The sequence below is a fragment of the Pectinophora gossypiella genome, chromosome 23 (assembly GCF_024362695.1).
Source record: "Pectinophora gossypiella chromosome 23, ilPecGoss1.1, whole genome shotgun sequence".
NCBI lineage: Eukaryota > Metazoa > Arthropoda > Insecta > Lepidoptera > Gelechiidae > Pectinophora > Pectinophora gossypiella.
The window spans coordinates 9,539,729-9,785,350 of NC_065426.1; the positions used below are offsets into that span (position 1 = coordinate 9,539,729).

General features: G+C 38.9%; 6 protein-coding genes, 1 long non-coding RNA gene and 10 other non-coding genes across 21 annotated transcripts; 9 read left to right on the forward strand and 8 right to left on the reverse strand.

Moving 5' to 3' along the window:
- Positions 1-10,474: 10,474 nt before the first annotated feature.
- On the reverse strand, positions 10,475-10,546 carry Trnag-ucc (transfer RNA glycine (anticodon UCC)). Its single transcript has one exon. It is a non-coding gene; the product is annotated as a tRNA-Gly (tRNA).
- A 135-nt stretch (positions 10,547-10,681) lies between these two features.
- Positions 10,682-10,753, forward strand: Trnag-ucc (transfer RNA glycine (anticodon UCC)). The gene has a single exon. It is a non-coding gene; the product is annotated as a tRNA-Gly (tRNA).
- Positions 10,754-18,338: 7,585 nt separating this feature from the next.
- On the reverse strand, positions 18,339-18,410 carry Trnag-ucc (transfer RNA glycine (anticodon UCC)). Its single transcript has one exon. It is a non-coding gene; the product is annotated as a tRNA-Gly (tRNA).
- A 138-nt stretch (positions 18,411-18,548) lies between these two features.
- Trnag-ucc (transfer RNA glycine (anticodon UCC)) lies at positions 18,549-18,620 on the forward strand. The gene has a single exon. It is a non-coding gene; the product is annotated as a tRNA-Gly (tRNA).
- Positions 18,621-21,905: 3,285 nt separating this feature from the next.
- Trnag-ucc (transfer RNA glycine (anticodon UCC)) lies at positions 21,906-21,977 on the forward strand. The gene has a single exon. It is a non-coding gene; the product is annotated as a tRNA-Gly (tRNA).
- A 2,370-nt stretch (positions 21,978-24,347) lies between these two features.
- LOC126377472 (uncharacterized) lies at positions 24,348-29,306 on the reverse strand. The gene has a single exon (XM_050025206.1). The coding sequence runs from the start codon at positions 29,304-29,306 to the stop codon at positions 24,348-24,350; it is 4,959 nt and encodes a 1,652-aa protein (XP_049881163.1).
- Positions 29,307-29,774: 468 nt separating this feature from the next.
- Positions 29,775-29,846, reverse strand: Trnag-ucc (transfer RNA glycine (anticodon UCC)). Its single transcript has one exon. It is a non-coding gene; the product is annotated as a tRNA-Gly (tRNA).
- A 1,936-nt stretch (positions 29,847-31,782) lies between these two features.
- On the reverse strand, positions 31,783-31,854 carry Trnag-ucc (transfer RNA glycine (anticodon UCC)). The gene has a single exon. It is a non-coding gene; the product is annotated as a tRNA-Gly (tRNA).
- A 268-nt stretch (positions 31,855-32,122) lies between these two features.
- Positions 32,123-32,194, forward strand: Trnag-ucc (transfer RNA glycine (anticodon UCC)). The gene has a single exon. It is a non-coding gene; the product is annotated as a tRNA-Gly (tRNA).
- A 5,036-nt stretch (positions 32,195-37,230) lies between these two features.
- Positions 37,231-37,302, reverse strand: Trnag-ucc (transfer RNA glycine (anticodon UCC)). The gene has a single exon. It is a non-coding gene; the product is annotated as a tRNA-Gly (tRNA).
- A 6,601-nt stretch (positions 37,303-43,903) lies between these two features.
- Positions 43,904-168,671, reverse strand: LOC126377545 (facilitated trehalose transporter Tret1-like). Of its 3 annotated transcripts, XM_050025337.1 has the most exons (6): positions 168,444-168,671; positions 143,909-143,956; positions 88,161-88,585; positions 81,027-81,189; positions 59,659-59,846; positions 43,904-46,629 (listed from the first exon to the last, which is right to left on the reverse strand). In XM_050025337.1, exons 3-6 carry the CDS (start codon positions 88,260-88,262, stop codon positions 45,598-45,600), a joined length of 1,485 nt encoding a protein of 494 aa, XP_049881294.1. In that variant the 5' UTR covers positions 88,263-88,585; positions 143,909-143,956; positions 168,444-168,671; the 3' UTR covers positions 43,904-45,597. The 3 variants fall into 3 exon arrangements, with proteins under 3 accessions (XP_049881294.1, XP_049881296.1, XP_049881295.1); XM_050025339.1 differs by lacking the exon at positions 143,909-143,956; XM_050025338.1 differs by lacking the exons at positions 143,909-143,956; positions 168,444-168,671 and adding an exon at positions 89,374-89,404.
- Positions 168,672-186,682: 18,011 nt separating this feature from the next.
- On the forward strand, positions 186,683-186,754 carry Trnag-ucc (transfer RNA glycine (anticodon UCC)). Its single transcript has one exon. It is a non-coding gene; the product is annotated as a tRNA-Gly (tRNA).
- Positions 186,755-203,385: 16,631 nt separating this feature from the next.
- LOC126377474 (uncharacterized) lies at positions 203,386-209,589 on the forward strand. The gene is made up of 9 exons (XM_050025207.1): positions 203,386-203,482; positions 204,037-204,132; positions 204,993-205,078; positions 205,547-205,676; positions 205,975-206,118; positions 206,887-207,071; positions 207,544-207,645; positions 208,651-208,783; positions 209,579-209,589. The coding sequence occupies exons 1-9, from the start codon at positions 203,386-203,388 to the stop codon at positions 209,587-209,589; spliced, it is 984 nt and encodes a 327-aa protein (XP_049881164.1).
- Positions 209,590-211,059: 1,470 nt separating this feature from the next.
- Positions 211,060-214,529, forward strand: LOC126377475 (uncharacterized). The gene is made up of 4 exons (XM_050025208.1): positions 211,060-211,108; positions 211,593-211,709; positions 213,363-213,474; positions 214,322-214,529. The coding sequence occupies exons 2-4, from the start codon at positions 211,598-211,600 to the stop codon at positions 214,527-214,529; spliced, it is 432 nt and encodes a 143-aa protein (XP_049881165.1). The 5' UTR covers positions 211,060-211,108; positions 211,593-211,597.
- Positions 214,530-214,661: 132 nt separating this feature from the next.
- Positions 214,662-229,858, forward strand: LOC126377601 (uncharacterized). Its single transcript, XM_050025421.1, has 5 exons — positions 214,662-214,972; positions 215,596-215,681; positions 216,097-216,226; positions 216,808-216,951; positions 229,595-229,858. The coding sequence occupies exons 1-5, from the start codon at positions 214,918-214,920 to the stop codon at positions 229,822-229,824; spliced, it is 645 nt and encodes a 214-aa protein (XP_049881378.1). The 5' UTR covers positions 214,662-214,917; the 3' UTR covers positions 229,825-229,858.
- Positions 222,162-224,632, reverse strand: LOC126377603 (uncharacterized). Of its 2 annotated transcripts, XM_050025425.1 has the most exons (4): positions 224,241-224,632; positions 223,998-224,126; positions 223,589-223,654; positions 222,162-223,175 (listed from the first exon to the last, which is right to left on the reverse strand). In XM_050025425.1, coding segments are annotated over exons 1-4 (531 nt in total). In that variant the 5' UTR covers positions 224,243-224,632; the 3' UTR covers positions 222,162-222,841. The 2 variants fall into 2 exon arrangements, with proteins under 2 accessions (XP_049881382.1, XP_049881381.1); XM_050025424.1 differs by having other exon boundaries at positions 222,167-223,175; positions 223,998-224,632.
- LOC126377644 (uncharacterized) lies at positions 225,269-227,407 on the forward strand. Of its 2 annotated transcripts, XR_007567946.1 has the most exons (4): positions 225,269-225,359; positions 226,644-226,809; positions 226,908-227,005; positions 227,095-227,404. It is a non-coding gene; the product is annotated as an uncharacterized LOC126377644 (long non-coding RNA). The 2 variants fall into 2 exon arrangements; XR_007567945.1 differs by having other exon boundaries at positions 226,644-227,005; positions 227,095-227,407.
- Positions 229,859-245,622: the final 15,764 nt, after the last annotated feature.

Genomic DNA, 245,622 nt, shown 5'->3' on the forward strand with positions numbered 1-245,622 from the left:
AAAGACCCGGGTAAAATTGATCCGGGTGAAAATAGTATATTATCTCGTGGATACAGAACTTTGCACTTTGTTCCGTGGACTATAGTCTTTGTTTGGAACTGACTATTGAAATTGCATGCATTTTATGGTGTGTCTATGAAGTTGATAGTAAATGTTGGTTTCCTCTTGGTGGTTGCCTGGAAGAATTTGCTCTAGAGCAATAGGTAAGGCTGCCCAAATTGTACTTTATTCATGTGTTATGTCTGATTGTTGTTGTTTAGTTCTGTGCAATAAAGTATATTTGATTTGATTTGATCAGTGGTTCCCATTTGTCTGGTGGTGTTTTTTGGTGGTTTTTTGTGAATGCAATCAAATCAAATCAAATATCCTTTATTGCACACAAACAAAAATTTAGCAACAGTACAAATGAGCTGCTTTATTGCTCTGGATCAATTGTTTCCTTTTTTTTGACGTGACTTATTGTAGATTTGCCGCAGGTGGCTATAACTATTTGGCCGGACAAATGGGGAGCGCTGAGGGCTCTCACCCGGAAAAAAAATTAAGATAACAGGCCTGAGGGTGCCCAGTTGGGCGCGAACCTCGGGTCAGGGCGTCGTTTGAGAGGAAGAATATTTGAAAGAATTAATCGACCCTTGCGGATCGACAGTTATCGCTGAATGATCGACTACGCCGGCGGAGTCGGTATCGGGGTAACAGTTTCTTCCATCCGTCCGCACCAAGTAAATGCGCAATGCAAACAAATGTCAAACAGCAATATTGCTTTGTTAGATGAATTGCTTCTATGTGGCCATTTAAACCCCCCCGTTATCAGCCGGTGGCAGTGAACTAGGCCCTAAATATTTTCTACAATTTTCACTGTAATATCGACAATTTAAAACAAAAGGCTCTAATGGAGTAGTGTTACGCTTTTTCTTTTCACTTGACATTATGATTGTATTTGTTCTGTCGTTTAGTGCGTTATGCTTTCCTCGTCCACGTGTAAAGGTATTTCACGTTTGCTTGCTAATTGATGCCATCTTGTGACGACAGGCCGAGTGGTTCGTAATGGAACGCTTTTTAGGGTTCATTGTGTATGAGACGAAAGTGGAACCTAATTGTCTTTCAATATAAATTCACAGTCATAAATGTGTACAATAAAAAATAAATTTCTTTATTCTGTAGGGTAATATGGTTGTATTTTATATCGTCAATTACATAAATATATTTTTTCTTGAACGTCCGCCTAAAACCACTGCAGCTTTTAAATTTGTACATATAGCCGTCGAATAGTTGACTGAGGTTTTCTTGCAGCTACTTTTTAACTTTTTTCCGTGCAACAAAACAGACGTTGCAACTATAAATTACAGAACTTAATAAAAATACCACCTATAAAAAACAATATTACACCAATATTGGCCTATGGCGGCTCAATAATAAACCTGACACCAGGGTTGATGAGGTTGGTACTCCACCTCACAACCCACACGATAGAAGAAGAAGAATAAAAATAAAGTTCAAAATCGGGAAATACTGATATGCTCCGTTAGTATCTATGTGGTAAGTACCTAAGAACTTTCTGACAACTAAAAACTATCGACTTCCACAATCAAAATTACTCAGCGCACGACACATTATACGTAAGCTCACAACTATATCCCAATTGCGGTAGTCAGAGGTACATTCATCACAAGTTGAACTGAGTACCCACACTTCACCGGGCTTTCTGTTACACCAATGAGATAGGTGGTGAGCCGTAACGCCGCGCGCCGTCTATGATAGTCGAGCCAACTGTGTTAAAGAAAACTGCGCTTAATATAAATTATTAACTCATTGGTACAAGTTCTTTACAAAAAAGGTTATTATAAAGTTAGTGATTATTTAGAAGATATGAATGTATGGGATTAACTGTCTGAGAACTGATATTAGGCAGCTAAATTACTTAATTACTTATAACAATATTTTATGTTTTTTTTTTTGTTTTTAAAAGAACGTCTAGGGCCCTATGCCGAGGTTTTTCTTGCAGCTTCTTTTCCCCGGCTATACAGGTTGTGAGAAGCTGCAGTAGTTTCAGGCGGATGACACGTTCGTTATGTAAAAATTGACGATTCAAAGTGTAACTATGTTACCTACTGAATAAAGATATTTTTGAATTTTAATTTGTTCGGTAATGAGGCTTATGCATACACACTTAATTAAATATTTAAAATACGTATCTGACGTACGGAACCGCCATTACGTAACCACAACTCGCACTTACCCTGTTAAACAGTTCAGCTTTTGTGGGAAAAGCAATCAATTTATTATTGAAGAATGTATCGTAATGTAGTTATATTAAAGTACATTGTGTTTGCGGTTTCATTAAATTGTAGGGAACGGGTCGGTCGAGGGAAATTTTCCATTTAAAATATGCTTTTAACGGAATTGCTGGTAAAATACTTTGCTTTTTGCTGACTAGGGTTTATGAGGTCGGGCGTTGACCTTACAATCCACAACATCATCAACCCACAACCCACAACACTTAAGTATATCTTAATTATATTATGCACTGAAAAGTAATCGATTTTTACTCAATCTTCTACGCTAGAAGCGAATATAAAAAAGCGTGTCCAGCTATTTATATTGCCGGTCGTTTAACCTGAATATTGTATTTTTAAAACTTAATTTATAACAATAATGGCCCCGATTCCTGCAGACACCGCCTAATTTTATTTTAAGTTATATCCGTCATTTTCATATCCGTCGAAAAGGAAAGGGACGGATGATTCACAGCTCTTAATTTTAGGAAGAATGAGTAAATTAATGTGTCGGGTTATTGACTGACGTAAAATTTTTAGACGGTTGGTTTAGATTTGTGCTTAAAATTGACGTGTGTTCCATAAATTTTATGCTTGTCGATTACCCGTCCCTTTCCTTTTCGGCGGATAAGAAAATGACAGATATAACTTAAAATAAAATTAGATGGTATTTACAGGAATTAGCACCATTAAATATATTAATTTTATAAATAAAGCTTTAATTAAGTTCTTTATGATTTTGAACTGATATATGAGACATACGTTCAATTCAAATTCAAACTCAAAAATATCTTTACTCAGTTGGTAACATTAACACTTTGAAACGTCAATTTTTTTTATTTGCTGTACGTCTCATCCGCCTAAAACTACTGCAGCTACACAACTTTAGCTAAGGAAAAAAAGCTGCAAGAAAAACCTCGGCCCTAGACGTTCTTAAACAAAAAACAATATTGAACACAATTTCTGGAATTTGGCTGCCTAATACTGGTTCCTTTGCGGTTTATTCTATACAATAAGTAAACCATGTCAAAAAAAAAAAAACTAGGAATAGCCTGATATTATATTTTTGGATATTTACTTTTAATTTGTGCGGCATTTCCCTGTCTTACCACCACGGCTCAAAAAGTAACAAACGCTTTTATCTTTAGATATTTTATTTTCCTTCTTCTTGGTAACATTTTTAAGGGGAAATTACTTAAATGTTCGTGTTTAAAGACCCTTATCATTCCTCGTCCTCTCGTCTGTCACTCATATCTGATATCTCCCTCGCACTAATAAGTGTCCAGTGAGTGAGAAGGACAACAAATCGGGACAGCTATCAAAAGGAAATTGGTTTCTGAATCCTTGGCGTTGGTACGAAATAATTATCTAGGTGTTTATATTCCGCTGCATATCTTCTGTGTAAAGAGCCAAGTGAGCGCGAAACGCCATACAAGTATGAGCAAATAGTTTATAAGTACTTACAGTCATGAGCAATATAATGCACCCACTTTAGGACTCTGTCGCACTAACATATTTGACATTTAGTGACACTTACAGTTCAATTTGTCAAAAAAGTTAATGTGACATGGTACCAAAGTGTACATATTAATGCTCGTGACCGTACTTCAACTTTGCACTCCACTCGTCCACAAACTTTACAACTCACGGAGCTCCGCGATAGCATATTAAAAGGTCGTCTTGTACATTATAACCTGCAGGGAAAAAATCCAATATCGACTATCATGCAAGGAGATCCTGCTGAAAACCTTAGTATGTTAGTATGATCGGCTATTTATCAAATAAATACTTTAGATTTCAGCATCTTACGAAAAGTAATGATAAAATTGCAGCTTATCACATAAAATATACATTACTGGTAAAGTGGCTATAAAATTTCAGAAACAGTAGAGCTATCGTAGTTATCTGTTTGCAGGAGTAGTAGTAAAAGTGAGTGGGGTTGAACCGGCGACAGTGCTTCTCAAAAAAAAATGCGCGTGAGGGCCTTTCCAACCTCTTTCTTCTATTCCGTGGTAACAACCGACGGAGGGATTGTGTGCATATTGTAACTATCTGTTTGGAGTTGGGCCGATAACCTGTTTTCATACGATTCAACATATCCCTGACACTAGGGTTGAAGAGGTCAGTCATTGATCTCACAAGTCACAGTCCACACGAGAGCAGATCATAGATCTTTGAACGGGGGTTAAAAAGACCACATTAAAACAATTCATCTAAAAGCAATATTGCTATTTGACATTTGATGTCAAGCGCAAGCACGGACACACACACACACACACACATAATTAACAGAAAAAATGCATGTTTATTTGTTTTTATTTTACCACAGTTTATTGTCAAATAAATTCAGTTTAACAATGGTTTGCCTCAACTGACGATATAAAAGATGTAGTTGCCGAATACTGCTCCCTGAGATACTGGTTTCCTAGTTCAGGAAGCAGGGTTATACTTCTGTAGCATTTGTGTGTTCCAGTTATCATCACCATCACCAGCCCATTAACGTCCCCACTGCTGGGGCACGGGCCTTCCCTAGCCGGGCCTTGTTCTAGTTATAGTATCCAATTTTTCTTTTCATTTCCATTTTTACATGAATTGCTTCTATGTGCCCCGTTTAAACCCCCAGTGGCTCTGGGCTGTCTTATTGATGACTTGGCGTTCTACCTAACCCAATAGACATACCGGCGTGACTATGATTCGCCAGGGTTATTCATTCATTCGCTCATACTTTAAAATTTACAGCTGTCAATCATCCGTCCCTTTCCTTTTCGGGGGATAAGAAAATGACAGGTATAATTTAAAATAAAATTTGATGGTGTCTACAGGAATTAGCACCACTGTCCAGTTAAAATTCGTGATTAATTGCTATAAAATGTGGAGCAACGTGGAGTGTTTTCCGTCTGAAGGAAGAATTACGAAAAAGAAAAGCTATGATATGACGTAATAATTTATTTGAATCGCTAAAATTAATTGTATAATCATGTTAATAAATTAGTTTAAAATAATTAATTATGTAATTAGTTATATTAATAAATCTGCCTAAAATTATAAATTGTATTCTTGCCTCAAATGTGGTTCATACACAATGAACGTGTTAAAAGAACATTCGGTCTTACGACTTTAATACGTTTTAATATAAACGCGTCTACCCTAGTGGGGATATAGGGCGTGAGTGCGAATAAACCACAATTTCACGAATGAAAAAAACTTCACCCAACCAGAGTCGGAAATTAAAAATCTATTCAGTTTATTTTTCATCTGTGGTCTTCCTTTTAGTGTTCCGTAGTGAAATTCGAAAAACGGGAAACATAAAAATCTTTGCTTTTATTTTAACTTGCTTTTATTAGTTTGGCTTGAGTGTACAGTCATGAGCAATATAATATACCCACTTTAGGACTCTGTCGCACTAACATATTTGACATTTAGTGAGACTTACAATTCAATTTGTCAAAATAGTTAATGTGACATGGTACCAAAGTGTATACATATTAATGCTCGTGACCGTACTTAACAAAGTCACATCGCTTATTTAAGAGCCGTGCTGTTGTCGGTGTAGCATTATCCATGCTACTTTTCTACGTTATATCCCGTAGGACTGGGTCCCTATCTGAACTCAGCCACCATCTCACTCCGGCCTACTGAAGTAAGAGGCGCCCACGGCAAGGACGCGTCGAACAGAAATTGCCTCAGTGGTAGCCTAATTGGTAGAAAGCTTGCCTTTCACTTTAAGGTCGCAATTTCGAATCCAGCCTAGGCACAAACCAATGATTGTCGAATTTGTTTTCGAATTCATGTTAAGATCGTAAATGATTATCACGTGCTAAGCGGTGAAGGAAATCGGGAGGAAACCCACATTCCTGAGAAATGCATTTTTGGAGGTATGTGATCTAACTTGTATGGGCTGGTTTTCCCTGTGGTTTTTCCTTCTCGGGTTGGAAGGTCAGACAGGCAGTCGCTTCTGTAAAAAACCGGACTTGTCAAATCGTTAGGTTAGGTAAGCGGGCCCTGTGTAAAACGGGATAATGCTAGGGAGGTGACCTTTGTCATTTCCACCTTATGATCATTTCGACAAACATCCGTCTTGCTTTTTTGTAATTGTTTTAGTGGAAATTTGATATGATGTTGTTGTCTTTTTTGTGTGTGGCGTCCTTTTATAATAAACTATTTCTATTCTTTTTTTTTTCATTTATTTTGGCACAAAACAGTCATTTATACAAATAAGTAAAGAAAAACAATACATAACATAAAGACAACGAGTGCCAAAAAAGTGCTTACAGATAGAATGCAATTAAGAGCTTATTGAGACAGACACAGTTATGCTAAGAGGTAGAACATACATGAAACAAATTATAAGTAGGTACCTACTAATAAGATGGTCACTTAATCTATAAAAATAGAAAGTGGATTATTCTTATACAAAAAGAAAATTTAGGATACGACATAAAAGCAAACCAGATTTAAGTAAATAAAGAAAGATAAAGATAAAAAGCAGACAAGAGTGAAATTAAGTAATAATATTATTCTATTCTATTCTATTGTCATAGGGAACCCTATGGCATATAGATTCAGCTCACACTTGACCATTTATTTTCTCGTTATCCGGGTAACATGACTGGTAACCGTCATGAAAGGAGAGTGGCGTATTAAATTCTAGGTCACACTGTACGGCCTGCTACAGTTTGCAACGGCCTCTGTGGTCCAGTGGTTGAGTGTTGGTCTCACGATCCGGAGGCCCCGGGTTTGAATCCCGGTGGGGACATATCACAAAAATTCACTTTGTGATCCCTAGTTTGCTTAGGACTAGTTGATCACCTGATTGTCCGAAAGTAAGTAAGGCACGTTAAGCCGTTGGTCACTGTTACTACTTACTGATGTAAGTGAGTAATCGTTACATGAGCCATATCAGGGGCCTTTGGTGGCTGAATAATAACCCTGACACCGGGGTTGATGAGGTTGGTATTCCACCTCACAACCCACACTATAAGAAGAAGTATTGTGTTGTTGTGCTTGCTATATCCGATACACGTATAGGTATTGGCTGTAACTTGGATTGAACCTTGTTACAAAACGAGTCAATTAATAAAGGTACTTGGCACCGCCAGCGCCCGCATTGCGCCAAAATATGGCATTCTGCCGATACAATACAACTAGGATTATGTTCTACATCGTCATTTGGAAAATACATCCAGTTTAGTTCCACATACATACATCATCATCATCAGCCGAATGACGCCCACTGCTGGGCATAGGCCTCCCCCAAGGATCTCCACGACGATCGGTCCTGCGCTGCCCGCATCCAGCGGCTTCCCGCGACCTTCACCAGATCGTCGGTCCACCTTGTAGCGGGCCTACCCACTGAGCGTCGTCCGACACGTGGTCGCCACTCCAGAACCTTTCCGCCCCATCGGCCATCGGTTCTCCTCGCTATGTGTCCTGCCCACTGCCACTTCAGCTTTGCAATTCTTCGAGCTATGTCGGTGACTTTAGTTCTCCTGCGGATCTCCTCATTTCTGATTCGATCGAGCAGGGAAATACCGAGCATAGCTCTCTCCATTGCCCGCTGAGCGACACCGAGCCTCCTCACGAGACCCATAGTAAGCGGCCACGTCTCACTGCCGTAGGTCATCACTGGCAACACGCACTGGTCAAAGACTTTCGTCTTGAGACGTCCACATACATACACACACGCCTATTTGCTTTGATCCTGACACATTTCTCCTGCTTCCTCCACATCCATCAATCGTTTCATACACGCAAGCCAGTTCAGAGTAGATCGTACTGAGGGGGTCGAAGAGCAATGTTGCTTTTTTAGATGAATTGCTTTGATGTGGCGTTTCTAACCTCCCTGGTCCCATCGTGGTAGTCGATGAGGTAAGGCTTGCTACGGTCCGCTCTCGTACTAAAATAACAACACCTGCAAATTGACATTTCATGTCCACAACCCCATACAACTCCGACCCAATTTCAGAACATAAATCCCAAATGTACAGTGCATGTCTAGAAACTTCAAGCCGCTTGAAAGATTGCATTAGATATGCTAAAATATGCATAGGTTTTCTTTCATATGCATATTCGATCTTCTATCGTGTGGGTTGTGAGGTGGATTACCAACCCTATCAACCCTGCTGGGTTACTATTGAGCCGCCAAAGGCCCCTGACATGGCTCATGTAACCACTACTAACTTACATCAGTAAGTAGTAACCGGGGCCAACGGCTTAACGTGCCTTCCGAAGGACGGATCATTTTTCTATCAGACAATCAGGTGATCAGCCTGTAATGTACTAACCAAACTAGGGATCACAAAGTAATTTTTGTGATATTTCCCCACCAGGATTTGAACCCGGGACCTCCGGATCGTGAGCCTAAGACTCAACCACTGGGCCACGGTGGCCGTTGCCACGGCTCCCTACATTGACTTTTAAAAGGTAAACTTAGATTATGAATCCAGGCTCACACACGCGTAAATAACATACAATTGTAATTACATAAACATGAACAGCCTATATACGTCCCACTGCTGGGCACATGCCTCCCTTCAATCAAGCGGAGGGGGTATGGAGCATACTCCACCACGCTGCTCCACTGCGGGTTGGTGGAGTTGTTTTTACGGCTAATCATCAGCACGGCACGGAATCATCTTACTTTTTTCGTCAATCAGGTGATTCAAGCCCGAAAAGTCCTTACCAAACAAAGACAGTCTCACAAAGTGATTTCGACCATGTCCCCATCGGGAATCGAACCCGCACCTCCAGATCGTGAGCCTGACGCTCTAACCACTAGACCACGGAGGCTGTAATTAAAATTACGCAATTGAAATAAATTTACGCCGTTTATCTTCGTAATGGGATGTTGTGTTCATTTTGCTACTGTTTGCATTAATTATTAGCATTTACCCATGGTATAAGAAAACCAGGTATGCTCAAAAGTGACAGCTAACATTTCAAGGTTAGCCCAGCTGACGTCATCCCGCCCTGCGTTGCCATTTCGTAAAAATAAATTATCCACGGCCAATGTTTTTATAATTACGTTGCAAGGGAAATTTTTACTTACAGTTTTAATTATTTTTATATACATAAACAGCCTATATACGTCCCACTGCTGGGCACAGGCCTCCCCTCAATCAACCGGAGGGGGTATGGAGCATACTCCACCACGCTGCTCCAATGCGGGTTGGTGGAGGTGTTTTTACGGCTAATAGCCGGGACCAACGGCTTAACGTGCCCTCCGAAGCACGGAATCATCTTACTTTTTCGGACAATCAGGTGATTCAAGCTTGAAAAGTCCTTACCAAACAAAGGACAGTCTCACAAAGTGATTTCGACAATGTCCCCATCGGGAATCGAACCCGTACCTCCAGATCGTGAGCCTAACGCTCTAACTACTAGACCACGGAGGCTGTTATTTATTTTTTTATATTAATTATTTTTATATATTATGTGACAAGTAATTAAATACATAAGTTAGTAATTCGCTTAATTTTCAATAATGAAATTTACGTCCTTGGAATGTTGTAGATACCAATTTAATGGTAACACTTACGCCATCAATGGGCTAGCAATAGCGGCTTGTCATAGGATTGAGTATACCTGCTGGGTCTGCATGACAACCGCGTCGCGCGCGGTGCGAATTATATCGAGCGCTTGGACCAATAAACGATACGAATGCTATCTACGTAGATGCACGTCAAACGCCTATTGGTCGAAGCGCTCAATATAAATCGGGTCGCGCGCGGCGCGGTTGTCATGCAGACCTGGCTGGTTTTTTTATACCATGCATTTACCTATCCGAGGTACAATGAGGAATAATAACGCAAAGATGTGGGTTTCTCTTCTATCTGGCAGAGATAAGACAGGTAAAGTAAATTGGTGAACTATATCTATTCTCTAGATAGACACAGAGAGACTCGAGGCCTTTGAAATGTGGTGTTGGAAGAGGATGGAAAGAATTAAGTTGGACTGAAAGAGTTACTAATGATGAAGTTCTAGTAAGAGTAATGGAAAAGAGGCAAATATTGAGAGTTATTGAGGACAGAAGAGGCAAGATGATTGGACACTTAATAAGACACGACGAATTTATTAAAAACATCATAGAAGGAAAGCTACAAGGAAATAGAGAATCCTACATTAAAATCTGGGTTGGAATAGCAAGATTGGGATCTTTCTATAGACTTTGTATGAGACGATTTTAAAAATCACAAAAAATATGCGTTGGCCGAGAATCGAACTCGGATCAACTGCTTGGAAGGCAACTATGCTGACCATTACACCACCAACGCATGTGTTGAGGGTTTATATATTTTTGATAACTTCTCTTGTACATCATTAGTATATTGTTTATGTAACACTTGTTTAAATAATGTACACTTTGCAACTGTAGAAAGTATGTAAAATTTTAAACTCTTAAGTCACATGCGTTGGTGGTGTAATGGTCAGCATAGTTGCCTTCCAAGCAGTTGATCCGAGTTCGATTCTCGGCCAACGCATATTTTAGATGTCACTTGAGTTAATTAGCTTTCAGATACTTTCAGTCATGTTCAATTTATTATGTTATCGTTCATTTGGGAACTGATGTTAGGCAGCAAAATATGTTTTATATTTAAGAACGTCTAGGGTCCTGTGCCGAGGTTTTTCTTGCAGCTTCTTTTCTTCGGCTATACAGGTTGTGAGAAGCTGCAGTAGTTTTAGGCGGATGAGACGTTCGTTATGTAAAAAATGACGATTCCATGTGTAACTATGTTACCTACTGAATAAAGATGTTCTTTTTTTGTTTTTTTAATGTCGTAAAGAGTTAAGTGCCATTAAACTATAAAGAGTAACAGTCTGAACACTAAAGACAATGTAAGTAAATGTTGAAGCAGTACGGTACCATGTCACATTAACTTTTTTGACATATTGAAGTGTAAGTCTCACTAAATGTCAAATATGTTAGTGCGACAGAGTCCTAAAGTGGGTACATTATATTGCCCATGACTGTACAATGTACCTACTTAATTGATTTTAGGTACTAATGAGTGCTAATTCCAGTACACACTGCGGCACGATGGGTGGTGATGGTATCCCGACGTGCCGGCAGAACAGTGGGATGATTGGTGATAACGACGACAAAGTAACGTATTAAATTCAACAGGAATATCCAGTTTATTGAGGAGCTCGGTGGCGCAGCGGTAAACGCGCTCGGTCTGCGATTGTTGAAGTTAAGCAACTTTCGCAAAGGCCGGTCATAGGATGGGTGACCAAAAAGTAAAGTTTTTATCTCGAGCTCCTCCGTGCTTCGGAAGGCACGTTAAGCCGTTGGTCCCGGCTGCATTGGCAGTCGTTAATAACCATCAATCCGCACTGGGCCCGCGTGATGGTTTAAGGCCCGATCTCCCTATCCATCCATAGGGAAGGCCCGTGCCCCAGCAGTGGGGACGTTAATGGGCTGATGATGATGATGATCCAGTTTATTAACTAAATTATAAACTGTGTTTAGATATAAGATCAAATCCAAAATTAGAGGGCACGGCCAGAGCAGAGAAACACAAAAAACCCCATTAAAATCGGATCATCCGTTTGGGAGCTACGATGCCACAGACAGACACATACACATTTATACAGACACGTCAAACTTATAACACCCCGTCGTTTTTGCGTCGGGGGTTAAAAAACACCTCCACCAGCCCGCAGTGGATCAGCGTGGCGGAGTATGCTTCATTCCTCCTCAGATTAATTGAGGGGAGGGATGTGCCCAGCAGTGGGACGTATATAGGCTGTTTATGTTTTAATGTACCATTACAAAAGTTACACACGTATTTCCCACCGGAGTAAGCAGATACTAAGGAATTTCATATGCATCGATCCTGACACACTTCTGTTGCTTCCTCCACATTCATCAATCGTTTCATACACGCACGCCGGTTCAGAGTAGATCGTACAAAACGTGTTTTAAGGACATCTCCAATTTGGTCATCATATGTCCTTCTATATCATACGTTCAGAAGAACGTATAGCTAGAGTATAGCTAGAACATCACCGATTGAGAAATTTGTCGGAGTACTGCGGAACGGAAGGCTATTGGAGCAACCACCGTTCTACAAGCCCTATCTTTGGAGTAATGGCGATTACTCCACCGACAAGAGCGCAGCTCTTAAATAAAGAGAGAGAGAGTTCCTTCTAGGTCTTCCTCTTCCAGCCCTACCATCAACCTACGCTTTATATACCACAAAAGTTGCGGGATAATATTTCACTATCCGCGACCGAAATACGGACGTTTCGCCAAATAACCAACTGTAGTTCACCAACTATTCGTCTGTATTGACTCAAACTTTGACGTTGTATGATAAACGATAAACCACTCGTGTATACCTATAGTATTACAGTTAGGGACCTCTGTGGTCCAGTGGGTGAGCGTTGGACTCACGATCCGGAGGCCCCGGGTTCGAATCCCGGTGGGGACAAAAATCACTTTGTGATCCCTAGTTTGTTAAGGACATTACAGGCTGATCACCTGATTGTCCGAAAGTAAGATGATCCGTGCTTCGGAAGGCACGTTAAGCCGTTGGTCCCGGTTATTATTTACTGATGTAAGTGAGTAATCGTTACATGAGCCATGTCAGGGGCCTTTGGCGGCTCAGTTATAACGCTGACACCAGGTTTGATGAGGTTGGTATTCCACCTTACAACCCACACGATAAGAAGAAAATTATACAGGGTTGTTAGTGACATCGTAACGAATACTGAGGGGGATGATTCAGACCATGATTCTGAGTTAATATCAAGTGGAATTTTCCGTTGCAAAATTCACGATCAGCTTTTGTAAATTATTTTTAATTCTTTACTTTTGCGACGGAAAATTCCATTTGATATCAACTCAGAATCATTGCCAAAATCATCTCTCAAAGTTTTCGTTACGGTGTCACTAACACCCTGTATTCATCATCATCAGCCCATTAACGTCCCCACTGCTGGGGCACGGGCCTTCCCTATGGATGGATAGGGAGAACGGGCCTTAAACCACCACGCGGGCCCAGTGCGGATTGGTGGTTATTAACGACTGCTAATGCAGCCGGGACCGACGGCTTAACGTGCCTTCCGAAGCACGGAGGAGCTCGAGATGAAAACTTTTCTTTTGTGGTCACCCATCCTATGACCGGCCTTTGCGAAAGTTGCTTAACTTCAACAATCGCAGACCGAGCGCGTTTACCGCTGCGCCACCGAGCTCCTCACCCTGTATTAAATGTTACCAAATATTATGTTATATTATGTGTTGTGTTACAGTTTCTTTCACCCTTACGTTGCCTGGAAGAAATTATTTTATTGTGTGATTGAGTAATGTAGAGTTTTGTGTTGGATTGTAAATGATGGTCACAACTTTCCATCTGATGGCTGTCTGCCCTTTAATCCTCTTAATGTGAATGGAAATAATATTTCAGATCGGCCATTGAAATGTTCGGGACACTTGACAAATGAGGGCTATACAAAAACTGACCCAAATAACGTAAGCGCAGGTATTTTGGAGGAAAGTTGACTCATTATGCCTATTTGTTGGATGAATATTGTCGTCAAGATATTTTTCACAACACACTAGATGGGAATATATATATGTAAATGTTTTATATTTTAAAATTTTCCTTCAACATAAGTAAGCAAAACAAAGTTATAATATTTATATTTAATAACCGGCCAGGGGGCTGTGTGTGTAGGTACCGCACTTTTAGAATTGCACTTATTTCTAACTATACCTACGTAGTAATTCAAAATGAAACTCTTTTTCAAGTCCGTTTTATTTATAAAATATATCTTGTGTACCTACTTAAAGTTATCATAATTTTGAAAGTGTGGTGCCTGGTTCTGCAGACCAGTCTCTGTATATGTGGAAGTGCGTGAAGGAAATGTGTAAGTATATTAGGCGAAGTGTGAACTTATATGTATACAAATGTAAGTACTTTGTTTCTTATGTAAATGACATGTAATATGTTGGAAATAAGAAATAAATTCTCTTTAACCAGAAGTAAATATCTTTCTTGTCACGTAGGTCAGCTGGAAGAAATCTCTTTGGTTAGAGAGATAAGCTTACCTGTACTATCTGTTTTCTGTGTCTGTTTTATTGTGTACAAATAAATAAATTGTTATCTTTATAAAACATCATCACCTAGGGATCACAAAGTGATTTTTGTGATATGTCCCCACCGGGATTCAACCCCGGGGCATCCGGATCGTGAGCCCAACGCTCAACCACTGGACCACCCAGGCCGCCCTATATAATAATATATACTATATGCCTCTGCCTACTCCTTTAGGGATCCAGGCGTGATACTATGTATTCGAATTCATTTTAATTTCATTGGTAACATTTTATTCTTACACTTTTTTCCAATTCTTTATCTGTTTATTCTGAATTCATTGAACTGTCAACTTTGTAAGCCGTGCCCCGGTTCGCAGCAACTGAATCCAGATGGGACTCCTTTATACCATATTGAAACTTCATACATACCTTATACAATGCATGTGTTTACATTAAAAAAAAACAATAAAGTACCGTAGAATGCTGTAACTTTGCCAGATCCGCGCAACATTGCCTATTTCAGTTTGGCAAATGTACTTCGCATTTGGGTAGAATTTTCGGAATTTCTACGATTTTAGTAATATTGCTACTATGTTGTTAGGGCTAAATTATGCTTTATGGTAGTAAATGTCAAACTTCGACACTGATACACTTCTTTACGTCCAAGTTATGGAAAGAATAACTTGGACGTAAAGAAGTGATAGAAAGAAAGAAAGAAACATTTATTATTTAGGACACCACAGACACGGATTACACGTATATATACATTATAATGACATCACATCAGAAGTCAACGCACACACGATATATTTTCTATATAGACACATGGAAAACGAACACAGTAACTTATACCTAAATTAAAATGTGACGTCATGTCGGCTTAACCATGTGTAGTGGATGGTGTCCCGTATAAAAGGTCCTCACTCAGCTTATGCCGCGGCGTGAGCCGCGACGCTGGTATTCTGTGAGACCTGAGTATTGAGTGAAGTACGGACATTGCGCCACCATACGTTCGTATACTTACTTACTAATATATTATTATTTATATATTGTGCAAACTCATAAAAAAGTGCTACCAAGAATACGGGAAAGGAGACAATTACTGAGCTTTATTGAGGAGAGGACAGATTGATATAGAAAAAATGATCTTCTGATTTTTTCTATCAACCTCAAGAACATATTTATAAAGCTACATTAAATCCAATTCTAAATTCGTTTTCTTGGCCTTGTATTTAAAATTGTCCTGACCAGCTCCAGCAGCCAAATTCCAGCTGTGAAAAGGGGGCCACAAATTTAGTGCGACGGGGCCCATTTAGTCCCCCTACACCCCCCATTAGGGCCCTTTTACAATGAGTAGACGGACGCGATAACAAGAACAGCATTTGAATAGTTTTTCGACCGCATCGCTTTTTCGTTGTGATTATGAGAGATAGTCAATAATCACGGTAGTATTTCCTACCGGGGTGGGCAGAAGTTCTAAAGTCACTGAAGCTTTAGACGGGTTTTGTTTTCGTGAACTGCACTAGATAAAGATAAGATAGATAAACAACCTGTATACGTCCTACTGCTGGGCCTCTGTGGTCCAGTGGTTGAGCGTTGGACTCACGATCCGGAGGCCCCGGGTTCGAATCCCGGTAGGGACATATCACAAAAATCACTTTGTGATCCCTAGTTTGGTTAGGACATTACAGGCTGATCACCTGATTGTCCGAAAGTAAGATGATCCGTGCTCCGGAAGGTACGTTAAGCCGTTGGTCCCGGTTACTACTTTATGTAAGTGAGTAGTCGTTACATGAGCCATGTCAGGGACCTTTGGCGGCTCAATAGTAACCCTGATACCAGGGTTGATGAAGTTGGTACTCCACTTCACAAGTCACACGATAGAAGAAAAAGACTGCTGGGCACAGGCCTCGACTCAATCAACTGGAGTGGGTATGGAGCATACTCCACCACGCTGCTCCACTGGATGGTAGAGATGTTTGGGTTAATAGCCCGGGACGAACGCCTTAACGTATCTTCCGAAGCTCTTTCTTTTCCCATCATTCAGATGATTCAGCCTTGTAAATAAAGAACATTCTCGCAAAGTGATTTCGACAATGTCCCCAACGGGATTCGAACCCGGACCTCCAAATCGTGAGCCCAACGCTCCAACCACGAGACCAATGAGGCTGTTATGCAAATTATGCACTAAAAATATTCACTGCACTAAATAGCGGAAATTTGGAGCGGAAAATACACAGTAATTGGCATTCCTCCGCCTCTGTTTACATTGAAGATAGAATAGCGTGAACACACATACAAACACACACACACACACACATATTAACTCAATCCTAGTGGGGGTAAGCAGGGGGAGGTAATCACTAGCCAACTAGCAATCTCATACATACAATAAGATGATTTTCAGTCACTTTTGTATGAATGGGGTCTAAGCGGGCCATATTGAAGCAATTCATCTAAAAAGCAATAGTGTATATTGACATTTGCGCATAAAATTATGCAAATTGATTGTAATATTAAAGTTACAGCGCAATACCTATTCCGTTTCTATATGAAATTCATGGATATTACCTTTTTTTGTTCAAATGCGAAGGACAGGATTCCTAGTACATAACATAACATTAAACAGCTTATATACGTCCGACTACTGAGTACAGGCCTCCCCTCAATCAACCAGAGGGGGTATGGAGCATGCTCCACCACGCTGCTCCAATGCGGGTTGGTGGAGGTGTTTTTACGGCTAATAGCCGGGACCAACGGCTTCAAGTGCCCTCCGAAGCACGGAATCATCTTACTTTTTCGGACAATCAGGTGATTCAAGCCTGAAAAGTCGTCGAACCCGGACATCCAGATCGTGAGCCTTACGCTCTAACCACTAGACCAAGGAGGCTGCTCTAGTCCTAGAACGACTTTGAAATAGACTACCTCTGGTCATACCATTCCACTCCATACCTAAGGGGCGGAAGGCAAGAGGGGAAACCACTGCCTATTTGTATTTTTCCCCTAAAAATTAGCATGGAGAATGCTACACCGACAAGAGGAAAAATCAGGGTCCCTTGCCTAGGGATATGGGTGAAGACCTCAACGGTTGCAGAGACGAAGATGGGAGCCATCGGTACGACAATGCAGGACGGAAGGGGCAATTCACAGGGACTGTAACCTGGAACCTGACAGAGGGCAGCAGTAACTGTCAGTACTATTCAGAGGCGGAGGACAGGAGTCCTAGTATGGCTTTGTAATAGACTACTCTGGGCGCCATCCCACTTGCGTCAGACAGAGTACTGCGGGGCGGAAGGCAAGAGGGAAACCTCTGCCCTATTTTTCCCTAAAAAGTAGCATGGAAAATGCTACACCGACAAGAGCGTGGCTCTTAAATTGATGATGAAGATCAAATGAGGTCAACCAATCACACAGGTTTAGCCTATCACGCCTGAGCAAACAGATCTTTAAATTGAAATACTTTAGATTAAAAAAACATTGGATTATAAAGCACAGTCCTCGCGGCACGGCTACCGCTCCGCAAATGCTATCGATGGCTTTAACTAGTAGACGCTCGCCGTCTATCCACGTAGATATCATTCGCTGCGTTTATTGCTCAAAACCCTCGTTATAACTCGCGACGAACGCGACGTGGGAGCCGTGCAGAGTTTGCAGTACTCGTAGATATTAGGCATAAAACATTTCTTTAACGACAGAAAATGTTATCTTGTTATAAAATATTCCAAGTCGTAAAAGTTAGAAATTCCATTTCAAATGACGGACGCAGATTTTGTTTTTAATTGTTTGTTCGTTTTCTTTTTGTAACTTTTCTCAAGTAATTAAGACGAAGAAGAAAGATAATTTTCACAGCAGCGATAACAAATCATCACGATCTCTGTGACAGAGGTCCCGGGTTTGATGCCTGGGTCAATTCAAGAAAACGAAGTCATCACAGAGTGGAGTATTGTGGGAATGAAGAGGAAGTATAATTAGTTGAAAATATAAAGCAGTGAGTTTTCACAAAATTGATAAACACACAAAAAATATGCGTTGGCCGAGAATCGAACTCGGATCAACTGCTTGGAAGGCAACTATGCTGACCATTACACCACCAACGCATGTGTTCAGTGAAGCAAATTATAGATCCATTATTTATGAATTATAATTATTCAATCAATAATTATATTGTTCTTCATTATTAATGAATGGATCATTATTATTCCAGATGTTTTATTATTTAATTGTACTTAACACATGCGTTGGTGGTGTAATGGTCAGCATAGTTGCCTTCCAAGCAGTTGGTCCGAGTTCGATTCTCGGCCAACGCAATCTTTTTGATTAGAATTTGATTTTAATAAATAATTGAAGCTTTTCATCTAAAACTGTAATATGAATTGCTATATTTGACATTTGTTCACATAGAGCACTTAGTTTTATATGTGGAAATCACAAATTGCAACAAGTATTTCCTTTTTAGATGTTTTCAATATGTCTTTTTTACATTTTTTCAATATGCCCTTTTAGATGTTTACAATATGTCCTTTTAGACCCCCTGATGACTGATTATCATTCTGTTCAGTTCAAAATTGTGATTATTAATCTGAATTTGAATTCAAAACTAGGTACTTGTTCGTTAAATATTTTGGCTTTGTGGAGGAAAACTTATTATGTCGTCGCATACCAGTCATCACACTTCCGAATACAATCGAATGCAAATTTCCATGTTCATCAATTATCAGATTATAGTGTATAAGAATTTGAATTCAGAACTGAGTACTTTATTATTCTTATATTTTGATTTCCGCGTAAACAAAAGAACTATAAAGCATTTGGTTCTGAATTCAAATTCTGTTTCAAATATGAAAATTAGTATTCGAAAATGCGATTATTGCCGAGGGAAAATAGAATCGCTGTAAGTATATCCTTTATATATTATGTGTAAGTATAATATATTTATATAAAATCGACACCAACGCCACTACCGGTGGATAATATTAGTAATTTTACGATATGATTGCCAACGTTTGGCCATATTTATTTATTTATTTTATTTAAGGAAATCCAACAGTTATAAAATACAGAAAGTAGACAAAAAACATAACAGTTGAAAACTAATTACAGGTTTCCACTGATAACAATCATGAATTATTTAGTTGTTCATATCATTAAACTTTTTGTGTTCATTGATCTGGCTAAACTACGTCATGATGTGCCCAATGAATGATATTCTATTTTATGAATTATGAAATATGACCATATCATGAAATGATTAATTCAAAGATCTGGCCAAGAGATCTATACTATGTAATCATGTATTGTTATTGCTTGTTACAGATAATACATAATCAATATCTATTAACACAAGTGTTATAAACGGATTGAATGAGCCGATCTGTTCACGACAATGGAAAATTAATTGTAATCTAATTACACAAAGTTGTGTCGTGCCTCGTTTATGTATGCCTTAACGCTCTAGTTGACTAAACAGTTACTCGATAGTTTACTTGAGCAAGTCGCTTCAGGTGATTGACAGTAATATAATAATAGTAAATATTATCGATACTGCCATAAAAAGTTGGTTTTATGCAGGACTGCTCGCCGGTAAAATTTATATATTATAAGATATTGTAAATGGGAAAGATGGTGTAGTGTCCGTTTATTTGTCCGTCTTTCACGGCAAAAAGGAGCGACGAATTGACGTGATTTTTTAAGTGGGATAGTTATAGGGATAGGGGGAAATAGTGACATATCTTTTGACTCTTTCTAACCCCCATTTCCCTGAAATGAGGGATGGTTTGCATGGAGCATTTCGCAATTTTCAAGGTAGAAAGTCAAAAATTGTTATGCGGACTATTTGTGACCAACAAAAAAAACACTCATCTTTTTTTTTTGGAAATCTGCCTCCAACCCATTCAAAGAGGGGGTCAAATTTTATTTTTGCAAATTTCAATGTAGGAAGCTAAAAATTGGTACTTACATTAGGAAAGGGGAATCGTGTTACCCCGAATTTAACGCGAGCAAAGCCGCGGGCAGAAGCGAATCACAACTATTTACAATTGGGGTAGGCAGAGACTTTCATTTACTACGATTCTTTCATTGTGTCGTAGATTTTACCTAAATAAACTTTTTTATTATTTATTATTATTCTGACACACCACGCGAACGCGTTCTATTGCATATCTTTCCAGTCATGGAATGGAATTGTGTTCTTTCTAAAATGATCGGCAAGTATTGAGGAGCTCGGTGGCGCAGCGGTTAACGCGCTAGGTCTGCGATTGTTGAAGTTAAGCAACTTTCGCAAAGGCCGGTCAAAGGATGGGTGACAACAAAAAAAAAGTTTTCGAGCTCCTCCGTGCTTCGGAAGGCATGTTAATCCGTTGGTCCCGGCTGCATTAGCAGTCGTTAATAACCACCAATCCGCACTGGGCCCGCGTGGTGGTATAAGGCCCGATCTCCCTATCCATCCATAGGGAAGGCCCGTGCCCCAGCAGTGGGGACATTAATGGGCTGGTGATGATGATGATCACCTATCACCATACGTTTTATCACATCCTGCAAGCTATCTTCTGATAACTTGAGCGATAAGTTATTAATTTATCTCAAGTGCAATTTTCACTAACATAGTTGGCTCGACCATTACTGACGGTAATACGGCTCACCACCTATCACGTTGGTCTAACAGAAAGTGAGGTGTGGGTACTTAGTTCATCTTGCGATGGATGTACCGACTACCCCGAATGGGATATAGTTGTGAGGTTATGCTATGTCACTTGTGGCTTCATTAGGCATGAGATTTTGTATATATTTAGGTATGAATTACGGTGTTAACAAATAAACAAGACTATCTTAAAATTGTAATATGAATTATATATAAAATAAATAATATTATAATATAATATAAAATAATATTATTATTATAATATATAAAATAAAACTGAAATCTGAAGAGATATATAAATGTATAAGATATATAGGTGGAAATCTGTTATTGGCTTAGTTTTTAAGTATGATATTTTTGCTATAGTTGTTAAGAGCTGTTGGTTTCCCAAATATTATATAAATAAAAATAAATAAATAAAAGATAAATGTCATTTTGACCCTAAACAAGCATGTAATAAGCATAGCTCTCGCACTTATTAAAATTAATTTCATTTTACAGCTCGAAATCTCCCGTCCCTTCCATTTTGGCCGGATTAGACGAATGACAGGTTGTAATTAAAATAAATAGAATTGTTTCACCAAATTGGAGATGTCCTTATGAAAGCTTCAGTACGATCTACTCTGAACCGGCGTGCGTCTATGAAACGATTTGATGAATGTGGAGGAAGCTAGAGAAGCAAAATTATAATTAAAAAATATATAAAAACATATTTAAATATTTTTTTAAATTTGCTTCTCTCGCTTTCTCCAATGGAATTCCAGTCTCTGCTTACCTCGGTAAGAAATAGGCGTGAGTTTATGTATGTATATTTAACGGAATCTACTCCAAATTAATAACTATTTTTGTAAGTAGGAGGTAATTATTTTTGGTATTCCAAATACCATGAAAACGAGGCTTAAACATCTTAACGTTTATTTTGAGGCAATCTTAAGATTTGTAACTTTAATTAATTGCGTTGGTGGTGTAATGGTCAGCATAGTTGCCTTCCAAGCAGTTGAACCGAGTTCGATTCTCGGCCAACGCATTTTTTTATTTTATCTGAGTACTCTTGATTAGGGACCACCCATAGTTTGGACACATTAATCTTATAAAAAAAAAATACAAACTAAGCAAAGGAAAACGTATAAACGTCATTCAGCATACTGTAGGAGATATTTTAGAAAAAAAAATTACAACCGGATTAAAAATTCATTTAATTTCATTTCAATGTTTCATTTAAAAATAACTGAAATACTCAACTCTCGGAGTTCATTCTTGACAAAATGATGAAGTTTAGTTTTTTTGACGTGATTAGGTTTGCCTCAGATGGTGCTAATTACTTGGTCGGACAGACGGGAGCGCTGAGGGTACGCAGCCCAGTGGATGCGGGGCCTTAACATCATGCCGCTGTAGAATGAAACCACTGTGCCGTACTGTCGTACGACCAAGTAATATTTTTATTTTTTTTTTATTTATTTTATTTATAAGAAGCAAAGTTGTACAAATTAATTGTTGAACTCTGATAAACCAAACTAAGCACACAGGCCTGTGACTTGGTAATCAGGGTTCGGCCACATAAGTTGAGCTATAAGAGTAAACTTATATAATGTAAATTAAGAACTAATACAGTAAAATGACAATAGTAGTGGAAAACAAAAATGAGCGATTACATTAGAGACAGCATGCAGTAGTATCTTATGTATGAAGTTAAAAATAAAGCTAGAACTAATTACAATGAAACAAGTAATTAAGTAAGAATATAAAAATAGATTCGGAAAAGGTTGCAGTGTGTGTGTGTGAGTGTGTGTGTGTGTGTGTGTGTGTGTATGTGTGAGTGAGTGAGTGCGTGTGTGTGTGTGTGCGTGCGTGAGTGAGTGTGAGTGAGTGTGTGAATAGATACCAAAGTGTGGCTGCAAATAGTCTTTAGGGGAATTGTGTCTTTGCCTACTATGATAATGAAACAGGATTTAATATTATCTAACGGCTTCCGCGGTCCAGTGGTAGAACGTTGGGCTCACAATCCGAAGGTCCCAGGTTTGAATCACGCTGGGGGTATATCACAAAAATCACTCTGTGTGCCCTGGTTTGATTAGGACATTGCAGGCTGATCACCCGAATGTCCGAAAATAAGATGATCGGTGCTTCGGATCACGTTAAGCCGTTGGTCCCGGTTACTACTTACTGACGTAAGTACGTAGACGGTACATGAGCCTTTAGGCGGCTCAATGGTAACCCTGAGACCAGGGTTGTTGAGGTTGGTAATTTACCTCATAGCCCATACGATAGTAGAGCAATATTTATCTGTCTGTATGTTATAATAACAATATTGTACTGTAAACTTCTTGCGATACTCAGTATCAGTCAATTTAGTCGTATAATACTTATTATTTTTATTTGTTACCCAACAGAAACTAAAGTACACCTTGAACAAACCACGTAACCTGACAAAGATATTATCCAACCAAGTTGCTACGTACATAATCAATAAGCTGCTATCAACTTACTTGAACTAACTCAGTACTATCCACAAGGCATTCCGGAATTGACAATATTACTCCATCGTCTAAACAGAACACACACTCAAAAACAAACCGAAAACAAAGCACGGAATAAAAAGAAAAAATCATAAAAAGTGGGAAGGAAGCATTTAGGAATTTTTGGCGAATGCCATACGAAAACAGTTGACGTTCTAAATTCGACCGCAGTGAGCGAATTTCGAACGTCAAGTATTTTTTTTTCCAATTTGGAACAGTGTAATGAGGGAAACGAAAGGTCTTTTTAAGTTTTAATTTGTGGTAAAGGGGATTTGCCTGTGATTGGTGGGTTTAAAAAAAAATGGAGTTGAAAGCGCCTCGCGACCGTTCGGCGGCGCTATGCCGCGGAGACTGCCGCTACCCTCCCCCACACAGGGGTTGTAGACTATACTTATGTGTTTACATCTTAAATGGGGTGCACACAGAGTAGCTAACGAGATAGAGATCGCTCGTTACTGAAAAAACTGAGTTAAGCACGTTTTATCTTTGGCGGTTTATGGCTTTAAAAGTTGATATGAGTACTTAAGCTTTCATATTGTAATATTTTGTTTTAAGTGAACTGAACTGAAGTTTCTGTTTCTAACAAGCAACGTAAGCTAGGTAAACTAGTAGGTATTTGTTGTGGACTGTATGTTCAGGATCTCGGGGAAATAAAAGGCTCGATCAAATTTCCGGATCAACTGCTAACTAACTCCAAACTAACTCGTTTATTTCATATAAATATCCACCTTAGCTACTAATTTCGCTATCACAACTAGTGGGTCTTACGTTCTAATCTTATAGCTATCCTATTCTAATATTATCGCCGTCTCGTTCTAGGGGCGGCGCTTCCTTCGCTGTCCCTTTTTAGCGGCGCCGTCTCGCTCTAGTGGCGGCGTCCGCTACATCTCTCCCCCCGGCGTAGCTTGCGAAGCCTCCTTCTTGATCAGCACGGCGAGCTTCCTCGTTGGTCTCCTGAAGATTCCCGTTCTGGTTCTGACGTCGGCGACTCGTATCCCGCCGTCAGGTCCGATGAAGGTCCGAATCACCTCCCCCATTGGCCAGACGTTTCGTGGCAGTGTCGGGTCAACTACCACTACGATGTCTCCTTCTTTCAGCCCGGCGTCGTTGTTCGTAGGCTCGCCTCGAGGTACCAGTGTCGGCAGGTACTCCTTCAGCCAGCGTTGCCAGAAATGGTCGGCGAGGGCCTGGCTTGCTCGCCAAGCTCGTCGGTCGGCTTCGTCGCATGGAATGGAGCGCCCTGCTTGAGTCCGTTCTACTTCAGCGCTAAAGCTCTCACGCTGAGCTCTTTGCAGGAGTGCTCGTTCGGCGCGTTCCAAGTGCTCCACTTCCAGGTTCTTTGTCTTCTTGCGGCACATGTCGATGAATGCCAGTACCCGTGCCGCCGCTCTGATCAGTGTTTCATATTTGGAGAATCGACCAGGGTCAGGTAGCCAGTCCTCCTTCTGTCCATCGCGTGTCCCAGTGTGAAGGACGTCTTCCTCCTCGATGTGCGATGACTGTTCAGCGGGCCAGTGTTCCGGTGACTCGTATAAGAAGTCTGGCCCCTGAAACCAGCGGTCGTTCACGCTGATTGTAGTCCCATGACATCTTGTGGCGTCGTCGGCTACGTTGTGTGTAGTGGGGAGCCATCGCCATTCGTCCTTCTGGGTGAGCTCTGCGATCTCGCTCAGCCTGTGCGCCACGAATGGGGTGTAGCGCCGAGCGTCGTTCCGCACCCAGTGTATCACCGTCGCTGAGTCCGTCCAGTAGGTGACACTGTCGATCTTGATGCGGTGTTCCTTTTTCAGCGTGTCGGCCAACCTCACTCCGATGACGGCGGCTTGTAGTTCCAGTCGCGGGATCGTTTGTGTTCGCTGCGGCGCCACCTTTGACTTGGCGCCAACCAGAGTGACCCCGATGCTTCCGTCGCAGCGCACTATCCTCCAGTAGGCCACCGTCGCGTATGCTTGCTCGCTGGCGTCGCAGAAGATATGTAGCTCGATGCGCTGATGGTTCTTCATCTCGTAGCATCGTGGTAGTCGTAGCCGGGCGATCTCTTCCAGCTGTGCCAACCAGCTCATAAATTGTCCGGCTTCTTCTTCCGGGATCGGCTCGTCCCATGGCAACTTAAGACGCCATAGGCCCTGAAGGATGATCTTCGCTCGGATCGTGTAGTGGCTCAGGAGTCCCAGCGGGTCGTATATGCTCATGACCGCACTGAGAGCTTCTCGCTTCGTAGGCGCGCGGCTTCGTGTTCGTACCTCGTCCGGTACTCTATTGAGCGACGTGTTGAACCCCAGTTCGTCTCGACCTGCGTTCCAGTAGAGGCCAAGTATTTTGTGCTCGGCGTGGCCCTCTCCTCCGAGCTGCGTTGGTTGGGTCGCTCGAAGCTCTACGGGCACTTCGTCCAGGACTCCCTCGTAGTTGGAGTTCCACCCGCGCAAAGTGAAGCCGGCGTCTGCGTGGACTTCTATCACCTCGCTGATGGTTCGGCGGCCCTCCTCGATGTCTTCATAGCTCGCCACAAAGTCATCCATGTAGTGACTGTGTGTGATGGCCTCCAGCGCACGTGGGTGAGTGTGCGCGTGAGCATGCGCGTTGTGGTCTCGCACGCTGTGAGCCATGAAGGGTGAGCTGGCCGCGCCGAAGATCATGCTCGTCATCTTGAAGCAGCGAGGCGGATTCTTCCGGTCGTTTCCCCTCCACAAGAACTGCTGGGCGGGTTGGTCTTCTGGGCGGATCTTCACACGCAGGAACATCTCTTGTATGTCCGCAGTGACGGCGACTGGTCTCTCTCTGAACCGGAATACGATCCCCTGCAGTGACAGTAGCAGGTCCGGTCCCTCTAATAGCTCGTCGTTCAGGCAGACACCGTGGCTGCGTGCGGCGGCGTCGAAAACCAGGCGTAGTTTTCCTGGTTTATTGGGGTTCTGCACGGCAAAGTGTGGCAGGAACCAACTGACGGTGCTCGCTCGTTCATGACCGTCACATGGTGCTGCGTAGCCCTTGTTCAGCAGGTTTTCCATTTGGGCCGTGTACTGCTTGGCGAAGTCGGGTGAAGCGTCCATCTTCCTCTCGATGCTTCTCAGACGTCGGAAGGCTGCATCGTAGCTTGGAGGCATGGTCACGTCGTCACGACGCCATGGAAGTCCAACCTCGTAGGCCCCGTCGATCTTCTTCATCGTCTTCTGCACGATGTCCCGAGCGCGCTGATTGGCAACGCCCACGAGCGGTTTGTGACTGACACCCAGTGCGTCAATCTTGAAGTGCGCCTCGACGAGTTGCTCGAGACGTCGGTCGTACTGGTCGGTTGTGTCCCCGTGTCGTTCTACATCGTAGACATGCAGCACGCTCCCTTGTTGAATGATGGTGTTGCGTGGTACGGATCCGTGTACCACCCATCCAAGCTGCGTTCTTGATGCGGCGGGTTCGTTCGGGCCGCCAACTCGAAGTTCACGGGACACGATCAATTCCCAGTGGTCTGTCCCCACTAGGACTCTAGGGCGTGCTAGCTCGTAGCACATCTCGTTCTTGTCCAGGCGTAGGTGCTTGTATTTTCTCAGTAGCGACTTAGGGATGGTCTGCTGGTGTAGAATAAGGTTCTTCACTGTGCGTGCCCTTATTCCGTACGGTGCGTGTTCATTCTTGCCTCGGAGTTGCACCGCGACTGATCTGCTCTCCTCTTCTTGTTGCGCCATGTTCACACCGCGCAGGTTCAGTGGCTGTGTGGGTCCACTTGCGCCGATGCTCTCCGCCAGCTCGTTGTCAATAAGAGTGACGGTGGCGCCTTCATCCAGTAGGGCGTAGGTGGAGACCTCCCCCCGTGGTCCGCTCACGATCACTGGGCAGACCTTCAGCAGGACAGTCCTCGGGCCAGTGGCGGTAGTGGCCACCGACATGACTGTTTCCGGGCCACTCGTCGATGGTTGCGGTTCGGCTGCGGCGGCGGGCGGGTCCTCGTGTAGCGTAGCGTGATGTGGACGGCGACATTGGTTCACGCCGCACACCCGCGCCTTGCATGCTATGCGTCGATGTTTCGAGGCGACACATTTGAAGCAGAGACCTCTCTCCTTCACGAAGTCCCATCGCTGGTTGACTGTCAGTGCCTTGTAGGATTGGCACTGCGGCAACTTGTGATCTTCTCCGCAGCTGGGGCACTGGACGGCTCGCTCGCTCGTGTTGTAGATGGCTTCTGGTTTTCTTCCCAATGATGATCTTCCACTCGTGCTGGCCTTTAATTCTTTGCTTCTGTTCGCAGCGGGAGCAGTAGCAGCGGCGACGGTGCTGGCACTCGGGGCGTACATGAAGGAGATCGCTAAGTTCGCCTCGTGTGTCAGGAATCGGGACATCATGACGATCTCGGGAACGTTGTCCTCTTCATGAAGGGCTGCGTAGTCACACCAGCGTGACCGATGATGCGGGCTGAGCTTGCCAAGTACTTCTCGAGCCAGCAGTGGGTTGTGGATGAAGCCCCGTTTGTCGATGGACTCCAGTATGCACACTTGATTGCGCAGCTTGATCGCGAAGTTATTGAGGTCTATCGCAGACGGTCCCAACCTCGGTAGTCGTCTAATTTCTTCTAGCGCCCGGTCGATCAGCACCTCGGGGCGCCCGAAGCATTGTTCCAGTGTCTTCATTATGACGCTCGGATCGGTTGCGGTGTACAGTAGTGCCGCCACGGCTTCGCGTGCCTCCCCCCGTAGGCACGTCCGTAGTCGCTGTAGGTTCTCGGCGGCGCTCAAATTGTAGAGACGTGTTGAATCTCTCATTGTTGCTTTGAAGGGCAGCCATTCGTTCGGGTTGCCGCTGAAGATGGGTAGCTCGACGTTCCGGATGCGTGGTCGCGCCATCCGCTCGAGTGCCTCTGCCAATTGCTCGATGCCTTGCTTCGCGTTCGAGGTTCGGCGTCTTCGTTCCGCTGACGGGTGTCGGTCTCGTTCCGGCGACCGTAGTGGGTGTCGCTCTCGTTCAGGCGACGGTGAGAAGTGTCGCACACGTTCCGGCGACTGTCGGGGGCGTCGCACTCGTTCAGGCGACGGTGAGAGGTGTCGCACACGTTCCGGCGACTGTCGGGGGCGTCGCACTCGTTCAGGCGACGGTGAGAGGTGTCGCACACGTTCCGGCGACTGTCGGGGGCGTCGCACTCGTTCAGGCGACGGTGAGAGATGACGCGGTGCGCGTTGAGGTGTCGGCGAGGAGCGTAGCGGCGCGCGGCGTCTGGCTCTCTCCTCGAAACGGGTCTGCTTCTGTTCTTCGTCCCGTGTCTCGTCCATGCGCATGAACCAGTCGTCGACCCGGTCATTGGGTCCCAGGCATACGTCCTCTTCCTGCAGACGAGCGCTCTCTTCCTCTTGGATGTTCTCTTGTTCGACGGCGAGACGCTTCCGAATCAAATCGGCTTCTAATTCCATCTTGCGTCGTTCAAGCTTCGCCAGTTGTTCCGCGGCTTCTAATTCAGCCAAGCGTAGTCTCGCAGTAGCATTCGTCGAACGTATGGAGGGCGCGAGCGATCCGCGCAGTGTATCTGCAACGCGTCGTGTCGCAGCGGGGGCGGCGGTGCGGGGCGCGGTGCCGACGGTGAGGGGCGCGGTACCGGCGGTGAGGTGCGGGGCGCCCGCGGTGAGGTGCGGGGCGCCCGCGGTGAGGGGCGCGGGTTCGATCGTCGCGCTAGTCGTCGGTTGTTCGCGGACTGAGCGCGTCGCGACGGTCGGTGAGGCGGGGGGTGCCTGAGATAACCGCCTCTGACGTTCCTCTTCGATTCGTTGGAGGGCGAGACGTTCGGTCTCGCGCCGTTGCTCTTCCTCGCGGCGTTGTTCCTCCAGCTCCACAGCGTCGCTCTGACTCCGGGTCACTACCATCTCGGATCGGTGAAATGGCAGGGAGGTACTGAGCGCGTTCCGCGATGGCACCAGATGTTCCCACGATGAAGTGCTTCGGCGATCTGAATCCGGCTCGAAGGACCAGGAACTGTTGTGGACTGTATGTTCAGGATCTCGGGGAAATAAAAGGCTCGATCAAATTTCCGGATCAACTGCTAACTAACTCCAAACTAACTCGTTTATTTCATATAAATATCCACCTTAGCTACTAATTTCGCTATCACAACTAGTGGGTCTTACGTTCTAATCTTATAGCTATCCTATTCTAATATTATCGCCGTCTCGTTCTAGGGGCGGCGCTTCCTTCGCTGTCCCTTTTTAGCGGCGCCGTCTCGCTCTAGTGGCGGCGTCCGCTACAGTATTTCTAGTTAAAATTTACTGATTGTGTTGTTGTACCTACAGCAAGTATTCTTGAGGCCAATTAACAAGTTTATAGAAATAAAATTATGCGTTGGCCGAGAATCGCACTCGGATCAACTGCTTGGAAGGCAACTATGCTGACCATTACACCACCAACGCATGTGTTAGGCACACTTGAATTTTCGTACAATATACACGAAATCATCTTTTATGTATACAGATGTTATATTATGGCCTTGTTATTAAAATAACAAGTGTGAAAGGAAAGACTTCACGGTGCAAGCTGTCGATTTTATTATGTATGTATTATAAAAAAAAAACTCAAATAATCATATTCAGTGGCTTAGGTCTCGAGCCGGGATTCACCACCAACCACCAGAACCAGTGACAAGCGTTCTCCGTACAAGGCTATCATGGGTTTCAAACGATGAGGGTGGTCGTTCCTGGCCTGCATAGAATCTCCTTTCTATGTTATTTTTTTTAAGTGAAAGAGTACGAGCTGTCTCTGTCTCATCACTACTCTGTGCGGCGAGACCTTAAGCCTGTAAATGTATATATGAAATATAAAGTTCGGCGGCTACGGATGTTATTATTACTCTGCTTACAATTCATTGTACCTTGCCCGCCTATTTGTTTAACCAATAACGTAATTTAGTTTTAGCTTTAGACCTTTCCCACGTTATTTTCTCCTCTGTAGTCCAATAAAGCATTGGACTCACGATCCGGAGGCTCCGGGTTCGAATTCCGTTAGGGACATATCACAAAAATCACTTTTTTGATCCCTAGTTTGGTTAGGACATTACAGGCTGATCACCTGACTGTCCGAAAGTAAGATGATCCGTGCATCGGAATGCATGTTAAGCCGTTGGTTCCAGTTACTATTTACTGATGCCTATACATAAACAGCCTATATACGTCCCACTGCTGGGCATAGGCCTCCCCTCGATCAACCGGAGGGGGTATGGAGCATACTCCACCACGCTGCTCCAATGCGGGTTGGTGGAGGTGTTTTAACGGCTAATAGCCGGGCCCAACGGCTTAACGTGCTCTCCGAAGCACGGAATCATCTTACTTTTTCGGACAATCAGGTGATTCAAGCCTGAAAAGTCCTTACCAAACAAAGGTTAGTCCCACAAAGTGATTTCGACAATGTCGAATCGAACCCGGACCTCTAGATCGATCCATTCACCAATATCATTTCATTATCATTTTTCAGATCCATTTTTTAATACTTAATTATAATTTTAGTTAAACGCCTCATCTGCCTAAAACTAAATATCTAGCTGCTATAAATAACCTCTTAAAAACAAATGTTGTTATTATTTCCGTAATTTGGCTGTTCAATATCTTATCATTCTTGGAAATACTCATTAAAAAAACCTTTTATATAATTCGTAAAACCTCATACAAAAACATTTAGTCGTACACTTATATACAAAATAGACTAGAGTGCACTAAATAATACTTCTTTTATACTCTTTGGCAGTATTTGGTGCTTTTGGTGCATAAAGTCGGAATAGGCCATTCGTAGCAGATGATGCATATTGGCAGATGTCTACGGCGTAGCAGAAATAATGCATTTTCGTAGCAGCTATGTTCGTAGTAGCTATGTAGAAAATGTGATAGACAATTCGTGATGTCTGAATAGATATACTATTAGGTATGTATTTTATTGTTCATTATATAAACATAATCACCAGCTTATGAATCAACAGCTCCTGTAGTTGGAGCGTGGAGTTCCGGGTTCGATTCCCGATGGGGACATTGTCGAAATCACTGTGTGAGACAGTTTTTTGTTTGGAGAGAACATTGCAACCTGAATCACCTAATTGTCCGAAAAAGTAAGATGATTCCGTGCTACTAGCCGTAAAAGACATTTCCACCAACTTCCAGTGGAGCAGCGTGGTGGAGTATGCTCCATACCCTCTCCGGTTGATTGAGAGGAGGCTTGTGCCCAGCAGTGAGATGTAAATAAGCTGTTCACGTTTTATTAAAAAAAAAACAAGATATAACAAAAGATGATCAATATTTGCATAATTAACAACTAAAAATAAAAACATTGAATTTTTACCCACCTCAGAAAGAACAAAAAGAGTGCGTTGGCCGAGAATCGAACTCGGATCAACTGCTTGGAAGGCAACTATGCTGACCATTACACCACCAACGCTTGTGTTGAGTAAAATAAAATATTGAAACATCTGCAATATAAAATATGTAATAATGATTCAATTTTCATCCAGGATTGCCGAGGTTGGTAATCTACCTCACAACGCACACGATAGAAGAAGAAGAAGAGGAAATGAAATTCACTAAAGTTTCTTCAAATATTCTGTTTAACCTACGTGTGTGTATATGAAACAATAGCGACAATGGGTCGCTAATTGCAATTATTGTTCGAAAAAAGAAACCTGTAATTTGAATGTGGTTTACCAGATGCGTTGGTGGTGTAATGGTCAGCATAGTTGCCTTCCAAGCAGTTGATCCGAGTTCGATTCTCGGCCAACGCACTCTTTTGCAGAATTTTAGCCTAGGTAAGCATGACTGTACTAAACTGTATCATTGCAGTTGGTCAGCATTTAACATTTTAATTATAACATGCAAATAATAGTAATTGTAAAATAATAAAAAAATATAATATATTAATTACAAAAAAATGAATTACTATAATATATACTAATGACAAAGTCAAGTATAATTATATGACTAATGAAAAGTCATTACACTTTCCAGGCTACATATTCCAAAAATATGCAGACTGGACGGTTTACAGTACTCTTGACTTGGCGTTTTTTTTAAATATCCTGCCGGGTCTGCATGAGAATTGCGCCGCGCGCGGCGCTAATTATATCGAAAGAATAAAAATTTAATTAAAATAAAAAAATAATAAATATATTTTTTTATTGAATTACTTATTATTTTATTATTATTGTTTATATTAAAAGTTTCACGGCGCATTGGCGCTTCTGCACTGTAAAGTCGTGAAATGTAAAGAAATGTGAATAAATAAATCGAGGCCTTTGACCAATAGCCGTTTGACCTCCATCTACGTAGATAGCATTGGTATAGTTTATTGGTCGAAGCGCTCGATATAATTCGCGGCGCGTTTATCATGCAGACCCGGCTGGATCTGATCGGCGGTATGTATGGTTAGGCCTTCCTCTTTCAACTCTACTAGGACATATGCACATCTAAACAAACCTGAATAGGTTTGAATTCTTCTTCTATCGTGTGGGTTGTGAGGTCGAGTACCAACCTCATCAACCCTGGTGTCTGGGTTACTATTGAGCCGCCAAAGGCTTCTGACATGGCTCATTTATCGACTACTTACTTACATCAGTAAGTAGTAACCGGGACCAACGGTTTAACGTGCCTTCCGAAGCACGGATCATCTTACTTTCGGACAATCAGGTCGGTGATCAGCCTGTAAAGTCATAACCAAACAAGGGATCAGAAAGTGATTTTTGTGATATGTCCCCACCGGGATTTGAACTCGGGTTCTCCGGATCGTGAGCCCAACGCTCAACCACTGGTCCACGGAGGTCGTCTGGGAGAATTGAATTAATAAAAATAATAAAATAAAATTATCATTAAATCTCTCTGAAGGCAGTTAAAAATGAAATAATTTTATCCATTACAATGATTCTTGAGTACTTTATTAGTCTCAGTTTTAATTGAGTTATCTTAAGAATTTTGCAAATTAAAATACTTATACCGTTAAAATCCGTCATAGCCCTGTTCGGTGAACGCGTGACTTACATCGCAGCCGTTAAGCCGTTGGTCCCGGTTACTACTTACTAATGTAAGTAAGTAAGTAACAGCCTCCGTGGTCTAGTGGTTAGAGCGTTAGGCTCACGATCTGGAGGTCCGGGTTCGATTCCCGATGGGGACATTGTCGAAATCACTTTGTGAGACTGTCCTTTGTTTGGTAAGGACTTTTCAGGCTTGAATCACTGAAAATCCCGGGTCGGGGTCTAAACCACTGAATTGGACTTTTGAGTTTGAATTCATATTTGAATCATAAGTAATTGATATCACTTAGGTTTTCAGTATTTTTAAGACTCTATTACATGGGACTTAAATATAACTAGTTTTTTTTTGACGTGACTTATTGTAGATTTGCCGCAGATTGCATTAACAACTTGGCAGCACAAATGGGGAGCGCTGAAGGCTCCCGTTACAACGTTTAAGACAACAGGCCTGAGGGTGTCCAGTTGTGCGCGAACATCGTCTGAGAGGAAAAATATTTGAAAGAATTAATCGATCCTAGTGGGTCGATAGCGATAAGCGCTGAATGATGGCACATATCTAGCGATGAGTGGTGTATATTTTACTATATTACATCTCTGCCTACCCCTTCGCGTATACAGGCGTGATTCTAAGTTTGTGTTGGTGCAAATAATCTATACTAAACGCTCGCTGTATCGAACATAAGTTCGGTTAAACCGAGACTGCAAGTTTTGCCGCAGTTTACATAGGTACTTGCCAGTTAACAGGCAAGTTACTGTCACTTTAACAATGTTAAGTTACACTTCAGGGATGTACTATGTAATTGTAAACAGTAGCTAAGGGGCTTATTTTTGAATCGTCTTCAACTCACCTATATACTATTTACAGGAAAATTTAAAATCATCTTAGTAGTAGGTAATAATAATAAAAACGTTTATTATTCGGACAAACCACAACACACATTATAAGTACATTTATAATTACCTAAGAATAAAACAAAAACAAACAGAATACAAATGTACATGGGTGCCGCAGTCAAACGAAAAAAGGTCAGGGTTCAGCGATTATTTGCTCAGAGGGCAACACTGATTTTCAACCCCCACCCATTAAAGGACATTAGTGTTTTTTTATGGTGGCTACCCTGTTAAGGATAACGGGAGTGTGTAGGCACTACGAGTTTTTCGCCGCGCGGCAGAAAAGAGCAGCGGCATAATGTCGCATTGTAATATTGCGCCGCTGCGGTGACTCTGCCGTCAAGTGCGCGCAATACAATTTAAAACTGTTTGGTACACTATTACAGTGCGACATTATGTTTATTATATACAGGGTGTTAGTGACATCGTAACGAATACTCAGAGGGATGATTCAGACCATGATTCTGAGTTAATATCAAGTGGAATTTTCCGTCGCAAAATTCATGTTATTTTTTTAGTTTTTTTAAATTATTTTCAATTCTATACTTTTGCGATGGAAAATTCCACTTGATATTAACTCAGAATAATCAGCTGAATCATCCCTCTCAGTATTCGTTACGATGTCACTTACACCCCATACAAGTACATACAGTAGCCATACAAGTAGGTATGGGTGTTAGTGACACTGTAACAAATACTGAAGGGGATGATTCAGACCATGATTCTGAGTCGATATCAAGTGTAATTTCCTGTCGGAGAAGTCATGAAAATTTTAGAGCTTATTTAAATTATTTTCCGTTCCATACTTTTGCGACGGAAAATTCCACTTGATATCAAGTTAGAATCATGGCCTAAATCATACCTCAAAGTTTTCGTTACGATGTCACTAACACCCTGTATATTTACTGCTTATTATTATTCAGTTTGTCAATTCCATATCACGGGCCTATGGAGTCCCGGACTTTTGGAAAGCGTGCGTGGGGCCGAAGCCAACACGTAGAGGCCCCTTAAGACAGTTTAGTCTGAATGTTTGACTGCTTCGGTGTTGTTGCGAATGCTGGGGAGCGATAACGGAGTCCTGAGGATGATTGCCGAGAGGATGGACTCGGCTGTTCTACGTCGCTTTACCGACTTTTTTTTTGCACGTTTTTTTACGCGTAAGTCAGTAAAGGGGCCTAAACTTGTTTATTGCCTATTTACTAACTAACATAGATATTAAGTCTGTGTAACTACTAACATCTTATGGACAATCTTAGTCTGAAATATAAGTATATGTTTTTTAATAAAAAGGTACACCAACAGCTTATATAATAAAATATTAAAGAAAATAAAAGTTACATCAGGAATTAGACTGTTACATAAGCCAAATTTATAGGTACATACAACATATAAACAAAACATATAAGATATTTTATTTTATTATAGACGGAGATACACCACCTATCATGTTGGCCTTTGAAGTGTGGGTGCTTAGTTCATCTTGCAAAGGACGTAACTCTGACTACCCCAATGGTGACATAGTCGTGAGCGTGAGCTTCTATGTCATGTTGTAAACATGTATATTTTTTGTTTCTTTTTCAGCTAGAAACACAGCATAATGGAACGCACGAAATGAGTCGGCTTCTCAGTAATATACGACAAGACTGTGACGTCACTCCCTCTTTATACAGGGTGTGTTGTTGGGATAATATCTTGATGGATTTAAAAAAACACGGTGATAATTCTGTTTTGAGTACGTGTGGCTAATATCATAGCGTCATGGCTTTTCTTGCAGCTACTTTCCACCGGCCATACAGGTTGTAAGAAGCTGCAGTAGTTTCAGGCGGATAAGACATTCGTACGTATCACGTTGTTTCCAGGACATGTGCTCGATTAATGGCAATAGGCTCGCGCCTAACAGATAAACTTGTTAAAATCAATTTAAGATTTTTGAATTTACGTCATTTTGCATGGTGTTATGTCTGAAGAGAAGAAATGACCAGAAACTGCAACAGCAACATATTTTTTCAACCAATGGGACTTAAGCATAACTGGCGAGAACTGGGTGTATTAACCTACAAAATTTTCAGTATGGTGTAACTAACACCCTGTACGATCTCAGCGCTGTAATCTCGCGGACTGTTGGTGTTCCGGTATTTGTTTATTTACTCTACAATTGTAATGGCGGAACGTGGAGCATACTCCATAGCCCACAACGAGAAATAATAAAACCGTGGATTTCCACGGTGACAGATTTGACTGGGTCGAAGAAATAGACACAGGTCATTTTCGAATTTTATTTACGAAATAGGTAACAATGGGTACGACGTTTGACGGCTTTTATTGATGACGTCACAGGACAGTATTTCCATACAAACTCCAAAGAAAACTTTTGTTTTGACATTTCGTACAAAAATATCTCATAGGATTACATTGTCAAGTAGCTTATTATTAATCAAAAAGTGATCCCTAGTTTGGTTAGGACATTACAAGCTGGTCACCTGATTGTCCGATAATAAGATGATCTGTACTGCGGAAGGCACGTTAAACCGTTGGTTTCTCTCGGATTCACTTTAACTGTAACTGTTAGAGGCGTGGTAGTCAGTTGGAAGAACACTTGATACTCTTTGTTGTGCATACTGTGAAGAGAAACATCGTGAGGAAACCCGCAAATAATTTTCGAATGTAAGTATGTGATCGGCCTCCCTTCCCAGGTTGAAAGGTCTGGTGCAGGCAGTCGCTGTGAAAAACCGGCCCTGTCAAAATATTCAAGTGAGCGAACCCTGTCAAAACAGGATAACACTGGGAAGATGATAATAATCCCTAATGGACGTTTCTTTCTTTAATGACTGCAAAAAAATACATGCAACTACTTATTACTTAGTTTACGGTACAAAAATGAAAACAAAAATTTCCAAAAAGAGTGCGTTGGCCGAGAATCGAACTCGGATCAACTGCTTGGAAGGCAACTATGCTGACCATTACACCACCAACGCATGTGTTTAGAGTAACATAAATAAGCAACTTGAACGAACTCAATAATGTAGTTTGTTTTTAATTAATCTGTGTTGTAATCATATTTATTCAGTTGGCACATTGTAAAATGAAATTACATTGTAAGACAGTAAAATAAAATATGGCAGAGGTAAGTATATAAAGGTTTTAAGTTTCATCATCATCAGCCCATTAACGTCCCCACTGCTGGGGCACGGGCCTTCCCTATGGATGGATAGGGAGATCGGGCCTTAAACCATCACGCGGGCTTTAAGTTTACGCGGTTATCATAATTAAAACACATAATAACGGCGGCAAAGAAAGAGGGTAGACAGATATGTCATGAAATTATGGATCTACCTACTCCACTCCAATCTCAACAGTCATCCCGTGATCATTGATCTTGCAACAGTGTCGAAATATCGGGAGTTTCATATCCCTACTTTAAACGCGGTAAGAACCCGTTAAAAAGTGTTATAAGTATATACAGGTGTTAGCCGTAAAAACACCTCCACAAACCCGCATTGGAGCAGCGTGGTGGAGTATGATCCCCCCTCCCCCTCCGGTTGATTGAGGGGAGATGTTTATTAATATTTGTTTCACATGCTAGAAACAAGCTGCATGCTGTGTTTAATTGTGGAAAGTTTATAGTGAAGAAGAAGTAGAATCATGAGCCGAATCATCCCCTCTAGTATTCGTTACTATATCACTTACATCCCGCTACAAGCACGTACGGACACGAGTACTAATATGTAAACACTTTGAAACCGTGTCACATTAACTTTTTCGACAAATTAATCCGTAAGTTTCATTAAATGTCAAATATGATAGTGCGACAGGGTTCTAAAGTCATCATCATCAGCCCATTAACGTCTCCACTGCTGGGACACGGGCCTTCCCTATGTATGAGATCGGGCCTTAAACCATCACGCGGGCCCAGTGCGGATTGATGGTTATTAACGACTGCTAATGCAGCCGGGACCAACGGCTTAACGTGCCTTCCGAAGCACGGAGGAGCTCGAGATGGAAACTGTTTTTTTTTTGTGGTCACCCATCCTATGACCGGCCTTTGCGAAAGTTGCTTAACTTCAACAATCGCAGACCGAGTGCGTTTACCGCTGCGCCACCGAGCTCCTCAAGTTCTAAAGTGGGTACATGATATTGCACATGACTGTACAGTGCCGTGTACGTAGGTATCTATGTAAACGTCAAAAGTTAGGTCTAATCAAGCTGATGACTTGGTCAATAGTAATCTAGATGAAACATACGAATTATCTGACTCTACCTCTCTCTCTCTGACACATGGAGAATGCTATGTGCATCTCTCTCTAACGTCACAGCTGTAGGCTGTAACCAATCGATCGCCTGTAGCCTGCGAAAGTGAAAGATGAATTTGGGGATACGTCCGAAGTTTTATTTTATATAATAATACTTATAAACACAGCCTCCGTGGTCTAGTGGTTAGAGCGTTAGGTTCACGATCTGGAGGTCCGGGTTCGATTCCCGATTTGTCGAAATCACTTTGTGAGCCTGCCCTTTGTTTGGTAAGGACTTTTCAGGCTTGAATCACCTGTTTGTCCGAAAAAGTAAGATGATTCCGTGCTTCGGAGGGCACGTTAAGCCGTTGTTTCCGGCTCAAAAAAAAAGACATACCTAAAATAATAATATGATTATTATATATCAGCGATACCATATCGTCTTGTAGTGAAAATAAGCGCCTTTTTGAAAAATCACATTCAGATGTGAATTTGCCAATAGAATGGCTTCCGGCGGCGGACGACCAGGGGCCTGTTTAATAAAACTTACAATTCTAAATTACAACGACAATTTGATGTTCATTGCGTAGCTAATATGAAACTGCAAAATATTCGTGATCACACACTCCGCAATGTAAATCAAATTGTCATTGTCATTTACAATTGTAAGTTTTATTAAACAGGCCCTTGGTCGGCTTGAAGCGGCTGTTTTAGGGAAGTCTTAAGATAAATCGTGGAACAAATGATGTGTTGTGAAGCGGAGAGCTAATAGTGCATCGCTGAATTGGGTCGTTCCCTCTCGTTAGCGCCAAGTAAAGCTGGCTGGGGTTCACACAGACTGACACAGAGCACGTGCATACATGCACTCACGCCTTTAATCCCCATTGGGGTAGATACGACCGAAAATAATCAAACCAAATCACATCGAATATACTTTATTGCACAATATAAAACATTTACCAACTGGGCTTATTTTACAAATGGGCGGCCTTATTGCTCTGAAGCAATTTCTTCCAGGCAACCACTACCAGGAATCAGCCATAAAAAAAAAACTGAACTTGTAGTAATCAGAATACAATGCATATTTTACTGGGTTAAAGATAAATAGAGCTTGTCTAAGAAGAACAAAATTAAAATCTCATTTTTATTTCTGATTTACTTATTTGATTTTTTCATTGGCTTTTTTTGTATTCAATGTGTTCTCGCAAATAAATTGATTTGATTTGCTAACATATATTTCTGATTTAATGTTCATAAATACTACTTAAAATAATGTAAAAAATTAAGTAATAAAGTATTCGTTGACGGAACCCAGTCTATATCATCCGGACACGCTCTTGCCAAAATCATTATATTTAACGAGAGGTAAACACGGCGTTAAAAAGTTCTCTCTGTAAAAATGAATATTTTGTCATGTCTGCATTTTTTATTTTAATTATCCGGAGTGAGTCGAAATATACAAAAGGACAACCAAAATAAAAAAAAATACTTATATTTGATTGGAACCCCGGTATCGAACTTGCACCAATGAGCCTATAATGGTCGAGCGAACTGTGTCAGTGGAAACTGCAATTAAGATAAATTAATAACTCATTGGTGCAAGTTCGGTTCGGTTCGAGGAGCTCGGTGGCGCAGCGGTAAACGCGCTCGGTCTGCGATTGTTGAAGTTAAGCAACATTCGCAAAGGCCGGTCATAGGATGGGTGACCACAAAAAAAAAGTTTTCATCTCGAGCTCCTCCGTGCTTCGGAAGGCACGTTAAGCTGTTGGTCCCGGCTGCATTAACAGTCGTTAGTAACCACCAATCCGCACTGGGCCCGCGTGGTGGTTTAAGGCCCGATCTCCCTATCCATCCATAGGGAAGGCCCGTGCCCCAGCAGTGGGGACGTTCATGGGCTGGTGATGATGATGTGTGCAAGTTCGGTACTGGGATTCGAACTGGCGCTCCCCTTTTGAGAAGCAAGCCGGTGTGCCACAGAACCACAGTGACTATTTTCACGTCCACTTGAAAACCCCTTAAACATAAGTTCCTTAATACATCTATAAAATGAAATAGGAAGGTATATGATCGAAGGGTACCTACAATACAATCTATTAATTCTTGGCCATCAAAACATCAACCACTTGAATATAATCTCCAAACAATCACTCAAGTGCTTACTTTGAACTCACTATTATTGCTTTTCAAGTGCATATTAACTTATATTTAGCATTTGTTTGATTCAAATGAAATGTATTATGTTTCAAAGTGATTCGGTTTAAAGTGCCTGCGGAAATAATTTAGCAATACGTTTTAAATGATATTGTACATTGCTGTAAACTTTTTAGTAGGCGTTTTTATGTGTTCTTGGGCGTGATAAAGTAATCTTATTTAAAAACATTGAATAAAAGTAACTTCTTTTAGCATTTAGTCCGTCTTCCGTTCAATTCCTACAACATATTTTTCTCTCCGTATCTTTAACTATTGAAGCCTTATTAATTATGACTCTACTAGCGAACCTAGCTTAGTTGTTCCAGTTAATTAAAAAGAAGCAATAATACTCAAGGTGTTTTATATAAAAAAAATACAATCAACTGAAATTGAAATCTTGATTCTTGCAGACACCTCCTAATTTAAAATTGACGTGTGTTCCATAAATTTTATGCCGGGCAATTACCGTCCCTTTTTGAAAATAGGTAACTTTTAAGTCTATTTTAATAAAATTAGATGTTGTGTACTGGAATTAGCACGAATAAGTACCTAAAATCAAAACACATAATAACGGGTTCTTATCGCGTTTAAAATTATATTATTCGAAATATCGGGAGTCTCATATCCCTATTTTAAACGCGGTAAGAACCCTGTAAACTTAAAATCAATTAAGTAGGTACATTGTACTACTTCATCATTTACTTCTTTAGTTCAGACTGTTAGAGGCGGCCAATCAGCTCGCGACACCAAACACTTCAGAACCCCGATACCGACCCCGCCGGCGTAGTCGACGATTTCCCTCAATCAGCGCTTATCGCTATCCGTAATTCTCTCAAATATTTTTCTTCTCAGACGACGCGCCGAGGTTCGCGCCCAACTGGGCACCCTCAGGCCTGTTGTCTTAAACGTTCTTCCGGGAGCCTTCAGCACTCCCCATTTGTCCGGCCAAGTAGTTAATGCCATCTGAAAAATTCTAGTTTAAGTAAATTAAATTAAATTCATCTTTTTAGGGGTACATCTACTTTTTTACAATAAAATATCAGATAATATTTTTAATTTGTCAGAAATTAAATTTAAAGCTCATGTTTAGCTTACCTACTTTAAAATGATAAAAAAGTCTGGTATCTAGTTATTAAATAACTTGTAATGTATACCCTCATTGGTTTTTAAAAGATGTGTTGCTGTTGCAGTTTCTTGTCATTTCTTCTCCTCAGCCATAAATAACATCTTGCGAAATGACGTAAATTCAAAAATGTTACATTGACCTTCAACAAGTTTATCCATGATAATTACGTTAAATAAATGATTCTGATTTCTGCGTCAAATCTACAAAAAGTTACGTCAAAAAAATAAACAGGAATCAGTACCAGTACTTACCTATAACGAATAATCCCGTTAAATGAGCAGAATGACGCAATAAGCACAAAAGAGTCATTCAAACGCATCACTCCATGACGGTAATGATTGAATTATGGACATAATACTGTGGTCTGGTTGTCCGTGCGTTGCGTCATATCCGTATTTCCACTGTTAATGACATTGTAGTGAAATGTTTTGGAAACGTTACATTTCTTTTGTTTCCACTGAATACTTTGAATTTGACACATTGTTTGATATTTTGAACATCGTGTGGAAACCCACATTCACATCATGACCGGAATCATCCCTGACGCTCTGAGCCGAGGTTCGCGCCCAACTGGGCACCCTCAGGCCTGTTGTCTTAAACGTTGTACCGGGTGAGAGCCTTCAGCGCTCCCCATTTGTCCGGCCAAGAAGATAATGCCATCTGCGGCAAATCTACAATAAGTCACGTCAAAAAAAGGAATCATCCCTCAGTATTCGTTACGATGTCACTAACACCCTGTATATACCTAACGATTATGTATACGTTAAATTGTTGTTTACTTCCTCGCTTTTCTTCTATTGTGTAAATACCTTCGAATATTCCAGAAATAACAATGTCTAAGGAATTACGTGTCAATGGCGACTATTGATAACGGAAATGAAATTAATTGTTGGATTCATATCGTTCAAGATAGCGAAACTAATTTATTGAATGTCACGGTAATTGTAATTTATATTATTATTATTTTTTTATATTCTTAATACATACGTGCGTAAAAAAATGCGAGAAATGCATTTTCGGAGGTATGTGGCCTAACCTGTATTGGGACAATCAGGTGATCAGCTTGTAATGTTCTAACTAAACTAGGGATCATCATCATCATCATCAGCCCATTAACGTCCCCACTGCTGGGGCACGGGCCTTCCCTATGGATGGATAGGGAGATCGGGCCTTACTTTTTTTTTGTGGTCACCCATCCAATGACCGGCCTTTGCTAAAGTTGCTTTACTTCAACAATCGCAGACCGAGCGCGTTAACCGCTGCGCCACAGAGCTTCTCGAACTACTAGGGATCACAAAGTGATTTTTGTGATGTGTCCCCACCGGGATTTGAACCCGGGACCGCCGGATTGTGAGCCCAACGCTCAAACCACTAAACCACCTAGGCGTTTAGGGATAACGGGTGGGAGTGTATGTGTGAATGTATGTACATAACATAAACTGCCTATATACGTCCCACTGCTGGGCACAGGCCTCCCCTCAATCAACCGGAGGGGGTATGGAGCATACTCCACCACGCTGCTCCACTGCGGGTTGGTGGAGGTGTTTTTACGGCTAATAGCCGGAACCAACGGCTTAACGTGCCCTCCGAAGCACGGAATCATCTTACTTTTTCGGACAATCAGGTGATTCAAGCCTGAAAAGTCCTTACCAAACAAAGGACAGTCTCACAAAGTGATTTCGACAATGTCGCCATCGGGAATCGAACCCGGACCTTCAGATCGTGAGCCTAACGCTCTAACCACTAGACCACGGAGGCTGTTACACTGTGAATGTATGTATGAGAGTAAAAAAAGTGTTCAACTGCTTTTACCCCTGCATGTTGTGATTAAGTCTTTTTTCTTTTATTTAATGACTTTTAAATAAGTTTGTTATGCCAATCCCATCGATAGTTTAAGGTTTGTTAACATATCCTTCCTTTGTCCTGTTAGAATAACAGCAGGACAAAAATACAATAAGAAAACTCCGGGTTCGAACCCCGATGACACTAAAATCGTGTATAAAGCGTGTATAAAAAAAGAAAAGAAAAACATACAATTTCACAGTTTATTTAAAACACCTTAAATTCGAACTGTTTTAAGTACATTAAAATACAAATATTTAAATTTATACCTAAATCCTAATTCGTATGGCAACACATGAATATTTTGTAACGTTTTATTTTATTAAATAAATTCATTAAAGTCTTCCATACAACTTTTTAATCTATATACAAACTTAATACTGTATGTATATACATAACATTCACTAGGTATAACAAGGTTTTAATATAATATATTTTGTATACTTTTAGAAAACATTTAAGGCACCTTTTTAGCACCAAAAGGTTTAAGATTTTTTTTTCTATACAATATTTAATTTTGGCCATGTATTTTAATGGTTATTAACCAATATAATGTTTATATTCTGCATAATAAAAAATAAAATATATATTTTATAGTATTTATTATTATCTCTGTCACTGGCACCATTGTGATTCAAAATATATTTGAAAATTCTTGTCAAATATTGTTTCCTTACGCGTAAATTGCAATCGTTATGCAGCCATACATACTTATTTTAGGAATTTATTTATAATCAAGACAGTGATCATAATACAGACAAGTCTTATTCTCTATCAACAACATATTTACAATAATATCATAAGAAAAGATGCCTACATATTTTGTATGGAAAAAGGTCAAAGAAGAAAAATTAGCTGCCGAAAAAAAATGGCTGTATACTGTTACCGTTTTATGCAGTTAACGTACAGTTGGTAGAACACATCAGTCAGAATTGAAGAAGAACTCCATTTAATTTGCTTTTTGTCAGTTCCAACCATCATCAATAAGTAGGTCTTTGAATTTCTGCATGGCAAAAATGACAAGATCTCAATAAGCACTGAAAAGATTTGCATACGGTTTTGATCCGCATTTCTTTAACACTAAATGATAATAACAGTTCTACTCAGAAGAACTAGGTCGTATTATATAAATTATTTTTTAGAAACTAATTTCGTTGCTTGTTTATCTGACACTAACTTAAAAGCCACGCTCTTGTCGGTGTAGCATTCTCCATGCTACTTTTTTAGGGAAAAATAGGGCAGTGGTTTTCCTCTTACCTTCCGCTACTCTGTCTGACGCGAGTGGGATGGCGCCAGAGTAGTCTATTTCAAAGCCGTACTAGGACTCCTGTCCTCTGCTTCTCTATAGTACTGATAGTTACTGATTAAGTACTGATGTTTTGTCAACTACACGAAAACTGCTTAAAATCTTATATTTTAGTCTGGCTGCTATTATAATACCTGATAAAAGTAAGACACAAAATACATGTCCATATCTATTAAAATCTAAAGTAAGTAATTTCACAATTGCTGTGAAATTCAGATCGTCATTTGTGATGAAAAGAAAGTGTGGGAAGATACTTAATAATGCAACTATAATACTGAAGGAAGACATACTAAGGCACTCAACGTTGAATTCATAAAACTATCAACATTGAAAGGAGCTTCTACAACGACCTATCTTATAATCATCACAGTAACATATTATAAACAATGATCATCAGTGATGACTACGTTATCAATGGTGACCACTAACCACGTTATCAGTGATGACCACATCATCAACAACGATCATTTCATCAACGGTGATCACGTCATCAATTAAGCTCAACATTCTCGTCTACTCTACAACACACGCTGACTTCACGTCTAAAATTTTAAGCCTAAATTAAAACTTGTTAATACTATCGATTAATGCACAAAGACTCGACGTATCTCGGGTCCATTTCGTCTATTTCCCTGCCTTTAGTCTCAGGTACGAATAGGACTACGAATAATAAACCTAGTACTGATATTCCAGCATAAAGCCAGAATAATCCATATAATCCTATTAGTCCCTGGAAGTCAGCTTTTGTTTTCACGTTTAAGAACCCACACAAATGGCTGAATGACGTCGCTAAGGCACTACCAGTACTTCTGTATTCCAAAGGGAACAATTCTCCTATCAAAAGAGAAGATATAGGACTGATGCCTAGAGAAAAGGCTATGGTGAACGTCAATACACAGATTAAAGGGATCCAATCGTAAGCACCTACGTCTGTATTGGCGATGTCTGAAGTGTTTCGAAAGACATCGTCGTAGTAGAGGTAAGAACCAAAGCCAGCTAAAGCGATAGACATCATGACTCCGCTAACAAGGAGTAGAGGTAACCTTCCTACGTGGTCTATAAGCATTCCTGATAGGCATGAGGCCAATAACTGGACTACACTGGTAGCTATAGCGCCTCCATGAGGGTTCATCATTTTAAATGTCTTCTTGAAAAGTGGTACAGCGTAGAAGTTGAAGACATGAGCTCCAGTGAATTTCTGGAAGAACATAAGTCCGCAAGTGATCAAAACTGGTCTTGTCAATCTCTTAGAGAAGAGAACTTTAAGCTTGCTGGTTTTGCCGTCATGATACTGCTTGCTGGCCAAGATGTTTGTCCTGATTGTAGCCAGTTCTTGTCTGATGTCGGCTTCAGGTCCCCGAAGCCATTGCAGCGCTTCAGCCGCTTTCTCCTCCTTTCCTCTCAGGAGAAGAGAGGATGGAGTCTCAGGAATGAAGAGGAGAGCGAAGAATAGTAGAACGGGAGCAGTGGCAACGACCAAGGCGAGGTGGTACCAGTTTAGGTAGGCTCCAACGGAGAAGGATATAAGGATTCCGATCTGGTTCAGGATCTTGAGAACTGAACTCAGGCAACCTCGGATTTCTGGTAGTGCGATTTCTGTTACGTAGACCTGGGGACAAGGGAAAAGAAACTATTATTTACATATTATGAAATTGAGGCGATGGAAAAGCTTTTTAAAAGGATTACAAATACCAATATACTTTATTGCACCAAAATAAAAAGAAATACCTAGTTACAAAAAGACTCTTTTCTAGGTATATGGCAAAATGGCGGCCTTATCTATGGCAAATGGCATTCAATCAACGTTTGGCCATATCGTTAATGCAGGCGGTGTAAAAAATGCGAATAGTCGATTAATTTCTTAGGGTCAAAATTATTTACCTAATCTACGTATAAGTACTATCAATATGGAAAATTTTTCAATTACATTGATTCATCGATTATAACATCAACCAAGTTTTAAATATAATAGACTCCAGCGCCACTACCGGTATGACTGCCAACGTTTGGCCTTATCATGACATGTAATCATGCATTTAGTTGCTCATATCGTTAAACATTTTGTGTTCATTGATATGCCCAAACTATCACACACATCATGATATGGCCAACGAATGATATTCTATCTCATGAAATGTGGCCATTTCATGAAATGATCAATTCTAAGATCTGGATACGAATAATAAGAATAAGAATAAAATAAATTTATTGCCAGTAACAATTTACATTAGCTATATAAACTAAGTACTTAATTATGAATATTGCGAATACGGGCAAAAGGAAATGGCTCAGCTTGTGCTGCCATGGAGCCATGTTATGGTGCCATCCAGCGCTGGTTTTCAGTCATTTCCTCTATATACGACATACGATACGACACATACAACAGAACATAAACTCGCGTCAATTGCCCTCCGGGGTAAACTGTTAAATGTATTTAGATCTAGAATATTCCTACAATTAGTTTGTATATTTATAATGAGCATCTTTAAAGGCTCGACGAAATCTGAGACTTGCGCTATACTGAAATGAATAACGAATGCCAAACAAAAAATGTTAATCAACATGGCTAGTTTGTTTTCTAAACACCACTTCAGATCTATACACTACTTTGTCATAACTTATACAACGAAGAAAGAGACTTATCGTTATCGACCCACTAGAGTCGATTAATTCCTTCAAATATTCTTCCTCTCAGACACCGTCCTGAGCCGGGGTTCGCGTCCCAAACCCTCACACCCTCACCCTCAGGCCTACCTTCGAGGAGCTCGGTGGCGCAGCGGTTAACGCGCTCGGTCTCGGTAACTTTCGCAAAGGCCGGTCATAGGATGGGTGACACGTTAAGCCGTTGGTCCCGGCTGCATTAGCAGTCGTTAATAACCATCAATCCGCACTGTGCCCGCGTGATGGTTTAAGGCCCGATCTCCCTATCCACCCATAGGGAAGGCCTGTGCCCCAGCAGTTAGGTTAGGTTAGGGACGTTAAAGGGCTAATGATGATGATTCTTTGATTCACTCATTCATTTTAAAATAACATTTGTCAATCATCCGTCCCTTTCCTTTTCGGTGGATAAGAAAATGACAGGTATAACTTAAAATAAAATTAGGAGGTGTCTACAGGAATAGGGGCCATTGTCTGCTTTTTTTTAAATTGTTCTTTCGTGTACTTTAGTTTTGTCTGCCTATAGCTTAATAAAACTCTGAGGTAATAAAACTCTTTTTACATGAGTTTTACTGCCGGGGAATTTGCCCAAAGTGGGAAAATTCCCGGGAACAGCGCATCTCTGCATGTAACCCTCTCTCTTGGCAAGTGTTCCGAATGCCACCACGACATCCGATCCATGATATTTTATTCTACAACGTTTTAAACCAATTTTATTGTATCTTTTATATTTTCGCGCGGACAGAAATAGAATTACATTCTTTAAAAACCGTTTTGTACTGCGGCAGTGGACTTGCGGGGAACAAAATGGAAAAAAAAGTTTAACTACATGAATAGTCGTTACATGAGCCATGTCAGGGGCCTTTGGCGGCTGAATAATAACCCTGACACCAGAGTTGATGAGGTTGGTAATTCACCTCACAACCCACACCATAGAAGAAGACTAAGTATATGAGTCTTTTAAACGAATAATCTTTTATTGTCATAAATAAATAAGTGTTACAAAAAGCACATGTCATTGCTTAAAAACTAGATATTAATTACATTTAAAATTAGTCAAATAGCCCGCCTCGGAGCATACCCGGCCCGGCTCAAATGTACCCATCACGCTGGCCGCGTTGCCGCGTTGGATGGCCAGCGAGATGTGCTGAGCCAGGTATGATCCGGAGCGGGGGTCGCCACCACGATCTCGCAGACGTCGCCCTAGTTTTGATGAGTCTTTTTATTTTTTTTATGAGATGTATATAAGCTCACGATTATATTCCCATTGGGGTAGTTAGAGGTACATCCATCGCAAGATGAACTAAGTACAGTCATGAGCAATATAATGTACCCACTTTAGGACTCTGTCGTACTAACATATTTGACATTTAGTGAGACTTACAGTTCAATTTGTCAAAAAAGTTAATGTGACATGGTACCAAAGAGTATACATATTAATGCTCGTGACCGTACCCACACCTATACCAACGTGAGCCGTATCGCCGTCTAAGTATATAACGATCGAGCCAACTGTGTTACTGAAAAAAGTTACATTGGAAATGGCCCCGGTTCCACACACCTCCTAATTTTATTTTAAGTTATACTCGTCATTTTCTTATCCGCCGAAAAGGAAGCTCGACCTCTATTACATGGGACTTAAACATAGCTGGTGCCAATTGGATGTATATACTATTCACCTCAGCCTACCCCTTTCGGGAGACAGGCGTGATGTTATGTATGTTATCGTGTTAGCAGCCTTAACTAGCGCAGGACAAACAGCTAGTTCTATTTAGGTTAATGTCAAAGAAAAACTAGATATAAAATACACGCCTATATTGGGATACTTGATTTCATCTTGGTTTGTAGGTCTCCGTTAGATGTAAATAAATAAACAGGATAGGCGAGATTCTGCATCATCTCCCTAGAGTTATCCTGCTCTCACTGGGTCCGCTTACCTAACCTGAAGATTTGATAGGTCCGGTTTTTTGTGACCGTCTCGGATTGGCCGGTCACTCTGGCCTGGCATATTTTAAGGCCGTGTTTCCATTGACGCGGAGATGGGCGGTGAAGAGCGGAGATGTGCGGATTTGACCAATCACAGCGTTCGAGAGAGCGAAAAACGAAGACGCTCTGTCACTCTCTCCCTCACGGTGATTGCTCGATTACTGCACATCTCCGCTCATCTCCGCACAGCCCCGCGTCAATGGAAACGCAGCCTAAGTTTACAAAGTGAAATACGTTGGAAGCTCAAATGTAGGTGGCAGCACTGTTGAGTGTTCATAAATTTTGACAGTTCTCCATACAGTCCAGCTAAAATTCGTGATAAATTCCTATAAAGTTTTGAGCAACGTGGAGTGTATCCCGTCTGAAGGGTGAGTTACGAAAAAAAAGCCATCAGTTGGAAAAATATATAAAAATCATAAAAATTGTAAGTAAATCTTTTACTAAAAGTACAAAATATCCTTGCAAAGTAAATATAAAAACATTGGTCGTGGGTAATTTTATTTTACGAAATGGCAACGTAGTGTGGGATGACGTCAGCTGGGCTAACCTTGAAATGTTAGCTGTCACTTTTGAGCATACCAGCCGTGTCTGCATGACAACCGCGCCAAGCGCAGCGTGTATTATATTGAGCGCTTCAACCAATAAACGATACGAATTCTACTCGTATCTATGTAGATGGACGTCAAACGGTTATTGGTCGAAGGTCTCGATATAATTCGCACCGCGCGCGACGCTGTTACCGTGCAGAGCCTAGTGGTCTTCTTATACGATAGAACACTCAACAGTAGCGACACCTGATGGGAGAAATAGGCAATTAATTATCCTCTTTGTCCCGGGGACATAATAGGTTCGCAAAGGTGAACGCCTGTACGGTCACGAGCATTAATATGTGTACACTTTAGTACCATGTCACATTAACTTTTTTAACAAATTAAACCGTAAGTCTCATTAAATGTCAAATATGATAGTGCGACAGGGTTCTAAAGTGGGTACACGATATTGCTCACGCATGACTGTATGTCTACTCCTTTCCCGTGTTGTTCTTTACTAGCTAGCTAGTCGAAGCCCCCTAAGCCTTAGTTTATAGGTGCTTACAGCTTTTTTGTACGACTTGCGCGCTTTTGTTAGCTCACCGACAAAATGCATTTCCGTCTGGCAACCAAGTTCCTATAGTAACTTAACTACTTCAAGTTAAAAGCATTGTAATGCTAACTAGAATGGTGTTAAATGTGTATTTTTTACGATCCCACAACAACACTGTGGCTTTAAGAAAACTTCTTTCGCATCTCGGCAAATACTTCAGCTAAACTGGGGGCAAAACAAATGAAGACTTACGGCAACCGTCTCACTGCTAGCTATGAAGAGCTAAGATAAATATTTGTATATAGAATTAAAAAGGGATATTGTAATTATCTTGATTCCTTTTATGTTCAAAAAACCAAATGGCTCTTACATTCCGACGACAATCCGAACATAGACAATCACCTTAGTTTTTTAAAAACTTCCTTCCGTCCCATTCATTAACCAACCTACATTAATTGTAACTCACTATAACTGTTGTATCCGATCTGCTCCAGTGGGATTATTCGGGTACTTTTCAATGAAGATGCCTCAATTCAGTTTAAAGATGTTTTCTTGCTAATTTAAGATGGTTTTAACATAAGAAGTTTAATAAAAAGTTAGATACATAAAAACATGCGTCGACGTCACAAGATGAAGATTAGAAGTATTTGTTTTATCTGTCAAATTCAAATGACAGCCACCGCGCGCTCGCCGCAAACGCCAAACTCGTTTTATTGAGCGCCAACAATAACTCGTACCATAAACAACCAAATCCCCATTCATTGTCCTTCCATAATATGATCTCTTACTTTGTACTCGCTTTGGTACATTTATTAGATTACTTTATTTTATATTCGGCTGTTTTACGTTTTTATACTTAAGCCAACTTAAAGGGAAACGAAATAATACCTACAATATCACATAAAATACAATAAATGACAATTATCAATTTAAATATTATTTATTTTGTTCTGTGTGCAAAAAATTGTCCCACTGCCGGGCACATGCCTCCCCTCAATCAACCGGAGGGGTTATGGAGCATACTCCTTAACGTGCCCCCGACGCACGGAATCATTTTGTACGAACACATGGTCGCAATGAAACATTTATATTTCTATTTCTATTTCATCTTGCTTTTTTGTACAATCAAGTGATTCAAGCTTGCAATATCTTTACCAAATAAAGGACAGTCTCACAAAGTGATTTCGGAAATGTCTCATAGGGAATCGAACCCGGGCCTCCAGATTGTGAGCCTAACGGCTTAACCACTAGACCACGGAGGCTGTGTGCAATAAACGAATAAATATATTTATATTTATTTAAATAAGCCAATGCCTTCGGACAAGTCTGGGGCCAAGAGCATCAAAAGTCAAAAAAAAAAATAGTTTCATCAGAAGATTGTGATATTGGAAATGTCGCTGCCTTTTTATTATTGTCGTACTTACCAGCTAGCTTGTTGCATCGTTGTGCTAGCTGATAGTGGAAGAACTGCCTAAAGCCCGAGGTTCCATACAAACCCAGGGAACCTCTGTTCGCGTTGTTCTAAGTAAAAGGAGGCATAATACACGTTTTATGGGATAACAGCCTCTAAACCGCTTGCTCAGTTAGCTGTTAAACATTGAGACACACTGCAGGAATGGTTGGACAAAATTGATTCCATGATAAAACAACAAATATTCCCCTATTCCCTGTAGTCTTAGGCCAGGCGCGCACTACGACTTTTTCGCCGCGCGGCAGAAAAAAGCAGCGGCATAATGTCGCTCTGTAATACTGCACTAAACAGTTTTAAATTGTATTGCGCGCACTTGACGGCAGAGCCGCCGCAGCGGCGCAGTATTACAGTGCGACATTATGCCGCTGCTCTGTTCTGGCGCGCGGCGAAAAACTCATAGTGCGCGCCTGGCCTTACCGAGTAGTCTTACCAGTTGAATTGCTTCGATGTGGCCATTTTAACCCCCCCAGCTTTTTTTGTAGGCTTTCGTGCCCCACTGCTGGGCAAAATGAGCGAGAGAGAGAAGGGAATTGTGGAATGACAGGGAAATGGGGGATGGTTGTTTTTAAAAGAGGAAAACGTAGAAGACTATAAAAGGTTAAAAATAAACAAAGGTAAAGAAAGAATAATCGTTTCCTTCATGCCCTATTCCATAATTTTTGGGAAACTCACCTGCTTTTCCATTTCTTTCTATCCGAAGAAGAAGTTGGCCAACCTATCCGTCCGTATGTCACGTATGTATGTCTAGTTGTTTTTGTTAAACCACTAGTTTCTAATAACGATCTTTTGTGTAGCGATGTATGTGCGAAAATTTACTTTTTCCTCATATAGGTACACGTATTAGAATTGATTGATTGGTGGGAGTGGAATAATGATTGCTTGTTTTGCGTTAGGTGAACTTTACTTTTTTTCGTCTTTTCTTGTCTGTGACAGTTTTATTACGGATTCTATAGACGAAAAATTTCACAAGTACAGGAGGATGATTCGGTGGTGTAATTGTAAACACAATTGTTCCGACTTGACAGAGCCATTATCATGCACAAATCCTGGAAACTACGTGATATCATATAAACAGTCTATATACGTCCCACTGTTGGGCACAGGCCTCCCCTTAATCAACCGGAAGGGGTAATACAACGAAACTACGACGATACCACGTGATATCAATTATCTATAATCCAAACATGAATTCAAACTCAAAGTCCTCAATCAACGGGAGTATAAATTACAATAAAATGTTTTGTTTTATTTATATTAATAAAATTGTTATGGTTATAATGAATAAAATGTGAGAATGGGAAACTACGATCCATCAATAGGTAGCAGAATCGATTTAAAACAATGATGTTTTAAAAACATTAGGAATTTATTTCACACAGAATCTAAACTGAGAATTCTAATTATTTTTAAACTTCAAAGTACTTATTATTTGTTTTCTATTTGGTTCTATGATGGAAACAGTGGTTTAAACAGCGGAGTGAAGAAAGAAACAGTGGAGAAGCAATGTGATAATAGAGATATGTGGGATCGTCGGGCGAGAATTAAACACGTTAGCACCTTTAACACTTTTTTTTATTTTTTCTTCTTAACTAGCACGCAGACATTACACTTTCTAATTGAAAATATTAACAATTAACGCAGATCAAAAAATAACACCCTTCCACCTCGACTCTCACCCAACGTCTCTTTTTAAAAATCAGTCAGTCATCTCAATCCGTTCACACCGTTCATTTCAAGTCACTCATCCATCTTTTCTTTATTCGTCTTCGTTCAGAAATCAACATTCAGCCTCTTACTTATCCCACACTCGGCCGTCCTGAACAATGTCTGCCCTCAGACACACCCATACACATGCTACAATAATACACTTAACAACTTTACTTTACAACTTTTACTTTACTTAAACAATAACTATCACAACATAATATCACAACACCTCACACAAAATCTTTCATCCAACTTCTTACACTTTCACATATAACCTCACAAAACAATCTTATCACCTTATATACCTATCAACTTACATACACATACACCTTATCACACTGTACATTATAACTCCTTACACATTTTATACAGTCTTATGTTTTTAACCATATACAAAATTAAATGTAAGTTTATGTTTTAGAGTACTATAAATGCAAACAAATTGTAGTAATTATCATAATATTACTAACAAAACAGTAAATTCTTTAAACACTAAAGTATGACATAAAAGTATTATAGCTTTTTTAAATAACAAAACAATGTTGTAGTCTTAACTACATAAACTATTTTTATGTTATAAGTAAACTTTTCTTAAATTTAAAAAAAATAGACCTTATCACTTAAGTCTTATCATTATAGGAACTGTTTACAAGTAAGTATATAATTTATAACTGAACAACCATTGGTAAGTACCTATTATCTAGTGACTTTCTTTTAATAGTGTTAAATAATAAAAAGAAATTACAAAAAAAAACCGACATTCATCCCTTTCATACTGTATAGTAAATTGTGAAAACCTGGAACAAAAAAACATAATTAAATTTTACATTTACCTAAAATATGGTGTTTAATTTCTCTCCCATTTCTTCATATACTCTGCACATGTAGTGGTTTTCTTAGGTCCTTCACCAGTATCTGTTATCTTCTCTACATTGTATCTATCATTTCCATTTATTCCTGTTATCTTGTAGGGTCCCAAATATTTTGCTTTTAGTTTCATAGCTGTTCCAAACTGTGTTCTTTTAATAGCAACTAAATCTCCTATTTTATACTTTGTGCTGTCTTTTCTTTTCTTATCAAAATTTCTTCTATTTTCTTCTTGTATGTTTAGTATTTGTTCTTTAGCTCTTTTCCTTGTTTCTTCCCTCTGTTCTATAAAATTACTAATATATTCTTCTTTTAACATATCTATAAGCTGTAGGTCTTCTTTCTGTCTCATTTTAACTCCAGTAAGTAGTTCAAATGGTGTTGTTTTTATGCTTCTATGGTAGGTGCTATTTAAAGCTCTCTGTAGTTTACTAGTATGCTTATACCAGTGTGATGGATCTTCAATGTTCATCTTGGTAAGTACTGATATTATTGTACGGTGAATACGCTCCACTTGTCCGTTTCCTCTTGGCACTCCTGTAGTTATTTTACAGTGTTCAATTTCTTCATTAGTGCAGTACTCTTCAAAATCCTTACTAGTGAATGCTGTACCCCTGTCACTGACAATTCTAACTGGATTTCCAAATGTCTGTTGTAAAATCAATAGTTTTTCAATAGTTTCCTTAGATGTTACTGTTTTCACTGGAAAAATCCAAACAAATTTTGTAAATCCATCCACAACAGTCAATATATGGTTATATTTCTTCTTAGTTTCTGCTAGAGGGCCAATATGGTCCACATGTAATGTGTGTAATGGTCCATTTTCTTTATTTAGTGGATGTAGAAATCCCTCTTGCTTTCCCTCTTTCCTGTTTCCTAAAATACAAGGTACACATGCTGATATAAACTCAGTTATTTTCCTTTCTAGGTTATCTATGTAGTAGTCTTTTCTAATCAATTCCATAGTCTTCTTTTTTGCAAAATGACCATTTTCATGAGCTCTTCTTATGATTTCATTTTCCATCTTCCTGGGAACCACTAATGCCTGATCTGGTCCTTTACATAGTAAGCCTTGATGTAGATAGTAGTCATTATATGATTTTCCTTGTGTCAGTACGTCTTTAATTGCCTTCAAACCATCATCACTTTCTTGGGCACACTGTAGCTCCTTGTGTAGGTCTGTTGTTGTAACAGCAACATATGGAATACGACTTAATGCATCAGTATGTCGCATTTTTATACCACTTCGATGTTCAATAGTAAAATCATAGTCTTGGAGTAACAGAATCCAACGTGCAACTCTTGTAGACATAGCCAAATCTTTCTTGTTCAATGTCATTTGAAAGGCTTTACAATCTGTGACTATCTTGAAACATATTCCATGTAGGTAGTGCCTGAATTTCTTGACGCCTTCTATGATGGCTAAAGCCTCTAGCTCATAGCTTGTGTACTTGCTTTCTGCTTCTGTTGTTCTTCGACTCATGTAATGAACTGGATGCAACTCTCCATCTTCATTGCACTTTTGCATCAATATAGCTGAGTAAGCTGTACAAGAAGCATCGGTATGTAATTCTGTGATCGCCGTGGGATCATATATTCTTAGTACTGGATCATTTCCTAATTTTTCTTTGAGAGTTCTAAAAACTTGTTTATGTTCTTCTGTGAAATGAAACTGTTTGTCTTTTCTTAATAAATCTGTTAATGGTTGCGCTATCTGTGCATATCCTTGAATGAATTTTCTGAAGTAAGAACATAGCCCCAAAAAACTATGTAGTTGTTTGATATTCTGTGGTTCTGGGTATTTCAATACTACCTCAGTTTTCTCTGGAGAAGGCATTACTATTCCATTCTGTATAACATGTCCAAGGTATTCTACTTTCTTCACCATAAGTTGTGATTTTTGCCAATTAATATTCAGTCCATATTCTGATGCAATCTGAAGTACTTCTGTTAAACGCTGAACCGCCTCTTCTTCGTTCTCTGCTGGAATTAATAAATCGTCTATGAATATCATTACAATACCGCGTGATATCAAATCCCTGAAAACAGCTGTGATATATCTCATGAAAACCTTAGGACACGTAGCCAAACCAAATGGTGCCCTTAAAAATTCATACTGCCCTGTCATGGTAACAAAAGCTGTATATTTTGTACACTCCTTGTTAATCTTCAAATGAAAATAACCATTTTTCAAGTCAAGAGCTGAAAACACTTTTGCATTAGTCAGTTTGTCAATAAGATTGTCTATAATTGGTAATGGGTATTCATCCTTTATTATTTTCTTGTTCAGTAGCCTGTAATCCACACAAATCCTTATGGTATTATCCTTCTTTTTCACTAAAACCAGAGGACTAGCATAATCAGAGTAACTAACCTTTATAATTCCGTCTTTCAACCACTGTTCTATCTGCTTGTCTACTTCTTCTTGCTCCTTAACAGAAACACGCCGCGGTCGCTGTGCCACAGGTATGTCGTCCTTGAGAATGATCTTCAATTCCACTGGTACTTCTTTGGTCTGCTTTGGCTGGTAATTTTCTACTAACTTGATAACTTCTTGTTTCAGAGCTGGATCGCTGACGGTACCTAATAGATCAACAGTGCAAGGAAAACAATTAACATTCGTCAACCACTCTTCGTCTTTCGGAAATAACCACACTGATCCTTCTTTCATAACCATTACTACAGTTTTCAAAAATTCTTGACCAATTATCAATTTATATGGCATACACTCTTTTGGAACAATATGAAAGGTCACTTGATAATATTTACGATCATCTACACAGAAATCTATCTTAATAAGTCCCAAAGATCTTACACACGAATCGCCAAGTCCACGCATTGTTATGTTTTCGTCGTATTTTTCCACACAAATCGTTGAACAAAAGTCGTCACGTATCAAGTTCATGTCACTACCCGAATCGATTAATGCATTTATTTGTTTACCGCACAGTTCAATATTTTTTTCCGGCTTACGCGCAATAATTTCGTTTTTCATAACCTCAATCTTGTTTGTTGAAACATCGGATACGCATATCTCGCTCTCGTTCAAAAATGAAGACGTCATCTTGACATTCCGCTCCATACATTCATTCTTTCTAACGTCAAAGTTGTCAGCTTGATTTTGCATATTGCCGCCATCACCGCTGTCATCGTATTCGCTTGAAATGAGTTTCGCCGATTCCATCGCTCCGAACATCGCCGTTGTATTTCTTGAAGTTGTCGCACTTGACGCTGGTTCATTCTGAGATTGATAAGATTGGCGCCACTGCGATCTTCCGTTCACATTCGGTCTTCCGAAATTCCATGATGCCTTATAATTTCCGTTGCTTCGCGATTGGCTGTTATTCGTCATTTCCGTCTTATTTTTGCATGATGTAGCAATATGTCCGAACTCATTGCACTTGTAGCATTTTGCCCCCTTACTTTTGTTAGGACAATCCGTCGATGAATGACCCTTATCTCCGCAGTTGTAACAACGTATGAAAGTAGTTTTGTTTTCATGATGATTTTGTTTTTCTTGACGTTCTTGATATTGTTTTCTTGTCTTAGCTTTTAATAATTCGTACACTTGTATTTTTTCCTTGAGTTCTCCATAGGTCTTAATTCCGTATAGCATGATTTTGTTCGATTCTAAATCCATAATTCCGTCAACTATATATTTTATAGCGACATAGTCGGGAAGTTTTCCTCTTTTTCCCAACTCCTTCATAACTAAAAGATAGTCCAAACAACTTTCATCTTTTTTCTTTTTCCGTGCGCTCATTAGCTCATGTATCGCCTTAGCATCTAATGTGCTTGAAAATTCCTTGGATATAGCTGTTTTTAGGTCGTCCCATGTCTTGAAAGTTTTTTCTGATTTTAGCCACAACTCTGCAGTACCGGTAAGTGAACGTCGCGCTACGAGCAGTTGCTGTAATGGAGTCCATCCGAAGATTTCTGCATTATCTTCGATCTCAGATATCCATTTATCCACGGAATACGTTCCATCTTGTCCATTAAACCGGTTCACCAGGTCTGCCGTCATTGCTAACATGGTGGATTGTGGTTGCTGAGTGGCTTCGTAATAATCACCTTTTTCCCTTGACATCATTAATCCGTGTTACAAATATCCTTGTCGTCGTAAAACAGTTGTTGATCGCCTTGTAATTATCAAATATATTTCGCCGCGCCGCCACCTTTCCGACACGTGCTGAATGTCTGCGCCCTCTTCTTTAGACGAGCCCCCAAAATTGTGGGATCGTCGGGCGAGAATTAAACACGTTAGCACCTTTAACACTTTTTTTTATTTTTTCTTCTTAACTAGCACGCAGACATTACACTTTCTAATTGAAAATATTAACAATTAACGCAGATCAAAAAATAACACCCTTCCACCTCGACTCTCACCCAACGTCTCTTTTTAAAAATCAGTCAGTCATCTCAATCCGTTCACACCGTTCATTTCAAGTCACTCATCCATCTTTTCTTTATTCGTCTTCGTTCAGAAATCAACATTCAGCCTCTTACTTATCCCACAGATATGTGGTGTAAAAGACGAAATAGAGACTAAAATTAAGTTTTTTCAGTATATAAAGCGAAGGTTGGTGGTAGGGCTGGCAGAGAAAGATCTAGAAGGACGTACATTGACCAAATTGGAGATGTCCTTAGAAACCGCGAATGTATCGAGGGTTTCGACCAATAGAGGCAGCGAATGCTATCTACGTTGATAAACGTCCTACGGCTATTGGTTGAAGTCCACGATATAATTCGTGCCGCGCGGGCGCGGTTGCTGTGCCGCGGGGGCTGGAGCCGTTGACGGCTCAATAGCAATCATGACTCCAGGGTTGTTAAGGTCGTTCACTGACCTCCCTAGAAGAAGATACATACCTGAGTGATCATAGTGATGCAGCAGACAAGCATTCCTCCACAGAAGGAGATGGCGGCGATCATGTCGACACTGGTGGAGAGCGAGGTTGCCAGCCACGCCAGGGTGTAGGGCAGAGCTGCTGCTAACAAGATGGTGCGGCGACCCAGTTGCATCGCCATGCCACCCAGGATGCCGCCTACAAGAGCACCTGGTCAGAAAAAGAAGAATATTAACAACATATCACACATTACATAAGCTTAGGACAGTATCCCGTTACGGACATTATTTGTCCTGAAATGACTGACTTAATCTTTTATACTTTGACTTTTATATTATTGTGACAATTATTAATAATAAATTTATATCTTTAATAATGTAAAAATATAATAAGGCATGCATAATTAGTAGATAATTCTAATGTTTAATTCGTTTATAATATTAATGTTTAATTCATTTATATTTGTACGCCGACTGGCAGATCACAGCGCCCTAACCTATAATGTATAACAACCTACTCTACCTGTGTTTCACAAATAAATCAATTTGTATTTGTGCGGTAGTAGAGGTACATCCATCGTAAGATGAACTAAGTATGCCATCTGCGGCAAATCAATAAGTCACGTCACAAAAAAACAATGTATTTAATAATAATAATAATAAAACACTTTATTGCACACAAATTCACAAAAAAATTACAGGATAAACTTATTCTAAGGTGGGCAAAGGCGGCCTTATCGCTAAGAGCGATCTCTTCCAGACAACCTTCGGCAGAGGATATAGTACACTTGTACAGCTGCAGTGTAGCGCGCAAAAAAGTAAAATAGAATAAGAGAGAAAACATGAAAAATATATATAATTATATATATATAGGAGGAAAATCATTCCACAAGTGCGTGGACTTCACAGTAAAAGAATCTGTGTAGTATCCAGACCTTGAGAAAGGAGCCTTCAGCACATTGTCCATCCGCGAGCGAAGTTCACGCGATTGTATTTATGTATGTATGTAAATTCAGAATAAGCAGATTATGTTTGTTTTGCACTGAACAAATCGCAGTATACTCTCGCCGTCACATAAATCTGTTTCGAACAGGTTGCGTATCTTTTGTCTAAAAGATTTACGGCCGCGAGTGGGTGCGCAAATACTAATGTTTTGTGCTCAGAGCGATGTGCGATGTCGGGAACATTTTAGTATCGATCGCTCTTTGATATTCTTGTGTATATTTACAGGGTGTTAGTAACGTCGTATCGAAAACTTTGAGGGATGATTCAGACCATGATTCTGTGGAATTTTCCGTCGTTAAAGTACAGAAGTGAAAATAATTTTAAAAAACGTCAAAGTTTTCATAAAATTCCCGGACAGGAAATTCCTCTTGATATCAACTCAGGATCATGGTCTGAATCATCCCCCTCAGTATTTGTTACGGTGTCACTAACACCCTTACCTCCTTATATGTACGTACTCGTACGGGGTGTAAGTGACATCGTAACGAATACTGAGAGGAATGATTCTGCTCATTATAATTTTCCATCGCAAGAGTATAGAATGGAAAAAATAATAAAAAAGTAATCATGAATTTTGCGACTGAAAAATCCACTTCATATTAACTCGGAATCATGGTCTGAATCATCCCTCAAAGTTTTCGTTACGATGTCACTAACACCCTGTATAGTAAGATTGGTTTAATAGGGAAAGTGAAATAGACAGTGTTTACGTTGTTTAACATCGCTGACATGTCTAAGGGCCATATCACACAAGGACGCTATGGAGACGCCTAAAATAAGTAGAAGTATGAGCGGTATATAAAGCGAAGGTTGGTGGTAGAGCTGGTAGAGGAAAACTTAGAAGGACGTTGACCAAATTGGAGATGTCCTTAGAAAAGATTTTGGATCATCTTACTTGTCCTAACCAAACTAGGGACCACAAAGTATTTTTTTGTGATATGTCGCCATCGGGAATATAATTTTTGGACCTCCGGATCGTGAGCCCAACGCTCAACCACTGGACCACAGAGGTCATCATTAATGTTCTAATGGGTTAATGTTCTAACAGTTACATACTATGAAAAATATTTGCAGAGACTTTTGATACGAAAAAGTATATATATTTTTTTTTTATACACTTTATACTTTCCCACTTTTATTGACCTCTCACAACATGCGGGGTTGGCTGGAAGAGATCTATTTTAGATAAGCCCACAATTTGTATGTATTTTTGTTTTTTTTTTTCCATTAATTTAATTATTGTGTACAATAAAGAGTTTAATAATAAAATCTAGATCTACCTAGGCAAACAATCAAATTCCCAAGTCTACATACAGTTTTTGACTGCAAGCATCAACTGTCAAAATTACGTTTTATTTCTGCAAGTCAACCATAAATGTAAATTATTACTAACTCGTTTTGTTTTTACTACCTACTGATATGTGTTTTGTTTATATTTCTTATATTCAATTTACATTATTATTTTTTAATAATTAACAGCCTCTGTCGTCCAGTGATTGACCGTTAGTCTCACGATCCGGAAGCCCCGGGTTCGAATCCCGGTAGCGACATAATATCGTAAAAATCACTTTGTGATCCCTAGTTTGGTTAGGACATTACAGGCTGATCACCTGATCGTCCGACAGTAAGATGATCCGCGGTTCGGAAGGCACGTTAAGCCGTTGGTCCCGGTTACTTACTTACTTACTGATGTAAGTACGTACTCGTTACATGAGCCATGTCAGGGGCCTTTGGCGGCTCAATAATAACCTTGACACTACGGTTGACGAGGTTGGTAATTCGCCTCATAACCAACACGATAAGAAGACGATATTTTTTTTACATTAGCATCAACTAGGCAAAAACATTGCTATGCGTGAGCCTTTGTGTGATCAATAAAATACTTTGTAAGTATAAAAGGGGGTGTAAAAGCGCTCTCATGAGAAACATCAATCTCTCAGAATACCACAGAGTATGAAACGCTTTTGTATTTTGTATAAATAAATCCACAGTATTAATAGCCGTTCCTCCCGTCCAGCTAGAAGAACTCTCACTTTGAGGTCGCAGGTAACTCAGCACAGGTCTAAAAGCTATGCCTTTTTTTTGACGTGACTTATTGTAGATTTGTCGCATATCGCATTTACTACTTGGCCGACAAATGGGGAGTGCTGAGTGCTCTCACCCGGTACAAAATTTAAGATAACAGGCCTGAGGGTGCCCAGTTGGGCGCGAACCTCAGTTCAGGGTGTTGTCTGGGGGATTGTATTTGAAAGAATTAATCGACCCTAGTGGACCGACAACGATAAGCGCTGAATATGAGAAATCGTCAACCACGCCGGCGGAGTCGGTATCGGGGTCCTAACGGTCATTTTATCGATTCTGATGATATAATCATGTCGTTTTGTCGATTTTTACTAATATGTGAACCCAAATAAGTCATGTCATTCTGTCAAAATACGAACAAAATCACTTGACACGCATATTAAGGTAAAAACACACTTATAGATTTCGACAAAACTTATTAAATCGATCGATAATTTTATGACAATGCGCATGTTAGCCCTGCTGAAGTGTTTGTTGTCGCGAGCTGATTGGCCGGCTCTATGGCTAGAGTAATCGGGTCGTCTGGCTACGTCCTCAGTTCAATTATAAAAGTTTTCGAACGCAGCTCAGTGATCTGCACGTTTTACTTTTCTCTTTACTCTTCAATCCAGCAGGGAAGTAGCTATTGCGGTCTCTTAATACGCTCCGTTATAAATACCCACCGTTTAATCCCGCCTACATAATTTACTAGACTATCTATAGCATCTGGCCAGACACAAATAAACAACGGACAGACAGACTGCTCCGTATGCATACAGAGTGCTATCACTCAGCCGACCGAATACCTTCAGGTACAGCCAGAAGCAAACAGCTAGTGACAGTCAAGTTATACATAATAGTCAAGTCAAGTTATACAAATAGTGGTCTAGTCCTGGTTTGATTTCCGATGGGTACACTATCGAAATCACTTTGTAAGACTGTCCTATGTTTCGTAAGGACATTGCAGGCTTGGATTACCCGAATGTCCGAAAAAGTTATACACCATCCAGAATGTCCAATAATCAGGGAAGTTCAAGGCGGCCGTATAGATAGTAATCAGAAATCAGAATCATTTATTCAACGTAATTATCACGGATAAACTTGTTGAAGGTCAATGTAACATTTTTGAATTTACGTCATTTCGCAAGGTGTTATGGCTGAGTAGAAGAAATGACAAGAAATTGTAACAGTAACACATCTTTTAAGTAACACTAAGTGACGAAAACAGCCTCCGTGGTCTAGTGGTTAGAGCGTTAGGCTCACGATCTGGAGGTCCGGGTTCGATTCCTGATGGGGACATTGTCGAAATCACTTTGTGAGACTGTCCTTTGTTTGGTAAGGACTTTTCAGGCTTGAATCACCTTGTCCGAAAAAGTAAGATGATTCCGTGCTTCGGAAGGCACGTTAAGCCGTTGGTCCCGGCTATTAGCCGTAAAAACACCTCCACCAACCCGCATTGGAGCAGCATGGTGGAGTATGCTCCATACCCCCTCCGGTTGATTGAGGGGAGGCCTGTGCCCAGCAGTGGGACGTATATAGGTTGTTTATGTTATATGTGTTTATGTAAGTGACGAAAAACAACAGCACTCATGCCTGCATGTTCTAAAAGTTGGCAACAACCTAATCGTCCCCATATTTTTAAAATGACTTGACTGCTTGGATACCATTGGCGCAGTGAGTGTTGTCATATTTACGACGACATAATTGAGCCGAACTATTTGACATTGTAAGCGTCTCGCGAATCTGGATTAGGTTGTTACCAACTTTTTCAACACGCCTGTTGTGCCAATGTTTTTGGTCACTTAGAGTGTTACTATCTATACGGCCACCTTGAACGTCCCTAATTATTGGACATTGTGAATGTTGCTAACTATATGTATAACTTGACTGTCACTAGCTATTTGCTTGTAACTGTACTTGTGTTAAACGTTGCTTAGGATTTATAACAGGCGTACGCCATACTTCACGCGTAGTACCTACCGGTGTGGACTAGAGAGAGAGAGGACCATAGAATAAAGAATGGTAATGCTTCACCCCGCACCAATTCGTATCGGGAGAAGAGCAACATATTAAAATATTTACCTCACCCCTTCCGGGTCTTACAAGTCTACAAATTCAAATTCAAAAATATCTTTATTCAGTAGGTAACTTAGTTACACTTTGAATCGTCAATGTTTACATAACGAACGTCTCGTCCGCCTAAAACTACTGCAGCCTGTATAGCCGGGGAAAGAAGCTGCAAGGAAAACCTCGGCACAGGGCCCTAGACGTTCTTTTTAAAAAAACATACATACATAACACATAGCCGATCTTCAGCCAACTGCCGGGCACAGGCCTCAACCGGAGGGGATATAGTCTCTCCATCTCCATCACGCTATGACAGCCTCTGGCTGCCTCTGTGGTCTAGTCCTGGTTTGATTTCCGATGAGGACATTATCGAAATCACTTTGTTAGACTGTTCTTTGTTTTGTAAGGACATTGCAGGCTTGGCTCACCGGAATGTCCGAAAAAGTAAAATGACTCCGTGATTCGGAGGGCACGTTAAGCTGTTGATCACTTTGGTCTATGGCCGTAAATGATGATGTAAACACCTTCCAAAGATAATGATGAACCTCATCAACCGCAGTTGGATTGTAGTCCTAAGAGCGGTATGAATGTCGATCGAAATTAATCGTTCCAGAAATAATCTTTAGGTTTAGGAATGCGCTTGCGTTTGTCTGTTTGTTTTGGTATCCAAATCTGTTCGAAAAATAATCGATTTAAGCCGACAGTTTGGCTTTAAACAACGTTAGTTATGTTTTATTTTGACATTGAAACCGTGAGGAATTTGGGTCGGGATGTCGAAGATTCGTTAGTGGAAAGTGCCAGGAAATATGTGGATTAGGTTGTTGCCAACTTTTTGAACACACAGGTTGTGCCGATGTTTTTGGTCACTTATCTATACGGCCACCTTGAGCGTCACTAATTATTGGACATTCTCTATGTTGCTAACTATAATTATGTATACCGTGAGTGTTACTAACTATTTGCTTCTGTCAGTACTTACATGATGGACTAATGATATGGGTGATAGGCTAATTCTTTACTTATTTTATTTAGGTAATCAACAGCTTATTATTATAACGTTACAATTGGTATTACAGCTATTATTAGTTTGACAAGCCAATAATATATTACCCCAGCTTTCATATAATGATGGGAACGGACAGTAATATACTAAACACAGTTATTTTAAACAACAATTAGGTAATAATAAATGACATGACTTATTGTAGATTTGCCGCAGATGGCATTAACTACTTGGCCGGACCAGATACAAGATTTAAGACAACAGGCCTGAGGGTGCCCAGATGGGCGCGAACCTCGGCTCAGGGCGTCGTCTGAGAGGAAGAGTATTTGAAAGCATTAATCGACCCTAGTAGGTCGATAGCCATAAGCGCTGAATGAGGGAAATCGTCGACCACGCCGGCGGGGTCGGTATTGGGGTTCTGAAGTGTTTAGTATCGCGAGCTGATTGAGCTGGCTTTCCAGGCTATGTTCACCAAAAACAATATAGATGGCGTTGTACAGTTTTAACGTGATAAATACTTATTTACTCATTACTCGGGTACTTATATAATTGTTCCAAAAAATTCCCGAAATTTCAGAAGTAGCCCTAATAAGAAGTAGCCCTAATAAGAAGTAGCCCTAATGAGAAGAAGCCCAAGTGAGAAGTAGCCAAAATGAGAAGTAGCCCAAATGAGAAGTAGCCCTAATAAGAAGTAGCCCTAATGAGAAGTAGCCCTAATAAGAAGTAGCCCTAATGAGAAGTAGCCCTAGTGAGAAGAAGCCCAAGTGAGAAGTAGCCAAAATGAGAAGTAGCCCAAATGAGAAGTAGCCCTAATGAGAAGTAGCCCTAATGAGAAGTAGCCCTAGTGCGAAGAAGCCCAAGTGAGAAGTAGCCCAAATGAGAAGTAGCCCAAATGAGAAGTTGCCATAATGAGAAGTAGTCCATTTGCGAGTCGGTTGCCATAATGAGAATTAGCCCTAATGCGCCTAAATCAGCTTGTTTAGTGGAAGATGCAGTTGTATCTGGGTGTAACAAAAACGGTCATCATTTTATACCTAAACATCTCACACATCACACATCACCAGCCCATTAACGTCCCCACTGCTGGGGCACGGGCCTTCCCTATGAATGGATAGGGAGATCGGGCCTTAAACCACCACGCGGGCCCACTGCGGATTGATGGTTATTAACGACTGCTAATGCAGCCGGGACCAACGGCTTTACGTGCCTTCCGAAGCACGGAGGAGCTCGAGATGAAAACTTATTTTTTTGTGGTCACCCATCCTATGACCGACCTTTGCGAAAGTTGCTTTACTTCAACAATCGTAGACCGAGCGCGTTTACCGCTGCGCCACCGAGCTCCTCGCAGACCAGACGGTAGCAGACCTAAACATCTACTTCACTTCAAATACCATATTTACAAAACTTTCTATAAATTTACTGCAATATTTTGATTTATTATCGAGGAAATTACCATAATTCCCTAAGTGGACAACTTAATGCAGCGTTTAGCCCTCAAGGTATAATAACCTATAATTCTGATACGGTCATTTTACGGACTGAGAAGATTCAATTAAGGTTAATAAATTATCATTTTCAATTTCGAAACTTTAATTTTTTTATTTATTTATTTACAAAATCACGCCCGCAGTTCCTAATGAGGTGGGTAAAGCATTGCCAGAGGTAATCACAAGAATCACAAGCATTTCCCAGCGTTGGGGTCACGATCCGGAGGTCCCGGGTTTGAATTTCGGTGGGGACATATATCACAACAATCACTTTGTGAGCCCTGGTTTGTATATCCTAAGATATTATCCGAAAGTAAGATGGTCCGTGCTTCGTAAGGCTCTTTTATCGTGTCGATTGTGAGGTGGATTACCTACCTACCAACCCCATCAACTTTGGTGTCAGGATTATTACTGAGCCGCCATAGGCCCCTGACATGGCTCATGTAACGACTACATACTTACATCAGTAAGTAGTAACCGGGACCAACGGCTTAACGTGCCTTTCGAAGCACGGATCGTCTTACTTTTGGACAATCAGGTGATCAGCCTATATTGTCCTAATCAAACTAGGGATCACAAAGTGATTTTTGTGATATGTCTTCACCGGGATTCGAACCCGGAGCCTCCGGATCTTGAGACCAACGCCCAACCACTGGACCACAGAGGCTGTTACGCGTCGATGTTCTCGCATGACAAAGTAGCAGACGGTTTTAGTATTTTACAAAGCAAACCACATGCAACTGCGGTTACATTCAAATAAGTCATTACATTACATAGTGGTCAACTCTAGCTTTCCAATGTTTCGTATAAAGACTCCTACATACAAATTAATTCCCTCTTCATTTATCTACATAATAGTAATTTGATATTGTAGTAGGGTTGTTGTAGCATTTACTTGGCACCGACTTCAAAATTACAAAATAAATATTTAATATTTGTTAATTAACTACGTAAATTGAAAATACGTACTTATTACTTTGTTCGAAGTAAATTTATTTATTGCTTTTTAGTTTTGCGTTTGAAGTCGGTTTGTTATTGTTATTTTTTTTTCATTAATGAAGATAAAAACTAGAAGCTCAAATGTAGGTGGCAGCACTGTTGAGTCTTTAAATTTTGACAGTTCTCCATTAGCTAAAATTCGTGATAAATTACAATATTTGGACGAGTTACGAAAAAGAAAACCCGTCAGATGGAAAAACGCAGTTTTGATTGAAAATAAGTTTTCAATTCCCTCTTAATTTATCTACATAATTGTATTTTTCATTAATGAGGATAAAATCTAGAAGCTCAAATGTAGGTGGCAGCACTGTTGAGTGTTCTAATTTTGACAGTTCTCCATGAGCTAAAATTCGTGATAAATTACAATATGAGAAGAGAGCAAGGATGAGTTACGAAAAAAAGCCGTCAGATGGAAAAAGGTAGTTTTGATTGAAAACAAGTTTCTGTAACCGGGTGAGAGCTTTCAGCGCTTCCCATTTGTCCGGCCAAGTAGTTAATGCCATCTGCGGCAAATCTACAATAAGTCAAAAAATAAAAGTTTCTGTAAGTTTCTTTGTGATCTTTAGAGAAAAATATATCCTCAACATAATTATGAGCACCGCCGAACCACGCGGTCGACCGCGTCGTGTGATAACCGCCTTAGCTAATTGAAAACTTAACTTATTGCGTATGTCTCTCAATACCTCAATGGGAACAAATTTCTACTTGTGCATGAACCGCACATTTTCACTTTCCAACTTTCAATTCCCCATTGTCCTTTATGCTTACCTGGACAGCAACTAGTGAATTATATACCTAATACATCCATGTACAGATCTAGGGCCTTATTTTTGAATCGCGCGCCTTCAATACGCGTTCGAAAATATACAGGTATTAGTGACATTGTAACGAAAATTTTGAGAGATAATCCAGACCATGATTATGAGTTGATATCAAGTGGAATTTTCCGTCGCAAAATTATAAAACTGTTTTTTTTTTTAAAAAAAGGAAAAATATTGAAAGACAGACGGACGGACAAGAAAGTGATCCTATAAGGGTTCCGTCTTACCTTTTGAGGTTCGGAACCCTAAAAACACTAAAATTGTCATGAAATTTCCGATAAGAAATTCCACTGGATATCAACTCAGAATCATGGTTTGAATCATCCCCCTCATTATTTGTTACGGTTTATCACTAACACTCATACGTACCCGTACGTGTGTAAGTGATATCGTAACGGATACTGAAGAGGAATGATTTAGCTCATTATTCTGAGTTAATTCCAACTGGAATTTTCGCGGTAAGAATTATCTTTATCTGTCAAATTACGTAAGTTATTGTTGTGCTTGTGACGTTCATTAGCATAATGATGTTTCAGTCGATATTAGGTAGGTCTATTCATCATCATCATCATCAGCCCATTAACGTCCCCACTGCTGGGGCACGGGCCTTTCCTATGGATGGATAGGGAGATCGGGCCTTAAACCATCACGCGGGCCCAGTGCGGATTGATGGTTATTAACGACTGCTAATGCAGCCGGGACCAACGGCTTAACGTGCCTTCCGAAGCACGGAGGAGCTCAAGATGAAAACTTTTTATTTAGTGGTCACCCATCCTATGACCGGCCTTTGCGAAAGTTGCTTTACTTCAACAATCGCAGACCGAGCGCGTTAACCGCTGTGCCACCGAGCTCCTCAAGTAGGTCTATTCATTTCTATGTAACAGTATGTACCTATATTTATGGGCGTACTTATTGAAAGTATTCATGTTAGGTATACGTTAGTTAATAACGATTAAAATTTATGTGATAGCTAAGGAGACACACATAAAATTAAATGCAGTTTTCAATTAGATAGTGTTAAGATAATGAAATAAAAGTATTGTGAGGGAAAGCTCTGCCTATTTTCACTTTGCGTTGTTAACAATTTTATGTCCAATAAAATGTCTTTTACACCTTGCAAATTAAATTAAAGAGATGTTTTATAGGTTTTAATTAACTAGAAATGGCAATACAACACTGTATTAATTTGTCCGGCCAAGTAGTTAATGCGTCATCTCTTTTCAGCCTACGTTCCCCAAAAGAAATAAAGAAGGCGCTGTCTAACTTTCTAATTTCATGGAAAACAGATATAGAGGTAAAGATTTTTTGTCTCTTTTTTGGGTTGCGACCTAACCTACACTGGGCTGGTTTTACCTTCGCGGGTTGGAAGGTCAGGCAGGCAGTCGCTTCTGTAAAAAACCGGACCTGTCAAATCTTCAGCTTAGGTTAGCGGACCCTGTGAAAAACGGGATAATGCTAGGGAGTCGATCTTTGTTGTTGGGTAGGTATGAAAGATGTCACTTGTTATTACATCCAGGCACCACACATCTTTCACTCATTATTTTTGCTAACGGCCTCCGTGGTCCAGTGGTTGAGCGTTGGACTCACGATCCGGAGGGCCCTGGTTCGAATCCCGGTGGGGACATATCACATAAATCACTTTGTGATCCCTAGTTTGGTTAGGACATTACAGGCTGATCACCTGATTGTCCAAAAAGTAAGATGATCCGTGCTTCGGAAGGCACGTTAAGCCGTTGGTCCCGGTTACTACTTACTGATGTAAGTACGTAGTCGTTACATGAGCCATGTCAGGGGCCTTTGGCAGCTCAATAATAACCCTGACACCAGGGTTGATGAGGTTGGTAATTCACCTCACAACCGACACGATAGAAGAAGATTGCTATCAAAATAAAGAGAAGCAATATAGGTAGTAACAACATTCTAAACGTATCTGATCCAAATATCAAGCAACAAAGAAGATATCTCTATTGAAGGGAAGACACTTTGTTCTTTTGTTCTTCATTAACGCGACCCTAATGAAAACGTTAATGAAATCTCACGCGTCGCCTGGGGGGTTAGAAAATCATCTGAAAAGCAATATTGCAATTCTTACATTTGCGCAAAAGTAAGTGCCCAATGTTAAGAAACATCAAAAAGCAATTTTGCTTTTTTAGATAAATTCAGTCATTTTAATTCGCCTGGTCCGCTTCTTCCGTTTTCCCGGCTCTGTGTGGAACACGCTTAAAATGTACGTCAGTGCAACAGGACCCTAAAGTTTTTATGACAAGAGCAAAATAATCTTGCCGTATTAAACTTGTTTATATAGCCATTCATTATAAATTCATAGTCACTTTCAATTTCAAGTCATTAACGCCTTAAAGTTCGACCTCAGGACCTTCTGAACGACTACCGGACACCATTTACTGGGTAGTCCGTGTTTGAACCATAAACACAGACTTTCTTTATTTAACTACTAGAATTTTCTTGCGTCGGCGCCGAGCTAATGACGCGAAATAAGCGCTCTGCTTAGTTTTACAAATACAGGATAGTAATCTATGTAACTTGGCCAATTTGCAGAGTTGGAAACTTGGCTCGCTGTACAGTAGTTACCTATGGACTTTTTAATTTGACAGGATTATTTTTTACTTTGATGTAGAGTTAATTTTTCGAATTAACAGAACCCTCCCAACTATTAGCTCTAAAGCACCTCCGCTTACCCGCAGTGGAGCAGCGTGGTGGAGTATGCTCCATACCCCCTCCGGTTGATTGAGGGGATTCCTGAGCTAAGTGAGACGTATATACGTAGGCTGTTTATGTTTTTTTTATGTTTATGTCTACTGGAAGCAGCATTATACCTCTATTACTACCATCATCATCATCTCATCACATTATCCCGTTTTCACAGAGTCCGCTTACCTAACCTGAAGATTTGACAGGTCCGGTTTTTTACATGGGCGACTGTCTGTCTGACCTTCCAACACGCGAAGGAAAAAGCCCCTACAGGTTATGTCACATAACTCCGATAATGCATTTCCCGGGAATGTGGATTTCCTCGCGATATTTTCCTTCACCGCTGAGCACGTGATAATAATTTAAAATCCAAACATGAATTCGAAAACAAATTCGACAATCATTGGTTTCGGCCTGTGCTGGATTTGAACCTGGGACTCTGCGGCTCTCCAACTGGGCTACCACGGCAATTACCAGAATTCTTCAATCTATTTTAAACTTGAGTTATCTTAAACATCCGTTTTCGCATACATTCGCCAGCTTTTACCCCTTTCATCTGAACTATCAATTTCGCCTTCTATCCAATAATAAGCCATGTTTGTCTGTTTGTTCGTTTGGACTTTAAAGGCGCCGTTCAAGTCTGTGTTTATGTTCGCACTGAGGTATGAGCAGTATCATAAAGTAATATATACATAAGTACACTTAGATATGATAGTTAAGGTTTAAATTCACATACAGGGTGTTAGTGTCATCGTGACGAAAACTTTGAGGGATGATTCAGACGGGGATGATTGAGACCATGATTCTGAGTTAACATCAAATGGATTGTCAGTATTCGTTCTTATCCTGTATCACTTTGCAATAAAGAAATAAATAACAGCGTAAGTGCGAAAGAGACAGACAGTTTTCCAGAAGATTATTGTTTTTTTTTTTACAAAAATAACTATAAACTAATCAACTAATTATAACATAAACAAATATATTTTTCATTGTGAAAATTTTATTCCTGTCTTAATAGTTATTTGTGCGATACAGTATTATTGATTGTTTTTTACCCAGGGTCAGGGTGAATCTGACAGCTTGTGCTTGATGCTTCGGAAGGCACGTTGTCCTTGTTTTTGCCTGGTGGTCCTGGTTACTACTTACTGCATGATGTAAGTAAGTAGTCGTTACATGAGCCATGTCAGAGGCCCTTGGCGGCTCAATAGTAACCCTGACACCAGGGTTGATGAGGTTGGTACTCCACCTCTTAACCCACACGATAGAAGAAGAGTAATATACTCTCAAAAATGATTGATACATCTGTACAACACGAGAGCCAAGCACTAATAATTTAGTTATAACATGAAAAAGTAAATGATGCAATAATTGCCACCGTTTGGCACAAACATTTATCAAGATTAACCAAGCTACCTATTAAACGATTTTTTTTAATCAAAATCTGCTTTTAAATGTCAATTAATAATGTTTTGCTTGTGAAGAAACACAGAAGATAAAAATGTGAATAAAACTGTAATGATTGTTATAAGTGTGAACGATATAATTAGGGTTATGTTTACAATACAATACAAATATACTTTATTGCACCAAAATAAAAAGGAATAATCACAAAAGACTCTTAATCAGGTACATGGCAAATGGCGGCCTTATAGAGTAAAGCGATTTCTTCCAGACAACCACAAGGCGAGGGGAAAATGTAAAAATTGAAATTGAAACATTGCGGGTACAAACTATGAGTACAACTTACCAATAAATATAAGCATAACATACTTATATACAGGGTGTTAGTGACATCGTAACGAATAACTAAGGGGGATGATTCAGATCATGATTCTGAGTTATTTTGCGACGGAAAATTCTACTTGATATCAACTCAGAATCATGGCCTCAATCACCCCTCAAAGTTTTCGTTACGATATCACGAACACCCTGTATGTATGTGTTTATTACAAACACAGAACAACACACTCATACGCCGCAGAAAACCACAGAAAGCTGGATGAGATGTGGATATCTAGTTCATCTTGCGATGGAGGTGCCTCTGTCTAACCCAATGGGATGTAGTCGTGGTGTTCTACTTCACCGCTGAGCACATGATAATTATTTACGATGAAGTCGAAAACCAGTCCGAAACTTAGGAAATCAGAAATCAGAATCATTTATTCAACGTAATTATCATGGATAAACTTGTTGAAGGTCAATGTAACATTTTTGAATTTACGTCATTTCGCAAGGTGTTATGGCTGAGGAGAAGAAATGACAAGAAACTGCAACAGCAACATCTTTTAAAAACCAATGAGGGTATACATTACAAGTTATTTAATAACTAGAGGTTTAGACCTGTGCCGGATTCGAACTTGTGACCTCGCAGTAGGAGTCAAGCGTTCTTCCAACTAAACTACCACGGCTCCCACAGTCACAGTTAAACTCAATCCAAGAGATAATTCATTAGAGAAATAATTGCAGGTTGAAACCATGCAGTGTAGACAGGATAATGGGCTGCAGAACGCGCTTATTTAGCTGAGGATTGATAACCTTCGTTGGAATCATAATGGCCTTTGTGGTTCAGTAGTTGAGCGTTGGGCTCACGATCCGGAGGTCCCGGATGCGAGTCCTAGTAGGAACATATCACAAAATTCACTTTGTGATCCCTAGTTTAATATTTTATAGTTCGCGCCATGAAAGAAAGCCACGGATTTTTGTGGAACTAATTGATAAGTCATAAATATATTATATTCAATGCATAATCTGCAACAGTGGCGCCACGGCCGCTATACTACTTTCGCGACGCGAAAAAAAGGCCATTTTTAAGCAATTTATCTTAAGTTAACTTAAGTTGACATTGCGCACTTGCTATTATATGTGCAAATGTCAAATTTTAATATTGCTTTTGTAGATGAATTGCTTTGGTTTGCCTTTTTTAACCCCTCAGAATATTCCAGAATCTCTCTTAACAAAATTGTAACAACCTAGAAAAATGAAGCCATAAAATTAAACAAAATGCACGATTGCCTAAAATTACGTTGTAACTTTATGTAACGTCATGGTAATTATTCTTTCATATAGACCCTTGGGTCTGGCTCTAAATAATATTAAGTAACAGACCCTACGATATCACTATTACGAAAATCACATAAAAGCATTACTTAAATTGATAAACGATCATGTAGTAAGTAAGTATTATTTCATTTCTGGGTCTACATCATAAATCTACCCAAACATGTCGGAAGGAAAGTTCAATAATAATAAAATTCTAATATGAAATATTGTAAGATAAACTGACTTTTATAATTATATACAGTTTACAAATCTTAATATATTATTGAAAATATAATAAAATCTGTTTAGGTTTCAATTACCAATAAATACGCATTGTCTTTCGAATATCGCATTTTCGAATAAAAATAAATACTGTTTTCAAAATTTATCAATTTATCGTGTATCAGAATTTGAATTCAAAATTAAGTTCTTTATTTGAATTTTTGATTCACGCGTGAATAAAATAAAAATAAAGAACTCATTTCTGAATTCAAATTCGATAAATTTCAAAATTAGATGTCTACTTATAGCATTTTTTTACTTAAAGACCTTGATAAGCTTAATGTTAACTGGTTATTAGCGTCTGATCATCAGACCTTCGCCCATTTAGGATCACGTTAGAAGATAAGCAGCTGAACGGCTTCTACTAAATTTTAATATTGACATCAATCTTAGGACCATGACTGTTTCATCTTCTTCTATCGTGTGGGTTATGTGGTGGAGTACCAACCTCATCAACCCTGTTGTCAGGGTTACTATTGAGCCGCCAAAGGCCTCTGACATGGCTCGTGTAATGACTTACATGAGTTACATCAGTAAGTTGTAACCGGGACGAACGGTTTAATGTGCTTTTCGAAGCACGGATCATCTTACTTTCGGACAATCAGGTGATCAGCCTGTAATGTCCTAACCAAACTGACTGTTTCATTGCAATCATATTCACTAGAAAAATTCGAACATATTTATTTTTCAAAATTGGCTTACATAGTCAGCGCTTTTTGAACGTCAAAAATTAAATTACACATTACGTAACTAACTGTAAAACTACTACCACATCGGAATCTGTATAGCTGAGGGAAAAACGTAGCTAGCACAGGGCCCTAGTCTTACCGTTTCATGATTTTTTTTGTAATAATGAATGAATAAATAAAATGTAATATTATATTTACTATTATTCAAGAAAACGCACGGTGCAATGCAGCTTTCATTAATATAGTTGGCTCAACCATTATAGATGGCGATACGGCTCACCCTATGACGTTGGTCTAACAGAAAGCTTGGTGAGGTGTGGGTACTTAGTTCATCATCACCAGCCCATTAACGTCCCGACTGCTGGGGCACGGGCCTTCCCTGTGGATGGATAGGGAAATAGGGCCTTAAACCATAACGCGAGCCCAGTGCGGATTGGTGGTTATTAACGGCTGCTAATGCAGCCGGGACCAACGGCTTAACGTGCCTTCCGAAGCACGAAGGAGCTCGAGATAAAAACTTTTTTTTTGTGGTCACCCATCCTATGACCGGCCTTTGCGAAAGTTGCTTAACTTCAACATTCGCAGTCCGAGCGCGTTTACCGCTGCGCCACCGAGCTCCTCACTACTTAGTTAATAGAATAGAATAGAAATAGTTTATTATAAAAGAGCGTCACACACAAACAAAAAACAACATCTTATAAATTTTCCACTAAACAATTACAAAAAAATGAAAGACGGATGTTTGTCGCAATTATCATAAGGTGGTGGACGTCCTGAGATAAAAGGGCCTCACTCAGCACAAGTCGCGGCGTGAACCACGACGCTGGTGTTATGTGGACCCTGTTGGGTTAGTTCATCTTGCGATGGATGTACCTCTGACTACGACTCACAGTGCATAACATTGACCCCGATACCGACCCCGCCGGCGTGGTCGACGTTTTCCCTCAATCAGCGCTTATCGCTATCGACCCACTAGGGTTGATTAATTCTTTCAAATATTTTTCCTCTCAGACGACTGGGCACCCTCAGGCCTGTTGTCTTAAACGTTGAACTGGGTGAGAGCCTTCAGCGCTCCCCGTTTGTCCGGCCAAGTAGTTAATGCCATCTGCGGCAAATCTACAATAACTCACGTCAAAAAAAGTGCATAACATTATGTTATGTTATGCACGGTGAGTCAGTGATAAACGTCTGTAATACACGGTCCATGAACCAAATTAAAAAGTAATTGTGATAACCACATTTAATTTCTATCGTCACGCATAGCTGACAATTCTCACGTCTCCATCATTAGTGGAGTAAAACATCTAATTATACCCACTGATGTGCCGTTCTTGAGAAAGTTCCCAAAGTGTGAATGTTGTGTTGGAAAAATTCTTTATAGTAAGGATATTGGCCGGTTTTCTTTTCCAAATTGTTCTTTTTTGTGACTCTGATTTTATCTGCGTAAAGGTTAGGTTCTTAATTCTTCTTCTATCGTGTGTTCTTCTGGTGTTAGAGTTATTATTGAGTCGCCAAAGGCCCCTGACATGGCTCATATAACGACTACTTACTTACATCAGTAAGTAGTAACCGGGAGCAACGGCTTAACGTGCCTTCCGAAGCACGGACCATCTTAGGTCGTAAAGCTCTTTTTACATAACTTTTGCGCCTTTTTGCTGCCGGGAATATTCCAAATTCAAATTCAAATTCAAAAATATCTTTATTCAATAGGTAACATAGTTACACTTTGAATCGTTTAAGGTCATGTTGACTGTGACCGTACTGAGGTCACCACTTGTTTATGAACTACAGAACGTAAACTTCACCATAAAACCTTTTTCAATTCTCTCCGTAGTAACATACGCATTTAATCAACTCAAAAACATGTAACTTGAAGTCCCGTATTTTGGTCTAAAATGTACGAAGGTTAGAGGACTTCGTGATTAAGTGTGTACGCAGTAAAATGCGTGATTTGCAGCAAACTGTTCGCTGAACAATTGGAATTGTTTTGTTTTTAGTGCGGTTGTAGATTCTTTAGTTGATTTGTATTGTTTCGTTCCGTTTCTCAATGGGAAACCTTCAAAATGTATCCGAATCCAAATTTTTATTCATAATCCAAAATTATCTTAATATTAAATAGGTAACACTGTCGCACTTTGAATCGTCGTATTTTACGTCTCATCCGTCTAAAACTACTGCAGCTTCTCACAACCTGTATAGCCGGGGAAAAGAAGCTGCAAGAAAAACCTCGGCACAGGGTCCTAGACGTTGTTTATTGTTAGACAACTTAGTTATTTGTCTGCCTAATATCAATTCCCAGACATTTACTCCCATGCATTCATATCTTCTAAATAATCACTTTTTGTTTATGTTTAATTAGTGCTTCTATGCTGTTCTGGGAGCAAATAAAAAACATAGAACACGTTCAGCTGCTTGTCTTCCCGGGCATGTCGTAAAAACCGACAGAGGGATTGTGTCCTCTAACATGATGGACTAATGTTATGGGCGATAGGCTGATCCCTTATCACCATAAGGTTCATCATATCCAGCTTAGGACTTCGTATCAACAGTGGCTGCAAGTTGTCTTTGATTACTTGTGGCTCTGCCCACCCCATTAGGGATTACGGGCGTGAGTTTATGTATGTGTATGTATGTATGTTTAATTATTGTGTTAAAACTGTTCAAAAGTAAATTCTAAATGTCAATAGTTATCTTATTGTAAAAACGCATATGATCTTATGCAGTCGACTGACATGTAAAGCAAGATTTTTTGCCAAACAATCCTAGCTACAGTTTTTATATTAAGTTTTCATAGATACATTGTGTAGTAATTATGATTAAATCTGTAAGTAATGATTAAATCTACCTAAATCCAGAATGGCCCTATATTCTTCTAGTCCTATCTTCTTCATATTATGTATAGACAGTTGTCTATCATATTAAAAGAAGAAAAAAGACAAGTGTTTTTTTGAAAATGAAATCGTTCAAATTGTGACGTATGAAATTTTCAAAATAAACAAAACGGACTTTGTTTTGTTTATTTTGAAAATTTCATACGTCACAATTTGAACGATTTCATTTTCAAAAAAACACTTGTCTCTTATGTGATAGTGGTTATAATTCCAAAGAAAACTGCAAAGTCTGACAGCGCGTACTACTCGAAAGAATCATGAAGTGTTCAGCTTACATTTTTCGCGCCTTTTTGACTGTTGTCATAACTATTGTACCGGGTGAGAGCCCTCAGCGCTCCTCATTTGTCCGGCCAAGTAGTTAATACTGAGGCAAAAAGGGCCCCCACAACTACACTGGGGGACCATTACATCGAGTCGAAGATAAACCACGTTTAAAGGAAACAACTAACAACGTGTGAACAATGGGTAAGAAAACGGAAATTAGAACGGTTATAACTTGGAACAGCCTGGGGTTCGATACCCGGTAACGTAAATTTGAGAAAAAATCGTAATGGGTGAAGAAACGATCGAAAAAGAAAATCATCTGAATGTTCCACCACCTTGGTCAATAGAAACCTTGGCGAGGTGGATGTGCTTCTGATTACCCCAAATATGACATAGTGGGGACCGTATTTTATGTTGTCAAAGGTTACCAAAAGACCAAAATAAAATCTACTACTAACTTAGTTCTAAACACCGCCCAAATAGCCTGGTGGTTGCGGTTTCCGAATACATCCCTCTTAGGGACGGTGCCGGAGGACGTAATATCATATATGATCCAGCATGATCATCCGATTACTCTAGCCATAGAGACGGCCATTCAGTTTGCGAGAAAAAGCACTTCAGGACCACGATGCCGACCCTGCCAAATATAATCCTCTCAGATGACGCCCTGAGCCGAGGCCCAACTGGACATCTTCAGGCCTGTTGTATGTTGATGTTTTTGTTATTGTGTCATTGTCTGTTGTTGTGTTGTTGTCGGTTGTTGTGTTGTTGTCTGTTGTTGTGTTGTTGTCTGTAGTTGTGTTGTTGTATGTTGTTGTGTCGTTGTCTGTTGTTGTGTTGTTGTTGTGTTGTCGTCTGTTGTTGTGTTGGTGTCTGTTGTTGCTGTGTTGTTTTCTGTTGTTGTGTCGTTATCTGTTGTTGTATTATTGTTGTTGTTATTGTATCGGATGATAGCCCTCAACGCCCCGGCCATCTATTTATCCGGCGAAGTAGCTAATGCTATTTGCTACATACACAATATGTCACATAACGACAAAAAAACACACTCGGTTTAACCGTGATGGTATAGCTGAGTTCACTTAATGTCTAGCGTCATTAAAAGCCGTCGCCAGGGAAAGTAGGTTTATGTCTCCTGCACTTTTATATAGGCTATTATGGTGATAACAATAACGGTAGATAATTCCCTTACTTGCAGTTTTAGAATAAAATATTTATTTATAACAGCCTCCGTGGTCTAGTGGTTCGAGCGTAAGGCTCACGATCTGGAGGTCCGGGTTCGATTCCCGATGGGGACATTGTCGAAATCACTTTCTGAGACTGTCCTTTGTTTGGTAAGGACTTTTCAGGCTTGAATCACCTGATTGTCCGAAAAAGTAAGATGATTCCGTGCTTCGGAGGGCACGTTAAGCCGTTGGTCCCGGCTATTAGCCGTAAAAAACACCTCCACCAACCCGCATTGGAGCAGCGTGGTGGAGTATGCTCCATACCCCCTCCGGTTGATTGAGGGGAGGCCTGTGCCCAGCAGTGGGACGTATATAAGCTGTTTACGAGCGAACGAGCCTGACGGCACGTGGCTATTCTTGTACCTAGTCCTTCTTCAATAAAATAACATTCTGATATGAGTATCCTACTGGTCATCTCATCTGGCGTTCACCATTTTTCTTCCTGAGCTCTCACATAAAGCTGTTTACTTAAGTACTCTAGTTTATTATTAGGTTTTTTGTTTTAATTTATTAAGTGCAGTTTTCAGTAACACAGCTGGCTCGACCATTATCGACGACGATACGGCTCACCACCTATCACGTTGGTGTAACAGAAAGCTCGGTGAGGTGTTGGTACTTAGTTTATCTTGCAATGAGTGTACCTCTGACTACCCCATTTGGGATAAAGTCGTAAGAACGGGAACTATCATAACCTGATCTGATGATGACGTCAGTATCATCAGTGAGGAATGATATGTAGCCTTAACTGTTAATGTGTTTGTATCCTTTCGTTACTTCCTCTGCTTCTTCTCTCGGGTCAATGACTAACTCAACCCAGAAAATAAAAGAAGTAAGTACAATAAAGAACTCACCCAAGAAGCTCAAGCTAGCGATCCAGCTGGCCTGCTGGTCGTCTACCGTGAAGGATCCATTGTTAGGCCTGGACTCCTGCATGGACGCGATAGCTGGAGACATGTAGCCTTTGCTGAGCCCCGCTGCGAAGGGTCCGAGGGAGACGGCTAGAGCTGCTAGAATCTGTGAGCGAGAGAGATGGAGAATTTAGATTTAAAGAATCTAACATCGGTTATTTTAATAGAGGTAGAATCATTTCTTAAAATTTATATTAAAGTTAATATTCTATTTAGTAGCGTAGAAAGGTTCATTTCTACCGCTTGGGACAGTGTTATGGCTGAGGAGAAGAAAAGGTACAGTCATGAGCTATATATTGTACCCACTTTAGGACTCTGTCGCACTAACATATTTGACATTTAGAGAGACTTACAGTTCAATTTGTCAAAAAAGTTAATGTGACATGGTACCAAAGTGTATACATATTAATGCTCGTGACCGTACAATAAGAACAAGATAATATTGAATAAATTCAAATTCAAATAAAGAAAAAAAATATCAAGAAATCAAGAAGACAACAAAGAAATCAGAACAAAAAGTATTCGAGTCGTCTTTTATGGATAAATTTTCGGTCGGTTACGGAAAACTATCATCATCATCATCAATTTAAGAGCCACGCTCTTGTCGGTGTAGCATTTTCCATTCCAGTCTATCAAAGGCCAATTCCTTGACTTCCCTATAAGACACGACGTTAACCTTTTCTTTAATCTGTTCCATGTAAGCTCTTCTTGGTCTTCCCCTTCCTCTCTTTCCTTCTAGCTTTCCTTCTATGATGTTTTTAATGAACGGAAAACTATAGAGAACGCATTTTATTCGATTACGCTGTTGTTTTTTGTAATCGTGTTCAACTTGGCTAAGGCCTCTGATTAGACAAGAGTTCAGGATGCGGTAAAAAAAACAGGAGAAACAGGAGATGATGATGATAGTGTTGATTACAAGAAATGAAATGTCATGTCAGGGGCCTATGGCGGCTCAATAATAACCATGACGCCAGAGTTGATGGGGTTGGTAATCCACCTCACAACCCACACGATAGAAGAACAAGAATTAATTTACGCTTGGGAGGTGAAGATCATGACGATTACACAAAGAAGAATGAAGAAAAAAGAACATACATAAACACGCCCATTTTCCAGGACAAGAAGAGACTATGGAAATCGATTTGCTTCGATCCTGACACACTTCTCTTGCTTCCCGCGCATTCATCAATCGTTTCGTTTAGGAATTGAAGAAGGAAGGACTAGCTGATAATTACCTGCCGACTGTAACTCATGACCCAGACTTATGACCATATCAAAGATAAACACGGTAAGTAGGTCAGAACATGACTAAAACAATGTTCCGACTGAACAATGAAGGAAGTTGTAAAAATGGTATTTCCTTCTTTTTCCATTGGAAAATTGAAAATAAAAGAAATGTAATGTTGTTGTGGAATACCTCGCGTCGTGCGTTCTACACAGTCATAACATGGTCGGATGTTACTATTGACATTCTAACGGTCTCCGTGGTCCAGTGGTTGAGCATTGTGCTCACGGTTCGGAGGTCCCGGGGTCGAATCCCGGTGGGGACAAATCACAAAAATCACTTTGTGATCTCTAGTTTGGTTAGGACATTACAGGCTGACCACCTGATTGTCCAAAAAGTAAGATGATCCGTGCTTCGGAAGGCACGTTAAGCCGTCGGTCCCGGTTACTACTTACTGATGTAAGTGATAGGGAAATCCACTTGATATCAATTCGGAATCATGGTCTGAATCATCCTCCTCAGTAATAAATTGTTACGATGTCACTAACACCCTGTATGGAGGTATGTAAATAAGTAGGTACATGTATTTTCATTTGATACCCAACGCAATACCCTTAGAAAAAAAAATTCCTAAATTAACCAAAGTATATAATAGCTGAAAACCCCATTTGGGTGTAATATTTGTTACCAAAACTTCGTAAGAGACTCGTTAGTTTTCTCTCTCTTTATTTAAGAGCTGTGCTCTTGTCGGTGGAGTAATCGCCTCCATTTTCATTACTCCATAGGTAGGGCGTGTAGAACGGTGGTTGCAGTACACCGACCAATTTCTCAATCGGTGATGTTCTAGCTAGAGCCCTACCAGAATCCAGTAGCGGCGGCGCCTACTCGCTACGTCACAAGATCGTCATAGAACCTAAGTAGCATTTTATAGGTTAGCCCGTTCCAGTGAGCTACACACTACGTTCTGCTAATCCTGTCGCTGTTTGACGTTAGTTTTAATCCAAGTAATTTTAGTCTCAATTTTTATCCGAATTGAAATTAATTAAAAGAAATCGAGGTGTTGTTGAAGAAAATCCAGAATGTAGTTTTCTTAAGAGGCGCTTGCATGGTTCTTGCTATAAACCGACGATAAGTACATTAGTTTCTGTAATCTCAGGTTTGCTCGTCGAGAATGGACTAAGATGACAAGCGAACAAATTAATTAAAGTTGTTCCATTTAATTCGTTCAAGTCACACAGAATTTATAAAATGACGACTTTATATTACCTGCTTGATCTGCCTGATACACTGTCTGATGCCTTAGCAAATTGTAATAAACGAATCAATTTCGCGGGGTTTTTCATTTCACGCATAATGATACTAATTATTTTAATATAAGCGCGAGCTACATCCATCGCAAGATGAATAAAGTACACCCTCACGTCACCGAACTTTATGTTAAACCAACGTGATATTACTTTAGAAGAAGAAAATAAAAAATATATTTTAAGTTATATCTATAATTTTATTATCCGGCGAAATGCAAAAGTCATTGTTACAACTTTAATAACAGAGGCGCTTGAATTAATGTACTTACAACTATTTTATTCTTATTATTTTTTTATCATTCTTGACAAATTTGTATGCCATGAATTCATTTACTTTCTATATTTTTATAATTTGCTTTGTAAAACTGATTTTACACCCGACTGTGGCGAAACCAAAAGGAGTGTTATGTACTGTTCTGTTTATTTCAATATTTCGAACACAATTCTTATAATACTCATTCATTCATTTATGCGTTGATGGTAGTGCTAGCAGAGGAAGATCTAGAAGGACTTACATTAACCAAATTGGAGATGTCCTTAAAAAAGGTTTAGTACAATGAACCGGCGTGCGTGTATGAAACGATTGATGAATGTAGAGGAAGCAAGAGAAGTGTGTCAGGATCGAAGCAAATGGAATTCTATAGTATCTGCTTACCCCGATGGGAAATAGGCGTGAGTTTATGTATGTATTCATTCATTGACCTAAGTAGAAAGAAACTCAAATCAAACTTATTTGTCAAGAACGTAAGCTCAAAGGAAACAAGTACTGAAAACGAACTGCTTATTCGTAAAGGTATTCATAAAATGTGCTGACCCGGAACCGAACTTTGCACTTGCCGGTGGAATGCCGAGCCCTGGTTGAAGTAAGTCAATTATTACACACGTGTTCACATCTGACTATACACTACACTAGCCACTTAGATAGATGGATACATAAAATCTTTATTTAAGTTTAAGATGTTACATTAACTGCGTTACTTCCTGTTTTTGTCTATGTTTTATACTAAGTATATAATTCGAGTATATTTCATTACTTATCCAAATAAAACTTCAGACTTTTGGGGTGTAATTTTGTTTCTAACTAGTCAAAACAGTTACTTTTTACTAAACGTCAAAACATGAAATTACTATGGAATTTGTGTTTTTTTTTGACATGATTTACTGTAGATTAAAAAGGCATTAAATACTTTGCCGGACAAATGGGGAGCGCTGAGGTTCTCAGCTCTCTTTAAGACAACTGGCTTTAGGGTGCCCAGTTGGGCGCGAACCTCGGCTCCAGAGTCGTCTGAGAAGATTTTTTCATAATATTAACAAGTCACGTCAAAACAAATCTACAAGGAGGTACGATAAGATTGCCTGGCAGAAATTGCTGTTTAGCAATAAGGCCGCCTATTGTGCTTATGTTTTATTCGTATGTTTATGTCCTTTATATATGTTGTTGTGCAATAAAGTATTATTGATTGATTGATTGATAAGGTGCAAAAGTCCAATCAGTTTCTTGCAAAGTAATAAATTAACTGGTTGCACTTAAGACCTCCTGGTTACATGTCGTTTCTGTAATAGACCGAAAACACCTACAAAAACATAAATTTTATAATCATGACAACTAATGGTTCATAATTTCACCACTGTTTACAGATAATTCGCTGAGTTCAGTGACTGCACTTTTGCTCTTTGATGGTACATTAACAAAATTGGGGGTGTAAGAAACGATTGATAAATGTGAAGGAATCAAGAGAAGTATGTCAGGATTGAATAGGATTCCATATACACTGCTTACCTCGGTGGGAAATTTGTGAGTACGTGTGGATATTTGGTTACCTTTTCGCGCAAAGACTACCGAACAGATTTTGATGAGACTTCAAAGTAACGTAGGTAGGTTATACTTCAGAACATGGAAGAGAAGAAAAAGGTTGGAAAGGGAAAGGCTCTAACGCGCATTTTGCCCCTATCTTCTAATCCGTGTTTCAAAACAACACATAGATAGTAATTTACGCGCACACGCAGATTAAGTCACGGACGGTCACTAGTATAGGTATAATTTTAATAAACGCTATGTAGATAATAATTATAATCAACAGTCGGCAATCTTAAAGGCCACAGCAATAATATACCATAAACATTCCAACTACATGGCCATATACCGTATAGTATCAATAAAACACATTCAAATAAGACATATAGGGTGTATGTACTTGTAACGCGCTAGCGGATCGATCAATGTTGGAACACCATATGAGTGAATGAACTGTTAGGGATGTGGTTGTGTGCCTCATTTAGTTTTATCGATGTAATAAATAATTATTATAATAAATAAGTTTATTTCTCACTCACAATTACAGTAAAACTTAACATAGTGCTACTCACAGTGAACATGTTTGTATTGTGAGAGAGACTGGTGTCCATACTAGACTGAATGCCTGTGTTACGGATCACCAGGCTCTCTTCCTCCCTATTTTCATAGTACATGGCAAGGCATTGTTATAGAAATAGACTCTTTAAAATTACAGCTATAGGTGTGTGTGTTTGAGGAAGGGGATGTCGAAGGGGAAGGCAAATAAAAAAGAGTACTACTATATAATTATTAGATGGTTCTTTGCTGGACTGGGAGGAACTACATGGCCGGATAAATGGGGAGCGCTGAAGGCTCTCACCAAGTATAAAATTTGGCAACAGGCTTGAGGGTGCCCAGTTGGGCGCGAACCTCGGCTTAGGGCGTCGTCTGAGATGATTATTTCATAATATTAACAAGTCACGTCAAAAAACGTTTACCGGGTGGGAGCCCTCAGCGCTCCCCACTTGTCCGGCCAAGTAGTTAATGCCATCTGCGGCGAATCTACAATAAGTCACGTCAAAAAATAAAAAAAAAAACGTATGAGAACGTACATTAACGAAATTGGGTGTATGAAACGATTGATAAATGTGAAAGAAGCAAGAAAAGTATGTCAGGATCGAAGCATTGGGAGGAAAATACATCATCAGAACGCATTCTCTATCTTTATCCTCCTGGGTATTCTGTGAGAGACGACAATGTATTCCCTTATTACTTTTATGAGGATTCATGCCCGGGACCTTATCTTTTTTTATTTATCTAGGGGATTTATCTGAAAACCTATTTTTTTTTTTTTAGGATTACTAAAAAGCCGGTCAAGTCTTCGCAGTTTTCATAGTCGTGTCGTGGGGCTTAAAGGAATCGCCTTACTGTGAATGTGGTCACCCGGATCAAACCATATCTCACATAGTGAACGAGTGCCCTCTGCACCGGTTCCCAGGTGGCATAGCCGGGCTGCATTGTGTGACGGATGCGGCAGAAACTTGGTTGGGAGAGCTTAAGCTGGATATATGATCCACGCAGTATATTTTTATTTTTGTATGCGATACGCAATAATAATAGTCGTATCAAGATAGACTGAAAATATTGTCACCGATTCGACATTTGTTTAATCGATAAAATATCGAATCATGTCCCATCACTAGTCACTTTATCTGAAAGCACTCGGCAGTTCGAAGCATTTTGGGAGGTCAATGACCGTCACAGTGCCTTACATTCGACCCCAGTTCAACAATGAACTCTATCCCTTCGTAGTAAGATATAACAGTCGACTGTGGGTTAATTTTTATTGCCCGTTATGTCACTTTTGATTTACTCTTAACTAAAGGGTGATTGTTGTTTAGTAGGTCGTAAGGTCGGATGGTGTTTTAGTTGGGAAGTCCGGCTTGTGTTTGTTTAGGTCGGGGTTCGATTTCCGGTGAAGCTAGGAATTCTTAATGTTATTTTAGAATCGATTTAGCGTTGATCAAGCGTAGCTGCATTAGGTATGTTTCATGAGTATGTATTGTTTTACGAATATCTGGGGGGCAATTCATCTAAAAAAGCAATATTGCAATTTGACAATTGTTGGCATTGCGCACTTAGATTTCTATGCGTAAATGTGGAATTACAATTTTGATTTTAGGATGGAGTGCTTTGATTTGGCCTTTATGTGGTCTCTCTGTAAGCATGTAGTTGTTTTTTTTTGTTAAGTTTAAGAAAAACACACATTACAAAAATATTTATGGTATGTAAGTGGGAATAATGGGCGTGAGTTTATGTATGTATCTAAATAAAGATAAAAGAAACTGTTTCTACAAAAAAATAAATGTCTTATTAATACCGCATTGCCAATCATGGATTTAAAGTAAAAAAAAATAAAGTAAGATGATCCGTGCTTCGGAAGGCACGTCAAGCCGTTGGTCCCGGTTACTACTTACTGATGTAAGTAAGTAGTCGTTACATGAGTCATGTCAGGGGCCTTTGGCGGCTCAATAATAACCATGACACCAGGGTTGATGAGGTTGATAATTCACATCACAACCCACACGATAGAAGCAGTAAAAAAAATAATGACATAAGTCCTAAAACTAAAAATATATGTCATGAGAGCAAGCTATAGAGGGCGCAAAAGGCCACGAGGAATGTAAATCTATTATTCGAGCCCGAAACCCCAGGGTACAGGGTAGAAAAGGATTAGAAGAGAGAAGAGAAAAATAAAAATAAAAACTCACTTGTCTCCTATAGCAGTTCCTGCCGTCGACGCTCCTCATCATCATAATCCGCGTCTCCGGCGTGATGTTGGTCATCTTATCCAACCGAGCCTTCTCACACATTAAGACCACTTTTCTTTTCTATGTTTCACAAAGAAAAATCCACTCGTCTCTTCACGAGATCACTTATCTCTTCATAAATTCACTTATCTCTCACGTAGTCACTAGTCTCGTAATAACGTAAGAGGTTCACTTTTATCTCTAAAATTCTCTCATCTCTTTTGTTAAACAAGTAATATTTATTTATTTAATTGAATTACAAATCACATTAGCACTTTTCTGTATTTTGTTGAAATTTAATTTAAATAAATCTTTTTTGATTATAATGCGTTGTCGTTAGTTCGTAGATTCGTACAAATTCGTATGGGATGGAGTCATCTTGATATCTGAAACAAAGGAGATATTTTACATAAATATAATGTGTATCAAAACATATATTGTTGGTTTTACAGACTATTGTAAAAAGGAAAATATTGAGAGTTATTGAGGACAGAAGAGGCAAGATGATTGGGCACTTAATAAGACACGACGAATTTATTAAAAACATCATAGAAGGAAAGCTACAAGGAAAAAGAGGAAGGGGAAGACCAAGAAGAGCTTACATGGAACAGACCAAAGAGAAGGTGAACGTCGTGTCTCATAAGGAAGTGAAGGAATTGGCCTTTGATAGACAAGAATGGAGAATGCTACACTGACAAGACCGTGGATCTTAAATTAGTGATGATGATCACAGACTATTGTATCAGAAATGTTATAGCTTTGGCATTCAATACATGACCGGACAAATGGCGAGCGCTAAGCTCATCCGGTAGAAATATTATTAAATACGCGCTTTATGTTATGGTATTTTCATCGTTTACCATTTATTCCATATCGAGAATGGATAAAGTTAAAGAGCAGATGAAGAATGTTCTCGAATCTCGAAAGGCGCTTAGGAGATTTGCACTATAGCAAGGATATATAGGTGTGTTTTTTAAAAGCCTAACGTTTTAATGCTGGGCAAAGGCGTCCCAGGCGTCCCTCTACATTTTAATAAGCTTAAATTTATATTTTTACTAATATCATATTATTCACAATAATGACAAAGATAATGATAATAAATGATAATGTGTTAATGGGGTTGGTAATCCACCTCACAACCCACACGATAATAAAAAGAGAATCACAAAATTACCGCCACAAAATCCACAGCAATCCAAAACAACCCCATTAGGGTTAAAGCGGGAGGAAAACTGATACCCTACACGCCATCATCTCGCCACAGACACAACCCGACTGAACTGTAATGAATTGAAGGACTACAACTGCAAAGACTTATAAGAATTGATCAAAACATGATAACACCCATTGTTTTATGACCTATACAGCAAAATGACGTCAACAATTGAAATGGAAGCGGTGTGAAGAATATTGTAATGTAAAAAATGAAGGAATGAAGAAGAATTAGTTGTACAACTTTGGGGCAGCAGTGGAAGCCGAGTTGAAATAACGCTTTTCACCGCTGACGCTCATTGGACCCGGCTACTATTTACTTTGTTCTTTAGTCGTTCTTTTGAGTTGATTTGTAAATACATAGCAACCTCAGTGGTTAGAGCGTTAGGCTCACGATCTGGAGGTCCGAGTTCGATTCCCGATGTCGACATTGTCGAAATCACTTTGTGAGACTCTTTAGTTTGGTAAGGACTTTTCAGGCTTGATTCACCTGATTGTCCGAAAAAGTAAGATGATTCCGTGCTTCGGAGGGCACGTTAAGCCGTTTGTCCCGGCTATTAGCCGTAAAAACACCACCAACCAGCATTGGAGCAGCGTGGTGGAGTATGCTTCATACCCCTTCCGGTTGATTGAGGGGAGGCCTGTGCCCAGTAGTGGGACGTATATAGGCTGTTTACGTGTGTAAATGCATAGTCAGGTGACACGATGTTACTCGCTTTGGTCATTTTATTCCCATCAAATGATTTCCATCACAAAACCGCACATTTTCCTCGGAATATAGTCTGTTCTCCACAGTTATTACAAGAATAATGAGTTACAAAAGAACAATGCTTCTTAACACACTGTACCGTATAAGATTATTAAAAAAAAAACCAAGAAAATATCCATTTAAGAAAACGATGTATTGTTTTAACTAACTCTTAAACTCTTAAGTGTCTCATAAGCGAAACCAATTCGAGTAAAAACATTTTTATATGTCATAAATTGATAGTTACTGAAACCAACATCTTTCAATACGTAACGTTCTGTTATTTTAGTATTTTCCCTGAAAACAATAACTAGTAAAGAACCGTGGATATTGCTGATAAATAACTCGGAGCTAATCATAACAAGCGGTAGTAATGTTTTAACAATAATCATTTCTGTTGTTGTACAATATTCGTTACAAATCAATGCATTGACGTGGTTTGTTAAGACTGTTTTCCAGTTCAAATCGATAGAAAAAGTAATTTGAGTATAGCAGAAGAAGTATGGAAGTACGATTAATTCCGTAGAAAATTAAATGAGGTATTTGCGTAGCATCTGCGGTGTTGAGTGATAGAGTGAGAAGCAGTGTGATAAGACAGAGATGTGATGTAAAGGGAATGTTAGGTTGCTTTGGACACGTAGAGCGGATGAAGGATAATAGAATTGCGAAAGCGATATATAAAGCGAAAGTTTATGGTAAGGCTGGCAGAGGAAGACCTAGAAGAACTTACATTGACCAAATTGGAGATGTCCTTAGAAAAGGTTTAAGTAGTACGATCTACGCTGAACCGGCGTGCGTGTATAAAGTTATTGATGAATGTGGAGGAAGCAAGAGAAGTGTGTCAGGATTGAAGCAAATGAAATTCTATAGTCTCTGCTTACCCCGGTGGGAAATACGCGTGAGTTTATGTTGCAGTGCTACTACAAAACGAAGTCTAAAAAATAAAGTAGGTTTGAAATATAGTCTGTGGCAAGAAAGAAGTTCCGCAGCAGCGGCGTTACTGTTGCAGATTCTGCATAGAATCATTATGAATTGTCAATTATTTCCATTAAAATCCGTCTACTTCTTTCGTGGTGTGGATTATTATTTTAATCCAAGTTTATCTTCATATTTGGATTTGTAATCATCATCTCCTTAGCTTTAGCCCATTTTTCACAGGATTCGCGGTTGGGTCACATACCTCCGAAAATGCATTTCTTGGCAACTTTTAGTTTTAGATTTGCAATTTAAATGTTACAATATTTTGTTTTCTTTATATGTTTGCATTTTAATTGTAATTTTAACTGTGAAATAAAGATATTACTATTATTTACTTCCTACTGCTTTTACAGGAACGTGATCTAACCCCCAGACGTGTGTCCAGTAACCAGGTCAATGGCAGACCGAAACGCGTCAAGGTTCCCGGATATTGGACTCTGTTTAAAATAGACGGGGAAATGAGGCATCGACGTACCAACTGGACACGTGACGTCATGAATGAGCGAAAACCATACGTGTATACCTATGAATTCAGAAGTGCATTTCTTCGAGGCAATGACGTCATAAATCGTCTGAAACAGACGTATAAGGCCAATGATGATGATACCTACAGGAAAAAGAGTAGAATGGAATCATAGAATAAGGAATAATACTACGTATAGAAAGGCAACTCTCTGCCCCCCACCAGCGTCTGAGCTAGGTTTACCTCGCCCCCCTTGAACATATACGTAGTTTAGACTTGAATTATGAAGGCTGCGCGCGGAACGTTCTATTTATTTTTTATCAGTTTAGTTTATAATAATGTTCGAATTTTGAAATCGGACACCGACGTTCTTTCGTCTGATTCGAATATTTGATCTCACAGTAATTGCCATACTTATAAATATTTATTTTTCTTGGTGATTCTACATCACAACATGCTAATAATTTGCAATAAAATTCAACCTAAGCTAGCTTAATGTAAAAATAATGTGAATGCAATTAATTAGTACAGTGATTTTTTTAGTCAAGTTTAAAGCCCTATTTATTTATATTGTGAACCTTCATTGTTCAAAATTTCTTGTTTTGATTTGTGTGGTAATTAAATAAATAAATATTACCTGATTATTATAAAAGCATCTTTCGTAAGTTACTACCTACCTAAGTTATAACGGTTAAATTAGTTATTGTAATTGGCAACCCTCAGACGTCACACGATTTGACGTCAATTTTGAATTCTTCTTTTTCGAACGGGAACGTTTTCTCGCCTTTTTGGAAAGGCGATGGCGGGAATTTTGTTCGGTTGCGGTAAGGCTTTTTGGCGGGAAACGGGAACGGGACAGTTGCTTTCTTCATTGAATAATCTAAATAATTAATACGAAGTGGTGTTTTGTGGTTAATGATCGCATTAAGTTAGTCGGAAGACATTCGCGAGTGTTATTATATCGGAGTATTCAATAAACAAAGTGTATCTGCCTGTTTTCGCTTCGTGCCAGGAAGCCGCTTCATAACTCGAAAGTTTATGCGGACTTTTGAGTTAATTCGTTTGGGGTTCGGAGTAGGAGTCTACTCCGAGGGTGGGGGCTTAGGTTTCATCATCATCATCACCTTTCATCATTTCATTTATCATCAAGAAAAAAAATACGTAGGACATGGCTGTATGGGCATAGTTTCCTTTGCCTTACCCTTCGGGGAAAACAAAAAAAAATCGGTTGCGGTAATCTGCTATGAAGATTTGGAGAGTCAACATGTTTATGAAAATATAACGTTCTCCAAGAGAATTGGTGAATTGTTTGATTGCGACGAGCACCTCCCTACCTGAGAGTAGTATATATCACATCATTTAGTATTATTTATTCTATAAGTACAGTCATGAGCAATATCATGTACTCACTTTAGAACCCTGTCGCGCTATCATATTTGATATTTAATGAGACTTACGGTTTAATTTGTCAAAAAAGTTAATGCGATATGGTTTCAAAGTGTATACATATGGCTGGAAGAGATCTCTCTTAGAGATAAGTCCACCCTTGTAAACGTCCATTTCTTGTTTGTGATGTAACTAGATGTTAAGTGCAATAAAGTATATTAAAGTATATTACATATTAGTACTCGTGACCGTACTTAAATAGGTCGTAAGTTAATTTTATGCGACAACATCCGTTGAGTGAAGCGACATTTCTTCAAACGCAAATAGCTGATACTGGGCGAAACCTAAATACACGCGTATCTAGGTGAAGATGAAAGACTACCACTTCCCGCTAGTGGGTATTAGTAACGTTTTCACTTGGAATTAAAAAAAGGAGGGCAACTTAAAAATAAAATGTCTGACTGAAAATAGACAGATCTGTTCCACTCAAACAAGACGTTACGACAAAAATATTTTTTCTCACTCCCAATAGAAGTGGCGATTGATGATTCTAAGATGGACTAGACGAGTAATTAACACACAAACATAAATTCACGCCAGTAGTTGCTAAGGGACTAAGCAGACGGACTTGATTTGCCAACTAAAACACGAGAGAACAATGAATGAACGGCTGATTTGTTGATCACCAAACAAATTAACAGAAATAGGACACAGTCCCCTTTCCAAGAAACTGAGCATCACGCCTGTATCACCGAAGGGGTAGGTAGATGCGCATAATATGCACATACACCCACTCCTCATCAGCAATGATTAAGTACCATGTAATCGGGGCCCTATTGCTATTAACCAGGCGCAACTCCTGGAAACCTCGTGATATCAATTATACAATACAATACGATTATAATTTCATCGTCATCACTAATTTAAGAGCCACGCTCTTGTCGGTGTAGCATCCTCCATGCTACTTTTTAGGAACTGTTCACACTAGCGATTTGTCCGACGATTTTTCAGCGATTTCACGACGAGGCGAGATCACACCGCGATTTAGCCGTTGTCATCGTCACGAGCTTTCTTCATTCACAAAATGGACTCCGACGTGGAGATACTTCTAGCTGTCTTACTTAGAAGTCGATTAAATCAAAATTAAATTAAATAATTAAATAAAAGGCTGCACAACGGTAGCGAAATGTTGCGATGTCGCCGCGATCTCGCCTCGCCGTGATATCGCTGAAAAATCGCTGGACAAATCGTTAGTGTGAACAGGCCCTGGAAAAAAAGAACAGTGGTTTCCCTCTTGCGTTCTGCTCTCAAAAATAACAAAACAATAACAATATACGTGCTTTGTTGCACCAAAATTAAAGGACAAATTTACAATTAGGTACATGGCAAATGGCGACTTTATCGCTTAGAGCGATTTCTTCCAAACAACCGTAAGGCAACTATCTATGGTCCAAACATAATATTGACATGCATAAAGACGAATTCAATGGTTTAGATGCCGAACCGAGTATCGAACCAATGACACTACGATGTAGGTAAGTCATACGTTCTCGGAACAGGGTTACCGCGGATTCAAGAAACAATGATGTAAATGAGCTGTCTAAAATAAAAATAGGCCGTTGTCCTCAAGACATTCTATTTTGGACAAACAACATTGCCAGGTCTATTTCGCGAGTGTTGACTTCGAAACAAGTGACAGTAAAACTCGGTTGTTTCCCGCGATTTTGTTCGCGTCATGGTATAAGAAGACCAGGGGCCTGTTTAATAAAACTTACAATTGTAAATTACAATGACAATTTGATGTACATTGCGGAGTATGTGATCACGAATATTTTGCAGTTTCATATTAGCTACGTAATGAACATCAAATCGTCGTTGTAATTTACAATTGTAAGTTTTATTAAACAGGCCCCAGGGGGCTTAGCACCGTAAGCACGCGACTCTTTCTCGCCGCGACAGAGATCATCTGTCTCTTTCTGTGCAGTACTGTGAAAGAGTGACGGGTGACGTATGTCGAGGCGAGAAAAAGTCGCACGCTTACGGTGCTAAGCCCGCAGGTCTATTTCGCGAGAGTTGTCTTCGAAACAAGTGACAGTAAAACTCGGTTGTTTCCCGCGATTTTGTTCGCGTCATGGTATAAGAAGACCAGGGGGGTGAAAATGGCCACATCGAGTCATCATCTAAGAAAACAATATTGCTATTTGACATTTGTTTGCATTGCGCACTTACTTTTATATGCGCAAATGTCAAATTGCAATATTGCTTTTTTAATTAATTAAGTAATAGAATAATAGAATCCCTAATTGGGTGAGCAGAGTCATAAGTAATCATTCGAGCCCTACGATTTAAGTCACGTGTTCCCCAAACAGGGTTGTCACGAATTTTGTAATTAGGGTTATGAAATCCCTCCATCAACCCGCAGTGGAGCAGCGTGGTGGAGAATGCTTTTTTTAATAATATAGGCTCGCATTTGACCACAACTCATCTGCCCTCGCGGCATGGCAACCGCGCGAATTATATCGAGGGCTTCAACCTATAGCTGTAAATACGTAGATAGTATATTCGCTGCGCCTATTGGTTGAAGCCGTCGATATAATTCGCGCCGCGTGCGGCTCAGTTGGCATGCAGACCCTGCTGATGGTAAGTGGCGACTCCATACCCCTTCGGTTGATTGAGGCCTGTGCCCAGCAGTGCGACATATATAGGTTTAGAGGCTGTTTATGATGATGTATGTATGTTATCAAATCCAAGTAAACTATAACAATAATAATGGAACGGTTTCAATTACAAGAAATCACCTCAAACACGTTAAGGTTGGGCAGACTTGTCGGAAACGCCATAAATCTCATTTTATTTTCCGAACACTTGTGCTATGTAACGGCCTTTCCTTTTAAGGGTATGTCCCAACTGTCAGCTAATAGCCATAAGCGGATTGTATCATAACATCATCATCATCAATTTAAGAGCCACGCTCTTGTCGGTGCATATCCATGCTACTTTTTTAGGGAAAAATAGGGCAGTGGTTGGAGGGCCCTCTTGCCTTCCGCCCCGCAGTAGGTACTCTGTCTAACGCAAGTGGGATGGCGCCCAGAGTAGTCTATGTGTAACATAACATAAGCTACTATTTTTTTTCCAACTCGTTATAATCTGGGGGTCTTCAAGGCTAGAGTGAAAAGGCATTTGCTAGGAAAGCTTGATCCACCCTAGACCACTTATTCTTTCCATCCTTCTCCAACACCACATTTCAACAGTCTCAAGTCTCTCTCTGTCGTCGTGTCTTATAAGGAAGTGAAGGAATTGGCCTTTGATAAACAAGAATGGAGAATGCTACACCGTCAAGAGCGTGGCTCTTAAATTAGTGATGTGAACCGCAATGAATGTGTTTCAAACACACAAGATGCGATTGCTTTGGCTATCTTAGCCCTGTTTATATTATTGTTATGTTAATACAATATTATAAGTAGTGTGGAAGTGTGGACAGTGGGGCTTGACCCTAAGCGGTAATTGAGATATTTTATTACACTTACACAGTTTAATTACTATTAAGTTACAGATCGTAATATCGATTTTAATTATAGAAGTGTGTAGGTATCGATTCTCATTTCTACTTGTGAATTGAATTGGCATTTACGAGGCTTATTCCTGCTTAAGATGAAAACGCATCAGGATTCCGCAACGCAAGCGCAGTAAGAATTTTCAATTTTGTACGGAATGAGGAACTTTCATCAAAAACTTGTAAACTTCTTCTTCTTTTCTTCTTTTCTTTTTGAACTTTCTTCTTTTTACTTTTCTTTTTTTCATTTTTTTGTTTTTTTTTTCTTTGAGGTTCATCATATCCATCTTTGGACTTCGTATCAACAGTGGCTGCAAGTTGTCTTTGATTACTTGTGGCTCTGCCCACCCCGTTAGGGATTACGGGCGTAAGTTTATGTATACTATCTATGAGGAACTTTCCAGGCTACGTTCCCCAAAAATAATATAGATGGCGCTGTAGAGATTAAACGTGATAATTACTAATAAAGGTCGATATTTGCTTTGTTTTTGAAAAACCAGCGCGTTTTTTTCCGAGAATGAATTCAAATTCAAAACGCGGCGAATTATTTATATTGTCTTTATTTATTGCTTTTTGTTTAAAAAACTAAAAAGTAAAAATAACTTTACGAAGCTAAAGGATTATTGTTGCAATAACATTATAAAAAAGTAAATGTAAAATGGTAAAACAGTAAGTACCAACTTAACAACATAAAATAACAGAGCGCGAAAATGTATAAAACAACTGCACCTCGATAAAAAAGAGAAATAAAAAATCGTTCTCATTTTAAACCTATTATAAATGTAACATGTTTAGCGCAAGCTGCAATTTCTGATCGCGTAAGTTTTAAAAAGAAAAATTATACAATCTCCTTAAACGCATTACCGCGAACGCCCGAGGAATGATTATTAAAAAAAAGAAGATCTGACGTTAAATTGCCAACATATCGACAGCCACATCTTTATACGGTGACTTTTATATCTCACGACAAAAGATTCGGTTAAAAATTTTAGGTACCTATCTACGAGTATTTTACTCATGAGTAAAGTTATTAAAACTGGCATTTTGTATTAGAACCGCTGTCGCCGGTTCAACCCTACTTTCTTTTACTACTACTCCTGCAAACAGATAATTACGACAGCTCTACTGCTTCTCAAATTCCATAGCCACTTTACCGGCTATGTATATAATATATCCTTATATAAGCTTAAATCATTAAGCGTTTTTTTAATAGATAGAGTGATTCCAGAGGAAGGTTTATATGTACGTATAATAACATCCATTAAATAGTGGAGAAATACTGTTATTTTTGAGGTTTTTAATGTGATGTCGTAAATAATTTCATTTTTTTTCTTCAAGATTGCGGCGAGTAGGTAGTTTATTTTAAATTATACTATTTATTATTATTTATTTTTTTTATATATTTTTTTCCTCTTTATTGTTATTATTTTTGTTTATTTTTTATTATTGTTTGTTTTTTTTATAAGTTTGTTTTTCGTTTCCATATCTCGGGCCTATGGAGTCCCGGACTTCTGGAAGGCGTGTGTGGGGCCAAAGTCAACTATTATTATTATTATTTTTTATTTTTTTCTTTGTTATTATTATTTTTGTTTATTTTTTGTTATTATTAAATCATAAATCAGAAATAAATCAGAATCATTTATTCAACGTAATTATCATGGATAAACTTGTTGAAGGTCAATGTAACATTTTTGAATTTACGTCATTTTTTAAGTCGTCGGGTTTAAAAAGAGTTCATTTTTTAATCGATCCGTCATTACCATCGATCGTGATGGTAATGAGACGCGACGTCACAGGACGAGATTGATACGATACGCTGATTTACATTTATGGCGCACAATTATGGAGTCTTAGCGGTTTCATTGACAGCCTCCGTGATTCACGTTGGGCTCACGATCCGGAGGTCCTGGGTTCGAAACCCGGTGGGGACATATCACAATAATCACTTTGTGATCCTAAGTTTGGTTAGGACATTACAGGCTGATCACCTGATTGTCCGAAGATAAAAGATGTATATGTCTTATATCCATGAAATTAGAAGGTTACAGGAAGGAAAAAGGAGGTCCTGCGCTGCCCGCATCCAGCGGCAGCGTTTTCGTTCCATCGTCGTGGAGATCCTTGGGGGAGGCCTATGCCCAGCAGTGGGCGTCGTACGGCTGATGATGATGATGAGGAAGGAAAATCTGTACAGCGCCATCTGTATTGTTTTACACGAACGTAACCCAGAAAGTACCTCATTGATATCACGTGGTTTGGGTACATGATTTGTGGCCGGTTAATAACTAGAACTGGAACTTAAACTTAGGCATAGCTGACGAGAAGTGTTTTTTTTTTGGGTATATACTATTCACCTCTGCCTTCCCTTCAGGGGATACAGGCGTGAAGCTATGTAACTTTATTGCCATTCTTACTCGGAGTCATTTCCGCCCACTTTACAAACGTTATGCAATGATATTTTATTATTATGCCCGTCTATACACAATGGCGCATGCGTATACAGAGATGTTAATTTAGCGAGATATATTTGCAAGGTCTTGCACAAAATGAGTTATTAATTTATCTTGAGTGCAGTCTTCACTAACACAGTTGGGTCGGCCATTACGGACGGCGATACGGCTCACCACCTATCACGTTGGTCTAACAGAAAGCTCGGTGAGGTGTGAGTACTTAGTTCATCTTGCGATGGCTAACCTAACCTACCAGTGACCCCATTGGGTTCTATTTTTAATCAGCTCCATCAGCTCATTCCGCCAAGTCCATTCCATCTGAGGAAATCCAGACGTACGGCGGATTACCATCCTTACTTGGTTGACATACCACTAATCCGCACCAAGCGCTTCGATTCGTCTTTCGTAATACGCACAGCCAAGGAATGGAATGGGCTGCCGGCGTCCGTGTTTCCTGTATCTTATAAGCTGGGTTCCTTTAAATCACGGGTGAATAGGCATTTTCTGGGTAAGCTCGTTCCACCATCGATCTCTTCTTATGTACTGATACTTTATTATAATTATGTACTGATACTTTTGTTATTCACCTTACGTATTATCTTTATTGTTATAATTGTGCTGTTGCAGTGTTATTACCTATTCTCTATTAATATTTATGCATACCTAATATATAATTGTTCAAATATATTTTGTTTATATATGTAACTCTATCTGATAGATACCTACATTGCTTATTTGCGCTATGAGTCATGTCAGCTTCGCGGGATCCAACAGACGGAAAATTAAGGAGCGACTGAAAAACAGCGTCTGTTTCTTCGGAAATAGACATAATGCTGAGTTCGTGTCCTATTCACTGCTGTGCCACATTATGTACTGAGTTTTAAAAATTGTTTTATGATATTTTGTTGTTTTTACTCTGTTTGTAACACTTCGTATGTAATGTGTCACAATTTGTTGAATAAACATTTTCTTTCTCTCTCTCTCTCTCTTCTCCTCGTGGAAGAACGAAATTAAGAGCAAACCAATCTTAATTTAAAAAAAAATGTAGGCTGGCGTTTGACCACAATCTCCTACCCGCTCCGGTTGATTGAGGAGAGCCCTTTGCCCAGCAATAGGACGGATATAGGCTGTTTATGATGATGCAAGTATGTATCATATCCAAGTAAAATAATTATAACATAACAATCAAAATTTTCCTGTACCCAAAGGTTGCCTGGAAGAAATTGCTGCATGAGCAATAAGGCCGCCTGTTGTGCTTTTCTGTATATGCTGCCCTTAACTCTGTATTTTGTGTCCATTGCGCTCAATAAAGTATTTTATCTATCTATCTATCTATCACCTCAACATTTATGTCGTGAACTTATATAATCGATGTTCAATAGAAGCTTCTAATGTTTATGTTTGCAACATACAAACTTCTGCATACAATAAAACACATTACAATGTACATAAAGGGACATAAAACTATTAATAACTTTATGTATACAGTATATTATAGTTGAACAACAGTAATATGTTAAGGTGTAAAGTTAACCTAACCTAAGTCAACAAACGGTTAACATATGGTAATAAGTAATAACTTCAGAGTCGTAAAGTATTGTATCATTTTATTTTAAAGGTATTTATGTCAATGTGTTAAAGTAAGAAATAACTTATTAAAGAGCACAACTCAGGCAGTCCCTACAAAAATATCAATTTTACTGTGAATCTAGCATATTCAATTCGGTTTCTTAATAATTAATAAATTCTATAGGTTAGAACCATTACCAAAGAACCTACAAACCAGCTCCAATTGGAACTGCAACCCGACTGCAATCCAACTGTGAACCAACTATAATTCAACTGTGATCCAACTGCAATCCAACTGTGAATCAACTGTGATCTAACTACAATCCAAGAACAATAGAAGGTAGTAATAATCCGTATCTATTACAGTTGTATATGCCAATGGAGCAAAATTATCATTTCCCATCTGCCATAAACAGTCCTTTAACTAAACATAAGGCAGCGATACGTATCTACAACGTAACATTCAGTTGTAACGTACAAGTTTATTCTTCCTTATTATTTTATGGCACTGTTAATAAAGCCGCGAGTATATTGATTGAATGAATTGGTAGTAACAATTGCGTAACTTTATTTCTGGTTATTCCGATCATGTTATTCCTAGAATTGGCGTTGGCAATAATATTCTTGATTGTTTTATCTTGTTATTTTAAATGTTCAACCATCCCATAAATAAAAGTATACATACATTATGCAAATGCATAATATCACACATATTTCCCGTTAAGGCCAGGCGCGCACTATGAGTTTTTCGCCGCGCGGCAGAAAAGAGCAGCGGCATAATGTCGCACTGTAATACTGCGCCGCTGCGGTGGCTCTGCCGTCAAGTGCGCGCAATACAATTTAAAACTGTTTGGTACAGTATTACAGTGCGACATTATGCCGCTGCTTTTTTCTGCCGCGCGGCGAAGAACTCTTAGTACACGCCTAGCCTAAGATAGCCAAAGATCATGGAATTCCACTAACTGTGACGCTGACTTCATGCATGCTCGACGGTTTAGAGCACTTTTCACCAGACCTTTCTTTAAAACATCCTGGATTTGATTTGTGTATGTACAGTCATGAGCAATATAATGTACCCACTTTAGGACTCTGTCGCACTAACATATTTGACATTTAGTGAGACTTACAGTTCTAATTGTCAAAAAAGTTAATGTGACATGGTACCAAAGTGTATACATATTAATGCTCGTGACCGTACGGGAGGCCTTGCTCTATGAAGTCTACCCTGACACTCGCATCATAAATCTGGAACATTTTAGAATGATTTTAAAGATGTGTTGGGCACAGGCCTCTCTTTCATCGATCGGAGAGGCTATGGAGCATACTCCACCAAGCTGTTACGCTGCGGGTTAGTGGAGGTGTTTTACGGCTAATAGCCGGGACCAACGGCTTATCGTACCCTCCGAAGCACGGATCATCTTACTTTTGGACAATCAGGGGATCAGCCTGTAATGTCCTAAACAAGCTAGGGATCACAAAGTGATTTTTGTGATTTGTCCCCACCGGGTTTCGAACCTGGGATCTCCGGAGCACAACGCTCAACCACTGGACCACGGAGGCCGTTAATGAATAAATAATAATCATCCAAACCTTCCTATGTAGTCGAACTGTATCCAACGTGTCTAACCTGCACGTGATATACCAGCGGTAACTTATGCAATAGTTCAATTTATATAAACGTGATTCACGCCACGTGACTGGTCAGACAGGTGACTACGGGATGTTTGCGGATTTAATCCATAAAACATAAACAGCCTATATACGTCCCACAGGACACAGCCAGACAGGCAGCGCCGGAGGTCCCGCATTGGAGCAGCGTGTTGGAGTATGCTTCATACTGTTTATTTTATTTTATTTTTTTAAAAAAACGTCTAGGGCCCTGTGCCGAGGTTTTTCTTGCAGCTCCTTTTCCCCGGCTACGTTGTGAGAAGTTGCAGTAGTTTTAGGCATATGAGACGTTCGTTATGTAAAAATTGACGATTCAAAGTATAACTATGTTACCTACTGAATAAAGATATTTTTCAATTTTGAATTTGAATTGAATTTGACTGTCTCCAGTTGATTGAGGGGAGACCTGTGCCCAGCAGTGGGACGTATATAGGCTGTTCATGTATGTATGTAATGGGAACGAAGTCACGGGTAACATCTAGTATCTTCTTCTTATCGTGTAGTGGAATACTAGCCTCATCAACCCTGTCAGGGTTATGATTGAGCCGCCAAAGGCCCCTGACATGGCTCATGTAACGATTACTCACTTACACCTGTAAATAGCAACCGGGACCAACAGCTTATCGTGCCTTCGAAATACGGATCATCTTACTTCCGGACAATCAGGTGATCAGCCTGTAATGTCCTAACCAAACTAGGGATCACAAAGTAACATGTGTGAGGAAGTGAATCGAGTTGGGGGCGGCTTATCATTTATTGTATTTATATTGTTTCGTTTAGTAACATAATATAGTATTCTTAACCACCACCACCATAGAACCATATTGAAGACTATAGAGAACCGGAGAGGAAATATGATTGGCCACCTGATACGACACGATTCATTTATAACAAACATTATAGAAGGAAAAATTGAAGGGAAGAGAGGAAGGGGTAGACCTAGGATAACATTTATGAAACAAATAAAAGAGAAGGTGCAGGTCGTGTCGTATCGGGAAGTGAAGTGAAGCGTATCGGTTTTGGCGGGAAGAAGAGAGGAATGGCGATTACTCCACCGACAAGAGCGCATCTCTAAATAGAGAGAGAGAGAGAGTATTCTTAAACATTTTTTTACTTACAATCTCATCATCATCATCATCATCAGCCCATTAACGTCCCCACTGCTGGGGCACGGGCCTTCCCTATGGATGGGTAGGGAGATCGGGCCTTAAACCATCACGCGGGCCCAGTGCGGATTGATGGTTATTAACGACTGCTAATGCAGCCGGGACCAACGGCTTGCGTGCCTTCCGAAGCACGGAGGAGCTCGAAATGAAAACTTTTTTTTTGTGGTCACCCATCCAATGACCGGCCTTTGCGAAAGTTGCAACTTACAATCTATGGATTTTTAATTGTAAAATCTGAAAATAAACATTTTTTTAAGTGATTTTTGTGATATGTCCCCACTGGGATTCGAACCCATCACATCATTACATCTAGTATGATGAAACGATACTTCATCACCCTATACGACTAACCGTTTTGACATAGTACTCGTATACGTAATTGGATTGTATCAAGTGATATATGGCAGTTGTTTAGATAGGGGAATGCTCTGTCTTTTTCTCTCTCAAGTATTATAAATAGACAGTTTCTTTCTGCCTCTTTCTTACCTGCATTGAAGTCGGATCTCAAGAGAATCTGTGCTTTAAAAGATTATTTTAACACGCGTGTGAAACTATTCTACATGAAAGATTGAACGAGCGAACGTCATAAGCACACGACTATATCCCAATTGGGGTAGTCAGAGATACATCCATCTACGGACAACTAGGCGTAAGCAGGCATTTAGAATAGAATGGAAATCATTTATTTTAGATATAAGTAGGTATAGGTACACAGTAGGAGTGTTTTTTTTTATCTACAATAAGTACCTGCGCACCTTCTACAAATTATAAACGTATAAGTCTCTCCAAGTTATTCCCGTGTAATTCGAGCGTATATCAGAAGTGATCAGTAACAGCCACCGGTTTCGTTGCGCGTGAGTCGACGCGACGGGCCGGAAAATCGCAAGTGTTGATCCTTTATTTTGTAAGCCGATGTGTAATCGGATTCTTAGTATGGATTGTCAGGTACTCAACGTTGGTATTCGTATTATAAAGTTTTCTTCTTCTATCGTGTCGGTTGTAAGGTCAAAGTCAAAGTATTAAGGGGTTTTAAAGTTTTTTCCCTTTTTTTTTGGGGGGGGGGGGGGGGGCGGAAGGCAAGAGGGATACCACTGCCCTATTTGTCCCTAAAAAAGTAGCATGGAGAATGCTACACCGACAAGAGCGTGGCTCTTAAATTAGTGATGTGAAAGTTCTTTGAGGTGGATGCACGGTGAGAAATAAGCGTGGTTTCATGTATACAGGGTGTTAGTGACATCGTTACAAAAACTTTGAGAGTTGATGAATTGATGAATTTTCTCTCGCAAAAGTATGGAAATGACAATAATTAAAAAACATATCATGAATTTTCCGACAGAAAATTCCACTTGATATCAACTCGGAATCATGGTCTGAATCATCCCCCTCAGTATTCGTTACGGTGTCACTAACACTCATACCTACTTGTATGGCTACCTGTATGTGCTTGGACGGGGTGTATGTAAGTGACATCGTAACGAATACTGAGAGGGATGATTCAGCTGATTTTTCTGAGTTAACATCAAGTGGAATTTTCCAACGCAAAAGTATATGTAGGTAGATATTTACCCTGTATATAGGTAGAAATTTCTTCCATCGAAAGTTGTCTAGAAGAGATCACTTATAACAATACTGCAATTGACTACTTGACAGTTGAACATTAATACATACATACATAAACTCACGCCCGTAATCCCTAATGGGGTAGGCAGAGCCACAAGTAATCAAAGACAACTTGCAGCCACTGTTGATACGATGTTGTAAGCTGGATATGATGAACCTTATGGTGATAAGGGATTAGCCTATCGCCCATAACATTAGTCCATCATGTTAGAGGACACAATCCCTCTGTCGGTTTTTACGGCATGCCCGGGAAGACAAGCAGCTGAACGTTTTCTATGTTTTTTATTTGCTCCCAGAACAGCACAACATTAAAATATGAAATATGTCGGATATGGCATTTTATCATAGTGAGATCGGCCCCTAAGTGAAGCAGTTCGCGGTAGACACCAGGTATTCGCGGTTGAGCCCAAGAGTACAAGACGAGTTATATATTATGATATACCGGGGAAATTCTGGATAGTCTTTCACAGGATTCCTTGTGTAACATAATAACTGAACTATCTAGATGCCAATATCAACGTTTTTACTTATTCACAAAAGACACGTTTCTATAGGTAACTGTTACAATCACATACTCTGTCCGGCCCAGTAGTTAATTAATGCCATCTGCGGCAAATCTACGATAAGTCAAGTCAGAAAAAAAAATTATAAAAACGTACACATAACCCCAAAAACGATGAATTTCATTTACTTAATCTAGAATTTTGAATAGCAATTTTATTTTTATTCCTTGTTTTGTATTCATCTCAGTACTCACACCTTTCACACACATATCTTTCTTTACCCAATCCATCCACACTTTCTTGGGTCATCCCCTACCCTATATCCATTAAAAAAAAAGAAATTAAGAATTGTTTATTTTCATTTATATGGTTCAACATTTGACAGGTTTTCGATGCCTCCCTATAAGTTTTTTAAAAACCTGTGTCGTGAGGCACCCCATCCATCTGCATTCATACTCATAACTTTCCTTGTTATATGCCTTCCATCCCTCCTCTTATATTCCGTAAAAGATTTAAAACGAAAACGAATTGGTCTGTATTTTGAACGGCCCTGCTATGTTACCTCGTAAAATACAAATTTATTGCAAAACTAAATAAGCAGCGAAAGAAAACTATTTTATGGGTCCGTATTTTATAGGCCTACGCACCTGGTTTTTATTGAAAGCGAAATAAAAAAATGTATCAATTTTCAGTTTTTATTTTTATTCTCCACGATCGTAATTGAGGTGGTTGGAATACTGTTTTGAATACGTAATAAGTTGCGCATTTTACATAGAGCAAGGAAACTATGGCTCTTCTGTTAGTATCGACAGCAACGTTAATCTATATTAGGATATAATATTATTATAATAAACTTCAACACACGATATTGCTATGGAATTTAAATGAAAAAGCAATCTGTGACGTCATAGAAAAACGTGACAAAATGTCGCACTCATTATTACATTCTCCTTTGTTAAAATTCATAGATAAGTTAAATAGAAAAAAGAAAATCTTTTTGTCACTTTTAAATCTGTGTTTATTTAGTAATCAGAATTTCGTAATTTATCTTTGACACAGGAAAGTACCCAATTGTTTCCTACGGTGCAATAATGTAGGTAACACATATTTTCTCACTGATCGGGTACATAATTATTTAAAAATACACCTAATTTAATGACAGGAGCATAAAAAATAATACTATTATACAGGGTGTTAGTGACATCGTAACGAAAAAAAAAATGGAACGCATATTTTATTGTACTAAAAACGATGGTGGGTGTTTTTCTTGTCGCAAATGTTTAATTAAGATTTTCAATTTTTACTGTGCCGCAATGTAAGTCGAACAACGCGCCACACAGACGCTAAACTTACGCGCGGCTACGTTACGCGTGCGTGATACGATGTTGATATCTAGGTAGGAGTTTTCATTCTCTTGTATTTAGATGCTTAGTGGTTCAACGTTTAAAAATGTTGTTTGTTGAAGTAGAACACCTACTGCCACGATTTTTCACGCACGGTACCTACCTACCAGTTATTAAAACGTTCCTAACTTATTAACAATAAAAACCCTACTCTTGCCTTACCTTAATTGTTATTCCTTCGGATGAAGTACCTAGGTAGGTACCCTAGAACATGTCACGTCACCTAGGTATGCAACATCGCGTTTCCTCCGCGGTAGGTAGGTATCACACGCACTCACAAACACAACACCTTGCTCTTTAATAAACATCAACAATCTTCCATACTTTTGCGCAGTAAATGGTCTATGATCTATCATCATAGTCGACACTACTCATTTACAGAATGAAACAAACACTCACAAACACGAAAAAAATATCCTCGAAAAACATCACGCGATTCGGGTCAAGCTTAGTATTCGACTGAGCGGAAGCGCGCGGCGGCGTTAGCGCAAAGCATCAAAGGCGCGCCGACGACGCGCCGGCCGCGGCCGAGTCGAGCCGACGACTAGACAGAGAGAGAGAAGTATGTTTATGGTGCAAGTGACAGAGAAAGAAATAGTATCTGTTCGTATGCCTACTTTATTGGCGAGCGTTGCCCTTGACCCGTGCGCCGGCTATTCACCTGCGCATAGCTGAAGTTGTAGATACGTTATTATTATTATTGATGACATTGATAAAATTTAATAATTAGTAATTTTTATTTGTTTATTTTAAATGTGCGTTCTATGCAGCTTAAAACACAATATGGAACTGAAAAAAAATCTAATTTTTTTATGAATTTTACGACAGGAAACTTCACTTGATACCTATCAACTCAAAGAAATACCTAGTATCTGTTCGTAATGCCTACTTTATTGGCGCGCGTTGCCCTTGATCCGTGAGGCTATTCACGTCCGAGTATCCATCAAGACAGATCAAACAAGCCCTAACTCGGAGGTCTTGCGTCCCAGGATCCTTTAATTATGTCTTAGAACCTTCTTGGCCTATGTGGTCCAGTGGTTGAGCGATGGGATGCGGAGGGTCCGGGTTCGTATTCCGGTGGGGACATATCACAAAAATCTGTTTATAAGGCCTTTGGGTGGGACGTTACAGGCTGATCACCTGATAGTCCGAAAGTAAAATGATCCGTGCTTCGGAAGGTACGTTAAGTCGTTGCTCCCGTCTACTAGGTACTTATGTAAGCACGTAGCCGTTACATGAATATTGTACACAGAACAGGATAGGTTTTATTAGTTCTTTACTGATGATTTAACAATGAGATTTAAAACACGAATAACTTAGTATGTACTTAGTACCTCGGTACCAACATGTAACAAGAAAAATAAGATCACTCCTCTCGGACAATTTTTTTCTTTGAACATGCCGACATTGCCTACGCGGCGGAGTTGCCGAACTATCGATAGGTAGATTATCAATTGTTGAACTTGAAAATTGTCTAAACTATCGAAAGTAGTGATAGTACATTTAGATCGATACTAGCGATAGTACCGATAGGTCTTGCTTTGTAACAATAATGGGTATTGATCTAAAAGATCTATCGATAGGTACCTACTATTGGTTTTTTTTTAACTAGGTATCGATAGAATATCGATAGGCAACACTCTGGCGGAGTGTCCGCCCAATTCTAGACGCGATCTCGCTCGATTTTTGTGTAGCGAGGTTTTGCGTAGGTACTTACATACTAAGTTGGTGGATGGTTGACATAGTAGGTAACTAATTATCTAATCTGTGGTGGTTGTGTTAGTTGGTTGTTAGTTATTCTAATGACAACAAAGAATACAATTATTTACTGTTTCAACTGTTTTAGGTAGATAATGGCCCCGATTCCTATGAGTAAATGAATGAATAACCCGGTCGAATCAAAAAGGTATCTCGCTGGTATGCAAACCGTTTGACGTGTGCTGTCAACTTAATTCTGTCGGTTGTTTTAGATTTCTGCTTAAAATTGACGTGTATTCCATAAATCTTATGCCTGTTGATTATCCGTCCATTTAAGAATAAGAATAAAATAAATTTATAATTTACGATAGACAGAGAAAGAAATAGGATCGGTTCGTAGTGCCTACTTTGTAGGCCGCGCCGCCGCCGGCGTGCGGCGCGGGGCGCGCGGAGCGGGGCGTGCGGAGCGGGGCGCGCGGCGCGCGGTGCGTGTGGCCGTTGACCCGTTCGAGCAGCTGTTGTCTCCATTACATCGAAAATTTTCGATAATTTGTCATTATTGTTTTTTTTATTGAAATTTGGGTTCCATGCAGCTAAAAGCACAATATGGAATTGAAAATAATTAAAAACAAAACTCAAAATTTCATGAATTTTGCGACGGAAAATTCCACTAGATATTAACTCAGAATCATGGTCTGAATCATCCCTCTCAGTATTCGTTACGATGTCACTAACACCCAGTATATAAAAAATAATAGTCATATTAAATTTATTGATAATACTCGTAATAATTACACGTCACAGATATTACAAAATTCATTAAATTAAAGTTAAATAAAATACAGTTTGATATTTGGGTCAGACTTGATTAGAATTATGGTGTTACTGAAATAATAAAAAAAAAACAAAAAGAAAACAAAAATGGGTCGTTCTTCTTTTTTATCGACAATGATCTGTCCTTCGTTCTGCTTCTGATAAGTTATGTGTTAGAATTTTGTTTCATGTTTCCATTGTCCAAAAATATAGTTATCTTATTATACTCAAAATACAAGCAAAATACTAATCGGTTCCTCAATTAGTCCTTAAAGAAGCTTGATTGTTTTTCACAAAATTCTGTGACAGAGTGGTAAATTAAAATGCTGTCTCCGATGAAAAGGACCACTCTGTCACAATATTTTTTGGAATGTGTCTACAAAGAAAAGTATGTTACCAAGATAAAGAGAACCTCTAAATGGTCCTCTACAGACACATCTTTATATGATGTTTTAAAATATTTAATGCCGTTATAATTTTAAAGATGTTAAATCCGATAAATTGAGAAAATGTCTTTTTATTGTCGATAAAAAAGAAGAACGACCCAAATATCTTTATTCAATAGGTAACATAGTTACACTTTGAATAGTCAATTTTTAAATAACGAACGTGTCATCCGCCTAAAAATTCGCCTTGCTTTTCTTTATTTTTACGTGGCCTGTAAAGTCCCACATTTTCTTCCCCGCTCTGTGGTATATGAAGAATTGATCGAAATAGCATTTTCAAATCTCGAAGGACGTAATTGGTGTTTCACATTTTTCCTTAAGGGGAAGGTCGAAAGGTCGGGGTTCGATTTCCCTTTAACGTAGGTAGTCCAGAAGGATCGAGAGATGAGAGGTTTGGAGGAAAAGGTCACATGGCTAACATCAAACGTAGGTCTACGTAATGAAAAATAAAAAAAAACGCATTTCACAACAACAAAAAGCTCACGACTATATCCCAATTGGGGTAGTCAGAGGTACATACATCTATCGCAAGATATACTACGTGAGGCGTGGGTACGGTCACGAGTACTAATATGTATACACTTTGCAACCATGTCACATTAACTTTTTTGACAAATTAACACTTTCAAGCACAGAACGTCTAATGACGTTCCGATTCCAAGGTGTCATATTACCTATTATGAACCATCAATGACCCATGATCTCTGTCCGTGAAAGGGTTAAACCGTAATCCTCATTAAATGTCAAATATGTTAGTGCGACAGGGTTCTAAAGTGGGTACATGATATTGCTCATGACTGTACACGTGGCTAACATAAAGAGTAAGTCTATGTAATGAAAAAAAAAAAATCTCAACAACATTAAGCTCACGACTATATCGCAATTGGGGTAGTCAGAGGTACATCTATCGCAAGAAGATCTACGTGAGTCTTGGGTACTTACCACGCGTCACCGAGCTTACTACCTATTCACTAACTGAATTACTTTTGCTTTGTACTAGGAAAATAGAATTACTAACATTATTCTACAAAGAAGAAGAAATATAAATGCATGAATTGGATCGTGTACGGTCACGAGCATTAATATGTATACACTTTGGTACCATGTCACATTAACTTTTTTGACAAATTGAACTGTAAGTCTCACTAAATGTCAAATATGTTAGTGCGACAGAGTCCTAAAGTGGGTACATTATATTGCTTATGACTGTACTAGGTTCGAAAGATAAATTATGAAATTCTGATTACCAAATAAAGACAGATCTACTTGTAGAACTAATGAAAAACATTTTCTATTTTCTATTTAACTTATTTGTCAAGAAAAACTTAATAATAAGTTCGACTTTTTATCACGTTTTTTTAGACGTCACAGTGTGTTTTTTCATACAAATTCCATAGTAAATTTGTGTTTTGAAGTTTAGTAAAAAGTAACTGATTTGACTAGTTGGAAATTAGCTTATTGTAAACGAAATAAAGGCAATGGTGTCTTATAAGGAAGTCAGAGAATTGGCCTTTGATAGACAAGAATGGAGTGTGCTACACCGCAACCCCAATACCGACCCCGCCGACGCGGTCGACCATTTCCCTCAATCAGCGCTAATCGCTATCGGTCGATTAATTCTTTTAAATATTTTTCCTCTCAGACGACGCCCTGAGCCGAGGTTCGCGCCCAACTGGGCACCCTCAGGCCTGTTGTCTTAAACATTGCACCGGGTGAGAGCCTTCAGCGCTCCCCATTTGTCCGGCCTAGTAGTTAATGCCATCTGCGGCAAATCTACAATGAGTCACGTCAAAAAAAAAGCTACACTGACAAGAGCGTGGCTCTTAAATTAATGTGTGAAAGAAACGGCAGTAAACTTTGTTAAGATTGCATTTGCGCATGACAAGTTGAGATTAAATCTCGCGCACATCATGACAAAGAAAAGTAAATCTTAGTGCAAATATGTAGTAGTTAAGTACTGAATAAGACTGAATGCCACGCGAAACGCATCTTTAACGACGTCGTAAACACACATAAACATAAACATAACCTACATACATACGTACATACATAAACTCACGCCTATTTCTCACCGGGGTAAGCAGAGACTATGGAATTACAATTGCTTCGATCCTGACACACTTCTCTTGCTTCCTCCACATTCATCAATCGTTTCATACAAGCACGCCTGTTCGGTACGCACGCTAGGCATGGTAGGTACAGTTATGAGCAATATCATGTACCCACTTTAGAACTCTGTCGCACTATCATATTTGACATTTAATGAGACTTACGGTTTATTTTTCAAAAAAAGTTAATGCGACATGGTTTCAAAGTGTATACATATTAGTACTCGTGACCGTACAGTAGTCCTAGTATAGAACAAAAAAATATAAGTTTGAAAAGTAAAACCCGACTACGGAAAAAATACGCTCTAAAAAGTATGAAACAAGAACATATATTCTTTTTTTATCTTTGATGGGTTTGATCTTGGCCCCAGACTTGCGCGAAGGCATTGACGAGGCCTAAGACAACAAGTAACAATCCTATATATTCTTATTTACAGCTTATTATTTTCTTATTTAGTTTATAATTATATAAGTACGTAAAGGAAGTATATTTTATTATTATTATAGCCTTTTAATTATATTTTATATCATTATTCCATTAGTTTTGTGACTGTTCTCATCAAGTTCTATCTCTACAATCCGTTATTTGAGGTATCCTGCGATTGGCGAACAAACATTGTAGGTAATTACTGTAATTACTCTTTCTTAATTTAGTAAGCTGTTGGTTGTCCTCAATAAAAATGAAATAAAATAAATAAAATTACTGTAATAGAGTTCTACTCAATAACTGAGGTACATAATACTGTTCCTTCAAGCTATATGCCTTTCGGGGTAAGCAGTGAGTACTTTGCATTATTTATTGTCAGTTCATAAATTCTTTACAAAAATCTTTATTGCGCGTACTTCAAAGAAAATAAAGTTAAAAGTATTTATTTTTAGAGGATGCCTCAGCGACAATAAAAACTTATATAAAATGCCCAACAGTGAGGAGGCCTATGCCCAACGGTGGGACGTATATAGGCTGTTTATGTTAAAGGACAGAAAAAAATAAGTAAAATGTAACTGCAATACTAAAATATAAAAATTACGAAACGAAACGAAACGGAACGACGAACGAAACGAAACCACTATTCTTGGTTGAATATAGGAATTACGAATTCCATAACCCTTTGAAAGGAACAACCACAGTTCTAAATTCAAACAAAAGTTATCAGCATGTCTCTCGAAATGCGTTTCCCCGATGCATTTGAATATAAAGAGTTATTTCGGTCATTCACTGAAACGGCGGCAATCGTTAAATCGTTCCGCGAAGCTTTCTCGGCCGATTCACTCGAACTGATTACAGAATAGGAACTCATAGGATGTTTAAATATAGAACAATTTCAGTAACATACATGTCACGCCTCACACCTATTTCCCACCGACGTAAGCAGAGGCTATCTTCTATCGTGTGGGTTGTAAAGTGGAGTACCATCCAGCGCCGTCTTAAACTGGCTGGGGCCCTTGGGCACACAAGAATTTGGGGCCCTTTTTGAAAATAAAGAAAGCGAATTGGAAAGTAAAAAAGAAAAACACTTACATTTTTATTAAGCACCTATGAACCCATTTATAGGTAATCAAATACAGCATAGGTTTTTTGTTTTATGGAAAAGTCGCAGTCATCGGTAATATAATGGCGTAGTAATATGCCTTGTAATCTAACCTGATAAGAATCCTGATGTGAAAAAAGTGTAATGTGCCCGACAAAAATGTTTTGAGAATAAACGTGTGAGAGAAATTGTGGATCCTTCGGGGCCCCCTAGAATGGGGCCCCTGGGCACGGGCCCCGTGTGCCCTTATGGTGAAGACGGTAGTACCAACCCCATCAACCCTGGTGTCAGGGTTACTATTGAGCCGCCAAAGGCCCCTGACATGGCTCATGTAACGCAGGGACGCATGTGTAGCAGAGACTATGGAATTCCGTTTGCTCTTGTTTCCTCCACAACAACATAAAGGGGGGGGGGGGGGGGGGTGAGGTAGGCGTCCGATACGAATTGGTGCGGGGCGAAGTTACCGTTCTATACGTAGTATTATTCTTTATCCTACAGTTACACGTGTTACACCGGTCACATAAACGTTAACTTGTGCGTCATAGAACATTTTATCGGTAAATATATTATTATCGAGTGTTATATTGACATAATGCCGGAAAGGAAGGCTTAAGCAAATAAAAGGAAATGGTAACTTACACATGCTTAAAAGATAAAATTCAAATAAAAGATAAAGTTAAGTGCTGATGCTGTTTACCGTCTCAGGCGTCGTAAAATATAAAAAGAGATTGTGTTCTTCTAACCATGATGGACTAAGTATCTGTATGGACAATAAACCAAAAAGAAAAGGTTACCAAATAACATGTACTGGAGGTCCGGGTTCGATTCCCGATAGCGACACTGTCGAAAATCACTTTGTGAGAATCACATAGGTGTCTGATAAAGTCCATCGGTCCCGGTTACTAGCCTAAGTGCCTCCTGGTAGATCCGCACTGGAGTAGCGCGGTGGAGTATGCTCCATACAGGGGTATGTTATACCGGTTGATTGAGGGGAGCTGGCACAGGCCAGCTCCCCTCAATCAACACATACACAGTCCAGTCCGGTCCGGTGGACACAGGTCCAGCAGTGGGACGTATAAAGGCTGTTTATGTTATGTAACATAACGTGACATAGCTAAAGTCTGTAGACTGCAGTTGTCATAATATACACTTCTCATCAAAAAAATCGAAACACCTTGCAAGTTTACGTTTTGTCAGGATTATCAGAAAAATGTGTACATTTAGGAATAAATGTTAAATGTCGTTTAATAGTGAGTAATATGAGCTTATCAAATCTTAATGTTAATGTTCTAAAATGAATTTTTCATAGGTTTCGTATTTTGTTAAATGAGTCATTTTTATTCCGTATGGAGTATAAAGGAACTGGATAAAACAACACACGTAAATGAAAAAAAAAGCTAAAAAACGTTTATTTAATAACTTGTATTCCCTCCCCGAGCTCTAATTACTGCTTCCATACGGTTCTTCATCGATCGGATGAGAGTCACGATCACATGCTGTGGTATATTGTCCCATTCCTCTTGGATTGCATCTTGCAGCTGGCTAAGTGTTTCTGGGGCAGGATCTCTTGCTCGAATTCGTCTCTTTAATTCATCCCACAGATGTTCAATGGGATTCATGTCCGGGCTTCTTGCTGGCCATTCCATAATAGAGATATCGACTTCGTTAAGATAATCTCGTACGACGCCCGCGGTGTGAGCCCTAGCATTGTCGTGCATGAATATGAAGCCGTTGCCAATAAAATGTGCATAGGGCCTCACATGAGGCTCGAGACACTCTTCGACGTACCGATGACAGTTTAGTGCAGGCAGACGTGGCCCAGACACGAAAGCAAGCTCTGTCTTACCGTCGGCGCTGATTCCTCCCCAAACCGTCCACGAACCGCCACCATAGCTGACCTTTTCTTCAATGCAGCATTGTGCATAGCGTTCTCCGTCTCTTCTGTAGACCTTGTTCCTTCCGTCGTTACCATACAGCATAATTTTACACTCATCAGAAAAGAGAACTTTGCTCCACTGTAGGTATGACCAATTTAGGTGCTCACGTGCAAAGTTAAGGCGCGCTCTTCGATGGTCTGCAGTTAATTTCGGCCCATTTGCTGGCTTATGCGGTACCAGTCCACGATCCTTCAACCTTCTTCTAATTGTAGAGTCACTTACAGCCACCCTTCGTATAACACGAAGCCGCTGCTGCAGTTGAAAAGCGTTAAGGCGTCGATTTCTTAAAGAAGTTGTTACAATAAATCGATCATCTCGCTCAGAAGTGACCCTATTCCTGCCAGATCCTGAACGGCGCGTGAACAAACCAGTCTCCCGATAACGTTAATAGACTCTATGAACAGATGACAGGCTTAGATGCAGTCTTGCAGCCACAACACGCTGACTAAGGCCAGAATCCAGCAATGCCACAACTTGGGCGGCTTCTGTGGGCGAAGTATCCATACGTTTTAGAAAAAAAACCTTTTTTCAGACGTCCCAAAGTCACAGTATTGAAATAAAAAACAAAAAGTTTAAGGATAGGCGCCAATTTTTAGTTTTTAAACGCTAAATGTACTCCAACCCTAAACACACATTTGTCTCAAAACAGTGATTCATTTCGTTTATAAGATAAACAAATGAAATTCTAATTTTGAATTTAGAATTTTCGCTTAGTACTGTAATGGCCAAACTGCCAGCTATACATTTATGTATTTTTTTTCATCGTATGAATTCTTTTTTGTGTTAAATTCGGACAGAAACAATGAAAACGGAAGTGTTTCGATTTTTTTGATGAGAAGTGTATAATAACTGTAATGCATAGGTAGCTCTGTGGCTGATCTGTTCTTGCCGAAAGACGTACTGTCTACTTAATTCTGTCGGGTTATTGGTCAATGTAAAATTTTTAGACGGTTGTTTTAGATTTCTGCTTAAAATTGACGTGTATTCCATAAATTTATATAGATATATAAGAAAATGACAGGTATAGCTTAAAATAAAATTAGATGGCGTCTGCAGGCATTAGCACCATTAAGTTACATTCTCTATAACACACGTTGTAAGCTTCACTTAGCTCACGTCCAAACGTGTTTACAATCCATATTGATAAAGATACCAGTAAAATTCCTTTTAGCTTTCAAATACAAGCTGCAGAAGGGTTTGTATGATCGCATTTATATCAGCACAAGCTTTTACGTTACCTTGATGGTATTGGTACGAGCAGGGAACGAACCTTTGACTTTAAACGGCAAACGAGCTCATTCAACTTACTGCACTTAGAATGCATATTTTATACATGAAATGTTTATAGTCACAGTGAAATGTTTACAGTCAGATACAGTCATTGTGGTTTGTTTCACCGACTTGCTTCTTCGGGAAGCGTCGGTTCAAACCCTGGTACCGAACTTGCACCAATGAGTTATTAATTAATCTTCTTCTTCTTATCGTGTGGGTTGTGAGGTGGAATACTAGCCTCATCAACCCTAGTGTCAGGGTTATGATGGAGCCGCCAAAGACCCCTGACATGGCTCATGTAACGACTATTTACTTACTTCAGTAAATAGTAACCGGGACCAACGGCTTAACGTGCCTTCCGAAGCACGGATCATCTTACTTTCGGACAATCAGGTGATCAGCCTGTAATGTCCTAACCAAACTGGGGATCACAAAGTGATTTTTGTGATATCTCCCCACCGGGATTCGAACCCGGGGCCTCCGGATCGTGAGTCCAACGCTCAACCACTGGACCACAGAGGCCTTCATTAATTAATCTTAAGTGTAGATTTCACTTACACAGTTGGCTCGCCCATTATAGACGGCTACACGGCTCACCACCTATCACGTCGGTCCAACAGAAAGCTCGGTGCGGTGTGGGTACTTAGTTCATCTTACGACAATCTGTGTGTCGGTTTTAACGACATTCCAGGGAATATAAACAGCTGTACGCAATCTACGTTTGGCTTACTACGAAGTTCCAATACCGCAAAAAAAATTAAACTACTTTTATTTTCCTTTTTTGATTTTGAATCTATGATTTTTATGTTTTTTTATGATTTTGATTTTTTTTCGATTGATGAATGTGGCGGCAGCAAGAGAAGTGCGTATGTCAGGATCGAAGCAAATATAATTCTATAGTCTCTGCTTTTCTCAGTGGGAAATAGGCGTGAATTTATGTATGTATGTATTTTTATTCACTTCTAGGCCAACATATTATATGGATTTTCATTCAAATCCTTTTGGTAACAATATTTGTCTAATATATACACATTTTTTATCATTTTGAACTCTTTATCTATATTGCGATAAAAGTACACCATGATATTATCAATAAGTATAACATTTTGACAAAGTTACATTTCGTCGTCTTGTAGTAAAAATCAGGTAAGCGCCTTTTAAATAAATAAATAAAATTGTTTATTTCGGATCAACAAATTTTGAAAAAAAAAAAGAAAAAAAGAACATAAGCCCACCACTATAATTCCCAATTCGGGTAGTCAGAGGTAAGGTACATCCATCGCAAGATGAACTAAGTACCCATACCTCACCGAGCTTACTGTTAGACCACGTGATAGGTAATTGCTCTAGAGCAATAAGGCCGCCCAAATTGTACTGTATATGAAATTTAACCGGGTAAAATAGACCCGGGTAAAATAGATCCGGGTGAAAATGGTATATTATCTCGTGGATTCAGAACGTTTCACTTTGTTGCGTGGACTATATTCTTTGTTTGGAACTGACTATTGAAATTGCATGCATTTTATGCTGTTTCTATGAAGTTGATTGTAAATGTTTGCTCTAGAGCAATAAGGCCGCCCAAATTGTACTGTATTCATGTGTTATGTCTGATTGTTGTAATTTAGTTCTGTGCAATAAAGTATATTTGATTTGATTTGATAGGTGGTGAGCCGTATCGCCGTCTACAATCAATGTGTTAGTTAAAACGACATGCATACATTATACATAAACTCATGCATATTTCCTACCGGACTAAGCAGAGACTGTGGAATTCTATTTGCTTCAATTCCAACTTGCTTGCTTCCTCCACTTCTATCAATTAGCTAGTTTCCTAGGTCAAAGATAAATTATGAAATTCTGATTACTAAATAAAGACAGATCTAAAGGTGACAAAAACGTTTTCTTTTTTCAATTTAACTTAACAAAAAATTAATAATAAATCAAATCAAATCAAATATACTTTATTGCACACAAATACAAAACAAATTAACACAGATGATGAAATAAATGATGATGTAATAAGTGCGACATTTTGTCACGTTTTTTCTGTGTGACGTCACAGGTTGCTTTTTCATACAATTTCCATAGTAGTTTCGTAAAACCAATGTAATGTATCTATTTAAAGATTACATTGACTTTTATTATTATTGTTTGTCATTTCCATATCTCGGGACTATGGAGTCCCGGACTTATTATTATTATTTGTATGTCGTTTCCATAACTCGGGACTATGGAGTCCCGGACTTTTATTATTATATGTCTTTTTCATATCTCGGGCCTATGGAGGCCCGGACTTTTGGAAGGCGTGCGTGGGACCGAAGCCAACACGAAGCCCCTTAATACAGTTTAATCTAAATGTGGTGTGATTGTAAGCTTGCAATTTTACTAACAAATATGGATGTAATCAATGTGGATGAGTCCGAAATAAATGATTATTATTATTATTATTTTGCGTTAGCTTGATATATAATTTTTGCATGCCAAATTGCGGCAAAACATGAGATTCTCACATTTATTGTAAAACCTTTATTGAGCAAATAAAAAAAAATTGAATTTTGTTTTTTTTTTAATTTTCACGTTTAGTAAAAAGTAACTGATTGGACTAGTTGGAAACTATCCTATTGTTTCATATACAATTCAGAGTAAGAAGATAGTAAGTACTAAACGTGGCATGGGTATATGTGTGTATTGAGCGCATGTTACAACCGTTATGTTGGTAAACATGTATCTGAAAGTATACAATTTATTTAAATGTAAGTACGTAAACAAGTAATCCTTCAGTCAATATAGGTATTTGCAAACGAAGATAACTTGGCAAATACTTCACTGCAACGGAATATTGAAACGTCTTTAGTACTCGCAAACATGTCTACCTTACCGGAAAGCCTAAAGTACTCATCATCTCCCCAGCATTATCCCGTTTTTCACAGGGTTCGCTTACCTAACCTGCAGATTTGATAGGTCCGGTTTTTTACAGAAGCGACTGTCTGACCTTCCAACCCGCGAAGGGAGAGCCGATATATACAGGTTAGGTCACATACCTCCGAAAATTCATTTCTCGGGAATATGGGTTTCCTCGAAATGTTTTGCACCGCTAAGCACGTGATAATTATTTATGGTCCAATCATGAATTCGAAAACGAATTCGACAATCATTGGTTTAGGTCTGTGCTAAATTCGAAGCTACGACCTCAAAATGAGAGGCAAGCGGAAAGCCTAAAATAGGTACTATTTATTTGAAAAATTTTTCAAGAGGTACATCCATCACTAAATGAACAAGGTACCCACATCAACGAACTTTCTGTTAGACCAACGTGATAAGTGGTGAGCCGTATCACCATCTATTATGGTTGAGCCAACTGTGTTAGTGAAAACTGCATTTAAAATAAATTACTGGTGTTTGAAATATGTCAGTATTGTTTCTTGTGCGACCGATTATCCCGCTTAGGGACGGTACTGAAAAGTATCGGCGTCCGAAGGACTAATATACGATCCCGACGACCCGATTACTCTAGCCATAGAGGCGGCCAATCAGCTCGCGACACCAAACACTTCGGGACCCCGATACCGGCCCCGCCGGCGTGGTCGACGACTTCCCTCAATCAGCGCTTATCGCTTTCGACCCACTAGGGTCGATTAATTCTTTCAAATATTTTTCCTCTCAGACGACGCCCTGACCCGAGGTTCGCGCCCAACTGGGCACCCTCAGGCCTGTTGTCTTAAATGTTGTACCGGGTGAGAGCCTTCAGCGCTCCTCATTTGTCCGGCCAAGTAGTTAATGCCATCTGCGGCAAATCTACAATAAGTCACGTAAAAAAAAAACGTGCGACCGATTACCGATTTAACAACATTGCAGTGGTGAGAATCCAATCGGCAAAAAAATTGGGTCCCACCCACACCACATGTAAAAAGAAAAAAATGGTATCAAACCCGGAACTTTTAAAACAACATGACGCCCCGCTACCAACTGGGCTACTATGTCGGCGTTTGAAACAGCTAATACTTTAATAATTACAAAGACAGTTGCCAGACATCTGTGTCCAATTAATCATTAGACTTTTTAGGGTTCTCTACATATTATTATAGACTGAAAACATTATCCTTTATTTAAAAAACTTAAGGTATATTATATTTTTTTCAGTTTGAAGTTTGAAACAAAAATATGCATAGTAGTTATTAGTTGTATGTATGAAAGTTTGAATTAAATGTTTTACTTTTTAATTTATTTTTAAATGATGCGGATTGAAGTAGTCATTTTAATATCAAAACGAGTATATTGCAAGCGCTTATGCTGCAAGGGCTCATGCTGCAAGCGCTTATGTTGCAAGCGCTTATGCTTCAAACGCTTATGCTGCGAGTGTGTATGCTCTATCTAATGTTAAGTGATATTAAAAAAGTTTAGGTGAAAATTACGCTGTGATTTATGCGAAAAACAAAAGGAACAGTACGGGTTGTTTGTTTGCTAGATTTGGACCATCTACTCTTCGTTAACTCTTCTGGACTCAACGTTAATAACCAAGCAATATTAATGTTAATACGCAACGGGCAAGTCTGGTTCCAAGAGCAAACCCATCAAAGATAAAAAAAAAGATATACTTATCTTATTTTATTTACACTTCCGAGCGCTAAATTATATAGTCATATTTCCTGAGTTATCTATACGATGACCTTAAAATAACTAACACGCTTAAACAATAGAAAATATGCCTACATATGAGTTAAATAATGTTACATTAGCACTACTCAGTTCTCAAAGATCTCAATGCAAAATAAAGAAATCAGAATCATTTATTCAACGTAATAATCATGATAAACTTGTTGAAGGTCAATTTAACATCTTGAATCTCCGTCATTTCGACGACAAGATATCACAAGAAACTGGAACAGCAACACATCATTTAAATCGATGTAGGTATACATTACAAGTTATTTAATAACTAGAGAAATACATTTAAAGCCAGGATTAATAAAGAAAAATAAATACTTGAATAATTTCACTTTGTGTATGGGACGATAAAGAGCTATGAAAGGTAACGAACTTAATAAATAGTAAGTAAGACGATCCGTGCTTCGGAAGGCACGTTAAGTCGTTGGTCCCGGTTACTATTTACTGATTTAAGTGAGTAATCGTTACATGAGCCATGTCAGGGGCCTTTGGTGACTCAATCATATCATAACCCTGACACCAAGGTTGATGAGATTGGTATTCCACCACACAACCTTAATAAGAAGAATAAATAGTTGCATAATAATCTGATATTTATAACAGCCTCCGTGGTCTAGTGGTTAGAGCGTTAGGCTCACGATCTGGAGGTCCGGGTTCGGTTCCCGATGGGGACATTGTCGAAATCACTTTGTGAGACTGTCCGTAGACTTTTCAAGCTTGAATCACCTGATTGTCCGAAAAAGTAAGATGATCCCATACTTCGGAGAGTCCCGGCTATTAGCCGTAAAAACACCTCCACCAACCCGCAGTGGAGCAGCGTGGTGGAGTATGCTCCATACCCCCTCCGGTTGATTGAGGGGAGGCCTGTGCCCAGCAGTGGGACGTATTTTGATGTATGTAATCTGATATTGGATACGGAACACTCACTGAATGAGAACGATTCACTGCACCTTTTTTGAGCTGACTTTTTTTGTTCGTTCTTTCATAAATAATTTTCGTAAGTCGTTAAAATCTTAACAAACTCATAATTCAGCGTTACAAAAAGAAAGATACAAGGCCATTTCTTAGTAAAGATTGTTTTTCACTCATTGTAGATTGGCCTCGTGTTGTCACTACTTGGCTGGACAAATGGGGACCGCTCTGAACATAACATTATAACTCCATGACAATTATTTCGAATTCAGGGATAAATCAGTTTTTATATTTATTTATTTATAACATTTCAGTTACGCGTCTCAGAATACCTGGGGCCTGTTTAATAAAACTTACAATTGTAAATTACAATGACAATTTGATGTACATTGCGTAGTGTGTGATCACAAATATTTTGCCGTTTCATATTAGTAAATTTTATTAAACAGGTCCCTGGCAGACAGAACGATGCTCAAGACAGGGATGGTTGGAAAGAGAACAATTAGGATACAGAAAAAAAATAAAAAAACACTTCACTATTATGGTTCAGTACGACCTACTCTGAACCGGGCGGCGTGCGTGTGTGAAACGATTGATGCATGCGGAGGAAGCCCTCCGCAGCAAGAGAAGTGTGTCAGGATCGAAGCAAACGAAATTCCATAGTCTCTGCTTACCCCGGTGGGAAATAGTCGTGAATTATGTATGTATGTACTTTATTATTATGTTAAAATAGGCACAATTTGTGATAAGCAGCAGATTGATGTACATAATATGTAAAATACACATTGCGTCATGAAAAAAGATTAAACCTATATCTAGACTGGTCCTACATTCTAGCCCATAAGTGATGTCCATCAGAATTTATAATAAACTGCCTAACATATTAAAAGAAGAAAAAAGTGACAAAATCTTTATTAAAAAAATAAAATAACTTCTAAATTAATAAATATTACTTACTACAGCACTAGTGAATAACTTAATGATACTGATGTTACTATTTGAAAAGCTTCCTTCTCTCTTTTAAACTTCTATTTTGTTGTGCCCGAAAGGGTCTGTGATGTGAAACTCATATGTAACTTACAAACTTGTACACCATCATAGTATGCACATAAAGAATATTGAATATTGACTATGCACCCCTTGTACGGACACGAGCATTAATATATATATACACTTTGGTACCATGTCACATTAACTTTTATGACAAATTACACCGTAAGTCTCATTAAATGTCAAATATGATAGTGCGACAGGGTTCTAAAGTGGGTACATGATATTGCTCATGAATGTACCTTGTACATTGATGTACATAATATGTACCCCACAGTATAGAGTCATAAAGCATAATTACGTAGAAAACTTTCCCGATATCGCATCGCGGCACCACCATAACCCCATTCTTCAATTACAGCGCCCATACCCAACAGGCTTTTATCCGCTTATCGATCTAGTATCGAGAATTGTAACCTGTAATTTTATAATGACCAGAGAGAAACGTCACTCGGTCACTCGCTAAACGAGATAAGATGCTACATTTTACATACACAATCAGAAACTAGCCAGTAACCTTCAAAACCTAGAGGAGCTCGGTGGCGCAGCGGTAAACGCGCTCGGTCTGCGATTGTTGAAGTTAAGCAACTTTCGCATAGGCCGGTCATAGGATGGGTGACCACAAAAAAAAGTTTTCATCTCGAGCTCTTCCGTGCTTCGGTAGGCACGTTAAGCCGTTGGTCCCGGCTGCATTAGCAGTCGTTAATAACCATCAATCCGCACTGGGCCCGCGTGATGGTTTAAGGCCCGATCTCCCTATCCATCCGTAGGGAAGGCCCGTGCCCCAGCAGTGGGGACGTTAATGGGCTGATAATGATGATGAACCTTCAAAACCGCCAGGGTGGTCAGTGATTTCCCTCATTTAACGCTTATCGCTATGACCACTAGGGTCGATTAATTCTTTCAAATATATTGCTCTCAGACGACGCCCTGAGCCGAGGTTCGCGCCCGGCTGGGCACTCTCAGGCCTGTTGTCTTAAACAAAATTTAAGTGGAATTTTCCATCGCAAAAGTATAGATACATACATACATACATACATAAACTCACGCCTATGTCCCACCGGGGTAAGCAGACCATAGAATTCCATTTGCTTCGATCCTGACACACTTCTCTATAATTTTTTTCCGTCGCAAAAGTAAAAGTATCGCAAAAGTATAGAATTGAAAAATTACCAGAGAGCAGGCTTCGTTGTTTTTTTTACAGCCATTCTAAATATACCAGGGACCAAGAGGACAACCAAAAACAAGACGGGCGGTTGTGGTCAAAAAAGACCTGTACTTGTTTAGTCTCCGAGAAGGACACGTCCGATAGAGCGGAGTGGAAGAGAAATACGAAGAAGTCAGACCCCACTATCAGATGGGAATAATAAATGCCAAGGAGAGAGAGAGAGAGAGAGAGAAACAGAGAGACTTAAAAACTGTGCCGCTTTTTTATCGCACTGCAACAATTTACTTCTCATTCAACAATCGCAAAACAATTTATGTCGACCGTTACTAGATATCTCACAAGATAAGGTTCTCGGAATAAAGCAAGTAGGCTTCAGTTTAACACGACTTCATGGAATTAGTAATAGACAAATATCTACTCGTACGCATACACAATAGGCGAGTACTTAGTGAGTTACTTATAATAGTTTTAAATTATAATACTTACTTGGTAATCCACAGACTAGGTAGCAACTAGACTAAATCAAAATTCTTTCGCTTCGTGCGCGCTGTCCGAATTTTCACTTTTATATGGAATTGTAATCACTGTTTCAGAATAGTTTTTTTTTGACGTGACTTATTGTAGATTTTCCGGCATTAACTATTTGGCCGGAGAAATGGGGAGCGCTGGAAACTCTCACCCGGTACAAAATTTAAGACAAGCCTGAGGGCGCCCAGTTGCCGCGAACCTCGGCTCAGGGCGTCGTTAGAAAGCGTTTCAGAACAGATGAGGTCGATTTTTGTTTTGTTAATTTGAAAAAAATAATGACGTCATCTGAAGGCTTCCGAATATTTCAATTTAACAAAACTAAAATCGACCTTCTCTGCTCTGACATAGTGACTGCGACCTCGCAACAAGAGCAGTTAATTGTTGTAATGAATAAAAAAAAAATACCAAATAAAGAAAAATTAACACAAGTTAACAGCGGGCCCTGCGCCCCTGTTTCCCCTGTATCGCAGTAGCCCTATGACAAGACAATTTTTTCGTAAAGATTAAAAATACGAAGTCCGGTGGAGACTCAGGTATATACATTGAATTAAAAAATAATGGGAACATGCATTTTATCGTCATGTTTAATCTTTCATGGAAAGTTGTCAAATAAAAAAAATATGTGTAATCTATTTGGGTATCTATATGTATAATCTGTGCGTGATTCAAACCACGTAGGCCTAACTAGTTCTATCTATTGATTGACCTTTTTTTACGGCTCTATAAAATTCTGTACGTAATGTTGCAACGGTTTTAAAGCACAATTTAAAGGAATATATTTTATGTTTTCAACACACGTTGCCATACACTTTGTAGAATATAAATATTGGTAATACATCATGTTGGTATTTTAATGATATTGATTGGTATTTAATGTCGTAGCCCAGTTGGTAGAACGCTTACCTTTGAGGTCGCAGGTTCGAATCCAGCACAGGCCTAAACCAATGATTGTCGAATTTGTTTTCGAATTTATGTTTGCATTTTGAAAATAGTCGTAGTAGTAGTAGTAGTGTAGTATTTTTCTATATGTCTCTGCTTAACCCGGTGGGAAATAGGCGTGAGTTTATGTATATTTGTAGGTATGTATTTTGAAAATAGCGTGAGGAAACCCACATTCCCGAGAAATGCATTTTCGGAGATATGTGATCTAACCTGTATTGTATTGTATTGTCTGTATTGGGCTGGTTTTCCTTTCGCGGGTTGGAAGGTCTGATATGCAGTCTTTTCTGTAAAAAGGCAGACCTGTCAAACCTTCAGGTTAGGTAAGCCCTGTGAAAAACGGGATAATGCTAGGGATGATGATGATTGGTATTTACTGTCTATAATTCTAACTGTTCTGTGGAGGATATAAAATTGACAATGTAAATGATAATTTCTATGTTCATCAATTACTAGATTTATCGTGTATCAGAATTTGAATTCAGAATTTAGTACTTTATTGTTATTTTTTTGGCAACAATAATATTGTTGCTTTTGTTTAGTTCTGGAGCAATATTCTAAGAAAGCAATATTGCAATTTGACATTTGCGCATGTAAAAGTAAATGCGCAATGCAAACAAAAGTCAAATAGCAATATTGCTTTCTGAGATGAATTTCTTCTATGTGGCCATTTTAACCTTCCAGAACTAAACAAAAGCAACAATATTATTGTTGCCAAAAAAATAACAATAAAGTACTAAATTCTGAATTCAGATTCTGATACACGATATTGCTTCGATGTGGCCGTTTTAACCCCCCAGAATTCAAATTCTGACACACGATTCAATTCGATTCATTAGTATACTTATGTGGCTTACAGGTAAGTACTTACAAACGTGGTTGTGTTCAACTTAGCACACAGCATAGTTATAGGAATGTGATTTTACCTGAAACAGAAAAAAAGATAGATAAGATACTTTATTGAGCACAATTGACACAATATAACATAAACATAAACTGCCTATATACGTCCCACTGCTGGGCACAGGCCTCCCCTCAATCAACCGGAGGGGGTATGGAGCATACTCCACCACGCTGCTCCAATATACAAACGGAAAAATAAAAGAATACCTAACGTTGCGTTATACAATGAACTTTGTTAATAGATTATGAAATGCAAGTCAAGTTATAGATTAATTTACCTAGTACATAAACTCAAAAAAAATGAAAAATTCTAATCATCATCTAGCGTTATTCCGTTTGACAGGGTCCGATTACTTAACCTAAAGAATTGACAGGTCCGGGTTTTACTGAAGCAACTGCCTGTCTGACCTTCCAACCCGCGAACAGAAAACCATCCTAATACAGGTTACGGGAACGTGGGTTTTGCTCACAATGTTTTCCTTCACCGCTGAGCACGTGACAATCATTTCTGATTCAAACAAATTCGACATTCATTGGTTTAGGCCTGTGCTGGATTCAAATCTGCGACCTCAAGGTGAAAGGCAAGCGTTCTACGAACTGCGCTACCACAGCTCTACCGAGAGAGAGAGTTACCGCGTTCTATACGCAGAATAATTCTTTATTCTATGCTCGCGATGCGATAAATGGATTTGACACTTGACAGTTTTATCTACAACTGACAGTTGCAACACCAAACGTGTTTGCGGTTCGATTTACGGTGTGTGCATTGATGGGTTCATTACGGTTTATTTTAAATTGATGTGTGTCGTAGATTGACAAGTTCAATCATCAGAAAGTGACAGCTAAAACCGACAGTGACAAATTTGTGGTTAGATATTTTTTCACAGTGATTAATCATGATACCATGTTGCAGAGACTGAGAGGAATCCATCGGTACGGCAATGCAGGACGGAAGAGGCGAGTCACAGGGACTATTACCTGGAACCTGACAGAGGGCAGCAGTAACTGTCAGTACTATTCAGAGGCGGAGGACGGGAGTCCTAGTACGGCTTTGAAATAGACTACTCCGGGCGCCACCATCCCACTCGCGTCAGAGAGAGTACTGCGGGGCGGAAGGCAAGAGGGAAACCACTGCCCTATTTTTCCCTAAAAAGTAGCATGGAGAATGCTACACCGACAAGAGCGTGGCTGTTAAATTAGTGATGATGAAGTACGTAATATCATTGCCCAGTGCATATTTAAAAGTCCATGGCTTATTTAGTCCATCATGTTTTGAAGACGACATAATCAGTCGTGGCTAATAATAAATGGTATCAAACGAGAAGGGAACCTCCCGTCTCATTCAGAATATAACATAATGCGCCCATCATAATGGAGCTATTTTAATAGCGGTGGTGTACCGTTACACGGGGTGCGCACGAGTCGATTGCGGTGCGTTCAGTACTGCCACTCGAACGGCACTGTTTCCATTGTCATTATAAAAAATATAAGCAAAGAGTTAGAACTCAAAAATATATTTTGGCAGTAGGTATTGGATAGGACACACTAGCGATCCCCATAGTTCATGCCATCTGAGGCAAACCTACAATAATAAGTCAGATTAAAAAAAGTTTATCAACCTGATACATAGATTGTCGAGTCAATTTTGTATGAAGACTCAACTCTCCGCCCACCACCAGCGGCTGAGCTAAGTTTACCTCACCCCGCTCAGTCTTACTTTAGTCTTCAATCGTATGGGCGTCAGACGTCACACACACAGATGCGCGTGTACGAACGATAACGTCAATGTGTAGTGTCTGTGTAAAACGGAAGTTGTGTATGTAGTGTTTTGCTATCGTATTGTTATTCGTAAAATATCGTATCGCATCAGACAATGCAATCAAACTCAGTGTCAAGTGTCAGCAACAGTCTTGCTTTCTTCTCGGCGCACTCGCGGTAATGTGAACCTTAGTGCATCGTGTCAGGAGTGATTGGGGTCGAATGCACCGGCCTCAATAGGAGGCACTTGAAAACGCACTCGGTTTCAATTCTTGTTTATATTTAGCTGAGATTTAAAGTAATAGATATACATACACTAATCATAAGATATATGGACGGCCTCCGTGGTCCAGTGGCTAAGACCTGGAGGTCCCGGGTTCGTATCCCTGCTTTCTTTCTTGTAGTTCCCTCACTGCTGAGGATAACGACCTCTGTGGTCCAGTGCTTGAGCGTTGGGCTCACGATCCGGAGGTCCCGGGTTCGATTCCCGGTGGGAACATATCACAAAAATTACTTTGTGATCCCTAGTTTGGTTAGGACATTACAGGCTGATCACCTGATTGTCCGAAAGTAAGATGATCCGTGCTTCGGTGCCACGTTAAGCCGTTGGTCCCGGTTAATACTTACTGATGTAAGTAAATAGTCGTTACATGAACCATGAGTCATGTCAGGAGCCTTTGGCGGGTCAATAGTAACCCTGACACCAGGGTTGATGAAGTTGGCACTCCACCTTACAACCCACACGATTGAAGAAGGACATTTCTAGCGAGGAGTGGTTGTTTATACTTATACATCTCTGCCTGCCCTTCGAGGATACAATCTGTTATGAGTCGTTCTTTTGGTCAGCTTTCTCTACTTGGCCGGACAAATGGGGAGCGCTGAGGTTCTTCAGTAGGTTTTCATTTTGCGTAGCCGTTTCAAGTCTAGTCAGGATCGAAGCAAATGGAATTCAAATTCATATTCAAAAATATCTTTATTCAGTAACATAGTTACAGCTTCTCACAACCTGTATAGCCGGGGAAAAGAAGCTGCAAGAAAAACCTCGGCACAGGGCCCAAAACGTTCTTTAAAAAAAAATACATAAAATACTGTTATACAATTTAGTCATTTAGCTGACTATTATCAGTTCCCAAACAGCTAATCCCATGCATTCATATTCTAGATAATCACTAATCTTATAATGAATTCCATAGTCTCTGCTTACCCCGCTGGGAAATAGGCGTGAGTTTATGTATGTATGTTCAAGCCTAGTTTAACACGAACGAGCGATTGTGTTGTTAACGTTAACTACGTGAAATGATCTTCAAACATACACATAGTCAATCAATATAATCATCGTTATTTGCTAAAGTATGTTGAGTGGTTGGGGAAAGAAGTTCTAACATAACATAACAACATAACAAATACTTTATTGCACAAACAGGAAAAAACAAAATACAAAACAAAAGAGAAATAGAATCTAAACAAAAAACAAAACATTCTAAACATTTTTTTACTCATCCTCCTAGCATTATCCCGTTTCTCACAGGCTCCGCTTACCTAACCTGAAGATTTGACAGGTCCGGTTTTTCACAGGCAACTGCCTGTCTGACCTTCCAACCCGCGAAGGGAAACCCAATACAGGTTAGGTCACATACCTCCGCAAATACATTTCTCGGGACTGTGGGTTTCCTCACGATGTTTTCCTTCACCGCTGAGCACGTGATCATCATTTATGATCCAAACATGAATGTGTTATGACCAATCACCGGGGCCAACGGCTTAATGTGCCCGCGAAAACACGATGATTCAAGCCGTGATGTCTTTACCAAATAAAGTTCCAAAATTCACAAAATAATTTCGACTATGTCCCCATCGGGAATCAAACCCAAATAATGTACACTGTAAAAAGCTTCCAATCTGTAATTGGATACATTTTAACTGTTTCAAGTATCGATTTCAAAATACTCCGACACTATAGCATAAATTAACCAGTTAATTAAAGTATTAAATTGTAAAGGAATTATGCGTAAATTGTAGATGGTTGTTTTTGTAATGAAGTGTGTTGTGCTGTTGTTTATATTCTGTGGCTTTTGAGTTGCTTATTATTAAGTATTTTGTGTGTACTATTTATATAGCTGTATTATTTGTATATTACGTATTTATAAATTATAAATAAATGTAAATTAAGTATTTATTATTAATAAAATAAAATGAATTTACATTTTAAAAAACAAAATAATAAACAATATGTCAAATAATAATAAAGAAATAAATATAAAAATAATTGCTTGATATTTTTGGATCAGATACGTACAGAATTATGTTGCTACCTATATTGCTTCTCTTAGTTTTGATCTTTATGAAGATGCGTTGTGTCTGGGTGTAATAACAAGGGTCACCATTTATACCCAAAAGCAAAGATAAAAGATGCATGATGTCTTTTAATCATGAAATAAAAAGGTTAAGTAACGATAAAACTGTACAGTGCCATCTGTACCTATTTTTTTAAAGTCCCTTTTTCATAGTCATTAACTCGACATAATATCGATTGTGGACCATCACTACTTACAAGTAACAATAATAACCTACTTAATAAGAACAAGCTTAAGTTACGAAATTGCAATTACAAGCTGTCACAAACCGTTTAGTTATCAATACGCCACATCTTTTAACATTTTGCATAATTTTGTGGAAAATAATTATCATTACATTTCGCAAATTTGGTAAACGATTTACCAACCAAATTCCAGACATTATGTTTTTCTTCCTTAATCGCGTGGGTTGTGAGGTGGATGACCAGCATCACCCATAAATTAAATAGGAAAATTATAGTAAAATAAATAAATAAATAAATTGATTATTTTCAATTTTACAATTACCAAAAGAGCGACCAAATTTGTGACCTATAAACCTCACCATTCGATATTTAAGGGTGAGAGCCTTTTGCTATCGAAGGAAAGCTCTCAACGCTCTCCATATGACCGGTCAAGTAGCGACATCAACTGGGACATGTCTACAATAGAACGTGCGTAGAAAACTGGGTAAGTACTGTGCGTATGACTGTGTCGATAAAGGATTAACACAAATACATAAACAACAATGTTAAAGTAAAACGGAACGTATCATATACATACATAAATTACGATAATCCCTACCAGGGTGGGCGTAGCCGCAAGTAGGCAATTCGGGTTATAAAATAGATAAGATTTCTAGAACATTCTGGAATTATTTCTTTATCTGCGTTTATCGCCGTCGATCAGCTACGGTGATTCTGTAAAACATAATCCTCTCAAACGACACCCTGCCCTCAGTCATAGAATAACGAATAATATTACATAAGTACGTAGAACTGTTATATTTTTAATATTAGTAAAACCAATTAAATGTACCTATTTAAATTTGATTATCATCATCACCAGCCCATTAACGTCCCCACTGCTGGGGCACGGGCCTTCCCTATGGATGGATAGGGAGATCGGGCCTTAAACCACCACGCGGGCCCATATTTTTATTGTTCATAATTTTATCTTTGGCCTAGGAAACTACCCAATTTATCAACAGTAACTAATTTGACATTAACCATAGACAGCATGAGTAAGTATTCATTTAATTTTGTATAACTAACTCTTTTTTGATATACTATTGTTATATAATGTGGATGCTTGTAATTGGCCTCAATCTAACCTATATTTGTACTTATTTAAGTTCCCGTGCTGTTAGCTTCCCTCAAGAAATAAATAAATAAACTTTTTCCTCAACTGTACAAATTACTAGTATGCTACAAGTTACAAGGCATACATACATCCGTTACTTTCTATAATTGTGGCGAGGTATTCTATGAATTTTCTCACTTTCTGTAATAGATGCGAAGTATGCCAGCCATTTGATTGTTTGACGATTAAAAGCAAAAGTGAAATAATTACACAGCCACATGCGTAAGTGAGAGATTATTGTTTTCAATTACAAAAATTGATTGGATTTTTTTTCCAGTATTCCTGTCGTTGTGTCGTAGCGAATCGCATAATTTCCAATCACAGTAATGCATTCATCATCATTTACATTTTTTTTATTTTAATTAAAAGTATGCGCTAGTGTAATGGGTTCGTTTGGACCAGGTCAGATTCAGAACACTTAAACGCCTAGTTGACGTGACGAAGTTACGTATGTTTCTGATTATGAGTTTTGATTTGATGTATTATTTTAAATTATTGGCTTTTATTAATAGTCCACATTTTGTTGTATTTTAATTTACTTATACATTATAAATATAATGAATCAATGTTCCATTTAGTTATATCAGTTACTAACTTTTCTGTTTCAAAACGTAAACGTAACGTCATAAAATACCGAACTTGCGCTTCATTGCATCTATTTTTTTAATTTAATTTTAAGTTATATCTGACATTTTCTAATCCACTGAAAAGGAAAGGGACGGGTAATCGACAAGCATAAAATTTATGGAACACACGTCAAATTTAAACACAAATCTAAAACAACCCTTTAAAAAAATTACTTTGGCCAATAACCCGACAGAATTAAGTTGACAACACAAGTCCAATGTGTTTATCGAAAAACAACATTGCACGTGAGTGGTTGATATTGAATTTTCAGTAAAACAGTGAAAGTGTATATAACTGAAATTATTACAAGTGTAAAACTAATAGGTATCCTTATCACTATTAATTAACATTTCACTATTTATTTTTGCCTGGGAAACTACCCAATTGCCCAAGAGAAGGTGGGGTTTTATACGTGACATGTCAATGTCATACATTTTTATCACTGTCACTGTCAATTGTCATAATCGTTTCCAACTTGTATAAGGCCCCTTATATCCTCTTATATCAATCCCATTCAAGTTCATACACTAAGGTGACATGTCAATCTCATACATTTTTATCACTGTCACTGTCAATTGTCATTAACGTTTGCAACTTGGCCAAGGCCCCTGTACACCCATAGAAACTAAATAAGCACAGAAAATGACCGTTATCTATGAACGGTGACAAAGTTATGGCCTGCGGTCACAATACTATACTACATTGAGATATGATGTATGTTGTATTGTTGTATGGACAACCAACATAGATTCCATAGAGCTATAACACTGTATCTGGAAGTGGCATTGCAGTAAGTGATAAAATTGAAAGAAAGATACGTTTATCATTTGAGGATGCCAGTGACAATATACATAAAATACAACGTATATTATACTAAAAATATAAACACTTTTTTATGACAGTTAATGTCAAACAAAACGAAATAAAATAAAAAACTAAAATAAACTATAAATAAAAAAAAACTTAAGAAACAATTATCTTATTTTAATAAAAAAAAAGACTTACATAAATTCACGATCATAATTCATAATATGTCCAGTGGGTAGAACCACGAGAAATGAGGACACAACTCAACCACTTTTAATTTGAAAAATAAAATCTGCAATAAAGTAATTTTGTGGAGCTCCCGGCGAGCAATTTGGCATGCTCTTGTTAGGTTAGTTGCGCGTGATCATCTTAGACAAGCTTTCTATTTCTAGATAAGCATTTTATAATTTATGTTTGACCCAGTCGCCTACCCTATTTGCGCTCTCACAACCTTAATTCTTTTAAATCCATACCTACTTAAGCTGTTTTTTTACCCTCAAGATCTGTTAACCTGATTTACAAACAGGAATTATGTTATTACTGAGCCGCGATAGGCCCCTGACATGACTCATGTAACTACTATGGCTCTGTGCCGAGGATTTTCTTGCAGCTTCTTTTCCCCGGCTATGCAGGTTGTGAGAAGCTGCAGTAGTTTTAGGCGGATGAGACGTTCGTTATGTAAAAATTGACGATTCAAAGTGTAACTATGTTACCTACTGTATAAAGATATTTTTGAATTTGAATATGTTTGAATCAACTTCATAAATATATACCCATTTTACATAGCACACACAACTTGCCATTTGCAAGATGAGACAGGTATATATTTTCGCACGAGAGTTGACAGCGAGCGATTCAAAAATTAGACCCCAGATACTTATCTTCCCGAGCATGTCGTAAAAACCGAACTAAAGAAATTGTGCCCTTTCTAACATTATGGACCTCCTCCTCACTATACAGTTTATCACCTCAATCTCAGGAATTTGCATTAAAAGTGGCTCCGTGTGGCTCTACCCACTCCATCAGGGATTATAGGCGTGAGTTATATATCTAGTTCACTTCTTTTTTTAAGCCCAATGTACACAGAGATGGTACCCGGGAGCATTATAGGGCGTCACTTTGTAATAAATGGAATTTTGCAAATTGAAAGCATGAATATATTAAAAGCCACACTTTCAATATTTCGATGTCTCATCTAGTATGAGTATAGCTCTAGGGCATGTCATAGAAAGTACTCTACGTGGGAATACTGGTTGTTAGAGCTACTCTAGTTAGGAGTAGAGGTGTGAATTGACCAATTTTGAACGTACTCTCGAGTTCAAAGAGAGTTTGGTAAGAGAAAATTCTTTGCCAACAATTTTTTAATGTAAGTACTTAAATTACACGTACCTACTTGTTTTTTTTTAAAAAAAACTATGAATGGATGTTGTGTATGTTTATGTTACCTTATTTTTACTTTTGATGGGTTTGATCTTGGCCCCAGATTTGCCCGAAGGCATTCAATTCAATTCAATTTTAAAATATCTTTATTGGCATAATTAATATACATAGTACAATACCAGTGTAAACAAAATTAAGGTCCTAGTAGTACTATACAAAGAAAGTTAACATCATTTTTTGAGTACGTACACTCTTCAAAAACTTTTAGCCGGGATCTTATTTATAACTGGAAATGGAATGATTTAGCCTGTATGCTAGTCAAATTAACATCAGGATTTGCGACATTATGTAGGTGAGAACAGATGTACCATTACATTTGTAAACTAGTAATTACAATGAGTTACGAAAACCGGGCGACAGTCGGAGTCGCAGTCAGAGCCCGAAGGCATTGCGAGGCCAAAGATGGAGCGAGCTCGCCCAGAAGGTACCTGTTCACTCTGGCCTTGAAAGTACCCGGGTTATATGCATTCGGAAATACAGAAGACGGCAGAGAATTCCACTCCCTAGCAGTGTGCATAATTTACTTATTGTTATCAAAAATTAATATCAAGATAAAATATGTCAAATCAAATGTTTTTTGTAGCACGGAAGAATTTTTGTTATCTATAATTAGTATATTGACATGATTGTATTGTAAATTTGACTTTTAGTATTATGTTTTTTATTCTAATCTAACAACGTAATCGATATATTAACTTTTGTCTTGAAAACTTTTTAATTTTTGACTCTATGTTCGCATACCAACTAATTTGGTTAAATATGAAATAATATCATCATCCTCCTAGCATTATTCCGTTTCTCACATTTATTCTAACCTGAAGATTTTAACAGGTCCATTTTTTTACAGAAGCGACTGTCTGACCTTTCAACCCGCAAAGGGAAAACCAGCCCAACACAGGTTAGGTCACATACCTCCGAAAATGTATTTCTCGGGAATGTGGGTTTGGGAGTATAATTATCAAATGAAACTTATTGAAAAATTGAAAATCTCCTTCTCTCGTGTGGCTGAGGTCAATGTACGACCTGATCAACCCTAGAAAAACAATAAAAACGATAATATAACATAACATAAGCTTACGATATCCCAATTGGGATAGTCAGAGGTACATCCATCGCAAGATGAACTAAGCAAAGTAACCACACCTCACTGAGCTACCTGTTAGGCAATGCAAATTATCTTTTTGTACTCCTACAACCCTATTTTACGGCTACTTCATATTGTTATAACAAATCATCATCATCAATTTAAGAGCCACGCTCTTGTCGGTGTAGCATTTTCCATTCCAGTCTATCAAAAGCCAACTCGTTGACTTCCCTATAAGACACGACGTTAACCTTTTCTTTAATCTGTTCCATGTAAGCTCTTCTTGGTCTTCCCCTTCCTCTCTTTCCTTCTAGCTTTCCTTCTATGTTATAACAAATGAATACCTAAATTGTTTAATGAATTAGAATTACGTACTGTTTCTAACAACAAACATATTATCTTATTTTATTCTCTAACTACTAACTCCTTTGTTTCGCGCCAATTTAAATTTATTTCTCAATTCAAATAATGCAATTCACTCGCAAATTTCGCAATTGCGTGCTACGAATGACTTTATATCTCTTAATAAACTTAATTTCGTTCAAACAACGCATTGAAAGCAACAACTAAACTAGTCATAACTACTTAATAATTTAATAAGACAGCAGGTTACTGGAAAGTCTAGGCCATAGGTTCTCAACCTGGGTGATAATGCCCCTCTTGTGGGAGGCAGTAATAAACAAATAAATATAAAATTAAATGCTTTATTTCTTTTAGAATCCTTTTATAGTAAAAAGTAGTAGCGGGAACCTAATTTTAGGCAGTGGAAGGTTCATCATCATCATCATCAGCCCATTAACGTCCCCACTGCTGGGGCACGGGCCTTCCCTATGGATGGATAGGGAGATCGGGCCTTAAACCACCACGCGGGCCCAGTGCGGATTGGTGGTTAAGGTGGAAGGTTAAGAGATTTTTTTAATGTTCGGACGAATATGCTGTTAATAAAATTACTTTTTCCTTGCTTTGCTATCAGCGAAAAATATTTCATTGATTCTCAAAAACACTGAACCTAATTGAAAATCTCTTTTTGAAGTCAACGATGGGAGCTATATTCTTTCTAACCTCTATCACTATTAATACTACAGTTTGAATACCATGTTAGATGTACATACTATGCTAGTTATACAAAAAGAATGCGAAAAAAAATCTATGGTTAGACACATACTTTGTTATAGTTTTCAGTTTGAGCTTAAAATGTAGACCATTTATGGCAATAGCCGCTTACACAGGACAAATGATACAAGGCAGGTAAAAATATTGAAGGAGTCTAGGAATATTTTTTTTTTGTAGTCTTATTCTTATCGTGTGGGTTGTGAGGTGGAATACCAACCTCGACAACCCTGGTGTCAGGGTTATTACTGCGCCGCCAAAAGCCCCTGTCATGGTTTATATAACGACTGCATACGTATATTAATAAGCAATACTATGTTAGATATACATACCATGTTAGGTACACAGAAAGAATGCAAAAAATGGCCTATGGTTATAAGGTACACAGACTTTGTTATAGTTTTCAGTTTGAGCTTAAAATGGGGAGAGAGAGAGAGAGAGAATAATCGCTTACCCAGGACAAATGATACAAGGCACTTAAAAATATTGGAGGAGTCTAGAGAGAAATATTTAAATAGTGGGCAGTGGGCAAAATAAGTTTGAGAACCTATGGTCCAGTCAGATGGAAAGCTAACAGCGATTTAGTACAGACTCTACAGCGCCAGTGCACTCGACTAAACTGGTGTGTACACACTAAATGCCTAGATCGAGGATACTAAAACTTAGATGTAAAATTTATACTACTTACTTACTTAACATAATACACACTTTAACTTGCGCCTGCGATAACAGGCTAGTTTCCAACTAGTAGAATCAGTAACATTTTACTAGATGCCTAAACACGAATTAACTATGGAATTTGTATAAAACGTGATTAAAAGATTTTAAGTCCAAAATGTTATTGCATTATATGTTTTTCGTCAGTTTTAAATCTGTCGTTTTTGGTAATCAGAATTTCATAATTTATCTTTACATAAGATACTACCCGATTATAATATATTATATATTGCGAGAGGCAGAAGATATAAAATAAACCTAGTTAAAAGATAGCAACTCGCCCGTAATCCCAATCGGGGTGAGTAGAGCATCAAGTCACTATATGTAAAAAAACATGCAATTATTCTTGCCATTGGTGACATAGCATAGGCCTGTATCCTCGAAGAGGTAAGCAGAGGTGTACAGTAAATATACAGGATATTAGAGACATCGTAACCAATACTGAGGGGGATGATTCAGACCATGATTCTAAGTTAATATCAAGTGGATTTTTCCGTCGCAAAATTCATGATTATTTTTTAGTTTCTTAAAATTATTTTTAATTCTGATACTTTTGCGGTGGAAAATTCCACTTGATATTAACTCAGAATAATAAGCTGAATCATCCCTCTCAGTATTCGTTACGATGTCACTTACACCCCATACAAGTACATACATGCATGGGTTTAGTGACACCGTAACAAATACTGAGGCGGATGGTGCAGACCATGATTCTGAGTTCATATCAAGTGGATTTACCTGTCGGAAAATTCATAAAAATTTTAGTGTCTTTTTTAATAATTTTCCGTTCCATACTTTAGCGACGGAAAATTCCACATGATATCAACTCAGAATCATGATCTGAATCATCCCACAAAATTTTCGTTACGATGTCACTAACACCCTGTATAACGTCAGTTCGCCTTATGGAATAAAAAAGAGGATGTAAGGTCCAAGTGAGCGCGAAACGCGCACCATGCAAGTATGAGCAAATAGTTTATACTCCAACTGGCTTTTCGGCGGGAAACGGGAACGGGACAATTGCTTTCTTCATTGAGTAATCTAAATAATTAATACGAAGTGGTGTTTTGTGGTTAATGATCGCATTAAGTTAGTCGGAAGACATTTGCGAGTGTTATTATATTGGAGTATTCAATAAACAAAGTGTATCTGCCTATTTTCGCTTCGTGCCGGGAAGCCGCTTCATAACTCAAAAGTTTATGCGGACTTTTGAGTTAATTCGTTTGGGGTTCGGAGTAGGAGTCTACTCCGAGGGTGGGGGCTTAGGTTTCATCATCATCACCTTTCATCATTTCATTAATCATCAAGAAAAAAAAATACGTCAGACATGGCTGTATGGGCATAGTTCCCTTTGCCTTACCCTTCGGGGAAAAACAAAACAAAAAAAAAATTATACTCCAACTTCTTGTTCGGAAGCTTTACGATGCACCGAGCTCCCCGAAAGATATTAAAAGGTCGTCTTGTGCATGTATACCCAAGGCAATAAGTCAAATATCCACTATCATGCAAGGAAATCCCTTTTTATCACAGGAACACCAAAAACCTTAGTATGATCGGAAATTTATCAATAAAATACTTTTGTATGCAGTATCTTACGAAAAGTAATGATACAATTGCAGTCTATCACATAAAATATACATTGCCGGTAAAGTGACTATGGAATTTGAGAAGCAGTAGAGCTATCGTATTATCTGTTTGCAGGAGTAGTAGTAAAAGCTAGTGGGGTTGAACCGGCGACAGCGGTTCTCATACAACATGCGCGTTAGGCCCTTTTCAACTCCCGATACCGACCCCGCCGGCGTGGTCGACGATTTCCCTCATTCAGCGCTTATCGCTATCGACCCACTAGGGTCGATTAATTCTTTCAAATATTTTTCCTCTCAGACGACGCCCTGAGCCGAGGTTCGCGCCCAACTGGGCACCTTCAGGCCTGTTGTCTTAAACGTTGTACCGGGTGAGAGCCTTCAGCGCTCCCCTTTTGTCCGGCCAAGTAGTTAATGCCATCTGCGGCAAATCTACAATAAGTCACGTCAAAAAAAAAAGGCCTTTTCAACTGTGTCACAGAGAAAGTACAAAATACTAATTAAGTAATAGTCAGACTAAAGCGGAAATGTTTTGTATGCTAAACATTATTTACCAGTACCTACCTATTTCCTAGAAGGTCGAATTGCTTGTAACTCTATATTTTCCTGTCGATGTCATCTGGTATTCTTTGAAGCGATACTTGGTATCATCGTAAGGAAAATCTTTAACAATGATAGCAATAAATATTAACTACACATTGGTGCTAATTCCTGTAAATACCATCTAATTTTATTTTAAGTTATACCTGTCATTTTCTTATCCGCCGAAAAGGAAAGGGACGGGTAATCGACAAGCATAAAATTTATGGAACACACGTCAATTTTAAGCACAAATCTAAACTAACCGTCTAAAAATTTTACGTCAGTCAATAACCCGACACATTAATTTACTCATTCTTCCTAAAATTAAGAGCTGTGAATCATCCGTCCCTTTCCTTTTCGACGGATATGAAAATGACGGATATAACTTAAAATAAAATTAGGCGGTGTCTGCAGGAATCGGGGCCATTGCCATTGAAAGGTCAAAGTAAATAAATGGATGAGTAAATAAACAGATAGATAAAATATATATATTTATTTTTAAGACGTTACATTAACTTTTTAATATAAAAAAATGGAACATTTTGAGTGGAGCCGTGGTAGCCCAGTTGGCAGAACGCTTGCCTCTCACTTTGAGGTCGCAGGTTCAAATCCAGCACAGGCCTAAACCAATGATTGTCGAATTTGTTTTCGAATTCATGTTTGGATCATAAATGATTATCACATGCTCAGAAACCCAAATTCCCGAAATGCATTTTTCAGAGGTATGTGACCTAACCTGTATTGGGCTGGTATTCCCTTCGCGGGTTAGAAGGTCAGACAGGCAGTCGCTTCTTTAAAAAACCGTACCTGTCAAATCTTCAGGTTAGGTTAGCGGAGTCTTCAGGTTAGGTGAAATTTTATTTAACTTTTCAATATATCGGTTTTAAATGAAACATAATCTATGACCTGAGTAGTTTGTTTGATCAACACTAGAAACATTGAGTAACCGATTCTCGATTCAATGGCTAGAGTTACATCATATTTGGTTTACTGGTGGCAAACAGTCTGACAACAAACATTTGTGTTTGTATACAGTGCACTATGTCACTATAAAGGATTACGAAATGTCTCGCGAAGTAGTGTTGCCTATCAAATCAAATCATACATATATAAACTCACGCCTTTTTCTTACCGAAGTACGCAGAGACTCTGGAATTCAATTTGCTACGATCCTGACACACTTTTTATGCTTGCTCCACATTCGTCAATCGTTTCATACACACACGCCGGTTCAGAGTAGATCGTACTAAACATTTTCCAAGGACATCTCTAATTTGGTCAATGTACGTCCTTCTAGGTCTTCCTCTGCCATTCCTACCAACAACTTTCGCAGTATATACGCTTTCGTAATCCTATTTAATAACAAATAAAATCATTCAAACATAAACATACGTCCCACTGCTGGGCACAGACCTCCCCTCAATCAACCGGAGAAGTACATACAATCATATATCGGTCGGCCGCTATCGATACCTAGTCTATCTATGGTTTAAAAAAATAAAAATAATATTGCAAAAGCATATAATTGAAAATATTAAAAAATGAAATGAAAAAACGTGAATTTTGCGATGGAAAATTCCGCTTGATAATATCTTCATTCCCCTCAGTATTCGATAAGGTGTCACTAACACTCTGTACATAAGATAGTATTTCCCATAATATCACATTAAATTATTCCAAAATTATTTTTTTTCTACGTAACATTAATACGTACTATATCAAAAGGAAAAGGAAATCGAAATCGTTTCAAAATTAACTCGAAATCGAGACATCTGATATGCACCGCCAAACAGGTTTAATTTAACCATTGGTTTAACTTTAAAGTTTAAAATAGATGTTGACCGTGCCAGTAAGATTAACTGTTGCGTAAGATTTGAACCATCTCTGTCACTTGGATCCGACGGGAAATTCTTGGTACGGATGTGTTCGAGATTCACTTTTTACTTAGGTACATGTAAAAGATAAGTACTCAAGTTTAGGCGGCCAGTCAGCTTGCGACAACAAACACTTCAGAACCCTGATACCCCCGCCGGCGTGGTCGGCGATTTCCCTCATTCGGCACTTCTATATATATATATATATATATATATATATATATATATATATATATATATATATTGTTTACCTAGATTGAAACCAGCTTCGGAAGGCACGTTAAGCCGTTGGTCCCGGTTACTACTTACTGATGTAAGTAAGTAGTCGTTACACGAGTCATGTCAGGGGCCTTTGGTGGCTCAATAGTAACCCTGACACCAGGGTTGATGAGGTTGGTAATCCACCTCACAACCCACACGATAGAAGAAGAACAAGACGCGTGGTGCATGGTATTCACTCTCTTTCTCTATTTAAGAGCTGCGCTCTTGCCGGTGGAGTAATCGCCATTCCTCTCTTCTTCCCGCCAAAACCTTCACCTCCCGATACGACACGACCTGCACCTTCTCTTTTATTTGTTTCATAAATGTTATCCTAGGTCTACCCACACCACTCACTATGAGGTGAAAAACCATTCTAAGAAACCAATAGTTGAAGAGTTGACTGTAGAATTATTTATAGCTTTATGTCGCGTCTGGCAGACAGTTCGATGTCTATATTAAACCTCTGAAGAGGGCTCCGCTGGTGAAATAAGAGTTCTTTTGTTCAACGGCTTACTTCTCGAACGAGTAGTGTCGGTTCGAACCCCGGTACCGGACTTGAAAAATACATTCTGGTTTTTTTTTAAATTAAGATGGGGTTGCTCTTGACTTTATTCTTCCACGAGGAGAAGAAGAGATCGACGTTGGAACGAGCTTACCCAGAAAATGCCTATTCACCCGTGATTTAAAGGACCCCAGGTCACCGACACCGACGCCGGCAGCCCATTTAATTCCTTGGTTTTGTGTTTGATTTTCTTCAACGATTTTTTTACTTAAATTGAACCTAGCTTATCTATAGCGCGAGTGCGAATTATATCGAGTACTGCGACCAATATCTGTACGACGTTTATCCACGTAGATAGTATCCGCTGCGTCTATTGGTTGAAACCCTGCCGTGCCGACATGTATTAGGTGTATCCCCCTAGCATTATAACGTTTCTCACAGGGTCCGCTTACCTAACCTGAAGATTTGACAGGTCCGGTTTTTTACAGAATCTTCCAGCGCGAAGGGAAACCAGCCCAATACAGGTTAGGTCACATACCTCCAGAAATGCATTCTCGGGAATGTGAGTTTCCTCACGACGTTTTCCTTCACCGCGATGATATGTAGATGAAAGACTTAAATAAAAATAGGAAAGTAGGTATCGGTACCTCAATATATTCTACAATGAAAACAAAGTAATGAAACATTTCAAAACCCAAATCCCCAGTAAAATGGGTACGTTCTAATCATCTGATCAACAGATAATTAAATTTTATGATCCCCTAATTAACCTGTTAACAAACGGTTATGAGTTTTACGATAATTCAGTTTCTAAACGCTACCGCGTGGGTGGGCTATATATAGAATGTGATTTGGAGTTTTTGGAGCATGGAGTAGTAATATTATTCTATCGAATTTATCAGTTCTTTTCAATATATTTATAAAACGAAAGTAACTCGCAGACTCTTCACTAGGCCTATGAGTACTAAAAATATAGTAGACATACCTTTTTTGGTTGAGACAAATGTTGTTCCGAAGTTACAGTAATGCTTATCTGTAAACAAAGATAAAAATTCAGATTATTATTAAGCATTAGTTAGTTAGTAGAAATCTCAGGTACAGACCTACTTAAGACACCAGTCTCATGTCGTAACCGTATAGTGAAATTGTCGGAAGTGCCTTTTAATACAACCTCGCTCACGACACACCAATTTTATTTCAATCAAGGTAAAAAATTAAGTCCAAATTTTCACCCGGAATGAAATTAATTTAATGAAACTGAGATGTTGGGAAGAAAATCAAATCAAAATGTAACATTTCAATAAGGTTTCGCGGAATCAAACCTTGTGTTGAAGTTTTAAGAACTTCAAAATCACTAAATTCTTCATTCACATTAATAACAACAAACCAAAACCTTTGAAAAACATTTTTTTATTCTCAAAACTCATTATTTAATTCGACTGTGTCCTCAATTTTAAAGAAAAAGGGAGGGAAAAACCATGAGTGTAAGAAGACAACGTGCAGCCACTTTTAACACGAAGTCCTGAGGTGATTAGTATTCTTGGAGGTTAAAAAGGCCACTACGAAGCAATTCATCTAAAAAGCAATATTGGTATTTGACATTAGTTTGCATTGTGCACTTACTTTTATATGCCCAAATTTCAAATAGCAATATTGCTTTTTAGATGAATAGCTTCGATGTGCTCTTTTTAACAAGACTTTAAGGCCAGGCGCGCACTACGAGATTTTTGCCGCGCGGCATAAAAGAGCAGCGGCATAATGTCGCACTGTAATACTACGCCGTTGCGGTGACTCTGCCGTCAAGTGCGCGCAATACAATTTAAAACTGTTTGGTACAGTATTACAGTGCGACATTATGCCGCTGCTTTTTTCTGCCGCGCGGCGGAAAACTCGTAGTGCGTGCCTAGCCTAACAAGTTGTTTAGTCACTATCAGCCTAGTAGAAAAGTAAGCAAGAAAAATGACTTCACCTCAAGTTCCGTACACAACCAGACTCCTATATATAACTGAAAAGATGTTAACCGTCTGTTTATAACTGCGTTAAACAATTTATAGGCAAAACTGGGAGAAATAGGTTAATCGCTAACCGGCACCGATTGAACGAAAATAAACACTTTTTTCAAACTGTTTCTTATAACTGACATTTTTAGTGTTATGGTGCTTTTAGGGAGAAAATTTATATAGCACAAACTAGATGAAAAGAGGTTTTGTGATGTGATTTATTGTGAATTAACCTCATCTGGATAAGGAAAAACCAGCCCAATACAGGTTAGGTCACATACCTTCGAAAATGCATTTCTCGGGAATGTGGGTTTCCTCTCGATGTTTTCCTTCACCGCTGAGCTCGTGATATCTTCCCCCTTTGCCCGGCCAAGTATTGAATGCGATTTAATAAGTGACGTCAAAAAACAGTTTCAAATAAAGATAAGGTAGAGTAAAAAAAACTAAAAGTTTTAGGTATAAAAAATATGTAACATAAACAGCCTATATACGTCCCACTTCTGGGTTCAGGCCTCCCTTCAGTCAACCAGAATATGGAGCATACTCCACGCATAAAAAATATGTCAAAACGTTGTCAAACAAATCAAAATCATCATCACATTCCTTTTTTTACTTTTTATTGACTTTTTTCCCATAAAACGGGACCACCTTAGTTGAACGAATCATCAAACGTCATTTTGACCCTTAAATTTAAAGGTGTTTAGAGCATTTTCAACCCTAAAGCATTATCATTAGAATGGCTGCATTTTCGTTTTTATGTTGAGTTAATGTTTATATTGAAATGTTTAAAAATGTATTATTTAACTGTTAGCGATATAGCGTTTAGACTTAAGGTAACAGAATCAATGCTGACAGCGTTGTTAAAAAGGCGACATCGAAGCTATTCATTAAAAAAAAACATTATTGCAATGTGACATTTGCGCATATAAAAGTAAGTGAGCAATGCACACAAATGTCAAAAAGCAATATTGGTTTTTTAGATGAATTGCTTTGATGTGGCCTTGAAAAAAATTAGGACGTCCATATAAAAATTAGGAATCCATAGAATATCCATATTAGCACTTCAAATAGGAAGGAAGAATAATTGCGTCACAGATCAAAGAATATCTTGCGTCTTTCTCTAAAACGAAGAGATTGCGTGAAACGGAGCGCAGTCGACTGGCTCTGCGTAAGATTTCGTATGAATGAGCGTTTTGGGAATCCCAGCGCGCAAAAATAACTAGCCAGTGCAAAGTATTCGGAATTTCTTGCATCCGTGTAAAGAGTTTAATATCGTTTGATGGGCTTCGGCGATAGTCAATTGTTTAGTTTGAAATTCATTTACCGTTTTATTCGTTAAAAAAGGTAAAAAACCTGACTGCGGTGAAACAAAACGGACCGCTATGTATGTATGAATGTACCCTATATATTCTATTCAAATCGGTACCCTTCTAACTTCTAAACCATTTAGCTAAATTAAAGAAATGAGGTGTCATTAGAAGCGTATTTTCGCCAAGGGTATTGTGTTAAATTTTTATTTATACTATTTTGCAGACGAGCAATAAGAAAATAGGTAATTTTCATATTAAAACTGTACAACCAACCGAGTCAACTATATTGCGTATATTACAAGGTGTGTGCAAAATTTGGAGATGAAACCTATTCTTTTTATATTTGTTAAACAAAATCACATAAATAATAAAAAAAATATTATTATTATTAGCCTATATGATCCCACTGCTGAGCAAAGGCCTCCCCCATATCTTTCCAAAAATATCTTTATTCATTAGGTAACATAGTTACACTATGAATCGTCAAATTTTACATAACGAACCTCTCATCCGCCTAAAACTACTGTAGCTTCTCACAACCTGTATAGCCGGGGAAAAGAAGCTGCAAGAAAAACCTCGGCACAGGGCCCTAGACGTTCTTTAAAAAAAAAAGTAAGAGGATTCCTTGCCTCGGATGGCACGTTAAGCCGTTGGTTCCGGCTATTAGCCGTAAAAACATAAATAAAAAAATAAAAAACATTTATTCAAAATGGCGCTAAAGTGGTTTTCGCTATAAGGCGACGTTATCCGTTACTCGCTTGTAGTCTAGCCCTATAACTGAATCAAATTCCTATAAAAGCAGTATAATGCTCAGTCATTCCAATAAATGGTACTTTAATTCTTAATAGACACCATTAAACAACTAAAAAATGCAGTTCCCAAAACCAAAAACGACTTTTAAAACCACCACAATAAAGTTCAAAAATAACTCTTTATATCTTAAATAGTAAGATTGTGAGTTGCATGATGATAATGTGTGGTCCGATTTTATTTTTTTATTATTCTCTTTTTCTGACTTTTGATTGAGTCCCTTTATTTTTTTTTAAAGAAATGAAGTTGTAGGAACAATGTGACTTTGACATGTCACGGCTGTTAAGCTTTTGTGTTTTTATCTGTGGTCAATTTACCATCTATAAAAAAGAGGGGCGTTAGTTTACCGTGTTATACAATACTATACAATGCAGTACAAATACACTTTATTGCACCAAAATAAAAAAGAAATTATTACAAAAAGAGTCTTAACTAAGACTGTGTTACTTACTTTATTTGGTTTTTGATGATTTATGAACGTGATTTTTCATGTATAGATTGAGTGTTTTTTACACAGTCGCTTGGCGATATTATCATAAATGAATATCTTAAATGAAATTAGTCATATTGCTACCTAGACAAACTAAGACTCCCCTTTCTTTCCATCTCGAACCATGCATCAACGGGATTCTTCAACAAAATTACATCTTCATTTAAATATTTCTCGGAACACTTGATAAATTCACGCTCATTATGCTTCGTAAATTATAAATTCTTTCCCCTTAATTACAAGGTAAAGCTCGCGGTAAAATAGCGTATACCAAACATAATGAGGTCGATTTCTCGTGAACTTTATCGGATTTCATGAATAACTTAAAACGCGGTTCCGGTGCTTTTTCTTCAATCTTTTATCTAACCTAAAGTGTCCCACTGTTGGGCAAAGGCCTCCCTCCATTTCCAGGACTCCCTCTCCAGTGCTTCCTTCAGCCAGCCTTCCAGGAAAGCATCCAAGTCGTCGCGCTATCTCCACCTCAGTCTGCCACGCCAGCGTCTGTCTCTATTAGGAGACCATTCTGTGGTGATCTTAGCTCACAGGTTGTTAGGCATCCGAAAGGCGTGACCTGCCCAATCTATTTTACCACCAAAATTTTATACACCTATTTGGAAATTCTGACGCAACTTTTATGATGAAATACCTAAATTAATTAATTTATTATTTAATCTTATTTTAATAGCTTTTATTACGTTTATTAGGTTTCATTAATTTGTAGAAATACTTAACTTTATTTTATTGTTCAATTAAAATTATATACAAGTATCTACGTGGGAATATATTCGGCGTGTGATTTGATTAATTATTAATGTTTAGATTATGAATTTACGATATATACGAAAACTTTATAGTCTTTAAATTGAAACACGTTTTTTTTTAATGTGTTTTTTTAATTACTTCCTTCTATCATCTTCCTATACAACATTTTCTGGACTTCCAGGCGCAATTAATGCTCTTTCGCCTATCTATTATTATGTCGAGAATTATGGAGCTCCAAATAATGGTTACTGTTTCTATCTCTGTTATAATTATAACCCAAATTACGACGTTACAAATAAACGTGTTGTAACTATTTATAATACACACACACACACACACACACACACACACACACATAAACAGCCTATATACGTCCCACTGCTGGGCACAGGCCTCCCCTCAATCAACCGGAGGGAGTATGGAGCATACTCCACCACGCTACTCCAATGCGGGTTGGTGGAGGTGTTTTTACGGCTAATAGCCGGAACCATGGCTTAACATGCCCTCCGAAGCACGGAATCATCTTACTTTTTCGGACAATCAGGTGAATCAAGCCTGAAAACTCCTTATCAAACAAAGGACAGTCTCATAACGTGATCTCGACAATGTCCCCATCGGGAATCGAACGCAGACCTGCAGATCGTGAGCCTAACGCTCTAACCACTAGACCACGGAGGCTGTTATAAATATCAGATTATTATGCAACTATTTATTCTTCTTATCGCGTTGGTTCTGTGGTGGAATACCAATCTCATCAACCTTGGTGTCAGGGTTATGATATGATTGAGTCACCAAAGGCCCCTGACATGGCTCATGTAACGATTACTCACTTAAATCAGTAAATAGTAACCGGGACCAACGACTTAACGTGCCTTCCGAAGCACGGATCGTCTTACTTACTATTTATTAAGTTCGTTACCTTTCATAGCTCTTTATCGTCCCATACACAAAGTGAAATTATTCAAGTATTTATTTTTCTTTATTAATCCTGGCTTTAAATGTGTTTCTCTAGTTATTAAATAACTTGTAATGTATACCTACATCGATTTAAATGATGTGTTGCTGTTGCATATATAATATAATATATAAACTAACAATAGGCCAAATCTCTACAAAATAATCTCTACGTCTCTTACTATCGCTAAACCAACCTCGTTTGTATGAAGTGTCCTGGGTGTGACTAAAGGTGCTATAGACTTGAGCATTCACTTGTAACAGAACATCGAGCATTCGCCATTTTTATATTTGTCGAACTGAACAACGTGCCGAGCCAAGCATAGAGCCAAACATTGCTATGAACATTTTCATGAGCAAGAACGCTCTATAGAATGCTCGCTAAATTTTTTTCGTATTTTTCTCGTATTGTAACATTCGCACAAGTTCTTCTTCTTATCGTGTGGGTAGAATACCAACCTCATCAACCCTGGTGTCAGGGTTATAATTGAGCCGCCAAAGGCCCCTGACATGGCTCACGTAACGATTACTCACTTACATCAGTAAATAGTAACCGGGACCAACGGCTTAACGTGCCTTCCGAAGCACGGATCATTTACTTACTTTCGGACAATCAGGTGATCGGCCTGTAATGTCCTAACCAAACTAGGGATCACAAAGTGATTTTTGTGATATGCCCCCACCGGGATTCGAACCCGGGGCCTCCGGATTGTGAGTCCAACGCTCAACCACTGGACCACAGAGGCCGCACAAGTTTATCAGCACCTTAATATAAGATCCAGAAGGGGTGAGGTTCGCGCCCGATACTAAGGCGCGGGGCAGGGAGTTACCGTTCTATACGTAGTATTATTTTTTATTCTATGGTCTAAATGTGTGACCCAAGTTTACAAGTCAATTTAAAAATAGAAAGTAAACAGAACGCAACATCCTTTAAGCCGCTTTTTTCCAGTTATTCGTATATTACCCTGTCAGTCAGTCCGTCGACAATTTCAAGCCTGTCGACTTGAAAATCGATGAGCAAACCGTGACGACACTTTTTCTTTTCTTTCTTTCTTTTTCTTTTATCCTTTTACCACCTACGGTGTTTCTATGGGCAACGTATCTTTGTGTGAATATTAAAATGGATATTCAATTGCTTCCTCATTATATTTTGTTATTAGTTGTTGTTGCCAATTTTTTAATGGGTCGCACAAAATTGTTTAAAGTGGTCATTCCGGATTGTATAAATAACATTTTTTTAAATGTGTATGTTTCCCTTAAATACACTCACCTACAAAAAACCTTTTAAATAAATACCTACAGGGTGCTAAATTACACTTCAAGAATCTTAGAATAGAATAGAAAGAAATAGAAATAGTTTATTATAAAAGGACGCCACACTCAAAAAAGACAATAATATCAAATATCCACTAAACAATTAGAAAAAAAAGCAAGACGGATGTTTGTCGAAAGATCATAAGGTGGTGGACTTTTAGTCCCCATTTGGATTTAGATGCATAATTTTATCAGACATGTATGTCTTCAGAGTAACTCAGTACAGTTAGTGGCCCCGATTCCTGCAGACACATCCTAATTTTATTTTAACACTTTCAAGGACAGAACGTCTAATGACGTTCCGATTCCAAGGTGTCATATATTACCAATTATGAACCATCAATGACCCATGATCTCTATCCGTGAAAGGGTTAACACTTTCAAGGACAGAACGTCTAATGACGTTCCGATTCCAAGGTGTCATATTACCTATTATGAACCATCAATGACCCATGATCTCTGTCCGTGAAAGGGTTAAGTTATACCCTTCGTTTTCTTATTCACCGAAAAGGAAAGGGATGGATGATTGACAACTTGTATAGTTGGTGGAGGCTGCTATGGAAGCTCCTTTCTTAGCAGCCTCCGATCCCAAGAATTACTAATTCGCAGGGCCAACACACAACACACATACACATACACACACACGCGTACCACTAATATACGTGAACTCGTCTGCCCCTACTACTTTAATTAATACGTGGTTAACTGTAATTAGCTTCACTAGCTTATAACATAATATTATTGTAAAGTATTGTAAATGAGCTGTTGTTAACCTGAATAAATAAAATAAAAAAAAACTTTTAATTTTAGAATGAAAGAACAACCCGCGCGAATAAAATAGGCAACTCGCTTATATGCAATTCGTGTGACGTGTGCTGACAGCTTAATTCTTTCGGGTTATTGGCCAATATAAAATGTTGGAAGGGTTTTTTAAATTTCTGCCTAAAATTAACGTGTGTTCCATAAATTTTATGCTTGTCGATTACCCGTCCCTTTCCTTTCCGGTGGATAAGAAAATGACAGGTATAACTTAGACGGTTTATACCAGAATCAGCACCATTGAAACACTAAAACTAAACTAAAAACAGTATCAATGTATTATTAATGAAAATACGCATTTAAATTCAATTACAATGATGCAATCGATCTGGATTCGAGTACAACAATGCTAATCCTTGTTTTAAATGAATCATTTATTTTTATTCAAAACTCATTTAAATATTTATTATTTGCAAGATGACGCATTGTTTTCAGGCGTTTATCCACGGTTGAAAACCAATGTAATGTTTGCTATTGAATAGAATTTAGTGTACTTAAGTAGTTTTTTGAGGAGCTCGGTGGCGCAGCGGTAAACGCGCTCGGTCCGCGATTGTTGAAGTAAAGCAACTTTCGCAGAGGCCGGTCATAGGATGGGTGACCACAAAAAAAAAAGTTTTCATCTCGAGCTCCTCCGTGCTTCGGAAGGCACGTTAAGCCGTTGGTCCCGGCTGCATTAGCAGTCGTTAATAACCACCAATCCGCAGTGGGCCCGCGTGGTGGTTTAAGGCCCGATCTCCCTATCCATCCATAGGGAAGGCCCGTGCCCCAGCAGTGGGGACGTTTATGGGCTGATGATGATGAAGTAGTTTTTTATTTTGTTTAACTAGGTAAGATTGGCTGGCTTTTTTTTACCTTTGATGGGTTTGCTCTTGGCCCCCGACTTGCCCGAAGGTATTGACGAGGCCTAAGATGGAGCTAGCCCAGAAGGTGCTTGTTCACTCTAGCCTTGAAATCACCCGGATTATATGCATTTTATCATCTATCTGGTTTTTACCTGGTTGATGGTTGCGATGATTGCGAGTGTGGAGTATCACCACAAACTATGGCTCACCTTTTGTGCTGTCCTAAGTGCCCTAACATCTGCACTATTAAAGACCTGTACGAAGCCACCGAAAATGCCGTAAGCGTGGCCAATTATTGGTCAGCAAAAATTTAGTTTCGATCGCCATCGACTCGCAAAGAAGAAGATCATTTATCTTTGTCCGAATCATCTAGTCTATGCCATACATTTTATTCTGTTACACCGTCACTTTTCACAATAATTTTCAACTTGGCCAAGCAAGAAGCATGCATAAAAGAGTTAGGCAAGTCATAAAACATAATTATACGTAATTATCTTAGTAACTTTGTGAAACATTTTCATCTTTTCTCAAAACCCTTATAGTCAAACCGATTAACTCCAGACTAGACATAGAATACTAGTTTAAAAACTATTAAAAATCGTTTAAATTGTAATTCACAAAGAGATAAACTTAAAGCGAAAAGCAATTTTGTTACTTTACAACGATTGGTGCAATTGTTAGGGCGGCGACACACTGGCGGAAGAGACGCGTGGTTTTGCGGGCAATTGGCGGTTAATCACACGTAGCGATTAATCATCGTTCGAGAGTGAGTCAAAATTGTAAAAAAAGGATTATTTTTTTAATAGTGCCTTAGTTTTTCCTCTCGAGCTGCTGATTACTTTTTTATCGATAGCTTGTAATGTGGTATTTTTCTCCTTAGTGGGTTGTGAGGTGGATTACTTGGAGTTAACGACTGGTAACTTACGTCAGTAAGTGTATTTTAAATGATAAGTATCGATAGTTTGGCAACACTACAGTTTCCTTTCCATATGTGTAACTTGGCAATCAATTTCTGAACAACACAATTTGTACGTGTTGGTTTATAAAAATATCGATGACATTTATTTTATTGCAACTCAATAAACACACTTTCACTTAATTAAATTATATCAATACTGGTTGGAACAAGCGATTATCGTTGCATTCCTGTTTTAACTTTTATTCCAAAGATGGCGTAAGATAAGCTCATAAAATTATTATTATTATTACTAGATATCTACTTTTTATTGATTCTCGAATTTGTTTTCGAATTCATGTTTGGATCATAAATGATTATCACGTGGTCAGCGGTGAAGGAAAACCCACATTCCCGAGAAACGCATTTCCGGAGGTATGTGACCTAATCTGTATTGGGCTGGTTGTCCCTTCGCGAGTCAGAAGGTCAGACAGGCAATCGCTTCTGTAATAAACCGGACCTGTCGAATCTTCAGGTTAGGTAAGCGGACCCTGTGAAAATGGCATAATGCTAGGGAAATTATGATGATCCACTATTTATTTAAATGAATCTTTCGCTATTAGTAAAGGCCATGCTCATTAAGACACCATGGTGTAACTATGAAATAGAAGAAAGAAGTTGGAAGGGCAAGTGAGCGCGAAAGGCGCGCCATACAAGTATGAGCAAATAGTTCATACTTCAACTTTGCACTCAACTCGTCCGCAAACTCTACGACGCACGGAGTTGCCTTCTGGGTAAATTTTCACTGAACCCTGGCCTTATTTGGTGAACTGCGGCACCCATATAACTTTATGTTTTCCAACTTAATATTAATTTAATCTGTGCATATTTTAATGTATATGTGTGTCGTAGATTTTACTTAAATAAACTTTTTTATTATTATTTTTTTCAATAGTATTAAAACGTTGTCTTGTGCATTATAACCTACAGGGCAAAGAAATATCGACATGTAAGGAGATCCGTCCCTATCAAGGAAAGCTAAAAACCAAAGGTCGGTGATTTATTAAGAAGCGTTAGAGCTATCGTAGTTATCTGTTTGCAGGAGTAGTAGTAAAATAGAGCGGGATTGAATTCGCGACAGCGGTTCTCATACCAAATGTGCGTTAGGGCCTGTACAACCTTTTTCTTCTATTCCGTGAAAAACAAAAACGCATGCAGTTGGCACTGTTTTGTTGGTTGCGCAACCAACGAAACAAAATCGGCAAAATTTTTAAACAACCAACAAGACTGTAATCCACTAAACTCTTAATAAGAATTATGTATTGTACACTCTATACCAGTGATCAGCAGTTATTACACACTGATATCTGGCTCAATAATAACCTTGATAGTTGCAGAGGTTGGTCATCCGCCTAACAACCCACGCGACAGAAGATATGATACTTTTATTCTCTGCTTTCTCTTTAGTATAAGTACAATTGTTAATTATGCACTCGGCGTATCAGTTTATTCATCTCGACAATGACGTTCAATCCTTTGTAATGCATCTTTACTAACTTGTAGCACCGCACAATTAACATATTGCATTCAAAACAAAATAATTATACACGGGCCACGGGAAAGGTTCTGGAATGGCGACCACGTGTCGGACGACGCTCAGTGGGTAGGCCCGCTACAAGGTGGACCGACGATCTGGTGAAGGTCGCGGGAAGCCGCTGGATGCGGGCAGCGCAGGACCGATCGTCGTGGAGATCCTTGGGGGAGGCCTATGCCCAGCAGTGGGCGTCATACGGCTGATGATGATGTACGGGCCACTAGAACACCGTGGGGCAATGTTTTGCTGGTTGCGTATAAACAACCCGACCCGGTTGGTTCGGAACTTAATGAAGTTCGAGCAACCCAGCAGTGATTGTCGAATTTGTTATTGAATTCATGTTTGGATCATAAACAATTATCACGTGCTCAGCGGTGAAGGAAAACATCGTGAGGAAACCCACATTCTCGAGAAATGCATTTCGGAGGTACGTGACCTAACCTGTATTGGGCTGGTTTTGCCTTCGCGGGTTGGAAGGTCAGACAGGCAGTTGCTTCTGTAAAAAATCGGACCTGTCAAATCTTCAGGTTAGGTAAGCGGACCCTGTGAAAAACCCGATAACGCTAAGGAGATGATAATGACTAAGGGATGATATTTTTTAAAGAGATTTTTATAAAGTTATCAAATTTATTGAGGTGAGTTATCATGATTGCTTTTTTAAGGTGCTTTGGTTAGAGGGAGCTGATGGCGGGAACTAAAGGATTTAGTGCGTTTTTTAAACCGCAGCGTTTCTCAACCTAGTATACGGCGTACTTATAATGGCGCCCCTAACGGCGCCCGTTGATTGGTAGAAATTGTCCCAAATGTCAACTAATTGATTACTAAAGAAAGAAATTGGATAATTGGAATTGAAGATGCCTAGGATAAGTCACGAATTGTAATTGTTTAACCGTTCATACATAAGTCGTTTGTATAGGTACTAACATTCTATGGACTTTGTCCGAAATAATAGTATTTTATGCAACAGTTGTATAAGAAGGGTCAAAAAATGCGAGTGGCGTGAGTTGCGATGTGAGCCTTGGCGAACATCGCAATAAGAAACGCCACGAGCATTTTTTGACCTAGTTATACAACGTTGCATACAATACTTTTTCTACGACGACGTAATTTTAAATGAAACAAAAATTATACAAAGAAAAATTTTATTTATAAAAATGAAGATGTAAATTTTGAATGGTATTGTGTGATATGGTAATCAATAGTTCTTCATCCATTTTTCCTTTTTATTTTATACTTTTTAGTGTTTTGAAACGAAACACAAAAATTTTCCAATTTATTTTCCAACGCGCGGGAAAATGGCGGCAAATGTATACTTTTTTTATAGTATATCTATGGCACCAAACAAAGTAAAGGTGCCAGTTTCCAGGTCAAAAAAAAAAAACAACAACAATGCTTTTTTGGCGACATTATAGTACAGTTACACTTTGTAAACAATGCTTTTATAGGCCATAGAGCGTACACTTTTTCAAAGAGTTTAATTATGTATGTACTTATATTAGACTTTTTGGTTATTTAAAAATGCCAGATTAAAGTAGAGGAGTAGAAAAACGATATTTTTTATTTTTTTATTTATTTATTTATGAGTTTGAATTCGTATTTGGATTATAGATTATTGATATCGTGGTTTCCAGGATCTGTCTCCGGTTGATGGCAATAGGCTCGTCCCCTATTATATGGGATTTAAACATACACACAACATACAAACATATTTTTACATACATACTTTACGACTCTGCCTACCCCGATACAGGCGTGATTATATACGCTCGCCTCGAAAGATGTAAATCTTCTATAGTGTGGGTCGTAAGGTGGATTACCAACCTCAACAACCCAAATATGTAACTAAGTAACGGTGAAACGCATAACCCTCCTTTTTGTTTCGCCGTAGTCGGGTAAAAAGAGTAAGTAAGTAAAATGTTTATTTTTCATAAAAAATACAGAAAATGTTGGTACGATAAAAAAGTAAACATTCCTGTTACAGCATAGAGCATAATGTAAACCCAAACACCGATTTGTGTAATCTCGCATAAAACACCCACAGAACATTTACGATCTCTGTTTTGTATTTCAAATATCTTCTGAATACAATCCATACATACATAAACAGTAAACTCTTCTTCTATCGTATGGGTTTTGAGGTGGAATACCAATCTCATCAACCCTGGTGTCAGGGTTATTATTGAGCAGCCAAACGCGACATGGCTCATGTAACGACTACTTACATCAGTAAGTATTAACCGGGACCAACGGCTTAATCTGCCTTCAATCGGGTGATCAGCCTGTAATCTAAACAAACTGGGGATCACAAAGTGATTCCCCCCGAGACTCAAACCCGGGACTTCGGGTCGTGAGCCCAATGCTCGACTACTGGACCACGAAGGTCGTTACACAAACAGTAAATTCTTAGGGGAGTAAGTAGCAAGAAAAATGTATGATAAACTGTATAATGACAGATTTACCTCAGTATCTTTCGACGTGATAAAATGCCTAGTCGCTTCATGGATGTACAAAAATGTTAAAAAAGAAAAATAACCAGCAATATTCGTTGTAATTTTAAATTGTTTTAACTTTCGTAATGTTTAAAAAACTAACGGCTATGGGCGTGTCCGACATGCACTTGGCAAGTTCTTTTTTAACGTCTTGATCTTAATACCTTTTCCATAACTAACAACTAATAATTCATTCATAACGGTCTAACAGTATGAGCCGCAACCTTGTACATTGACATTGCATTGGTTACGTCATGTTGACTTTGGTAACATGTTTATGATGGTCGCGTTGATAGCGATAAAACGGTGAACTTATCGCGCTTTGACAGATACAGATTATACATAACATAAACTGCCTATATACGTCTCACTGCTGGGCACAGGCCTCCCCTCAATCAACCGGAGGGGTATGGAGCATACTCCACCACGCTGCTCCACTGCGGGTTGATGGAGGTGTTTTTACGGCTAATAGCCGGGACCAACGGCTTAACGTGCCCTCCGAAGCACGGAATCATCTTACTTTTTCGGACAATCAGGTGATTCAAGCCTGAAAAGTCCTTGCCAAACAAAGGACAGTCTCACAAAGTGATTTCGACAACGTCCCCATCGGGAATCGAACCCGGACCTCCAGATCGTGAGCCTAACGCTCTAACCACTAGACCACAGAGGCTGTTACAGATTATATAACGCGTTATTAGGTAATTTCCCAGACGTACGTGGTATAACGTAAAACCCTCGCCCAGCTATACGAGTGAAGACCTCAACGGTTGCAGCGGAGATGGGAGCCATCGGTACGGCAATGCAGGACGGAAGGGGCAAGTCACAGGGACTGTAACCTGGAACCTGACAGAGGGCAGCAGTAACTGTCAGTACTATTCAGAGGCGGAGGACAGGAGTCCTAGTACGGCTTTGAAATATACTACTCTGAGCGCCATCCCACTGATATCAGACAGAGTACTGCAGGGCGGAAAGCAAGAGGGAAACCACTGTCCTATTTTTCCCTAAAAAGTAGCATGGAGATTGCTACACCGAAAAAACGTGACTTTTAAATTAGTGATGTGAACTATAGATTTATTGTTGTAGGAAATTATTTTACTAATAGGTAAGTATCCCAACTGTCACAACTCGCCCGCTACTTGCATTCACTTGAATGTACAGTAATCCCCAAACTATTGAATCACAAGTTCGTTCGAATATTGGTTTAGGAAAGGTCTCAGGAAGGATTCTTCAAATGTACCAGCTTTGTGTTAGCCGAAGTTGGGCCAACATTTGCCGGCGTTTTAGTTGGTAACAAAACGCGTTGGTGTGGTAGCGTTGTGGTTGGTGTTGGTTGAGTTAGTTGGTGGCCTCCGTGGTCCAGTTATTGAGCGTTGGACTCACGATCCGGATGCCCCGGGTTCGAATCCCGGTGGGAACATATCACAAAAAATACTTTGTGATCCCTAGTTTGGTTAGGACATTACAGGTAAATCACCTGATTGTCTGAAAGTAAAAAGATCCGTGCTTCGGAAGGCACGTTAAGCCGTTGGTCCCGCTTACCACTTACTGATGTAAGTAAGTAGTCGTTACATGTGTCAGGGGCGTTTGGCGGCTCAATAGTAACCCTGACACCAGGGTTGATGAGGTTGGTATTCCACTTCACAACCCACACGATAGAAGCAGAAAGGCCAATATTTGCCAGGGTTTTAGTTGGTAACAGTACTAACATACTGTTAGACAAACTGTGGTGTACGTGACCAAATATTGGTAGACATGTCTGGTTACAAGGCCAACGATACACAATAAGGAAAGAATGTTTCACCCAGTTATGATAAATTATCTACAACCTTTACCTTGGATTTCGTTATAAAATTATCATTTTCAAGGCTTGTTTACGCCTTTTTGATGAGGAAAGTCTGATGTCTATTCAGTCTAGCTTTGAAAACTCCGTGATTAAGTATGTGTAGTTACTGAACACTCCAGTAAGCTATTCCAAGTCATTCGCTGCCGCATAAGGCGATTCACACACACGATTCCCGGTGAGGACATATCACAAATATAACTTTGTGGTCTCTAGTTTGGTTAGGACATTACAGGCTGATCACCTGATTGTCCGAAAGTAAGACGACCCGCTGCTTCGGAAGGCACGTTAAGCCGTTGGTTCCGGTTACTACTTACTGATGTAAATACCTAAGTAGTCGTTATATGAGTCATGTCAGGGGCTTTTGGCAGCTCAATAGTAACCCTGACACCAGGGTTGATGGGGTTGGTAATCCACCTCACTATAGCGAGAATATAGACGTGAGCTTATGTGTAACATAACATATCAAGTGACAGTGCAGTCTCAAATACGCGTATGACGGCAAAATGACAAAATGTATAAGAAAGCTATCTCCTATCATCAATCACATTGACATCAATTTACCCATTAGATCATAATCAATCAATTGATGGCAGTTCGGCGAATAAGTTGTCAATTTTGAATGAGGGAAATCTGTAACGGTGCGTATGTGGGTGTTTTTGCAATCTCAGTTTTAATACACGTAGAGCAGGGAATAATATACGTATAGAACGGCTACTCTCCGCTCCCCACCAGCGGCTGACCTAGGTTTACCTCACCCCCCTCGGTCTTACTTTAGTCGTACGATAACGTCAGTGTAACTGTTCGGCAGCGGGTGCGCGGAAATAAAAGAAAAAACTGAAGGAATATCACTTTTACTAAAAATATATAATACAAGGAAAAAGAAAATATATAAAAGAAAAGCAAAAATAAAATAAACTTAAAATCTCAACGATCGATCTTTGTGACAGCGAAAAATGAAGAAAACAAAAGAAAAAAGACAAAAGACAATTTCACCGTAAAAGAAGAATAAAACATAAATTCTTAAAAACTAAGGAGATTGTATACAATTATCAAAAGGTATAAAATCTATATAAAAATGTCTGTGCGTCGTTAACAGTCAGTGTGTTGTGTCTGTGTAAAACTTTTTGTATGAAGTGTCTGGAGTGTGGTTATTATGACCTCTGTATAGTGTACAGACACTTTGACTTGACCAAAGTAGAGGTCTTTTCAACCTACAATCGAGTCTATTTAGAAATTAACATACATGCTAATTAGACTCGCGGCTTCTATGGTCCAGTGGTTAATCGTTAGGCTCATCCGGAGGCCCCGGGTTCGAATCCCGGTGGGGAAATAACACAAAAATTACTTTGAGATCCCTGTAGCAGGACATTGCATTCTGATCACCTGATTTTCCGAAAGCATAGAATGAGGAATAATACTACGTATAGAACGACAACTTTCCACTCCCCACCAGCGGCTGAGCTAGGTTTACCTCACCCCCTGTTAAATATGAATGATATGAATGCATGGGATTAGCTGTCTGGGAACTGATATTAGACAGCTAAATTTCTAAAAATTATATAACAGTATTTTATGTTTTTTTTTTCTTTAAAGAACGTCTAGGACCCTGAGCCGAAGATTTTCTTGCAGCTTCTTTTCCCTTGCTATACAGGTTGTGAAAAGCTGCAGTAGTTTTAGGCGGGTGAGACGTTTGTTATGTAAAAAATGACGATTTAAAGTGTAACTATGTTACCTTCTTAATACCTACTAAATAAAGTTATTTTTTAATTTGAATTTGATCGATTGATTGGGTCTAGAAAACAAACAATATTATTAATTTAAATGCGATAATATAACTAGAGATAACTTGAGAGTTAGGGAAGAACATAGGTCAGTTTTATCGCGGTAATCACCCTTTAAGGGGTCGAAAAGGGGATGGAAAAAACGTGCCGCGGACGATAACCGAAAAACACGTCGATAAAATCGCGAGAGTAAAGCTATAGTACATATTTTATCAATCAATTTGAATGATTCCGTCTGGTTTGTGGTTCAATATATACACATACAATAAACAAGGTGATTCCTAGTAGAAGGGGCATGATAAGGTAATTACGTGTTAGTCACGATCATATTGTGACTATGTATCTTACATACATACAAAAGAAATACAAAATGTATGACATACAAGTTTTCAACAAAAGTTTTTCAACCTTTTATTTTGCACTCTCTATTCTACGCTACGTTTTATTATTAGATTAATTTCCCAAACCTCCGAAAAATATGTATATTTCTCGGGAATGTGGGTTTCTGAGTACGTGATAATCATTTATGATCCAAACATGAATTCGAAAACATATTCGATAATGTTGGCAATTTCAAAAAAGGAACGTCACGTCACTTTTTAAGAGAAAAACGTTTTTGGCGGGTGTTCCGTCTGGGACTACGAAGAAGAAAAACAAATGAAGACGATTATTGTCGAGAGAAGCGAAAACGGAAAGACTAGTTGCTGTATTCTTTTGTATAATATTTCTTATTATAATTTGTAGTAATAATATTTGGTTTCCGTAATAAGAGTGATATTTGTGGTACTTAACATTTTACTGATTAAAACTGGGTATGTTACTAATATTTACGTTTTATTGTAGAGTTTGCTAACAATAATCATTTATTTAGGACTGTGCGGGGATTATATTTGGTAATATACCTCTAATAGTTTTCTCAGACGGAATGTCGAAAAATGATTGTACTGAATACAAGAGTTTGCTTTACAAGTACCTACAAAATTCACAAAATACACAATCATATTGTTATTATTGTAAATATTGTTAGTATTTATAAATTTTGTATTTGTCTGTTCTAAGTGTACTTTAGAATTTAGTACAATATTCTGTCAACATTCAAAAAACGTCTATAGAATATTACTTAAATACACAAAGTACGTGCTAAGTAGATATGATGTTCCAATAATTATTTTTTTTGTTTAAGTTATTACATGATATAACAACATAATATTTTACTGGACCGAATCCTTTAAAAATGGCATGAAGGGTGGTCATAGGGTCCTTTTTCAGTGCCGGACTTAAAATGTTTAGTATACTATAAAATTTTGACTAATTATACTTCATGGACCTCGATATATATAATTTATTTCTTTGTTAGTAAACCTTTTTTAGTAGACTTTAAGCTTTCACAATTGATGTTTTCTAAATGAAATTAATAAGGGCCGCATTAACTGTCAGTACTATTAGAGGCGGAGGACAGAAGTCCTAGTACGGGTTTGTAATAGACTACTCTGGGCGCCATCCTCGCGTCAGACAGAGTACTGCGGGGCGGAAGGCAAGAAGGAAACGACTGCCCAATTTCTCCCTAAAACAGTAGCATAGAGAATTCAAATTCAATTCAAATTCAAGAATATCTTTATTCAGTAGGTAACATAGTTACACTTTGAATCGTCAATTTTTACATAACGAACGTCTCATCCGCCTAAAACTACTGCAGCTTCTCACAACCTGTATAGCCGCGGAAAAGAAGCTGCAAGAAAAACCTCGGCACAGGGCCCTAGAGAATTTAGCTGCCTAATATCAGTTCTCAGACAGTTAATCCCATGCATTCATATCTACTAAATAATCACTAACTTTATAAAAAACTTTTTTGTAAAGTTTCTGTTTAACGACTGTCTTAAAACAGTTGAAAGGCAAATTCTGAATGTCAATGGGAATCTTATTGTAAAAACGATACATTGCCCGTTAAAAAATTTAGTGATCTTATGTAATCGACTGACTTGTAAAGCAAGTTTATTTAATGCTACATCGACAAGAGTGTGACTCTTAAATTAGTGATGAGTCGTCTGTTTTTCCAACTCGTTATAATCTGGGAAGGCTTCCAGAAACTTGAAGACTTAAGGCTAGAGTGAATAAGCATTTGCTAGGTAAGCGTGATCCACCTTAGACCACATAGTCACTTACCATCAGGTGAGATTGTGGTCAAACGCGAGCCTATATTATTTAAAAACAAAAAAGGACGATGAAATGAATAAAATCATAAAAAATACATCTCTCAGGACATTTTTACACCGTTACGTCATTGTAACTGCATAGTTTTATTTTACTATTAAGTACTATAAACATTTTTTTATCTGTACCTTTTGTTAGTACTCAAAATACTTTTTTAGTACCCCATTCCTTTCTTCGTCTTTGTTCAATGCTACAAACCTTTCTTTAATGAATCTTATTTCCATGTCTACAAGGGCTCCGGGCAGACAGAGAAAATGGCTAGTAACGGTATTTTTACTTTTTTACTTAAGGGTTTATTACACTACCCGATTCGTCGGGCCCGATGCCTCGAATCGGGCAGTGTTGCACTAATAGCACATCGGTCGGCTTCGCCACGATTTCGCCATACATTTTAAACCCACACCCGATGTATCGGGTCCCGATTGAGTTGTATACTAAGCCCTTTGATTGCCCGTTGATTTCGTACTGCAAGTATTTAGGTTAGGGGAACGGTCTCTGTAGTCCAGTGGTTGAGCTTCGGCTTCACGAACCGGAGGTCACGGGTTCAAATCCCTGTGGAGGGACATTTCACAAAAAAGGACATTGCAGGCTGATCACCCGATTTTCCGAAAGTAAGATCTGTGCGTTAGAGGGGAGAGGAGCACATTAAGCAGTGTTCCGACTACTGAAGTATGTGTATCAAAATTTGTAGCAACTGGAGTTCCGTAGTCTCTGCCTAACCCTTAAAGAAACAAACGTGTTGTTATGCTATAATATTTGCCCAGTCTCCACGGGAATAGAACCCGGATCCACAACCGCAGCAGTTAGCCATACCACACACTGAGTGACTAGTCACATACTTTCTACAATAAAACATAGTTCAACAAAATTCTTAGAATTCCTAACTCGCTCGACCACGTTTTCAAATAGGAAGTAAATGTTACTTCGCCACTAAGCATCGACATGCCCGGAAAGAAAAACAGCTGAACTTGTTTTCTGATTATTCGCTCTCAGTCTAGCATAACATCATCATCATCACCAGCCCATTAACGTCCCCACTGCTGGGCACGGGCCTTGCCTATGGATGGATAGGGAGATCGGGCCTTAAACCACCACGCGGGCACAGTGCGGATTGGTGGTTATTAACGACTGCTAATGCAGCCGGGACCAACGGCTTAACGTGCCTTCCGAAGCACGGAGGAGTTCGAGATGAAAACTTTTTTTTTTGTGGTCACCCATCCTATGACCGGCCTTTGCGAAAGTTGTTTAACTTCAACAATCGCAGACCGAGCGCGTTGACCGCTGCGCCACCGAGCTCCTCATAGCATAACATAACATAAACAGCCTATAAACGGAGAGCCTATAACTTGTGAAAACGAAATAAAGCAAGGCAGATGATGATCTCCCTTCTCTTCTTCTTTTTTTTTCTTATTTTATAAGTATTTCTTTTTATTTTGGTGCAATAAAGTGTATTTGTATTGTATTGTATCTTAAATATTTGCTTCTATCCTAGACTGCATGAATCACCTGATTGTCCGAAAAGGTAAGATGATTCCGTGCTTCGGAGGGCACGTTAAGCCTTTGGTCCCGGCTATTAGCCGTAAAAACACCTCCACCAACCCGCAGTGGAGCAGCGTGATGGTCTTCTTGGTCTTCCCCTTCCTCTCTTTCCTTCTAGCTTTCCTTCTATGATGATTTTAATAAATTCATCGTGTCCATAATTGGGCTGGTTTATTCCTTCGAGTGGGAACTTTGGAACTGTTGGAAGATAAGACATACAGTCGCTTCTGTAAGAAACAGGAGCTGTCAAACCTCCAAATGGTATTTCTCGGGATTGTGGGTTTCCTCACGATGTTTTTGATCACATGATAATGAATGTCAAGCTTTCTTCCAACATCGATACCACGGCTAGATTAAGATTTAAGATATCATCATATAAATACCCTAGTTAAACATAGCCCCTAGCTTGGCACGCGAAGTGTGTCAAATCGACTTGTGTGGCAGAACAAATTATATAAGTAATTCAATTTTGTTCCCCTCAGACCTAATCCATAATATCTGCCAACTGTCTGAGCTGGATACGAACCCGGAACTCTCATTTGACATTTGGCGGTTTGACACACTTAGTTGCAGGGACCGACTTTTTCTAATTTATAAATCGGGACATGTACAGACGGGAGAGACCAATAGTTTTTATATTCATAATACATACACATACAAAAACACATACAAAAAGCTTGGAGGCGTGGAAGTATTGAGTTCAAATTAGAACAATAATAATACTTAATTACGAAAGCGATGGTAGAGCTGGCAGAGGAAGACCTAGAAGGACGTACGTTGACCAAATTGGAGATGTCCTTAGAAAATGTTTAGTACGATCTACTCTGAACCGGCGCGTGTTGAATGTGGAGGAAGCAAGAGAAGTATCTCAGGTTCGAAGCGAATAGAATTCCATAGTCTCTGCTTACTTCAGTAGGAAATAGGCGTGAGTTCATGTATGTATGTAATACATAATTACTTATATATGCGATCCCTTGTATAAGATTATATCTTACGTGAATACGCTATTAAGTCTAAAAAGCAAAGGTTATTTAACGGCGGAAACTTACTTAAAATTCGTTCAACTTTTACGTAATGCGGTAAAAACATGCAAAGAAGCTAATGTTTCACATTATCAACACTTAAGATTATGCAACTTATAAAAGCTCGAACGGTAAAGACAAAACGACTTTATGTTATTATTGACATTGTTTGTATATATTTCAATATTCTTTATTTGCATACTATGATGGTGTACAAGTTTGTAAGTTACATATATGAGTTTCACATCACAGACCCTTTCGGGCACAACAAAATAGAAGTTTAAAAGAGAGAAGGAAGCTTTTCAAATAGTAACATCAGTATCATTAAGGTATTCGCTAGTGCTGTAGTCAATTTGGAATATGACGAATCAGGAACAAATCACATTTATTAATGAGAAGTTCTTTTATTTTTTTAATAAAGATTTTGTCACTTTTTTCTTCTTTTAATATGTTAGGCAGTTTATTATAAATTTTGTTGGACAATTTGGATGGATTTTGTCGATCAATACAATCTGGGCCTCTTCAAGGTAAGAGTAGAAGGCATTTTTTAGGTAAGCATGTCCCATCGTCGGCCATTGCGTGAGAGGTCTGGTCGTTGAGTGAAATGCTGGCAAGCAGTTGTATATATATTATATACCAGATATATAATCATAATTATTATATATAAAAATGAGGAGCTCGGTGGCGCAGCGGTAAACGCGCTCGGTCTGCGATTGTTGCAGTTAAGCAACTTTCGCAAAGACTGGTCATAGGATGGGTGACCACAAAAAAAATAAAGTTTTCATCTCGAGCTCCTCCGTGCTTCGAAAGGCACGTTAAGCCGTTGGTCCCGGCTGCATTAGCAGTCGTTAATAACCATCAATCCGCACTGGGCCCGCGTGATGGTTTAAGGCCCGATATCCCTATCCATACATAGCCGTGCCCCAGCAGTGGGGACGTTAATGGGCTGATGATGATGATGATTATGTATAATCATCCCTATTATTTAATATCAGGGAGGTTAAAAAAGTTGATGTAAACATTAGACACTTAGTTTTATATGCACCAATAACAAATTGCAATATTGCATTTGTGATGAATGAAAAAATTCTTATCGACATACTCGTATCTGAATGAAGCTAATGAAAAGTAAACAACAGACCATAATATTATACCTACATTACTTTTTCCGATTAATGATAATATTCGTTATTAAATTGATTATACAAACTGTAACGATCGACGTAACCGCTCTTATCAAGTCATAACAAAGGAGATCCGTTTACTAAAGTACAGTATGATCAAGTCGTCACAACAGTAAGATCAGAATCTAACATGATAATATCAAATCTAAGCGTTTCAATCAAAATAACGGTTTCACATGTCCAACTAGTTGATAATGATAAAACGCTTAAAGATAATGATAATGATAAGATAAATCTCAAAATAACACGAGGTATCGGCAAAAGCAAAAACCACTATAGCAAATCCCTTGTTGATAATGGTGACAAAAGCGCAGTATATTTTAAATAAAATATATATTATTAATAATAAAAATGGATGTCAAACGCGAACCTTTATGCAATAAAAAGAAAGGAAACATAGATAAACACTATACAATGTACCATGCTACTTATCACCCAGGAAATGTCGTAAAATCGACAATGGAATAGCTTTGCATGATGTGCATTAGGAGACTTCGAGTAGTTTATCGTATGACACAAACATCAAAACCGGCTGCATGTTGCTTTTACGATTTGTGCTATGCCCATGTCGCTTTAAAGAAAACTTCAATAAATCAGGTGGAAATAAAGAAGGCTAACTTCTAACCCATGAATTTTTAAAACTGGGTGCAAATGTAAGCTTCACAAATCAAAAATCTCAGAATATAGGTAGGCACTCAAGGATAGTATAACTTGATATTAGTGAAATAAAAATAGAGTCGGTTTCATAGTCCCGGAGATTACCGCCTACATACAATTAAAGTAGGTACTTACCTACTTCTTTATAATATTACTTAATGTCGATAAATTCCAAACCCAAGATAAAAAATATTTGATCTATGAATCAACGACCGGGTTTTATTAAACAACTTTCTCTGTCATCTGCTATGATTGACGAAACACAAACAGATAAACTCATTAACGAAATAAAAAAACGTCGATATGCAAAAATCTATGAATTAATCATGAGAAGAGTAATTACCCAACCACAAGTCCTTGTAGAGTGGGCAGAGATTAGCGATCCGAATTATCATAACACCCAAACACATCTCTATATAAATAAACTTTCATCTAGCTACTTCAAATGATGCATTTAATATAATATAGTCATTCAGAAATAACATTGTGAATGAATAGTGATATCAACCAACAGTAATTGCAACAAAACGCTCCGGCTCCTTTTTGACATTGATGGATTACGAGCCAACAAAAGAAATGGTTATCTCCATAGAAAACAACGGGAACACCTGATAACTAGACAAACGAAAAATTCCGACGTAAACAAAAGTCGGCCGAAATATTCTTGAAACCACCTGACTCATGAACTTATCGCAAATTCAAGGTTTAACGATGGTGATAGCGGAATGTAAACAACTAACGAAGTTCAAGTACGTTTCTTAGAAGGACCAAACACCGGTTGCACAGAACATTTACAATCCCGATAAAATTTACATTTCAAGTTAAAACTCATAAAAACTTTACTACTACAAACATTAAAACAGTTTACAGTGGGCTCCTTAATTAGAAGTCGGATAAAACAAGATGAAAAGAATGAAAGTGCTATTGATGAGAGCGATCTGTTCGAAAAAACGACGACCTAAACAATGGTCTCGTTCAACGAGAAATATTTCAAAATCACTCACCGTAAAACACAGCATCCGAACTGTTAGTCAACCAAAGACCACTTTATTTCACGAGAGTAAATTTCCAAACTGCGAACTTAATAACTTAGGAATAACACTGATCCAAAAACGCACCCCTGTGGTACACTTGTATTTTTTTGAATTGTGAATAGACGCGTGCGCGCGATCGATGGCGCGTGTCACTGCGCAGCTGTCCGCTCGCTTGTAAATCCACCGACAGACTGCCTGCGCTAGCGGCCGGCGCGTCTTTCGTATGTGTTTACTATAAACCCCATAGGCAACGTTGTCAAATGCTTCCGTTGGACTTTCAGCTTTAGTACAATGCGCTGCACCTCAGTTTCCCACGGAGTCCTCTGTAAAGCTTTATCTGTGTTAGTAAGTCGGACACATGTATTTGTCATTTGTGAATGAAAAATAAACTTAGCTGGAATTGCTAGGTCACAACTTTTTACGCCAAAGTAATGGAAAAAGAGGTATTTAAAATAACATATCTATTTTTAATTTTGCATCATACCTACTCCTAATATGTTCGATTATTATTCTGTATAAAAACAATTTTTTGTTATTTATTTTCATATTCGATTATCAAATGCACTTTTTTAATTAATTAGTATGTTATGTCTTAATAGTCACGATTTTCCAACTGTATTTGTTTTTAAAAAATAACATGTTCATTAGCAGCTTTTTGAGCTTAATAGATCATAACATCATTATCCTAATCACTCACTTTATTGCTGCATCTTCGTTTTACCATTTGTAACTTCTAAAGACTCTATTGAATAATATTATAGTACTGAGTTGAGTATGTAGAGCTTTGTGCGGGCCGCGTTTATGTTATAACCTTAATTAATGTTTTCAACTGCGTGATATGTTAGCTTAGTCCTTTTCTCGGCTTTTATCTAACTACAAGCGTGCAGCGAGTAAGGAGTGAGAATTAAATAATTGAAAAGATTAACAAGGGTTTATTTACAATGGCTTCGACTTTTGAAGAACAGTAAATGTTGAATAATAGATCTATTGTTGTGATAAATAATTGAACAAGAGTAGTCTCAGCTGTTGTTGTGAATGTTGATTGTTGGGAATAAATCGCTTTAACTACATATTTCATTCTTTAATCTTATATTATAAATACAGTTTCATAATCACATTTATTGTTTCCCCGTGGTAGAAGGTTGGTAACATAAGGTGAGCAACATTGGGATTCGGATTGGGCACAGCAATTTTAAAAGAGTTTTAGTTTAAAGACTTGAATTGGAATAATACAGGAAAACCTAAATATTGAGAGCAATAACGACCAAGTGGAAAGATTGATGTAAGTTTACGAACTAAAAAATACAACACATACACACGTTATTGCAAATAAAACAGAAACATAAAAATAAATCAAATACAAAATGCAAGTGCAATAAACCATATTTACAATATCAGATCTTTTCGATACTTCAGATTAGATAATCAGAGCTCGGATACAATACAGGGCCAATTGGTAACACCCCAACAGAAATTAAAAATAACTGTTAATATAATAGGCCCATCCGCAAATAGCCGCCTACCCGAAACTCTGGATGCAGTCTCCACCCAAACTGTTATGAAGCTCATAAAAGAGTACTTATTTAAGAACATATTCTAAAACTTTAATGAGTTTCTATGTTCAAATAACGTTTAAAGACTATATCTATTGATTATACGGTACCATTGTATTTACCATTGACATCTAACTCATGTCATCGATAAAGATTTGTATTTGTACAGTCCTAAGATATGATGAAACGCACTATGGTAGGTGATCAACTGATCGCCGATATAAATGACTATCATGATGGTTTTTACTACATTCCCGGGAAGATAAGCAGTTGATCGCATTCTATATGTTTTATTCACTCCCAGTTCAGCAAACAAGTATCTAAAACGAACGACGATGCAAATTCCTTTATCAATCATCCTACTCTTACTTAACTTAATAATATGATAAGGAAAGAGATAAAAACATGTTGATTACCCGCTTTATCGCTGACAGTGGTATTAGCGGCTGACTCTCGGTTTTTAAGCGTCTTGTATGATGTTATATGGAGTTGTATGATATCGTATTACAAGCATGATTCATGACTATTTGGTCATGTGTGTCCTGTTAGACTGCCTGCTTCTCTCGTGACGGGTACAGTTTCGTTTATAGGCTCATAATTTACTGGATTGAACAATACCTTTGTCTTTTTGGATATACGAGTACGTCTATTTAGTTTAATACGTATATTCTGTTTATTAGAAATAATTATCGCGTTTTTTATCCCCTGTTGGGAGCCCTACGGCTGAAATTACCAGATTACCACTCCTCACGATCTTTTGCAGCCTGTGTAACTTGCTCCTCTGACATGCCGAGAGTTTTCAACTCTCAGTCAACCAAGCGTCGTCGCTAGATCTCTTTGTGCCGCCCCCTATTTCGTTTTCCACTAAATTCCTTAGAGGATGAAAAATAACACTAGGGAAAAGAATATACTTATACGTATTATAAGTAAGCTTACCTACTATACTCACTTATTCTATTCATACAAAGAAATATTTCAATTGGTCGAAAATTTTTCTGAACAAAATTTTTGTTTAATCGGGAATCAGTCACTGCACCATTTTTATTTTTGGTAGGTTCAATTAAATTGATAAAAGTCCTTTAATTTCTGTTTTCTTTTCTATTTTGCGTCTCAAGTAGTCCCGATGAACGTATCCCAGTATCAACATCTATTTGTCTCAGGAAATCATTATCATTTCTTCGAAGAGCAATGTTATTGTGTCGGGTTTTTCTTTTTGTTTTGACGTTCTTGTTTGTAGCTTTGCCTTAGATGGCACTACTTGGCCGGATGTCGGGTTTTGTCTCATTAGTTCGTAGGATACGGGTATTATTATGTTTGTCAAGTAATTAACCTGTTTTGGTTTCTATGACATGTCCATTATTTGCTTAAAATACATTTATTAGGAGTTCCACGTCAAAGTGTGAGTCAGTTTGTTCTTACGTCAAATGACGTTAGGTATGCCAAGATAAAATCGACCTTAATATCGCTGTCAATACGTGAGTTGTTTCGGTATGTACCTGGAAAAACCATTTGAAAATGGCTATTCTGCAAACTGCAGCTAGACTAGTATGCAGTTGGCATAACTTTACTGCTTCTCAAATACAAAGTGACTTCAATCCAATACCAATAGAATATGGCTGTGATGCTGTTCTTCATCTTCTATCTGTTGTGGGGTGGATTACTAACCTCAGCAACCCTTCACCCCTTATTATTATTGCGTATGGCAGACAAAAATAAAATATCCTACGTGGATCATATATCCAGCTGAAGACCAACCATGGAAAGTAAACCATCACCTACATAGATGGGGCTTAAAGGAGTCGCCATACTGTGAATGTGGTCACCCGGATCAAACCATATCTCACATAGTGAACGAGTGCCCTCTACACCGGTTCCTTCACCCCTTTTCCCTAACAGATAAGAACAGGTCGATACTATAGTACTTTAGCAACAACTGGAGTCCCCGCCATCAAATGGGAAGCGCTGAGGGCTCTCCCCCGGTACAAAATTTAAGACAACAGGCCTAAGGTTACCCAGATGGGCGCACTTGGCTCAGGGCGTCATCTGAGCTGATTATATTTGAAAGAATTAATCGACCCTTGTGACAGCAATAAGCGCTGAATGAGGGAAATCGTTGATCACGCTGGCGGGTTCAGTATCGGGATCCTGAATGTTAGTTGTCGCAATGAGACTGGCCGCCTATAGCTAGAGTAATCACGTCTCGTGAGAATCGTTTATTAAGTCTTTCGTCCATTTCAAGAGACAGGTAATTACTAAATCGATTATGAGAGACTATTGAGAGATAGGCCAATGAGAATATGATCATTGAATCGGATATGGCTCACCGCTTATCACGTTGGTCTAACAGAAAGCTCGGTGAGGTGTCGGTACTTAGTTCATCTTGCGATGGATGTACTTCTGACAAACTCAAGTCGTGAGCTTATATTTTGTTATCGAATTGAGTTCTGTCTGTATGTATGTGTCTTCTGTGTGTGTTTGATTTGATCATAGCTTGTTTGCTTTCCGTTCCTGATGATTATAAGTACAAAAATAACCTAGTTTAGTTAGAAGAAAAAGTCGTGACATTTGAAATTTCTCGGTACATTACATTTGGAGACGTTGGACAGTTGCCACTAGGGGACGCGGCGTCTGCGTCGATTACTAGATCGGATTAACCACGCTTGAAATAGATCGTTACCTCTTCTCTACCATACATAATAGACCTCGTGCAACAAATAGACAACCAATCTATATAAAAAAAGTGTCCGTGGCGTATCTTGTCACAAGCGACAGCGTGTAACGACACTGCACGGTCACGAGTACTAATATTTAATATGTATACACTTTGAAACCATGTCACATTAACTTTTTTGACAAATTAAACCGTAAGTCTCATTAAATGTCAAATATGGTAGTGCGACAGGGTTCTAAAGTGGGTACATGATATTGCTCATGACTGTACAACAGATACTGCATTTTATTTGCACAGCCATAACATCTTTTGAGGGAACGAGCTTATACATACATACACATATATACACAAACGCCTATTTCTACTACTTTTGACTATGGAATTCCATTTGCTACGATCCTGACATACTTCTCTTGCTTTCTCCACATTAATCAATCGTTTCATACACGCACGCCGGTTCTAAGGACATCTCACCTTTGTCAGTTTTGTACCGTATATATTTCTATATTTATATATCTATATTTTATATTTCTATATATGTGTATATTTCTATTTAAACGCCTTGTATTTTTTCTAGTACTTTCCGTTTATCAGCATACAATACAATTTTATAATTATACAACAGCCAAACTACGTCCACGTATTTTTCGTATTCTGGAATCAATCTCCCGCCGAACGACTTTTTTCTTTTTCCAACTTGTTTTTTTTTAAACCAGCTAGTGTTGACAACTTTTCTAAAATCTTTTTCTTTTTTCAGCTTTTTTTGAATCCGGCCAGAATTGACAACTTTTCTAAAATATTTTATACTCGTTTAGAGTTGACCTTACAATATGTGTCGGATGCTTTAAATAGGTCGTTATAACTTTGATAATGGCGTGGTCGCCTTCCGTTTTCCTGTCCGTTTGTTTGGCAACAATGTTTTTTCACCTAACTTCTAAACCACTTGTCATAATTTAACAAATGAGGTATCACTAGAATCCTCTTAATTGGGTCGTGTCATCATCATCATCAGCCCATTAACGTCAACGGGGAGGGGGGTCGTCTACTAGATTCAAGATAAATTATGAAATTCTGATTACTATAAATAAAGACAGATCTAAAACTAACGAAAAACCGGCCCTGTCAAATCTACAGGTTAGGTTAGGAGATGAGTCAAGAAAAACGTAATAAGTCAGACTTTTTATCACGTTTTTGTATAACGTCGCAATGTGCTTTTTCATACAAATGCCATAGTAATTTCGTGATTTGACGTTTAGTAAAAAGGAATTGATTTGTCTAGTTGGAAACTAGCCTATTATCCGGTGTTTATAGGTTATGTGACGTCACGCTAAATTAAATGTGGCGCCCTCTAGAGGACATAAACTGAGGACTTAAAATGTTTTTTCTTCCAATTCCAAAAGTGTTGTGTATTTTTTTCTTCCAATGGAAAGAAACAAAGAAAGAAAGAAAGAAAGAAAGAAAGAAAGAAAGAAAGAAAGAAAGAAAGAAAGAAAGAAAGAAAGAAAGAAAGAAAGAAAGAAAGAAAGAAAGAAAGAAAGAAAGAAACATTTATTACTTCCGGACACCACAGACACAGACAGACAGGTACATTACATTTAACACAGGACAGAAACCACACGGAAATCAATAAGTACATAGACAAAAAAAAATACATACCAAAACTAAAAGAAAAACAAACCAAAATCATAAAAACAATAATAATAAAACTAAGTATTCTAAATGCAACGCACTGACGGCCGGAGCATCTGCGGTGGAGTCCGGAATAAAAGGACCTCGCTCAGCATAAGTCGCGGCGTGAGCCACGACGCTGGTATTCTGCGGGCCCTGCCGAGTGAGGCCACGGACATCGCGGTATATATGTACATAGATACATACTACTTAAACTTACTTACATATAATTATTTAGTATTACAAAATTATAAAAATTACAATAAATACAATGGCATTGTGTTGAGTATCAAATGCCTTTTCGGCGGACAAGAAAATGACAGTTATAACTTAAAATTAAATAAAATGGTGTCTACAGGAATAAGCACCATTACCGACCTAATACTTCTTTGGCGAACAAAGGTCTACAATTAGACTTTACTCCTATGATGTCACGGAAAAACATTCATTTATTTATTAGCGAAGTATAGGTAAGATAAATAATAACTTCCAACTACTATCCTCTTGCAAAGCGCTTATTTTCCTTTTAACCATCAATGACGTGTTGGATCATATCGTATTCTGCAAATTATTTATTTCTTCCATACATTAATAATTCATCATAACTAATTTAAGAGCCACGCTCTTGTCGGTGCAGCATTTTCCATGCTACTTTTTAGGGAAAAATAGGGCAGTGGGTTCCCTCTTGCCTTCCGCCCCGCAGTACTCTGTCTGACGCAAGTGGGATGGCGCCCAGAGTAGTCTATTACAAAGCCATACTAGGACTCCTGTCCTCCGCCTCTGAATAGAACGGCCTACGAGCAGAGAATCATATTTGATTTATGCTTTCATTCACAACAGCATCACATCTTAGGCTGTGGTGGGGGCATTAATTAAATATGATTTTTTATCAGTTTTAGTCAGTCTTGATCGATGGGGCTGGCATAACAAATTTTGTAAAAATCCCTTAAGTAAATATATAACATAACATAAACTGCCTATATACGTCCCACTGCTGGGCACAGGCCTCCTCACAATCAACCGGAGAGGGTATGGAGCATACTCCACCACGCTGCTCCAATGCGGGTTGGTGGAAGTGCTTTTACGGCTAATAGCCGGGACCAACGGCTTATCGTGCCCTCCGAAGCACGGAATCAGCTTACTTTTTCGGACAATCAGGTGATTCAAGCCTGAAAACTCCTTACCAAACAAAGGACAGTCTCACAAAGTGATTTCGACAATGTCCCCGGTGTTTGTGTTTCGACAGTGTCGGGAATCGAACCCGGACCTCCAGATCGTGATCCTAACGCTCTTACCACTAGACCCTTAAGTAAATAAAAGACTAAAAAAAAGTATGTAAGGTAGTGATTCAGCCTGTAATGTCCTAACCAATCTATCTTGTTTATTCTGATTCAACCAACAAATTGTGGGTCAATGCTGACATAACGTGGTCTGCTGAACGAATTCCCCAGTTACTTGATGATCCCATTATGTATAATGTAACAATAATATGTCAATATTAATTTGACAGTTCAGGATGTCGCCATTATTCAGCTAATTCATCAAACTGCGTATCTTTCAATCGTTGGGTTATTGGGTGGTGGTGGACGACCATAATAAACGTCATTTTTAAGTCTGCACCAGGACGCCATGGCGGCGTGGCGCCACCAACGAATTGTATGCAGTTGTATAAAGAGTCCTTCTCCTGATTGCACTACAAATTTATATTGTCCTGGTAGTAGCATCTATAACCCTCCACCCGCAGTCGAGCAGCGCGGTGGAGTATACTCCATACACCCTCAGGTTGATTGCGGGGGAGCTGTGCACAACAGTGGGAATACGTAAGGCTGTTTATGTTACTAGCATCTATAGTATCCTAGTGAATTAGAACTAGATAGAGTGTTTTGATCTGCCACTCCAGTCGTGGACCTCAATAACAGGAACTCCAAAATCGGGACTCCAAAGAAAGTAAGGTCGCGAAATGGACCAGCGAGAAAGCAGTTAAATATATACAGTTCTTTGAACTGCAAGTGTAAGACGCAAACAGACGTTGGCGAAAAAACTCTACGGCCATTTTTTTCTCCTTTTGACGTAACTTTGTATATTTGCCGCTAATGGTATTAACAAATGAGGAACGCTAGGGGCTCTCACCCGGTACAAAATTTAATACAACAGGCATGAAATAACTTGTAATGTATACCCTCATTGTTTTTTAAAAGATGTGTTGCTGTTGCACTTTCTTGTCATTTCTTCTCCTCAGCCATAACACCTTGCGAAATGACGTAGATTCATAAATGTGATGAATCTACGTCATTGATGATTCAAATAATAATTCTGAGTTGATATCAAATTGAATTTGCCGTTGCAAAAGCACGGAACCGAAAATAATTTAAAAAGAACTATAATTTTCATGAATTTTCCGACAGGGAATTCCACTTGATATCATCTCAAAATCGTGGTGAACTTTAAAAAAGATGGAAATAAAAACACGATGACTTATCTAGCAAAACCGTGTTGTAGCGGTCCACCAATGCGCTCATGATGGTGTTGGGGCTGGCGCGCGCAGGGCGCAACAGAGAGGCACAGAGCGTTTTTTGAAATGAGTCTGACTTTAGTACTTTTAGAAAACGTCGCGGCTCCCAGCCATGGTGTGTGTCGGACGTGATCAAGTGTTCCGGTAAGAAGTGACGACCCCTCTTTATTGACTGTTGACATTATTACCCAACTTGTATCGTATCTCACATCACTCTCATAACATCACACTACTTATGAAACTAAGGATAGTAAGAAATCAGAAATCATAATCATTTATTCAACTTAATTATCATGAATAAACTTATTGAAGGTCAATGTAACATTTTAGAATTTACGTCATTTCGCAAGGTGTTATGGCTGAGTGTGTCGCCAGTGTGCGGTAGAGTTTGCAGCTCTAGGATTGGCCTGCACAGCCATGAAAGAAAGTGCATTTCTTCGAGGCAAGGACGTCATAAATCGTCTGAAACAAACGTATAAGGCCAATGATGATGATGATGGCTAAGGAGAAGAAATAACAAGAAACTGCAACAGCAACACATCTTTTATATCAATAGGCTACCACTTAATTAACAAATTTATAAATAAAATCATACTAAGGGAGGTATTAATAAACTAATCTCAGCTGAGACTAGCCTCAAGATCAAGTTCGTCCCTGTTTTTAGATAGGAACTGTCACATTGACATGATCATGAGAGCAGTCTCGAAGTGGTCTCGAAGCTGAGATTACTTTATTAATACCACCCTTAGTATCATTTTATTTATTGTTAATTAAGTGGAGGTTCAAATCCAGCACAGGCCTAAACCAATGATTGTCAAATTTTCCATCCAAAAGTATAGTTGAAATTAAGAAATCTAAAAAAAAACACAAAGAAACATGAATTTTGCAACGGAAAATTCCACTTGATATCAAATCAGAATTTCTCGTCTGAATCATCCCTCAAAGTTTTTGTTACGATGTCACTAACATCCTGTATTAACAAGGAAACCAAGACCAATGAAGATGGAAACCACATCGCTCAAGTCCAGATATGTAGAACCAAACCAGTTTGGTGAGTTATGGTAGGAAGTCGGACTTTTTGCTCACATTAAGTACACTGAATGTGGAAGGAGCCACTACTCTCTAAGTAATTGATTCTCACGGTTTCTTTTAAATCAATTCATTTAATTCTTGACAGATCATCATCATCAAATCAAATAACAGACAGGAGGAATCTACCCTCATTGCCCGAACACGCCCACACTTACACACACGTCAACACACGCACGCACACACACACATACACACACATTATACAAACATTCTTTAATTATTTGTAAAACTTAAAAGTAACAAAACTTTCTTATCTATTTACTACTGTTATAGAAGAGCGGAGTCTCCTGGTACAGGCATATTTTGCTTAAAAGAGGCTCCAGTAACTAGTTTAAGAAAAAAACATGTAAGAAAAGAAAATAAATACTTTTTGTTTTTTTTTTAATTATTCAAGTATACTTTATTGCTTCTTCTTCTATCGTGTGGGTTGTGAGGTGGATGACCAACCTCATCAACCCTGGTGTCAGGGTTATTATTGAGCCGCCAAAGGCCCCTGACGTGACTCATGTAACGACTACGTACCTATTTACATCAGTAAGTAGTAACCGGGACTTGCCTTCCGAAGCACGGATCATCTTTTGGACAATCAGGTGATCAGCCTGCAATGTCCTAACCAAACTAGTGATCACAAAGTGATTTTTGTGATATGTCCCCATCGGGACTCGAACCCGGGCCTTCTGGTTCGTGAGCGCAACGCTCAACCACTGGACCTCGGAGGCCGTACTTTATTGCTCAGAACCATAGAATAAGGAATAATACTACGTATAACTCTCCGCTCCCCACCAGCGTCTGAGCTAGGTTGACCTCATCTCCTCGGTCTTACTTTAGTCTTCAATCGTATGGCATCAGATGTCGCACACACAGATGCGCGTGTACGATAACGTCAATGTGTAGTGCTTGTGTAAAACGAGGTGTTTTGTATGACGTGTCCGGGGTGTAATTCTGTGAAGGACATCTTTATTAAGATGGAGAAGTGGCTACGACACCAAACACCTAACGCCTTGATGAATGTTATGTTTTTTTTTTACTTAAGTTTCGCTTCGATACGTTAAATAAGAAATTCAAATTCAAATATTGCACGTAATAACGTGCAACTCACCCAACTCGTGCTCGTGTAACTTATAATAATAAGTACCACAATACAAGAAAATAGTTACAAAGGAGACTTAACTAGGTATATGGCAAATGGCGGCCTTATCGCTAAAATAAATTTCTTCCAGACAACCATAAGGCGGGAAAATAATGTACAAGTGTAACATTGTGGTGCAAGCTATGTACAACATACAAATAAATATACATTTATAAATACATACATATAACATTAAAAAATCGAAGATTAAACATTTTAGCTCCATTAACCTGAGTAATTATTATTTCCAAACTAATAACCCTGACACACTTCCTATTGATCTAAGTACTACTCTCAAAATAAATATAAACTTATTATAAAACTTAATCCACCAAGTCGAACGTAAACCTAAAGTCACGTTTACGAGTTATTTGGTTATTTGCTCGAATTCCAACACGTCTGTCTTTACCTGCCTGCTTCGCTTGACTGGTATATAAAAAACAGCATGCGTTCAAAAAGCAGCTCCTTATCGTCCCAGACATGCCGTAAATGTCGACTGAGAGATTATGTCGTCGTATTGGCTAGTTTTATCTAATAGTAATGATATATCATCATTCGGTCCAACTGTCGAAAGACGTAATATACGATCTCGACGACCCGATTACTCTAGCCATAGAGGAGGCCAATCAGCTCGCGCCACCAAACACTTCAGGACCCCGACACCGATCCCGCCGTCTTGGTCGACGATTTCCCTCAAACAGCGCTTATCGCTATCGACCCTAAATTTAGAATTCTTTCAAACATTTTTCCTCTCAGACGACGCCCTGAGCCGAGGTTCGCGACCAACTGGGCACCCTCACAGCCTTCAGCGCTCCCCATTTGTTCGCCCAAGTAGTTAATGCTATCTGCGGCAAATCTACAATAAGTCACGTCAAAACAAAAAATGTCCAATGTTCCAATGGTGATGAGCGATCAGGCCAAAACCTATTAAAATTACTCCAACTGCAACCTTCAAGCACACTCTGGACTCCCCATAAAACTCTCATTCTTATAATGTGCAGCTTAAGGCATAAATGCGAGCGATCAGGCAGTTCCGGAGCTCTCAACCTTACTCCAAACTCTCCAACTGTAAGCCACTTACAGTCATTCAGGAGGAAAGAAAGACCCAGAAGGGATGAGGAGGCCCGATACGTACTTATAATTTTCCGGCCAAGTAGTTAATGCCAATTGCGGCAAATCTACAATCTAATCTAATATAGCCTACAAGATCCCACTGCTGGGCAAAGGCCTCCCCTTCCTCTTTCCATTTTACGCGGTCCTGTGCGTATTCCGGCCAGTCCCTCCGAGAAGCATCCAAGTCGTCACGCCATCTCCTTCGAGGTCCGCCACGACGCCTGTACCCGTCATGAGGCACCCAATGTGTGACGATGCGCAATCTACTATGTCACGTTAAAAAAAAAAGAAAAATACGTCCATACAAACTCACGCCTATTTCCCACCGAAGTAAGCAGAGACTATGGAATTTCATTTCCGTCGATCCTGACACACTTCGCTTACTTCCTCCACATTCATCAATCGTTTCATACAAGCACGCCGGTTCAGAGTAGATCTTATGAACCTTTTCTAATGACATCTCCAATTTGGTCAAAGTACGTCCTTCTAGGTCTTCCTCTGCCCATTCTTCCGTCGCTTTCGTAATTAAGTATTATTCATCATCATCAATTTAAGAGCCACGCTCTTGTCGGTGTAGCATTTTCCATTCCAGTCTATCAAAGGCCAATTCCTTGACTTCCCTATAAGACACGACGTTAACCTTTTCTTTAATCTGTTCCATGTAAGCTCTTCTTGGTCTTCCCCGTTCTCTCTTTCCTTGTAGCTTTCCTTCTATGATGTTTCCCCCTGCAGCCCTACCACAAACCAAAAAAAGTCCAGTGCATTTAAAAATATACTTAATTAACATGTTTTTTGTTTATTATGTTTTAGTGTCTATGTTTTGCAATTAATAAGCACATATGTTTAAAGTATTTAACAGTAATGTCATAAACATACATACATACATAAACTCACGCCCGTTATCCCTAATGGGGTGGGCAGAGCCACAAGTAATCAAAGACAACTTGCAGCCACTGTTGATACGATGTCTTAAGCTGGATATGATGAACCTTATGGTGATAAGGGATCAGCCTATCGCCCATAACATTAGTCCATCATGTTAGAGGACACAATCCCTCTGTCGGTTTAAAACTAAAACGGACGGTAAACGGTTTGTCGGTCATAAAACTTAACTATAACTTTGCTAATAGGGTATCCTTCAGGTTAACATCAAAGGGGCCGGTGCTGGGTTAACTTACCTGCTAGTTATTTACGCAAATGACAAAAAAAATTGCAAAAGTTTTATGACGATGGGATTTTTTTTTTAAAGTTTTCTATTGAAAGCTTAGCGCCATTATTGTAGTATGAAACTTGGGAATATTATCTTTTTTTTGTCGAGACTTATTGTAGATTTGCCGCAAATGGCCATAACTACTTGGCCGGCGGTAACTACTTGGCCGGTCTCATCCGGCTGTGTGCAGATGTCTTCTAATTACTTGCGCCTCTGTTGACTTAGGGTGGTATTAATAAACTAATCTCAACTTCGAGACTGCCCTCATGATCATGTCAATGTGACAGGTCTCATATAAAAACAGGGACTTGACGATCTTGAGGGCAGTCTCAGCTGAGATTAGTTTATTAATACCACCCTTTTTTTAAAGTGTGACTTATAGTAGCGTTTAAAGATCAACAAGTGTGGGTTGTGAGATGGATTACCAACCCCATCAACCCTGGTGTCAAGGTTGCTACTGAGCAGCCAAAAGCTATGGCAGTTAAACATGGCGAGAAGTGTATGTACTATACACTTCTGCCTACCCCTTCTGGGATGCAGGCGTGATGCTACATTATGTTGATATTAAGTAAAATACTTTCCAAGAATAACTTCCCACAATCATACGAACAAAAAAATTAAGTTTTATCTAACTGTGGGTCATCAAAGTTAAGTAAATCCAAAGGGCGATAACCCCAGAATTTTAAAAGGTTTCGTCCTGTATCACAAATAAGTAAAAAATATTAAACCGGCCAAGTGCAAGTCGGCCTCGCGCATGAAGGGTTCCGTACTTAAGTTTATATGTAATACAAACTGGACTTACAAAAAAGAAAGGAAACATGAAACAGTGGGAATAGGACCCTGTGCTGGGAGGTTTTCTAGCCAAGTCTTTCCCTCAGCGATACAGCTTCCGATGTGGTAATAGTTTTGCAGCAAGTTACATAATACGTAATTTAATTTTTGACGTTCAAAAAACCCTTAATATGTAAGCCAATTTTGAAGAACAAATATTTTTGAATTTTGATTTTTTGTACCATTGATTGAGTAAACAACATTTAAGTAAATACTCAATTTTCATATTGCCTACATTGATATCGAGTAAATAAAGCTAAAGGCATCACGTTTATTGTATGATATTTATTTTATTTTTAGTATTTGTTGTTATAATACTTATTTGTGAGTTTGTTGTTTTAGTATTTGGTGTCAGGAACCTAAAACTCTCGGTATGTTATGGGAGTAAGCCTACATCCTAACAGGGGATAAAAGGATTAGATGATGAAACAGATTTGTTGTTATTTACGTTAGCTAGACGAGTATGAAATCAGAATCATTTATTCAAAGTAATTATCATGTATAAACTTGTTGAAGGTCAATATAACATTTTTGAATTTACGTCATTTCGCAAGGTGTTATGGCTGAGGAAAAGAAATGACAAGAAACTACAACAGCAACACGTCTTCAACATTACAAGTTATTTAATAACTAGAGGAACACATTCAATACTAGACATTTTTATCATTTAGGTAGTCATTAATTTTATAATAAGCTTTTTTACATAAAGTAAGCTTCACATAAGCTTTAAATTTATTTTCTGGCAAATGAAAAATATTATCTGGTATTTTATTGTAAAAACGTATACATAATCCCAAAAAAGATATGTTCTCATGATACAGCCTGGTGACAGACAGACGGACAGACAGACAGCGTATTAGTAATAGGGTCCCGTTTTCACCCTTTGGCTACGGAACCCAAAAAAGGATAACGTAATACGAGATACTCTGACAGTATGATAAGGCGTACTAACATAATTTTGAAGTAGGATTAGAGCTCGTTTGAAGAAGCGATAGGTAAATTTTTTACTTGAGACTTCCTACGAGTTCACATACATACATACATAAACTCACGCCCGTAGTCCCTAATGGGGTGGGCAGAGCCACAAGTAATCAAAGACAACTGGCAGCCACTATACGACGACGACGACGTTACGAGTTCATTTGCGTGATTTTCTATTATCGTGGTAGGTAAGTTATCCAAATCGGTCTAGCAATTTAGGTGTGGTAGTGGCAACAGCCTATATACGCTGTTGCTGTTGTGTTTTTAGTGGCAACAGACAGATAGTGGACTTATATAAATGAGTATGGATGAGGATCTGATACTTTATACTAAGTACTTTGAACTAAGGACTTTAAACTAAGTACTTTAAACTTCTTCTATCGTGTGGGTTGTGAAGTGGATGACGAACCTCATCAACCCTGGTGTCAGGGTTATTATTGAGCCGCCAAAGTCCAACTACGTACTTACATCAGTAAATAGTAATCGGGACCAACGGTTTAGTACCTTAAACTAAATACTTTAAACTAAGTACTTTGAACTAAGTACTTGAAACTAAGGACTTTAAATTGAGAACTTTAAAGTAAGTACTTACTGACTACTTTTGCGGTGCCATGCAATAAATAAATACTTTAAACTCTAAAATCCAGATTAAATTAACATGTTTGCGAAGGCAAGCATAGATGGCTTTCACGCCATAATTCGTAGGAATGCCTGGTCTCTGCTGCAGCGCCTACGAAACAGCACCAACGGCATCCTGAAAATGATTGCTGCTAGACCGGACTGCTTAATCCAACGGCACTGGGTCGAAGTAGCTATGGGTATAGTAAATAAGATAAAATAAGTAAATAATTAGATTTTAAATTAACAATACTAACATAGTTTATTAAGCACAATTGTTATTAACCTATTAATAATCTATGACTGTTATACATATTTGTGTTGGTCTGAAATAAACGATATATTATTATTATTATTATTAAATAATTAAATTGATTGTCCCTCTTCTGTACAGTTAGGGGCCCCAGATTATTATAACACGTAGTAGTCTCAAACCTAATAGTAGTGCCCTAAAAATAGTATAAGGTACTTAGATTAGTGCGCTGACTATACGAGCACTTACAAAATAGGTCTTAAAAATAAATAGTTAGGTATACTTATTTTTAGTATGGAATCAAACCAATAAACTATTGCGTGGTAATTGTGACTACAATATCAACTGACCTAGTTTACAGGGCAGGTGTTATAAATTACAGCAAAATCGCTCAAATGTGACTTTCATCGAAATTTAGTCGTAATTTCTTCAACTGTACGTTTCTTACAAATAGCTTGGTTTAGGGTTCCTTGTACGAAAGCAAAGAACCATGAGCGCAGTTCAAAAAATTCAAAAATATCTTTAAAGAAAAATAAATAAAAATAGAGAAATATCTTTATCTTTATCTTTTTTTTTATCTTTTTTTTTATTTATTTATTTATTTTTTCTCTTCTTCTATTTTACTTTTTAGCGCGCTACACTGCAGCTGTGCAAGTGAACTATATCCTCTGCCGAAGGTTGTCTGGAAGAGATCGCTCTTAGCGATAAGGCCGCCTTTGTCCACCTTAGAATAAGTTTATCCTGTAAATGTTTTGTGAATTTGTGTGCAATAAAGCGTTTTATTATTATTATTATTAAAACAAAATGAAACAGCCCAAAGAGACCTGGCGACGCTCGGTTGTCCGACAGTTGAAAATTGTCGGCATGTCATGGGAGGAAGCCACAAAGGCTGCAAAAGATCGCGAGGAGTGGAAATCTCTTATTCGAGCCCTACATCCCAACAGGGAATATAAGAATTAGAAGAAGTAGGTAACATAGTAACACTTTGAATAGTCAATTTTTACAAAACGAACACCTTATCCATATAAACATGAAACAGTAGGACTAGGGCCCTGTGCAGGGAGGTATTCTGGCCACGTCTTTCCCTCAGCGTTACAGATTCCGTAGTAGTTTTACAGCTAGTTACATAATATATGTAATTTAATTTTTGACGTTCAAAAAGCGCTATATATGTAAGCCAATTTTGAAAAATATTTGTGAATTTTGAATTTGAATTTTGAATCCGCCTTAAAATTACTGCAACTTCTCAAAATCTGAGAGTATAGCCGAGGAAAAGTAGCTAGAAGAAAAGCCTCAGCACAGGGCCCTAGACGTTGTTAAAAAAGAACATAAAATATTGTAATACATTTCAAGCCTCGGAGCCTCCACCACAAAGGTACACCCTCCCCCCCTCCCCCCACCCCTCTCACACCATAAATGGACTCTTGTCCCAATTGGGTTAGCAAAAAAGAAAGATGGAAACGTCTAAACTTAATTTTCTGCCAATATTTGCATACCATATTTTTTTAGCAATCAAATACCAGGAAAATTACCTACACTATTTCCATGACTGGAGATTTCTTATATTCAAAGAAGTTATGTCACATTAACTTTTTTGACAAACTAAACCGTAAGTCTCAATAAATGTCAAATATGATAGTGCGACAGGGTTCTAAAGTGGGTACATGATATTGCTCATGACTGTATATAAAATGGGGCCCCGTGACTTTTTTTTTAAATTAACGTGACTTATTGTAGATTTGCCGCAGATGGCATTAACTACTTAGCCGGACAAATGGGGAGCGCTGAAGGCTCTCACCCGCTCCACAGGCAACAAATTATAGCTACAGAACCCCAAATACAGATGTTTAAATATCACTTAGCTGATTTTTTATTTCCTTAAACTTAGGGTGTTTCTTAAGGGTCAAATAGGTTCCGTTCGGCTGACTCCTGTGAGAAAGTAGGGTCTTAAAAGGAAGTCAGAATTTTAGGGTCAATTTAAAGGGTTAAAATGTTATTGTTCAAATTATAATGATGTTTTGATCACTATTGCACCTTCCTGTAGTTATTTTTAATTTTTGAGTATCAAAGATCATTTCCAATTTCAATACTACGTAACATACGGGGCTTGCGATCCGGAGGTCCCGGGTTCGAATCCCGGTGAGGACATATCACAAAAATCACTTTGTGATCCCTAATTTGGTTAGGACATTACAGGCTGATCACCTGATTGTCCGAAAGTAAGACGATCCGTGTTTCGGGAGGCACGTTAAGCCGTTGGTCCCGGTTACTACTTACTGATGTAAGTACGTAGTCGTTACATGAGCCATGTCAGGAGCCTATGGCGGCTCAATAATAACCCTGACACCAGAGTTGATGAGCTTGGTAATTCACCTCACAACCCACACGATAGAAGAAGAAGACTACTTACAATATTTATTAAAAATACATTTCATCATAAAATACCTTGACATCATTTGCTAACGTATTTTTCTTTATACAAAAGTGCACTGACCGTCTAATCGGATGACGTCATCGCAGACGCCCGATAAAGCAATCGTTAGAAAGTAATAATTTATTTCGCCGCAAGCAAGCAGATGCGTTGGTGGTGTAATGGTCAGCATAGTTGCCTTCCAAGCAGTTGATCCGGGTTCGATTCCCGGCCAACGCACTCTTTTTGTGAATTTAATAAATGTTTTTTTACATAGTACTTTACGTATATCATGGTATGTAATTATGCGTTACATTTTTAATCATTAATCAAGTTTTTTTTAATTTCATGTTTAGAATCATTTTAATATAATTTATAAATAAGTATCATAATACAAAAAACATTAAAAAAATATAATTGTACTTATGTTACTTATCTAATCTGAAACGGTGATAATTAGTGTGATAAGATAAAGTCTAAATAAAAAAACTAATCTTACAATACCTAGTAGTTATAGAAGAATACTTTATTAATTCTTCAAAAATAACAATACGTCACAAATACAAACTTAAAAACTATAGCTATAGAAGTATACAATACTTTATAATATTCATATTTACAATATTCATATTTATTCGTAATAAATCATTCATATTACATATCAAACAATAGATTACGTTCTACGTATAGAACAAATCAAATCAAATCAAATCAAATATACTTTATTGCACAGAACTAAAATTTCAACAATCAGACATAACACATGAAAACAGTACAATTTGGGCGGCCTTATTGCTCTAGAGCAATTTCTTCCAGGCAACCCCCAAAAGGAAACAAACATTTGCAAACAACTTGGATGCGGGATGGTGCAATAAAAAATAAATACCTAAAAGTAAAACTAAAGTTAATATATTAATAAATACTCAATATAATATAAACCATATATACTAAAAATATACCTAACCATAATCAGAGAAAACTATAATAATAAATAAAAGACTATACACACACATACAAAACAAGTATTGAAATAAATAAAATACATCATAATAATAGTAATATCCTAAGAATATCCGCATAAGGATTCAAAATGAACTCGCAACTGGTTTTTGAAGCTCTGAAGAGAGTTAGCGACTCTGATGGAAGCAGGTAAGGAGTTCCATAAACGCACAGCTTGCACAGTAAAAGACTGGCCGTAGTAGTCAGTTCGATGGGTGGGAGCTACCAATAGCATCCTAGTGCACGATCGAGGCAGCCGTTCGTGAACTTCCGTCCTCAAACTAAAACGCTCTTTGAGGTAAGGGGGAGTATTGGGATTATGAAGGATATTGAAAAGGAGTGAGAGGATATGGGAATTTCGCCGAAGTCGTATAGGGAGCCACTTGAGCTGCGCACGGTACACCGACACATGAACAGTGCATTCTCATTACAAATTAAACTATAATTAAACAAATACAGTATGGTATAACAGTCAGGATTATCACTACACGTGTTCAGCGGTGAAGAAAAACATCTAGCAAACCCACGTTCCCGAGAAATGCATTTTCGGAGGTATGTGACCTAATCTGTATTAGGCTGATTTTCCCTTCGCAAGTTGGAAGGTCAAACAGGCAGTCGCTTCTGTAAAAAACCGGACCTGTCAAATCTTCAGGTTAGGTAAGCGGACCCTGTGAAAAATGGGATAATGCAAGGGAGAATGCTAGGCCGCATTGGAGTAGCGTGGTGGAGTATGCTCCATACCTTCTCTGGTTGGTTGAAGGGAGGTCTGTGCCCAGCAGTGGGACGATGTTAAAAGTGTACGTAAACGGCCTCCGTCGTCCAGTGGTTGAGCGTTAGGCTCACGATCCGGAAGTCCCAGGTTCAAATCCCGGTGGGGACATATCACAAAAATCACTTTGTGATCCCTAGTTTGGTTAGGACATTACAGGCTGATCACCTGATTGTCCAAAAAGTAAGATGATCCGTGCTTCGGAAGGCACGTTAAGCCGTTGGTCCCGGTTACTACTTACTGATGTAAGTAAGTAGTCGTTACATGAGCCATGTCAGGGGCCTTTGGCGGCTCAGTAATAACCCCAACACCAGGGTCGATGAGGTTGGTATTCCATCTCACAACCCACACGATAGAAGAAGACTGTACTTACAATATTTATTGGTAAGCGTGGCCAATTATTGGTCAGCAAAAATTTAGTATCGATCACCATCGACTCGCAAAGAAGAAGAAGAAGTGTACGTCGTCATACTTAGGTATTCCACAAAAAAACTTCACTATTATGACGTAAAACAAAGACCGTGATACGAGGAACCGTGAATAAGTGACAGATTACAATCTTGACAGTAAGTAATTAGTATTCTATACGTATGACGTTCTTTGAAGTAGTATCTTTTATTATTTGCCGAAATGTTGTGTCATAGAGTTAAAGCGAACTTGCATGACTGTTTAGATCACAATAGAACAGGACAATGCCATGGTTATTTAAAAAAAAAACACGAAGGTCTTTTAAATTGTATTTTTTATTTATAAAACCATATGGGTGTAATTGATCAGATGGTCCTTCTACCCTGAACAGGGGGGTTATTTATTTATTTATTTATTTATTTGGCTCACAAAACAGGTTGGGATTACAACACTAAAAATAGGTACAAAAAAAGAATGTTTTGAACTAGATCCCAGCCCAAGACATGTGTGCTCAGCGTAGCCAAATGTTACGAAGCTTGTACGGAATGTTTGTTGCGGCATCTAGTTTTACAAAATACATAAAACGTAAATGTACCAGGTGCATTACCTGTTGCATTACACAAACAATATTGCAAGGTTAAAAGCAATATTGCAATTTGACATTTGCGCATGCAAAAGTAAGTACGCAATGGAAACAAATGTCAAATAGCAATATTGCTTTCTTACGTGAATTGCTTCGATGTGGCCATTTTAACCCCCCTGGCGTGCGTGTATGAAGCGATTGATGAATGTAGAGGAAGCAAGAGAAGTGTGTCAGGGTCGAAACAAATGGAATTCCATAGTATTACCTAGGTCTATACGAGTAGGACGATTGAGAATTTTGTTTTACTGGGAAGTCTCTCTCTCTCTCTCTCTCTATTTAAGAGCTGTGCTCTTGTCGGTGGAGTAATCGCCATTCCTCTCTTCTTCCCGCCAAATCCTTCACCTCCCGATACGACATGACCTGCATCTTCTCTTTTATTTGTTTCATAAATGTTCTCCTAGGTCTACCCCTTCCTCTCTTCCCTTCAATGATTCCTTCTATAATGTTTGTTATAAATGAATCGTGTCGTATCAGGTGACTATACTGGGTCCGAAATTCCCAGTGGTTCTACCAGTAAGTCTATTGGGAAGGAAATTCCCAGTAGTTCAACTGGTAAGACTACTCGGCTTTTTTTTTGACGTGACTTATTGTAGATTTGCCGCAGATGGCATTAACTACATGGCCGGTCAAATGAAGAACGCTGAGGGCTCTCACCCGGTATAAAATTTAAGACAACAGGCCTGAGGGTGCCCAGTTGGGCGCGAACCTCGGCTCAGGGCGTCATCTAAGAGGAAGAATATTTGAAAGTGATGAAATGTATCTTTAGAAACGCGGTTTTATGAAGTAAATAAAGTACCTATCTAGTCATAACAAGAACATATATATCAGGCGCAATGAAAACCCTAATACAAAAATTGATGCGATCGGTCATCGACTTTATCACAACCCACGCCAAAAAAAGGCTACAAAAATAACCTGGAAAGTCCATTGTGTCAGTTCTCAAGAACATGATACCACATTTGTTAATTAGTGAAGATGGTATACGATAGCGCTTACATTAAACAGTGAATCATGCGCAAGTAACAATTCCACACATGTCGTCTTTTACGAGAAATTGGGACGAAGATAAGTAATTTATTAGTATTATTTTGGTGCCGATTCTAGCTTCAAACGTTTTTTTTTATTTAAGTATTTATTATTATTAAGGCCTTAAACAACACTGGTATTAATGCAATGTCCTGCAAAATTGCATAAGCAATTTGACTGCAAGATCAAAGTCTCACTAAGACGTGGTTAATTTATTTTGTTATTTGACAATTCTAACGCTGTTGCGGAATGGCCAAGGGATGGTATGCGATATCAAGGCAGACCACCAGCCCAATGGTCAGATGACACTGTGAGGTACACCGGAAAGTAATGGATGAGACTTGCACAGGACCGGAAAGGATGGCGTGAAAGATAGAAGGCCTGTACCCAGCAGTGGGTGGATAAAGGCTAAGTAAATAGATAGAAAACTCTATCCCTTTCTTGCACTTATTGTAAGTGAAGGACGGTATTTTTAAAACTGACAAAATAAAGTTATGTTTGTGTCTGTCGTATTACTTGAATGCCTTTCTTTCACTTCATTACATTAGCTACAAATATTCTATGCTGCTCTCATCCCCTCTATATCATAATATATATAATGTTTAATATCTTCCAAGCCTAATGATTGCCTGGAAGAGATTGCTACTTAGCAATAAGGCCGCTTATTGTTACTCTTTACATTTATTTTTTGTTTTGTATTTCTGTTTTTCCTGTGTGTTCAATAAAGTATTTGTTATGTTATGTTATGTTAATTACTAGGCCGGACAAATGGAGAGCGCTAACGGCCCTCACTCGGTAGAAATATTTCAATCTTAATACTGTAAGACAGTAAATGTGGGGGTGAGTTGCCCCTATAGATGTTGTCTTATAATGAGATGTTAGTTTCCCAGGGCGTGGAATGAGGCACCTAACTCAGAGAATAGGGGGAGAATAAGATTAAAATGTTGGGCGCCATATAGAAGATCCCCTCCTATTGCAAACAAAGCCAAGGTATTGGAAATAATAAAGATTTCACTTTTAACAATGGTATATTTGGTTCAACAATTTCACAATGAAATAATATGAAGTCAGTCGGTTACAAACCATCCTAATGTAAATTAAGAAATAAATCTATTACTATAACATGATATCTTAACTTAGTATTATTCCTATGAGGAAAAGTAAAGTGTCAGGACGGCAGGTCTTGACAAAAGGCATGGAGTATGTACTGAGGATAAATACTCCATGTATTAGTAGAAAATCATCTTGAGAGCATAGCACTATCCATAATAAGTTAAATTAATCATGAAGAAGAGATATTTAGATGGTATCCAGAGATTTTAACACCAAACTGGAATTATGTACATTAATGACCGCAGCAGGAACTGACCCTGACGGCAAAAGCAGACAATGAACACAAATGGTAGTCATGGCTGGGGAGCTAGACCCTGAAGGAAAACCTTGAAGTTGATTTTTGAAGTTAGTCTTTACAGTTGATCATTCTAGTAGAACTTTAACACTGGACTCTGCCGGTGGACTTTGACCCCTGTAACAAAATGACATGTTACAGCTCTGTCAACCCCGTTACGACGCGGAATTATAGGTAAAAACACTCACCACATCACGTGGGACGATATTATAACAGCATTCCCCCTAGTCGATGGACTAAACCATTGTTTTTATACTGAAAGAAAGAACGTGAGGTTAGGTCATTGTCATGAACATATGAAGCTCATAATTGCCAACGTTCCACGATAATAACCATCTAAACACTCACCAGAAGACTTCACCATCCTTTCATCGTAATATATGTGGCTTATACACCACTTTAAAGAAATAATCGCGACGGGACTAAATTGCCATCGTCATCGCGTAAACGAAATGTCAAACGAACATAACTTTTTCCCGGCGCGTAGGCACACACCTGTATGCCATACAGCCAAGTGGGAAGTGTAAAAAAAAAACGTGTTACAGTTCCGTTTTAGTTGAGGAAGAAAAATTTTATTTAAAAATTTTAAATTTTTAAATAAAATTTTTCGCTACACTCTAGTAACGAAAGAGAAATAACAAGCGACTCCTGATGAGTTAACTTGTTATGAACGTACATTTACCTTACAAAGGTAAAAGAATGGAAAGAAATAAACATGATCACCATGTATCAAACTTGAAAACACATCTCCTATAATCCAAGGGGAAAAGGATTAGTACATTCCGCACTAGCCTTGTGCTTACCAGAGTTAAAATTTGGGGATTCTCCCAAGAAAACACATTGCACATAGGCAACATATGTTTGAAACAAATCAAAGAAACACCCTGGTGGTGTCAGACGACAACTCAAAGAATTAAATCTAACACTGCTTAACCTTACATAAACATACAAACATCTTGAATATGGTCAAGTTAAAGGAAAACCTACCTAACTTTTAAATTTAAAATAACAGATTAAACCTTATGCCTACGTTTTACTTAGTCATGGCCATGACACTAAACTTATTTCAAGTAAAAACCTACTTAAGTACTAAAAAAAAAAACTTAATCTATTTTCTTTTTATATATATGAGTGAATATCCTTGGCGTCATTTGGGTGGCAATCAAACACCCACCAAATGCATAAACAAGGCCTACGGATATTACTCGAACGAGGGAAATCTCATCAAATGGATCACCTTCCTATAGGGATGACCACTTAACAGGTAATGTCCTTGAACACAACCTTGAAAGTGAGAGAAGACCTAAACTTCCTCACTAGGACCTCGAACAACAAGATCTTTAATGTGGAAGGAACCCAAAGGTTTACCTTCTAAGGTTTTCAATGAATAAACTACGTTACCTAGCTTTTTATGCACTACACATTTTTCAAACTTAGGGGCTAGTTTAGCAGAAAAGTGCTTGGGAGCGCTGGACAAAGGAAAACATCTTTTATAAATAATTTGACCTTCCCGCAATTCCAAAGGACGCTTCCTAAGATTATAATATTTTACATTGTGTTGATATGCCTTTTTAAGGTGACATTCAACTTTCTTGAAGACTTCAGCCATACGAGGCAACCGAGAAGCAAAAGTTTGGGTATCTACTACTATGGTAGACCCATCACAAGGTGAAGAATCTTTTGTATAAGTAGCACCATCGATGACCATCTCTCTACCATGATTTAGATAAAAGGCAGTATATTTTGTACTTTCGTGGACCGAAGTATTGAGCGCACACTGGATTTCCTGAATGTTCTGATCCCATTTACGATGATCAGAACGCACGAGGGAAGCAATAGCACGAACAACATCACGATTCACTCGTTCAGTTTGATTACACTGAGGATGGTATCGAGGATTATAGAATATATGAGGTACTCCGAAAGAAGTTAAAGAATCTCTAAACTCTTTAGAAGTGAATTGAGGACCGTTGTCGGTATACAGGATACGACATACGCCATGGACTAGAAAAACATGTTTCTCAAGACATTTCACAATGGCCTTAGAAGTTGCACTACGCAAAGGAAATAAAAGAACATACTTACTGAAATAATCAGAGACCACGAATAAGTATTGATTGCGAGAATAAGAAGAAGGGAAAGGACCTAATATATCGCATGATATAGCCTCCCAAGGTTTAGTAACTTGACGGGGGTTACCCATCAGACCAGGCCTAGCAGTATTGACCGGCTTGTATGAACGACATACCTCACAATTGTCAACATATGATTTTACATCTTTAAATAAGGAAGGCCAGAAATATATGGAAGAAATTTTCTTGTGGGTCTTAGCCACACCGAAATGACCGGAAGAAGGCTCATCATGATATTTTCGAAGAACTTCTACATATTTTTCACGGGGAACAACGATTTTCCAATCGTGTTGAGAAATAAGATGATATTTATTTTTAGATAAACGACATAGTTTACCATTTACTACCGAGAAATTAGGATAACGACGAGGATTTTTAGTACAACCGTTAAAGACTTTAATATACCAAGGATCAGAAATAGTGTAGGGATCAATTTCAATTGAGTCAATCTTGATTCTAGACAAAGCATCAGGTATCACATGTTCTTTACCTTTCCTGTGAATTATATCAAAATCGAACTGACTCAAACGACATGCCCATCTATTTAGACGACCACTCGGATTACTAAGATTCTGAAACCATTGCAACGAGGCATGATCGGTTATAATATAACATTTGCTACCCTCAACATAAGGACGGTATAACTCCAGAGAATAAATCACAGCTAACAGTTCTCTTTCTGTCGCTGAGTAATTGATTTCTTGGGCGTTTAATGTTCTGCTACAATAAGCGATAGGGTGATCAATACCATCGACCCTTTGAGTTAAAACAGCACCAATAGCAAACGAGGAAGCATCCGTATGGATGTAAAATGGCTGAGAGAAATCAGGACATTGTAGAATAGGTGACGAGATAAGAGCAGATTTAAGTTGGGTGAAAGCTTCTTCAGCTTCCGGAGACCATGTAAAAGGTACCTTCTTACTAGTAAGTCGAGACAAAGGTCTAGCAACATGAGAGAAATTTGGGATAAAACGACGGTACCAACCCGCCATTCCCAAGAAACGTTTAACTGACTTCGCGTCAGTTGGCGTTGGAAAATTCGCAATAACATCCACTTTAGAGGGATCGGTCCTAAGACCATATCGATCGACTACGAAACCGAGATATTTAAGTTCTGATCGGCAGAAAAATGACTTTTTCACGTTAATAGTGAGATTAGCGAATCTTAGTTTTTCATAGACCGCTTTTAGAATTTTCACGTGTTCTTCAAAAGAACTGGTACAGATAATGATGTCGTCAAAGAAACAAAACACTTTGTTATCAAATTGAGAGGAGAAAAGATTATCCATTAGCCTTTGCATGGTAGCGGAGGCTCCTACAAGACCAAAACACATGACCTTGTAATGAAATAGCCCACGGCCAGGAACCGTGAAAGCAGTTTTCTCTTTCGAAGAGGTAGAGAGAGGAATCTGATGATACGCAGCACTCAAGTCAAGAGAAGTTAAGTATTTAGCATCGCGAAGATTGTCCATAATATAATTAATATATGGCAGTGGATAGGCATCAGGTTTTGACACTGAATTTAACCTTCTACTATCTAAACACAGACGAATATCACCATTGGCTTTAGGTACCATGGTTACTGGAGAATTCCAAGGAGAGAAAGATGGTTCAACAATATCATGTTGGAGCATTCGGTTTAACTCACCGTCTAGAAGTTTAAGTTTTTCAGGACTAATACGATAATATTTTTGTTTTATGGGTTTCGCATCGCCTGTTTCTATAACATGTTCTATTAAATGAGTACGACCAAGGCCGACTAACTCTGAATCAATATTTGAGAAAAGTTGTTTAACGTTAACAATTTCTTGTTTTTGAAAATCAGAAAGAGAATCTAAATTGCGCAAGCCATTTTCTTTGACACTTGCTACATTGTATAAATCGACAGGCTCTATTGCAGGTAGACACGCCAGAACTTCTGGGGCTAAATTAAATGATTTCCAGAAATTAATTCCGAAATGTAATGGAAGTTTAATTTCGGGTTGAATGTAAAATTGAATGAGCTTAACCTCATTGTTATATTCAATAGGAATATCCATGTAAAATTGGCAAATGTATTCGTGACCACTCGCCACTTTCAAAAATACAGGGGACTTTAAATTACACAATGGGATACCAAGATTTTTAAAGAATTTATGAGCATTGTTTCCTAAAATAGAACAAGCGGCTCCACAGTCGAGTAGACCAGAAATTTTAATACCATAGACTTTAACCGTTAAATAAGGGCGAAAGTCTTTAGAATTAGGATTAAATATCGCCTCCCTGCAGGATTCAGATCCCAGAGAGACTAAGCAATCTAGTTTTTTGGATTAGAATGAGAATTACAATTTGGGCAAAGAGGAGTCTTTACCCCCTTCTTACCACATTTAAAGCAAACTACTTCCTTAGATGCATTACACCGATTTGTGGAATGATTCGTTCCACCACAGCGAAAGCAAGTCGAAGAACGATTAACAGAAGCGACAGGAATGTTTTTAGAAAAATCCCTAGAGGATTTAGGTTTGCATTTAAAGTTGAAATCCGGAGCTACGGAATTTTTAGAGAAATTTGGTTCTATAAAGTTGTCAATCCTATGTTTTGACAATTCCAAACGTTTACCTATCTGTTGTAATTGTTGGATGGTAGTGACATCAATCATCCGAATTTCCCTACTATATTCAGGACGAATATTCCGCAAGATGATGTCGAGTTTATCGCTCTCAGAAAGCTCTTTACTCAAACGAGACATCATACCTAGTATGATGGACAAATATATGACAATGGATTCATCTTTCGCTTGTGTTCGCGAACGAATCTCTTCAAGAAGACGAAAGTCGTAGTCAGGTAAATCAAAATCTGATTTCAAAGCAGAAACCAGTTCACTATAGTTAGAAAAACGACATTTATTGGCGCGGTACCAGCATAAAGCGGGACCATCCACCAAGTCAGTAAAACCAGTGTAAATATCATCAACAAGAATGTTCCGTGCCGAACACAGCTCCTCCAAGCGAGCCAGGAAAACGCGAACACAGGAATCACCCTTAAATTTCAAATTCAACGAGTTGAGGTTATATTTCTTTTCATGAGAAATAATAGTTTCATATTTGTTAATACACGACGGACGGTTTAATTCATGCTCGGAATCTGAAGATGAATCGGAAGTGATATCATTATTGGCCAATGATAACAATAAAGAAGTTTTCAATTTTTCAAGGTCATCGGTCGGACGTTCTATGCGAGACAACCGCCAAAGCAAATACTGAGCACGGCCTAGAATACGCTGATGGGCCGAAGGAGATTTGTCAGGACTCGATAAACAAGAGATGATTTCATTTATTTTTGATGTCAAAGTTTTATGTTCATCATCAAGATCACACTCAAAACCCTCAGATGGTACAACTATACTGCCGCGACGGGCTTGTTTACAAGTTTGTCGAAATAATTTTCGTAATTGCTCAACAGTATTATCCCGATCAACCTTTACATTCCGAATAGAAAGTTCATGAATAAGTTCATCTTTCAACAAGAAGTTAATATTAGCATTGAGTTCCGCCATTCTGAGTAAACAAAGTAAGAACAGTATACCAGATAAGTGAGAAAGAAATATGGTTATATCCCTAATGTATGTGAATACAGTTATAGTACTTTAAGTACTAACAAAATGTAATGAAGAAAACATAAATTATAAGTAACACCCCTATAGGGTACTTATCTACATGCTACTATGGTCCTATGTATCAAATTTATGAATACTATGTTCCTATGTAACCACTAACAAATAAAATAAGATAAAAACCCACAGTTTATTACTATGTCTATGTAAGAAGTTCTATGTGCTCTGAGTCACTATGTTTATAATTGTATAAATTACTAGAAAAAGGAATTGTGTCACTATAGTCCTATGTGATATTAAAAGTATATGACTATGGCCCTATGTAAGCTAACTCAGCTCAAAATAAGAAAAAGAAATCTGAGAGATACTATGGTCCTGTCAATAAAATTATCACTATGTCCTTATGCAACAACAACTGGAGATATGCTAAATTTCAAGTTTAAACCATACCTACTTATAAATAGAAAAGTAAAGTCATAAATGTGTACCTATTAAAAGAAAACACACCCTATTTGCTATAAAGTTACACCATGTGCTTATAACTAGGTTATGTTACAAAGAACAAAGAAAGTGAAATACCTACTAATTTCCAACCATGCTTTTCTGAGCCAAACGTTGGGCGCTTACTGTAAGTACAGTGAATGTGGGGGTGAGTTGCCCCTATAGATGTTGTCTTATAATGAGATGTTAGTTTCCCAGGGCGTGGAATGAGGCACCTAACTCAGAGAATAGGGGGAGAATAAGATTAAAATGTTGGGCGCCATATAGAAGATCCCCTCCTATTGCAAACAAAGCCAAGGTATTGGAAATAATAAAGATTTCACTTTTAACAATGGTATATTTGGTTCAACAATTTCACAATGAAATAATATGAAGTCAGTCGGTTACAAACCATCCTAATGTAAATTAAGAAATAAATCTATTACTATAACATGATATCTTAACTTAGTATTATTCCTATGAGGAAAAGTAAAGTGTCAGGACGGCAGGTCTTGACAAAAGGCATGGAGTATGTACTGAGGATAAATACTCCATGTATTAGTAGAAAATCATCTTGAGAGCATAGCACTATCCATAATAAGTTAAATTAATCATGAAGAAGAGATATTTAGATGGTATCCAGAGATTTTAACACCAAACTGGAATTATGTACATTAATGACCGCAGCAGGAACTGACCCTGACGGCAAAAGCAGACAATGAACACAAATGGTAGTCATGGCTGGGGAGCTAGACCCTGAAGGAAAACCTTGAAGTTGATTTTTGAAGTTAGTCTTTACAGTTGATCATTCTAGTAGAACTTTAACACTGGACTCTGCCGGTGGACTTTGACCCCTGTAACAAAATGACATGTTACAGCTCTGTCAACCCCGTTACGACGCGGAATTATAGGTAAAAACACTCACCACATCACGTGGGACGATATTATAACAGCATTCCCCCTAGTCGATGGACTAAACCATTGTTTTTATACTGAAAGAAAGAACGTGAGGTTAGGTCATTGTCATGAACATATGAAGCTCATAATTGCCAACGTTCCACGATAATAACCATCTAAACACTCACCAGAAGACTTCACCATCCTTTCATCGTAATATATGTGGCTTATACACCACTTTAAAGAAATAATCGCGACGGGACTAAATTGCCATCGTCATCGCGTAAACGAAATGTCAAACGAACATAACTTTTTCCCGGCGCGTAGGCACACACCTGTATGCCATACAGCCAAGTGGGAAGTGTAAAAAAAAAACGTGTTACAATACTTTCAAGGACAGAACGTCTAATGACGTTCCGATTCTAATTTGTCATACTACCTATTATGAATCATTAATGACCCATGGTCTCCGCCCGTGAAAGGGTTAAAGTTCAGTATCGAAAGTTATCTTCTGTATACTTGTAGCTCTGCCCACCCTATAACGAATGGCTCTTTACGTCTCTACTCATTTGGAAAATTTCGATGTTTCTTGTTGACATTATGCCCTAAAAATAATGATGGAAATGCAATAACACAGTTCATCTCTTCAACATCAACAAATATTGCATTCACGAATTCTCGAATTTTCTGTCAGATTGTCTGTAGTTCTGAATGAGTGAAGTCCAATTGTTAATTAATTATTTCTAAAAAAAAATGTCGGTGAAATTGTGTAAAAACGTATTTTTCGTCACTTTAACATTCAGCAGTAAGTTTGTGTTTTATTTCGTTTGTTCTAGGATCTATACCAGTGGTTCCTAACCTTTTAATGTCACTACCCCTGTAAACATACATACATACATACATAAACTCACGCCCGTAATCCCTAATGGGGTGGGCAGAGCCACAAGTAATCAAAAACAACTTGCAGCCACTGTTGATACGATGTCGTTAGCTGGATATGATGAACCTTATGGTGATAAGGGATCAGCCTATCGCCCATAACATTAGTCCATCATGTTAGAGGACACAATCCCTCTGTCGGTTTTTACGACATGCCCGGGAAGACAAGCAGCTGAACGTTTTCTATGTTTTTTATTTGCTCCCAGAACAGCATAGAAGCGCCCAGAACAGCATAGAAGCGCCCCCCTAAACAAATATGGAAATTGAGTTTACCCCTAATTTAAAATAATTAAAACCACACAAAACGAATATATTAAGTTTATTATGTAATTAAAAAAATGCTCATATAGGTAACTAGTAAAGTAATACATAAATCTCGGAGTTAACTAGTGCGAAGGTTGTGTCAGGGTTATTATTGAGCCGCCAAAGGCCCCTGACATGGCTCATGTAACGACTACTTACTTACATCAGTAAGTAGTAACCGGGACCAACGGCTTAACGTGGCTTCCGAAGCACGGTTCATCTTACTTTTTGGACAATGAGGTGATCAGCATGTAATGTCCATTATTAATGTCCTAACCAAACTAGGGACCACAAAGTGATTTTGTGATATGTCCCCACCGGGATTAGAACCCCGGACCTCCGGATCGTGAGCCTAACGCTCATCCACTGGACCACGGAGGCCGTTGTTTTCACCACTGTTCACAAATAATTCGCCGGGCTCAGTGACTGAACTGTTTCTCTTTGACCTCTGACTACTGGGATACAGTCATGACCTCATGTTTTGTTTACCAGGTGTGATAGTGGTCGGCGGTCAGTTCTTCGAGTGTCACAGTGACTCCAGTTTCGAACCCGAGGAGGGGCCGCTGGAAGAGATAGAATTCAGTTGGATCGCCACGCTGCAGTACATTAGTGGTAAGCTTTTAGTTCTTTTAGACAACGTGTGAGTTTACACCATAGTGTCACTGGTTTGGATCCCGACTGCCATAGAGGCAGCCAATCAGCTCGCGACACCAAACACTTCAGGACCCCGATACCGACCCCGCCGGCGTGGTCGACGACTTCCCTCAATCAGCGCTTATAGCTATCGACATAGGGTCGATTAATTCTTTCAAATATTTTTCCTCTCAGACGACGCCCTGAGCCGAGGTTCCCGCCCAACTGGGCACCCTTAGGCCTGTTGTCTTAAATGTTGTACCGGGTGAGAGCCTTCAGCGCTCCCCATTTGTCTGGCCAAGTAGTTGCGGCAAATATACAATAAGTCACGTCAAAAAAAAAAAAGAATCCCGACTTGGGTTCTCAACCTCTGAATTAGATATTATGAGTATGTGGTTTCCAGTATCTGTGCCCTGTTAATGGAATCAGACTCGCTCCCTATTACATGGAACATAAATATAGCTGGCATGAATAGGTGTATTACTTCCGCACAATATTCCAGGAAGAGGAAATGACTGAAAACCAGCGCTGGATGGCGCCATAGCATGGCTCCATCACAGCACAAGCTGAGCCATTTCCTTTTGCCCGTATTCGTAATATTCATAATTACCTAGTACTTATAGCAAATGTAATTGTTACTGGCAATAAATTTATTTCATTCTTATTCTTATTCTTATACATCTCTGCATTCCCCTTCGAGAATGCCGGTTCAAATCCCGTCCGCCTGAGTTTTTCTGTTTAAATTTCTCTTTGTAATGATCATCATCAATTTAAGAGCCACGCTCTTGTCAGTGCAGCAATTTCCATGCTACTTCTTAGACACACACACAGGTCACAGGGACTGTAACCTGGAATCTGACAGAGGGCAGCAGTAACTGTCAGTACTATTCAGAGGCGGAGGACAGGAGTCCTAGTATAGTAACCGGGACCAACGGCTTAATGTGCCTTCCGAAGCACGAATCATCTTACTTTCCGACAATCAGATGATCAGCCTGTAATGTAACCAAGCTATCACAAAGTGATTTTTGTGATATGTCCCCACCGGGATTCGAACCTGGGACCTCCGGATCGTGAGCCCAACGCTCAACCACTGGACCACAGAGGCCGTTATGTTATGTGTTGTGTTTCATTCATTGTTTGCAGTTAAGAAAGGCACCCCACACTACTTCCGCGTGCCCCGCGTGGTGCTCATCAGCAGACGGTTCGTGCTGTCCACAGCAACAGATGCTGCCGAGGTCCCTGACGGGTACGCTCTGTAAGTGCCTTTTGTACACAGACGCACATTGATATGTAAAGTACTACAGATTGCACATGAGCGCTCAAATAGTGGCGCGAAAAGTTAGAGCAAAAATAGCGATGCATGCTCTAACATTGCGCAGTCCGCGATTAGGCGACGAACTGGCAACACGTGTATTATTTGTATAACCCGACCGCTTTACGAATCACCACGTGCTAAACAAGTTAAAACGATGACCGTACGTACTTAATTTTTGCCGATTTTATTGAATCTTATACCGCTGTGTGAATGTATAGTTAAGTTAGCTAAGTTAGTCAGAATGTATCTTAATTGAGGTAGTCAAAGGTATATAGCATTTTTTTGACATGACTTATTGTAGATATGCCGCAGATGGCATTAACTACTTGGCCGGACCAATGGGGAGCGCTGAAGGCTCTCACCCGGTACAAAATTTAAGACAACAGGCCTGAGGGTGCCCAGTTGGGCGCGAACCTCGGCTCAGGGCGTCGTCTGAGAGGTAGAATATTAGAAAGAATTAATCGACCCTAGCGGGTCGATAGCGATAAGCGCTGAATGTATATGTGTGTCGTAGATTTTACTTAAATAAACTTTTTTATTATTATTATTATTTGTATGTCGTTTCCATATCTCGGGTCTACGGAGTCCCGGACTTTTGGAAAGCGTGCGTGGGGCCGAAGCCAACACGTAGAGGCCCCTTAAGACAGTTTAATCTAAATGTGGTGTGACACCAACCGGCGATTATCCCTGTATGCACTATGGGAGTGCACCTTATTATTAATGAGGGAGGTACATAGCAAGATGAACTAAGCACCCACATCTCACCAAGCTTTCTGTTAGACCAACGATGGGTGGTGAGCCGTATCGCCGTCTATTTCGGTCGAGTTGACTTTGTTAGTGTAAACTGCACGTAAGATAATAACTCATTGGTGCGAGTCCGGTCCCCGATACCGACCCCGCCGGCGTGGTCGACGACTTCCCTCAATCAGCGCTTATCGCTATCGACCCACTAGGGTCGATTAATTCTTTCAAATATTTTTCCTCTCAGACGACGCCCTGAGCCGAGGTTCGCGCCCAACTAGGCACCCTCAGGCCTATTGTGTTAAACGCTCAGCCTTCAGCCTTCAGCGCTCCCCGTTTGTATGGCCAAGTAGTTAATGCCATCTGCGGCAAATCTACAATAAGTCACGTTAAAAAAAGCAAATCCGGTACTAGGTTTGGACTGGCTCTAATATTTTCACAAATGGGTAAATAAGACTTGGTCTTTGATACTTTTCCATACAGCGGCAACGTAGTCTTCGGCGACTACGAGAGAGACGAGGAAGAGTGTCACTTGCATCCCGAAGAAATAGCTTCAGGTGCTGAGTGCAAGCCAGCCATCATGCTTATGCCGATAGCTGATGTTCTACTGCATCCGGAGTACAAGCACTTCGGAGCGAAGAACAGCATTGCTCTCATGAAGCTGCTTAAATCCGTTTCGTCTCGTAAGTAGCAGTTTAGGGCCATGGGCCTTATTTCTGAATCGCTTCCCTTCAAGTGACGTTTGAAAATATATATCTATTTCACGTAGCATATCAAAACTTGTCATTGACAAGATGAGACAGATGATAAATCATCGTTTACATGCGCATTTATTTCTTATTGCACCATCTCGTGTTCCAATGCATAAACTTCATTCACATCATATCCCTAGCATTATCCCGTTTTTCACAAGGTCCGCTCACCTAACCTGAAATTTGACAGGTCCGGTTTTTTACAGAAGCGACTACCTGTCTGACTGCAGACTACCTACCATTTTTCGGAACGTTTTGTCTATTTTTATACTCTCAAAACATCATAATAAAAAAAATCTGTTAAAATAAAATAAATTTATAAATAAATAATAATGTAATTAAGAAAGTTTCACGACGCGGTGGCGCTTCTGCACTGTACTGTCGTGAAATGTAAATAACTCAAGTTTTCCTTCATAAGTTGACGTTAGTGTTGTCATTGCGTGACGCGCCCGACACAAGCATGTTAATTTACTTTTATTTTTCAGAATACGTATTGCCAGTATGTCTACCATTCAAGAATTTCATAATGAGACGCGGAAGACAGACGACAGAGAAACTATATCATATAGATTATGCTAACGGTAAGTTAGTGGATCACTCAACGGCCTATGTGGTCCAGTGGTTGAGCGTTCGACTCACGATCCGGAGGCCCCGGGTTCGAATCCCGGTGGGGACGTATCACAAAAATCACTTTGTGATCCCTAGTTTGGTTAGGACATTACAGGCTGTTCCCCTGATTGTCCGAAAGTAAGATGATCCCTGCTTCGGAAGGCACGTTAAGCCGTTGGTCCCGGTTACTACTTATTGATGTAAGTAAGTAGTCGTTACATGAGCGAGCCATGTTAGGGGCCTTTGGCAGCTCAATAGTAACCCTGACACCAGGGTTGATGAGGCTGGTATTCTACCTCACAACCCACATGACAAGAAGAAGAAGTGGATCACTAAATAAACATAAAGGTGCTGATTCCTGTAGACGCCCTCTAAGTTATACCTGTCATTTTCTTATCCGCCGAAAAGGAAAGGGACGGGTAATCGACAGACATAAAATTTACGGAACACACGTCAATTTTAGGCAAGAATTTTAAAACCCTCCCAAATGTTTTATTGGCCAATAACCCAGACATAATTAAGTTAACAGCACACGTCAAACGGGTTGCATACCAGCGAGATGCCTATTTTGATTGCACGGGTTTGTCATTCAGTTAAAACAAACAGTTGTCAATCATCCGTCCTTTTCCTTTTCGGCAGATAGGAAAATGACGGGTATAACTCAAAATAAAATTAGGAGGTATCTGCACAAATCGGGACCAATGTGAGAATGTGTTTCGAGTTAGTGTGTGTGTGTGTGCGCGGATTATGGATGGATAATAACTTGAGGTTTGATGAGTTTTGTCATCGATTTTTTTTCTTCAGAAGAATCTGATAAGGAATCCGATTGCAGATGTACCAAGAGACTTAATAACAGAAGAAAAAGAAGTACAAAAACTTAGTTTACTACCCAGAGAACTTTGCTATCTATATGACGAAGTAAGTACAAAACATGTGCTGAACTGGGAACGAATAGAAAACAGAATATGTTCAGCATGTCGAAGAAACAACCAAGGGATATTGCTCTTTTGAACATGATGGAATATATGGACTGTAAATTTGGTAGCCTGCACCATAATGATGTTACAACCTCTTTGGTCTAATAGTTGAGTGTTGGGTTACCTCACAATCCACAGGATTAGCAAATATTTTACAATCGATTTAATCGATCTTCTTCTTCTTTGCGAGTCGATGGCGATCGAAGCCAAATTTTTGCTGACCAATAATTGGCCACGCTTACGGCATTGTCAGTGGCTTCGTACAGGTCTTTAATAGTGTAATCGATTGTATCTAACAATTATTAGATTAGGCTGTTTTTTATTCATTCCCAGTAAAAATGCAGCAGTCCAACAGAGGGAGGCAGAAGGGGACTAGCATCTAACGATGTTAATGTTGTATGACTTTTAGCAACCAGAAAATTCAACGAGTTTTGTCAAGAACCGCATGGCATGCTCAACAGGATGTGGAATGCACTCTGGTGCCCCAAGTTTAGTACATGAGAAGACTGGACATTGGTCAGTAGTGGCGATAGCAATAGGTAGGTAACAGATTACATTATATTATTTCTGCAGTGCATCGGGAATGTTTGCCAAAACATACGTGGACTCCTTTCCCAGACTGCGGTGGCTCTGCCGTCAAGTGCGCGCAATACAATTTAAAACTGTTTGGTACAGTATTACAGTGCGACATTATGCCGCTGCTTTTTTCTGCCGCGCGGCGAAAAACTCGTAGTACGCGCCTGCCCTTAGTATCGGACCGTGGTCCGAATCGACTAATTACTCTTAATAAATGGGTTGTCAAACACCGCGGCCTTACCATTTTGCATTTACTTGCAGGAGGGTCTTCGTGTCCAGACCCTCTCAGACCGCGTCGACCACCGTCTCCTCCGCGCCACATCCTGATACATCCCTATGTCCCCTGGATCACAGCTGCCATCGCTGGCAAGGCTGTGGGGGCCTTCGCCAAAGATGACCCATTTGGTAAGAAACTTAACATGTAAGCTCACGACGGCTCCGGCCAAGTAGTTAATGCCATCTGCGGCAAATCTACAATAAGTCACGTCAAAAAAAAAAAAAGCTCACGACGGTAGTTAGAGGTACATCCATCGCAAAATGAACTAAGTACCCACACCTCACCGAGCTTTCTGTTTGACCAACGTATGGTCAAGCCAACTGCGTTTATACAACTGCATGCATTTTTTTTAAGGCACGATCTTGGTTCCATCGTGTCCTAGTGAGATAGGGCCCTAATAAGGGTCTCAGGGTCACTTTTGAACTGCCGAAGGTCCCTAACGGAGGTCATCTATCCACCAATCATTCGTCAATCATTTGTATTTATTCAAACAAAAATCGACCTTATTATTACTGTTACCTTATTAGTACTGATTTCTGTTTTAATCCTAAATCATGATTGACGAATATGAAATTGTTGTAATTATTATTATTGCGTATGGCAAACTAAAATAAAATATCCTGCTTAAGCTCCCCTAACCAAGTTTCTGCCGCATCCGTCACACAATGCAGCTCGGCTATGCCACCTGGGAACCGGTGCAGAGGGCACTCGTTCACTATGTGAGATATGGTTTGATCCGGGTGACCACATTCACAGATTTAATAGATGTAATATCTCTCTATCATGGCCAATTCTTAAAGTTTTCTTTTTAGGGGAAGAGGTGTTTTTACTTTATGATGTATGTCAAATTTTATTTATTAATTTAGGATTATCGATGACAAAATTTTTTCATCCAGGCTTCATGATGCCCAGAGCATCACTATACGATTTCCAAGGGTTCCACAAGTGGATCGGACACTGGTGGATGGGAGGACCACGCTGCCAGGACCGAGGGGACGCGGCGGACGACCTCATGAGGTTCTACCACGAGATCTTCCAGGTGCAGCCTGCGACTCATACTCGGATGGACTACTATCTTGAGGTGAGCTTTCGTTTTTTTTTGTTCTTGGAAGCACAGCTATTTACAGGTCCATAAATAATTTTGTTTTTTTCTTCAGCATTGCACCCGAGCGAAGCCGGGGCGGGTTAACATAAAACACAAAACTCGGTGAGGCGTAGGTAATTAGTTCATCTTGCGTTGGATGTACTGACTACTGCAATTAGAAATATTAGAATGTAGTCGTGAGCTTATGTTCGTCATCATCAATTTAAGAGCCACACTCTTGTCGGTGTAGCATTTTCCATTCCAGTCTATCAAAGGCCAATTCCTTGACTTCCCTATAAGACACGACGTTAACCTTTTCTTTAATCTGTTCCATGTAAGCTCTTCTTGGTTTTCCCCTTCCTCTCTTTCCTTCTAGTTTTCCTTCTATGATCTTTTTTTAAAAAATTCGTCGTGTCTTAAAAACTATTGTTGGAGCTTATGTTGTATGTTTTTTTTGTTTTTATCCCAGATTGACGCAGCCCTCGGCACCCTCATCGTCTGCGTCAAGGTCGGTATGCCATACAAGCTGGGTCAGCCCAAAGTATGGGAACTGGATACCCCTGTCGTCAGAGTAAGTTTAAATAAGAAAACTATATGTAGTGTTTACATAAGTACATAAACACATCTTATTGTAACGTAGTTATAATTAAATATATAAATAAATATGTATATTATAAAATACTTAAATCGATATAATCGGTTCGCATATATATTCTGTCGTCTCGGGCAATGCACTACGCGGTGGCCACAATTAAAAAGTAAACTGTACAGTCATGAACAATATAATGTACCCACTTTAGGACTCTGTCGCACTAACATATTTGATATTTAGTGAGACTTACAGTTCAATTTGTCAAAAAAGTTAATGTGACATGGTACCAAAGTGTATACATATTAATGCTCGTGTCGTGACGTGACCGTATGGGGTGGAGTGAAGACGTAGTGTGTGGCAACGAGCCGATATTTATTTACATAATTATGTTGAGGCGAATACACTACACTACACTACACTATACTACACTACACTACACTACGGGTATGATAGATAATTTACTTGGCTATGTTTATAAGTCTAAATATAAGAGAAAGCGCCGTAATCTTTTAATATACAATTTATTTTTAAAACTTAGCAAGTAGATGGTCTTCCAATGCATTGTGAGGCAAGTTCGTCCACAAAAGAAAAAACGTATTATTAGTAACAAATCAAACGGCCTCCGTGGTCCAGTGGTTGAGCGCTGGGCTCACGATCCGGAGGTCCTGGGTTCGATTCCCGGTGGGGACATATTATCATAAAACATTCTTTGTGGTCCCTAGTTTGATTAGGACAGTACAGGCTGATCACCTAATTGTCCGAAAGTAAGACGATCCGTGCTTCGGAAGGCACGTTAAGCCGTTGGTCCCAGTTACTACTTATTGATATAAGTACGTAGTCTTTATATCAGTCATGTCAGGGGCCTTTGGTGGCTCAATAGGAACCGTGACACCAGGGTTGATGAGGTTAGTAATTCACCTCACAACCCACACGATAGAAGTAACAAATCGTAGGCCTAGACGTTAAATAGATTTTTTTTTTCAGGTGAAAATACCAGTAATCCCGTTCTCAAACACATATAGAATGCAAATAGAGGCATGGGCTTATAATACAACGGAGTCTTCCGATTCAGGAGGAGAGGAAGAGAATGAATGCGATAGTGCCGAATCTGAAGGCTGTACGTAACAATCCTTATAATAACATTACAGCTACACCACCGAAGGAGTAGGCAAAGGTCTTTCGTATGTAGTACATACAAACATACATAAACTCACGCCCGTAATCCCTAATGGGGTGGGCAGAGCCACAAAAATCAAAGACAACTTGCAGCCACTGTTGATACGATGTCGTAAGCTGATGGATCGTGTGTAATGTTGTCCGATATTCGACTGAATATCGATTAATAATCGATTATACTCTAATAATTGTTAGATTGTCGATTGTAAAATGTTCGCTAATCGAGTGAGTTGTGAGATGAATTACCAACCTCATCAACCTCGGATTATTATTGAGCCACCAAAGGTCCCTGACATGACTCATGTATCGACTACGTACTTACTTATCAGTAAGTAGTAACCGGGACCAACGGCTTGACGTGCCCTCGGAAGCACGATCACCTTACTTGCAGACTTTCCAGTGATCAGCCTGTAATGTCTTAACCATACTAGGGATCACAAAGAGATTTTTGAATAAAATAGTTTATTTTGGTGATATGTCCACACCGGGATTCCACCCTGGTACAGTCATGAGCAATATAATATACCCACTTTAGGACTCTGTCGCACTAACATATTTGACATTTAGTGAGACTTACAGTTCAATTTGTCAAAAAAGTTAATGTGACATGGTACCAAAGTGTGTGAATATTAATGCTCGTGACCGTACCTACGGATCGTGAACCCAACGCTCCAATAGCCGAACGACCTTCATCTTAAATATAACAAAACACCTAATTATTGTCTTTTTTTTTCAGGTTCTCAATAAGTTCACTCTGAGTACGGAAAAATATTAAATGCATCGTACTTCACTACATAAATGTGTACGAGTTACGTACTCGTACTAATGTCAGACTCAACACCATGGACAAAGTTAATTAAAACATAACATAACATAACAAATACTTTATTGCACAAACAGGAAAAAACAAAATACAAAACAAAAGAGAAATAGAATTAGTACAATAGGCGGCCTTATTGCTAAGTAGCAATCTCTTCCAGGCAACCTTTAAGTATAAGAGATATTGAATATTAGGTAATATAGCGGGATAGTTAAAAAAAAAAAAAAAAACAAAAAAAATGTGTGCGGGGTTAAAAATGCTTGAACCTGGGCCATAGAATAAAAAATAAAACAATAGACACTCTCCGTCCCGCACTAATCCGAACTACCTCACCCCACCTCCGATAAGATGACTCAAAAGTGGTTTTGACTAAGTGCTTCGATGTGTAGTGTACTGGGCAGAAGTAGTGGTTTTGACCGATTATTTACGAGTTTTGAGCGTAAAATCATAACGAAAATATTTTTTTATCGCGGCGTACTATCTTTGTATGTATTTATAACCATGTGTGCTGGCGTGCAGTGAATGTGGCCGTACATTCGCTGCTAAGATCGGTTACGTCAGCCATATAAGAGCGCATCTTAGGCGTTCCTAGATTGGAGACTTGTCGCCATGGCCGAATACGGCTGGATGGATATATATATTTATAACCAGAAATTCGTAAAAACATGTATCTTTTTACACAATAAAACAAAAAATAACTATATTGTTTATGAGGAGCGTAGCCCCTTGAAAATTCCTCATTACATTCACATCATCTCCCTAGCGTTAACCCATTTTTTCACGGGTTTTATTGTATTTTAAAGTAAAATAATAATTTTGGTGGGTTTTACTGCGAAAATTAAAATGTTTATACTATGATAACATGCACAATGTCATTACTTATTAGAAATATGATGTTCTATCCTTCGTTTTTCGCTTTGAGCTTCTATCTTGCAAGTTTTTACCACACACTTCCCCGTGTTGTCAGTTCGGCGCCTAATCGCGCACTGAAATAAAGTACTGTCAACGTCGCTATATTAACAGTAACTTTGCGTCACTTTTTGAGCGCTAATGTTCAATCTCCGGTAGTAAAAGAAAGAAAGAAAGAAATAAAATATTTATTTCCATATAAATAAAAAAAAATATTATTATTATTTTTATTTGTAGTAAATCTATGATTATTATGCTTAATATACTTACCTATTTATCTACTTACTATAAACAAACGTATGTACAATCTAAACATGGATTTCGTTACGCATTTTTCATTCGATACCGTGCATTCTTATAATCATAACATTAGTACTAGTATGCAGACACATAATATAAAAACATACTTTCATAGTTTGACCTGTTTAGTGTTTGTTTTGAGTCGACAGTGCAAAGAAGTGCAAAACTGTTACATTATAAAAATGTTCTCAAAAAACACATTTCTAGAAGGAGGTCTATTTTTATTATTCTTTGGAAGTAAGTAATAAATAACTTAGTATTTTTTAACAGTTGATGTAACTTCAAGCGCAGCTTCTATGCTGATTTGGAGGCATAGTATAAAGAATAATACTACGCATATAACGGTAATTCTCCGCCCCCCACCAATTCATAGCGGGCGCCGACTTCACCCCCTCTGGATCTTAATTTAGTCTTAAACCGTAAGCTGCTATGGAGTAAAGGGGAGAGCGTGTAGACTGTGTCTCACTCGTGTAAGTGCGAGCGAGGGAAACAACACACGGTGCCTGAGCATAAAATTTTTGTATGAAGTGTCCGGGCTGATAATTATCTAATCCAGAGGAGGGGTGAGGTCGACGCCCGATACGGTGCGAGGGGAGGGGGCGGAGTTATCGCTCTATTAGTTTAGTTCATCATCATCATCATCATCATTATGGCTCGTCGTTATTTTATATTCTATGACGCTAGGGAGCTGTTGAAGATTGATGACTTTATAACTTGCCAGGTACAATGATATTGTGTCAGTTCCTGGATTGCCACGATGACCCTCTGGAGGGACCTGAAGAAGGAGTCCTCGAGGATATAGCGTACAGCTGGTTGGGGACGCTGCAATACATACACAGTGAGCTGCTGGTATTATTATTAGTGATGCACAAAATATTATATGTTTGTGATTACATGCTTATTTGCAGTTGGTAAATTGAGCTCGGTGGCGCAGCGGTAAACGCGCTCGGTCTGCGATTGTTGAAGTTAAGAAACTTTCGCAAAGGCCGATCACAGGATGGGTGACCACAAAAAAAAGTTTTTATCTCGAGTTCCTCCGTGCTTCGGAAGGCACGTTAAGCCGTTGGTCCCGGCTGCATTAGCAGTCGTTAATAACCACCAATCCGCACTGAGCCCGCGTGGTGGTTTATCCGTAGGAAAGGCCCGTGCCCCAGCAGTGGGGACGTTAATGGGCTGGTGATAAAGAACTAATATATTATTAGGCTCCCTAATATCAGTTTCTTTCTTCCTCCACTCTCATCAAAATTCAAAAAATTAAAAATATTCATTTTTCAAAATTGGCTTACAAAGTTAGCGCTTTTTGAACGTCAAAAATTAAATTACATATTATGTAACTAGCTGTAAAACTACTACCACATCGGAATCTGTGACGCTGAGGGAAACTCGTGGCCAGAAAACCTCCCAACACAGGGCCTTAGTCCTACTGTTTCATGTTTTTCTTTCTTTTTTCATCGAAGACTTCATGCGTGCTCGCCGATAGTACTCTTGACCTGGCCTATCTTTAAACCACAGTTCTCTCATAATTTAACAGTTGTTATGCAGTTTTCATTGCCCCTAAATCTTTTAAGGGGCAATGTATACGTTTTTACAATAAGATTCCCATTGACATTCAGAATTTGCCTTTCAACTGTTTTAAGACGGTAGTTAAACAAAAACTACAAAAAAGGTTATTATAAAGTTAGTGATTATTTAGAAGATATGAATGCATGGGATTAACTGTCTGAGAACTGATATTAGGCAGCTAAATTACTCAGTTGTATACCAATATTTATGTTTATTTTTATTTTTTTAAAGAACGTCTAGGGCCCTGTGACGAGGTTTTTCTTGCAGCTTGTTTTCCCTGGCTATACAGGTTGTGAGAAGCTGGAGTAGTTTTAGGCGGATGAGACGTTCGTTATGTAAAATTGACGATTCAAACTATAACTATGTTACCTATTGAATAAAGATATTTTTGAATTTGAATTTGAATTTTGAATATGGCGATTCCCACACTGCCCCGCATGATGCAGCGTAGCGCGTGGATGCGTGTTCTTCCGTTGCTTGAAGAACGTCCGCATGAACGCGCGTGGTCGCATTTTCTGTGTGTTAGACCGCACGGTCTACACACGCGCACGCAAGAAAACACGCACGTGTTTTCTATACAAACGGAGATGCTTACAAGCAACGGAAGAACACGCATCCACGCGCAAAATGAATCCGCATAAACGCGCGTGGATGCATTTTCTATGTGTTAGACCGTACGTGTTTTCTATACAAACGGAGATGCTTACAAGCAACGGAAGAACACTCATCCACGCGCAAAATGAATCCGCATAAAAACGCTTCGATGCATTTTCTGTGTGTTAGACCGTGCGTGTTTTCTATACAAACGGAGATACTTACAAGCAACGGAAGAACTTACAAGAAGATACTTACACGCAACGTATCCACGCGCTACGCTGCATCATGCGGGGCAGAGGGAGAATCGCCTTAATTAGATATTATGTTGCAGTAAAGAATGGCACTCCTCATTACTTCCGCGTCCCTCGAGTGGTGTTGATCACACGACAGTTCGTCCTGTGCACCGCTGTTGATGCGTCCGAGATACCGACTGGCTATGCTTTGTGAGTGTGATTTAATTTACATTCACACATAAGGAGCGAGGCATTCAGGACAGGCCAGTGCCCATCAGTGGGATGTATTTTATTTTATTCAGAATATCAACAGCGTTACAATGAATGCGTGTGTGATGTAAAACATCAGTTGGAAAGACATGGGGGAGGCCTTTGTCCAGCAGTGGGATCATACAGGCTAACAATAATAATAATGGCCACCCATTAAATCTCCCCTGTAGATCCGGGGCTGCCAGCCAGGGTGGTGCCGTCTTGGCTAATTCCCCCCCCCCCACCCCTAAAAACGTACCGCCCTAAGGCCGCCCCTGATCCTAACCACGGAAGAATAAAGAGGTTAGAAGGGCCAAGTGAGGGCGAACCCGCGCCATACTTTTTTTGACGTGACTTATTGTAGATTTCCCCTTTACAAAATTTAACACAACAGGCTTGAGGGGACGCGCCATACTAAGTATGAAACTTTTAAAAATTCCACTTCATTATGAACTCGGAATCATGAGCCGAATCATCATCAGTATTCTGCATGGTGTCACTAACATACCCTGACATCAGTTTTTTTTTTGATGTGACTTATTGTAGATTTGCCGTAGATGGCATTAACTACTTGGCCGGACAAATGGGGAACACTGAAGGCTCTCACCCGGCACAACGTTTAAGACAACAGGCCTGAGGGTGCCCAGTTGGGCGCGAACCTCGGCTCAGGACGTCGTCTGAGAGGAAAAATATTTGAAAGAATTATTCGACCCTAGTGGGTTGATAGCGATAAGCGCTGATAGAGGGAAATCGTCGACCACGCTGGCGGGGTCGGTATCGGGGTAATCCTGACATCTGTATATCGCAGAGGTAACGTGATCTTCGGTGACTACGAAAGAGACGAAGACGAGTGCGGTCTGAGTGTGGAGTCGATCGCCGCCGGCGCAGAGTGCAAACCAGCCATCCTGATCATGCCCATAGCCGACGTGCTGCTACACCCGGAGTACAAGCACTTCCATGCCAAAAACAGCATCGCTATACTCAAACTACTTAAAACTGTTACCTCTCGTAAGTAAGACATAACATAAGCTGACGACCAGCGCGTTTATCAAACTTACAATTCTATGCGTTCTCAAGCTACAAGTTATAAAGAAAGAAAAAACAAATATTTATTCAGCATATTTAACATTAACCCTTTCACGGACAGAGATCATGGGTCATTGATGGTTCATAATGGGTAATATGACACCTTGGGATCGGAACGTTATTAGACGTTCTGTCCTTGAAAGTGTTAATTAACATAACATACTTAAGTAATTAAATCACTCAATAATTATTGTACTTAATGCCGAAACGGCTTCAGCTCAGGGTTACTTTTGAACCTCCAAAGCATATCATGGCTCAATTAGTCATCTTATTTCAGTGTACGTGGTTCCAGTGTGCCTTCCATTTGCTAATTTCATCATGAAGAGAGGAAGACAAACTACAGAGATGCTCACTCACATTGACTATATCACCGGTAAATATATTCTACTTATAATCAAAACATTTCATAAATGTCCAAGGAGAAACGAATTTATTCACTACACAGGGCTTCGCGATATAACACCGTCACCGTCACTTCACTTTATTTCGCGACACTCGAACACAACACGAAACACGACACTGCACTAACACTGCGCTTAACACTGCACTCGGCAGTGCAAAGGCACTGCTTAAAACATTGTACTTCACTTCCAGTTTTTCCTTACTTTCTCACTTCTTCTAACCAAATCAGTTTATACAGGGTGTTAGTAATACTGAGATAATATCTAGTGGAATTTTCCGTCGCAAACTTCATGACTTTTTTGTGCTTTCATTAAATTATTTTCACACATTTCTCCGTCCCGCACCAATTTCTGGGTCTTACTTTAGTCAAGGTGTGTATGAACCACATTTGAGGCAAGAAATTTGAAACTCATACGTGTATGACCCATGTGTGGGGCACTTTTTTTCTTGCCATAGTGTGTCTATGTACCTCATAACATTGTACGTGAGGGGTTGATATATAATTTTCAGTGTGCCCAGGTCAAGTGTCCAGGCTGTAGTAAAAGATAACATTTTGCTAAAGTAGAATAACTCCAAATGATACGAACATTGCAGATGTGCCAAGAGATTTTATTGACGAGGAAAAAGAGATCAGGAAGCTGAGTTTGTTGCCAAGAGAGCTCTGTTATCTATATGACGGGGTAAGTTAGCAGATGGCCTAGCCAAGTTGAATAATATTCCTATATTCTAGCTTTCTACCCTCATTAACGTAAAACCCGACTGAATTAAGGAACACCTTGCGTCTTTTTTTTTTTCTTTTTTTGACCCAGTCGAATACCCTACTTTAACATTTTAACACCTAGCATAGAATAAGGAATAATACTACGCGTAGAACGGCAACTCTCCGCTCCCCACTAGCGTCTGAGCTAGGTTTACCTCACCCCCCCCCCCCCCCCCCCCCCCCTCGAACATACTTTAGTCTTCAATCGTATGACATCAGACGTCACACACACATGCGCGTGTACGATAACGTCAATGTGTGGTGTCTGTGTAAAACGAGGTTGTTTGTATGAAGCGTCCGGGGTGTGGACTTAAGCACTGATTTTCTGCTTCTAGGAGAAGGAAGATACCACCAAATTCGTGAAGGACCGCATGGCTTGTACCACTGGCTGCGGGTTCCACTCCGGGTCGCCAAGCTTGGTACATGAACACACGGGACATTGGTCTATCGTCGCCTTATCTATTGGTACTAAATATTGTACACCCTCTGAGGAGCTCGGTGGCGCAGCGGTAAACGCGCTCGGTCTGCGATTGTCGAAGTTAAGCAACTTTCGCAAAGGCCGGTCATAGGATGGGTGACCACAAAAAAAAATCATCTTGCGCTCCTCCGTGCTTGGGCACGTTAAGCCGTTGGTCCCGGCTGCATTAGCAGTCGTTAATAACCATCAATCCGCACTGGGCCCGCGTGATGGTTTAAGGCCCGATCTCCCTATCCATCCATAGGTGCCCCAGCAGTGGGGACGTTAATAGGCTGATGATGATGATTGTACACTCTGTAGAGGTATTGTTACTTCTTGATGGAATTGCATATTCACTAAATTTTAAATTTATTTTATACATCTGTCAACTAATTAAATATTAACAATATATTATATTACATATATTTTTTAACAGTTTATTGGTGTTTGTTCTGTACTAAGAAATACCGGATGAGAGCCCCCATTTGTCCGGCCAAGTGGTGAATGGCATTTGCTCTAAATCTACAAGAAGTCATGTCGAAATAGAGGTTAAAAAAGACTAATTATAAAAAATCTAAAATTGTCACAGGAGGAGCCCCCTGTCCAGACCCGCTGCGCCCGCGCCGACCCCCGACCCCCCCGCGCCACATCCTGCTGCACCCCTACGTCCCCTGGATCACAGCCGCCATCGCTGGGAGACCCGTCGGGGCTTTCGACAAGGATGATCCTTTTGGTAAATGTAAAAAAAAAGTCAAAAATAAGTAGTATGTTATTGGGCATTCTAGACCATCGAAGTGAAGGGATTCGCGAAAATGTTCTTGGGCATTCTAGACCATCTTCGTTCAGTCGGATCGCTCGAGCGCCAACGCGCTATCGCGCGCGCTCTCGCGGATCCCTTCACTTCGATGGTCTAGAATGCCCAAGAACATTTTCGCAAATCCCTTCACTTCGATGGTCTAGAAATACCCAATAACATCGAGTGTGGTTCTTAATATTACGATCAATCGGTTAGCAACTACAACACTCACCAGTATAGCACGAGTCGATTTCATATCACATTTTTTTGAGTCTAGATTTTTGTCCTAGCTTTCTAGACCACTTTATCGTTAAAACACTCGAGAAACGCTCGAGCGCCAACGCGCTCGCGCGCGCTCTCGCGGATCCCTTCACTTCGATGGTCTAGAATGCCCAAGAACATTTTCGCAAATCCCTTCACTTCGATGGTCTAGAAATACCCAATAACATCGAGTGTGGTTCTTAATATTACGATCAATCGGTTAGCAACTACAACACTCACCAGTATAGCACGAGTCGATTTCATATCACATTTTTTTGAGTCTAGATTTTTGTCCTGGCTTTCTAGACCACTTTATCGTTAAAACACTCGAGAAACGCTCGAGCGCCAACGCGCTATCGCGCGCGCTCTCGCGGATCCCTTCACTTCGATGGTCTACGTATAGAATGCCCAAGAACATTTTCGCAAATCCCTTCACTTCGATGGTCTAGAAATACCCAATAACATCGAGTGTGGTTCTTAATATTACGATCAATCGGTTAGCAACTACAACACTCACCAGTATAGCACGAGTCGATTTCATATCACATTTTTTTGAGTCTAGATTTTTGTCCTGGCTTTCTAGACCACTTTATCGTTAAAACACTCGAGAAACGCTCGAGCGCCAACGCGCTATCGCGCGCGCTCTCGCGGATCCCTTCACTTCGATGGTCTACGTATAGAATGCCCAAGAACATTTTCGCAAATCCCTTCACTTCGATGGTCTAGAAATACCCAATAACATCGAGTGTGGTTCTTAATATTACGATCAATCGGTTAGCAACTACAACACTCACCAGTATAGCACGAGTCGATTTCATATCACATTTTTTTGAGTCTAGATTTTTGTCCTGGCTTTCTAGACCACTTTATCGTTAAAACACAAAACTTCACTTCGTTCGCTTGCGTTCACTCCGTTCCGTGTGGGGTTTTAACAACCGCGTTGCCCCGCACATATGCGCCTTCTGATGTTACCGCACGTGCACACTCAAAATCGCTTAGGTTTTCATTGTTGCGTTGTATTTCACGTTAACAAGTTTAAACATGAAAAATGGAGACTAGCGATTATAATTAAAGGAAGTATTTATCTAAGTACTTATTTCATCACACTAATGTTATAAATGCGAAACCCCTAAAGAGCTGAACGGATGAAATTTGGTAGCTAGATATATCACATAGCTACCGCATTAACGCATAGGCTACTTTTTATCCTATAAATTTTGAATCTAGGGTGATTAATTTCAATGATTGTGCAAGACAATATAGTATACTTAGGTATCCAACATGTCGGTACTCGTTGAAACAGTAAGACCTTCGCCACACTTGGCGGAAATTCCGACGCCGAACTTCCGTTGCGGTAAATAACCTGCCTGTGTGTGCCTGCTATTTGTAATTTTTATAAGTACAAATATTTGTATCGGCGTTCCGTTGCGGAAGATCCACGACTTAATTTCCATCAAGTGTGACGAAGGCCTAAGTTACCTGTCTGGTGGTTTGGTAGGTATGAATAAATGAAACTATTATGTATATCATATTCTTATTTATTTTCTCCACTGCTGCTAACTTTTTATATAACAATCGTCATCATCTTGTATTATATTTTTATGTTTATAGGTACCTACTTACAACATAAAGTACACTAACCTAAGTATTTACAAACAAAGAGTTTTAAGGATGATTCTTTCAGGGGTAATTGTTACATAGGTATTTTTACTTTTCTCTCTTAAAAACGAGCTTGCAATCTTCGAATAGATTATGAATTTGCTACATAAACGACTGCAATTCCTCCCACTGCGAAGAACAATTGACCTTGAAAGAATCACCTTAAGCAGTACAGCCAAAAATTGATTTATGACCCCAAGCAAGGGTAGTCACTTTGTCAGATTCTAACAATCGCTTATCATCGTTGCTAGAAAGAGCTATTTTATTCACTTTTTGAGTGAAAATTTCATGTTTAATTGATTTAAATAGAATATTTTTTTTGTAAACAACATCACCATTGTATAACACATGTTTATAGTCTGATACGCTCAAACCATTAATTACATTTTTTTTGGTACCCTTCGCCTTTTTTATTGTTTTGTTTAAGGTTTTAATACAGTAAAGCTTTGACCTTAATCCTACAAACTCTCTAATTATTTGTCCACCCATTTCGTCCTTGAATAAACCAGGAATCTTTTTATTAACAATAGGTAAACCAAATTCATTTTTTGGGTTGTAATTGCTTGTGTCAAAATATTTTAAGAAGTTAGTCTTCAAATCTTGGTAAATGTCATCTGTATGCACATTATATACGAAGCTATCAGTATCGGTATAGCACAACTTAATGCGGTTTCCATAAAATGGTTTTATTTTTGAGTAATGGAAATCGTACATATGACTTTTTGAGAGTTCAAGTACAGCAAAACCAATATAAATTGGTTTGTCAAGCACAATCTGTGAATGTTTCATCTGTATAGCTACCAAATTCTCAGAGAAAATTGAAGCACTATGGAAATTGGGACTTGCTATTAAGGTCTCTGCGCCAGTACATTTTTTAGTTAGATTATTTTTGTCTGACCACTTATTAACCAATCGTACATCTACTCGTTGTTCTGTGTTCTCCAAAGTTTTTCCAAATATGCTGTTGTTTAATAATTTAAAAAAATCTTGTTCAAAAGTAGACTGTGCTTTCTGGCGAAGTTGGGTGTTGAGATCTATGTATTTTTTTAAAAAGTTACTTTGATTAAATGTTATAGCTCTATGAATCTTTTTCAACACCAAGCCATGTTCTAAGCATTTTTTTAGATGTACGTAATGAATAATATAATTGTATTTATCATACAAATTAGGTATTAATTTTTTCGATTTTCCTCTGGGTGAAATAATTTTTTCAGGACAAAATGGAAAATCATTATGTTCATCATGTAAATGTGAAGGGTACGATAAGTCCACCTCAAGAATAAAACCATTTTCAGAGTCATCCATAATATTTAAAATATTCGACTCTAAAGTTTTTAATTCAGAATCGTTCACAAATCTGAAGTTTGAATGTGGTAATGTTTGGCACATACTGTATCCATATAAATTGTTACAGTCAAAGTAAACAATATATGAACTTGGGTGAGATGGATCAAATGTTTCCAGATATTTATGATTTGCTTTAACATGTCGTTTAGAACACATGCAAACGCCACCGCGTATACCTTGCTGTATCATACGGTAAATTTCTAAATCAGTTACAAGTTCTAAACGAACGCCTGTTTTAAGGAGCATTGCATCAAATGATAGACTCGGAGCCGTAAGATAGAATGCAGGATCGAGTTGGTAATATTGTTTACATGTAAGTCGAAAATTTTCATAGATATCTGTCAACAAAAGTACATCTGTTATCAAGTACAAATCAGTATATTCACCCATATTGGTTAATGAAAATTTTAACCACACTGATTGAGCGTGCTCATAATCCTCATCTGAGATCGGTTCATTGGTAAGAGAATTGTAAAAACAGTCTTTGGGAGGCAAACACTTTTCTTTATATCGTTCCCAGTTACACATATAATCGTAAGGGTATACGCCCTTTCGAGTAAGCAAATTAAAGTGTTTTTCATCGGGATAGTAAGATTTTAAGTATCTAAATTCATCGTTTTTTAAAGTCGGGGTTAGTTTTTCTAAGCTAGTTCCCAAAAACTTAAAGGAATCTACAAATCGTATCTGAAAGCTATCGGTATCGGATATAGACACAAATTTCGTGAAAGAAATATAATTTTCTTTGGTTTTAGGTATGACCTTGATGGGTCCAGGAACTTTAGCAAGCTCCTTAATAAAAAGATGACAGTCATAACCTGAAAGATTATGAAAGAAAACAGGTAAGAATTTGGGCACTTGAAAGTTCAAATTACATTGACTGTGAGCCGCACCGCGGTATTTACCAGTTATGTGACAATGGTCTCTAACTTTATCCATAACCAATAAACGCTCGCATATGTGACAAGTTTCGGCATTTTCAAAGTTTAACGCATCACTTTCTGTAAAAACCATAGGTACACTATTACTTAATACTGCGCTTATCCTTTTTGCATCGTTGCAAATTGAATCAACAAATTTGTCAACACAATCTTGTCCTCGGTACGATGTAATGTGATTATATCGTTCATCTACAGTACAAACAAGATGATAAGCAAAAGCTACGGGCACGTGCTGCTGATGAGTCACTGTGCTTGACTTGATAGGATCATTTTCACAAGTCTCGTAGGGTACGAGCATTGACTCAAAATCTGCATAAACAACAAAAGGAACATTTTGTTTTCTGTTATAATTTTTGAACTCTATAAATGACCCTTTTGGGGGTAATTTAGTAGCTACACCTCCACAACTATGAGAACTTAACTGATCGGTCGAGTTGAAAAATAACAAACAATGTTCGCAAAAATACAATTTACCATGATGTTTAGAAATTTGACTTCTAACTAGTCGCGGTAAATCCTTGATTAAACAGTAATGTGACATATTACCTTCCTGTAGGTACAGTAGATGAATTACTTTTTTATTTAATGGTTCAGATTTGTAAAGAGGGCCGATAACTGTATTATTATCTTTTAAACCGTAAACAAAAATACATATTTGAGGGTTGTTAATTTCAAATTTAGCTATGTCTGAAAAAGTAACTGGAAACGATATATCCTCTACATTTAAAACGTCTTTGAAATTAGGATATGACGATACTCTATCAGGATGAGATTTAACTGGGTATAAAGCAGCTGTAACTGACCACAAAAAGCAAAAACTGTCTTCGTTTTTTATGTTTACACACGCTTTTCTGGCTTTGATTGGTGCAGGCAAATCAATGTGACCTGACCCTCTTAATGGTTGATATTTATTAATATTCAATTCTAAATGGGAATTATGTAAGAAGGTCCAACCACTATCACGTTCTTGAAATTCACATTTTTTTCTCATCAAACTAATTTTCACTTTGTTCATTAAACTATCAAAGTCATAATTTTGATAGAGAGTATAATTTTTAGTTCCAAAAGACTTTATTTCCTGAGAATCATTTTTTACTAAAAGAAAAACAGCAAAATGTTCAAAATTGAGTTTTATACAGTCATTTTCCTTGAGAGACAAATCAATTAATGTTTTGATTTTATTTTTTATATCATCAAGAAACCGATCTAAAGAATTATGACCATCCAAATCTGGTGATAATATTCTGTATGAAGCTATTCGGTTACGAAATGCGGACTCAATTAATTCAATCCCGTCGCTAAAAGGAGAAATATTATTATTTTTATGGTTAGTGCTTCGTAAATGCCCCACCCAATGAACACGATCTACAGAGACTTTACAAACTGTACAAAACACCATTTTTGATAAGTATACTTTAAATATACAAAGAAAATGCCTCGCCTTTCATACGCTAACGACATAAAATTGCAATATACACAATGAATGTATGATTTACAATTATAATTTCATAGGTATTTGGTTGAAAATGCAGTGGAAAGTATCTTAAAGTGAAGTTATATCAATGAACAGCAGCAGTGAGAGAAAAGGTTGTAATAAGTACCTGAGTAGTAGGTACTTATTACTATTCGCTTATGAAGACGGGCTCACAATCTTCAAATAAATTATGAATCCGCTGCATAAACGATTGTATTTTCTCCCACTGCGGAGTCCCCCGATCTAACTTTACTTTAAGAGTAACTTCAGCCTCTTTCCACCGCTGATCTGGTTTAGAGGCAACAGCTTTCTCGGTGTTATACACCCGGAACTCTATATAGTACTCGCCAGACTGGTTGACGAGCTCCCGGCGCACTCGACCGTTGGGGACGCGGCTGGTCAAATAAGTCTGCAGCACTGCAGACTTCGACGTCCCCGAAGTTGCTCCCGTCTCAAACCCGAAGAGTCCTCCAGGGCCAGTACTGGAAACCGAAAAATACGAATAAGTAATAATTTATATAGGTTTAAAGGAACAAAGGAATAGCTGCACAAACGTCTTCGTCACCTTATTTTGAACTATGTTCATCATAATAATATTGTTCGTAATGTGTATAATGAATTATGGAGTGTAATAAAGATATCTACACAATTATTGAACCAGCTGTCCGCCCCGGCGTCGCACGGGTGCTCGGGTGGACAAAATACATAGGTATACGAGTAGCCTATGTTCATCAGAAATAATGTAAGATTCTAATGGTGAAAGAATTTTTCAAATCGATCCAGTAAGTTTCGGAGTCTATTCGATCCAAATACACAATTTGACAATCAAATCTTTCCTATTTATAAAATTAATAATGTAGACAAAATATGTAGAAAATTAGGTTTTGTTACATACCTCGATGAATACGTTGCGGTCGCGCCTGCCTCGTCGTTGGCACTCGACCGCGACTTCTTTTTAGAACTGTAACAATAATGTTTATATTGAAACGATGCAAGTGTTACCGCCGTGCGCTACGATTTCCAATTAGAACGCTCATTATACCCATTACATTATTTTATATTACTTTTGTTACTATTAATCAAGATACATAACATAACATATAATTCTGCATGTATCTCAAAAGGGTAGAGATAGGGGATATGTAAGTTGTATTTGCAAATAGCGTAAAATTATCTCGAATAAAATAAAAGTAAAGTGATAGATATTAAAGTACCTATTTAATGTTCCACTGATGGGCACGACTGTCTCACTATTAACTTCTCTCAAAAGCACACAAGATTAAAGATAATCATGTTAATCTTACCTAGTAGGCGTTGGGGTCGACTCCGCCGGCTTCCTCTTGCTCGCAGGCTTCTTTTTCAACACTTTCGGCGCAGGCGTAGGCGCCAGCGGCAGTTGGGAGTCCGAATCGGATGAATATTCGTAGTTAGACCTGAAAATTAAGAAATCGGTTAGGTATATGGTATTTAAAATGTTGTGTAAATTTATTATGTAAAAAACTCCAACACAATACATGAACTAAAAGTAAATGTAAATACTTACTAACATTTTAACAAACTTTCTTGAAGAAAAGCACTGAAGATGAAAATAACACGGATGAGGATACCACAATTGTGGACAATTGGGAATCGATCAAAGGAATGAGTAAAGTTTAATGATTTTTCCTATTTTATAGAAAAACAATACAAATCCGTGCAAAACTGAATTATGCAAAATAAAACCTTAAATGCAAGACAATAACGGATTATGCATTGCATATTTCAAATTTTAGCATTTTGGACGCGTAGTCATCGCTAAAATGCTTAGTTGCTATTCTCACGAACAAACGAGTTAGTCGCAACACTTTGTAAAATGATACACCGCATATTCATATTAATTAGGTATTTATTACACAGACGTAAACTTACACCTATTTCCGATGACGCAGTACGACGATGGCTCAGTGGTTAAGAGTTTGATGTTCAATGTAGGTATATGTTACAAGTTCGATTCTCTACATACATTTTTTTTTTCTGACTACATTATGTACATTGAATATAAACGATAATCTTACGAAGAGGAATATCATGAATATACCTGCATATTGGTTGTGATGATTATGTAATCACGATCTAGTTGTACATTAGGTAGGTACCTAAGTTGTACTGAACAAGGAGTGCAACGTTTCAATACTGATATTTTAAATAATATTAACCTTATTTCAACCTGCTTTGAATCGAACAGTAAGTCGAACGTTATAATCACCATCATCATTACAGTTGAACAAAAACATAACAATATTTGAGTAAACGCAAAGCATTGATTCTGCATGATGAATCAAAAGTGAAAACTTGTTCACCTTCTTCATAATGTATTGTAGGTAAACCTGTACCCTGCAATAAAAATAATTTATCAAGCGAAGTCAGTAACTGAAACTAGTTGTTTATTAAAAAGTTTCCCACGAGTCAGAGGATACCTGATTGATATAATATATGGTATAGTATAGCCCACATTCCTCAATGCATACGAGGCACAATCTGTGCAATGTGTAATGTAATTCAGTATAGATTTTTGCCTTGACCGGGCATGACAAGTGAGCTAGAGAGTGATTTTGATTCTTTTATAAATAGTTAAATTAATTGATCACACTATTAGGAAAAAGCTTCCGCTATGGGAATTATATCATGTAAGTCAAATTCATTATGTTATTACAATTTGCTGTCCTTGAATCTAATTACGACTCACGCCAATTTGGACAGAATTTCTGACACCCATGTGGTAATTTTTGGGTCACATATTGTATCATCACTTTTATGTCTAATTCTAGAGATCGTTGAGCCAATCTGGCATTGAATGACAGAATCGAAGCTGTTCTTGAATTTAATGACGACTCGCGCCAATCTGGATAGAATTTCTAACACCCATGTGGTAATTTTTGGGTCACACATTGTATCGTCATTTTTATGTCTAATTCTAGAGATCGTTGAGCCAATATGGCATTGAATGACAGGACCGAAGCTGTTCTTGGATTTAATGACGACTCGCGCCAATCTGGATAGAATTTCTGACATCCTTGTGGTAATTTTTGGGTCATACATTGTATCGTCACTTTATATCATAATTCTAGAGATCGTTGAGCCAATCTGGTATTGAATGACAGGACCGAAGCTGTTCTTGAATTCAATGACGACTCGCGCCAATCTGGATAGAATTTCTGACATCCTTGTGGTAATTTTTGGGTTATACATTGTATCGTCACTTTATATCATAATTCTAGAGATCGTTGAGCCAATCTGGTATTGAATGACGGGACCGAAGCTGTTCTTGAATTCAATGACGACTCGCGCCAATCTGGATAGAATTTCTGATATTTTCGTATGGTACTTTGTGGGTCTCAAATTATATTATCACTTTATATCATAATTCTAGAGATCGTTGAGCCAATCTGGTATTGAATGACAGAACCGAAGCTGTTCCTGAATTCAATGACGACTCGCGCCAATCTGGATAGAATTTCTGATATTTTCGTATGGCACTTTGTGAGTCTCAATTATATTATCACTTTATGTCATAATTCTAGAGATCGTTGAGCCAATCTGGTATTAAATGACAGGACCGAAGCTGTTCTTGAATTCAATGACGACTCGCGCCAATCTGGATAGAATTTCTGATATTTTCGTATGGCACTTTGTGAGTCTTAATTATATTATCACTTTATGTCATAATTCTAGAGATCGTTGAGCCAATCTGGTATTAAATGATAGGACCGAAGCTGTTCTTGAATTCAATGACGACTCGCGCCAATCTGGATAGAATTTCTGATATTTTCGTATGGTACTTTGTGAGTCTCAAATTATATTATCACTTTATGTCATAATTCTGGAGATCGTTGAGCCAATCTGGTATTGGATGACAGGACAGCAAATTGTATAGAGACATGAAGCAATCTGCTAATGAATTTGACTTACAGGAAAAAACTTGATTCGAACACGGACAGATCAAAATAAGTGAGAAGTATATACGGCGCGTATGATAAAGAAGATCGAGTGCTGGCATCCGCGCTGTACTCGTGTTACCTGATGTCAAAGGAGCTGGGTGAACAAGTTGAAACTTGTAGCTTAAATAAGTATGAACAGGTAATATTCGTTTATTGTGTTATTGTGTGCATAAACTACCTATTACTTTATTTTATATGTGTTGAGGGGTATAGTCTAATCTGTCATTGTATTTTCAGTTACTCGTGGAGAAAGACGTAGACACCGTTGACGGTTAAAAATCATCATCATAATTTCGAAGGTGTAGCACTAAAAGCGATGCCTGCTAAGTACTTTGGTAAGTACTGTGGTTTATTTTATAAATAAAATCAAATGTTTGTATTTTATTTTATACATAAATTAATGTAATACGTTTTATTGTTTCAGAACATGTCGAATAATTTAACAAACGTTAACGAAGATGATTTATTCTACCCTTACGCGCAAGATCCGCTTGCTGACTTCGATGAAAGGTATCCTGTTCAAGCGACTACCACAAAATCGACGGCGCCTCATGATAACAAGAGTCAAAAGCTGAAAAGTGATAAGAAGAAGAAGAGGAAGATAATTAAATCTAAAGTTAAATGCGGAAAATGGAAGCAGTCATCTTCATTTGTGCAAAATCGGAACGCGGAGAAAGCCACCAAGTTAATTAAAATCAGTATACTGGATTTAGGTGCTTCAAATACAAGTGAAAATCAAGAAAAAAGTGATGTTTTAGTGAAAGATATGTGGTAAAAGATAGTTATGATGATATATTGGGACAGACTGAAAAATTAATTAACAATATTTCAAAGACATTGTGTAATTACAGTACTTGTATTTATATGTAACATGCGATTATTTCATAAATATGTTGGAATCGCATTTTCGTGTATTCACAACACAGTAAATTCCATCGCAAATAAAGTCTCTGACTAATGTCAGAGTACTACAAGCTATGGAAACATTTAATGTATATAGTAGAAATAGTTAATATGGTAACGGTTATTTCAAAATATATTTTTTTTATCTATTGTACTTTAAACAGTTTTATGAACTTAATAAATAAAATGTGTTTTTCAAATTTCGTTGTTTTACTAGAAAACCGTTAAATGAAACAAAATCATAAATCAATAACGCTAATCATACTTGAGATAGACAACATAATTTTCAGTTTAGTCAAAAACTATAAATGTATCAAACATCTTCCTGTACCCCCCTTCATTTTTTCCACAATCTTTATTTATAACTACATAATTATAGTTGTTACTCCATACCTTTGAACACATTTCTCTAAATTGTGCCCACGACATGTCTGTGCCTACATGTTCATCGTATACATGTTTTAGATTGATATCGTCCTGTTTAAATAATACTATCAAATTTGAATTATCTCTAACAAGTTGTTTAGGAATCTTAGTATAGGTCTGATTTAAATAAAAGCTATCTATATTTCTATGTCTCCCCATAGCAAAATAATCCCGCATGTTGTTTTGATTTTCACAGGCGACGTCGTCGAATATAATTATAGAATTCGAACGAGCCTCCTGCGGGCTTAGAACTTCATCTTTTTCATGAAATTTATAAAATGATACACCCGGTACCATTTTTAACACATTTTCTAAATATTCATACTTTGGTTGACAAAGAGACTTGGAATATACATATAAATTTCTATAACGAAGACCATTTTTATGCAATAAAAGTCCAATCATTAAATTAGTTTTGCCGCAATTAGATGGCCCACAAATAATGCACCTTATTGTATTCGGCAATAGTTTTCCATGACGTCGAGTGTCAGAGCTCGATATAGGACAGATTTCAGGTAGTTTCAAAGCATGTTTCTGTTTCACAAATTTCATTATAAGTATAAAGCGATGACAATTTGTCTATTGCGTGTTATAGCTTTTACAGCAATGAAATGTATTTCTTGACGCAATGTTATTTAAACTTAAATATTTATGTGATATGCCGTCTCGTAGGTTATGAGCATTCTAATTCGAAATTGTGACAACCACAAACGGTGGTAATACAAGGATTAATAAATACTGTTTTGCGTTGTCGATTAGATAATTATTTTAAAACAGTTTATTGTTGTGTGAATATACCTACTTTCAATTTGTGAATTGAACATTCTAGACGAGTTTATTGTTAAAACCCCACACGGAACGGAGTGAGCGCAAGCGAACGAAGTGAAGTTTTGTGTTTTAACGATAAAGTGGTCTAGAAAGCCAGGACAAAAATCTAGACTCAAAAAAATGTGATATGAAATCGACTCGTGCTATACTGGTGAGTGTTGTAGTTGCTAACCGATTGATCGTAATATTAAGAACCACACTCGATGTTATTGGGTATTTCTAGACCATCGAAGTGAAGGGATTCGCGAAAATGTTCTTGGGCATTCTAGACCATCGAAGTGAAGGGATTCGCGAAAATGTTATTGGGCATTCTAGACCATCGAAGTGAAGGGATCCGCGAGAGCGCGCGCGATAGCGCGTTGGCGCTCGAGCGATCCGACTGAACGAAGATGGTCTAGAATGCCCAATAACATTTTCGCGAATCCCTTCACTTCGATGGTCTAGAATGCCCAATAACATTTTTGCGAATCCCTTCACTTCGATGGTCTAGAATGCCCAATAACATACTACTAAAATAGTACATAAACATGCATATTCATAGCATCACGCCTGTATACCCGAAGGGGTGAGCAGAGGTAACAGTACAATGTAAGTTACGCATTCTTGGAACAGGGCTATCAAACTTGCTCAGGGCGTCGTGAATTTTGGGTTATGTCGCCACTGGGATTCGAACTTAGGACCTCCGGATCGTGAGCCCGACGCTCACCCACTGGACCACGGAGGCCGTTACCCGTGTAATGAAAACCTGGCTTTAATGTCTTTGGCAGGCTACACGATGCTTCGAGCTTCCCCGTATGATTTAGAGGACACCCACGGCTGGGTGGGTCACTGGTGGATGGGCGGAGCGCGCTGCCGCGACCGAGGGGAGATGGCAGACGATATATTCAAGTTCTACCACGAGATCTTCCAGATCAAACCGTCTACTAAAACGTACTTCACATACTATATCGAAGTAAGTTTTTACAGCAACCACATGTCCGGGATAAGATGCAGCTGAACGCTTCCACGATTTCTTTACCTTCTTCTTCTATCGTGTGGGTTGTCAGGTGGCCAACCTCATCAACCTTTTTCTGATCCGCCAAAGACCCCTAATATGGCTCCAGTTTCTTTACCTATTAAGATGTAGAGCTGCAGAAAAGATTAAAATCGTGAGGGTTGTCAGGTGACCAACCTCATCAACCTTTTTCTGAGCCGCCAAAGACCCTTAATATGGCTCCAGTTTCTTTACTTATTTTAAGATATAGAGCTGCAGAAAAGTTTAAAATCTTGTGGGTTGTGAGGTGACCAACCTCATCAACCCTTTACTGAGCCGCCAAAGACCACTAATATGGCTCCAGTTTCTTTACCTATTAAGATGCAGAGCTGCAGAAAAGTTTAAAATCTTGTGGGTTGTGAGGTGACTAACCATTTATTGAGCGGCCAAATGCCCCTGAGATGGCTCCATTTTCTAGTAGTAGTAGCCAGAACAGAACTTAAATTAACATAACAGCAACTGCTTAACTGTTTTACTGCTAAGAATAGTGCCCTGCGCGAAGTTGCTGTCGCTACCAGAGGTATATGAGCGGTAAGACGGAGGAGAATGCTATTGGCTGATTGCGTTAGCTTGACAATCAATCTGCCAATCAGGTTTGTCTAAGTCTCCTGTCCTGACGCTCACATACCTCAGACAGTGACAACAACTTGTTCGCAAACTACAAGACAGGTCTTCACTTAACCTTCCTTTTCCGAATGCATATAACCCGGGTACTTTCAAGGCTATAGTGAACAGGCACCTTCTGGGCGAGCTCGCTCCATCTTAGGCCTCGTCAATGCCTTCGGGCAAGTCTGGGGCCAAGAGAAAATCCATCAAAAGTAAAAAGAAATCAAATGGGACATACTTCGCCACTTTGCTCCATTGCGGTCTGGTATAGATGTTTCGGAAACTAGCCAACTCGATATAGTGTTCAGTAGGGCCACAGATCATAAAAGGCAAGGCATAAAAGGCATGCGTAACGTAATAAAATTTTGGCACGGTAAATTTTGGCTTATTGATTTCCGTGTGGTTTCTGTCCTGTGTTAAATGTAATGTACCTGTCTGTCTGTGTCTGTGGTGTCCGGAAGTAATAAATGTTTCTTTCTTTCTTTCTTTTCTTTCTTTAATTTTATCGGTTTTTTTTTATTTTTTTATCGGTTTTTTTATGGGGAAATTGGTCGGTGTACTGCGGAACGGAAGGCGATTGAGGCAACAAGACTATGATGTATATTATTATGTAATAATTTTGTAAGTGTATAATAATTTTGTTACCTTTAACTCATAATTAACTATGTTACTTACTAATATTTTTTATAATGAAGCTCCAGTCACCTCTTACGTTGCTGTGCCCTTGCAGGGCGTCACATGTACCTAATACCATGTATGTAACACCTAACTGCCTGTGACTTTGCAATGATTAAATGAATATGAATATGAACCACCGCTCTACACGCCCTATCTATGGAGTACTGAATCGCCTTCAATACTCCATAGATAGGGCGCATTTCACCGACAAGAGCGCAGCTCTTAAATAAAGAGAGAGAGAATGTTATCGATTCTGACGATATAATTATGTCGTTTTCTCGATTGGTGTAATTTGTGAATTCAAATAGGTCATGTCGTTGTGTCAAAATACGAACAACATGACATGACATGGCATGGCACGCATGTTAGAGAAAAAAACAAACTTTTCGATTTCGACAAAATTTATTTAAGCGATCGATAATTTTATCACGTTGCACTTGTTAGCCCTGTAGGCCGTCAGAACATTGATAATAATAATCTTCTTCTATCGTGTGGGTTTTGAGGCGAATTACTAACCTCATCAACCCTGGTGTCAGGGTTACTATTGAGCCGCCAAAGGCCCCTGACATGACTCATTTATAACGACTACGTACTTACACAGTAAGTAGTAACCGGGACCAACGGCTTAACGTGCCTTCCGAAGCACGGATCGTCTTACTTTCGGACAATCAGGTGGTCAGCCTGTAATGTCCTAACTAAACTAGGGACCACAAAGTAATTTTTGTGATATGTCCCCACTGGGAATCGAACCCAGGACCCAGGATAATAATAATAATAATAATTTATAATTTTTATTGCCAAAAAAGTGGGTACAATTACTTCCTTAACATAGCTTAGTCTTAGACAGATATAAATAGGTAGGTACCATAGCTGACTAAGTATATGAATACTTGTATTACAGCCTATGATGACTCTCTCCTTGATATTTATGTTACTTAAGCTAGCTAATTACGTAGGCTGTAGCCGGAGGACTAAAAAAAAAACCGAAAAGATTTCTAAACTATTTAATTAAATTTAAATGTATTACAAAGTAATTAATTATTAACTTATAACTAAAGCCTATTGACTCGACCGATGTGAGTATCGAAGTGGAGCGCCGGGGTCGTCACGTAGGCCAGCAGGCACGAGGCACGAGGCGCAGCATCAGCAGTTTACTTCATATTGCGAAATTATATAGCATAGGCAAAATAATGGTGCCGTGTGCAGTGTCGTCATATGTCAGCGATTCCCTTTAGGTACTGTCGCGTAACAAGCTAGTATACATACTTATGTTACCAAAACAAAGAAATACAAAAGTTTTTAATGAATGGCTTATCAAAACAAAAAGACTATGATATACTTAAATCATTGTGTGACAAAGGATATTCTCTTGAACCAGATCGACGCAGCACTTGGAACTCTGATCATCTGCGTGAAGGTCGGCGTTCCGTACAAGCTGGGGCAACCTCGGGTGTGGGCCCTCGATACTCCAGTTGTCAGGGTAAACTAAAAGGCCATATCTCACTAGTCCCATAGAATAAGGTATAATACTGTTCGGAGTATTTCGGAGGAGCTCGGTGGCGCAGCGGTTAACGCGCTCGGTCTGCGATTGTTGAAGTAAAGCAACTTTCGCAAAGGCCGGTCATAGGATGGGTGACCACAAAAAAAGTTTTCATCAGCCGTTGGTCCCGGCTGCATTAGCAGTCGTTAATAACCACCAATCCGCACTTGGCCCGCGTGATGGTTTAAGGCCCGATCTCTCTATCCATCCATAGGGAAGGCCCGTGCCCCAGCAGTGGGGACGTTAATGGGCTGACGATGATGATGATGGCTGTTCGGAGTATGGCTGAGCGGAGAGTTGCCGTTCTATACCTACGTACACGCCAACCTAGCTCAGACGCTGGTGGGGAGCGGAGAGTTACCGTTCTATACGTAGTATTATTTCTTATTATTGATATTATTAACAGCCTCCGTGGTCTAGTGGTTAGAGCGTTATGCTCACGATCTGGAGGTCCGGGTTCGATTCCCGATGGGGAAATTGTCGAAATCACTTTGTGAGACTGTCCTTTGTATGGTAAGGACTTTTCAGGCTTGAATCACCTGATTGTCCGAAAAAGTAAGATGTATCCGTGCTTCGGAGGGCACGTTAAGCAGTTGGTCCCGGCTATTAGCCGTAAAAACACCTCCACCAACACGCATTAGAGCAGCATGGTGGAGTATGCTCCATACCCGCTCCGGTTGATTGAGGGGAGGCCTGTGCCCAGCAGTGGGACGTATATAGGCTGTTTATGTTATGTTATGCTATTATTACAATCCGTGCCTCATGTTTATAATGATTTGCTACATAAGCCAACTTCGGGCGCATCAGCGTCGTGCCAATTAGGAGTCGAAGTGGTCGCCATGGCCGAAATCGGTCGGAGAGATCATTCATTCATATAATGAATTGTTGTACTGACTTTTGACCTTATCTTCGCAGGTAAAGATACCATTGATGCACTTCTACAACACGTACAGGTTCCAAGTGGAGGCGTGGGGTTATAACACCTCTATAGAGAGCCAGAGTTCAAACCTGGGCTCGGAAGGCGATTGTGTTTCTGGTGAATCGTGTTCGTAGGCCACGTATTATAGAGACCAGCTCTCGCGACACGGCACCACGTCGCGCGCGGCGCGATTTATTTCGCAGGGTTTGACCGATAGCCGTAATAACGACCTCCGTGGTCCAGTAGTTGAGCGTTGGGCTCACGATTCGGAAGCTCCGGGTTCGATTCCCGGTGGGGACAAATCACAAAAATCACTTTGTGATCCCTAGTTTGGTTAAAACATTACAGGCTGATCACCTGATTGTCCGAAAGTAAGATGATCCGTGCTTCGGAAGGCACGTTAAGCCGTTGGTCTCGACATAAAATTGCTTTTAGAGGATCACATGCTTGATTATAAAATAATGTCTAAAGGCTTTACTATAAATCTGTTTAAAAAAATTGACAGGTAAGTAACATGAACCCAATTTTCAAATATACTTATATTTGTATTTGGATTGTATTTTGCTTGGCTTTCATTCTTCTTGAACAGTCTTTAAATTCTAAACATTGTTTTCTAAATATAGTGACGTCCTTCACGTTAAAGAAGTGCAAGATAGAGATAGTGTTAGTTCTAGAACTGTCAAACCAAAATGGCGCCTGTTGTATTTTAGTTTTAAATATTTATTTTCCTATCTTGAATCAATAAAAATGTTAAGTGTTTAAATTATTTTATTATACTTAAATTGATCCTTGTGCATTCTACAATGTCGTCTGTAGAAAGTACCCTGTAACGGACTTATTGATCGGCGGCTTGTGATAATGGGTAATAAAACGAAATACTTAATAAGAGAAAAGCCAAAATATAATGTTAAATATAACAGTAAGGGAACACCGCAGAAAAGTCAACAAGAAAACAAAAAAAAAAAACGTATCAAAAGAAAACAAAAATGTCATTTTATGACAGGCTGGAGTCCAGCCAGTCGCTGACCAACTAAAGAGTTCGCGACAGTACCCAATCTATATAATTATGCGACAATCATCCTCTAAAGATAGGGCAAGACAAACAAACACCCATAACCTTTTCTCTTTGTAAAATGCTCCTCGTAAGCACGAAAAAAGTCTAAGTCTTTATCCTGTTTTTCACAGGGTCCGCTTACCTAACCTGAACATTTGACAGGTCCGGTTTTTGACAGTACCGACTACCTGTCTGACCTTCTAACCCGCGAAGGGAAAACCAGCCCAACACAGGTTAGGTCACATACCTCCGAAGATGCATTTCTCGGGAATGTGGGCTTCCTCACGACGTTTTCCTTCACCGCTGAGCACGTGATCATCATTTATGATCCAAACATGAATTCGAAAACAAATTTGACAATCATTGGTTTAGGTCTGTACTGGATTCAAAGCTCAAAGTGAGAGACGAGCGTTCTACCAACTGGATTACCAACGCTCCAATTCCAAGTCTGTGGTAAAATTATATAATGCTCCAAAAGCCGGCCAAAAGTCATCTAAGACAAACCTGAAATGAGTCACGTCAAAAAATCCAAAAACTATTGGTGTAATGAATTTATGAGTTACAAAACCTGAGATAGTAGAGTAGAATGAACTGTGTAATAAACTTGTCAGGACCGTACAAGGCAGAAATATTGCAGCGCCGATTAAAACAAGGGGCGTGGCCAGGAAATCGCACAACTAACAAGCGAATAGGCAGGGTGGAGACACACTGCGATCAAAATAAATAAAGCTTCCATCCAGGAAAGTTACCCAAGTTGCGAAAGATTATGTTTTATCTCATTATTGTTTATTAAGTACCTACACAAACAATAATAACTTAATAATAAGTGCACATAGCCAGGAGAACCGATGGAAAGGCTCTAGAATGGCGATCACGTGTCAGACGACGCTCAGTGCGTAGGCCCGCTACAAGGTGGACCGACGATCTGGTGAAGATCGCGGGAAGCCGCTGAATGCGGGCAGCGCAGGACCGATCGTCGTGGAGATCCTTGGGGGAGGCTTTTGCCCAGTAGTGGACGTCGTACAGCTGATAATGATGAAGTACACAAACAGGGGGGTTAAATTGGCCACATACAAGTAATTCACCTTCGGAAGGCATAATAATGAGCCATATCAGAGGCCTTTGGCGGCCTCAAGAATGATGGGGGCTTCAAGAAGAAGTTCAGGGGGCTTAAAATGGCCTCATCGAAGCAATTCATCTAAGAAAGCAATATTGCAATTTGACATTATTTGCGCATATAAAAGTAAGTGCGCAATGCAAACAAATGTCAAATAGCAATATTGCTTTCTTAGATGAATTGCTTCGATGTGGCCATTTTCACCCCCCCTAAAGTGTTTGTTGTCGCGAGCTAATTGACCGCATCTATGGCTAGAGTAATCGGGTCGTCAGGATCGTATATTACGTCTACGTAGAATATACGATCCCGGTAGATCGGGAGCCGATATTTTTTTTCCGTATCGTCTCTAAGCGAACAAAATATCCAATAATTGCCTACGATTATGAAAAATTTTCATTTTGAATTGACTACTTACACGAGTAAGTAGTATTGAAACGTGCTTACATGGTTGAATTAACAGTACTTAAGTAATTGGATACAATTCAAAAAACCATAAAAAGTAGCGATTTCATTTGAGTTGTTTCCCTCAGTGTACCCAATACCTTATATAAAGACAACTCAATTGCAATGCAAGCGGCAACGAAAAATGCACCTTATGCCCTTCAATTAAGGTTCGTGTCATACGGGCACTGATGCATTATTGATAGATGCAAATTGCTACGGAGATAAAAACAAATATTATAAATGTATGCACGCTTTTGTTGTACACTCAGAGTCACAATTCATTTTTTTACATACATAAACTCACGTCTATTTCCCACCGGGGTAAACGAAGACTATAGAATTCCATTTACTTCGATCCTGACACATTTCTCTTGTTTCATTCAAATTCATCAATCGTGTATGAAACACGCACGCCGGCGGGAATACATCCCGCTTAGGGACGGTACTGACAAGTATCGGCGTCCGAAGGACGTAATACGATCCCGACGACCCGATTACGCTAGCCATAGAGGTAGCCAATCAGCTCGCGACACCAAACACTTCAGAACCCCGATACCGACCCCGCCGGCGTGGTCGACGATTTCCCCCATTCAGCGCTTATCGCTATCGACCCACTAGGGTCGATTAATCCTTTAAATATTCTTCCGCTCAAACGACGCCCTGAGCCGAGGTTCGCGCCCAACTGGGCACCCTCAGGCCTGTTGTCTTAAACGTTGTACCGGGTGAGAGCCTTCAGCGCTCCCCATTTGTCCGGCCAAGTAGTTAATGCCTTCTGCGGTTAAGGCTAAATGGAGGCCAGGAGGTAAAATTTAACATAAATATTATAGAACATATTACAAATCTGACTGTACAAGAAATACAAGGATGGCGTTCGATACCATATAGTTTGTTCCCTCAACCCGCCCTGTTTGGAACAGAGTAATGAACACGTCCATATCAGGATAATATAAACAACAATCAACACCATTTTAATTCCTTATGACAAGGATATTTGTTTAATAGCTTTTAAGATCTGAGGGCACGGTAGTGCCCTGGCCAAGACGGGCAAGGCGAAGCTTTTTCTTGAATCTTTTCGTCGATTTTTTAAATCCTCATAGCTACATTTTTCGGTTTGGATTATATAATTAGGGCGTGTAGAGTTAGAATCTTGACTCTCCACGAGATATGGGGGGTTAAAATGGCCACATCGAAGCAATTCATCTAAGAAAGCAATATTGCAATTTGACATTTGTCGGACTTATTATTACGTTTTTCTTGATTAATAAATAAGTACTTAAGTAAGTTAAATAGAAAAAAGAAAATGTTTTTCGTTAGGTTTACATCTGTCTTTATTTAGTAATCAGAATTTCATAATTTATCTTAGACATAGAAAGACCAAGAAGAGCTTACATCGAACAGATTAAAGAGAAGGCGAACGTCGTGTCTTATAAGGAATTGAAGGAATTGGTCTTTGATAGACAAGAACGGAGAATGCTACACCGACAAGAGCGTGGCTCTTAAATTAGTAATGATCTAGAACCTAGTACAAGACTTAATTTAAAAAAAAAAGCGTCAAAAACGAGTAACAAGTATCCACGGTAACAGACAGTAACAGATACACCTACATTACAACTCATTTCCCTTGTAAGGACATCACAACCCAAATATTAAACTTGCCGACCCAAATATCAACTAACAAATTCATGTGCTGATTCCCGCCAAACAGGGGTCCAATTCGGCGTGACAGCAGTATGACATATTCGCATGACTTTCCCCACGTCCGTTCGAATGTAGAACGATCACTCGTTAACATTAGGCTATCTAGGTTTTCAGAATAGGCACACGTGGAATGCATAGGGGGATATCTTCTTCTATCGTGTGGGTTGTGAGGTGAATTACCAACCTCATCAACCCTGGTGTCAGGGTTATTATTGAGACGCCAAAGGACCCTGACATGGTACATGTAACGACTACTTACGTACATCAGTAAGTAGTAACCGGGACCAACGGCTTGACGTGCCTTCCGAAGCACGGATCACCGTACTTTTTGGACAATCAGGTGATCAGCCTGTAATGTCCTAACCAAACTAGGAATCACAAAGTGATTTTTGTGATATGTTTCCACCGGGATTCGAACGCGGGACCTCCGGATAAGGGATAAGATATGAGTTGGTACATTTAGAGAGATAGATTGGAGTTACTCTTCATGACAAAAAAAGCATGAAATAGTTATCACTGTCACCTGTGGTTCTCTGGTACACCGGCTTGCTTCTAAAACGGAGAGCGCCGGTTCGATACCCGGTAACGGACTTACACCAATGAGTTATTAAGCGGGACGGCCGCGCAGTACCTATTGTATCGAGATTGTAAGGACCGGCGTGGCGCGTCGGCCGGTCCGTCGATGCGTTGTGTGAACACACTACGCGTTACCGGTGCGCACATTCGTGTGGACAGCGAGACACAGCTGGCGTGTTGGTAGCACATTCGTTGGTACAACTTTCGTGATAGCTACGCGTGTGCGTAGCGCACGCCTCGAGGTTCTAAATGCGCATATTTGTCACATGGGTCTAGCAGCTGAAGTGTTAATTTATTTTAAATGCAACCTATCACGTTGGTCTAACAGAAAGCTCGGTGAAGTGTGGGTACTTAGTTCATCTTTCAATGAATGTACCTCTTGACTATCCCAATTGGGATATAGTCGTGAGTTCATATGTACATAAGCAGCCTATATACGTCCCACTGCTGGGTACAGGCCTCTTCTCAATCAACCGGAGGGGGTATGGGGCATACTCCACCACGCTGCTCCAATGCGGGTTAGTGGAGGTGTTTTTACGGCTAATAGCCGGGACCAACGCCCAATTGACCAATGTCAAATTACAATATTGCTTTCTTAGATGAATTGCTTCGATGTGGCCATTTTAACCGCCCTGATTGTCTTCTTATAACGTGGGTTGTGGTTTGGAATACCAACCTCATCAGCCCTGGAGTGAGGGTTATTATTGAGCCGCCAAAGGCCCCTGACATGACTCATGTAACGACTACATACATCAGTAAGTAGTGACGGGGACCAACGGCGTTACGTGCCCTCCGAAGCACGGAATCATTTTACTTTTTCGGACAATCAGGTGATTCAAGCGTGAAAAGTCCTTACTAAACAAAGGACAGTCTCATAAAGTGATTTCGACAATGTCCCCATCGGGAATTGAACCCGGATCTCCAGATCGTGAGCCTAACGCTCTAGCCACTAGACCACGGAGGCTGTCCATGTGAGTTCAGCTGCCTATAATAATAATAAACTATCTATTTCAGGCTTTTGTAGCCGCTTCACTGGCATTAACACCCTGTATAAGCGTGTGGTGTATGTGAAAGGTCAGCAATATGTGCCAAGAGGAAGCAAGTTCCGATGTCAGGCAAACATCGCTGAAGGGAGATTGTCTGTAGTAGATATACACATGATATTGCTTATGACTTTACATAGTTGGCTCGACCATTACGACGACGAACGTTATGGTGACAAGTCACCAGCCTATCGCCCATAACAACAACGTTAGAAAGGACACATCCTTCTGTCGAATTTTACGACATGGGAAGATTCAAAACCCAGCATAGATGTTACAGTTGGAGGGATCACCAGGTCGCAGACAGCTTGTCTCCGAAGAGGATTAGATAAAATTGCAGTGGTCACCCATGGTCAAACTGTCGCCCAAGTTTCATGACCCACATGATACCCTGGATCCACTCTTGTGTGTAATCGGAATGACGGCAGGGAGACTAGTAGAATAGTTTCGATTCTCGACTAATATTACTATTGATGGTTATTAACGACTGCTAATGCAGCCGGGACCAACGGCTTAACGTGCCTTCCGAAGCACGGAGGAATAATACTATACGGGATCGTAACTAATTCAAATTGACTAATAATAAAAAGAGCAACTCATTCGTAGCTTAACCAAGCGTAAGGGACAATAACAATTAGTTAAGCCGTAAATAATAGTTTAATTGTTAAGGTCACCCTCCACCGCAACATAGTTGCAAATATTAGTTTTAGGCGGTATTGTGTAGTGTTACCCCTAATTTTGTAGGGTGGCTATGGTTCTGAATAGAAAGGGGATAATGGAATGGAATTCCCCACGGGCTCCAGGTTCTTGGGCGTAAGTACAAGGAAATAGATGTTCCTCAGGCGCCTCGTTCCCAGGCATTCTCTCCGGAAGGTGATCCGGAGGCGTGCCAACCGGTCACACTTGGAGCGCCGCCGCGGCAGCCGAGTTGTTTTTTTCCTTTTTCTCTTTTGTTTTTCTTTTCTTATCGGTTGGTGGACCTGAAGAGAAATGTTCGTGTTCTTAGCCACGTGCCGAATGGAATAGATAGACATACTTATTTATGATTATGAGGTTTCTTGGAAGAAATTGTTGTAGAGGAAAACTTATAATACTACAGTTACGAGTTACCAAAACCACACCCCAGACATTTCATACAAAAATCTCTCTTCCTCTTACTTCTTAGCGGCCGTTTAAGAATAAAGTAAGTAATGTAATATTCGGAAGAAGGGAGGGTGGAGCGTTGATCGGCGCCGGGATCCGCCTTGTCCATTGTGTTAATTTTGCGGCACCCAGTATGCGAATAAATCACTTCACAAAAATTACAGCATGGTCACCCTACATTATCAATAGGGTCTTCCCTTCCTAACCTAAACAATAGGCACTAAGTGGTGCATGCACCTGGCTCAATCGCGTGCTACAAATAAAAAAAAAACATTTTTTTCTCAACCATCAAACAGACAGACAATTTGTATTTTAATATAAGGGAAGTTTTTTAAATATGTATCGAGTTTTTGTGAGACTTTTTAGTTTGTTAATAAAAGTTTACTATTTGTTTATTTAACAGAAACTGGCTTATCAGGTTATGTTCTATTATGTTACTCACCTTTTGATTACTTATGCAATATTTGGCTACAAATTGTATTGTAAAAACGCTTCAATTAAACATATTATTCTTCTAGAGGTATATTATATATATGTATTAGGAGAAGAGCTTACATGGAAATGATTAAATAGAAGGCGAACGTCGTGTCTTATAAGGAAGTGAAATAATTAGCCTTTGATAGACAAGAATGGAGACTGCTACACAGAAAAGATCGTCGCTCTAAAATTAATAATGACGTAACATGGACTAATACAGTGGCGGATTTACCAGTAGGCTGAGTAGGCTGAAGCCTAGGGCGGCAAATTTTAGGGGGCGGCAAATTTGGCCCAAATTTTTTTTTGTCTTACATAAGTAAAATAATAGATATTATACCTATACACAAAGAAACAAGTGACAAGAGTTATAACATTTTAGTAATGCACAGTATACTGAACATTCTTACGTCTGTACGGGCTTCAACCGAACATATTTTGCTAACTTTGCGCCGTGTTGTTGGTAGCGCTGTGCACTCGACTATAATTAGTATCGAATTTCAGAGGTCAGTAGGGGCGGCAAAATTTGAATAGCCTACTGGCGGCAAATTTGTAAATCCGCCACTGGACTAATAAAATAAGGGTAAAAAAGGTAAAATACTATATTTCAAGAAATACATTACCTGTCTTTAATTTGACATAAAATCATTTTTTAACTTCTGCAATGTTCCTCCTCTTCGAACCGCTATATTCGTTTCGTCCGTCATTATGCGAACTGCTGAAGAATGGAATTCTCTACCTGCGTCATTGTACCCCGATACATACAATTTGGGAGAAAAAATCATCCATACTTAATAGGTTATTTACTTAGGTACTAGGTTACTTACTTACTTATTCGATAAACCTTTGAAAAACAACATCATAAAAGTTCCGTAATTAATATCGTGTGGTTTCCAGGATTTGTGCCCGGTTATTGGATATATTCTCACCCCTTATACATGGGTATTATTATCTCTGCCTACCTTTCAGGTCCAATTTTTTTTCCAGAAAATCCCCGGGGTAAAATTGAAAGTTATGTAGAGTATGAAATTGCTTCCCAATCTTCAAAAACTGATCCGCATCAGTGAGACACTATACGGACTAGCAAAACTATCGTACCTAGAACTTTTTTGTTTTCACGAGACCTATTTATGTCTTGGTCAAATTCTATCGCCAGTGAAAAAAAAGAAAATGGCGGAAAAACAATATGGCCGCCATACAAAGAGGTAGGTGGGGCAGTTTCGAACAAACACAGGACACGCGAGCTGCTTTAGCGATGCTGTGTTTATGTTATCGGTAAAAATTCAGTGATTCACTTAAGTGTGCGTATTAAAGAAAATCTTTTAGCCGAAACAATAAAAGCTTTCAATCGAAACGAGGAACGGAACCCGACACCGGCTTATTTTATCTCGACAAAACAAATGTGGCCCGCATATTGTCTTTCACATAGAGTATGCATACTGGATGCGCGATATTGTCACCACCGAGTGAGAGCCTTCAGAGCTCCCCATTTGTCCGGCAAAGTAGTTAATGCCTAACGACATTTCGTTAGGCATAGTGTCTCACTGATGCGGATCAGTTTTTGAAGCCATTGCTTATGAACAAATGTTATTATAATTTGAAGGAATATTTTGAACATAAAAATAATTAAATTTTGTATTTTTTTAATAATAAGTATAATTTTCAATAATTATCTTTTCAATGTTCCATTTCTTTATTATTATTATTATTATTTAATATATTTGTACGCCTGCATGCAGGCCGAACACATCACAACATTGTTATTTGAATTATTTTACCACCTTTTTGTATTGTATATGTGTTCTCGCAAATAAATTGATTTGATTTGCCATCTGCGGCAAATCTACAATAAGTCACATAAAAAAGAAAGATATTGTCACCTATAGCATTGACATATCTAAGAACATTCTTTTGTGTTTCTTCTTCTTCTTCTAGTGTCAGGGTTACTGTTGAGCCGCCAAAGGCCCCTGACATGGCTCATATAACAACTACTTACTTACACCAGTAAGTAGTAACCGGGACCAACGGCTTAACGTGCCTTCCGAAGCACGGATCATCTTACTTTCGGACAGTCTGGTGATCAGACAGTAACGTCCTAACTAAACTAGGGACCACAAAGTACTTTTTGTGATATGTCCCCATCGGGAATCAAACCCGGGACCTCCGGATCGTGAGCCCAGCCCTCAACCAATGGACCATGGAGGCCGTGTTTCTACTTCACTTTAAGGAATTTCATTGTGTATTACTTATTTATAAAAAGGTAAAAGATTCCCGGATATTTTTGCGGTAACACAAACGGTATTGACTGCCGTCATGAGTTAGTGATGAGTCTCTGCTTACCCTAATGGGAAATAAGCGTGAGTTTATATATGTATGTATAAACTACGAATCCAGTTACAATATAAAGTTTTATATCGTTGCACTAACGTGACAAAAAGTGTGCAATCAGCCCTCTCTGTCACAAAAAGCTTTCCTTTGACACCGGAGACGCAAAGCGATTGACAGTTATAGGAACAACATGTTTTTGGACCTCGGCATTTTATTTCATGCCACAGAACTAATAATAATACTATGAAGGAATGCTTTAAATATCAAAAGATATCGCGCTTAGGGTTTATGTCCTATCTCGCTAGGACACCATGGCCACAACGTTGGCGTCCATTTTCAAAATTCGAACATTAAACTAGACTGAAAAAAAAAGCAACGGTCTGCGCGCAGCCTTCACGATTCAAATCTAAACTATGTTCGAGGGGGTGAGGTAAACGTAGCTCAACCGCTGGTGGGGGACGGAGAGTTGCCGTTCTATACGTAGTATTATTCCTTATTCAACCACAGTCCCGCCACCAACATAATGTACGCAGTTGCATTTACAAACGTTCGATACCGGACTTGCACTAATGATTTATTAATTTATGTTAAGTGCAGTTTTCACTACACACAGTTGGCTCGACCATTACAGGCGTTATTTTCAAAATTTAATTTTATTCCAATGATTATTTATTTGGATGTATTTTGTTGGTGAAAACAAGAAACAAGAAACATTTATTGAGAAGCTGTGTAGGTACATACATGCAGGTGTCAAACATTATAAAATTGTCTCAACAGCATGTCCATTTCGGACGTACAATATTACAAATAATGTCAGTATTGAGCATCAAGGAATTAAGTAAGTACCTAATAAAATTGAAAAAATAAAAAAATAAATAAAAAAAAATAATAAAATTGAAATTGTACTTTATTGGTAATAAGTTGTACTTATAGTTTGTACCCGCAATCTTTCAATTATTATTTTTTACATTTTACCTCACCTTATGGTTGCCTGGAAGAAATCGCTTTAAGCGATAAGGCCGCCATTTAATTTTGCCATGTACTTAATTAAGAGACTTTTTGTAATTATTTATTTTTAGTTTGGTGCAATAAAGTGTATTTGTATTGTATTGTATTGTATTATTTTAGGAGATATACCTACCAAGAAACATCCGCGCGTTAGTGAATGTCCGACCGCTACTGTGAGCACGATACATCGATACGCCCGCACAGCAGCGGCGATACGGCTCACCACCTATCACGTTGGTCTAACAGAAAGCTCGGTGATTGGGTACTTAGTTCATCTTGCGATGGATGTACCTCTAACTACCCCAATTGGGATTGGTATAGTCATGAGTTTATGTTATGTTACTAAATTATTAAATCCAGGAAAAAAATACATTTAAAAACAACTGAATCGCGTCGCAAACACCGGTGCTCTCCCAAAAAGGCAAATTGACTTTGATGCGTGAATGCCTCAGGGTAATTACTGCGAAAGGTGTCCGTCGGACTGACGAGGCGTGTGTGGTCTTCATTTTGGAAGGCCCACACGCAATCCTTATACCTACCTGGACGAATTTTGAATTTCTCCGCCGTCACGAATGGTGAGAATCAAAGTGACTTTGAGAAAATGACATAGCGAAAAGAAAGTTAATTGGGCCGTGTTACTAAATAGCAGTTAGATCTAAAACTAACGAAAAACATTTCTTATTTTTATTTAACTTAGTTATTAATTTTAATCAAGAAAACCGTAATAATAAGTCCGACATTTTATCACGTTTTTCTACGTCACATTGTGCTTTTTCATACAAATTCCATTGTAATTTCGTGTTTTGACATAAAAGCGTGCGATAGATAGGTACTAACACAAACACACGAATTCATATTTGTAATATTATTTATTTTTATTTTATTGTTTATTGAGAAATAAAAATAAAAAATATAAAAAAAAATCATATTTGTTAATAAAATAAAAATAAAAATATTCGTTTATATTATTTATTTTTATTTTATTTCTCGAGAATAAGATAGGTGAGATGAGATAGGTTGTCTGCGGCCGGGTGACACCCCCGGGTGACATAAAAGCGCGCGATAATAACACAAACACATAAATTCATATTATATATTTGTTTATATTACTACATTTACTTACTGTTTATACCT

What these genes read in the sequence shown, in the direction of transcription:
- LOC126377474 (XM_050025207.1), top strand. Translation starts at nt 203,386, where the DNA reads ATGCCGATAGCTGATGTTCTACTGCATCCGGAGTACAAGCACTTCGGA. An exon ending in GCTTAAATCCGTTTCGTCTC is followed by an intron (nt 203,483 to 204,036) that starts GTAAGTAGCAGT and finishes TTTATTTTTCAG; the next exon opens with AATACGTATTGCCAGTATGT. An exon ending in GGATGGACTACTATCTTGAG is followed by an intron (nt 207,072 to 207,543) that starts GTGAGCTTTCGT and finishes TTTTTATCCCAG; the next exon opens with ATTGACGCAGCCCTCGGCAC.
- LOC126377603 (XM_050025424.1), bottom strand. Translation starts at nt 224,209, where the DNA reads ATGTATTGTGTTGGAGTTTTTTACATAATAAATTTACACAACATTTTA. An exon ending in TCGACCCCAACGCCTACTAG is followed by an intron (nt 223,655 to 223,997) that starts GTAAGATTAACA and finishes TTATTGTTACAG; the next exon opens with TTCTAAAAAGAAGTCGCGGT. An exon ending in ACCGCAACGTATTCATCGAG is followed by an intron (nt 223,176 to 223,588) that starts GTATGTAACAAA and finishes TTCGGTTTCCAG; the next exon opens with TACTGGCCCTGGAGGACTCT.
- LOC126377472 (XM_050025206.1), bottom strand. Translation starts at nt 29,306, where the DNA reads ATGGTAGTGACCCGGAGTCAGAGCGACGCTGTGGAGCTGGAGGAACAA.
- LOC126377601 (XM_050025421.1), top strand. Translation starts at nt 214,918, where the DNA reads ATGAAGAGAGGAAGACAAACTACAGAGATGCTCACTCACATTGACTAT. An exon ending in TCACATTGACTATATCACCG is followed by an intron (nt 214,973 to 215,595) that starts GTAAATATATTC and finishes CGAACATTGCAG; the next exon opens with ATGTGCCAAGAGATTTTATT. An exon ending in CGACAAGGATGATCCTTTTG is followed by an intron (nt 216,952 to 229,594) that starts GTAAATGTAAAA and finishes TGTCTTTGGCAG; the next exon opens with GCTACACGATGCTTCGAGCT.
- LOC126377545 (XM_050025339.1), bottom strand. Translation starts at nt 88,262, where the DNA reads ATGTGTGAGAAGGCTCGGTTGGATAAGATGACCAACATCACGCCGGAG. An exon ending in CGCTAGCTTGAGCTTCTTGG is followed by an intron (nt 59,847 to 81,026) that starts GTGAGTTCTTTA and finishes TTTTCTGACCAG; the next exon opens with GTGCTCTTGTAGGCGGCATC. An exon ending in GCATCACTATGATCACTCAG is followed by an intron (nt 46,630 to 59,658) that starts GTATGTATCTTC and finishes CCTTGTCCCCAG; the next exon opens with GTCTACGTAACAGAAATCGC.
- LOC126377475 (XM_050025208.1), top strand. Translation starts at nt 211,598, where the DNA reads ATGATATTGTGTCAGTTCCTGGATTGCCACGATGACCCTCTGGAGGGA. An exon ending in GACGCTGCAATACATACACA is followed by an intron (nt 211,710 to 213,362) that starts GTGAGCTGCTGG and finishes ATTATGTTGCAG; the next exon opens with TAAAGAATGGCACTCCTCAT. An exon ending in ATACCGACTGGCTATGCTTT is followed by an intron (nt 213,475 to 214,321) that starts GTGAGTGTGATT and finishes TGTATATCGCAG; the next exon opens with AGGTAACGTGATCTTCGGTG.